We start from the raw sequence: 288,358 nt of genomic DNA on the forward strand, positions 1-288,358 counted from the left end.
CGTTTCAAACAATATAAGCAGCAAGTGATAGAGCTAAGCGATCCCACAACCAACGGATCAGATCTAAGTTCTGCAGTCCTGCCAGATCCAGTCGTGAATGGTGGTGGACAATTAAACAACTCACTGCAGGAGGAGGCTCCACAAATATCCCCATCCTCAATGACGGAGGAGCCCAGCACAGCAGTGCAAAAGATAAGGCTGAAACATTCGCAGCAATCTTCAGCCGGAAGCACCGAGTGGCTGATCCATCTCTGCCTCCTCTGGAGGTCCCCAGCAACACAGATGCCAGTCTTCAGCCAATTTGATTCACTCCACATGATATCAAGAAACGGCTGAAGACACTGGTTACTGCAAAGGCTATGGGCCCTGACAATATTCCGGCAATAGTACTGAAGACTTGTGCTCCAGAATTTGCTGCGCCCCCTGGTGGTTACCATTGACCAGAAACTGAACTGGACTAGCCATATAAATACTGTGGCTACAAGAGCAGGTCAGAGGCTAGGAATCATGTAACAAGTAACTCACCTCCCAACTCCCCAAAACCTGTCCACCATCTACAAGGCACAAGTCAGTAGTGTGATGGAATATTCTCCACTTGCCTGGCTGAATGCAGCTCCCATAACACTGAAGAAGCTGGACACCGTCCAGGACAAAGCACTCCGCTTGATTGGCACCACATCCACAAACATTCACTCCCTCCACCACCGATGCACAGTAGCAGCAGTGTGTACTATCTACAAGATGCATTGCAGAATTCACCAAGACTCCTTAGACAGCACCTTCCGAACCCACGACCACTACCACCTAGAAGGACAAGGGCAGCAGATATAGGGTAACACCACCACCTGGAGGTTCCCCTCCAAGTCACTCACCATCCTGACTTGGAAATATATCGCCGTTCCTTCACTGTCGCTGGGTCAAAATTCTGGAACTCCCAAACTGCTCTGTGGGTGTACCTACACATGGACTGCAGTGGTTCAAGAAGGCAGCTCACCACCACCTTCTCAAGGGCAACTAGGGATGGGCAATAAATCCTGGCCTAGCCAGCGAAGCCTGCATCCCGTGAATGAATTTAAAAAAGTCCTCTCCCAGACAGATGCGCGCACTTACACTAAGCAACAGCCCCATTAAGCCTCAGGTTTAAATTTTGTATTCATCATTGATGCATCATAATTGAATTATTGGCATCATGTGAACAGAACACTGGAAAACATTCAGGTAGCTAAGCTTCAAAAAGTAAAACGGCAAAGACTTATGAAAGCAACCAATGAGAATGAGAACACAAAAATAAATGAAGATGAATTCGGCAAAGCCACACCATCATGCAGTACAGGAAACCATCTGTTTCATTTTTGTTATAAAAGCCCAATACAATGAACTTTAGGACTTTTATTTAAAGAAGATTCTCCAATTGTTTAAGCAGCAAAACTGTTCTGAGCATGCTAGAATTGCAGCTTCTGCCTCTGTGCTCCCACCCCTCATTACAAGTTTAGTTTCTATCTTAGATGCTTTTTAAAGTAGAGCGATTCTGGCCATTCCCATTAAGTGGTCTGGCTGCGTCATGTTTTTTGTGCGATATAAATTGTGGTGTCACAGGAAGTATTTAGCATACTCAGGCTTGAAAGCATGTTTTCACACCAGAGTTTTACTGAAAAATAAAACGAAAAAAAAAAGAAAAAAGAAACTGCTTGGAAAACACTAGGGTCAGGATTTTATTTATGGCGAGCAGGCTCAGCTGGAATGGGTGTGGAGCCGATCGCCACCCGCGATTGGCTCCGCGCCACCATTTTACCCTGGCGGGCCAATTAAAGCCCATCCCGCATGAATCGCGGCTCCCGAGATCAGCTGGAAGGGGTGGGAGGCCAATTCATGGGATATGGGCTTCGCTGGGTGGGCCAGCATTTATTGCCCATCCCTAGTTGCTCCTGAGAGGGCAGTGCTGAGCTGCCTTCTGTATCTGCATGTGGCGCAGAAACACCCACAGTGCTTTTTGGGGGCAAGCTCCAGGATTTTGACCTAGTGACAGAGATGGAGCGCTGAAACATTTCAAAGTCAAGATGCTGAGTGAGTTAGAGGGGAACTTTCAGGTGGCGATGTACCCATCTATCTGCTGTCCTTGTCCTTCTAGGTGGTAGTGCTTGTGGGTTTGGAAGGTCTTAGAGTGTGAGTGGCAAATGTGATGGAAGCAGCATCTGGGCAAGGGGAATCAGCCCTGGCTGCTTGGAGTGAGTGTACTGCGGCTCCAGGGTCGCGAAACGGATGAGCCCTGCAATGTTTCCCTCAGGTGAGAATGGCTAGGCTGCATGGGCAATGCAGGTACAGGGTGAACTAATGAATGCTCCTCTCTCCTTTCAGGAGAAGACAGCACACAATAATGCGGGGTGGCTGCAGACTGGCGGAGGGGAGCCCCACCTTTTCATCATGACCGGATACGCGCAGGAGGCACTGGAGCTGGAGAGGTGAGGATGTTCTCGGACCTGCAAGCCCTCACAGCAGCATTGACCTCAGGTGGTCAGTGTCAGTGTGGGAGATGGATTAGGCACCCAGTATCCCAGCTAGGTGCCTGTCCATCAATGGTGAGCACGGAGGTCCAAAGCAACCTCGCATTGGTGCACGAACTGCCTGTTGTCTCTGTGGGCTCCTCTCAGGGCGCTCTCGATGATGACTGCAGCTCCTCCGCCCCTCTGCCAGTGACCATGGCATCTGATGAGATTGCGGCGACTGGGGAGATGCCAGCAGTGCCACTGGCCGCTACCTCCCAGGCGGGGCTAACACAGGCTCCACGGGCCAGAGGTCGCCCGCCAAGGTCATCAAGGCCAACAGGACAGCAGAGTGAGCAGGCTGTCTCCAAAGTCACTGCCAGCGAGCGGGGAACACCTAGACGTAGCACCTGTAAATGTAAACGTAAATCACCTTCGGCACGCCATGGGATTATAACTGGTGGTTTTCTTTTGCCCCCGTTTCAGATGCTTTTAGGTAGCTGTGCTGTTCAACACCTTTTAATGGACTTTGATTTCTGTATGCAAGTTGGCAATCATTAAACGTTTTGGTCCTCAACAAGACTCTGGATGCTACATTAGTTCTGCAGGTGTAGGGGAACCCATGATGTAATGAGTGACTTGTTTGTCATTGAGCTTTATTGACAAGGCACATAGTTAATGTTGCTGACCAGGCAAATATTGCTCTCAGGTATCGAGTATGGAGCCTGCAGCCCTGGCATGTGTTGGTGGTTCATCTTTGGTAGGCTAGCTGAAGGAGCGTTGGATCAAAGCCTCCCAGGTGTCCCTGCCTCCCTGGAGGTTGCCTGGGTTGGCGTCTACCCCCTCGGCGTTCTCCAGCGCATGCTCGTCCTCAAACTCACTACTGGACTCATCGTCTGCAGCCAGAGCATCTTCGTCTACATCTTCTTCCTCCACTGTGTCCCCCCTTTCCAGCGCCAGGTTGTGGAGAGTGCAGCATGCAACCACTATCAGTGATACACGATCTGGGGGGTATCGCAGTGCGCCCCCTGAATGGTCCAGGCATTGGAAGCGCACCTTGAGAAGACCAATGGTTCTCTCTACTAGAGCCCTTGTGGAAGCATGGCTCCTATTATACCGCTGTTCAGCTTCTGTTTTTGGATGGCGGAGAGGCGTCATGAGCCACCTTTTGAGGGGATAGCCCTTGTCAACCAGCAGCCATCCATCAAGCCGGGCTGGAGCACTGAAGATCCTCAGCACCTGGGAGTGCTTCAGGATGTAAGCGTTATGGGAGCTGCCTGGGTACCTTGCACAGACTTGCAGAATCTGCATCCTATGGTCACACACTATCTGCACGTTCATGGAGTGGAAGCCCTTCCTGTTGACGAAGGCACTGGGCTCACCCACTGGCGCCTTGATGACCACATGTGTGCAGCCTATTGTACCCTGGACGCGGGGGAAGCCAGCAATCGCTGCAAACCCTCTGGCTCACTCTGCCTGGCTGGCCTCGTCCGTGCGGTAGTAAATGAAAGTCAATGCACGCCTGAACAGAGGGTCTGTCACCAGCTTGACACAAGCGTGGACAGCTGATTGAGAGACTTCACAAAGATCACCCACTGAACCCTGGAAAGGGCCAGAGGCATAAAAGTTGAGGGCGACTGTGACCTTCAGCACCACTGGCTTGGGGTGTCCACCCACACAGTTGGAGCTGATCTCAGGGCCAATCATCTGACAGATGGAGGCTACTATCTCGCCTTAAGAGACGGAGTCTCCTACGGCACTGCACCTCAGATATATTGAGGTAGCTGCATTGCCGCCTTTAAACCCTGGCAGCAGGATGGTGGCGTCTTCTGTGGCCCCTTCCACCTTGCACTTCTGTTGGCTCTGCGCCCCTTCTGCCTGCGCCTCTCCTCCCAAAGGTGGCTCCTCTGGAAGCTGAATATGGACTCTTGGCTTCCTCCCCCTTCTGGCCCTCTCTTCCCCCTCAGAGAAGGTGCCTCCAACAGACAGCACAATCCCCATTCCCAGGGTAAGGGAAGGCTGTCTGATACCTGAAAGGCCCCAAGTGTTATGATTCCTCCAGAGTCCTCAACTGAAGCCTGTTCTTTCTGTCAAAGCAGCTCTGAAGAGAATTGAAGTTGTCCTGTTCATACAAGCAAGTAGCAGTAAGTTTAAAAACTGAAGTACTAACAACTCGCATTAGCGATCTCACTCACCCCTCTTATTCCGCCCGTGGATGAGGTTTTTAAAAATGTGGCCTACCCGCCTGCCCGTTGTGCCCATGCGACGCCCTGAAAATCACACGGATTGCGAAAAATCACTGTCAGTTACTGCCTCAAGGGCCTTCACTGGCCCATTAATGAATGGTGGGCATGCCTTGGAACTCAAAGTGCCCGCCTTCTGAAATATCGCGATGGCACGCGGTGACGTCAGGACGCATGCCCAATGTCATCACGCGTCGGCGTGTCGGGCCCTTCCCCGCATGCCAACCTGAAAATTCTGGCCTAGGTCTGTCAGCATCTGAAACCTCATCACCTCTCCCTTGCTCCTTACCGTAAGCTGGCAATATTTCTGGTAATATTTTAATATTTATAGCTTTTCTTTTGCCTTTCAATCCTCTCAAACACAATTCTTGCAATTTCAAGAAGTTATAATGATGCAAAAATCAACAACACAGAACATGAGTGAAAATAATGTCCGGGATTTTCCGTGCCTGCTGGCGTCGGGCATGTTCAGTGGCGTGAGCAGACAAGATGGCACGATAGGTTTCACGACAGCGTGAAACCAGTCTGCGATCGTACGCTCAGCCTGCTGATGGCGGGCCGCCTTTCTCACCATCGGATGTCAGGAACCTCATTGTAATACATTTGCATAACATTATTAGGCCAGCCCGCCAGAATCGTCCCTCCCCCGCTAAATTGTCTGCCTACATCGGCAGGAAAACACGCCGACATGTTTCACAGCAGCATATATAAGGTGTGCACTTCACTCGGGACTTCAAGGTTCGTTTGCCCACCTTACTTCAGTCAGCACTCACAACTGTGCCAGGCTTCACAGACAGCACCACATCACTTTTAGTGGGGCTAAGGGGCAGCTCTCTACCTACCAGATCAGCTATATGTGGGTAGCTTTTCAATGACTGCAGGGCTAGGGTTTGCTTGGGGTAGGGGTAGAAGTGGCCTCAGGCAAGGGAAGAGGCTGCTGGACCAGGGCTGTACTGGGGAAGGAGGGTATCCCAGAGTGTGTGTGGGGGGCCAACGTAAAAGTAACTTAAAAGTGGGGCAAAAGAAAACCACTAGTGATAAGCCCGTGTTGTGCCTAAGGTGCTTTACGTTTACTTTTGCAGGTGCTACTTCTAGGTGCTCCCACCTCATTGCATTGACGTTGGAGACAGCCTGCTCCCTCTGCTGTGCTGTTGGCATTGATGACCTTGGCGGGCGTCTTCTGGCCCGCGGACCCTGTGCTGGCCCCGCCTGGGAGGGAGCAGCCAGTGGAACGGCTGGCATCTCCCCAGTCGCCGCAGCCTCATGAGATGCCACAGTCACTGGCAGAGGAGCAGAGGAGCTGCTGCCATCATCCGGAGTGCCCTGTGAGGAGCCTGCAGAGACGAGAAGCAGCTCGTGCGCCAACGTGAGGTAGCTTTGGACCTCCCTGCTCACCATTGATGGTTGGGCACCTAGCTGGGATACTGGGTGCCTAATCCATCTCCCACACGGACACTGACCATCTGAGGTCATTGCCGCTATGAGGGCTTGCAGGTCTGAGCGCATCCTCAGGAAGCCCTGATTGTTCTCCTGGAGGAGCATCTCCAAGAGAGTCTCCACTCTCTCCATGGAGGAGGCAGTGCACTCGGCCATGAGGGTCATAGCATTGCACCACTGGCTGTTCCCTCCCAGGCGCATGGACTCCTCCATCAGGGAGACCATGGCACGCATTCCCTCATGTATCTCCGCCAGATCCTCCCACACACCCTGCTAGACGTCCAGCATCTGCTGCCGCAGGGGTGACTCCAGAGGCCCATCATCAGCCACTGACTGAGCATGTTCCTGGCCCCCAGTATTCCTCTGACTGCCAGTGCCCTGGGAACTCTCTGCCTCCACCTGCTTCTCAACCGAGTGTGAAGTGTCCTCACCACTGTGCACCGAGATACTAGCCGATGACTTTATTCCCACCGAGGTTCTGGTATCTGTGCTGGCGCCTGCCTGGCTGAGAGGGTGTGACGCTGGTGCGTTAATGTTTCTGTGCCCTCAGGGGTCAGCGGCGGTCCCTCAGCCTCCTGAGTCTGGGCATGCTCCAGTGAGGCTGAAATGAAGGACAAGGACATTTGATTAGTTGAAGTTGTTACACTGTTAATGTGCATGTCTGGCACCTGGATCAGGATGCGCTCCTCCTTCCATTATCAATGGGGATCCCATGTTGGAGGCTGAAATCAATATATAGTCAACAGTGGAATGTTTGCACTGACAGACATTGTGACCTCAGTGCACGGCACTCTTACCTCCCAGTGGCACCCCAACCTCACCACGGCCGGTTGACCTGGGCGCATGGCGCCTCTCCAGCTCCAGTGCCTCCTGCTCATATCCGGTCATTATGAGAAGGTGGGGTTGCCCTCCGCCAGTCCGCAGCCGCTCTGCATTATTGTGGGCTGTCTTCTCCTGAAAGGACAGAGGAGCATTGATTAGTCCACCCTGTACCTGAATTGCCATTATAACCTTGCCACCCCCACCTGAGGAAAACCTTGCAGGGCCCATCCAATTCATGACCCTGGAGCTGCAATACACTCACTCAAAGTAGCCAGGGCTGACCCCCTTGCCCAGATGTTGCCTCCACCACATTTGCCACTCAGACTCTAAGAACTTCCAAACCCACGAGCACTGCCACCTAGAAGGACAAGGGCAGCAGATAGATGGGTACACCGCCACCTGCAGGTTCCCCTCCAAGTCACTCAGCATCCTGACTTGGAAATGTTTCGCCGGTCCATCACTGGTCCAAATCCTGGAACTCGCCCCCTAACAGCACTGTGAGTGTACCTGCACCACATGCAGCAGATCCAGAAGGCAGCTCACCACCACCTTCTCACAGACAACTAGGGTTGGGCAATAAATGCTGGCCCAGCCAGCGAAGCCCACATCCCGTGAATGAATGAATAAAAACACAAAATTCTGAGGTGGGGGTGGGGATGGGGGTTTTGGAGGGGTGGGGGGGAGGGCAGGGGCCAACCTAACTGCTCTGCTGAGTGACCACGCCAACACAGTACTCACTCTCCCATCAAACTGCTTGCGGCACTGCACCCAGGCGTGCCTCACCACATCGTGGGAGCTGACCCAGGATGCCACCTCCTCCTAGGCACATTTTGTTGGGTGGGGGGGCCTCCTCCTCCCATCCCTTGGTACCAGGATCTTGCGGCGTGCTGCCACCTCCTTGAGGGGGGCAACGAGGCACTCATCGGAGAACCTCGGGGCCGACTAGCCTGTTGACCTGCCCTTCCTCCTGGCCTGCTCCCTAAGGGCATTCTCCATCATGCTCCTGACTGAACTCAGTGGCAGCCTTAGGGCAGCTGCCTGTGCTATTTTTGAATAGGCTGCCGGGTCGCCATTGGATCCGGCGGACATTGGCCTCTCGCCACCGCCCCCCTTCTCGCAGATCTCGGGAGCCGCGATTTATGCTGGGTGGGCCTTAATTGGCTCGGCCGTGTAAAATGACGGAGCGGAGCCAATCGCGGGCAGCGATCAGCTCCGCGCCCACTCCCGCTGAGCTCACTCACCATATGAAAAATCCTGCCCCATGTGATGTTTAGCAAACTCATGTTAGTCTCTCACCCCTTGTGTCATGTAAGGGAGATGTGTCAAGACGTACCCTGAAAGTGACTGCACATTGAGATTAGATCTTTTAAGCTTTGCAACACACCATAGAATTATGTATGCTCATGTGTCTTGGAGGGTTAAATGTAATGTTGTTTCATCAACATTGAGCTGTGTTCATTGTGAGTGTGAAAGCACATGACCTGGAGTCATTATGTTCTCTACAACCATGTGCAAATGTGTGGTCACTGTAAATGTCTCCTTCAGTTGGCAATGACTGCACAATGTGCAGTTGAAGCAGGGTGCACGCTGGTCTACTGCCTTTCACCTCGCACACCAGGAATATGCAGCTTTGGGTGCTGACCTTTCCAAGAATGAGGGCTTCGTGATCCTTGAGGTCCAAGGCCGAATGCTGACCTTGCTTGTGCTGTCACTGCTTGTAAAGGCCTATTCATTCACTAGCATGGCGCTAAGGGACAGGAGAAATGCGCTCAGGTCCCCTTGTCTGGATCTTAGTCTTGCTGGAACATTGTGGCTATTAGTGTGTCATGGGCATGTCTTCTGCATCATGTCACTTGCTGGCATCCTCACATGGAAGCTGACCATCATCGTCCTCCTCAGGTTCCTGCCCTTCCAAATTCTTCTTGTCCAAGGAAATCTCTGCCATCTCTCAGCTGATGGAGTGGAACCCTCTCCTGTTAACAAAGACCAGGGGTTGTTGCCAGGAAGCTCTAAAAGTGACATGTGTGCAATCAATCATTCCCTGCACTCTTGGGAAGCCAAAAGTCCCAGAAATCTAGCAGCCTGGCTAGCTTCATCCATAGTGAACTTTATAATGATGAACCTTACTGTAGAGGGCATCCATCACCTCCTTTATACATTTATGTGTTGAGGACTGAGAGATGCTGCATAGGTCCCTTGTGGATCCCTGGAATGAGCCAATAAAATTAAGTGCGGCGGTGACCTTCAGGTGCACTGGCAGAGGATGGTCTTCCAGTCCATGTGGTGTCAGATCCTCCTGCAGAATGTGACAGATATAAGCCACCACATCTCTTGACAAACATAGACACGTGTGGCACTGTCTCTCGCTCATCTCTGAATAGGAAATGTGTCTTCGGTAGACCCTTGGTTGCGCCAGTCACCTCCATGGGATGGGTCTGACCTCCTCAGCCTCTAGGTCTTCCTGGGGCAGCCCTGTCCCAGGCTAAGCTGTGCTCAATGGCGCCAGGCCCTTCTCCTCCTCCTCAATCTGAGCACTGCCATCATGAAGACAGCATTGGCTGCAGCCTTCATTCTGCAATCCCCCTTCTTCCTGTGGACAGATAGAACCAAGAGATGAATATATCTCACCCACCAATTACAGACTTCCCACTCCAAGGCAGAAAGACATTTGCATGCTCTTGGCTGTGCTTGTGCTACCTGCCTTTCCCCGTTCCACCCTTGTAGCTGAGGTGCTCCCTCACAGATCATAGGTGTCTAAGAGGCCACCCCAACACCTTGACATCTCAATCCCATATAAGATGTGAGAGGGTTGAGCACAGCCATGTCATTTTGAGGCACACTAAAGGCACTCATATGCTGCCTAATTTGGATTTGAGATTACTCCTGCCTTGCACTTTTGGAAAGATTGGATGTCTTGTGCCCTCTGACGCATATCAATTGGACAATGCGTTTGCAGGGTTTGTTAGAGCTTCTTGAATATATCCAGCAGCTGTGCTCCCTTAATGTCTGGCTGCCTCTTCCCTTCTCACATTCCTGATGGCTAAGTGCTCAATAAGACCACCTCTAATGTGGACACAATGCCTAGTGCAGTCTCATATAAAAGCTCTCGTGGGGAGGGGGCGCCTTTGTATGACATGAGTTACTGGTTCCAAATCTAACTTTTCAATAAGGTCTTCATAAGTTATTTCGGCTGAGCCTTCATCTCCATGTTGAAATTCTAATAAGTATGAAGCTGCCCCCTGAAAGGCCCCGGAATCCAGTTGTGGACACCTCCCACACTGCCTCAGAACCCCTCCTGTGGCGATTTTTTCCAGTTTCATTTTTAAACAGCGCCATTGATTCGGGGTTTCAACATGGTGGTGCTGCATTTCTACTTCCAGACCTCCCCCTGTCATGGTTCACATCCCTCCAATTGTCCTGAAATCCCACAATGGACAGGTAAACCTTCCTCCAGTCATCCTCCAGCCTCCCCTTGTAACCCTGGAGCCCATAGTGATTGTTATGGACATTTCTGCCCTCCCCCCTGAACTCTTCACTGTGGATGTCACCATGTGGACTTCACCCCTCCCGTTCTTGAGGATGTGCGCACAGTCACATACAAAGGCCACCCTCCCCATGAGAGCTTTGAGTACCCCCCAACACCCCCTACTTTTAGTACATTTTCCCTATTTACAGGCTGCAGGTGTCTCCCCTGACCATGACTATTCCATCTGCAGCCCAGTACTGAGCCAGCCACCCACAGGGTCACCGTGGTGCACATGACCCCCATTGAGCAGGCAGGTCTTCCCCTCCCTGGACTGTGACCACAATGTACACTCCAATGCATAGCCCTGTATTATGGCCTACAAAGCTCCAGGACTGCCTTTAATGTTTCACTCTGGCAACGTGGTCCAGAGCCGTCTTTAATCTCTCACCCTGACCATTTGGCCTTAGTCGCAGGACTATCGCCATCTGCCATTCATTTCCTCACTTCCTTCAGGACTCACACCACCCCTCTGCCCTTCTCAGTCATGAGTCTGTGTACCCCTTCCCTCTTGTGCAACCCTAACCACCCCACCCCAAGTCATGAATCTGCATGCACCCCCTCCCTCGTGCCATACTCAACCCACCCACTCCCCTCCTGAGTCTGTGTGCACCTCTTCAGTGTAAGGCTCCATCGCTCCCACCCCGTCATCCCTCTGCCTACCATTCCACCATCCCTCCCTTGTTCCTGTGGTGGAGTATTTGAAATAAACACTCGACACCAGGTCTTTGGTTCAACACTCAAGTAGTCTTTATTTGCACCGGTGGGGAGACAACCTTTTACTGGTCACGCCAGGAGGCTTCTCCAACGATAGAGTTTCAAGCAGTTTATATACTATTCTAATTGCATTACAATCACCGTGCTATTAAAAGGACTGGAATTTAGGACAATAGGATAACCACCATCATATAATTTAATTAAGAAATGGAGGCGGCTATTGTCACAACCAAATGGCTCCAGACATCAGCCATTCACCCCGGTCACGGAAGGAGAGAAATCATTACATAAAGATCAACTTGGTAGGATCCATTGTTTTCATTTGTGGAAATATTAGCACTCAGCAGGTCTGTCCAGAACAGACTTTCTGAATCAAAGTAGGTGCTAAGCACCAATCATCCTGCACGATGGCCTCAGGAGATGTGTTTGTGATATTCTATAAGCTTAGCATCTGGGAATCATTTTAACCCCATAATTGCTGTAGGGTTTGAAAGCCCCATTTCATTTCTAATATCCCAACCCACCCCTAGTCATCCCTCTGCCCGCCATCCCCCCTCCCCCTCCGTTCCCTTCATCCTCATGTCTCTGCCTATTCTGTGCCCCCAACACCTCCCCCCATCCCACCACCATGCTGGTCTCTACTGGTACAGTGCAGCCCTGCCTGTGCCCTGCAGCAACCTGTGAGCAGCCTTTCCTGTGCCTCACAGCACCCAGTGCAAGCAGCACCGCCTGTGCCCTGCAGCACCAAGTGCGAACAGTGCTAACTGTGCCCCGCAGCACTCACTGAACAGTCCTGCCTGTTAACCTCATGCCTCACCTGAGACAGCAGCTTTGGTAGTGATGATGAATCAGAGCAGCATTGTTGTGCATCTCGAAGTCATGAGTGAAGTGAAGATTGGCAGATGCACGCCATTTATATCTGGTTGTGAATCAGATTGATCTAATTTCCTGCTGGCATGGCAGGTAATTTGGAGGGAACACATGATTCTGGTGAGTTGTGTATTTAATGAGCACTCATGATCTGTTAATGCATGCAAATGTGGTTCCCGACGGATCAGTGGGAGTCAACCTGCCATTCGGCTGCCATGAAAGTGCTGACGGGAAAATTCTGAATTGCTTACCTGCTGGCAGAAATCAGACTTTTGGTCGCACTCTAAATTTTCTGCTCCCGCCTGTCATGACTCCTGCTGCTGGCGGGACCCAATAATTCCACCTTTTATAACTGCTGAAGTGATGCTGGTGACTGAAGGCATAAGGAACCTTGGTAGTAACAGGATTCGATGTACAGATTTGTTTCACTTGGACCAACTCAGTGGTTCCATCTGTGCGCCAAAATCAGACCATGTTTTCCAACACGAGGATGCTCAACCTTTGGCAGTTCAAGTGTTATTAATCCACAGATTGACAAAAAAAATCCCATCATCAAGCTGTGCTAAAGAAGTATATTTTCATAATTGCGAATCAACAACCTTTTAGTTTGAAATAATGACACAGGCTCTTGAAATTTATATCCCATTTATTCCCTTTAAAAAGCCATGAAATACAATCACCAAATACATATATAAGCAAGTAAAGAACAAATGTGTATCTTAAAAGATAAAATAGGGCAAAACACTCATTTCCCTTTTATCTTTATTTTAAACCTACAGGGACACAGACTAATTCTAAAAAAAATGCACAAATGTTTTCAAATTTCCTTTTATTAAATGTAGCATCATTAGTAATCAGCTGTATCTATGTTTCACATATGTAAACATTTTTTTTAGAACTGCAATATAATTTGGTTGCTGATTCCGAATAGGCCAGTTTGTACAAATAGGATATAAAAGAGGGTGCACTAAATATTGTGATGATCTGCGCTCTTATTTGGGGGATTACATTTGTTGGAATTACATTTAGGTTTTCAATGCAGTAACACCAAAGTCTGAAAGGCTATACAGTGCAACCAAGGGGAAAAAATGTGTCTCTGGCAAGGAGAGTCCACAGTAAGTAGCGTCAAAATAGTTCACTGTAGTGCATCATACACCCGCTTACTAATTTCAATGTTGACCAAAGTAAAATGCGAAAAACCTACAGAACACATTACCCCCTATTTGCCCAATATGGGCAATCAAATCACATTCTAAAACTTTTTAATATACATTCTCATTGTAAAACCATTTTGCTTTCATCCAAATATGTTGACAACAGTCATGTAATGCTACAAAAAGGTGTTAACTCAACAATTAATACATTTATGAGGACTTTTGTTCTTAAATGACTTTTAATGATTTGTTTTTCAGTGAGGATCTATTAACTTGTTTTAATATTGCACTTCAAAGTTAAAATTTAAAACACAAGTTGCTTTAACAGCAACAATGGCAATGAATTTCACCATTTTGAACCTGCAATATTATGCAGATTTTGAAGTGCTAATCAGTGCAATGAAATACATGAACCACATCAGTAGGAACCAGCAAAGCTAAATTTATATTGCCCTTGCTCAATACTTGTACCTACCACCACGTCAATACAAATAAAGATGCTAGTGCAGACTGCATTCTTGGTAGTTCATTTCACACCATGTTAGTAAGTTGTTCACTTCAAGTCCAGGGTTTAGAGTAATTGGAGTTCCAGGAAGTTTGTTTAAACCCAAGTGACATTTACGTTTCTGCAGCCCCATCTCCATTCATTTCCTGTGGCTGGAGTTGTTGCCGTTCAATGGAATCTTTGCGTGGTGGTCGGACACGTTTGAAAAAACCAATCTGTAAAATAAAAGTCAAATTGTAGTTCATCTGATGTAAACAATACACACCACTAGGTGTACATCTTGTGAATTCATCTTGTATGTAGAGCACATTCCCATTCCCATCTATCACCTTTGATTCTTTTGTCTAACAAGAATTTATCTACCTCCGCCTTAAAAATACTCAAGTGATCCCGCCTCCATCGCCTTCTAAGGCACAGAGTTCCAAAGTTGCACAACCCTCATCTCTGTGCTATAAGACCCTATTTTTAAAACAATCTCCCCTAGTTCTGGACTCACCCACAAGATGAAATATCCTTTCCACATCCACCTTGTCAAGATCATTCAGGATCTTGTATACTTCAATCAGGTCATACATCACTCTTCTAAACTCTAGTGGAAACAAGCCCAGCCTGTTCAACCTATCCTTATATCCTTATAAGACAACCCACTCATTCCAGGTATCAATCTAGTAAACCTCTTCTGAACTGCCTCCAATGCACTTACATCTTTCCTTAAATAAGGAGACCAAGACTGTTCACAGTTACGAGATGCGGTCTCACCAATGCCCTGTATAACTGAAGCATAACATCTTTACTTTTATACAAAAACAGAATTACCTGGAAAAACTCAGCAGGTCTGGCAGCATCGGCGGAGAAGAAAAGAGTTGACGTTTCGAGTCCTCATGACCCTTCAGCAGAACAGTTCTGTTGAAGGGTCATGAGGGCTCGAAACGTCAACTCTTTTCTTTGCCGATGCTGCCAGACCTGCTGAGTTTTTCCAGGTAATTCTGTTTTTATTTTGGATTTCTAGCATCCGCAGTAGTTTTTTGTTTTTATCTTTACTTTTATGTTCAATTCCTCTCATAACAAAGGATAGCATTCCATTAGACTTCTTGATTGCATGCTGTACCTGCATACTAACTTTTTGTGACTCATGCACAAGTACACCTAGATCCCTCAACACCTCTGCATTCTGCAGTCATTTTCCGTTTATGTAATACTCTGCTTCTTTATTCTTCCTGCCAAAGTGAACAACTTCATATTTTCCCATATTATACTCAATCTGCCAGATTTTCGCTCACTCAACCTATTTATGTCCATCTGCCAACTCCTTATGTCCTCTTCACAGCATACTTTTCTACCTATCTTTGTGTCGTCTGCAAATTTAGCTACCATTCCTTCGCTCCCCTCATCTAAGTCATTGCTGGGGCCTCAACTTTTTACAATTTACATCACAGACCCCTGCAGGACTCCACTCGTCACATCCTGCCAATCAGACAAAGACCTATTTATTCATACACAGATTTTTTTGCCAGTCAGCTAATCTTCTATCCAGGCTAATGTGTTATCCCTTACACTATGAGCTTTCATTTTCCGCAATAACCTTTGATGTGGCCCTTGTCCAATGCTTTCTGGAAATCCAAGTACAATACATCTACAGGCTCCCCTCCATCCACCGCACATGTTACTCCTTCAAAGAACTCTAATAAATTGGTTAAACATGATTTCCCTTTCATAAAACCACGCCGACTCTTCCCGATTACCTTGAGTTTTCTAAGTGCCCAGCTATAACCTCTTCAATGATCGACTCAAACACCTTCTCGACGACAGACATCAAGCTAACTGGCCTATAGTTTCCTGTTTTCCTGCCTCCCTCCTTGAATAGAGGGGTTATATTTGTTACTTTCCAGTCTGATGGAACCTTTCCAGAATCTAGGAAATTTTGGAAAATTAATACCAATGCATCTACTACCTCATTAGCCACCTCACTTAAGACTCTAGGATGAAGTCCATCTGGACACAGAGACTTGTCAGCCCGCAACTCCATCAGTTTACTCAGTATTGCTTCCCTAGTGATTGTAATTTTACCAAGTTCCTCTCTCCTCCCACCTCCTCATTTATAGCTATTACTGAAATTTTTTTTTGTATCCTATATAGTGAAGACAGAAGAAAAGTATTTGTTTATTTCATCCACCATTTCATTATTTTTTACCATTAATGCCCCATTCTCACTCTCTAGATGACCAACACTCACTTTACCTACTTTTTTCCTGTTTAAATACCTGTAGAAACCCTTGCTATCCATTTCTACATTACTTGCCAGCTTCCTCTCATACTCTAATTTCTTTCTCCTGATTAACCTTTTAGTCATTCTCTGCCATTCTTTATATTCTGACCAATCATCTGACCTGCCACTCATCTTTTCGCACTTATATGCTTTTTCTTTAAGTTTGAAGCTTTCCTTAACTTCTTTAGTTAACCATGGATGGTCAGTTCTCCCTCGATAATTTTTCTTTGTAGTAGGAATACTCTTATTCTGCATATTCTGAAATATCCCCTTAAATGCCTGCCACTGCTTCTCTATTGATCTATCCCTTAGCCTAGTAAACCAGTTCACTTCAGCTAGCTCAGCTTTTATGCCCACATAGTTGCCCTTATTTAAAGTTTAAAATACTACTCTTAGACCCACTCTTCTCCCTTTCAAACTGGATGTAATATGCAATCATATTCTGGTCACTGCTATGTAGGGATGCCTTTACTCTGAGATCATTAATTAATCCTGTCACATTACACAATACCAAATCTAATATAACCTGTTCTCTGGTTCCAGAACGTGATGCTCTAAGAAACTCTCTCAAAAGCGTTCTATGAACTCTTCATCCACACTACTACTGCCAATCTGATTTTTCCAGTTTAAATGTAGATTAAAGTCACACATGATTATTATCATCCCTTTATCACAAGTACCCAATATTTCTTCTTATATACTTTGTCCTACATTGTGGTTACTGTTGGGCGGTCTGTAGATCACTCCCACTAGTGACTTCTTTCCCCGACTATCCTTCATCTCCTTCCTGTAGTAATACACCTAACGCGGCATGGCACTATTGCTCCTGTCCAGTGCATCTGTGTGAGCAGTATAATCAGCTTGACCAGCATTGGGTCTGTATAAAATGGTCCTGCCACTAAAGCTCAATTCAAATGATTCCAGAACACCAATTCATGGGATGCCCTGTGGCAGCTGATTTAACCTACTCAGATTTATGCAGGGGAGCTCCTAGCCTATATTGGGCCTGACACAGGAAGGCGATTGGTGGGACGTGGGGAATTGAGCAAAAATTACATTGCGGGAAGACTAAAAAGTATGCAACAGGAGATGTCAGTTAATCTCAGCATTGTGTGTACAAACAGTAAGATCTAAAAACAGATGCAGAAGAAAATGGCACAACTTAACAAAGTTGTCACAGTAAATTTAGCCTATTATATAATTTACCAGATCCAAATATGAATGCTAGAAAGAGTCCTTAGCAACTAGTTTCTTAACTACTGGTAAGTGGGCAGAACACTAGCTGACAGCGCAGATGATCCTTGTACTAGACTGGATAGTGCCAGGGGCAAATAAATGCTGAATGCACTGATAGTCTTGCTTGCCAATGGCTTTGCTGCCCATATGGTTCACTGCAGGTGTCCTTGCAGATGGGAGCCAAGTTATCTATGACGCACAAGCCAATTTCACTTGTGGAAATTAGTCAGAATATATGAAGATCAAAATTCACTTCAATGCCGTTTTGGGCATGAAATAGGAGGCATGCTAGGACATAGCACCAGAAACTCAGTCAAAACACTAAAGGTGCTATTGTAAGCTTAAGTTATTATTGTTTTGTATCTGTTATATTAAATGACTGCTCCAACTAGTCATCCTTGAGCTAATTGAGTACTTAAGAATTCAGTTTTGGCAGGAGACATGAACTTTGCAGATGAACTGAAGTTTGTATAATCCACATACAACACTGATCTACAAGGTCTACCAAGAGACAAACCTGAACACAAATAATTTGGAAAAATACTAATTCACAACAATCGGCACCAAGAAAAAATACTAATACTTAAGCCCCAGCTTCCAAGAAGGAATACTATTCCAGAGATTACATGCATGTATTTATGTGAATATTGAATGTTTAATCTTTCAAATTTATACTTGATATTCTGGCCTGAATTTTCAGAGTCAGGAAAATTAACCAGACGTGGGAGAAAGTGCATCAGGCCCGCCATCTCGGAAGCAGTGCAGAGGCTGCCAACAGGGGCTGCCGGTTGTGGAGCCAGGCTGTCTGAAAGGCTAACCTTGGTGCTCCAGCACTTTGTCCCAGCTGTTAAAAAGAACACAAAAACACAGCTATTGCCCTCACGCCCCTCAGCCCCATAGACTCCCCTTGCACCTTCCATTGCAACTCATAGCACCTCATACCTCCCACCTATCCCCTATAGTCTCTCATACCCCCCATGCCACCTCATGCCCTCACCCACTTCTCCATGGTCCATCATATCCTCCTTGCCAAGCTCGGTCCCTCCACACATACCCCATGGCCCTGCATACCGTCCATGCCACATTATGCCCCTCTACCCACTACATAGCCTTCTATAGCCCCTATATCAACTTAGTGCCAACCCATGCCTCCCACCCACTACCAGAGTAACTGACAGCTAGTTCAGGAGTCAGCAGATGCGCAGAAGAATGCAGAAATCCTGAAGTTTCTGTCAGTAAATCTATACTCCTCCAGAGGATGCACTGTCGAGGTCACCCCAGACTGCAATCTCTAAGCAATCCCTAAACATGACTTCACCATTTGTGCCATGCTATGCTCCTCTACCAACTTTCTATGGCTCTCTATATCCCTATGCCAACCCATGCTTCCCACCTGCTATGTTTTGTCCTTACACCCTCCATGCCAACTCAGCCAGTATCCATTATAGCAGACCTCAAGACCCATGCTGAAATGAAATTAAGAAAGATAAAATAAAGATGACTTCATTAAGTTAATAAAACACCCTCACTGATTAAAAAAAATCCGATGATTACATTCAAATTCTTTGAAGAACTTAATCCTTATAAAAACAAGCAGTTGTATTCATAGCCCACGTTTAAAAACATTTGGAGCTGTCAATCAAACTGTGAACTTACAGGCACACAACTGTGATAATGAAAGTTTGTGAAATCAGTCATGCAGCATAAATCCTATTTCTATATATATAATCCTAACTCTCTGGATTATGTCAGCGTGAAATAACAAGCACTGATTTTATTTTTTGAAACTGCAGATTTCTTTTCAAAAATGTAAAGGCTAGGGACCCACTCGCCGACGCATAAAATGATACAGGATGACGTTGGGTGGAACCCCTGACGTCATCCTGCCCCATTTAAATTTTCAGGAAGGCGGGGGCACAGCAAAATCACCTGCGGGCCTGCCGACCTGTCAATGGCCAATTGAGGCCATTGACAGGATCATTTAAATAATTAAAGGACCTGCCCGTCCAACCTTAAGGTTGGACGGGCAGGCCAGGAGCCCCGGCAGCAAATAGAAAAAACATGAAACCTCATCCACTGGCAGGATGAGGTTTCATGCAGGGTTTTAAAAAGTTTAATAAAGTTATATTGTAAATTATGAACATGTCCCATCTCATGTGACATTGTCGCATGCGCGAAAGAGCGCACTCTCACTTTTGGGGAATCACCCCCCCACCCGCATAGGAAGCGCATAGCGCTTCCTGCTGGATGTCACGCTGGGCGGGCCTTAATTGTATTTCTAGACGCTGAATTAATGGGTGTAATTTTACGGTTCCGCCGAAGTCACTGAAGTTTAGAGTGACTCACTGCATTTTATGGCCCCGTCCCCGCTGCGATGGGGCCGTAAAATTCTGACCACGGATCCTTTAAGACCAGAGAAAACACAAATGAACTTTTGTATGGCATTTCCTCATTACATTATATCTCACATGACTGAAAGACAATATAATTGAGGATCTACTATCCAATCATATTTCTGCAATTTGTAACAGAGATTGATTAAAACTCTAAGATGCTTGACAAAGTGTGGTACTTACTTTATACATGATAAATACCAAAAGAGCTAGAAGCAGTAGACCAGCAAGGAGTGCCAATATAATAACCCAAACTGGCACCGGGTGAGGAGTTATCGCCTTGTCCCAAGTCACTAAGGTGGTAACCTATATATTTTAAAAAAATTGATGCTGGTTAAAAATTGATTTTGAAAATAAGTTTTATTTTTAGAAATATTAATGGATCTAAAATAGGTGCTTACCACAATGGATCCATTGGGAAGTTCAGCAGAGAAGTTTTTATATGGCATTTCTATGACACTGTATGATGCTGAAGCCATCAAGGAGTAGGATTGATTCTCTTTCTAGTTACATTGAAGAGAAATGAAAAGGACATATAAAGACATGAAAGAGATCATAAACTGTTTAAATGAAAGAAATCTAACTTTCTGCTTATTTAAAAATGGACTCTGCTAGACCAAAAAAACATGGCTGCTACAGGTCACATGATTTGCAAGTCGGCTACAGTTCTGGAAACTTCCAACAGGAATTACAGAGCAAAGCTTAACCTTCATCCTTGTGGAATCTCACACCTATCATTGTGTGCACCCATTACAATCGTTCAAATGAGGGTGCAACAGATGGTCTGTTGCCCCAGCCTGGACTTATAACAAAGAGAGAGCCATTGAAACTCGTTACACCTGCAGAAGCTCTAATAGCCACCATCTATCTTCTAAGGTGAACAATGGATTTGGACCAGAGACATAGGGCAGAATTTTGCCCTAGATGGGCGGGCAGGCCCCACCGGCTTGGGGCATGTGCGCGAAAGAGCACACATCTCTCTGAGGCAAAGCGCTGCCTCAGGGAGATCGCTGAAAGGCTGGCAAATATAAAAAATAGAACAATAAAAAATTCATTAACATGTCCCCCTCATGTGAAAATGTCACACGACATGGGACATGTTAATGAAATGTTTATCATGTTAATCAAACTTTTTTAAAACCACTATCAAGCCTCATCCCGCCACTGGATGAGGTTTGTAAAAAAATCAACTACCCACCTGACCGTTGGGCCTGTGTGCCGGGCCAAAGTTCGCACGGGCCCCTCAAAATCATCGACGATTGGCAAGTTAAGGGCCTTAACAAGGCCTTTAATTGATGGCGGGCGCACGTCCCACTGCATAGCGCACCCGCCGACTGAAATATCGCGATGCGGCGCGCTGACATTGGGACGCTCGCGTGACATTTTAAGCGCTGGCGTGCAGGCTCCGCCACCTGCACGCCAGCCAGAAGATTCTGCCCATAGAAATTGATTGTTAACCTGAAATTGACTCATCAATGGGCAACGACCACATGCCCTAAGCTGTTTTGAACTTTGGAAAGCTTTAGTGTTACATTCCTGGACTCCCAGGGCAGTCAGCTGTTAATTTCCAGCCTGTCAACACCAAAGCAGAACTCCAGGCTGACAACAAAGCCTGCCTCAAGTCTAAACCTCCTTGAAGTCTGGTTCTCTGGAAGATTCCTGCCATTGCCTATAGAGCAGACCAAATTTCTGCATATCAACGTTATCTTGCTGCATCATCACTAACTCTGAAGGAATTCAGCAATTCCTGCTTTCAGCTAGCTGAACCTGCCTGAACTGTAACTCCTGTGTAAAGGAATCCTCAGTGAGCTCTGACATTCTGGACTCTTAACATTCATGTGAATTAATATTCCTGTCTTTGTGTTTTTTTGTCCTAAGTTATTCCTAGTTGTAAAATTTTTTCTTTCCTATCTCCTCCTTGTGCGTGTGTGTCTGTAGTTGCGATGACCTAACCCCAGGTTTGAATGTATGAATAAACAATACTTCTAATTTAACCCTAGAGAGAGTTTGCTGTGTGTCACTTTAAAATTGACTTCACAAACTGAAGGTTTGGGGAAACACGCCACAGCCAATTAAAAAAATTAAAACACCTCTGCTTACAGACAGACGGCGGGAAAAATAAAGAGGTTCAGTTTGACCCTCTCCCCCATCTGTAACAATATACATATCCTGAAAGTTTCCATAAGATCCAATAACTGACATATCATCTTTTTTCAGTCACCAGTTATTTCATGACAAGAGAAATAAAAATGTACAAACCAATTATCGAAGAGATCAAATAGAATAAGATTGATGCAGACTATATGTAAAAGGTCTATTTGAAAAACTTTCTGCACTCACCTTCATGAATGTTTCACCCCACAGTCGTGATCTGATGTGCAGAACTACACTCTTGCCTCTTTCCAGCTTGCCAATCTGACAGTTTATTTTCAGACATTCTGCTTTGTCACATCCCTACAGAAATCCACAGGAGACATCATTAGATTTACATCACTGACTTTATGTTCCCTTAGATTTGTTCTACAAAATATAAACATTTGGGACACTCCAAATGTATTTATTTTCACAATTATATTGTTTAAATTTATGGAATTGATGACTAGTTTTAGCTTTATTCAATATATCTTTCATTAAAAGGGAAATACCACAATATAGTTCTAAAAAAATGCTAACTCAGTACAGATTTCACTTGCACACACACACGCGCAAGCACATGTGTGCACACACACACGCACCTAGTGCCTATCATCTCTTTATAGGATTAAAAAAATGAAACAAACTGATATTTAATGGAAAAATATAAGGATATTCAATGGTAGTTTTCGCTCGATTCTTTCTTGTATAAATACAAGTTGTTATAGAACCATATTTTGTATTGAAAATGACTTTACTTATTGAGTGGGCTGAAACCACCGGATAAATAAAGGACCAAGGCTGTCAAGAAGTAGCCCACCAGAGACAATCAACTTAGAGCAGTGTGAATGAATCATCTCCTAAACCATTCACAAAACATCCTGACATAACCTGTTTTATTAGCTGGGTGTGGACCAAGCCATTAGACTCAATCACTTTGGGCAATGGACCCCGGATGATAAGGGAACTCCAGTGGCCATAATTTTATCATTTTTTAAACAATGAACCTGGAAGCAGCTTGCTATGACCATATTGGGTAACTGGCCAGTTTGAGCGAGGTCATGTGATGAGCAAGCTAACTCTTTTTGTTTTGAGAAACTGTTTCTCTCTCCGTTTCTCCAGCCATCCTACAAGGTTATTCCCTGCCTGATTTTTGACCAGGCAGTGTCTGATATCAACCCAGAAGCCACTAACCCTAGAAGCACAAACAGAAAATGTCCGCCAACATCTTTAGATCGTTTTGATGCAGAATCCAGAAAGACCATCGAGCCCAGTCTGAAACCATCTAAGCTATCACTTATATGTGTGTGTGTGTGTGTGTGTGTGTACGTGCGTGCATGCTCTTGAATGTGCATGTGAACGAGAGTTGGAGCATTTTTATTATTTCATTTAGATTGGGTTAACCAAAAAGTGATGTCTTTCATGTCAGTTAGCAGTTCATTGATACTCAGAGATGTTCCTTAGAACAGCAGGAAACCTTGGAGTTTCACAAATAAACATTTCAACTGAAAGCTCCACATAGTATATACAGGAAACATGATGTGTACTAAACCTTGAAGGAAAGAAACCAACATTAAGTTCTGGAATTCAAGCAGCTGCTCAGATAGCTCAGTGACAAAATGTATCAGATAACATACAGTGCTAATTTCAACCAGTTAGTTGTGGGACACTATTCCCATAATAGGAGAGAAGAGAAAGAGTTGTCAGTTTCCATTTATGATCACTATTCCATGATACTTTATGAAAGCACGTGTGAAAATGTAATAAGGGCAGGCTTGGACTTTGATGTGATGTCTCCATGATAGCCTGTTGGTTCAATCATAAAGCATATTTTAGTTGCTAATATATGTGAAATCATGACCCAGCATAAATCAGTATCATTGGCAGAGAAAAATCTGGAAATTGAACAACTCATGTTCAATGTTTGATATTGCCTGAATTCCAAAGGGCTCAAAGATTAGGTTTTATTTAAAAAAATCCAGAATGTTTCTTCCAATGCCCTACTCACAAATCCACCGTATTCACTTTCACTACCTAGCATTTCCACTGAAAAGGTTTTGTGAAGGATGTTCTTAAACATAAGTAGCAACAAACATCAGGATAATTTAATTGCTACACTGGATACATACCAGCGCCTCAATTCCTTCTGACTCAGTTATCTCTCTGCGTTTTATGTGATGCAGATTTTTTGGACTTTTAGTTGAAGATGTCTGGTTTGCTGTTGAACCCGCAGTCTGCAGCAAGATAATAAAATTAGTAAAACATAGTCACTGGAACATTTCTTATGGTATCATCTATATAATAAATATCTTCTAAATATGCTCTAATGCAGTTACGACACAATATTCTATTCAGAAAAAAAGAGGTAAATTTAGTGCAGTCAATCACCATCCCATCAGCCTCCTCCCCATTATCAGTAAAATGATATATGGAGTCATCAATTGAGCCACCAAGTGACATCTAATCACCAAAATCTTGCTCACAAATGCTCAATTTGCCTTCAACCAGGATCACTCCGCTCCAGACCTGACCAAAGCCTTGATCCAATGGATGCAAGAGTTGAATGCAAGAGTAAAAGGAGTAGCTGCTCAAGATATCACGGCAGCATTTAACTAAGTATAGCATCAAGGAATACTCGCAAAATTTAAATCGATAAGGGTCAAAAGAAAGTCCCTCCAGTGTCTGGAGTCAAAGGCAACATGAAGGAAAATGGCTGTGATTATCAGAAGCCGCTGATGATAGCCACAGGACATCACCATGGGGGTTCCTCAGAGAAGTGTACTTAGCCTAAACATCTTCAGCAATTTCATGATTGACCTTGAGAGTAGGAGTGGGATATTTGCTGATGATGTTCCAGTATTCAATTCCATTTACAACTCTCCTATAATGAAGCAACTCATGTCAGCCTACAGGAGGAGCAAGATAACATTCAGGCTTGGATCAATAAGTAAGAGCCAACAATCATATTACCTAAGTGGAGGAAATGACCACATCAAACAAAATGAAGTTCCACCAACTTAATTTAGACTTCCATGAAACTACCATTGTTAAGTGCCCATTATCAACACCTTGAGGGTCACCATAAGTTTAACTGGACTAGCCATACCAACACTGGTGACTAGAATGGTAGAGCTCGACTGCTGTGTTGAACGTTTCACCCCCTAACCCCTTAAAGTCTCTCTACAAGGCTTGTGTAAACAATGCAATGGGACACTCATTACTCATGCAGATGGTTACATTTTCGAAATCACTTAAGTAGCTTGACATCATCCAGAGCCGAGCAGTTTGCTTAATCATTGCCTCTGCAGCTAGGTTTAATGTCAACCCCTTCCAACACTAGTATACCATGGTTGTTGCATGAAATGCAGCAACTCCCAACGTTACTTATGATGGAAACTTTCACCTCTACAACCTCTACCATCAAGAAGGCAAGAACTACAATGTTGTAGGAACACTAATCACCTCCAAAGAACATTACACTCTGGCTTGGATATATATCGTTGTTCTTCCATTGCACTGGATCAAAACACTGGAGCTTCCTGGCTAATACTATTAGTGTTTCATTATATTTAATGCAGGGCATTAGTTTGTCCTTGACAGATCCTGAGAACACATACATTAGGAATTTTAGCGCATGTAAGGAATTGATCATTTGAAGTGCAATATTCACCTTTAAGCTCAGTGGGTTGATAATTGTATCGGATGTGCAGTTCATAGGACCTTCAGGCGTGTATTCCATTATGTACAACAGATAAGCCTCCTTATACCTGTAGGGCCACTGTAGGTCTAATATGGCTTTACTAAATGCACTTGGTCCATTATTCCGTATCTTTAAAAGAGAAATTTTAAAGTAACATTTTAAATTCTCATATTAGCAAGTTAGAAACCACGCAACTAGAACTGTAAAACATAACCATTTATAACCAACTCTGTTGGTATTCCATTGTCAATATATCAAGTACTGTAATTAATTTTTTTCTCCTTCATTTCTCCATACTACATTCTATCCCCACTGACTAATTGATAATACTTGCATTTTTGCAGACAGGTTTGTGTAATGCTCTGGTTACATCAGTTTACAATGGCATCATATAGTGGGTGTAGTATTGCATATGATAAAATAAATGTAATATATCAGAAAAGACACCTCAATGCTAATGGTAGCATAACAGGATACAAAAGCAGCTGAATCTGTAAGTCAAAACAGGTTAAATAATTATTTCTTCTATGCAAGAAATGATATTATAAAGGATAATTGATCTACAGAGACCCTTATACTGTATGTAAGGTTTCATAATGTGCTTTTAGCATTTACTGTAGACTTACACACTGTTATAAAAGATTTAATTATAGCATGCACTTCCTGTGCTTACACGAAGGTCATGTCATGCTTGGGTGTTACACAATTTTTATTACGCCTGTAAGGAATGTAGCAGGCAGACATTCTTACCATTATCCTTTCCGTTCAGTCTTCCTAATGCTAGGTGGTGCTGCTATTCCTCCAAACTCAGACACCAGGTTTGCCTTTCAACTGGTGCTGCAGTTAATTTCATTTCAAATTTATTTTTATTTTTTCTTTCCATTGGCAGAATGGTTCCTGGGGGTAAGTTTTATTACTGCTCTGATGAAGGATCATCGACCTGAAATATTACCTTTGTTTCTCTCCACAGATGCTGCATGACCTGCTGAATATTTTCAGTATTTTCTGCATTTATTTCAGATTTCCAGCATCAACAATATTTGACTTTTGTATTAAGCTTTGAGATTCTCTGTTTCCTACAATCCTGGCCTGCTATCCGCCTTGAGACTCACTTATTCTGACAGTTTCCCACCTTTCCTAGGCCTTAGTACCGGTAAACCAGCTTTATGGTCAGACATGTGGGGGATAGCATCATAGAATTATATAGTAGATAAGTGGGGCTACTTGGTTCATCATACTTAACTGGATTTCTGATAGAGATATGTTCTTAGTCCCAATCTCTGCTCTTTTCCTAAATCCTTATAAATCTATATTTATATCTACCTATATCAGCTGGGCCATCCAGCTCCTAACAATTATTTGTTTAAATACATTTCTCCTAGCCTCTCCCATTAAGACAGCAACCCACAACCATCTTCTCAGGCCAATCAGAGGTGGGAAATGCTGAATTTGCCAGCGGCTCCCATCTCCCAAGAACTAATTAGAAAAACTGCACTTAAAGAATACCGATTAATCCTGTGGAATGTTATCCTGTGCACTGCATCCAAACGGTCACAGGTTTTAACTCATAGGAAACCTGTTCAGTTTACTGTCTTTTGTGCTGTGAAAGTTAAGTTGGAAGAGAGCCCAAACTGCATCACTAACATTTAACTCCAAGAACGAAGACTTTTCAAATTTCTATCCTATTCTATACAACATATTCTATGCTGTAATTCTGAATATGACAAATCATAATGATGAATACAATATTAAATACAGAAACATAAACATATTTTACTTGTTGTACTATGTTACAAATTCCAAGAATCACAAAGTTATGATTTCAGTTTTAGGAAGGACAAGGCAGTTCAGGTAACAATGCAATGCCCAAGAACAGACAGAAGACTAGTATTCAAAAAGGTCAATCAGTACAAACCTCATAGACATGTATGACCAGTGGACCCACTTCCTCTTCACTCTCAGGGTTTGCCTTCCAGTTTGCAATAGGTAAAAACAACTGATCAGGAGAAGAGACACTAGCAAAATAATTTTAAAAACAAAATCAGTCCAGGACCTGGCAACACAAAAAAAAACACACAAACTGGAAAAGAATATAGCACTGAGTGCCATGATCTGCAATCTTTGTGGGGGGAGAAATCCTTTTCCCCACTTCTGTGATACAGTATTATCAATACAACACTATCTTTGTTTGGAGCACCAGCGGCTAGATCTGAAAGGGAACTTTCATATTTTGCAACAAAATAACAAAATTGCAAATTAAAGAAGCGATTGTATTTAACTAGCTTTAGCTAGAGCCACATTTTGTATGCATACTTCGAAGAAATCCTTATGGTCAAACAAGAAAATAGGGACATTAGTTTTTAAATTCATGCAGATTTTTGTAAAAAAAATACTGGCGTTGAGATGGAATTGATTATTCATCAATTAGAAAACTGAAGAGTCAGTGAGGGGGAAAACAAAGCTCCTTTTGAAAGCTGGGGGACCAGTCAGCAAATTACAATATATACAGTTCCACAGAAATGACCATTCTTACTGAATACTGAGCCATTAGAGGTTTGGAGTGACCCTGTCCTGGGGAAATGTGTGAAGGAAATCACAATTTTCGGACATTTATTACTTGATATCACAAGATGCAATGTCTGTTAACTCCTCAGTTTAATTATTTCAAAGAAATGACTTTTACTTGGGAGAAGTCCGGTGACATAAATCACAGTTCTAGGTGCTAAGCTTTAGTTCTGGTGGTAGCACCCACAATTCATGGCCAAATTGGATTGTGCACCATCCATATCTGACATTTCATCTTAAATGTCCACTACAAAACAAATTTTGCTCTTTCATTTAAAGCCCTGTTGCTCATTAGGATCTAAACATCTATTCTAACAAGCATATCAGCCCTCTTATGAAATTATGTTTTTTTTCACTATACTGTTTCTAGTATTCTTGATATGTTGTTAGCATTTGTACATTAGTTTGTCTGCAAATAAATTTAATCATGTAACCGTGTACACACTGGGTCTCGCAACATTATTTTCTGTCTTTGGAAGTGACAGAAGATCATGATGGGCATCCAATGTATCTTCCAATGACAAAAACAAAAATAGCTGGAAAAACTCAGCAGGTCTGGCAACATCTGTGGAAAGGAAGACAGAGCTAACGTTTTGAGTCTGTATGACTCTTCATCGGAACTAAAGAAAAATAGAAATGAGGTGAAATATAAGCTATTAGAGGGGGGTGGGACAAATGGAGCTCGATAGAGGGCCAGTGATAGGTGGAGGCAAAGAAGAGATTGCCAAAGATGTCATAGACAAAAGGACAAAGGGGTGTTGACGGTGGTGATATTAGCTAAAGGATGTGCTAATGGTGACAAAGGGTGGAAAGCAGGACGAGCAAGTGACAGGTGGCCTTAGTGGGGTGGGGGAAGGGATCGAAATAGGCTAAAAGGTGGCGATAAAACAATGGATGGAAATAAATTTTAAAATTTATTAATTTTGCTTCCAATTTCCACCCCTCCATCATTTTCACATGGTCCATCTGACACTTCCCTTCCCTTCCTTGACCTCTCTGTCTCAATTTCTGGTGATAGACTGTCCACCAATATCCATTACAAGCCTACCGACTCCCACAGCTAACTCAACGACAGCTCCTCACACCCCGCTTCCTGTAAGGACTCCATCCCATTTCTCTCAGTTCCTTCGCCTCCGTCGCATCTGTTCTGATGATGCCACTTTCCAAAACAGTTCCTCTGACATGTCTTCCTTCTTCCTTAACCGAGGTTTTCCACCCACAGTGGTTGACAGGGTTCTCAACCATGTCCGGCCCATCTCCCGCGCATCCACCCTCACACTTTCCTCTCCCTCCCAGAACCATGATAGGGTCCCCCTTGTCCTCACTTATCACCCCACCAGCCTCCGCATTCAAAGAATCATCCTCCACCATTTCCGCCAACTCCAGCATGATGCCACCACCAAACGCATATTCCCTTCACCCCACATCGGCATTCTGTAGGGACCATTCCCTCCGGGACACCCTGGTCCACTCCTCCATCAGCTCCTACACCTCAACCCCCTCCCACAGCACCTTCCCATGTAACCGCAGAAGGTGCAACAACTGCCCCTTTACTTCCGCCCCCTCCTCACCGTCCAAGGGCCCAAACACTCCTTTCAATTGAAGCAGCACTTCACTTGCACTTCCCTCAATTTAGTCTGCTGCATTCGCTGCTCCCAATGCAGTCTCCTCTACATTGGGGAGACCAAACGCAGACTGGGTGACCACTTTGCAGAACACCTTCGGTCTGTCCGCAAGCATGACCCAGGCCTCCCTGGCGCTTGCCATTTCAACACACCACCTTGCTCTCATGCCCACGTCTGTCCTTGGCCTGCTGCAACATTCCAGTGAAGCTCAACACAAACTGGAGAAACAGCACCTCATCTTCCGATTAGGCACTTTACAGCCTTCCGGACTTAACATTGAGTTCAACAGCTTCAGATCATGAAATCTCTCCTCCATCCCCACCCCCTTTCCGATCCCCCTTTTTTCTAATAATTTATATATTTAAAAAAATATATTTTTCTTTTCCCACCTATTTCTATTATTATTTTAAAATTTATTTCCATCCATTGTTTTATCTCCACCTTTTAGCCTATTTCGATCCCTTCCCCCTACCCCATCCCCACTAGTGCCATCTGTCACTTGCTTGTCTTGCTTTCCACCCTTTATGTCACCATTAGCACATCCTTTAGCTAGTATCACCACCGTCAACACCCCTTTGTCCTTTTGTCTATAACATCTTTGGCAATCTCTTCTTTGCCTCCACCTATCACTGGCCCTCTATCGAGCTCCACCTGTCCCATCCCCCTCTAACAGCTTATATTTCACCTAATTTCTATTTTTCTTCAGTTCTGATGAAGAGTCTTGGACTCGAAATGTTAACTCTGTCTTCCTTTCCACAGATTTCCAGCATCCGCAGTATTTTGCTTGTATCTTCTAGTGAGTTGATACCATAATTGATTGTTAAATCTTAGCTTGTTAATCAATGGTATGTCTAAGGGCACAAGTTTGATTAATAATGAACTATGTGGGTAAAAGCAGAAGACACTCAGCCATTCATGATATACTCTCCATTCTTCCATGGATAGAAAAGAAAGGCAAAGAAAAATAGATTGAAGTGTATAACTGGCATCCATCTGTCTTAGGAGACGACGGACTGTACTCAGGATGTACATTACCTCTGTAATGAACTTAGTTTGTTGTGGCTGTAGAGATTGATTCATGAGTGGTAGTCCCTTCTGCAGCTGGTTCAGATGAGCTCCAAGCACCCTTTGGAGCAAGTAGGCTTTGGCAGGATAGCACCTAACTACGACTGTGGGCTGCCCAGCTTGAGGAGGCAGTAGCTATCCAATGAGACAATCTCTCTCACCATCGGAAGTAACCCCTAGCACTTGTGCTCTACACATCAACTGAGAGTTTATAACTAATAACTGTTTCTTCCTGTTTTGTGCCAATGTAAACCACAAAGCTGGAATGTCCCCTCCAGGGCACAAGCCTGGACAAATCGTATAGCATTGTCCAAAGAAAAGGATGAGATCAGTACTGTTTGGTACCAACTCTGCTGCAGGAATTGCCAGAAAGCTGCCTGATACCTATGGGATTCCACTCCAGATTTTCTGTCAGGGTTTACTCCCTTAGCCTCCTTCTCTCTAGATGCACCCACAAGGCAATGGGGCTATTTATCCATAGCTGGGGGTGTGGTCCATAGGCATCAGGATATAACCACAGATCAGTGAGTCTGTATGCACGCATCAGGGGGCCAGGCCTTCTCTGAGCCCCTTGTGGTTTATAGCTTGGGTACACAAAGTACCCAGTTTACACATGTTGTCACAGGGAGGCACTACATAGGGCTAATAAAGAGGCTACATGTTGGTGAGAGAGGTTTACTCGCTTGGCTCTCTTTTCACAATAGTTATACGGCTAGCCAGATGGTGAGAGCTGGAAGCAAGCGGGAAGCAAACAGACTAGCTACTACACATCACCCCCTACACTAACACTTGACGCATTGCATCAACCGGAGACACATGGGAGGCGGGTGTATATAACAGGCAGCTTATTCGCCATCATGTATTTTCGCATTCTTACTGCAGTTTAATTTTACGATCTCTGTTTAAGGAAGCTATTATCCAGCTTCTTCCAAGGTGGTTTCATTATTGCATAAACCTTTATTAATTCCCTATGAATTATTTCACTGATCATTTACTCCCAAACTTTGAGAATGACTTTGAATCGAACTTTACAGCATTCTAAATGCACTTTGTGTCAGTGTTTGAATTTTCAGTACTCACCCTCGGATATCCACTTGAGCTAGGACAGTAATGTCAACTGTGTAAGAAACCACTTCACTCGTTGCATTGTGTTTGTTGGAACTGGAAATTAAATGCACAAAAATAGTGATAAACTACAGGAAGCACTAAACAGTCCAAGTCATAGCATTTACCACCACTGTGAGATGTTTTTGAGACTTTTGTGGGAAGTTAGAAACAGGAGTAGGCCATTCAGCTCATCAAGCCTATTCTGTCATTTAATTATGCCCTTACCTATCAAAAATTTACATCAATTTTGAAAATATCAATTTACCCAGTTTTCATGGTCTTGTGGAGGAGCAAGTTCTAGATTTTCACTACCCTTTGTATGAAAAAGTGGATCCTGATTTCATTCCTTAACGGCCCAGCTCTAATTTTAAGGTTGTTCTGAATTTCCCCCATCAGGAGGAAATAGTTTCTCTGCATCTACCCAATCGAATCTCTTAATAAATTTTAAATACCCCAATTAACTGACCCGTCTACTTCCTAAACTTGAAGGAATTCAAGCCAAGTTTATGCAACTAGATGGCATAATTTAACCCTTTAGGCCCGGATACAATTTTGTGCCCCTTCCAAGTCAATATATTTTTCAAAGGTTCTATGTCCAAAACTGAATGCAGCATTCCAGATGAGGTCTGACCAAGACTCTCTATGACTGAAGCATCATTCTCTCCTCCATTTTAAAAATCCCTTCAGATAAAGGGCAACATTCCATCAGTCATTCTGATTAATATTTGGACTCCTGTATTAGCTTTTAATGATCTGTACATGTGGACAACTCTGATCTCTCACCATAATGAAAATATTCCAAATTCTCTTTTTCAGATCCAAAGTGATGACCTTACATTTCCCCACTTTGTACTCCAAATACTATAGTTCTGCCCACTCACTTAGTCTACATCCCTTTGTAACTTCCTTCACCCACCCCCACAACTTAGTGCATCTCCTAACTTAGTGTCATCTGCAAACTTGGATATACAACTGTTCCTTTATTCAGGTCAGCAATATAAAGCTGAAGCAGCAGTACAGCCCCCTGGAGAATACAACTCATCACATCATGCCAATCAGAGAATGAATCTTTCTATCTCCAAAACAATTCCATACATTCTCATTTTTGTCATAATCCTTTTTGCAAAATCTCATCAAATGCCTTCTAGGTTTATACAGACACCAACTAAAGACTCCCCCTCACCCCCATCCACCTTGCTGATGAGCTCTTCAAAAGTAAATCAGGTAAATTATTCAGACATAGTCTACCCTTCACAAGTCCATTATGACTAACTGCTCGCCTTACCCTCGCCCAAATACTGAGTCACTATCTCTTCTGCTAGATTACAGTAACTTGCCCAATTGATATAAAATTTACAGGTCTGTAGTTTTCGTTTGTCCATCTCTCCCTTCCCTCTTAAATAGTTTGCTATTTTCCACACCAGAAAACTTGTGACTGATATAGTTGCAATTTCCTCACTTTTTTCTTTTAATACCCTGAGAAACCATCTGGTTCTGGGAATTTATGTCTTAAACCCCTTTATTTTCAACATGACAATTTATTTTAAGAACTTATATTAAATCCACTAAGGTTCTCTCTTTTAAGTTCCCTTGTAACACTGGCATATTTGGTCCTCCACTGTAAAGATGGATACAAAGTATCCATTAGCAAGTTATAATTTTCTTATTGCCCATTATAGTTTCATTCACATTTGTTTTTAATGAATCCATATTCCCCATTATAACTCTTACCTTGAAAATGTTTATAAAAGTTTTACTATTAGCTTTGATATCAGTTCAAGTTTTTTTCATATTCTCTTGATACACCTCTTTTTGGTATCCCTTTGGTGATTCTCATAGCACTCCCAGTCTGCTTGATTTCCACTTTTTGCTGCATTTGTGAGAGCCTTTTCTCTTAGCTTGTCTCATACTTCATTTCTTGACTATGGCTGCTTAACTAGCCAAGGAAAGCCTTTGCTTTTACTGATATGTAAAGGCTGTGTGTGATAACAAATACTTCTTTGAATATTTTTCACTGTTGGTCTGTAGTTTTACCCATTAACAGTTCAGCTCAGTTTTATGTGATCCCTTTATTTCTTTTTAGTTCTGATGAAAGGTCATTGACTGAAATGTTAACTTGTGTTTCTCTCTCCACAGATGCTGCTAGGCCTGAGTATTTCCAGCATTTCTGTTTTGATTTCAGATTGTCAGCAACTGCAGTACTTTGATTTTGTTTTCAATTTATTTTTTTATCCTTTTGAAGATAACCTTAAATTTAAAACTCAATGTCAATTTCAAGCATACTACAGTTGTTATACCTAAGTGTTGGTGTTCTTCCTCTTTGATTTGAGACAATAACTCCCTTTTGTTCCTGTGAGAATCACTCATTAACTGCTCAGCCTACTTTTACTCTCAGGTCCACTAATTCAGAGTCAATGGTTCTGATATTCACTGAGGTGGGGTTTCAGAGCCAGGGGGAGGAGGAGATGAGTTATGGCCATGAAAGTTGGAAGTCTGCATTCTCCCCAAACACTGGAGTTTTCACTCCATGGCATACGTGTTTTCATGTAAAAAAAAACTGTTTTCCCCACCCAGAAGCCAGTCTGATTGACAGGCTTAGCTGCTTGTGAGATTTGATAGTAGTTGACTCAAAAAAAGGTCAATAAGGGGGAAGAAATTGCAGGGGAGATAAGGAGGTGAGTGATTGGAGGGGTTGGTGATCACGCAGGGTATGTGTTTCCAGGTAAGTTTGTTGGGCCTGGGAGAAATGCTCCAACTCCTTTTGGCCCACAAGCAGTTCTTTTATAGAGTTAGCTTGAGGATCCGGCCCTCTTCACCTCCTTGCTTCAAATTTCCAGAGGTCTGAGAAATACAGCCCGTGGTTAAAAATTAAAACATTCTTAGAATTGTTGCGTGGCCTCCTTAGATCGTTTCAATGATTGACCTGCTTCCTGAAAGCAGATTGGTTGCCCACCTCTTGTCTTATATCCATCAGAAACAGAACTGGGTGCGTTCAAGGAGACATGACTTTGTGTTTTAACACTTTAACCTCCTTCAGGAACCAAACCCCCATGCCTCTTCAGTTGAGACAATGGAATGTGGACTCTTCAAACTCAGGCAATAAAATCACTGCATTCCAAAAATTACTTTGCGTGACATTCATGAGGCAACAACATGATCAAGTATTCATTTATTTTTTCCTTTCAATAGGATGTATACCAGAAGTAAGATTTAACATGCAATTTCCATTCAGTCCAACCAGCCCATGTCCACACAACCAATAGCCCTAACCTTATGTGCTTGCCCCGTTTCCATATACATCCATTTTCATATCTTTCAACTATCTATCTAACCTATTCTTAAATGTTGACCAGTCTCTGCTTCAAAGACTAACTCTGCTAGTGCATTCCTCAGCCTCACCAACAACAAAAACTTGCATTTATGTAGCGCCATTAATGAAGTAAAAGACCCCTAGGGGATTGACAGGGGCTTCATTAAACAAAATTTGACACCTATACACCTAAGGACACATGACCAAAAGCTGAGTCAGAGAGGTAGGTTTTAAGGAGCATTTTAAAGGAGGCACAGAGATGGAAAGGTTTAAAGAGGCAATTCCAGAGCAGTGCCTCAGCAGCTGAAGGCCTGCCTGCCAGCGGTGGATCAATTAAAATTGCAAGTGTACAGGAAACCAGAATTGGAGGAGTGCAGATATCTCGGAATGTTGTAGGGTTGGGGGAGTTTACTGAAATAGAAAGGGACAATACTGGGGAGACATTTAAAAACAAGGATGGGAATTATAATATTAAGGCATTGTTCAACCAGGAGCCAACATGAGTCAGTGAGCACAGGGTTGATGGATGAGCAGGACTTGTTTCAAGTTAGGATACAGGCAGAGTTTTGGACCACCTTAGGTTTATGGAGGGTGGAAGATGGGAGGCTGGCCAGGAGAGCATTGGAATAGACAAGTCTAGGGGCTTGATTTCGATCCAGGGTTGGAAACCTGCACCCATCTCTGAATCATTTCTGGGTCCTGACCCCGTGCTGTGCCTGTGTCGCTGAAAGCCACTAACTGGGCAGGAAGGAAGCTCAGCACCCAATCAGTAATGCCGAGCAGTGCAAGAGGTGACAACAAGCTCTAGATTGCAATGCTCAAAGGCAGATGGCACCCATGACAGGGCTTGCCATTGCCTTGCAGAATGGAACAGGCAGGCAGATCAGAGGACCAGCAGCTTCATGTGCATGCAAGAGACTAGTTGGAAGGAACTTGACCTGCTTGAATCACCCTATCTTTCCATTACTTGTATTCATCAGTCACATCACCTAATGGTTCCCCGCATTGCTCCTCCCCTTCAGCCCCTCAAGCCTGCTCCGCCATTCAACTGAATCATGGCTGATTTTCTACTTCAACCCCATTTTCCTGCAGTATCCCCATATTCCTTGGTGTCTTTAATGTGTAGAAATCTATCAATCTCTGTCTTGAGCATACTCAATGACTGAGCATCCACAACTCTCTGGAGTAGAAAATTGCAAACATTCACTACCGTCTTGTGAAAAGAATTCCTCCTCATCTCATCAAATGTACCAGATTGTTCATTTTGAAAATCATCCTCTGGACCTCCCCAGCCCATTAACAGGCTCTTCAATGAGGTTAATGGGTCATTAATAGGAGGTGAGCGAGTTGTTGACCCCCGGTGACTTGTTTAGAGACATCAGAAGACTGACATGCCATCTAGGAGTGTCATTTTCAAAGCACACCTATACCGAGCCTCACCCCCAAGGGCATTTGAAAATTAAGCTGCAGGTGTGACAAAGGCATGGATGAGGGCTTCTGCTGCAGATAAGCTGAGGCATGGGCGGAGTTAGGTGATATTAGGGAGGTGGAAGCCGGCAGTTTCAGTGATGGTGGGGTTGAGATCAGAAGCTCATCTTGGGGCCAAACATGGCAATGAGCTTGCATACAGTCTGATTCAGCCTCAAACAGCCAGGAGAGGGATGGAATTGGTATGTAAAAACAACCCACTGTGTAAAATGGAAATTTAGTTTACTCCCAGCTTTAACTCCCTTTCTGCACTAGAAATCAGTTTAAGGGTTGTTGAGAAACATGCAAAGTAATTAAGACACCCATGGAACAATGTGGAGACAAAATACAGGTGCAATAGTTGCTTCACAGTGCACTCATCTTATCCTGAGTAACAGAAGGAAACAATTAAGGTGTGGACCTCATTAACCTGCTCATAACCTATAATGTTTAACAAATTCAGTATTAAACAAGGTCCATAATAGTTGGTAAAGACAGAAACCTACCTTCGAATTTGCAGGTCAAAGGTAACAGCTGCCTCAGCCTCTTGTAGCTCACGCACACTGAATCGGAGACCAGCCCAGAGCTAAGGAATAAAAAATAATTTCAAATCCTTCAACTCTGCAATAAAGCACATTGACCTCTGGACTCTCCTGCTAGTCCACCAATAAAGGGGCTGGGAAGTCATTCGAGGAAATGTTTTTCCATGTCCTTGCTTCTCCCCTCCTCCTGAGGGAAAGTAAGATAGCCTAAAATGCATTAGGCCATTGGCAAACAGGCACACAAAAAATAGTGAAACAAAGGAATTACTGCCTCTGCCAGAGTTCACTATCATTTTTTAGTTTAAGTCCTGAACTCAAATTAGATCTGGCATCCTTGTTCAAAGGCCGGCAGTGAGGGCCTCATTCTGCACAGAGTACTGCCACAGCCCGATTCTGATCGAAACTATTAAGCCATTTTATTCAACAACCACTTATATTTATATAACGCCTTTAACATAATAAAACATTGCAAGATGCTTCACAGGAGCATCATGAAACAAAATATGACACCAAGCCACGAAAAGAGATATTAGGTCAGGCGAGACAAAATATTGGTGCGGTAGTTGCTTCATGCTGCATCCAACTATCCTTATTGCCAGTGACTAAAGGAAACAATTAAGGTGTGGATCTCATTAGAATATCTTGGTCAAAGATGTAGGTTTTAAGAAATATCTTGAGGGAGGAAAGTGAGGTAGAGAAGCAGTGAGATGTAAGGAGGGTATTCTAGAGCTTGTGGCCTAAGCAACTGAATGCAAGGCCACCAATGGTGAAGCAATTAAAATTGGAAATGCATAAGAGACCAGGATTAGAGGAGCACTGATATCTTGAAGGGTTGTGGGGCTGGAGGAGATTACAGAGATAGGAAGAGGCAAAATCATGGAGGGAGTTGAAAATAAGGGTGAGAATGTCAAAATCAAGATGTTGTTTGATTGGGAGCCAATGTAGGTCTGCGAGCACAGGGGTGATGGGTGAACGGGACTTGGTTCAAGTTAAGACATGGGTGGCAGAGTTTTGGATGACCTCAAGTTCGCAGAGGATAAAATGTGGGAGACCTGCCAGAAGTGCAATAGTCAAGTAACAAGGTAACAAAGGTATGAATGAGGGTTTTAGCAGCAGGTGAGCTGAGACAGGGACGAAGTCAGGCGATATTGTGGAGGTGGAAATAGTGGTCTTACTGAAGGCATGAATAGGAGGTCAGAAGCTCATCCTGGGGTCAAATGTGACACCAACATTGCAAAAAGACAGTCATAATCTTAGACTGTTGTCGGGGTTAGGATGAAGTTGGTATTTAAGGAACAGAGTTTGGAGCTGGGACCGAAACCAATGGCTTCAATCTTCCAAATATTTAACCAGAGGAAATTTCTGTTCATTCAGTACTGTATTCCAGATAAACAGTTTGTTACATTGTTATATTATTCCAAAATTATTTAGGGACTATATGTTCATGTGTATGCATACAAAGTATCCAGAGTGGCACATCACCCACTACTGCACTAGTCTGTGTATCACATTGAGATCTGTGAAATACATTTGAAAAAAGCTTCAGCATTGTGTCTAAAAACATGATTATTTCAAAATCTGCAACATCAGGGCATAACATGACAGCAGCACAAACCATTTAAACAGATTTAATGTTGAATTAGATTGAGAAAAATCAAACTGAATTAGTGCCAGAGAGAGAGAGAGAAATTGAGCGAATCGTTCCAAAAATGAAATGTTGGTCGCCACAGAAATGAACACAGCACCAGCCCATTATGAATTGGGAGGCTGATGTTATCGTAGAGGCATTTGAGAAGTTAAAACAAAAGGGCAGATTGGCCTTCAGTATTTCCTAAAAGGCACTAGTGAAGACAAAAGGGTCAGAGAAAGGGTTAAACTTGTTTAATAGCTGGGAAGTGAGAACGACAGTAAACTCAGACAAAACTTATCAGAAATTCAGCACACATCTCCAGCTAAAGTCAAATTATCCACTAATATGAATTGCAAAGCCCAAGGCAAGAAGCAGGTGAACCTGTTGACAATTTCTTAACAAGATTGAGAAACAAAGCCAGCAAATGTAAATTCAAGGAAAAAGATGGAAGGCTGGTAGATCAGCTCATCTGGGGCTCTGCATTCTGAAGAACAAAAAGATCTGATTGGAAAGAACAAGCAACAAGCTTATAATATTGCAGGTTGTAAACACTGCCAGAGCACATGAAGTCACCAACAGACATTTGAAGATGCTGACTACCCAAGTGGCTAGCCTGTAGTTAAGTCAAGGGAAAGGCAGCATAGTTGATGCAGTGAAACAGCAACAAATGAATGCACGCCTGACAAAGAGAAAGATGTGCAAGAACGACCAGAGGAGTTTACAGACAGAATGAAATGCCCCACATAAGGATCAAAATGCAGAGCTTGTGGAAAATTGAATCACTGAGAAATAATGTGCAGCTTAAAGAAACAAAATGGTAATCTTTTTGGGAGCTATCAGAGGCAGGGCATCAGGGCAAATGAGAAGGAAAAGAAACCAAAAATGTCCATGTCTTGGAAGGTGACAATGAGTTTGAGGACACAATAGACATAGGAACTGCATGAAATGTCTGGATGCGACAGTTCCCAGAGGTAAGAAATCCACACCACCACTCAGGTCAGGAAGAGGGTTAAAAATAAGCCCTCAACCTAAATCTAAAGCTGAAGCTTAATATTGGAGCATAGGGTAACCTCATCCTGCTCAGACTATACCAGAGGATCTTTCCTGAACTTGGAAAGAAAATGGTTACCCAAAGAAAGATGCTCTGAAACTGAACAATGTCATGCTGATGGCATATGGTGGTGCTAACATTCGACAGCTTGGAGCAACCCAAATGAGTAGGACACACAAAGGAAAAGGCATTATCTGTATGTTCTACATCACTGAAACAGATGGTCCTGCTAACCTGGGGTTGCATAGTTGAAGAGACTTAGCTGCTCTCAGTAAAGCATTCAATGAAGGAGGCATCACTGAGGGTTAAAGGTAGTATACACATTGAAAAATGCTCTCCTATCAGAAGCAAGAAAGATTTGGTCCAAATGTATCCAGAGTGTTTTGATGAGACTGCTGGATCCTTTGGAAGTTATCACATCACTATTGATCCAGAGAAGAAACTAGCGAATCATCCCTTGCGTAAAGGAACAATAAAACCAAAAGGAAAGCTTGAAAGAGAGCTCTAATAGAAGGAAGAAAAGGTGATCGCGACAGTCACAGGGCCTACAGATTGGGTAAATTCCATTAGGGTGAGAAAGAGTAGACAAATGGATGGCTGTGAATTTGCCTGGATCCCAAAGACCTTAATCAAGCAATGAAGAGGAATCACTACACTATTCCAACATTGGAAGAGATCACACCAGCACTTGGATTAGCAAATGTTTTCGGCATGCCAGAGAAGATTACTGTAATGTGAAGCTTGACAAGGAATCTTCACTGTTGACAATATTCAACACACCCTTTGGATGATATAAATTCCTGCGTCTATCTTTTGGCCTTAAAAGTGAGCCAGGATGTGTTGCAGCAGAAAGTAGATGTGACAAACAGAGGATGTAAAGGAGCAGTCTGCACAGCTGGTGATATCCAGATTTTTGTATTGATGAAAATGGATCATGACTACCATCTACATGAAGCCATGGAAAGAACTAGGAAAGCTGGGATCAAGCTAATCACATTGTGAAGATGACAGAATGTCAGTTCTTTGGAATGGTGTATACACCTGATGTAGTCAAACCGAGTCCTGAAAGAGTCAGTTATCTGACATGGAAGCTCCAACAGATAAGGAAGAACTGAGAATTTTCCTTTGCTTGATAAAGTACATAAGTTCTTTCATACCTCACATGTCAGAACACACGAAAGGAGTTTCAATAAACTCAAGGAAGTAGTATGGAGATGACAAGCCTGTCCTTTTACAACAGAGAGAAACCTGTCATTCTGCAAATAAATGCTTCTACAAAAGGATGAAGAACAGTCATGGTACAAGATTGAAAACAGATGGTATTCACACCCAAAGCATTAATATCAGCTGAGACCAGGTATTCAACACAGAAAGAGAGCTTTGACAGTCATTGTGGATGTGAGAAATTCCATACACATCTTCATGGGAGAAAATTCATATTGAAGAGTAATTATTGTCCACTGGAGCAGATCTGCAAGACAAATCTGTGTAAATCACCAACAAGACTGCAGAGGTTATTTTTGACTCTTCAGAGTTACAATTTCACTTTGAAATACAAGCCAGGAAGAAAAATGGTGCTAGCTGATGCCTCATCTTGGTTGTCACCACTGGAGAATCACAAGATAAAAGACCTAGGTATAAAGATCCTTCACCTAGTCACCATAACATCACCAAAACTGAGTCAAATTAGAGATAAGACCAGAAAAGCCAGTTAATGATGCTCCTCAGCAAGTGGTCCATGGATAGCCTGATATTATGCAGCAAACACAGCTAGCAATATGACAGCATTGGATTCCTATCAAAGAAGACATCTCACTGGAAAATGGTGTTTTTTTGGCTGGATCCAGAATCATCCCACCCAATACGGTGCAGAGAGAACTTCTTCAGAAGATATATGAAGGCCTCAAGGGAGCAGAGCAGTGTAAGCTCAGAGCCAGATCAGTTGCAGAGTGGATAGACATTTATAAAGACATTGAAAGAATGCTATGTACATGCAGTGTAATCCAGAAGTATAGGAACACACAACAAAAAGAGATGATAACCATTGAAATGCCTCCCAGACCATTGGTATATGGTGGATGCTGATTTATTCAGACACAATCAAGAATGGCATCTCATAGTAGCATACTATTACTCAAAGTTCCCTTTTATTTGAAAGGTGAAAGATTTGAGAGTGTCAACAATCATTTGAGCAGTACGAGTTCTCTTTGCTGAGCAAAGGATTCCTGAAAGAGTTATATGTGACAACGGAACCTAATTCACCTCCAGAGAGTTAAAGGAATTGACTAAACAGTATATGTTCAACAGCACTTCATCACCACGTTACCCAAGGGGACACAGCTTTATAGAAAGACAAGCCCAAACAGTCAAGACCACCCTCATGAAGTGCCAAGGGACAAAGGAAGACCCAAAACTTGTCTTATTGTCACTCTGAGCTATGCCTCTTAAGGCTGACAAGAAATTATCTGCAGAGCTACTCAATGGCAGAAAATACAAAGACAACTTTGCCAAGCAAGATACCACCTCCAAATGTCCAGGAGGAAGTAAGACAACAATTCACTAATGCGCAGGTTGGAGGAAGTCAAAACTTCAACAAGCATGCCAAATTCCTGTCTGAATTACTGAGGAGACCAATCATGAAAACATGGAACCCAGCAAAAGCTGTTCACAAGGCGGGGGCTCCAACTTCATACACCAGAAAGTGAAACTGGTAAGCAAATGAGACAGAACAGAGTTCATATTTGACCTACACCTGAGCTGAAAAAGCAGAAAAAGTCATCAGCAACACCAGCAACATCACAAACAAGAGGGACAACATCAGCAGCATCACCAACATATGGAGCAACATCAAGAACAACTGACACATCATCAGCAGTAACACGCACAATCCTTACAACACCAGGCACATCACTTATGCAGTGTGCCAACTCATCACTTACAGCGAAGTATGCCGAATGCGCAAGGTAGAGGCACAACATCCCCCCGCCTAAGCAATACTATGAATAAGGTTTGAGAGAAAATAAAACAGCTATTTTTCAGTTTAATTATAAAAGTAGATCATTAATTTTCTTTAGTTTAAATATAATTTAAAAAGTTAAGATTGGAACTGTTATATTGATATATAGATGCTTGTTATATTATTCCAATATGATTTAGGAACTATATGTTCATGCATATTGTTAGAGGTGTGTAGATACCAAATATTAAATTTCAATTTCATTTACAGGACTCACATATAGAACTTTTTTAAAAAGGTAGTTTCAACTGTTAAAACAAGTACACTAACTTAATATGGCTGCCACAGGTCACTTGACCTGTTTGCAATTGCAAGTTGGTCAAGTTTCTGGAAGTTTCCAATGTAGATTAGAATTAGGGCATCCCAGGCAAACCTCCTGTGGAACTTCACACCTGCTGATGTCAAAGATTACTTCAAAGATGGACTGAAATTTAAAATGGCTGCCACTATTTGCATCACTATAAAAGCCACATTCCATTCCATCAGGTGGAGAAAGAAGTTCTACAGAGATGATGGCTATGTTGGAGGTGTTGATATGTTCTTTCTAGCTCATCACATGGAAGAATGGGCCATTCAGAAGCGATGGCTTGATTAAAAAATTAATCACCTAGGCCATAACTCAATAGCCAAGGTCTATTCAGACATGAGCTAATCAATTACCTTCTGTGGAATACTCAATCGTTATGGAGAGAGAGGTCTTGTGATCGAGATCACCATTTTGAAATGTATTTTATTGCTTGCTTTTGAGACAGTCTGAATAAGGAACATCTGAAAGCAGCACAAGGCTCCAAGCCCCTCTCTCTCTCTTCAACAAAAGCAAATTCTGTCTGCTTAATATCATACTGTGGACAACCGACAGAGGAATTCTAAAGAAGACTTCAAATTCCAAAGCAGTGTTTCCAGGAAAAGACCAAAGACTACCATTTAAAGAACTGCCTCAGCCATTAACACCCAAGGACTCATTTAGTGAACTATCTTTTTACTTGCTTTTTATCATTAAATCTTAATGTGGCCAAAAGTTAACCTCCTCTACTTTGTAACTTGTAATTTTGCGCGTGTGTGTGTGTGCGTGTGTGTTGTGATGGCCTGCATGCTTACCTTTTCAAATGTTTTGATATCTTTACCTGGATGAGTTTTTAGCACAATAAAAACTAATCCATTTCGTGTTTAACTCAAGAAAGCCTTGTAATCAGTAAAAGGTTAAGTATATACACTAAATTGACACATTCATTCTTATAAATTTCAAAAAAACCTTGTTACAACTTGTTATGAGGAGTGCGAAAAAATAAGGGAGTCCTTGCACCTGTCCTGACCTGGTCGTAACAGCATGTTTACACAAGTATCCAGAGTGCCACATCAATCACCACTGCACTACAGTGTATCAAATCAACAATGTTTCAGTCTACAGCACAGACTGAGATAATGTGAAATATATTTAAAGAAAGCTCTAGCATTTTGTGTCTAAAAGTATGATTATTTCAAACTTCTGGGAACTACAAGACATAACATAATTTAGCAACAGTGGGTAATTAGAGAGGTGGTGGTGAGATAGAGCCAGGTGTGCATGTGAATCCTAACATGTGTTTCGGATGATATCGCCTAGATGAAGATGAGAAGTAGGAAGAGGCTAACATTAGATCCTTGGGGGACATCAGAGGTAAAGGTGTAGGAGCAGGAAGAACAACCATTGCAAGTGATTCTCTGGCTACAATTAGATAGATAAGAATGGAGGTGAGACCAGTTCCATGCAGCTGGACAATAGTGGAAAGATGTTGGAGGAGGATGATGGTGTGGGCAACCTTGTCAAAATCAAGAAGGGACCTATCACAGTCACATAGGATATCACTTGTCACTTGGATAAGGGCTGTTTCGGTAGCGTGACAGGGCGGAAACCTGATTGATGGGATTCAAACACGGGAGTTCCGGCAAAGATAGGAATGGATTTGGGAAACATCAACACATTTGAGCACTTTGGAGAGAAAAGGGAAGTTGAAGATGGGATGGTAGTTTGCAAGGATGGTGGGATCAAGTGTAGGTATTTTGAGGAGGGGTGATGACAGCAGATCTCAAGGAGAGGAGGACAGCATGTAGAAAGAACCTTTTACAATCTTAGCCATCATGAAGGCTGAGAGGGACAGTTAGATGATCAGCATTTGATTGGGTATTGGGTTGAGGGAACAGGAGGTGGGTATGATGAACAAGATGAGCTCAGAGAGGGCATCAGATAGAAAAGAAACTAGAGGAAGGTGAGAGCTCAGGGTTAGGCTAGGGGGAGCATTAAAGGAACTTTGACCAGGAAGGTAAGAGGAAGGGAGAGACGAGGCAAAGGCAGCTGATTGGATGGTCTCGACCTTTGTGACAAGGAGTCCATGACTTCCTCGCACTTATTTTTGGACGTGTAGATCAAAGAGACAGGGGAGAGGAGTTTATGATGATGATCTGCAGTAGAAAAACAAAGTCAGGGGTTATTTTTGCATTCCAGAATGATCCTGGAAAAATGAGCAGTTTTTGCAGGTGAGAGCAGGGCCTGATAGTGTTTAAGCGGTCCATCCAGATCCGATGGTGCATAGCTAAATGAGTTGTCCACCATATCCTTTTAAGTTTGCATCCCTTGGACTTAAGGGAGTGGAAATGAAGGCTATACCGAGGGAAGGGCCAGGATAAGAGAGAGTAATAGTTTTATTGGGAGCATCAAAGATTGAGGTGAGGGTGAGGGTAAACAAATCAGCAGTTGCAAATACAAGTGGCGATTGGAGAGCCAAAAGTTGGATAGTTGGGATTTTGAAAGTGCAATTATGAGTGAATTGCAGGATAGATTTTTTCCGGAGACAAATACAGAAGGAGGTAGGGTTGGGGCATGGAGGGGGATGTGGGTGGTCAGTGATACAAGGAACCGTATCTGTAATTGATACGATGGGGCTAGCAAGACCACTGAGTAATAATTCCTCCAAATATCAAGATTCAATTTCTTACATTTGTTCCAGCTTTCATAGGGTTTCCAAGGTCACAAACTACAGTCCGGGTTTCATTTTCTGCCATGTAAGCACAGGACAATCTAGTGAGGCTCTGAAAAACAAAAAAGATGTATCCACTGCTTTTAGCACCAATCGTAAATAAAGAACTTACCCCCTAACATCTTTCTAAAATCTTAGTTCCTGCTGTCTTATACAGAACTAAATAATTGCTCAACAGGCTCAGCCAGTCAACCTGGTCCCACATCTCTACACACGTGCAGTCCAGGAGCTTGTTTTTATATAGAAGTAAATATACGTTCTAGAATTTCAATTGTGTTACTTTTAATTTTAATATTTTACAAGGTTAAACTAATTCTTCAGTTTACAAATACAATAGTATTCAAATGTTAAATAAGTAAATAATCAAAATTGATTGAACAGATGTATTATTACTTCTACATTTAGCCCAATGGAATATATACCATTCAGCTGCCTGTGATATTTCCATGTCTGACTTTTCTGGTTTTTCTTTTGTAGATCAATTCTCTCTTCGAATAACTTCTACATATCTATTAATATTTTTCACATGGAAATGTCTGCAAGGCACTTAACTTGTTCCAACTTAGCATCTGCTACCATTGTCAAATAACTAAATTTCGTAGTCATGCTTCCAATACTAACTTCAGTAAAGCCTCTATTTTTGTTATTAAATGCCATTGAAGCTGGAGTTGCACTTATTATACTTAGTTTTTAATTGCATATTTCAATTTGATGACTTTGATTATTGAAAAGGCTGTAAGTAATATCAAGTTTGTTTCTAGCACATTTTGAGCAGTCTATCATTTTCACAGTGCATTAGTAAAGTGGCAATTCAAAGAATATCTTGGTTTTATATTTCTTAATTGTCCCTTATAGGCCTTCAAACATAAATGGCCTAAGTGGTGACTTTCAGCTTAGGGTTATTAGTGAAAAAAAGAAAATCTCAATAGGAATCCCCCTGATTTCCAGGTTTTAAATAACGTCTATTTTTTTGTTGTGTTTGTTTTCATTCATTTATGGGATGTGGGCATCACATTTATTGCCCTGGAGAAGGTGGTGGTGAGCTGCTTTCTTGAACCACTGCAGTCCATGTGGTATAGGTACACCTACATTGCTGTTAGGGAGGCAGCTCCAGGGGTTTTTACCCAGCTCCAGTGAAGGAAGCACAATATAGTTCCGAGTCAGGATGGCATGTGACTTGGAGGAGAGCTTAAAGATTGTGGTGTTCCGATGTACCTGCTACCTTTTCCTTCTTGGTGATAGAGGTGTTATCGTAATAGATTAAGACCATAAGACATAGGAGCAGAAATTAGGCCATTCGGCCCATCGAGTCTGCTCCGCCATTCAATCATGGCTGATAAGTTTCTCAACCCCATTCTCCCGCCTTCTCCCCATAACCTTTGATCCCCTTACTAATCAAGAACCTATCTATCTCGGTCTTAAATACAATTAAAATTACTACAATTTAAAATAATACCAATAATACTACAACATCTGTGCTTTCCAAATCAATTGCCAATACTGCCTGTCTAACATTTTGGTTATCTGTGGAACTATTTCATTAACTATACATACGGGGTGGAATTCATTCCAGATGACAGGGTTCTCGCCCACCGGTTGGACAGCCACGAGAACCTCACATTTTCTCCACTAAGGAAGGCCTGCCATATTAAGTACCTAAAGTCGGGTTTGCTTTTCGGGCTTCCTGAGGTGACAACTCATCCACCAGTGCTGGTTAAATACGAGCAGCAGCAGGATGAGGCCCTTAAGTGAGCATCAGTTGCCCACTTAAGGACCTCATTTAGCATCTGGGCTGGAAGGCCTTCCTGCCCTGGACTTAAATCGGGCAGAGGGAAGGTGGCAGGGTCCCTGCCCTGCCCCTTCCCTCCCCCCACCTAACTTCAAATTTGCCGCTGGGGGAGGGAGGGGGCATTAAATACCACTCATAGTGACAAACACATTTCTGATGAGTTAATCAACAGTGCGGATTATTTTAAAACCCCATAGTATTCTCTAAGCATTCTAAAATTACTGTTTGAGTCATTTCTCTTTTTCATTTAGTCAAAATATGAGAAACTGTTCTGGAAGCTTATATTAATATTTATATAGGTGCGACAGTTTTGAATTTTGCTTTGACACAATTATAGTACTAGAATCCAGTGTTAATTCCACAAGGCACACAACTTTAATACACATAAAGTTCAAAATGCCTACTTTATTGTTGCGAACAACCCCAACATAATCTGCTTGTGGTGGTAACACAATGTAGAGTCCAGCTTCATAGGCTCCTTCACCATCATTCTGTGCATTTATATTCAGGGTTAAGGGATTCTCATCACCAATGTACAGCTGCTTTCGATCTCTGAAGAGGAAATGAGTCATAGATGAGCACCATTTTTGAATTGAAAGCCTCAAGTATTACACAGCAACTTAAAACAGTTAGAAGTGTTTAAAAAATCTAATTAAAAGAATATTGCAATAACAGGATTAAAGGAATGGCCTGTTGCAATCTATTTGAACACACCCTTGCACAGAGAGTTTGAGATCAGGTTTACAGATGTTGTCATCGCCACAATCCAATAAAATACGTACCTGAAAAAGGGAAAGAAAACACCAATTAAATAATCATCCACAGATGGAGCAGGTAGTTTGGTCAAATCATCCTTCAGCACCCAGGATACAACTTGACTTAGTTTGGAATAAATGGCATCATGAGAAAAATTTAATGTTATTTCCTGTGCTAAATAACACAGATGAGAAGAGTTTCGTGAGGAGCCGCATAGCAATCTTCCATAGTCAGTGGAGAGTGCAAACCTTTGCTTTGTAGCAATTACCGAGGCACACAAACAGCATTAAGGTGAACTGTCAGGAAAATGGTTTTATTTCAAGCTCCTGCACAGACTGTGTTTTGATTAAAACAAAGTCATGTATTGTAAGCAAGTGGTTTTGCTATAAGCAAAATGATTCTCAAGGATTGTTCAAAATATTGCATTTTGCATTAAAAAATTCTCAAAATGGGTCCAGATGTACTGATGTGAAAAGCAAATAAAAAAGCTCCCATTACGGATCACACAGAGTTCCTATCTCAGATACGTATCAGAGAGACAGGCGGATTGGGGAGGACATGGAGAAAGGAAAATGAAATAGCAATGAATTGAAACCTGGCACTTCCCTTCCAGGATAGGATTAGTTTAATTGCAGTCAACCAGGCTGCTCTCGCACACCTCCTAAAACCAAGTTGTTTACAATGATGCATGGGTCAATCAGGTTCCTTACCTGCTTTAATGGCCAGGGAATGGTCCATGGCCTGAGTATTTGGAGGGCTTTGGGGAAAAGGGACAGAGAGAAATAAATTGAAGAAAGGGTAAAGGTTAATTTTAGCAATATTTAGCACTTCAAAACTATTGGGTTAAAAAGCACATGCAAGAGATAAAAAACACCAAGCATGCAGATAACTAGGCAAATTCATGGAGAGAGAAACGTGTAGGTTACTGACCTTTTCGGTGATATTATTTGGAGTAAATTTGTTGAGGATTGGTTGCAGTCTAGTCCCCTCTGTTGCAGTTTTTAAATCTAGGCTGTACTCCATGTAGATATCAATGGGAGCCAATTTGTCTCTGAACTCGCTCTCATCCTATGAATTAATGGGTAAACATTTCACTTTGTAAGTGTTATGTCCTTCAAACACAAATAAATTCCTACCAGCTAATAAATGATCAAATGTATCATATTACATACTTCTTTGTACACTAAGCCATTTCAAATTTCAGAGGCTGAAGGTTTCAGTGTCTGAACATGACCATAAAAGGAGACAAGAGCTGTGATTCCATAAATGTATTAGGAGGCCCAGCATCACCAAGACATACAGCTGCACAATACCATGTTTTTAGAGATAGCATCAGTAATGATGTTAATGATGACATGCCAATATCCCTGGATCAGCTATTTCAATTAAAATCTTACATTCAAATAGAAATCAGGATCAAACGTAAAAACCACAATTTGCTGCAGCAAATTAAAGTAGCTGAAGGACAACATGACAGATCAAAGTACTTTCAGAACATGCTGTAGCAAGTATAGAACACTTCCCCTTTACAGTACAAAATGCCTTTCATTTTTTTAAAGAAAGTACATTGGTACTTGCAGCTGTTCATATTCAGTCAATCTTCAACAAAAACACCCATGCATAAAGGATAAAACAGGAGATGCATAGCAGATTAGTCAATATCCAAAAGAGAAAGATGAGCTTTGTTTTATTTTTATTGAAAAATTTACTTAAGTTTCCCTTCTAAGTACTGCCTGACCTATTGTGCATTTCCCACTGCACCTATATTTAATTTCAGATTTCCAGTGTTTGCCTCAAAAGGATGCACAACAGATTATATCTTGCAGCCCATTGCTTGTAGGTGCATTTGTATAAGCGAGTGAACGCTTCATAATCTCTGAGGCACAGAGCTGCCTCAGGGAGATGAAGCGTTGTTAAAAAAAGAAAATGAAGAAATTAAAAATTTAATAAAACACGTCCCCTCACGGGACTCTGTCACATGAGCAGAGGCATGTTATTAATTCAACTATCGCACAACTGCACGTTAACAGCAGCATGCTCGGCCACCAAGTGAAAATTTTTGCCCCCGATATCTTTGCTGACAAATTAAAGCCAATCTGGCACATCTACGAATGAATTAGTTAACAGACAGCCTGCCAACACCAGAAAATATTTGAAGTGTAACCCACTCCTACATTTTTCTCCCCCCCTATGGGAAGACATAGGCCAGGATTTTCTGCTCATGATCGTGGAGGGCGACATGGCGGGCAGGAGCAGAAAATATTGCGATAAGACCGAAGACTGGTTATACATGGTCACCAGGTCGCGATGTGTGCTCCAGCCGTCAATGGCGTGCCGCGTTTCCCACCGTGGTAAGTCAGGAACGTCATTTCAATATATTTGTATCTTATTATAAGGACTCCTTGCCGGAATCAACACCCCATGCTGGATCATCCAGGCACATCAGCTTGCAATTAGAACGATGTGTTTCACAATGGTACAGAAGTGACATGCACCCGGTGACCTGCACTTCACTCATCACTTCAAGGTTAATTCGCCTACCTTGCATTGCGCAGCGCTCGCCGTAATCAGCGCCAGACTTCGCAGGCAGCACCACATCACTTTCAGGGGGTTGTCACAGGCAAATCTCTACCTACCGGACCAGTGGCAAGACAGGGTGGTTTCTCATGGGCTGTAGGGCTAGGCCTGTAGTGGGGGTTGCAAGTGGGGAAGTTTGCACTCAGACATGACTGATGGGAGGGTGCAAGGGCAGGGTATATGTTGAGCAGCGTAAGTGGCCGCAAGATGGAGGTGGGTGAGGTGCACAGGGGCCATAAGCACATCCACTTCAAAATGTTCAGGGGCTAACAAATGGTGTTAGGAAATAGAGGTAGTTTAAGTGACTTATATTGATATTTGTAGGTGTTAGGAATGAGTTTTAGCTTTAAAGTTTAAGTTTGATTTGTACTTCTGTATGGGTGGTAAGAAAAGGTCAAATTGAGTTTTGGTTTCACTTTAAAAAGGGGCCTGATTTCTAATGAGATAAAAGCAAAAAACTGCGGATGCTGCAAATCCAAAACAAAAATAAAAATACCTGGAAAAGGTTTTTTATTAACAACTGTTGCAGCTAAGGTAAACAATCAAGAGAAGAAGAATTGGGCTGTTGCCTAGCAACAGGGGTCCAGGGCGGCAGGTCCATCCCACAGACACATACAGAAAGGCTAGAAACAGCAATTTGTTTTGTAAACTGTTGGAGTTCGGCTGGCTTTGAAGGTAGCTGCCAGAGCAGCAGCGTAGAAGGTGCAGATAGCCAGCTCCAAGCTAAAAGTTGGTTGAAAGTAGCAGCCAGAGAGAGAGTGGAGCAAGAGGGACAGATAGCCAGTCCCAAGCTAAAGTAAAACCCCAAAAATCCAGGGGAGTGGAACAGGGGAAAGTCCCAAGCAGACCTTCTAGTCAAAGGAAGGGCAGGAACATGGAAAAGGTCCTGTTAAGTGAAGTTAAGGGGGAAGGGCAATGAAAGGCTTCAAGTTTCAAATTTAAAGCTTCAAGCAGCAGAAAGCAGATTTAAATTGAGAACAGCTTGCAAGAGGCAAGAAGGTCCAAAGAGACAACTGAAGGTCTGCAACTATTTGATATGGGCATATGAAGTAGTAGTACTGTCAATGGCTGAGTCGGTGAGAGAGAATGCATGGAAAACAGCCTGAATGCATGTGGTGACTCAGGGAAGAGGAACATCAGAAAGAGAATTTAAAACTCTGGAGGTGAACCCTTGTGGAAGGCTTCTGAAAGAAAGCATCAGTTTGGGAGAACATTCCAAGGCGAGGTCTTGGAGAGTGGAGATTTGAAACCCTCGTGTGAACGACGGAGTTCAGTGAGACTGGTTGGTTCACGGTTTGACAAGCGTCTGGGGGGGGGATCCATAGCATCTGGTTGAGGTGGCATCTGTCATTTGGTTTCAGAGTACAGTGCATCTGACCACAGGGTGCAATTGGTTTACACGGACTTTGTACTTACTGTGAACACTAGAGTATAAGATAGCTTTTTGTAACTTGTGTTATCCTTAGAAAGTTGTATATATCTGTAAAGGTATAGTTGTGGGTGAAGGGGTATTGGAATATAGTTAATCTTTTCTTGTCAAATAAACGTTTTATTATTTTGTTAAAAGTTCATCAGTTGACTTTGGTGACTCTGTTCTGTTCAGTAGCCCTTCTCCATGTAGCTAAACAAACAAAATTAGGATCTATCAAGCTGCGTTCCATTCTGGGATCAGGCTTGTCCGGGGGTAACCTCAGCTGGGATCATAACAATGGATATGCACCAAATGCATGACGGGAATCAAGTAATACAGGAGGTACATTGAGAGAGGGAAGCCTGAACATTAACCTCCTCTGGGACAATTCGAGGAGTTTCCATACTCACACAGGGAGGGTCCAAGCTGGTCTGGCAGTGAGAATTCTGCACCACCATCTTCCAACCTGCAGCAATGGCACATTGCAAAATTAAAATGATGAGAAGCTCTGTTGGTGAGGGCGGATTAGAGGGCAGGTGCAAGCACTCGGTTGGTGGGGGTGGGGTCGATTAAAAGGGGCACCCAACTTAACTGTGCATTCCCAAATAAGGAGGGGCACAGCTGAGACATGTTAGGAGCCTTTCAATGACAGTGCAGGGAATCAGGAAAACGAAGCAATGATGCCCATTCATGCAAAACTAATCCCGCAGAGTGGCACTAATCAATCTCCTTGTTTTAACCCCTTGTTCGCAGCATGGAAATTCCCCAGAGTAATAACAAACTCCAGAGCAATTGGGCGAATGGACAACTCCAGAAGCCAGCTAGAAAGTTGGCACTGGATGTTTCACTGAAGAGAAGCCTCAGGCCCCCCTCAACTAATCTCACTTCCTGAATAAACATTTACCCTCATGCTTATTCCTAAGAGTGTAATATTAGAGCGCAGTGAATGAGGCTCCCAGCACCTGGGCTGAAAGCAGCACATCCAAGTGCCTGGGGTCAAAGCAATGTCATAGCTGTTGGTCATGCTGGGAGGGTGGGGTGGGACCTTGATATGCACCCTGCACTGGCTGTCATTTCAGAGGCGAGTACTCTTGTCACAGGAACAAAGCCTTTGAACCCACATTCACTGATGAGTCATTGACAGCATAGTATTAGAGTTCCCATGTGGCAGCCTCAGACTCCAGCAGAGAGAAGGTACAACGAGGCTCATGTCACTAGCCAATCACTGGAGGAGCACACCATAGGGATCCTAAAGATGTGATTCTGATGCTGGGCAGATCTCGCAGAGCACTCCAGTACTGTGCCCAGAGGGTCTCATGGATCGTCGTCACTTGCTGTGCGTTGCACGATCTGGTGCTCCGAAGTGGGGGGAAGACTTGCCACATGATGAGATGGAGGAGCTGCACATCTCCAATGAGGACCTTGAAGGAGATGAGGCTGATGAGTTCGAGGAAGCCGAGGCTGCAGGGGAAGAGGCCACAGCATGGGCCAAATGAGGCAGGCATATGCGTGAGACCCAGCATCAGACATAAGAAGGTGCTGCCTCTTCAAGCGTCTTTCCAGCGTCCCAGTCGTAATGGCACCCTACAGGAGGCAGGAGCTGCTGCACAATCCTCGGTGGTCTCGTAGTTGTATGCCTTCGATATGACAGGGCTCCTCGAGGAAATCCATCTTGAGCAATGGAACTACGCACTCTGTGTAACACTGATGGTGAATCAGATAAGTCACACTTGTGACAAGGCAACCGATGATGTTCCACTGCTATGAATCCACTTAAAGATGACTCAGTCATCTGTGGTGTATTCTTCCAAATCACACTGACTTCCCGCACTCAGTTAGGGATCCTGGGCTGCATTTATCCTTAGCTTAATATGGATATGGAGCACCTGGGCATGGCAACATCAAACACTTGCCTGCCAGACACTAAAATGCCTTCCCTTAAACACAGACATTGTGTCCTCATAGCCAGCCCTGGCCCTTGCCAAGTCCAAAATGCACACACACCATGAAGCCCTCAGGGCACACATCATTGCTAATAAAGAGCACACTTCAGCTTCAGTATATCCTCGCTCCTATACCATTGCTCCCTGCCACATAGTCTAAAGCAACCATGTAGCTTCCAGCGCCTGCTCAATGCCTCGATTTCCCATCAGAAATCACCATTTATAATCAGTATCAGTGGCCTTGGCAAGTGCTCAGGTGAGGGGACGCACAGCGCTGCATCCCTAGCTTGTGATGAGAGCCTTGTCCCCGCAAGACACACAACTGCAGGGTGAGAGAGGCTCAAGGTTGGACGTTCAAGCACCAGGACAATAATGTGGCTGAGAGGGGCTGAACTTTGTTACCTTGAGGTGGCAAGGTGCCCTCATTTAATGGTGAGCTTAGCAATGTACACTCAAAGTCGAAAACACAGGTGGCTGACAGCAGCACACACGGGCTCAGAATCTGGGCTCACAGCATGAAAACCCTGCCGAGACACAAAGAGCACATGGAGTTGCACGACATATGACCCTTTGTCATGTGTGAACATATCTTGTACACGGCGCCTTTACCTTTCAAGAATGCAGACAAGATCAGAGAGCGCCTCTGCCTTAATCTTACATAGCCAAGAATAAACATGACATGACCCTGCAAAGCAAGCGGACGAGGTTCATTCCACAAGCACACTTCACATTAATGTCAAGACATCACTACTGTCAAGAATGGTGTGCAAAAAGGGCACATGCTGTGGTGATATGGAAGCACACTACGTAGACAAGAGGCCCATGATAGCAACATGTGCGCGGTGGGGAGGAGGGACCAGGGTATTACACCTGATTGACAACACAGCTCATCATAAAGAGGCATATATAACAGGAGATGTGAAATGGGTGTGATTCTATTTACATTTGTGTACATTATATACATGTTGTGATCACCCGTGCCACCATTGTGCTCCTAACTCTTTTTAACTTTCCTAACCCTACCGCTATGTCTTGGTGCTTCCCCAACATCCAGCGGAGGTGCTGACTGCTATGCCCTGTCTGTGACGACATTGGAGGGCGTCCTCTGGAGGGCTGAGACCTGGAGGGCCCCAGCCTGCTTTGAGGCAGGTGTACCCTCCTAGGTCCATGGAGCTGGAGGCGATAGGGTCACAGAAAGGGGGGATTTGAATTGGCTGAAAAGTCTCGAAGTCACCTGGTTGGATGGCTCTGGAGTGTCCAGCTGCTGGTCCTCCTCCCTATGGATACCCAAGGGTCCCTGGCTGACTCCTCGAGGAGAAGGGGCAGCTGGAGTGAGATTCTAGGTGCCCCAGCCCCTTCCCGCGTAGTCACTAATGGTTGGCACTGAGGGATACAGTGGTGGAGTGCTGTTCCTGTAGCAGTACAGGACTGATGTCCTGGACCAAAGTTTCCACAACGGACACCATCCTGCCAGTGTTGACCTCAGTGCGTTGGCACACCAGCGCTAACACCTCAGACTGAACGCGGACAAAGTCCTCCATTGCACGTTGCAAGCTGAGGAATGCAGCTGACATCCCTTCCTAATATTCCCTTGACTATTGCTGTAGCTCCAGCTTCATTGATTTCGAACCGAGTCCAAGGGCTGGTCATCTGACTTGGACTCAGCAGAATTGTGGCCTCCAGCAGTCCTCTGAGTGCCTGCAACCTCAGATGTCTTTGCCTCCTCCTGCTGTGGATGCGATTGTGAGCTGTGCTCACCAGATTGTGGACGTGATTGTGAGCTGTGCTCACCAGATTGTGGCCCCAAGCCTGCTCTGGAGCTGTGTCCCACTGAGGCACGTGTCTCTGCACTGGTGGAGGGTGTGGGTGAGTGCTGTAATGGGTCTTCTATTGTGCTCTCCTCTGGTTCCTCATTCAAGGTGTCCTCAGGGCTGGAAATAAGGGCCTGGTTTGTGGGATGCCATCGGGCGTTTTCCAGAGGTATCTATGACAGAAAAGAGAGATAATTAGTGCATGGCAGGCGACTCTAAAGCAGAACAAAGCACTCACAGTATGGTTGTTTGAGGGATGAGCTGGTGCAGTGTCCTCACTTGGCTGTGCACCACCAACCTCACCATCGACATAGGCACGATCGATGTCTTCGCTGGCCAGCCCAGTGGCTTGATTCTCGAAATCTGTGAGGACCTTGATGTCAGGCACTCCACCCCCAGTCTGTGACCTCTCCCTTTTATTGTACGTGAGCTTGTCCTGCATAAATACAGACGGAGTGTGAGCAAGATGCTTGCCAGGGCAATTGACAAGAATGCCTGGCATGTGTGTGCTGAGTGGAGCCATAGATGGGCTGAGGAGGCAGTCTCCAGAGGAGATGAGGCCAGGTGGAGATGTGAGGGTATTATTGAGAGAGTAAGTGGTGACATCCCTTGAGCTGGCAGCGAGCGAGATGCCAGTGAAGGTGTGATGGGCTTGTGCGTGTGAGAGTTGAGAGTGATGAGATGGTTGATTTAGCCTGGCGGAACAGATGAGATCATTCATCCTCTTCCTGCACTGGGTGGCTGACCTCTTCTTTACTGCGTTGGCACTGACCACTGCTGCCACTGGCTCCCAAGCCGGATTAGTCACCTTGCTGGACCTCCTGAGGCCAAAGTGGGGGTAGAGGACATGGCAGAAGGCCTCGGCTGCTTCCATCAGGCGCTCCAGTGAGGTGTCACTGGATTTGGGGGCTGCCGTCTTCTTGGGTTTTTGGGCCATGTTTTCAGTGGAGCAGCCCTGTGCTGCCAACATTGAACAGGCTGCTGCAGCTGCACTTTAAATATGGCGCCCAAGGTGAGGAAGCGGTGAGCTGACAGCAGGTCGGGCGAATGCTGCAGCTGTATAGAACCTTGGTTAGGCCACACTTGGAATATTGCGTGCAAATCTGGTCGCCACATTACCAGAAGGATATGGAGGCGTTGGAGAGGGTGCAGAGGAGGTTTGCCAGGATGCTGCCTGGTCTGGAGGTTATTAGCTATGAGGAGAGGTTAGAGAAACTCGAATTGTTCTCACTAGAGCGACGGAGATTGAGAGACAACTTGATAGAAGTTTACAAAATTATGAGTGGCATGGACAGAGTAGATAGCCAGAAGTTTTTTCCCAGGGTGGAAGAGTCAATTACTAGGGGACATAGATTTAAGGTGAGAGGAGAAAACTATAGAGGAGATGTGCGGGGCAAGTTTTTTTACACAGAGGGTAGTGAGTATCTGGAATTCACTGCCAGAGGAGGTGGTGGAAGCAGGTACGATAGCGGTGTTTAAGAGGCAGCTTGACCAATACATGAATAGGATGGGAATAGAGGGATACGGACTCCGGAAGTGCAAAATGTTTTAGTTGACGGGCAATATGATCGGCGCAGGCTTGGAGGGCCGAAGGGCCTGTTCCTGTGCTGTACTTTTCTTTGTTCTTGTTCTTTGAATCTGAGGGTGCCCACCAGCAATCCAGTGAGTTTTCCGTGTATGCGTAGTTAATATGGCGGGGAGGGGACGATATGGTGCGAAAACCCATAATACCATTTTTCACATCTGTTCCCGCACTTAGTGCAAATGGGGTGGGGGGGGGACAGAGAATCCTGCCCATGGGCTCCACATAGTGCTTCCTTATGTGACATGGCTCAGATCACTAATTTAGCAGAAAAGATATCAGACTTGAATGTTACCCCAGTTCTAAAGCTATAAACATTAATAGGCTAACTCTTTTGGTACTTATTTTAACAACCCTCAAAACTGATATTTAAAATATTGGCACTACTCACAAGGTTTAAGTGTACAACTCTCACAGCCCTAAAATTGTGTGCCAAAAGGGCAGGTACAAGGTTATATCCATTATCCTCCACATTACAGAGGCACAGCCCAAATGCTATACCCATGGGGTAAATGGAAGGCTGCAACAATATATCCCTTAAACACTAATTCCAGGGCAGCATTGGAATAAATAAGAAATACAATTTTGCCAAAATAAGAAAAACAGTCAATATGGTAAAGACATACTCTCAGAAAGGCTTTCAATTCTTCACAAACTTTCCTTCGGCTATTTTCTACTTGCATTTTCTTCTCATAAGAGGAAAGAGAACTGTGAAGAAACATAGCTCTCTTGATAGCACCCTTCTGTTTTTGTCTATCCAGATGCAATTCCACATTAAAATCTGCAAACATACAAAACTCAACATTAGCTTTAAGTATACAGTACAAAACAAGAAAAATTAAGAATATTCAACAAATTAATGGATTGATCAGAGAGAATACTTTAAATGACTTAGACAAATCATGCCTTTGCAATGTCACCTAGGGATTCAGTATTCATTTTAAAAATTGGTGTTTAAGAATACAATTGCAGTTCCTCCAATGGCTTAGTGGATTAAGGCAGGCACTGCCAGATGTATGACCACTACATCTTCAATCTTTTCATCCTTTAAGACATTCCTTAAAACCTACCTCTTTGATCAAGCTTTGGTCATCTGACCTAATATCTCCTTACATTCTCGGTGTCATACTTTGTTTAATACTGCTATATCTTATATCATGCCTTTCACGTAAAGCTGTTCTATAATATTCTCCACAGCTAAGTAAACTGTCAACACTTGCTGTTTAGGCTCACAGCTGAAAAATTACCATTTGTTAAATTCCTGAAACACTAAAATTGCAGAATTTTGTGTGTACACGTGCTACAAAAGCACTATCAACCACTATTAAACTGACTCACTACAGCATAGCGTGGCAAGAGTATCAAACTGAGCCTGCGTATGCAACAGCTGCAGTGCTTTCTTACTAACACTAGATGTCACCATAATACATTCTTGCGCTAATAGAGAATGCAGGAGGCAATTCCTGTGTCAAGCAAAACTCCTCCAAGAGGACAATTGAACAGCCTGTAACTTCAATGGAGTGGCAATCAGAGTCAGATTACCATTTAGCTCCTAGTTACTTACCTGGAAGTGAAGCCACTCCTTTCTCATCCAAGCTTCTGACTCAGGCCCGGTGAGAACAGTGTTGTGCCTGAGGCCTTGTGTTGAGGGCATAAGAGTCGGAGGTAAGGAAGACACCCCCCTCTTTTACAGCACTAGCGGCCATTAAACTTACCTATTTTAAGGTCCAGCCACTTTGAGAAGCCAGGGAGACAGTGGTTAGGACTGGGGAGTGGGCTGATCGGGAGGTCAGGTGGTTGACGGCGGGCTGGTCAGTCAGGGACGGTCAGGCGGTTTGCGATTTATATCATACTTTCAGATGGTTCCCATTGCAGGGCAATTGTCCAACAGAAGTTTGAACTTCCTAGGCAATTGCCTTGCGATCCTTACCTGGGGACTTCTGGGGTGGGGGGGGGGGTGGTAGGGTGGTCTTTGGGATACCCTCCTGTGACCCCAGAGCTTGGAAGTTACAGGCCATTGTTTCAGAGGAGTACCAGGATATGTTAAAAATATCTCCTCCAACCACTCAAAGTAAAATTTACTTTGCACAAAAGCATTAAACGCTTGAGCACAGGATAAACAGGATCAATTAGAATTTCCTTGATCCAACTTATGTTTAAATGAATCTTGGTTTCCACACTGATTTCGCTGTTGGCAACCTATGCCGAAATTTCCTGAGAAACTCATTAGCGTATACCGGTATATGAAAATTGTGTCAAGCGTGCAGGTTATCAACATAAACAAACAAACAAAATAACCAGGACCTAACAAAAGCTCTAAACATGTATCATCTTCATCAAGATTCCACTTGAACTTACTGATGATACAAAAACTAATGTTTGAAGCCATCGAATCCTCATTGTAACAGCTCTAGGCTTGTTCCACCATTCAATTAGATCACTGTTGATCTGTACCTTAACTCCATTTATCCAGCTTAACTCTATATCCCTTAATACCATTACCTAACAAAAAGCTCTTAATGACATTAAGAAATTTTCAATTGACCTAGGCTCAGCATCTTTCTGGGGGAGAGAATTACAGATTTCCCCTAGCCTTTGGGTGACAAAGTGCTTCCTGATGTCACCTCTGAATGGCCTCACTCCAATTTTAAGGTTATGCCCTCTTTTTCTGGACCCCTTCACCAGAGGAAATAGATTATATACCCTACAAAATCCTTCAATTATCTAAAACACCTCAATTAGTTTTCCCCTTATTCTTATATACTCAAGGGAATAGAATCATTAAGCACAGCATGCTCAATGAAATACAATTGTGGAAGCTTTCTTCTTTTCAATGTAACCGATGCTGATGCTGTACAATTAAAGGCACAGAAAATGCAGTGCAGGCCTCAGTAAGGGAAAAACAGTAAAAGAAAAATCACTATAAAGATCAGAAATAGTGACTTTTGCACCTAAAATTTTGGGTATAATTTTACATCCATTCAAAATTGGCTAAACATAGGAAACACACCTTTTGTAACAGGTGTGTAGCTATGTTCAAGAGCTAAGTGAGGACTCAATGGCAAGAACTTGGGAGCAGTGCAAATGATTCATTAAAGCTGCATTTTGGCATAAAATTGTTCTGTGCAAATTTCCTGATACGCAAGTGCAAGTTCTTTCTTTCTCTTCCTTTCCTTACAGGGTAGGTAATCCCCTCAGTCCCTGATCACTGACAGCATTAAGTTTATTTTGGTGACACTGAGCCAGATTTGCATTCCACATTGATACAATACAAGCAAGGTGTAGGTTAAACAGAATCAAATTCTAATTTGTAAATAACATGAGATGCTCCACCAACATAGGGCAACAATTAAATGGCCATTAATTTACCTATCATTATGTGCTCCATTAAAGGACTTCAGGTCTTATGAGACAGCCATTGGCATATAGTATTGTTTTGCCAACCGAGTAAAGAGAGAGCTTGATTGATAGTTCCATCTTATTCTCATTGGATCAGGATGATTAGGTTTATTTGGCTCAGCTTGTGTTCTGGGACACCTAATTAGCTGTAGGCTTAGCTCAGCCCTGAATATAACTGGGTCACCCAGTTCTGAACGATGCCATCTCATGGCTTGGCTTCTCATTGCACTAGCTCCTAAAAGATTGTGCAACCATTACGTGTATTGTGGTCCAGAATATGTAGATAAACTATGGTTTTATTTAAATTGCATGAAACTGCAAAACGTGCATATTTGATAAGATCAAACTCACCCACGTAGTCTGTGACTTTTATTCCAAATGCACTTAAGCAATATGTAACTGTAAAACTGATGAAGGAAGAAGAGGTTATCAGCAACTGTGACAAGCCCATATTTTGAGACATTTTTAAAAAGTTAAAATGAAAGTCAAATACAAGAAAAACATGGACTAAGTGCAGCAGCAATGCTTAAGGTGAAATTCCATCACAGATCTGTAGCACTGTGGTCAAGTTAGCATCAAAAATATTGAGGATATAATTCCCTAATTGTGATGCAAAGCTGTTCAATTTTGAGTACTGGAACATTTACAACTTTACTGTTAAATAGTCTCATCTCCTGAGGGACTTTAATTATCTGCAAGCCGCACTAATACATTGGGAACTGCAAACAGGAAATTAATCTTCTGGTTACAACTAATTTTAACTTCTTTATCTATTGAGAATTTATTCCATTACATTTGATGGGACTTTCTCAAGATGGAGCCCGTGCATAAGGACTCATTTGAAATTCAGAATTGCTTTCATTAACAAAGCGTAGAAATGCAAGTGTTATTTTTATGTTGTCTCTTCATTAGCAGTTTAAACAGAATTCACATGGCAGGTTATTGTATCACTATTGTCCTCAATCTATAAATTGTTTATCAAAGATAGTGAAACTTTTTTCATTTTTTCTACACAATAACAATTTTTAACATTCTTGCATTCAAAGTGAAGGTGTTAGTGCTGAGGACTAGAACACTTTTTATTTAAAACACTCTGGGGCAAAATACAGCAGTGGAAGACCAATATGGGCATTAGCAGACTACCTGCCTGTTAAACGCTCCCAGATGTTCCTGTCCAATGAAGTCAATGGTAGGAAAATCAGGAGGGGTGTATAATGAACAAGACAAATGTGACAATGTTTCTAAGGAATCAGAGAAAGTTAATCAGCATGGTGAGCTGTGAATGGGGACAACTTGAGTGTTTTCTTATGCCACTTTTAGTATAAAACAGAAAAAAAGTCTGTATTCATTTGGCACCTTAACAGATAAAGACGTCCTAACGTGCTTCACAACAATGGATTATTTTTGAAGCACGGTAAGTTGGGTTATGTAAGCTAACATGACATCTGGTTTGTCCTCAGTAAAGTCCGCAAACAGCAAGTAAAATGAATGATGAGTTAATCTGATTTTGGTTGACGGAAAATTTTTTCTCAATTAAATAAAATTTCAACAATGTAATTCACATTAGTTTCCTTGAAAACCAGGTATGAATAAAGTTTCAAATGTGTCTGGAAGATTGTGGTGTATCATCAATAAACAGTTTAAATTATTGCACGGTCAAAATACCTAACAAGATGGTAAAACTAAACATCTTGAATTTCATCGATTCCACTTGCTCGACAAAGCACAAAGTACAATTCAAACTGGCCACTGCAAACAGCAAAATGAGAAACAGAAAGCAGTGACATGGGCTTCAGAATGGCCCTCCCATTACACAGGGCTGAACTTACCAGGATACCATGACATTTTCTTTTAGTGTACAGCTTTTGTTCTCTGCATTCAAGATTGATGGGTTGACTCGTAAAGAAGCATTGACATGAATTACTGGTCTGGCTCTGAAAGTTTGAAACATAAAAAAAAAAACCTCCATTAACAGCTCTGAAGAAGAGTCATACAGACTCGAAATGTTAACTCTGTTTCTCTCTCCACAGATGCTGCCAGACCTGCTGAATTTTTCCAGCATTTTCTGTTTTTATTCCTCCGTTAACAGTGTCCTGTTTAGAGGTTCTGAACTAAATTTATTTTCTGCAGATGTACAAACTTATTACTCGCATCACAACATGCCATTTTAGGGTTTTGTTCAGCTTGATACATTGTGCTGCTCAGCACCATGATTATTTGGCAACCTAGGGCAAAATTTTTCACTTGGCGTGCGGGCACGCGCCCGACATGCTCGAGCATGTGATAACGTCAAGCGAGTGTCCTGACGTCATTGCGCACTCACGTGATATTTCGGTCAGCGGGCACGAGAGTCAGCAGCGTGCCCGCTGACAATTAGGGGGCCTATTAAGGCCATTAATGTATTAATCAACCATGATTTTTCACTGCCTGTCCAATGTTATGGTTGGCAGGCAGGCGAATCAGCCAGGCGGCCTTTGCCTTTTTGAGGAAACCTCATCCAAGGGCAGGATGACGTTTCCGATATTAATTTAAAAAGATGATTGCACAGAATTTTCATCTGGTATGCGTTCTAGTGACTGATTCTGATGCACGGGCATTTTTTCCCGGTTTTTACAATCTTTGTTTTTGGCATTTAAATTCTTCAGCTCCCTGAAGCAGCTCTCGGCCTTCAGGGAGCTTCCCGTGAGTGCTCCCCCGCTGACTTTGGCGATCGCCCTTCTCCTGCCCCTGCCCCAGTGGCGCTGAGCCATTCAGCGTGTCTTTCACGCTGCCTGGCTGTTAATTGGCCAGCCAGCATGAAATCGGGGGCAGTTGGGGGTCCGTTCTCCAGCCAGTCACGGGCCCGCTGAACTAAAAATCCTGTTCCCTAGCTTCCACTCAACTTGATGACAAAATCCTCCCTTTGTTTACTACATTGAGGATGTGAAGGACAATGGAAAACTTTGAAGGCTGAGGGAACATGCTCCCCTTCTCGTTTACATTCATGGAGCTATCAAGGCTTTTTTGGTGCCTTCACAATTATTTTCAATTGCAAAAATTATATCTTATTTGCAGTAAAATTGTCACAAAGGCTATTTTAATGTGACTATATGATCAACTATTCTTTAATTAGGTATCAATGTCAATGTGCTGCCTTGTCATTTGCTCTAAAACTGCAAAAACCTCACTGATACAACCTTTCAAATGTACCAAAACACACAATGAGCTTGCTTTTACAGTAAAGCTTAAATATATGTTAGTTACACTATTCAATCAAAATGGCACTTGCCTTTCAACCACTTTAAATGTCTTAAAAATCAGGATAATCTGCAGAGTGGAATAACTTGCTAACCCCACACTAACAGCGAATCTATTTACTAAGTTTACATCGGGCAGAATTTTGCCCTTGGCTTTCTGGCTCGATGGGGGCGGTCTGGAAGCCGACCGCCACCCACGTTCGGCACCGCACCGCGATTTCATGCTGGTGGGCCAATTAAGGCCCGCCCAGCATGGAACGTGAGCGGCAGCGCTCAGGGCAAGCTTGGGGAGGAGGGCAAGCGGGCCAAGCGCAAACTTCGCACATGCGCACAAGTGAGCGCTTCATAATCTCCCTGAGGCACAAGAGCTGCCTCAGGAAGATGAGGCGCTGTTTAAAAAAAAAATAAAAAATGTCATAAAACATGTCCCATCATATGATTGTCAGGGACACGTTTGTAATTCAAGTCTAAAATTTTTTATTTGATTTTTATTTGCTTTGGGAAACCTCATCCCGCCCGCGGATGAGGTTTTTCTAAAAAGTGCAAAGGTCACTTGGCTTTTTCGCCTGCCTGCCAACCATTAGGTTGGATGGGCAGTGTAAATTTGAATTTAATTACCTCTTTAATGGTCTTAACAGGCCTTTTAATTGCCGGCAGGCACGCTACCGACTCCGGTGCGTGCCCGCTGAATGAAATATCGCGGGACTGCATGATGATGTCGGGACACGTCATTTTACGCTTGGCTGGGTCGGGCGCGCGGCCCCCTGACAAGTTTAATATTCTGCCTATAGGCTTATTATGCATTGGCTAACATCACATGCTGATCTCCCTCAGGAAATCTGCAATTTGGAGTAACACCACTAATAGAAATGTTAACTTAGTATTGGCAAAAGAATTCTGACACGCACTTTATTACAAACAAATCTAGTTAGCAAATCATAATCAATGTAACTTAATTTTAAGCAATTATGCATAAAAACTCTGCGGTGAATCTGGCCAGAAATCTAAATTTCCATTAGCTGTGCTCATCCAATGTTCCTAGTTATGAACTGTATCAGAGCAGAACTGCATTAAAGTAAACAAGATCCAACATATTATTTAGTGATAATAAATTTCTGCCCGCTGCCTTTAACCTGGTTTTCATCTTACTGTACTGCATTCATTACTGCAAGGCACGAGGACACCACGTGTGGTAAACACTGAATATGTCAGCTGAATCTAATTAATGCATTCCTAAAGTGCCATTTAGACCTTTGTAATGTTATTCATGAGCTGAGCAAATCATTTTAATCATGCAATGTAAGCTGCTTTACCTCGTGATTTCTGGGATCACCAGTAAATGTTTTATTTTAGAATTTCCCAGAGCATTCAAATGTTTCACTAATGTGTGTTATATAAAACACAGATCTCTCCTTTACAGAAACAGTTCCTTGAAAGCTTATTTTTATGGAAAATATTTGCAGAAAAATTACTTTAGGTTATGATTTGCATTGTTTCTTTCTTTCCCATGCTTTTGTGCATTTTTAGCAGCAAAGGTCTGTGATGTCTGCAATGGGGAGACTTCTTCCAAAATTATTTGTATCCAATGTCATTAATAAACATTCCCAAGTTGGTAATAAGTAACTGCAGAGTAAATCTCTCTCTATTCTATAACAGTAAAATGGTTCAATTCCAACCTCAAACCAGTGTGATATTTATATGTCCCACATGAGGCAACTATCCTGCCAATTTAATACAATTGGTCCAGAATTATGAGTTTTCATTCAGGAGCTAGGCTAAAACAACCCAAAATCATAATGGATAGATCATTGCTGCTATCTGACCGAGAAATGTATCTCATTTGAACCAGATTGAATGAACAAACAGATTGTTTAACTCACTTCCAATGTTTATGCTATTGTTTAAATATATCCTCAAAACTTACATTGTTAAATTCTTAAAGATCATCCTACTATTCATGAATACCTATAGGGGCTAGTTTTCCTCTGTTTTATGTCAGAGTAATGCTCATTACCTGGTGGCAAAGGGAAAAAGCAAGTAAAGCTCCATGATACTGGAGAATGAGATGAGAAACAGAGTAACTGTGCCTACACGTGCACAATTATAATAATCCCAATGTAATGAGGCAGGACTGATATCACTATAACTTCTGTCTCATTTTACTGAATTCCTGCACAGTGGTGACTCAAATGGAACCATGTCCTTGAATAGGGGGATTTATTACTTTTGCCAACATAATGCAGATATCTGAAAAGGCCCTGGATGCCAAGCAAAAGTGCTTTTCTTCCCTACAGGTGCAGCAAAAGGTTTCTTTTGAATGGAGGCCTTTTAGAAGCTATTTTTGGACACCAGTCACAGAGCCTTGAAGCCAATATTTATTTATGCTGATGTGGGCTTTAGACCTACAGCAGGAGTTTCCTTTCCTCCCCTCCTTCCAGTTGCAAAGCTCTGCCAAAGGGCAGACTGGAGCCGAGGGAATATTGGATATAGGATAATGACAAGCCCAGAAATCGAGGCAGGTGCAGGTTAGAAGGAATACACTTCGAGGTGCCCTTTGCCTGACATGCTGCCTAGAGAGGAAAATCAGGACATACTGTTTGGCATCAGTGAATAGAATGGCAACCACTGTCAATTAAGATGTTACCTATTTTACTCATTTACATGTATAGCATTTGCCAAAGATAACAATAGTACCAGTGGGGTGTGGAATGCACCTGACTTTCGATTTTGGTTCAATACAAACCATTCACAACACTATGGAGCAGATTTTATTTCTGATGTGCCATTGCAAAATTTTATATCTACAATCTGCAGCCCAATCTTATTTAATGACACAGAAGTCATGTTGTGCAATTCTGTAGTGGTGGCAGGGGGAGGAGGAGAGAGAAGTGGAGGATTGCCACTTTTACAGAGGGGGAATGCAAGGGAATATTTCCATTTTCGCACACTGGTTTTTATAATTACTTTAAGTGCATTTAACTCTACATTATATTTAGTCAGATTCTGCAGAAAATAACTTTGTTTTTTTGCTGAAGATTACAAGGAGGGAAGGAAGGGCTAGGCAATCCTGAATAACGTAGTGCTTTAAGGAACAGCAATCCAACCGTAAACTTTAAACTGCTATATAGGGCTCGTTCCAGAATCATTGCTATCACTTTTGAGCATTCCAGCTCCTTATTACATTGCCAGCCTCATGAAAAGTGCTAAGGGACTAAGGATCCTAATGATGGTCACTCCTGAGAATTGAAGAATTTTTTTTGGTTTTGAGAAACATTTTCTGTTGCAATTTCTATTTACTAAATTATATAATCCACAGAAGTGCATGACCCACTAAGTACTAAGCAGGGAGGCACGGACGATGTTTCTATTTGTGGCGTTGCACTTCCTGAGGAAAACTGCTTGTTCAGCTTTTGGATGCAAAAACTGGCTTCCTAGGCAAATGATGTAAGAGTGTATTTTTTTATAAAAAAGATAGCCATCTTTTGCCAATTTCTCCCCCTTCACGTAAAGGCACAGATTCTTGCTGATATACATTGCATGGGTATTAACATCATTCTATTTGGCCACTTTTTTTGTGCGGTAATAAAGAGCAGGAGGCTAATTAAACTTGAAGGGTGTCACAATTAAGCTACATGTTGTTGACTCATGCGTTCATCCCACAGAAGGAAATGAATAACAATTTGAAATGGAGACCCCCTGTAGCCAATTTTGTCAATGCCAAATCAGGGGCAGCATTTTCCGGTTGGCGAATGGGGGTGGGGCCTGCTCGCCGACGCGTTAAATGACGCAGGGTGACATCGTGCTTGCGTCCTGACGTCACCCCGCATCATTTAGATTTTCAGTTCGGTGGGCGTGCAGCTGAGTCGGCTGCGCAGCCGCCGAACTGTCAACGGCCTATTATGGCCATTAAAAATCTAATTAATGAACTTAAGGGGCCTGCCCGTCCAACCTTAAGGTTGGCGGGCAAGCGAGGAGGCCAGGCGGCCTTCGGATAACGCATGAAACCTCATCCACAGGCGGGATGAGGTTTCATGAAAGATTTAAAATTTCATAAAAATTTTTTAATAAAAGTAATGGACATGTCCCAACTAATGTGACAGTTTCACATGAGGGGACATGTCCTTAAATTTTTTTCCATCTTTAATTAGGTTTTTAAAAGTAACACTGATCTCCCTGAGGCAGCACTTTGCCTCAGGGAGATCTGTGCGCTCTTCCATGCGCTTCCGGGCGGACATCACGCTGGGTGGGCCTTAATTGGCCTGCCCATGCAAAATGGTGGCGTGCCCCCAACCGGGGGCGCCAATCGGGAACCCGCCCGTTCCCGCACATTCCCCCCGACGCAGGGAAAATGCTGCCCCGGGGAAACGGAGCCCAATTGTAACTGGCCCCACTGCTGCTGAAAAGCAGCAAACAGCACAAATCGAGATCTGAACCTGGGACCTTCCCATCTGCATGACTTGGTGGTACATCAGGCTTTGTCTTTGCCCACTAGGCTTATGGGGAAGCTTAATACATCTTTCTGACAGGATTTGTTTGATTGTGGTGAGGTAGAAATTCAGAGTCAAAAAGTATGGATTTGTCACATTTAAGGATTGGCTGGGGACTGCCCTGAATTGAACTTCAAAAACAGAAATCCCTGCACTGAGATTTGCAGATACAGAAGTTTGTCACCAGTTATGGTAATCAACTCATGAAGAAAAGTTTCAGGATAAAGCCTCTTCCCCTTACTGTAGATGGTTTGTGTGCGCACGTGCATGTGTGTCAATGCCAAAGCTAATAAAAAGTTAGATGCCTTTTAAACATTTATTAACCTAAAACGGAGCCAGATCACATACTTTAAACTATTTTTTAAAAAGATAACAATAGTTTTAAATCATTTAAAAGCTTTTATTAAACATGTCATAAAATTATACACCCAGTGGCCCAGCTAACAGCAAAAGAGAGGTGAAGAACAAATTTTACAATAAGTCCAACCTAAAGTAAAATTTAAAAAATACGCCAAACTAACCAGTCTGCATTTTAAAACATCATTTGGTACCAGCATTTGGAGTCTTGTCCATTTTGTCCATATTTGAGCTTAAAAGGAAGCAAACTCACAACTCCCTTGTTTTGCCTCTGTGAAGCTAGCCCATCAGCCATCACAACTCAGTTTTCACATGCCGGCTGCAGGACAACAGTTGTTGTGGTGGAGAAGGAGGAAAAGGACAGTTCACAGATAGTGGAAGCTCATCTGCAATTCAGCAGTGCAATTCAGGAAAACTTAGAAGTAGTCAGTTTTCCAGGTTGGCGTACATACAGTACTCTGGCAAACAAGAGAACTCAATACAGGATGTAAAAGAGGGGTGAGAAGTCTCTGACTAAAAAAGCTATTAAAATCAGGAATATTTCCTTTAAAATAAAATACTTAATTTCTAGTTCAGAAATGTACAAAATAAACCTTATTCTGCAGTAGAAAATGATATTACATACCTGTAAACAACTGCTTTGTCAACACCAAAAGCTCCCACAATTAAGTCTAGAAAAATAAAAGTTTTACAAAATGAGCTGCTCATGAAGAAAGATCAACTTCTTACAATAAAGTGTTTTTTTTTATTTTTCCTTCTTGTTGTTTCCATGCTAGCTTTTAAAATGATGTATTGGGCTGTCTTAGTTCATCATATTTTCAACCACAAAAATGCTGACTGGACTACAGCTGGGACAATTTCCTGTGTATCAATATGTGCCTTTTGGCCATTTGTACATCATCTGAGCACCATGGGAGGGAAATTTGCTTTGAATCAGTTGGGAAGATTGAGAAATCACCAACAATAGGAGGCGGCAAAGATTCCCTTCACATTCCCACATAGGGACATAGCAGTGTTCTCACTCCCACACGTATCATACTTCAACTCTGGCAATTAGACAAAGATTTGGTGTACTAGAGTTGCATTAAAATGCTGAATGGGTCTTTTTTGATGCCTTAGGGAATTTATCCAGTGAACATACAGTTCAAGGAGGTTCTCAGTTCAATCAACAGGCTAGACCAATCTCAACAAGCAGCATCAGTAGGGTATTAGCCTCATAGGCCCCAAAATTAGGAAAGGGGAAATTAACCCTCCTGAAACATCTGTATAACAATGGTGAGTCAGGCTCACTTGTAGCTCTCCCTTCCACTTTCTATGGTCAAATAACATCACCAACATTCACTATCAAGGCTTACATGTAAATACCAGCCATTTTTTTAAAGTATCAATATCTGGTAAAAAGCCAATGTTTCCAGACCCACCCACCACTGGGATTGTCCAGTCAGGCTGAAAGTCAATGAACTTTTGGCTGGGCCGCCACAACCCACGTGGTGGGTCCTGCCACAGTGGAGCTGGAAAATCCTACCAATGTCTTTAAGAGGAGCAGGAAAATTGGCAAGGAAAAATAATTGCTGTAGAGTAAATATTTTGGCTTTAAAAGTGCATGCTTTTACTTACAAGGCATTCCTTGAGAGAAAGAAAAGATACCATGACCTGAACACAACACCATGACACAAGGCATACTGGGGTCTTGACTAAGCATAAAATGCTACCTGTGCATCATGCATGACTCCAAGCACATCATACAAATATGCATAATTCAATCCAGATTCCAATGAAGTACTTATCACTATCCTTACAAATAAAAATATAGGAAACATTCTGGTAGAATAGGTTCCTGATCTACGTTCAGAAAGACCAACGCATATGTTCAATAAATAGAAGTAATAGTGTACAAGTCTCGGAATGTATCATGAGATTGAAGATAGGTTGCCTGATTTATGGAGGAGATTGCACAATGTAAAGTACAAACAAAAACATTATTAATAGTCATTTGGTGGTGCAGAACTTGAGTATTGCTGAAAACAGAGACATGTCAAAGCTTTTTGTTTTGCACTCATCAGGACACTTCACAAGAATACCAATATAAGGGGACAATATACCCTTACATTAACTGCCAGTTATTGTTTGAAATTTAAACCAGGCAGTTTGACTGATTGGGCAAGACAATGCCCTGATGAATGAACCAGCAAATAGCTGTCACTTATTTTGTTTAGCTGAAACAAGTAATATGTGTACATGCCCTTTGTCTGCAAAGAACAGGGCCCTGTGCATTAACATATGTAGCTTTCAGTACACACAATTGCATCACACTGCGAACCTGACTGACCATCTTAAATTAGTTGACAGCGTATTTCTTAGCACACTGAGGTTTACTTAGCAAATGTTGTCCAATCGCGGAATCACATCTAATGTTGGACACGGTGTTTCGAGTTTTGCAAGCATGGGCTGGTTGGATACAGTCTGTACTTTGCCTATTGCAACAGCGGAAGGGACATGCTGTTTGATACGGTCCACCAGTCTTTGGGACATTCAGCCTACTTACCTAGCATTACACTGGCACCGAAATTCATATACCAGATTACTCATTTGTGTGATAGGCAGAACATCTCTTCAGCCTGACAGTGGCATCATGTTAGTGGTGAATATCATTAATGTTGCTACTGCATAGTAGCAGCGTGAAACAGTTAACTTCATCTGCTGCTTACATTTTTGCGATACTTTGCCCTTCCAGGGAAATCTGAGGTAGACTGGGCACTTTTCAGGGCTGAAAGTGATAGCCTTGGGCCCGTTCATGAGTTTGCACGATATACAGTGTGAAATGATCTGATCAGGGTAGCCATTATCCCGCAGGATGACTTTGATGCGCCTATTTCTACATCAAACTTGCATGGTGAGCAAATGGCTCGGGCCCTTTTTACAAGGTTGCTGATAAGGCCGATCTTATTGGCCAATCTTTCAGTGCCAGTGTGATGCTAGGTATGCAGGCCTTACGTCCCAAAGACTGGCAGATTGTATCAAGCCATGTCCCCTCTGCTGTTCCCAATGGACAAGGTACAGACCATACCCAACTATCCCGTGCTTGCAAAATTCAAACAGTGTGCGACATCAGATGTGATTCCATGATTGAACATTTGCTGAATAATCCTCAGTGTGCTAAGAATTATGCTGACAACCAATTTAAGGTGGTCAGTTGGGCTCACAGCATGGCAGATGTGTGTGTACTGGAAGCTACAGGTATTAATGCACAGGGCCCTGTTTTTTGCAGACAGAAAGAACACATACACACATTGCACCTGTTTCAGCTAAACAAAATAAGTGGGCAGCCATTCGGTAGTTCATTCCCCAGGGCATTGTCTTGACCAGAGTCAAATTGCCTGGTTTAAATTTCAAACAATGCTTGGCAGTTAACTGTCAGTCACCATTAACTGGTGCATTTTCCATGGCAAAGCCTCTACCAATCAGAGTCCACTTGCCAACCAATCAGCCCTCTCCTCTCATGGTACAAATGTGTTTCCCCTGATATTGGCGTTTCTTGAAAATGGTCCTGATGTGCGCAAGATGAAAAACTTCAACAAAAAGGTCTCTTTTTTCTCAAGTTCTGTACTACCAAAGAACTATTTGTAAAATATTTGATGTATTGTACATTACTGAAATCCCAAGGATGATGTTATTCTCTAATCCCATTAGATTCACGTGTACAACTGATGTACACCTACTTCAGGTAGATAAGGCTGAATAAACAAATGCTGATTGCTTTCAAAGAAAAATTTTATTTAAGGATTTCTAGAATGACACTGAAGCATGCACTACCCAGACAAAACAACACACAAAAATCCAAATCTATTTGAATGGTTAACAATTTAGGATAATTTTAGATTGTCAAACATACCTGGGTATCCATTTGCATCAATATCAACACCACCTTGCATGGCATAACCAAAACTTGCAGGCATTTTGTCTGAGGCCCACTGTCCTTTCAAAGTCTGAGAAGGATGTGGATTTAGACCAGAGAAGTTTCCATTATAAATGTAAACAAGACCTTTATGGTCTTCTCCCGCATAAGGAACTCCTATTGCAATATCTATAAATTAAACATAGTTGAATTAATTTTTAGTTCCATATTTACAAGTTTGTTTCTCAATAATAGATATGTATAGTGTAATTTACTTTCAAATAAATCAGTTTGTAGACAATAAAAAATTCTCTTCTTGATGCTTCATTTCTGCTTAATGCACAGTCTTGTTGTGACTTTGGCACTTTGATTTGACAAGAAAATCTTAATTATATGACCATTTGCAATTTTGAGACAGAAGATGACTGGCTGATCTCAGCCAGAATGGCAGTTGTCATGGTACAAATGGTCTCAGGTTGCAGGACAAAATAAACAGACTACAGCCAGGATTCCCATTCCTGATATCTACCTTAAGACATCAGCTGGAATGTATTTGTGCATGACATCAGTTAAAGATAGATCCTAGGCTGTGAAGACCCCAACAGCTGAATATTCTGTTGGAATTCACACTCTCATCTCATGCATGTTGACTGCCCACTGAGGTGGGGTAGGGGTATTAAAGCATGCTGGCTCATGTGTAATCACATCCCTGCATTAATTATTGCCCTCGAGAGACAGGCAGGCAAAAAAATGTAAGTTTGAAAAAAGAGATTAAGTCATGAAATAGGTCTACAACATCAGTTTGAATTAATTTGAAAAGTATGATAGCATAAACCACTAGAAGATGGAAAAAAAATGACGCGCAAAGTAAAACTAAATATATTGTAAAAGAACACCCACAAACTGGCAAAAATGTCATAAGCAACATCTGTTGTGGGATACTTCAAGATACTAATCAGCTCAAGTATCTCTACTTTTATTGGAACGGAACCAAGCAAAACCAGTCAAGGCAATAAAATGGTGACTGATATGTGGAAACATCAGCATTACTCCAGATGCACTGCTCTGAGCAGTAAACAATTCAGCTGCATTTCATATTGTTCCTATTATGGCAGCAGAATTCCCACTTAGATAGAAAAGCAAAAATTAAAACATTTGACAGTTAAAGACTAACTTCAAAGCAACAGCGCTTCTTTGTTATTAGGCACTCTAGATAATAGTACATTTATTAATGCCGTCATTCTGAACCAAGAGGATAAAGGCCAAAAATTTTTTTTTAATTCCTGCAGGGCTCTGCCCTACCCACCCATGGCTGACTTATTTCACTTCATTCCTCTTCTCAAAGTGTTGACTGTTTGTTGAGGCATACTAAGAAGGTCCCACTTATCACTCTCAAATTGCTATTTAATCAAGACAATTCAATCGCACAGGACATCAGGTCCAACCGCAATCTGTCCTCACATGCACACTTAGCAACTCTCAATAACCAGTAAGATCGAGAGCGCTGGCTGCTTTTGTTTCCTTCTTGATCTATTGATGCTAAAGTAGATTTTAATATTATTCACCACACAATCAGAAATAACTGCGGACTCAAGACACAGTCTTTATTGGTGTTATAGTGATATCAGGTCACTTAGTCATAACCTCCAGGCAGTAGAGTTTGTTTTAGTGGTTAGTTTGTTCCAGGGGTTTTGTGAGTTTTAACCACCACACTGACCAAATGTCACCATTTTGGGACAATTCATGAATTTTCCTTGTTTTTAAAACATCCCTAACAGTCACTGTCAAACCTCAATACAAAGTAAACAAATTACCCTGTACCCATAGTCTGCCGCAATGCTGCCCATTACTCTGTTCTTGAAGTCCAGATTTTTGAGCTGCTATAGGGTGGCAAGTATGAATAGTATTGCATCATAACAATTAACTAGCAATACAAGCTGGGTTCATTCCACCAGCTTTTAAAATAAATAGAATACTGAAAAATGTGTTGCATGCTGCCACAAAATAGTCTATTACAGAATTAGAAATGACCAGAAGGAGAGTAAAATCCCAAAACTTTGCAAAGTTTGTATCTGGATTCAGTGAAGAGAACAGGGTGCACAGTCAGCAACTGAGAACTATATACGGGGCAACATATTCCCCCCTTCTGGTGGTGGTGGGGTTGGGTGGGGGGGGGGGGAGATGGGGGGAGGAGATGTGCGGGAGCGGGCGGGTTCCCAATTGGCAGCGTGCCGCCATTTTACATGGGCGGGCCAATTAAGGCCCGCCCAGCATGACGTCCACTCGGAAGCGCTGTGCACTCCCTGTGCAGGCGGGGATTCCCTGAGCCGGGTGTGTGCTCTTCCATGTATGCGTGTGAGAAAGCGCACAGATCTCCCTGAGGCAAAGTGCCGCCTCAGGGAGATCGCTGGAAGCTTTAAAATTTTTTGGAAGTGTGGGTAAAAAATTCCTGACATGTCCCCTCATGTGACACTGTCACATGAGCTGGGACATGTCAATTTCTTTTATTTCAACATTTTATAAACATTTTAAATCCCTCATGAAACCTCATCCTGCCCGTGGATGAGGTTTCATGTTTTTTTCTAACGGCTGCCTGGCTCCTCGCCTGCCCATCAACCTTAAGATTGGACGGGCAGGTCCATTAATTGGCGTAATTAGTCTTTTAGAGGCCTTAAGTGGCCATTGACAGTTCAGCAGGTGCACAATCAACTCAGCTGTACGCCCGCTGAACTGAAAATCTAAATGACGCGGGGTGAGGCCGGGACACACGCCCAATGTCATCACGTGTCATTTTACAGGTCAGCGAACAGGCCCTGCCCCCCGCTTGCCAACTGGAAGATGCAGCCCATGGACTCTGACACAAGCCAGTCACACTTGGGGACAGCCTTACAGGATGATTTATGTTAAAATTACAGGGAAGCTCTTTTCAAAGCTCTGACACAGAAACAATGGACGATTGGGCTCTTTACGTGCTGTATGATTCTATGCAAACTGATTCTATGCAGAAAACTGTTCTGAATGTCAGAATGTTTCAGAATTAAACTGAGAATCGGAATAGAAAGGGACAAAAGGGAATTAGGGAGGAGGAGGAGCAGAAAGAGAAGGAAACAAGAGGGGGGAGAAGAGAGGAATAAGGGAAAGCAAGTGAAGAGGGCACTCAGTGGAGCACATACCTCTACCATGCTGTGTTAACTCATGTTATTACAATTAAACAGCTCTTCTTTGATGCTTTTCCCTGCCTGGATGATGTGCTGTAACTACAAATATGAAAAAATAAATCTTTTTATTAAGAGCTTCCATATCACTGAGGAAGTTTCAGGCCAATCCCAATCCAACAACCTGCTCTGAAAACTCTGTTCACATTTTGACAGCCGTGACAAATTCCACCACAGCAGCTGAGACAAAATTTTAAAACAATCAGCAACATTCTAAATAAAACAACTCAAGATTCCAAAAAATTTTCCCTATCTCCCAATGTTAACAGATCCTCTTTAAAAAAAAAAAAATTCCAGGATCCAGATCTATACCTTCACCAAAAACTAATCAATTCTTCTTAGGACCATACCCTATCTGTATATCAAGTTTCATTGAAATCTGCAGGGGTAGAAGTTTTTAAAAATTCTCACAAATATACAAGCACTGCTAGGGTAAGAAAAATAATTTAATTTGTATTTTAACTTCGCACAGAGAGTATTTCTGTACTGAGGAACATTTCAGTACCATGAGGTGCAGGTACATGCATGTTTGGTGACAGAGGTTAAGGAGAAGATATGTATGGTCCACCAGTTCATTGGTAATTTGTAATTAACAATGCTTGTGCTTCAAATTTTAATTAACATCTCATTAAGTGATTCCACATTTACCTGCTTTTCTACAGCTGGCAAATCTGTAACTTAAGGCTCATTATCAGTGTTCGCTTCAAGGCCTTCCTGACTTGCCTCTCTTCAAAGACTATAACTCTGCAGTGTATGATTTTGAAATCTTTGAGGCTGTACATTACGACACAACCAGATCGGTCTGAACAGCAGAATCTTTGCTTCAGTACACCACTTCTATTTGTTTTGCTATGAAGCATGTGCGTCTTTTCCTATTTGACAATACTATGGCATTCATGAAAAGAGCCCAAATAGCCATGTGCTCCACAGATGCCAGCCATGCACCCTTAGGAACTTAACTACTCAGGAAATGTACAAGATCCTCTCCTGCTGATGGTTGTTTTCCTTTACAAAACTAATATAATCCTTCATTCCTTGCAAACAAAGCATCAGTAACCTGGAGCAGAGGAGATTGTAGGGGGACATGATTGAGGTGTATAAAATTATGAGGGGCATAGATAGGGTAGACAGGAAGGAATTTTGCCCCCTGGTGGAGGGATCAATAACCAGGGGGCATAGATTTGAGGTAAGGGTCAGGAGGTTTAGAGAGGATGTGAGGAAGAATTTTTTCACCCAGAGGGTGGTGGGAATCTGGAACTCACTGCCTGAAAGGGTGGGAGAGGCAGATACCCTCATAACATTTAAGAAGTATTTGGATGTGCACTTACGATGCCACGGCGTACAAGGTTGTGCCTAGTGCTGGAAAATGGGATTAGAATAGTTAGGTACTTGTTTGACCGGCGCAGACTTGATGGGCCGAAGGATCTTTTGCTGTGCTGTAGACCTCTATGACTCTATTGATAGTGCAGCACTGCTTTGTGAGATGACTGGTCAAGCATGACATGCAAAGTAATTTAAAAAGGAGTCAATTGCAAATAACGTTGTAGTAATTATAGTTTTGACAAACGTAGGACTGTAGCTTTAAGAATAATCCGGTGTTGTAAGATCACATGATCTGTGTAAACCAAGAGTTAGCAGCGTGGGGAACCTCTGGGGGAGTGTTCTTTTTTAGTCATAGAGTTAGATGCACACATGTAGTTGCTGCTGCTATCTTGTAAATAAAGTTCAATGTTTCCGCCAAGAAAAGTTGCCTGGAAAATTAACTCTATAACAAACTTCAATATGCCAAATTGAAGAAAAAAATACAGCAGGAGAGTCATCCTTGTTGTGAAGAAAGTTTGCAGGTTGGATTTTAACAGAAAGTAAAGTAATGGGACCACACACAAGGCCTGGCTTCAAACCTTGGACGAGCCCTTACTTACAGAAGGAAACCGGGGCCAATGAGGACAGAGTGTACAACCTTGTCTTGTACTGCCTTGAGGATAGGAGATAGGAGATTAAGGAGTGGTTTTTACACTGTTAAAGGGATTTGGTAGAGTAGTTACAGAAAATTATTTCCTCTGGTGGAGGCAATTGAGCACAAGAGGCCAGAATCTTAAAATTAGAACCATGCCATTTATTAGGAGGGAAAGCAGGAAGCACCTTTACACATAAAAGTTTGTAGAAATCTGGAAGTCTCTCCCCTGATAGTCTAAGGATGCTTGGACAAGTGGTGCTTTCAAGACCAAGGCTGATAAATGTTTGCTAGACAAAAAGCAGTGATGACAAAAAAAAAAACCGACACCAAAGTAAATGCAACAAAAGCAAACCAAAAGTCAAAAAATATACTGTTTCACATTTGCTATTAATTCAGCTGAGCATAGCTATAAGAAACTGCCAGTCAATGGCCAGGGAGTGAATTTGCACGTGCATCTATTTTAAATGGACTTTCAATAATGCTGCATTTCTGGAACAGAGAACACAGGAGGCAAAATTAGAAACTTCCCCTCCTCTTCTTCCAATGAACATTACTTTCACACCTTTAAAAGGAGGCAGTGCACGCCAGCAGCATGCGCAACAGTGAACCAAGCACAGCCTGGGCAACACAATCCTGCTGCGCAATAGGTTGACAGCCTCCGCCTTGGATTTTCCAATGTCCCAGGCCAGGTGCAAACCAATAGAATATATTCTTCTTCCAAACAGAAAGAGGGAAAGTTGTGATGTTACTTTTTTTTTGATTGGCTTGTTCCAAGAGGATTGTACAATACACAATATTCTCTTTAATATGTACATCTGAAATGGTGCACGTCGATGAGACATGGTCTATTCATACAATTCCTACCCCACCACCACCCCCAAGACCACAGGACATTATAGTTAAACAAGTAAATAAAAATTACGCACCATTATAACCATCTCGATCAAGGTCTCCAAGAGGCGCAATTGATGACCCAAACCTGGCATAGGTCTCCGTGCCAGTCAGCTTCAGGGGACTTGTAAAGCTAAATGAAGCATCTTGTAGATAAACATACACCTGTCCCACTTCTCTATACTTTCCATCAGAACCACGAACCATAAAAAGAGGTGCTCCAACCAAAAGGTCATCACGTCTAGAAGACAGAACATCAGCATTACAAATACTGAAGAATTAATTGCTTAAAGTATGACAATGTAGCTACAAATAAGCATTTGTCCCCAGTGCGCTTAAAAGAAACAGTAGTAATTTACAGTATATAGTCTACAGCACTCACAAACGTGTTTCAACATCAGTGAAAAATAATTTACTTCTAGCATTAGACTAAACAATGAGCTATAGGCCAGAATCTTCGGCTTGGCAAGCAGGGGCGGGGCCCACTTGCCAATGCGTAAAATGACGCATGGTGACATCGGGCTTGCGCCCCAACGTCACCGCGCGTCATTCTGATTTTCAGTTCGGTGGGCACGCACCGGAGTCGGCTGCGAGCCCACCGAACTGTCAAAGACCTATTAAGGCCATTTAAAAACTAATTAAACCATTTAACATAGCTGCCCGTCCAACCTAAAGGTTGATGGGCAGGCGAAGAGCCCAGACGACCTTCGCATTTTTCACGAAACCTCATCCACGGGAGGGATGAGATTTCATGAATGATTTATAAGTGAAATAAAGATTTTCATTAAAATTCATAGACATGTCCCAGCTCATGTGACAATTTCGCATGAGGGGACATGTCCTAAATTTTCTTCTTCTTTATTGAAATTTTTGAAACTCAAACCGATCTCCCTGAGGCAACTCTGTGCTTTCTGATTTCTGCGCTGCGCGAAAGAGCGCAGGCCCGGACTCAGCCTACTCCCCCGCCCGCACAAGGAGCGCTCAGCACTTCCAGGTGTGCGTCACGCTGGGTGGGCCTTAATTGGCCGATCAGCTGCGCTCCCACCCGCTCCCGCCCAACAGGGGGAAAATTCTCCCCATAAAGAATTCACATATTTCACATTGCAGAATAACAGTGCTATTTATTCGTAATTTCATCCTTAACTATGACTCCAAGAGTCCTTAGCAGTGGCCTTTCAGTACTTGAGCAAGTAAGCCTAGTTGGTGTCAGAAGGTTAGTAGATAATGGGAACTAACATTAATTTAATGTCAGCACACAAGTACTCTTCAACAGGATCACTGGTCAGGAGCAGAAATTCCAGCTGATATTTCTTGATCATAGGCCAGGTACATTGAGATCTCTACCACTACTCCAGCTGAGTTCAGCTAATAGCAGGGTTTTGTTTCAAATCTTTCAAAACATATCTACACTTAAGATATTAGTCAAGTTGTAAATGTGATTTTGAAATATCCTATTAAGAGATTATCACCGAATTAGAGTTTACACTGCTACAGATGCCATATCTGCAAAGATGCGAACCTTTTCCATCAATTTTCTCTCCTCTTCTGAAGGCACTACCTCCTAGTTGAGGTAGTCTGTGAGCCTTGACTTGGAGTGAAAAAAGGCCATTCCACAAGGGCACCACAACTGAGCTTAATCGTGCCCACACGTTGTCACTCAAAACAGGGGCCACGAGTTTGTGAACAATTTTCCGCTCCCAAATGGAGGGCTGTTGAAGACCATTGTACAATCAAGCAGCTGAGATCAGCTAATTAAGAACAGACTGCAGATTCAAGCTGGGAACTTCCAAGTATCACATTGAAATGATTAAATGAAGGCTGAACCCATCATATATACGTAGTGACAGAAAACAAGTTTGAAAGCTTGCCCATGGAATAGTTTGTCCTCGAGTATTTTTTGGTTATTTTTCTTCATGGCGTCCAAGGTTAAGATAGATTCTCCAAAAACAAAAATCACTAAATTTAGTAGTAAACTGCATATTCTTTAAACCAGTGGTATTTAGCTCTAAAGTTACAGCAATTGCAATCTGCTGTGAGGAGAGAAAAAGGAATGTTTTTCTTTTTTTGATGTACAGGATTGCTTGGGCACAATGCAAAGAAGAAAAGTAGATGGTGAGGATTGGACACCTGTAACAGGAACCTAACCAATTTCTCATTCATTTAAATGAATGCATGGTAAATCAATTAGGTTCAGTTGTGGGCACTTTAGTTCTCTGGCAAATTTCTTCTGTGCGCAGTGCCCTGGACCAGGAAAAACTGGCATGAACTGTCTTTATTTCATGAACATTTTAATTACAGAAGTGGTAGTGTTAATGCTTCACTAAAGCACTTTCTGATATTTGTGCACAATTATCTAGCCATGAAATCTGGCAAATTATTGGTATTCTTCTGCTTTGCAATATAGCATTTAACTTGCAGCCCTCCTCCAATTGTCTACAGAAAATTCCTCCAATTGTCTACAGAAAACTGTCTAAAATTATGACATCTTTTGCAATCTCTCCTTTGCCTCCACCAATCACTGACCTTCTATCCAGCTTCACCTGTTCCACCCCCCTCCCAAAACAGTATATATTTCACCACATTTTTACATCTCTTTAGTTCTATAGAAGAGCCAAACGGACTCGAAACGTTAACTCTGTCTTTCTCTCCACAGGTGCTGTCAGACCTACTGAGTTTTTCCAGCAATTTTTGTTTTTGTTTCAGATTTCCAGCATCCGCAGTATTTTGCTTTTATCTAAAATTAATATGAGATCAAAACTGCGGCAGGGTTAAAATCAGGCTCTATAAGACCTGACTGATGATTTTGCCCCTTACTATGATTAGCAGCTTAAATTAATTGTGAAATTAATTTTGGATGCCTTTTGACTCCAGGAGAAAGCACTGATTATATCTCTTAAAGTTTGAAGAGATATATCCAGTGGTTACTACCAATTCAGCAAGTCTTCCTGTTCTAATTTACTGTAATGACATTTTTGTTAATTTGTTTACTGATTTACAGATTATACTATAAACCACAGAATCTGGTAGTGATTGTTCTTTCTCTATCCAGAGCCCAGAAGGATACAAAAGGGCTTGTGACATTTCTAGTAAGCAAATCACAGCAACAAGGATGTTCTTTCTGCTCGACATAAGGCAATGCTACAAAACCAGATAGTGTAAAAGTTCACTTTTGGTGTAGTTCTTGACCCTGAATAGAAGTTTCATTCCTGGTACAGCCCAAATTTATAACATTCTTTCTATGTTGATGGCAGTGAAGATCTATGATGCAAACAACTAGATGAGGTTAGATAGATAATTGGCTCCTGATCAAATCTGGATAAACCTTGCATGAATAAAAGTGGTCACAAGATAAATACAGATAAGGAAAGCCATTTGTTTCACCTTAATTAATCCATCCAGCAGATATATCCTCCTAATGCAGAATCCAAGGGCAGAAATTTCCCCCCATTCGGGGGGGGGGGGTTTAATCCAGGGGCGGGCGTGAACCCGATTGGCACCGTGCCACCATTTTACGTGGGCAGGCCAATTAAGGCCCACCCATCATGACGCACGCCCAGGAGTGCTGAGCAAAATCAATTGCTCCTTCTAATTTGGTTTTACCTGTAAATTTCACCAATTTGCAATTGGTTTTTTGAATCCAAATTGACATGAATAAATTAGAAAGAGTAGTGGTTCCAAGTACTGATCTTTGCGGCACCCCATTTAGCACTGATCAATGCAATACATTTTCAATAAACAAACTACCTTTAAAAGTAAAAGAATCCAACACGGAATTAAAAAGTGGCAGTTGATGTAATTATCACAAGCATTTTTTTAAATAGAATTGACAATTTACCCAATAATTTTATCCTTCAAGTTCAATTAAACAATCAACAGACACACTCAAGTGGTTAGTCTGACCCTAGAAACACATTTAAACAACCAAAAAGGTTTTCAATATTTCTTGCCAAATTTGTCTGCTCCCAGCCCCCACTCACTTACCCATCATTGTTGAGGTCAGTAACAGCAACAGAGTAACCAAAGTAAGCAGCCATCTGTGAAAAGAACGGAATCACTCTTCTTTCACTATTGATAATTAAGTATGGTAAATCACACAAAATTATTCTTGAATATATTGCAGAAAAGTTTACCTGTTCCCCAGTAAAATTGTAGACAGATGCCATATTCACTCCATTTAAGATAGTCACCTGTCGATAATAAGTAAAATTAAAACATCAAAAGATACAGGAAAATCTCCAAATAAAGATGAATGATTCCTGTTACATATGTAACTTTAGATACACACACTCACGCATGCGCCTGAGTCACAAGGCCATTGGTGCATGCCATATTCCAAAACTTGAGCACATAATCTGACAAATCAACGTAGCACTAAATTGGTGTTACACTGTGAAGAGGTGCCATTTTTTCTGTATAAAATGCTTAACTAATGCCTTGTCAATGGGATAGAAAAGATCTCGCTCCAATCCTTGAGAAAGACCAGGTATCCTGACCAACATTACTTCCTTAATCAGCACCATCAAAATAGCCATTTATTTGGATTTGCTGTCAGATTTTACTGTGAGAAAAATAACTTATTTTCTTCCATGCTGCATGTGAAATAAAAATTGTGAAGTTCTTTGACGCGCTCAAGGCGTGATATCGTGATGTAGAAATAGTGTTAATTTTCTTATTGTCTTAATTATTGAAACCATTCCCATAATATAGGGATATAAAGTGAGCAGTTCTTACATAGCCTAAAGACTTTGCTCCTCTTGGGATACCAGTTACAAAATCTAAAAGAAAGAATTGAATATTTTTATTACACATTAAAATCAAAAAACTTATACACAAACAATGTTGCTGTAAAAAGCACATTTGCGTACACAGCACAGCATCTCAACATCCTATCCTATAGAGTGACAGGAGTTTAAAGACTTGGCCCACAATCTCTCATTTAATCTGCTGCTTCTCTCTGACAGTATTGACCCATATTCAGTTATAGTGTCATCAGCGCCAATTTTACTTTGGCACCTCAGCAAACAGTAAACATTGACAGTGTTTGAAGAAATGCGATCGTACTTTGCGAACCTCTTGCTATATAACTTAACAGGTGACTGGGTCTGAGATTGTTCTGGACTAGAATGAAGCCAAAGTGAGTCAATATTTAAAACGGCAATGACACAGAAGCCAATTACATAAAAGGAAGAGAGTAGCTAAAGTGAGTGTTTGTCCCTTAGGAGGGCAAGACTGGAGAATTAATAATGGAGAATAAGGAAACGGTGGAAGTGTTGAACAGGTATTTTGTATCAGCATCCTAAAAATAGTTGAAAATCAAGAGGGATAAGGAAGGGAGGAACTTGAAACTAGAATGATCACTGAGGAAAATCTACTGGGAAAACTACTGGGATGAAAGGCTAACAAATCTCCTGGACCTGATTGCCAGCATCCTAGGGTCTTAAAAGGAAGTGGCTGCAGAAATAGTGGATGCATTGGTTATAATCTTCTAAAATACCTAGATTCTGGAAAAGTCCCAGCAGACTGGAAAACCACTGTTATGACACAGCAGTTGGTAAAGGCTGAGTTGTTTAAATCCTAGAGGGAAACTTGAACTGCCATAACCTATATTTTCAATTGGTATGTTTGAGATGCAGTTCTGAATTCAGGGATAAGACCACCGAGCCTCAAGAGGTTTTTTTAATATAAAGCAAAATTAAACATTTATTAATTTAACAACAAATTGAATACACACACACAGATACTACCATAATAACTTTTAAACAAATCCCCAAATTAAATCACTCCCAGGTAACAATAACCCATAGACTTTAAACAGACACCAGGCAAAGCACATCTGACCGTACAAATTCAAAATGAGGTTCCTTGCAATTTGATTCCTTTGCAGACACAGTTGTAGGCTTACAGGCTGGTTAGATCTTAAATGCTTCTGACTTACAAACACACAAACTCCTTTCTGTTTACACCTAGCTTTTTCTTTGAATGTAAATTTTCCATTGTATTACTAGTTTGTTTAATTTTACCTCTCCGAACAATAATATCCTTTCATTCCACCAATTGAAAAAATAAACAAATTGCTTGGCGTCTTCTAGCTTGGTGTAAGATTTCACCCATTCTTTTGGATGGTTTGTTCAAAAATGCAAACTGCCCCTATTTAGAAAGCTATGGGCAGAATTTTACGGCCCCATTTCGGTGGGGACGGGGCCGTAAAATGCAGCGGGCCATTATAAATCCCATTGACTTCAGCAGGAACATAAAATCCCGTTGCCGTAAAATTCTGCCCTATGTTTCTAAACTTCCCCATGTTTATCTAATTACCATTTCAAACCTACTTAAGCACCCAGATTAGCTGTCTTTAATCCAATTAAGACACACACAGACATATACACATGGACAGATCCCATTACAATACTATTTAAAAAATAATTTCCAGTAACATTATAGACATTAATATCTCTTCATGACAACCACAAATGTAATGCCTCTATTCAAGAGAGAAGGGAGACAGAAATCAGAAAACTCTACACCATCTAGCCTAACATCTGTCATAGGGAAAATGTTTTAATCAATTATTAAGGAGGTAATAGCAGGGCATGTAGAAAATCATAACATAATCTGGCAGAGTCAACATGGTTTTGTGAAAGGGAAGTTGTGTTTGATTAATTTATTAGAGCTCCTTAAGGAAGTAACAAGCAGGGTGGATAATAGGAAGCCAGTACTTGTGGTGTACTTGAATTTCCAAAAGGCATTCAATAAGGTGCCACCTAAAAAGTCACTGAAGAAAATAAGAGCTCATGGTATTGGGTCTAACATTTTAGCATGGATAGAGGATTGGTTAGCTAACAGGTAGCAGAGAGTCTGGATAAATGGGTCATTTTTGAGTTGGCAAGATATACCGTGTAGAGTGCTACAGGTATCAGTACTGGGACCTCAACTGTTTATAATCTATATTAATGGCTTGGATGAAGAGACTGAGGGCAGAATATTACAAGGGGCAGATGTCTGCCCCCACCCCCCCCCTCCCCACCTTCCCCAAAGCAAAGTCAACATGGAGATAGCTCGCTCCATGGCAGCCTACCCCGCAGCCATAATGCACTGCAGGGCTAAATAGGTGCAATGTGGGACTTCTGCTCCTCATTGGAGAGGAAGTCCAGCCCTCAGGAACTGCCAGCAGTTCCATCAGGGCCAAGAGCACATCAGTGGGCACTGCTGGGACTGCAACGAAGGAGGAGGAGGCAGTCCAATTGATCTGGAGTCAGGTAAGTCTGGGGTTTTGGGCAGGGAGGGTTTGTGCAAGTTAGGAAGGGGAGGGTGGGGGCTGGAGGTGGTGTGCTTAATGCTGCAGGTGGGTAGGAAGTAGGGTTTGTTCTATCTTAGGGGGATCGCCACCCACCCCCCCACCCCTCCAATCCACAAAGGCAGCCCCTGAAAAGGTAGAACCCCCCACCCTTCCTTCCCGCCCTTTGACAATTATTTTTTAAAGCAGGCTTCCCACTACCTCCTGATTGCCCATGCCAAACATTCTATGGTATGGGCAGGGCATTATCGGGGGTATATAGCAGGCAGGCTGGAAGGTGGTGTGGTTGGCACCCACCTATTTTACGTGCCCTCCAATCGAAAATATGCCTGATGGTGGAATGTAACATGCAGCCCCGAATGTACAGTAGCTAAATTTGCTGATGACACAAAGATAGGAAAGCAAGTTGTAAAGAGGACACAAAAAGTCTGCTGAGTGATCTAGTTTGGCTAAATTCGTGGGCAAAAATTTGGCAAATAAAGTATAATGTGGGATAATGTGAGCTTGTCCACTTTGGCAGGAAGAATAGAAAACAAAAATATTATTAAATGGGGAGGGATTGCAGATATCTGTGGTACAGAGAGATCTGGGTATCCAGGCACATGATACTTGCATGCAGGTACAGCAAGTGATTGGGAAGTCCAATAGAATGTTGGCCTTTATTACAAGCGGAAAGGATCATAAAAGTAGGGAAGTGTTGCTACAACTGAGGGCTTTAGTGAGGCTGCATCTGTGTGTACTGTGTACAGTTTTGGTCTCCTTACTTAAGCAATATAATTGCACTGGAAGCAGTTCAGAGAAGGTTCATTTAGTGGATTCCTGGGATGAAGGAGTTGTCTTATGAGGAAATGTTGAGTAGTTTAGGCCTATACTCATTGGAATTTAGAAAAATGAGAAGTGTTCTGATTTAGATATATATTATTCTGAGGGGGCTTGACAGGTTAGACGCTGAGAGGATGTTTCCTCTCGTGGGAGAATCTAGAACTAGGGAGCACAGTTTAAAAATGAGGGCTCTCCCACTTAAGATGAAGATGAGGAGGATTCTTTTTCTCTCTGAAGGTCATTTGACTTTGGAATTCTCTTCCACAGGGAGCAGTGGAGGCTGTGTCATTGAATATAGTCAAGGCTAAGTTCAATAGATTTTTGATCGTCAAGGGATTCAAGGGTTATGAGGGCAAGCAGGAAAGTGGAGTTAGGGCCATAATGAAATCAGTCATGATCTTATTGAATGGTGGTGCAGGCTCAAGGGTCCAAATGGATTACTCCTGCTCCTATTTCTTAACATCTTAATTGCAACACATTAACTTTCATTCTGATAAATAGAGATGTGAGCCCAATTTTGTTGTCATCTTTCAGCCTCTATCAAGAGAAGGGGGGGCAACAATCAGGGGAAAAAAAAACTTGCATCAATTTTCTCCATCTGGTAGAGGGATATGGGGATCAGTTACACCTGCCTTACTGCCACTTAGACAATTCAGTGCCATTGGATCAATTCTTGGATCTTCCTGATTTTAAGGTCAGGGCAATTACACAGAGTATTATGACCCATTAAGTGAAAGGTTGTCACTTCCCCGCTGTCTTTAAATATCCACAGAGAATCCTTGCTTACCTTCTACTGAATCTTCGGTAAAATTTCCAACAGCTACTGAATAGCCTAATAGAAGAAATGTCAATGTTTTTAAAAATTGGTCAAAATTGGTGTTTGAACAGTCATAGATATACAGGGCATGATTTCCCAGCCCCAACACTGGCAGACATCATCGCGGGCAGGATGGGAAAATTTGGAGAGCCATTGCAGCTTTCCAAATTTACCTGTCCTGCCCGCAACGAAGCCCACCAGTGTCAGTGCCGGAAAATCCCACCCACAGCCTTTGATACAGAAACATCTCTCAGTTGACAAAATTAATGCCTGCACAATCAGTATCTCGCCTTAACCTATTTCGGAGTCCTCTGAACAACTAGACTCCAAATATGACAAACATTTACTGCAGAAACATGCCAAGTCCGTCAACTGTTTGTTTAATGAGATCAAACATTTAAAACCACAGTTTCAAATAACTGTTACAAATTGTAAATGCCAAAATACAGAAGAAAAAACCATTGTTTCAAACAAAGATGATAATCTTTGAGTATCTTTTCTGAAATTATCACTTTACAACTCTGCATCATCAGAATTTGAGCAAAAAGTTGACTTACTTAAAAACATGAATATTATTTCCATTGTTCAGTACAAAATCAAAATGGGTACTCTTAAGAAAAAAGAGGCTTCTTCAAATAAACATATCCTTAAACGTGCCCCTGGAATTCAACAGTTTTATAATGGGCTGTAACTTCTGAGCTCTAAGGCATCGGATTGGGGCGGTAAAAACAAAAAACTGCGGATGCTGGAAATCCAAAACAAAAACAGAAATACCTGGAAAAACTCAGGTCTGGCAGCATCGGCGGAGAAGACCAAAGTTGACGTTTCGAGTCCTCATGACCCTTCAACAGAACTAAGTAGAAATAGGAAAGGGGTGAAATATAAGCTGGTTTAAGTGGGGGGGGGGGGATGGTTGTTGGGACAAGCAAGCAGTGATAGGAGGAGATAACCAAAAGATGTCACAGACAAAAGGACAAAGAGGTGTTGAAGGTAGTGATATTATCTAAAAGAATGTGCTAATTAAGAATGGAGAGCAGGACAAGCAAGGCAGCTCTAGTGGGGGTGGGGTGAAATAAACGATGGGTGGAATACATTTAAAAATAATGGAAATAGGTGGGAAAAGAAAAATCTATATAAATTATTGGAAAAAACAAAAAAGAGGGAGAAGAAACGGAAAGTGGGTGGCGATGGAGGAGGGAGTTCAAGATCTAAAGTTGTTGAACTCAATATTCAGTCCGGAAGGCTGTAAAGTGCCTAGTCGGAAGATGAGGTGCTATTCCTCCAGTTTGCGTTGAGCTTCACTGGAACAATGCAGCAAGCCAAGGACAGACATGTGGGCAAGAGAGCAGGGTGGAGTGTTAAAACGGCAAGCGACAGGGAGGTCTGGGTAATGCTTGCGGACAGACTGAAGGTGTTCTACAAAGCGGTCACCCAGTCTGCGTTTGGTCTCTCCAATATAGAGGAAACCGCATTGGGAGCAATGAATGTAAGTTGGGGGAAATGCAAGTGAAATGCTGCTTCACTTGAAAGGAGTGTTTGGGCCCTTGGACGGTGAGGAGAGAGGAAGTGAAGGGGCAGGTGTTGCATATTCTGCGTTTGCATAGGAAGCTGGCCGTAGGAGGGGGTTGAGGAGAAGGGGGTGATGGAGGAGTGGACCAGGGTGTCCCGGAGGGAACGATCCCTACGGAATGCCGCCGGGGGGGGTGAAGGGAAGATGTGTTTGGTGGTGGCATCATGCTAGAGTAGGCGGGAATGGCGGAGGATGATCCTTTGAATGCGGAGGCTGGTGGGGTGATAAGTGAGGACAAGGGGGACCCTATCATGGTTCTGGGAGGGAGGAGAAGGCGTGAGGGTGGATGCGCGGGAGATGGGCCGGACACGGTTGAGGGCCCTGTCAACTACCGTGGGTGGAAAACCTCAGTTAAGGAAGAAGGAGGACATGTCAGAGGAACTGTTTTTGAAGGTAGCATCATCAGAAAAGATGCGACGGAGGCGAAGGAACTGAGAGAATGGGATGGAGTCCTTACAGGAAGTGGGGTGTGAGGAGCTGTAGTCGAGGTAGCTGTGGGAGTCGGTAGGCTTGTAATGGATATTGGTGGACAGTCTATCACCAGAAATTGAGACACAGAGGTCAAGGAAGGGAAGGGATGTGTCAGAGATGGACCATGTGAAAATGATGGAGGGGTGGAGATTGGAAGCAAAATTAATAAATTTTTCCAGGTCCCGACGAGAGCATGAAGCAGCACCTAAGTAATCATCGATGTACCGGAGAAAGAGTTGTGGGAGGGGGCCGGAGTAGGACTGGAACAAGGAATGTTCCACATACCCCATAAAGAGACAGGCATAGCTGGGGCCCATGCGGGTACCCATAGCCACACCTTTTATTTGGAGGAAGTGAGAGGAGTTAAAGGAGAAATTGTTCAGTGTGAGAACAAGTTCAGGCAGACGGAGGAGAGTAGTGGTGGATGGGGATTGTTCGGGTCTCTGTTCGAGGAAGAAGCTGAGAGCCCTCAGACCATCCTGGTGGGGGATGGAGGTGTAGAGGGATTGGACGTCCATGGTGAAGAGGAGGCAGTTGGGGCCAGGGAACTGGAAATTGTTGATGTGACGTAAGGTGTCAGAGGAATCACGGATGTAGGTGGGAAGGGACTGGACAAGGGGAGAGAGAAGGGAATCAAGATAGCGAGAAATGAGTTCCTTGGGCCAGGAACAGGCTGACACGATCGGTCTGCCGGGACAGTCCTGTTTGTGGATTTTGGGTAGGAGGTAGAAGCGGGCCGTCCGAGGTTGGGAGACTATCAGGTTGGAAGCTGTGGAAGGAAGATCTCCAAAGGAGATGAGGTCAGTGACAGTCCTGGAAACAATGGCTTGATGTTCAGTGGTGGGGTCATGGTCCAGGGAGAGGTAGGAGGAAGTGTCTGCAAGTTGACGCTCAGCCTCCGCGAGGCAGAGGTCAGTGCGCCAGACAACAACAGCACCACCCTTGTCAGCGGGTTTGATGACAATGTTAGGGTTGGACCTGAGAGAACAGAGTGCAGTAAGTTCAGAGAGAGACAAGTTAGAATAGGTGGGAGGAGCAGAGAAATTGAGATTGGGGCGGTATCCCAAAGTAATGCTGGGGAACCCTCCCCGCCACCGAAAATTCACAGGGAAGATATTCACGGCAATTGCCCAGAAGTGCAAACCTTCTCCGGATAATTGCCCTGTACTGGGAACCATCTGAAAATGTGATTTAAGTCACAAACTTCAGATGTTTCCGACTGTGTTACATCAATAGTTACCCAGCAAAAGTTAGAAGAAATAAAATCTCTACTAACTTCTAATTATTGCACAACCCTACACCAACCACCCTCCCCACCCCCGACCCCCACACACACACAATCCCTGAGGGGACTCCTCCCACTCCCCAACTACATCCCCCCATATCGCCCCACAGGACTTTTCCCAACCCCAAGGGACGACAACCCGTGACAGGAAGTCCCCAACCCATGGGATTCCCCCCTTCACAAAAGGGATTCTTCCCTCCCTCCCCCCACCCCCAGGCTGGACTCTCACCTCCTCCCCTCCCTCTCAGCCCCCCTGCCAGGCCCAACTCTCACTCCACCCTCCACCAACTCTCACGCACCTTCCAACAACCCCCGGCCCAACTCTCACCCCCTCCCACCATCCCCCCCACCCCAGGCCCAACTCTCGCCCACCTTCCACACCCCTCCAGCCCAGGCCCAATTCTCATCGCCCCACCCACCCAAGTCCTGACCCGATCCCCCCCCCCCACCCACCACAGAGGCCTTACCTGACATCCCCCCGCCGACAACCCACAATCGAACCCACTTACCTTGTCAAAGACTTTTAAGCCTGGCTGGCCCTTTAAACTTACCCGGTTTATGGCTGCTAGTGCTGTGTGAGAGAGAGAGAGAGAGAGAGAGAGAGAGAGAGAGAGAGAGAGAGAGAGAGAGAGAGAGAGAGAGAGAGAGAGAGAGAGAGGGGTGGGGTTTCCTTCCCTTGAACGATAGGACCTGGGGACATGCTGCACCGCCCAGATCTTGCCCAGCCTGATTCCGAAGGTTGGGTGAGATAGGATTGCCTGGATTTTAAAGTTAAAAACTTGCAACTGAAGTGGCAATTTGACCCAATTGCCACTCCATTGGACGTTACAGCCCATTATAATTTGACCCAATGCAATCTCATTTTGACGTCCAACTAACTTCAATACTATTCCTGGAGGAGATGTGATAATGGATTTTCCTGCCTGCCCTTGTAAAATGTTCTCAACAGCCACCAATTCCAACAAACCGTCAAATAGAGATGTTTTTGTTCAGTATTCATATTAAAATTATTTTATAATGTACAGAAAGTTTAATAAACTCATGTGCTAAATTCAGTTATGTTTGTTCCAGTAGTGCTATTTGAAAGGTAAAGCCCTACTCACCAAGGTAGCTGTCATCATACACAGCTTCTGCATTACGAGTTGCAACTTGATGTGGAAACTTTGTGACCAGCTCTGAACTATTGTACATTGTCACAATTTCTTGTACTTCATCAGAGATTAACTGACCTGTAGAATTACACAGTAGATTTTACTAGTGAAAAAATATATTTAACGTATAAATGTTTCAACACACCACATCACAAGGGCTACAAAATCTAGTTTAATACCTATTATAATAAAGATACATTAATATTTACAATAATACTTCAGGAAAAAATACTTTCCTCCTGATATTTGAAAGTCAGGTTAATATTTTGAAGTCATGCCTTTTTAAGTATCAAAAAGCTGATGTGACCAATATAAAGTGGTCAAGACAGGAATACTTTTAGGTCTACAACTAGCAAATGCAAAATGTTTTCTTGTAACAGAGCAGTATTGTATTTTTACCTTGCCAGTAAAAACTGCCAGGTCCCCCAAGAACCACTCTGCCAGCCTGCAATTCATGAAGGGATAAATACACAGTGAGAGCTGTTTTCCTAAACAATTATATCATGTGGTGTTTTACAATATTATCAAACAGTCCTAGCAGGGTACATGCAAAACTGTCCGAGGCAGAAGGCATTTTTTATCTTATAAATGGGGTTTATAAGCTTACAGAAGGAGGATAACAGTGTGATGAATATTCTTACTTGATCTGCAATCAGAATTTAACTTAACTGGATTCTCAAATGGCTGAGTGAATAAATATACTACAAGGCATCATGAACAGGTATGCCCCAAGTGCAATTCTTGGAATGTATAGGCCTGAGTTTTCGCTTCTGTTTCCGAAGCGCAGAGTCCGGACAATTCCCAGCTCTGTGAACCTGACCTGGGTAAATGTGTTCCGGAAATTTGGATTTCCGTTCTTTGGGAAGAGGTGTGAAAATGGGAGTCATGGTGAATGACCTAGAAAGAGTTCACAGGCTGCCAGGTGCACAGGCATACTGGATGCAAGGACGGCCTGGGTGCACCCACATTTTGTTGAAGTTACAAAAAAAAACAATAAAACAAAAAGCAGCCCTTCCAGTCCTCACCCCCTCCTACACACTCCGCATGCCCCACCCATGCCATCTCATGCCCTCCACCGAACCCCAAGCCCCTCAATACTCCCAATGCCAATTATGACCCCCACCCATCCCCCATGGCCCCTCATACCATCCATGCCAACCAATGCCCTTCTACCGATCCCATGGCCCTTACATCCCCAATGCCAACTTAGTGCCAACCCATGCCCCCATCCACCACCCTTTGCCCTTACACTTCCAATGTTAATTCACCCAGTATCTACTGTGGGCAGGCCTCAGGATCCATGCTGAGATTAAATAAAATTCTTAAGTGGCTATTGATGAATTCACCATTATAAAAACACTCATTGATATAATCCCATTCACTACATTTAACTTCCTTTAATCTAGATGTATTCATAGTCCCACTTCAAAGAGTTTATAACCACTGGAGCTGTTAAACTGCAAACTGACAGGCATCCCACTATGATAATGAAAGGTTGTGAAATCAGCACTAATCCTGTAATTATAACCCTCAGGTTTATGTCAACAGATGGAGTGAAATAGCAAGCAGTTTTTTAAAAACACCATGGCCAGGAAATTTAAATGTTTTGACGGCTCCAATTAGTTTAAGCACTTTATATGCACATGAATGTCTAATTTTTGATCCCAAAGGACACTTGAACTCTCCAAAAGGGCACCTTACCTCTCCCAAACAGCACTTTACTTCCTCCAAAGAGCACCTGACCTCTCCCAAAGTTATCTTGGGACCATATCCAAAAGGGTACCTTACCTCCCAAAAAGGGTAACCTATATCTCCAAAGAACTCTGGTAAGTTGAGACCTTCTCCTACCAGGTCTAAAGTGATTTGGACATCCCACTAGCAAAAATCAGAACTGACTTGAGGCAGCTACACTTTTACATGTTCAATTGTCTGTGAGCCATGGACGTGCAAATTAAAGCCACCTTCATTCCACCCACAAAAACGACGGAAGCCAGAATGGGAGTGGGACTTACGGATTCGTGCCTCCAACACAATTTTCATTAAGATGGAGGGCTTCTCTGTCAGCATGAAAATTCAGGCCATAGTGTTAGCTGACATGAAAAATGGACTTAAACTTGTGTGGAGATAAAACTAGATAGCAAACAACACAATGAAATCATTGACAGGCTCTGTGATGTCTGCCCAAACCCACCTTTGGTTACTATAGCTTGAAAGGTTTACACAATCAAAGCAGTAAGTCAAATGATTCAGTGTCACGTGGATATGCCTTTTGAAGATATGGGCCAGGATATTCTGGCCCCACCGCGGCGGATTCCCCCATGGCAGATGTGGCAAGCCATTCAAATGTCCATTGACTTCGTGGGACCGAAGATCCGGCCCATGGGAGGGGCCCGAAAATTCCAGCCATAGTTTCTGATTTTTTTTCAACTGGCTGAATTTTAAATTGGAACCCTATACAGACAATTGTGTTTTTTTCAGAAAACAGCCCAGACAGGCCAAGCTGCTACAAAACACAATTTCTCATTCCACAAAATCAACTCCCTGGGGGAGTGTGAAAGACCCCATTCTCTCTTTCTCTCCCTCTTAACTGCACCCAGTATGTAAAGTGACCACCCTGAGAAGAAAACAACTGTGGACTAAGATCTTTTAAAACATGGAAATCTGCTCTGTACAACTGGAACGAAGATAAGAGCGAGGCTAAACGGCTGCAACATTGAATCACCGGATTGAGACCAATCAAGGAACAGCTAATTTACTCCATTTTTTCCTTTCATGGACTGTAAAATCTTTACAAGCCTATCCTCTTACTCTGCCATCTGTACTTGCGTGTACGTGGGCCCAGACGATTGTGTGTGACCATACGAATGGTGTTGCGTTTTTCTTACTTTTTTAGCTCAAGAATAATTTCAATAAACTTGCTTCATTCTGTACTTAACCCATTAAAACCTGTCCGAGTAATTCTCTATAACCTTGACAGATAAATAGTGGGACACTTGAAGAATTGATAAAACACATCCTCAGTCAAACAAGGAGTGGGAGGACAGTGGAGTCTTTTCATCTCTCCTCACCTGGTTATAACAGAAACTTGGGAGCTTGTTTTTCCAGGGCTGACCCCACAAACTTACGAGAGTATTGGAGTGGGAAAAGCAAATTGTTCCCAGGGAGCAATTTAAAAACTGCAATACAGGTTTTCTTGAGTTAACAATATTCAAATGCTAAAATGTCCACATTCAAAGGCAGTACCTTCCTAGACCTAAGTGAGATAACTTGGGATAGTTTAAGGGCTCTATATCCCTTGAAGAGTTAAAGAGTGTAGCTAGGCAGTTATAGTTAGTGTTCTGCCCAAAAGCCAGGAAAACTGAAATTCCAAAACTTGTGGCCAGGCATTTGGATTTCGAACCTGAAGAAACTGAAACAAGAAACTAACATTAGCGAAGATACAGCTGGAGCAGCAAAGACTAGAATTTAAACTCAAAGAAAGAATTCCAGGATAGCGAGCAAGAAATAGCATTCCAGAGAGAGACACAGGAGTTGAGGCTACACCAACTGCGTAGAGAAAGGCCCACTGCTCTTGCTGAAGGCACCATTGGTGAGGGAACCACCTCTAGCTCAGGACTAAGTGTCGAGTTGTTCAAGTTTGCCCATTTAGTCCCCAAGTTTGATGAGGAAGAGATAGAAGCCTTCTTCATTTCCTTTGAAAGATTGGCATGGCAATTAAAGTGGCCAACAGAGGGTTGGGCTCTGCTCTTGCAGAGTAAACTGACAGGCAAAGCTCACAAAGTTTACCCCGTTGCCTGATGGGGGTTCAGCAAATTTTGAGGCGGCAAAAAATGTTATTTTAAGCGTGTACGAACTGGTGCTAGAGGCGTACCATCAGAAATTCCATACCCTTAGAAAACAGCCTGACCAGATGTCCATTGAATTTGAATGGCTTAAGCAGCTTGCTTTTGACCATTGGATGTGGATGCTTAAAATCGAGACCATATACAAACACTTTAGAGATATGCTTCTTGAAGAGTTCAAAAGTTCACTCCTGCCCTCCATTAACTCTCACGTAGGGGGACAGGATGTGGCAAGGACCAGACAGGCAGCAAACCTAGGTGATGAGTATGAGCTTGTCCACAAGCCCTCATCCCAAAGGCCCTTCCCTAGTTATCCCCAATAACCTGAGGATGGGAGGTGGGAGATTGATAGAAAACTGAGCACCCATGGGAGAGAAGGGAAAGCTGCAAACACAGGAGGTCCTCCTCAGGCCAGAAAGGATGATGCTGAGGAGAGAAGTGATACCCAGAAGCCCGTGTATTTCTGTTGCGTATAAGGCAGAATCACCTTTGTGCTGATTTCCAGAGACTATGAGAAAAGCCCATAGGATTTATTGGGGCACATAAGCCCTGTGCAGAAAAAGGGTGTCAGGCAGACTGCATAACAGACCAGGCTATGGCTCTGAGTGCAGCAGCAAGTCACTGTAAACTCACCACTGTGAGTATGGGTGAGTTTAGCAAAATCCCTGAGAATTACAAGGATTTTGTATCAGAAGGAAAAGTGGCTCCATTTCCCCAGAGCAGGACAATTAAGCGGATAGTCGTACTGAGGGATACCAGGGCCAGCCAATCGCTATTGCCAGACAAAGGCATGACATTTCCACCAGAGAGTGCATTCAGTGCCAAAATGCTGGTGAAGGTTATTGAGGGAGGGTGCATGCCCATACCTTAATACCAGGTGCACCTGGAGTGCGTCCGTACTTCAGGACTGGTGACCGCAGCAGCCATCCCCAGTTTACCTGTGGATAGGGTTGACCTGCACCTCAGCAATGACCTGGCTGGATCATAGGTGGTAGCATCCCCAGTGGTTTAAGAGGAGCTGAGAATCATCAGGGAGATAGAGCAGCTGCAGGAGTAAGTCCCTGGCATTCTCCCTGTGTGAAGTGACCCAGTCTATGGCCAAAGAAGCTCCATCAGAGGAAGCTGAATTGACACTGCAGAAGGATGATCCTGCCACCTGGTTACCAAAACAATTTTCAGAAGTCTAGACAACCCTAAAGGAGTAACGAGGAGGACTTCCTTGGTTGCAGCTCAGCAAGCCAACCCAGTGTTAAAAAAGTTAGCACAGACTGCCCAAACTCAAGCTGAAGCAGAGGGAGTCCTGGAGTGCTGCTATTTTAAAAATGAGGTGCCTATGAAGAAGTGGAGACCTCCTTAGACCTGCAGATGAAGAGTGGACAGTGATCCACCAGATGGTGCCACCCAGGTGCTGCAGGGAGATATTAAGGATAGCCCACAAAATCCCCATAGCTGGACATATTGGTATACAAAAAACCCAAGCCTGCTTGAGCCAGCACTTTTAATGGTTACATCTCCATAAAGATATGGTTTGGTTAGCAAAACCTGCCACACCTGATAGGGAGTGGGGAAGCCTCAAACTGCAATTAAACTTGCATCTATGATTCCCATACTAGCTTTTATGGAACCATTCAGCAAGATGCTAGTGGATTGTGTGGGACCCTTGCCGTAAACAAAAGGGGGCTCTCAATATATTCCTACTATTATAGATATAGCTACCTGATTCCCAGAGGGCTTCCCCTGAGAACTGTCAAAGTAATAGTGGAGGGATTAACACAATTCTTCACCCAATGTGGGTTGTCCGCCGAGATCCAGTCAGATCAGGGCTCAAATTTTATGTCCAGAATATTCTAGGAAGTCATGGGTAACCTGGGCATAACCCAGCTAAAGTCCTCAGCATATCACCCACAGTGACAAAAGGCTTTAGAACAGTGCCACCAGACAGTAAAAACAACAATCAGGGCATAACGGCATGAGTACCCCATGACTGGGATAAAGGACTGGGTTTTCTTCTGTTCACTACCCAATGAAGTCGCCGGTTTTACTCCTTTTGAATTAATTTACAGACACCAAATGAGAGGTCCCCTGAAACTAATCAAGGAGGAATTTTTAGAACAGAAGAAATAGGTCTCCATGTTAGACTATATATCAGCATTCTATGAGCAGCTCGTGAAGGCCTATGGCTCAGGAGCACCTAAATAACTCCCAAACAACTTTATTAAAAAAGCAGGCGGACAGATATGCCAAGGCCAGAACCTTTCAGTCAGGAGACTATGTGCTAGTGAATGTACCCACACAGGGTGAACCCTTGCAAGCTCAGTTCAGCAGCCCATAGGGTAGTGTCAGGAAGATATAGTAATTCTCTATGTTATTGGAATTTATTGTAAAATAGAGTAATATTGTGTGTGTGTGTGTCCTAATTGGATTAATGGCAGTTGGTCTGAAGGCTTTGATGTAAAGATGGGGAAGTTTAGAATGTAAGGTAAAAGGACATTTGGATTTTTAAATAAATTAGACTAGATTGTTTTCAAAGGAGGGGTGTAATGTGTCACCTAGCCAGGTGAAGTTTAGAAACAGTGTTTTACTTTTCACAAAGATTACTGGTAAAACTTAGTGCTATGAGCAGTTTTTATTACCATGAAGATAAAGTGGCAAAGGCATAGTGAAACAATGGAATTTGCATTCAAAAGGGGAAAATATGTATAAAGGAGTGAAGGCTGTGTGTAAGGGTAGGCATTTTAAGATTTTACAAGTGTGAAAAGCCTTCAACATCTATGCCTCAAGCTGCTGTTTTCAAAGGACTGAAGTTAAGAAAGCTCACTTTGAATTCGACTTCAAGGAATCATGTTTATTTGCCTGGGTCTTTTAAAATCTGTGTGTCTTAAAATCTGTGTGCCTTAACAAAAGTGTAACTGGGAGTTAGGTTGATATGGGGATTTAGAAGTTGTCACAGTAGTAATTTGTAGATCTATGTATGCATTTAAAATCATTTCTCTTGTTAATAAATGTTTAGTCTAGTTTTGTAAAAACCTCTTAAGACTTGGTCTTATTACTACTGAATTCAAGGCACTCATCTTAAAATTTATACAAACTGCAAAACAAGTTGTGGCAGTTGTTTCAAGTTTCCCTTTGGATTTGAACAACTCAGCATTTACCATCGGCTGTGGCATAACAGGTAGCAAAGAGGATTGGGGAAGTAAACTATTTAATGGACATCCCAGACCATAGGAAAAAGCAAAGCGTGTGTCATGTCAACATGTTAAAACAATATCACAGCCAGGAAGGGGACAAGCAGGTAACAGTCTGTCATACAGCAAAAGAATTGGAGAATGAAAGGGACAGTGAGGATGAATGAGATGCCTGGGCGAGACCCAAATTGAACCCTCTCATCCAGTCAGCAAACATGGAAGTCTTAGACAAATTAAATACCCTATTAACCCATTTAAACACAAACAAAGGAACCTGGGCAAGGCTGCTCACCACGTTTTAACAAAATCTGTAGAGGCAAGCCAGACTGCACCACTTTAGCTCTACATAATGTAGATGTGGGAGAGACCCCTCCTATTAAGGAGAATCCCTACCGTCTAGCTCCAGAAAAATTGACCCGGGTGCGGAAGGAAATTAAATATATATTGGAGTACAAACTAATCGAGCCCAGGAACAGCAGCTGGAGTTCCCCAGTTGAGCTCGTGCTAAGCCAGATGGCTCCACAAGGCTCGGCATTGACTACCGATATATAAATATAAAAGTCGACTCCTACCCAATTCCCTGCCTGGAAGGCTGCATAGGTAGAGTAGATAACACAGCCAGCATCAGTAAGATAGATTTATTAAAGGGATACTGGCAGGTTCCTTTGACCACCTGACACTAGAAGAACCTATCTGGAGTCGAGCCATGCCATTCGGACTCAGAAATGTCCCACCCGCCTTCCAAAGGCTGATGAACTTGGTAGCGGTGGGCCTACCCAACTGTGTCATGTACTTGCACAACCTTCAAGTGCACAGCAACACCTGACAAAAACACCTGGAACAGCTGGAAGTCCTCTTCCAAAGGTTACATCTGGTTGACCTAGTGGTCAATCACGCAAAGAGTTCATTCGCTAAGACTCAGGACATGTAATAGGTCAAGGACAAGTACTGCCCAGAGCTGAGAAGATGCAGGCAGTAGTGAATTTTCCCATCCCCAAGACAAAATGGGCAATAATGAGATTTTTGGAAATGTGCAGTTATTACCACAAGTTAGCCCCAAACTTCAGCACTATAACTGCCCCATTAACAGACCTATTACAGAAAAAGCAAAGGTAGTGTGGAGAGAGGAATGCCAACTGGCTTTCAAGAAACTGAAAGCCATTTTAGTAAACAAACCAGTGTTAGCAGCTCCAAACTTCAGCAAAGCATTTAAAGTAGCTATTGATGCTAGTGACCTCTGGGTAGGGGTTGTCCTACTCCAAGAGGACAAATCAGGCAGAGAGAGACTGATCGAGTATTTCTCCAAGAAATTGGATACACACCAGAAACAATATTCCACTGTGGAGAAAGGAACCTTAGGATCATTACTGGCTTTCAAACACTTGGAGATATATATCCGAAATGAATACAGACAGACCACAGTCTATATGGATCACAATGCCTTTACCTTGGTGGAGAAATTCGAAACCAAAAATGCGGGACTTTCGTTGGCCTTTGTTCCTCTTAAGGGCTGTTTCCAGCCCAGCCTCAATTTTTAGGGTGGATTAAAGTCGAATGGGGGATGCCCAAAAATCAACTGAATTAGATTCCAGGCGGGAATGGGGGCGACGCCTCCATCAGAAGCCCCCACTCCTTCTGGTCCAGTAGCCTCCGGACCCCCCTCCCCCACCAGTCCTCTCCGAGACCCCTCCAGGCCTTCCATACCCTCCCCGCCCTGTGACCCTTTAAACTTACTTGGGCCTCCGGTGCCCGGACTTAATCTCAGGCATCTGCCTGCATTTCCTCACCAGTCCGCTGCAGCTCATTGCTGCAGGGGCTGGAAAGCTGCTGGCCAATCTGATTGGCCAGCAGCTCTCTAAGGCAGGACTTCCTCCCGAGTGAAGGGGCGAAAATCCTGCCTGCAGCCCAATGCTCTTTCGGGCGTGAAATGGCTGCAGGCACTCAGTCGGCAGGGATGAGGTGAAGGATCCGTGTGCGTGGGAGAGTGCTTGCACGAGGCTCCGAAAGGACCTGCCACAGACACACTTCTCCCTTCAGAATCGCTCGTTGACCAGCTGCTCCCTCTGTGGTGACAAAGGATGAGGTTGAGGGGCTCTCAAGCAAATGGGACTCGGAGGAGGACCACCTCCGAGACTCCTGAGTGGATGACCCAGGGGTGTCCAGCTGTCGCTCCTCCTCTCTTCAGGTGCCCGGGGGTGCCCCTGCCCAACTCCTTGAGGGGAAGGAGCACTTGGAGGGATGTCGAGGTGCCCTGTTTCCCTCTTGCGTTACCACTGCAGGAACTCACCCACGGCTTCTGCAATGGAGTGCAGGTCTGCACACATCTCCATGTTCTGTTGGACCAGGGTCTCCATGGCATCTGCCATCCTCCCAAGAAGACCTCCATACACATGTGGGCACCACTTCGTCAGACAGCTGGCAGACGCACTCCTCCAACTCTCGTGTCGCTCTGCTGAGGGCTTCCAACAGTCCTACATGATATTCCCACGCCTTCTGCTGACCCTCCAGGCTGAGTTGGAAGGCCAAATCCAGTATTTCGCCATCTGACTCTGACCTTTCAGATGCCTGATCCCCAGCAGTCCTCCGAGTGCCGGGCAGCTTGGCCGAACCCGCCTCCGCCTCCTCCTGCTGCAATCACATGTCCGTGCGGTGACCACCAGGTTGTGAACTAGAGCCTGCTTGACATCTAGGTCCCACCGAGTTGTGTGTGTCTCTGGCGCAGGGTGTGGGGAAGCGCTGTCCGGGTCTTCCAAGCTGCTTATTTCCAGCTCTTCGGTGAAGGAATTGTCCTTTTGGCTGGAGGTGAGGACCTGGATGGAGCTGAGGGACTGGCTGGCTGAGGGTGTCAGTTGCTTGGCAGAGCTCCCTGTGAACCAAAGTCGAGGTAATTAGTGCATGGCAGCAGAGTCAAAAGCAGGAAAGAGAGCACTCACGTTTATGTTGAGAGAGGGATGATGTGGTGCAGGATCCTCAGGAGGGTGTTTGCTGTCGGCCTCAGCATCACCACAGGCACAGTCCACGTCCTCAAGTCGCGATGGCATGGTCCTCAAAGTGAGTGAGGGGCATTATGAGGGCCACTCCGTCCCCCAGTCTGGGACCTCTCCCTGCTGATGTGAGCAGGTTTCTCCTGCATGAAAACAGATGGAGTGTGTGTGAGCAGGACACTTGGCACTGCGTGGAATATTTGTGTGGTGAGTGGAGCCATGGACAAGATGAGAATGTGAGTTCAAAAGCCTGATGGATATGTGAGGGTGTGTGAGAGTTAATGATGTTGTCCCTTGATGTCCAAGATCCCTGAGGATGTGTGATAGATTTGAGAGTGAGAGAGTTGAGAGAGTGATGAGAAGAGTGGGTTACCTTGGATGGGACCATTCATTCTGTAATGGCACTGGATGGCTGTCCTCTTTTGCAGGGCATTGGCGCTGACCACCGCTGCTACTGCCTCCCATGCTGGATTGGTGATGCAGCTGCCCATCCTGCAGCCAGAGTGAAGGTAGGGGGCATCACAGTGGGCCTCCACGACATCCAAAAGGCATGCGTCATTGAAGGGGGGTGAGGAGCTGCAGTCTTTTTGCCTTTCGGGGTCATCCTGTCTTCCGTGTGGCAGTCCTGGGCTGGAAGCACTGAGAGGTGTACACCCGGCTGCACTTTAAATATGGCGCCCAGCGTGACAAAGTGGCGAGGTAATGGCGTGGTGGGCAAATAAGAGCCTGTCTGCCATGGAAACTGTGTGTTTCCTGGAATGCATAATTAATGTGGTGGGTCTGGGACAATATGGCGTGAAAAGCTGCCATTGCGGCCAGCGGGTAAAACGTCATTTTACCCGCCCGCTACCGCACTTAGTGCAAATCTGGGCCGATTCTGCCCTGTGACTTTGCAAATGTTACTGAGATGAGACAATCAAAGTTCAAGTACCTGTCCTGAACCAATAACGGCAGCAGATATGAACTAATCAAGCCTCCTGGAACACACAACCAGTAAGGTATTTAAAGAGAGCCCTCACCAAGCAGGAGAGAGGAAGAAGTGAAAAGAACAATGCTGTACTGAAACAGGTTTTTGGAGCCATGCGCCTTCTCTCTCTCTCGCTGGAAGCATTGCATGTCCAATATGTCAAGTGACCACCCTGAAAAGAAAAGTACTGTAACCGAGATCTATTAACATGTGGAAATCTGCTCCGTATGACTGCACCCAGGACGACAGTTAAGCTAAACGGCCACAATGTTGAATCACCGTGTTGAGACCAATCAAGGAAGAGATACTTATTTATTCCATTTTTTTCTTTCATGGACTTTATAAGTCTATCCTCTTACTCTGTCATCTATACTTGTGTGTTCGTGGGCCCAGATCAATTTGCGTGACTATGGTGTCGCTTTTTTTTATTTTTATAGCTCGGTAATCGTTTCAATAAACTTATTTTGTTCTTTACTTAACCTAAGGAAACCTGAGTAATTCTCTACAACTTTGACACATAAATAGTGGGGCACTTACAGAATTGGCAAAATATATCCTCTCTAAATTCTTTTTAAAAACGTTGTTGCTATCAAACGAAGAGTGGGAGAATAGTGGAGTCATTTCACCCTTCCTCACCTGGTTGCAACACCAGAAAGGAAGTCTATTCAGTCTATGCTTTTACACACAGGCAACCCATTTATAAAATAAAACACCATCAGAAAGTCAACCTCAGTTATACGCAAGTGGCGAAGATCGCTCATATTTGTATGCAAGGGTCATCCATGCAGATAGGTCAGAAATGTCTAAATAAGAAGGTACAAAGCATTTAATGGAATAAATCAGATTTAGCCAAAATGCCTTGAAAATAAAAAGCACATTCTGTTCTTACCGTTGTAAAGTCAATGCTGAAACCTCCCTGACAAAATCCTTGACCATCAGCCCTAGTTCTGCCTTAAAAAAGGAAAGAAAACTGTTGAGATAATGTTTTTCCATAGCACTTACATTAGTTTCTCTTCGAGAATGCAGAGTAACATGGGTAAGTTTGGGCCAGGTAAGAATTTAAAATGTTGAAAATTTCAAAACCGACCCCAAGCCACCTTGAACCTTCCCACTTCCAGTCTGAACCGAAGCAGGATGAGGTTGACCATCCCGCTGACCAATCAACTTTCGGGAGGTGGGTCAGTCAATATAAAAAAAAAACTTTTAAAGCCGTGTGCCTGCTTCCTTTTTAAACAAGGTTTCTATTTTTAGCACCCCGGCCAGGTTTCCCAGATAAAAGGAAATGGAAAGGGCTAGTTTCTTAGGGAAGTGCCTTTACAGCGTTGCTTGTGTGCCATGAAGAGCAGGAGTGTTTCCTCCAGGCTAACCATTTAAACTGCACCCAACCTAACCTCCTCCAATGCCTTCCACAACTCTTGTGATGTCTTGATTTCCCACCCTTGGCACAACTAAACTTTGTATGTCCAACCAGACAGACAAGATAGCCAATGTCAATCCCTCACCCATCCTGCCACATCCAAGAGCATGCCAAGAGTGGAAGTTTCAGAGACCTGAGCACAAACAAATCTAGACTGACACTCCAGAGGGAGTGCTGCACTGTCAGGAGTGCCATCTTTCAGATGAGACATTAAACAAAGATCCCATTTGCTTTAATACCAGATTTTTTAACTGAACTCAAACTCCACCAGCTGCAGCAAAAGGTCCCATGGCACTACTTAAAAACAGCTGGGCAGTTATCCTCATTGCCTGGCCAACATTCCTCAATCAACAACATTAAAACCTATTATCTGGTCATTACCTCACTGCTGTGAGAGATAATTGCTGTGTTTCCTATGTTAAAACAGTGGCTGCACTTCAAAAGAACTGCATTTTCTGTAAAGTGCTTTGGGACATAATGAGTTCGAAAGCTTGTATATAAATTGCAGTCTTTTTTGAATATCAGTGCAAAGTTCCAGATCTCAACCATAGTTTGACAAATCAGAACGGAGGCTCAGTTGTTCGCCAACCAGAAAGAAATGGCATTACCTTGGGCTGCATTCATGCCTCCCTCTGCAGTCAGCTCAGAAAAAGAACTGGGAAATGCAATTTTTCTGAAAAATAGGGAAATCTGGTGCTGCACAACCTCCATGAGTGGATGCTGATGCTGCACTCAAAAAAAAGTACAATGTGAAACACTTCCAATTGGCCCCAATGACATCTGTTAGTGCTTAAAAGAAACTGCACCATGTATTCTATCAAATCATTTATTAAAGACTCAACTTTCACTTGTGAAGACCCTATTCACATGGGGATCAGATGAGATAACTACTCTTACATGGGAATGAAAGCAGGGAATTTGACCCTTAATGGCCACAGATTGCAACTATAGCTGAACATTTTATCTTATAACCATCACAACTCTATGGAATACTAGTTGCAAATAATCCTTAGTAATTTTGGCAGCGTACTTGTTTTTCCGTGGAATTTGATGGGGATATTTTTAAAGCAAATTTTGACATCATTATCAGGAATGATCTAGCTTTAATTAACTATTAAGCTCCAAAGTAAAAGCAAGCAGAATGCAAACAGTTATCAATCTAAGTTAATGATTAATTCTCTACTGGTATTAATTTAACTGTCTTGCACAGTAATTTCAATAACTACTCCAAACCAATTCCCTCAACAAAGTCATCATAAGATAAATAAGGATGAAGTCTACCATTTGGCCCATCCTATCTCATTCATCCAACAAAAAAGTTTCACCCCCTCCATCACTGCATCCAACTGTTTTATAAAGGATTTCAAGGCTATTGCTTTCACTGATTAATTCAGGAGTCCCATCTATGTGTTAATCATTATTTCTGTGAAGAACTTCTATTATTCCTAAATGTACTTTTCACCAGTACATCTGTGGGCCCTTAACAGGTACTCTTCTTTTTCTCTTCCCACTTCTAATGGCAAATGAGGCAGACAAAGCACATCTGTTTCCATAGCTAGTTTTTCCTGGAAAATGTCACAAGGTTGTCGCCAGGGGCATCACTGCACATCAAGCATGGCTGACCAGGAGACTCTCCTGCTTTTACCGCCTCCCATAGGCCTATTGGAAGGATTTACGGATTGATAAACGACCTGTTTGGCCATGTTATGAATGCACCTTCCGTAGCCATCAAGTCCTAGAATGGGACTCGAAACTGGAGCTTCTAGCTCAGAGGCAGGAATGCTACCCACTGTGCCACAAGACCTTCCTACAGATACAAAAGATAGTAAATTATGTAGGAAAGACAAACAAGACAACAATAAACAGCATTTGTGGAGTTGAGGCTACAATCAGATCAGCCATGATCTTATTGAATGGTGGAGCAGGCTTGAAGGGCTGAATGGCCTATATCTGCTCCTAAGTCATATGTTCCCAAGACAGTAGGTTAAGGGAATATAAATTTAAATTTGAGGCCCCATCGGGTGACCTGTCAGAAAACAGTATTTGCTTTGCTTGCCATTTTCTATCTACTGACATTGATGGAAAATCACAGGCACTCAGTTTTCTTATAAACTGCTGGCTGAATGCAAGGCCCCAACAGTACAGTGAACCTCAGAAAGCTTTACCCATCCGATTAAACAAGAAAGAAAACGTTGCTCATTATTTGAAAATATAATTCACAAACAACAGAAATAAAGCAATAAAAAAAACTTTTCGGACCATTCTTTGTAATTGGTTTGATAGAGGATCCTTTTGGTAACATCAACTTTTCAAGCATGTTTGATGTTCATGCAACACTAGAGATCAGCCATTTAAAAGCGGTTTCCATAAAGCTCCAGTGAAAAGTCACCCTCTCAAACTAACCTGATCGACACGGTGCATACTCCACTATCTTTTCCCCATCTGCAAGGAAACAGGTACCCACTGGTTCGCGTTCTTGAGTTCCTAATGTTCTCCAGTGATAACGGGGAGCACAAGCCTGGATACATACAAATAAAAAAGTGAAAGCTAGGACACCTTAGTTCAAATTATCAGCAAATTTTTAGCAACATCTGATTTTAGAACCTTGCCTTGAATAACACAACAGTAATTCTATAAAGGGAAACTCTAGACAGTATAATATTTAAAATACTTTTACATGTATGCGGAACCATATATAGGAGATTTCCTCAAGGGAAAAGATGGACACTATTTTCTTTCATTTCTCTTCTACCTAAAGGCACTGTAATGGACAGGGTGAGAGAGATCTACTGAAACCCCTGTTCCCATCCCTGCTGTGGGTAATCAGTATGCTTTGGAAAAATATGACATAAGTGTCTCTTCACCCAAGTGCGGAAAATTTGAACAACTAGCAGCAAGCTTTTGAGAGTTCAAATAAAAATTGTTTATTCACACGTTCACCCCGAAAATTTAACGTTACATCACTCGTGCCCCAGTCAAAGAGAATAGTTATTGACAAAAGGAATGGTTCATAATTCATGTGACTGGGTTGTCTTGAAAAACACACATTACAGACCAGACATAAAAGGCATTTTCACTCCTGAAGTGTAGTTTATGAGGGATTCAATAGCCAATGCCATGCTGCAGGATTCTCTTGAACAGATGGGCTCACTGCAGATCACAGCTGCTTACAGTCTCATTACTAGGATGTTGGTTTGCTGTATTGGTTAACTCAAAAAGTAACAGGCTTGGAGACCTTAAAATTTTACAGTCTTCTGTTCTTAAGACATAGATATTGTGGCCCTTTCTGCTGCTGTGGCTCTCTGCTGAGTACACTTAAAGATTAAATAGGAAAGCCATGCCTTACCATGTGGCTTCTCACAGTTCCATTTTCCAAATATGGTGTTGGGCTTAAGTTGAATTAGCCACAACCTGGGTTATTGTTTGAAGACATTCACCTTGGGGCAGGTAGGGGCAGCGGCAGGGGTGGTGGTGGTGGTACATGGTTGAGACAATTGCTGTCTGATTCAGAATGACCCATTCATGTCAGGAAATGTCTTCTGGATGGTCTCAGGAGATGGAATCTCCTTTTGTCCTTTTCAGACAGTGGGGCAGTTTTGAATCAACAGACTAAGTCAGATGATTTTTGATGGCCATCTTTTGCAGCACATTATCATCCATCTTTAAAAGAAAAGTCAGTTCCAGAAGATTCCACATGGAATACAGGTCATCTTTTGAATGTTATATGACATGCCTTTACTGGGAGTGACACACCTCCACTGCACGAGAAGAAAAAATGGAATTTTGATCACAGTTTTTTTTTAAACATTGTTTTCATGGTAAAGCAAAGAGAAGTATGAATATACATTCAGCATTCATTCTGACATCCACACATTAATCTTATATTTGCTACAGCTGCAACTGCCTGCAATCGCCATTTTCTGTTTCAAGTTTAATGTTCTTATCACCCTTTTTGGATGAGGCATAATTATAATTGAATCTCTTTTCGGCATTGGGGTCTGGCCCTAGACAGGCTTTTGTTTCCAAAACCTGGTGCCTTCTGTCCCATATTTCCTTCCAAATTGTGGTTATGTGTTGTCTAGGGGGTTTGGATTTTCACTAGCACCTGGTCATGCTGCTTTGGATGCTTTAATACCAGCAGTCAGGTGGTCTTTAATGGGGATTGGCTGAGTTTTTGAAGAGGTTGAATTTCAAAGACTGCTGTGGAGTTATATTTTCTGTCCCCTAGCTTGTACTATGCAAATTTCTGTTTCTGTTACTGTTTTGTTGCACTGCTTGTAAAGTCTTTAACCCCTTAATTGCTATTTCCACAACCAATTAATTGAATAGTTCAGGTTTCGGCACAGAGATAAATCTTATCGTTAGGGTGACAAACTGATTTTAAGCCCCTGTGAGGTATCTGGTTTCTCTTCTTGCCCCTGGTTTGTAATGGGTTCTGAGGCTATGTTTCTGGGTTCAGCTAGCTTTGAACACAAGAACTCTTCAGTTGGCAGTCCCACATTGACTTTACTTTTATTTTCCTTGTGGTTTTCACAAGTGTTGTTCATCTTAGGGTGTATTCCCTTTTCCTTTACCTTGGGGCAATCTGTCTAATATTCTCTGGGACACTACTGCTCAAAAGTGGTTGTCCTGCTTCCACTGCACACCCGTGTCACTTCAACTAGGTGAGGCATGTCCTCGCTTTCTGATTGCTTGTTTGGGACCTTCTCTCGCCCCTATTTAAATGCTTGATGATTTCTTCCAACCCTACCTCCAGTGCATTCCCTTCAATCTTTGATGCTTTCATCTGAGCTCCGTTACTTTCCTTTGGCCTTGTTAAATTCCATCTGTTTCTATCTTGGCCTCTTTAATCCTAATGGGAACTATTGCACCACATGGTTACAGATACTGTCTTGAGTTCCTTTCTCTTTCTTGTTCCTGGAACTCCATTTCTAGTCTCCACTCTTCCAGGCAACATTTTGTCAAGGTAACCTGGTCTGCTTCAGGCTCCATATGCTCTGCCTGTTCCAGCTTTGGGGGTGAGGAAAAATTGCTCATACAGCATTTTTAGCACCTCAGGCTTTTTCACCCTTTTTCCTCACACTAAGGTCCACCTGGTTAGCTACTGCTCTTAGCTGTTCAATCGTTTGGGTTGTTAATTCATACAAGTCAATTCCTCCTTCCCTATGTCTTAATTTAACGTGAAATCATTCATTCTACTTTCTACTGTAAATATACATGAAGCCTGCTGCTCTAGTCCTTTTTATTTTTAAGAAAACTTATGAACTTCTCTTTTGCTTCCAATTTATCCTTTTAATGTCAGATTCAGCTTGCTTACTCCAATTGGTCCTGATCCCGGACAAGGCCCCAATTCTGTTTGGACAGGGTGAGGGGGAAAATACTGAAACCCCCATTTACTTCCCTACTGTCAGTAATCAGTATGCTTTTGAAAAGGAAACTATTGTGTTTCTTCACCCGAGTGTGTGAGCAATTTGAAACCCAAGCTTTCATGGGTTTAAATAAAGAGTGTTGTTTATTCACATGCTCGCCCCAAAAATCTAATGCTACATCACTCACTCACCCAGTCACACACTCAAACACACTCCAGGGAAGTACAGTTGAAGAGAATAGTGCACTGTTACACGTTATAGACAAAAGGAATAGCTCATAATTCTTGTGATTAGCTCATCTGGGAAAACACTCATTGCCTGCCTGATGAAGAAGGTGTTTTCACTATTAAAGTGTAGTTTAGAAAGGATTCAATACCAAAGTCATTGCAGGACTCTCTTGAACAGATGGACTTTTTGCAGGTCACAAAGTTAGTTGTTTGTAGTCTCATTACCAGGTGGTCAGTTTGCTGTATTTGTGGACTCAAAAAGGCTTAGAGACCACAATGTTACAGTCTCCAGTTCTTAAGGCATTGATGTTTCTGCCCCTTCTGCTGTTGCCGTGTTTCTCTGCAGACGGCACAAGGAAAAGGTGCTGAATTGAATCTTAACTTCCTCTTTAGAGGTTTGGCAGGCCACACTGCTATAGAAAAAGTCCAGTAATCAAGAAAAAAAAGATTGGACCAATCTACAATGACTGTTGTAAATCTTGGCCTATTCAAACCTGCAAAGCTTTCCTCATCAAAATCTGAGGACCGGTACCCCAGTTGGGAGAGCTTATCACAGGATCATATCTATCAGCCAATATCATCAAACTCCTCCATCACCATCCAGGGTCATGGAATAGTCTAGCTCCAAGTTAATAGAGGGCAAAGAGAGCTTGCCCTCTCCACAGCTTCTGCTCCAATTTGTTGTCTGCAGACCCAGAAGCACTCTCACTGCCACCCCCATACCTGCTATGGCCTTTATGTGGATGGGTTATTTACTCCATCGGCCCCCATATGGCAACACTCTGGCAAATTCAGGAGCTCACCAAAACACCTCTGTGCACACTCCAAAGCATTTCAACAAAACTTTGCAATAGAAAATCTTACCTGCAAATTGGGTGTATCGCCCTTTAAATAATGCTACTGCAGGGCACATCTTCATGCTTGTTGTTTTCAGATTGAACCACAAAGAAGCTGCCTGCACATTCATTGACCAAGTTTGATATCCTGGCATCACATCAGCCAATTGGGCTGTGTGGCATCAGGATAGTGTCTATTCAAGGTTTCTCATCCCATGCAATGGACAGACTTGCATCCTTATCACAGCAATGTGGAGCAGGCCACACAGGAAGCAGCCAGTGGCACAGGGCTGACAGCTAGAGTGTCACCTGACCTCCATAGCATTGCTATGTGAGGTATGTTTGTGCCCTTTGTCTTCACAAGGACTGTGCAATTGTCTCTCTAATGTTATTGCTGGGAAATATATCTGCGGCAGGTGGATTTTTAAGGGTAAAGTCAATTAGGTTAATTCCCTGTGGAGGTTGCATTCTATCGACAGCATGTCCTGTCATTAATCCAATAATGGACAGACTGCTCTGACATGTCCTAATAAGAAAAACACCAGGATTAGTCACCCCATTAGTCTCCTCCCAAGCATTTACGAAGTAAACGAGTCAACAATAATTCCATCAAGTGACACCCACTCACTGCTGTTCAGTTTCAGTTCCGTCAGATCCACTTTGACTCCAGTCTCGATCCAGAAACGGAAGCAAGAGCTGAATGCTGGTGAAGTTAGGGTAGCTGCCTACAACTTCCTGGCATCATTCGACCAAATATCACATTCAGGCAGATGTAGATCAATGGGAAAAGCCTTCAGTGACTAAAATCTTGCCTGAGGCAAAGAAAACCAGTTGTGACTGTCAGAAGTCAATTATTACAGCCCCTGGGCATTGCTTTAGGAGCAGCTCAGAGAAGCATCCTCAACCTAGGTTCTTGACATGTTTCATTATGATCTTTGCTCCATCATAAGATCAGGAATGGAGCTGTTAACTGATGATACTGTAGATTCCACTCTATTCACAACTTCTTCGATAATGAAACTGCCCAAGCCAGCTTACAGCAGGAACTGGACAAAATCCAAGCTTGCTCTAACAAGTGACAAGTAATATTCACATCACTTAAGAACCGCCTCCATCAAGAAAGAACCCAACAACCGCCTGATAAATTTTAGTGGCATAACTGATGCTCGAGTCCCACCCCCACCCTAACCCCAACCCCAACCCCAAATCAACATCTTGGGGCTTACCAACAGCCAGAAACTTAACAAGGAACAGACATATCTACAGCATTGTTAAAAAAGGCAGAAGTCATATGTTCTACAATGAATGCTTCACCTACTGAACCAACCATTATCTTCCCTCCAAAGTCTCTTCACCTTTTTCCAAGATTCAAATAAACACTAGGATGGAATATTCAACAGCTACCAACAAAGGTGGAATTTCTTTAGACAAAGTGCGGAAAATGTGGTACTCTCTGTCACATGCAGTGGTTGAATGAGAAAGGGTAGGCTTGACTTATATGAGGGAGAAAAGAAAAGGGGAAATAGGAGTGAAGTACAGGAGGAAGTAATTAGAATGGCAAGTGGATTGTGTGGAATATAAACACTGGCATAAAACAGAACCATCTGATTTTCTGTAATTCTGGGTAGATGCAGCCACAATAACATTCAAGGGGCTCAACACCGTTTAAGGCAGGGCAAGATGATCAATCAGCACCATTACCACTGGACTGAACATCTATTCCCCTCTATTACCCGTGCACTGTGATTGCAGAATACACTCCGCTATTTCATCAAGCTTACTCTGATAGCATCTCCTTTCCTTATGATCTTTACCACTACGGGGACACCATCACTTCCAAGTCATAAACCATTCTGACATGCACATATATTATCATTCCTTCATAGTCATTGGATCAATATCCTCACATTCCTTCCATCATATCATTATAGGTGCACCATTACAGCGAAGGTTGCAGCACGTCAAGGTAACAGCTCATTATCACCTTCCCAGGGCAACTAGAGTTGGTGTGTAAATGTTGCCTTGCCAGAATCACCCATTTCCTACAAAAAGCATGCATACATACATCGCTTTTCTGGCTAAGGAAGTGGACAGTTGAGTAACGCAGACCAGGATGACCTGAAGATCAACCCTTGGGTCTCTGCCAACTAAATTATCTCAGTAATAACAACAATAGATGAGCGGAATATTGACCAGGATTTCTACTGATGATTGCTATCAAGCGGCACATGTTGGCAGAGCATATGTGAACAGTATGAAAGAATGACGACGCGCATCTATGCATGGTTGCAAACCCCACTTCCTTCCCTGCCTATATGGTTAAGTACTCTACTATTGCTCATTTAAGTTCACCTAAACAGCACCATATAGATGTCAGAGGGTGCCTGGCATCCTCAGAACTGTATCCCAGCAGCAAGGCAGGATAAGTGAGAGAAAAGAAAGTGGAAAAAGGAGGGAAGTTTTTCCTTCAAAAATCACTCTTTAGAATAATTCTTAATTTCTAATAATCTTTAAATAAATTAAAATATAGAAGCCAATGCGATTCATAATTTATCAGATGCCACAGCATCACTTGCTACAAATATTGTTTGATTAAAATCTAACAAAGAACAGGAGTTAAGCAAGTGTTAAATAGTGCTCATTGTTTACATGCATCAGAAATTATCAAACAAATGCCTCACTCACCAGAATCTTGTCGCCATGAGTTCTCACAGATGCACCAAACCACTGGTAGGACTTGAATTCCAATAGGTCATCCTGGCTTTTAACTCTGTTACCTGAGGGAACATTTTTAAAAGTCATTGAAGTACTTTTACATGATACGACAATGAAACTCAAAAGTTCTTCAACGGTTATGAACTTTACAGATACCCAAGAAGGGTAACTTTATATCCAAGTATGCACGGTGTTTAATTCTTCCACTGCAGGAGATCTGCATTACACACCTTTGCACCCAACTAGCAACGGTCTTGTAAAACAAAATATGACACCAAGTCACATAGGAGATATTAGGGCAGGCGAGCAAAAAGTTTGGCCAAAGATCTCGCTTTTAAGAAGTAAGGAATAAAGCAAGGTAGAGAGAGAGAGAGATGGAGAAGTAAAGGGAGGGAATTCCAGAGCTTGGGCCGAGATAAGTGAAGGCACAGACACCAATGGTAGAACAATTAAAACTGGAGACGCTCAAAAAGCTGGAACTAGAGGAGTGCAGATACCTAGGAGGGCTGGAGTAGATTAGAGATAGGGACGGGCCACTCCCTGGAAGGATTTGATAATAAAAATTAGTATTTTAAAATCAAGGTGCTGTTTAACTGAGAACCAGTTTAGGTCAGCAAGTACAGGGTGATGAGTAAACAGCATTTGGTGCACGTTAGGACACAAGCAGCAGAGTTTTGGATGATGTCAAGTTTATGAGGTAGAATATGGAAGACTGACCAGAGGTGCCTGAAAGTAGTCAAGTCTGGAGGTAACAGGCATAGGTTAAGGTTTCAGCAGAAGAGCTGAGGTTGAGGCAGAGACGGATGAAGTTACAGATTTCAAAATAGGCATTCTTAGCAACTGCACGGAGATGTGGTTGAAAGCGCATCTCGAGATCAAATATGACAAGGCTGTGAACAGTCTGGTTCAGCCTCAGACAGTTGCCAGGGAAAAGGATGAAATTGGTAGCAAGAGAGCAGAGGTTGCATCTTTCCAATACTTAATTGAATGTAATTTCTGATCATCAAGTACTAGATGCCAGATATGCAGTCTGACAATTCAGAGACATTAAAGAAGTCAAGAGAGGTGGTGCATGAGTTGGAGCTGGTGCCTTCGATGTACATGTGGAAACTGACATTGCGTTTTCAGACGATGTTGCTGAGGATGATCCTTGGGGGAGGGGGGGGTGCAGTCAACAGAGGTAACGATGCAGGAGTGGGAACAGAGGGAATTGCACCTGATTCTCTATGACTGGATTGTTAAGAATGGAACCAGGCCAATGCAGTCACATCCAGCTGGACTAGGGAGAGGTGTTGAAAGAGGATGGTATTATCAATTGTATCAAAGGTTGCAGACAGGCCAAGATGGATCAGCAGGGGTAGTTTGGCTTTGCCCTTCCCCCCTCCCCTGGAAACAAAGTCAGCGTGGAGCCGACATGCTCCATGCTGACCTGGCCAGCAGCCATAAAGCGCCGCAGGGATGACTAATGAGGGCCGATGGGACTTCCGGCCTTCACTGGAGAGGAAGTCCTGCCCTCTGGAGTTACCAGCCAATCCGATTGGCCAGCAGCTCCATCAGTCCCAGCAATACCAGGAGGGCATCAGTGGCCACTGCTGGGACTGCGGAAAAGGATGACGACCAAGGCCATGGATCCTCAGAGCGAGTAGGTCAGGGGTCTTGGGCCTGGAGGGTTTGGGTAGATTAGGGAGAGGGGTTTGGAGGGTGGGGGGTGGAGGGGTTGGATTTAAAAAGGAGGGAGTGAGTAGGAAAGAGGGGGTGGGGTTCAACCTTAGGGAGGCCACCCTGCGATTGGCAAAGGGCAGCCCCTGAAGAGCGACCACCCCCTTCCTTCCCACCCTTTAAACATATAGGTCGAAAAAAAAAATTGGGTTGCCTTCTCCTGCCCAGCTGCCCAAGCCAAACGTTTTATGGCGTGGGTGGCATATTATCAGGGTCAATTGGCTTGATAACAAGCCCACTTGACCTTTGATTATTTTTTAAATATGCAGTTGAGCTTGGGGTGGCAGCAAGGTGGTGAGGTGGGTGGCAGCAAGGTGGTGAGGTGGGCGGCATCCCCCCCCCCCCCCCCCCACCCCCACCACCTCACAGGAAACACGCCTGCTGGGGAAATGTAAATTTCAGCCCTCGGAGTCTGGATAAATGCAGCCGCAAAACATTCAAGTGGCTGATTGAAACAGCAGATATACAAAGCCAAATATACATTAACGACACAGGTCATATTAGATGACTTGAAAAGTTTGTTTAGAGAATTAAGTACAATTCCAATGTTCAGTAAACATTTTAAAATCAGTTATTTGGATGCTATCTTCAATAGGGAGCTACACATTAATCAATTCTACCGCTGAACAGCATTGAGCAACTGTATTACATCATTAGGCAATCAAACCTCAATTCACAACTTTCAAATGGCCCCTTCAGAACACTTTTTAGTTTAACTTTGGCTGCTAGAAATTAACATTGCTTGGCATGAACTGAAGCTGCCTAAATCATAACACTGTGATGCCTCCTGCTTTACTAAACTACCTGATTTACATGACTATTTTAATCTGCTCCATACACATTGGTATTCTTGTATAAGCCTGGTCTCTAATGTTTACTGTAATTATATTGTAGGTCACTGTGGATTGATAGTGCCAGGCCATCAAAAACCTAGAGTTTTGAGGATATTCTAAATTTGGGCAGCTGCTCATCTTACCACTTTTTTTTCCTTTTTCCCCCTTTGGTTACCATTTTTTTTTACACTCTTTTCTGAAAAAGTGTTAACTTGTTACTTTAATATAGTTCCAGAGCTGCCTATTGTGATCCACTACCTCACGAGCTGTGACAGTGAATGTTGGAAGCCTATTTAATCTGGCTTCCCCACATGCCCACTTCCCACAAGGATTGCTGTAAAGCAGTGCAGAGTAGGAATCCAGGCCAACTGTGTATTTGGGTGAGGAAGAAGACAGAGCATTTGTAGCACTATAATCAATCACCAGCTAAGAATTGTTTTTAACAGACTAGGGATTAAATGGAAGATGTTCCTGGCGTCTATGGTTCTCCTCTGCACTGGAAAAACTCACTGAGCCTATTATTAAGTAAAGATTTTGTTTTGGAGAGTTGGGGCAAAGGAGCTGGAGCATCTTTCAATGTGTTTTTATTCTTGTTGAGGGTTCCCATCTTTCTTTGTTGCATCTATGCTGAGTTACTTACGGTGTCCTTACTTCATGTGAAATATTTTAAATCCTCTTTGGACAAACAACAATAATTACGCTTGTGTAGTATTGCTTAGAGTTATTAAGGGGATCTTTGGTCGTGCATTGATAAAATGTGGTACTTTTCATCTCTGATACATAGCTCAGGCATGACCAGGGAATTACAGCTTTTTTTTTAACCAGTTGGTGGCTTTAAAGCATGCATCTTTGAGATTGCTTGATCAGTACCATCTCTGAAACATTTTTCCTGGCTCTTATGAATTTTGGAGAGTTCCTTTAATCAGCACTAAATTTAAGGTCCAGTTTTATATTACAGAACAAAAGGTACTACGTTTCTGATGTGGCAAAGAAAATAAAAGGGCTTTTATTTGTGGCCTCCAGAATCATGGGCACGATAAACTATGAGTTGTACAGACTATTTCTTGCTGCAGACTTGAGTCTCTTAATCTGGAGCTAATAATAAAAGCTTCCATTTCTTCCACAGACAGACACTGTGCAAGCACTAACATTCTCTGGATTACAAATAATATCAGGAATCTTTAATAATTATCTCAGGATCATGCAAAAAGAAATCCAGCACACAAGTAATCTTTCAAGTCGATGACCTTTCAACAATTCTGATATAAGCTCATTGACCTGAAATGTTAACTGTTTCTCTCTTCACAGATGCAGCCTGAATTGCTGAGAATTTCGAACATTTTCGGTTTCTGTTTCAGATTTCCAGCATCCGTCGTATTTTGGTTTTATAAATCTATCACAGTTTAGGGTAGTGCTTGTCTGTAATTTTTGAGAGTTGAACGATCCATACAAGTCATAATTTTTTTCAAGCTTTAAAAGCAAGCTCATCATGAAGCATCAGCTGAAAGGGATATGCCCAAAGAATCAAACTCAAATATTGAATGACCGACGTATATGCTCAGTGAGAATGTTAGTACCTGTCCTTTACTGTCAAGGCTTTTCAGTTTTTCTAAAAAAAAAGGACTTTGTTTTGTGCACTTTCAGCATTGCCTCCTGAGAGACTTAAATTCAGGATCTGAAGCATGTGGTTCCAGCATAGTTTATGAGAAGTTTTCTGCCCAAGTGAGAATCCTCAGCAATAATTAAACCACTTCTCTTGCCCTTTTCCACCTCCAGAAGAGATTTATAATTACATTCAAACAGAAAACAAGACACAACAGGCAGTGAAAGAAAATATTCAAACCATTCTTCTCTACCTTGCATGGGCTTGTTAGAATCTGCTCTCGTACTGAAAACCACAGCCAATATAAGGGCATGGGTTTGTTAGAATATTTACAATTATCTGCTTCTAAACACGAATTGCGTCTTTTGTATTCTAACGTTATTGTTCTCTGTTGTGATCCCCATGGGGGAAACCATAATCCAAAATAACCAAATTTACCAAACAACCCCAAATGAAGAAATTACCAAAATTTCACGTAAATTAACAGGTAAATGATACTTTAAATAAAAAGATAAATTTCACCTTAAATAGTCAATAGAACAAATATGTCTTATGCAATCATAAGCACCCGCATCACCCCTCACACAAACATGGCATCAGATGCAATCTGAGTTTTTCCAACTCGGCCTCTGGTACATAAGATTTCTCACTTTCCCACTCAATCAATTCGGCCATTGAGTCACGTTCAGTGGCAGCTGCATTCCATCTGGGGTCTCCAGATAGCGTAACACTGGCAAAACACACACCTACAGATCCTCTAACCCAGGTCACGTCAGTCCTGATGGTGTAGCTATCCAGAGTTCCTTTTCAACCACCCAAACATCAATATCCCATTCACCATCTGGTTCTCTGATACAAAGGCCCCAATCTTCCAGTCTCCGGATCACACGACTAAGGATGTTCATCACAACCCTGCAAAAGTCCTGATGTGAGGACCCATGTGGGAATTGCTCAGGAAGTTTAAGTTTCTGAAGGGCAATCCCCCTGCTCCCTAGGACCCTATACAAATGTCTCCAACTCTCTGAGTTAGAGTCGGAAACTTGGGACATATCCACAGTACTTACCTGGATAGTTACACAGAAAATTTTAGATAGATTAAAACCTGGTCGAACACCTCCATAACTCCACAACTGACCCCTGCCCCAATCACCCACCCCTGACCACCCCCCTTCACCCTACCCAACTATCCCCCCAATCTGACCTGACTAGTTCCCGACTAACTCCCCCAACCCAACTGGCCCTCCCTCGACCATCTCCCCTAACCAGATCCAACTACCACCACACCCAACTATCTCCCCTGACCAGACCTGACTATCCCACCCCGAACCCACTACCCACTCACCCACCTACCCATTCATTCATCCACTTGCCCACACTCAAAGATTGGACCCTTTAAATTTACCAGACAGAATACAGAAGCTGGTGCTGTAAAAAGGAGGCATGTCCTGTCCTTCCCTAACACTACTCTACTCCAATAGAGTTTCTCAGGGTAGGCTGTGCTGTACATTTCTGTGATAGCTGGGATCGAAAGATCTCAGAAAAAAAATGTGTGGTAGTGTCGGGTCAGGAGAACTTTTGCGTGAGTGGGAATGCACTCAGCATTGCTACTGCTCAGAAGATTCGGGCCAGTCTCTTAGCTGTCTCACATTCCTGAGCTATTCAACTGCTTTTAGGGTTCAAGCCCCTTTAGCTCAGTCATATATCACTTCCCCAAGAGCTTCTGGGATTCTATTTTTCTTCTTGCTGCCAAATAGAAAACTGACATTTTTGTAGAGAGTTCAGCTTGTTCCTAAAGACACCAGGAGTTTTATAAATGCTGCAGCGCTTCTTTGCATATGCATCTGTGTGCTGATCTCTTTCTGTCTCCAACTCTCCTTTGTGTCTGCCAGCCACATGGCTTTCATATGTTAACTTCCTTCGTGTTGGTACTGCTTCCAGGTCAGGTGTTGCCTGGTCACATGGATCAGTATTTATTATTCAAGAAAATTACAACTGATCCCTTCACAATTGATGCAAACTCTTAAAAAGTCCTTTTCAACATTTTAAAAAACAATTACAGATCGCACACTGATTTTAAATACATTACAAATTTTCCTTGCTGGACTACTTCTGGGACAAAGGTCATGGCACTCACTCAATAAGATTACTCATCCATCAGGGAATGTTAGCTGTTTCATGAAAATCACCAAGATAATGCCAGGAGGAGGTAGGAGGAGAGGACAAACTGTTTGACCCGTGTTAATTAACTCCATCCTGAAACCAGCTACACTCAAAAAACTGAGGAATTCTGTTTTATTAAAACCACTCAAACAAAAAGGATCCTTATGTCTATTCCAACAAGGTATAGCAATAGCCGCTTACTTGCTACTTAGATTCCTTTATTTTCAAAGCTTCCATAGACCCGCAAATTTTTCCTTTTCAAGTATATATCCAATTTCCCTTTGGAAGCTACTACTGAATTTGTTTCCACCACCCTTCCATGCAGCGTATTCCAAATATAACAATGACCTTTCATCAGAATTTTCACAAAAAGGTCAACAACACAAAAAGTCGGGCGGTGACTCATGGACTTAGGGTTTTTCTCCGATAGAGCATCAGGAACATACCCTGGTTAGTAAACCAACACTCTTGAGCAGCAGGCCTTCTGGTGAATTTTGCAGGGGCAGCGATTAAGAGAGTGCCTCCAAGATTGGCATCCAATTAGGTGCACTGGATGGGAAGAAGAGTCAGAAACCCAATTGAGGGTGCAGTATTTAAAGAAGCACTGGCAGTATACATAGTGCTAGACCTGAGCATAATAGATAGGAAATCTACAGATGCAAAAGGACAAGGAAGTTAGATGCCAGAAAGGAAAGGCAGGCCCCCTGGTTCACAGACGTGGCACTTGAGGTCATTGCGGAAGTTTTGGAGGAACCCTTGAGCTCCACAACCCGAAAGATGTCCACCACGGGCATCTGATTTGTCAGAGCTTGGAAAGAAACTGGCTGCCTCCAGCTCTGCTGCAACCACAGGCTAGTGCCACATAGAATAGAGAGAAAGAAGATGCTGATACAGTCAGAGTGACGCAAAGAGATTCACTTGGATGCAACTTCTAAAGTCACTGAGGGATGATAAACTTTAATTTCAAAGACCAATGTCTTGTTCTTCCATGGGTATTGTCATTTTGCACTTTATTTCCATTCTCACATTGATGGTTTGTAAATTAAATTATGGAGTGAAATGAGACTCTACGTTCTTAATGCAGGGCGGAGGATGTAATGTGATGACGAGTTTTGACTGTGGAGACCTTTGTGTGCGGAAAGGGGATGGTCGATGTGTCTATAACACGAAAGGCATGGCAACAGATTGCACGAGAACAATGATGGGTTCAATATCCTCAGTTGCCCTCAGCCGGATGAGGGTGTTGCAGGTTTCTCTAGCAGATAGGTCTATGTAAGGATGCATCATAGGCACCTCTGAATACTCATTGCTGTCAGCATATCCTCCTCATTATCCTCCTCCAAGGAAGAGTTGCCAGGATGTGCAGGGCTCAGCACAACACTATTATGGATTATATCCTTGTCAGCCCATATTGCAGAGTTCCCCTTAGAAAAGTCCAGGCACCTGAACTGCATTTTGAACAAGTTGAGCTCTATTGAGACCCTGGCAGTTAGAAGGCACTGACTGAACCTCTCATGTGCTGGGTTACCTACTGGTGTCAGCAACAGGTCTTCAGCAGATACCACTGGTCACTGAGGCAGTTTGGAGATATGCCGAGCTGAGGCACCTGGAGGATCAAGGCATCATGGCAGCTCCCTGGAAACTTTGCACACACCTGCAGGGTACTCGTGTGGTGGTCTCATATTAGCTGCACATTGAATGAGGAATGGGGAAGCCCTTACTATTAAAAAATTCACCTTGCTGGTCTAATGGACCCTTGATTAGCACATGGGTGCACTTAATTTTGCCCTGGAACTGAAGAAGTCTGGCCATCAATGAAGCCTACAGCTCTTTGGTTTGACTGGTTGCATCCGTGTCAAACTTGGTGTATTGGGATTCTCTCTGGTACAGGGCAATAATCATTTGGTTGATAGATTTGTGGGCCGCAGATTGTGAATCCTGCGGATGTCTGTAGTTGAACCCTGAAATGAGACAGAAGCATAAAGGTTCAAGGCAATCATCACCTTCACTGCCACAGGAAAGTAGGTAATTTAGGTAGCTCCTAACGGCATTAGATCTCCCTCCAGAAGGACACATAGGTCAGTGACCACCTAAAGTGACAGCCTGAGCCTTTGGAGGCACTTTTGCTCAGGTCCAGTAAGCTGACCATTGGCCTTTAGATCATGTGCAACACGGTAGCACCTTCTTCTGGGTGCAGCTCTTTGGCCATTCTCTCATATTGCACCCAGATGCCATTCCCTGTGCTGGATGCTGCAGTTGCTGGCTCTGTAGCACTTGCAGCCCCTTCCATAATGGATGCTGAGCTGCAGAGCACTGCAGTTCCTCCTCAGTCTGAAGTCGGAGGATACACCATGTGGAACCCATGTAAAGACATGACCTTAAAGGTCAGTACAGCCCTTTTTCTCTGCAACTGGCCTCTATGGAATGATATCAAGTTTCTCTTTACTGTAAGCTATCTAAAGTACTTGCTTTATGGAGTTCTCCTGTCAGCACTGGCCTAATACTATGGCTTGCCCATTCACAACAGTTTCCCCTTTATGGTGCTGCAATGATGATGGTTTGATGTGTCAATGCTTTTTCTCTGTGGGCTCCCTTTCTTTATCATGCAGCAAGCCACAGACTGTTGGGAAAGAGCTATTGCATGCGCAAAATTACCCTTTATTGGCTCCATCATTGTCTTAATTAGCTGCAGATTGCACCCAGCAGGTTCCTGATCTCACTGGTAACCTATCCTTGGGAAATCTGGAGGGAGGCAGAAGGGCTTTGGATTACGACCCCAACATTATTTGTCCCACAATTTTTTCAGCTCTCCCGCCACTGATCCTGCCTCCAGCTACCTAGCAAAATTCTACCCATTAACTCTATTTCACTCTCCAGACCTGCTGAGTAACTCTAGATAAGAAGTGCAAAAATGAAAATTCTCATCTCCCCCAGTTCTTACGAATATTCTGTTCAGACAATCAGGAGAAACTGATGTTTTCTACTCCATAGTTCGAAATCCAAGTGGCTATGGTTGTTTTTAAACAAAAAATGAAATAAATGCTGTTTATATGATTTAACTGCCTACTCTATATATCTAGACAAGGAATTAGGAAATTAAATAATGTTTAATGAAAAGTCCACAAACTTAAATCAAGGGTCATCAAACTTTTTTGGTTGAAGGATGCTTTTTCAATGAATTAGTATTCATGGGCCCCCATCTAAATTACAATACTATAGAATATTCATAACATGAAAGTGTTGCATATAAAGAGTCTTTTTAATAATGCTTTTAAGGAAACAGCTATTTATTTACAGATCAATAAGATGGGTGTGCCTGTTTCTCACTGCAGACTGTGTGTATCATTGCCAGGAACATGGAAAGAGCACAACCTGAAGACAGCACTTGGGAAGCAGCAGGAGAGTAGGAGCAGAACACGGCTTGGGAAGCAGAGCATGGAAAGAGAGGAGCCTGGAGGGAGTGCTAGAGGAGCAGGGGGAAAGTAGGAGTAGAGCACCAACCTAGCCATGACTCATTCATCAATTACAGAATAGGGGCCACCTATGCTCCCCACCCAGGTAGCCAGCCTCAACGACCCCTGGAAGGTCTCTGCAGACACCAGCTTCCAAAGCATGCTACCTGTGATGGATGGAGGCTAGAAATATGCAAAATTGCTTCTGTGTGGAGCATGAACAGGTGAGCTGCCTGGATAGAACCAGAATGCCCTGTTTATCTGGCCAAAGGGATTACTTGAACTAAAGGAAACCTGTTGGATCTTGCTTACTTTCACTAACGTGGAGCAGCAAAAAGCATCCCGCAGTCCAGAGTCCAGAGCATATAATTGTTCAAATGAAGGATGGCCTTCACCAGCAAAAGATAACAGTGGAAAAGGGGCTCAAGATGGGGAAAATAAATAGGCTATAATTGAAGTTGTTAGTTTAACAATAGATCTATTGACGTGGAAAAGGCAAAACATTTTTTTTAACATTCGGAGTCTAGGTGAGAATTAAAATAGAATATTTTCTTATTAGTAAGAAACTAGAAACTGTGGAGGATCAAAGGGATGTAGGTGTTCATGCATACAAATCAGTAAAAGCTAGTGCACAAGTATAAAAGCAAATCAAAAATACTAATGGAACGTTGGTCTGTATCTTAAGGGAGCTGGAATACAAAGGGGAGGAAGCTATGCTTCAGTTGCACAGAATCTAGCTCTGCATTCAGTTCTGGCCATCAAACATCAGGAAACATGTATTGACTTTGGAAGTCCTATAGCACAGATTCACCAGAATGGTATGAGGACTTAATTAAGAGGACAGGTTGCATAAACTTTGGTTGTATTCCCTTCATAGAGAAACAAATTCCTCCGATAGGAGAATCCAGAACAAAAGGACATAATCTTAAAATTAGAGCTAGGTCATTTAGCAGTGAAACAAGGAAGCATTTGGTCTCATGAAGCGTAATGGAAATCTGGAGCCCTCTTCCCCCAAAAGATTGTACATGCTGGGTCAACTACAATTTTCAGGGCTCAGAATGTTAAGATTTTTATTGGGTAAAAAGTATCAAAAGAAAAGACAGACAAATGAAGTAAATGAAGTTGAGGTGCAGTTTATTCATCATCTAACTGATGACTGAACAAGCTCGAGGGGCTGAATGGCCAACTCCTGTTCCTATATTTACTTAAAATATATCCACAACTGAGGTTGAAATAATTTTACTGATAATGAGCTTTACAAAGACGGTAAAAATAACTCACTTTGAGAAAACAAAATGTTTTGATCCGTTACACTGCTCCTACTATTTCATTTTAGTTAACCATGCCCACATACACAAAATCAGTCCAGTATTAAAACAGAAAGCCAGCAAAATGTAATTGTAATGTTTGCTAAACAGATCATTGTGTTTTGTGCCAGGTTTATTGAAAGTTAATGCACTGAATTTATTTTTAAGTTGCCTTCAAGTAAACTACATACTATGCAGTTATTGGAGTGTTCAAATTTCACAGATGTTTTCTACAACATAACAGGGGTTGGCAGTCGAGGATGGGGTTGGGGGAAGGCAGGAGGAGGGGGGGTGGGGAAGTGGAAGAGACACCATATTTAGGCACAATTTGGATCCAATACTAGATAGAGAACAGATGTCCAAGATCAAGCTGCTAAGCTATGACACAATGGAGAGGCCCCATCAGCTCAGTCATACAGTCGTAAATGTCTTGTAATAATTTTTGTTCCTTCCCTTTTCCAAAGTCTCCTTGACCTGTACAGTTTCCACAACTGATAATATGGTCTGAAAATCTGCTCTCATACTTCAGGCATTTTACCTAGGTACACAACTTTGATCTAGATAACTGGCCTTTCAATTTCCCTCTGTCCCAAGGCTAAAACTTGTTGCCACAGAGCTCTGATCCACCGCAGCACTGATGATATCAGGAACTTGGCAAGTGTTACAATCCCAGCTGAGATTACCCCTGGACAAGCCTGATCCCAGAATGGAACCCAGCTTGGTAGATACTAACTTTTGATTTTTTTTTTTAGATACGTGGAGAGTGGCTACTGAACAGTTACAGGAGTCAGCTAATGAACTTTTAACAAAAGAATAAAACATTTATCAAACAAGAAAAGATTAACTATATTACAATACGCCTTCACCCACAACTATACCTTTACAGATATATACAGATCTGTAAGAATAACACAAGTTACAAAAGCTATCTCATAGTCTAGTGTTCACAGTAAGTACAAAGTCTATGTAAACCTATGGCGACCTGTGGCCAGGTAAACCGTATTCTGAAACCAAGCGACAGATGCCACCTCAACCAAATGCTATGGATCTCTCCTCAACTCTCCCAGATGCTTGTCACACCATGAGCCAACCAGTCTCACTGCACTCCATCTTTCACACGAGGTTTTCCAATCTCCACTCTCCAAGACTTCACCTTGGAATCTTCTCCCAAGCTGACACTTTCTCTCAGACACCTTCCACAAGGATTCATCTCCAGGGTTTTGAACTCTCTTTCCGATGTGTTCCTGGGTCACCACACGCGTTCAAGCTGTCTTCCATGCATTCTCTCTCTCCGACTCAGCGGTAACAATACACCAATGCTTCACATGCCCATAGCAAAGAGTTATAGACCTTCAGCCATCTCTTTGGACCTTCTTGCATCTTGCAAACTGTTCTCGCTTTAAATCTTTCTGCAGCTTTTGTCTCTTTAAATCTGAAGCTTGGTGCCTCTCTCCCCCTCATTCCTGACTTCATTTAACAGGACGTTTTCCAGATTCCTGTCCTTCCTTTGACTAGAAGGCGGCCTGCTTGGGACTTTTCCCCCGTTTCTGTCTCAGTCCTTTGGCCTTCGGACCTTTTGGTTCTTTTGGGAAATCTGCAGCTCCCTCTCCCAGTGTGCAGTCTCTCTAGATTCTTGATTTCAAACTGAACTTAAAACCGCTGTTTCTTTAGTTTTTGTATGTGTGTCTGTGGAAGGGACCTGCCTCTCTGGACATCTGTTGCTAGGCAACAGCCCAATTCTTCTACTCTTTTTTTTTTTAACCTGGCTGCAACAGTTGTAAAAAAACTCATTAGAAATGCAGGTACCTTTTTAAAGTGATACTACAACTCAATTTGACATTTCTTAACACACAGATACAGAAATACAAATCAAACTTAAACTTTAAAGCTAAAACTCATTCCTAACACCTACAAATACCAATATAACTTACTTAAACTATTTCCTAGGACAAGATGGTGGTAATTGAGCAACTTTCCAATATTCAATATGAATGCTGAGCACAGAAGTCATTTTCCCGTGAGCCTGCACTTCCTATGACTCACTGGTATCTACCCAGCAATGTGTTTTTAGTTTTTTTTTGTCCTGCACACAAAAAGCAGGACAAATCCAACCAGGGCAATTACCGCCCCATTAATCTACTCTCTATCATCAATAAAGTCATGGAAAGTCATCAACAGTGCTATCAAGTGGCACTTGCTAATGACTAACCTGCTCACTAACACTCAATTTGGGTTCTGCCAGGGCCACTCAGCTCCTGACCTCATTACAGCCTTGGTTCAAACATGGACAAAGGAACTGAACTCCGGAGATGAGGTGAGAGTGAATGCCCTTGACATCAAGGCATAATTTGACCGAGTGCAGCATCAAGGAACCCTAGCAAGATTGGAGTCAATGGGAATCAGGGGGAAAACTCTCCACTGGTTGGAGTCTTATCTAGCACAAAGACAGTTGTGGTTATTAGAGGTCAATCACATCAGTTCCAGGATATCACTGCAGGAGTTCCTCAGGGTAGTGTCCTAGGCCCAACCATCTTCAGCTACTTCATCAATGACCTTCCTTCAATCATAAGGTCAGAAGTGGGGATGTTTGCTGATGATTGCACAATGTTCAGCACCATTCGCAACTCCTCAGATACTGAAGTAGTCCATATCCAAATGCAGCATGACCTGGACAATATCCAGGCATGGGCTGACAAGTAGCAAGTAAAATTTGTGCCACACAAGTGCCAGGCAATGACCATCTCCAACAAGGGGAGAATCTAACCATCACCCTGTGACATTCAATGGCATTACCATCACTGAATACCCCACTATAAACATCCTGGGAGTTACCATTAACCAGAAACTGAACTGGACTAGCCATATAAATACTATGGCTACAAGAGCAGGTCAGAGGCTAAGAATCCTGCGGCAAGTAACTCACCTCCTAACTCCCCAAAGCCTGTCCACAATCTGCAAGACACAAGTCAGGAGTGTGATGGAATACACTCCACTTGCCTGGATGAGTGCAGCTCCAACAATACTCAAGAAGCTTGACATCATCCAGGACAAAGCAGCCTGCTTGATTGGCACCACGTTCTTCTTCTTATCGTATCCACGGACAGTCTATACATGGCCCAGCCAGAACTGGACACATTTTTGCTCCTTACTGTTGAATTCGGCAAGATCTGCAACAGTGCAGGGTTCCTCTAGCGATAGGCATTGCAGGAGATGTTGCATAGTCTGCGGCTTAGTTCCACATTCACAAGTTATCGGGCTGGTTGTATATCCCCATTTGCTTAGTGACACCTTTGAACGACCTACACCAGTCCTGTCTGTTAAGGCACTTCCAGGTTGCCCAGTTGCAATTAGCTCCTGGGGGAAGGCTTTCATTCGGTAGAATTTCCATTGCTGGGGGTTGTTCGAGACTGGCGGGCCGGTCTTTCCACAAAGCAATGCGGGCTTCAGATGGGGTTGATTATAATGGAACAACACTGTTCACAAACATTCACTCCCTCTAGACCCGATGCACAGTGGACCATCTACAAGATGCACTGCAGCAACTTACTGCTTAGAAAGCACCTTCCAAGCTCATGACCGCCACCATCAAGAAGGACAAGGGCAGCAGACACATGGGAACACCGCCACATGGAAGTTCCCCTCCACACCACTCATCATTCTGACTTGGAAATATATCGCCATTCCTTCACTGTCGCTGGGTCAAAATCCTGGAACTCCCTCCCTAACAGCACTGTGGGTGTACCCACACCACATGGACTGCAGTGGTTCAAGAAGGCAGCTCACCACCACCTTCTCAAGGGCAACTAGGGATGGGCAATAAATGCTGGCCTAGCCAGTGACACCCACATCCCATGAATGAATTTTAAATAATGACATGTATGCAAAATATCTGAAAAGGCAGGCTGCAAGCTGTTCACTGAACCCTTCCACCCTTGGCATATGCAATGGGAACAGTACAGCCTACTGATCATAATCTCCAGATCTCTCCACATTGGCAGAAAACATTGAAGACAGGTCATAGAGTTCAGGCTGACAAAATGCAAGTTATTAAGTTTTATTTTAAGTAAAATAAAACAGAACAATGAAAAACAACTTGCATTTAAACAGATCCAAAGAAGAGTCATACAGACTCAAAACGTTTTCTCTATGCTGCCGTGTTGGAGAACTGATACAGGCCTTCTAACCAGCCCTTCTCCACACTACTCTCGCACTTCATCGCAAAATCCAACGTGAACCTGACCCATGTGAAATGATGATGAAAAGCCCTCACAAAGTCACACATGGGCTGGGTGTGCTTTTTGAGAACTGCGAAAGTGCGCAGGTTAGGTTTTCCAGTGCCCAGACAAAAATTCAACCCTAAATGCAAGTTTTACATTTGCAGTTGGTAGAAAACATGAAGCGTCTTCTATTGTGTGTTAATATTGTGCCACAGTGCAATTGGTGCTCATTTGAAAATTATTAACTTTAGACCTACAGTTTCACCAAAGCGCACTGCATCACCCATCACTGTATTGAACTCGGTCGGTTCCAAAATTCTGGATGTGCAGATTGGGGAAAAAGATGGGTTTAAATTTGTTGTGAAAAAAATGATTGGCAATTTACTTCAGCTTTAAATTTTTCTGACAACTTTGAAATGTCAGTGTTCACCCCCCACAGACCAATTCCCTTTATACAATAGGATAAAAGCAAAATGCTGCGGATGCTGGAAATCTGAAATGAAAACAGAAAATGCTAGAAAAACTCAGCAGGTCTGGCAGCATCTGTGGAGAGAGAAACAGAGTCACACGGACTCAAAACATTAATTGTTTCTCTCTCCACAGATGCTGCCAGACCTGCTGAGTTTTTCTAGCATTTTCTGTTTTTAATTCCCTTTATACTGTAGTCCTTAGTGAATTTGGAAGAGAAGCTCTAACTGGCTCAACAAAGCAGTTCAGAGTGAAACAATTATCTATATTTTGCATACCAAGGCGAAGATAAATATTGCATTGCAATATAACATTCTTAACCAAGATCCGATAAATATCACTGTTAATCATGGCTAACCAGAGGGACAAAATTACCAGAATACAGAAAATATGACAGATACTGAAAACCTGATGTATTGAAAAATGCTGGGAACATTCACCAACTGAGGCAGCCTCTGTAAAGAAAGGGAAATGTGAACATTTTAGGTATAGAATTTCATCAGGAGATATTACAGATGGACAGTGTGAGGAACAAATCTATGGAAAGGCTGGGAGGGGAAAATACATGTGCAAGAAAAGAGAAAGAATGAACTGTAGTGATTAGGTGGAGGACAGCAGATAAGGGATGAGAGAGGGGATAATACTGCAAGATGAAAGAAATCATGAGAGAAACAAAAGACACATATGAGACCCAGAGAATGTGAGAAAAGTTAAAGCAAGTCAGTTATGTTGGACAGGGGTACATTGGACAGGGGTACATGAAAACTTGGCAAAGCGCAGCAGGCTCCAGGAATAAATAAAACCATTCAAACCATCCTAATTCTCCATCCAGATCAAGCCAAAATCCTAACACCATATCCATTTGTTTCTTAAATGATTCCAGTGATTTTTTTCTCCAAAACCCTAGCTAGAGATCTATTCCATAACTGACCACTCTGGGGAATATCTCTTCATGAGTCCCAAATGTGTCTTTTGGTCATTTGAATTGTTACTCCTAATTGTACCATAACGGTTTAAATTACAGTGCTCTGGATGTATTATTTTATTTAAAAATCAGTTCTTTTTTTATTTATTGTAATGGGATTGTTTTTAAAAGCAGAAAATGTTAACATCATCATCATCAAGAGAAGGATTTAACAAGATGCTAACCCCAAAGTGTGCACAAGGTGAATACAGACAGTTAACCATAAAGCATTGAGTTAATGACCTTTCCTCTGCTGTTGTTAATTTAGTTGTTTCACATGGCTGCTTTCAAAACCTACTCCAAGCCAGCTCTTCAAACAAAGTAATCATAAAGTACATCAATTCAAGTGCTGTTGGTATGGGTAATGAAGCCAAGTGGCCCATCCATCTAGAAATAGCTACAATCAGTGCCAAAACTCCCAAGAGTTTTTGCTTTCGCTGCACTATCCTGAAGTTAGAGAGTTCAAGGAAAGCCAATCTTCCCCTATTATTTTGTGCCATTTCTTTCAATGGTGTGAACTTTAGCTGATTTTTATAAAATTGGCCACAAGCATGAGATAAGACTGTAGAAGTCTAAAGATTGAATAATTCAAGATTATTCAAACAAACACAGCATTACGATTTACAAACTCCCTTTAATAAATACTCATCTTTGGACACTGGATAATTCACAATGCATTTTGCATGAAGTAAATAATTGTAGCCTTCTGCTTGCCAGTTTGACTCAGTTCTCCAAGAGTTAAATTTCCAGAGTGTTGCTGAAGACACAGAGCTTTATGGCTGGTACTATCTGCTCAGCAATTACATTGCAAGCTTGGCAGCAACCCTAGATTTCTGGTCAGACATATTTAAAATCTGGAGAAGAATATTTCAGATAGAAGACATTTTACAGGCATTTGAACAGGTTATGCTGACTGTTCCAAATTCTCTTATTTAAAACTAAGTAAGTAAATAAGGAAGAAACAGGAAAAGGGAGGAGCACTGATGAAATCTGTTTAAAAAGTGGCATTGAACCACAGGTTCAGCACAATGCACAATGAACTTCCAATTCAAGTCACTTGTGTATCTCTTAGAAACCACTCCCCCCCCCGCCACCCCCCTAAAATACAAGCCTGAAACAGTGACACCTTCTTAACCAGTAAAGAGGGAGCAGCTGGTAGGAAATTCTTTTAAAACTGAGAGAATATGCCGAATTTTATTTTAAACTATTGAAGTGACAAATAATTGTTTAGAAAGCTTTGTGTATGTTTACTGGAGGGAAGGAAAGATTAAAAATAGAACTGCACGCCTGAAAATATAGTTTCTGGACAAAATAATTATCATCAAATAGCCCAGGGCTATTTTCTGCAACTAATGACAGTAATTGCTGCACTAACAATTATTACTATACTGGACAGTCTCAATTATAGTCCAAGTTTGCCAGTGAAACACATGCATCATTCAGAGGAAGTGTTCGCTATAAAGAAAATCTTTCAGTAGTTAAGTCACAAGGCTATCCACAATTCTACAGATTGGTTCCACAATTTAACTGGAATACATGTATATCCTTAAACAAAGTTCAACTTGATTAAGCATTTTTCTTTTCTGTAAAAGTATGTGTCACTTGCAGCCTTGGTGCATTACATAAAGCGGCTGTCTAACTAAATAAATGCAGTACAGGCAGTGTGGTGCATCAAGACACAGGTCATTGAAGTGGTAGAATGTGTTAGCCCCGACATGTTCCCAGACATATTGTTCCAAGCTCCCAGTCTCAGGTCACTTGAGGAAAAGCAATGAATAGTAGTAGTTTAATAAAAAATAAATGAAACTGGAGCAAAACAAGCAGCATGGACCCCTCTTGTGCATCTTAGATAGTGACATTGGCAGAAGTCTGCCTGCTCTCTTTCCTGGGAAGCTATTTACAGTGCAAGATAATGGCAAATTGGGGCAAGAACGTTGTATGAAAGGCCAGGAAGAAAATAACACAAAACAATATTTTTTTTAAATCATGGCAGCTGACTTATGGTATTGGAACTGTAGCCTTTTACAGTAGAGTAAATCCTTGTCAGACTGTAATTTCAATGTATTAGTTTTACTAAACTGTAATTTTCTTAGTAAAAATAACAAGCAGTAACTTACATATTTAGTCTATGGCTGCCAGAAAAATGTTTACAGAAACAGTACTTCCTTTGTTAATATTGGTTGGCAGTAATTCAAAAAATACTAATATAAACTTTCTAACGTTTCTGTTTTAAATTGTAACTGTCCAGACTTTCTGGAAAATAAGCCTGCAGTTACATTATTTGTTGACACCTTATCATGAAACTTTGTTTCTAACTGGCAGCAGATTTGACGGAAGTTTCCAGCACTGGTCCAATGGCTTTCTCAGAGTTTCAGATTACCTTTATCAGAGAAACCTTGCCCCAACCAATAAGCTTCATTACAGGCTGTGTGTTAGCTAGGGCATGATTCAGACTTTAAGTTGTAAAGTGTAAAATGGGTGGGGGAAAGAGTTCAGAAAAGAGGACAATGCCAAACTGATTTTAAAAATTGGCTAAAACAGCAGGATGGTGAGTGTAGTGCTGTGTATTTTGTTACACCGTGGCAAATTCCCAACTGTGTAGATAATTAAGCATTTCCACCCTGACCTATTTTCAGAGGTTAAAGCTCATCAGAAATGCACAATGGGATTTTCTGCTACCAAGAGGGAACCTGCCAGTGCACAGAGCATAGTATCAACTGCCCTGCAGGAGTGATGCTGCATTACCAGAAGAGCCAACAAGGAAAAGGGCCAGAAACACACAAGGCCTCGCGAGGTTTTCAAAAGGTGGCACTGGGAGCTTGACTGAAGGAAAAGACACTGCTACCAGATTCTCTTCCTCCACAAGGGTACCAAAGGCTGCCTTTCCTCAATATACAAACATGAGGAAAATCCTTCAGGAACTGAGCATCTCCCTTTCCTTGGTTAACTCACAGAATGGGCAGGGAAAGAAAAATTAGTGGCAGTCAAGACAGGAAAGAGTTATTATAGGTTAGGTGTTGAGGTGGTGGTAAGCCCAACTGCCTCCATTTTCCTTCATTATCCATAGTGATCCTTCACAATTCAGTCAGGTTAATGGAGGAGAATTGGGGCCCAACATTAAAAATTGCCTGGTCAAATATATTACACTCCAATACAGAGTAAAAGTCCACCTACTCAAGTGTCCCTCAGCTTCATACTCAGAAAAGAGCTCTCAACTGCACAAGCATTTTCTTTTCCTCAACCAGCTGCCCTGCATGCACAACATTAATAACTGATCAATGAGTGACATTTTTAATAAAATTCATGGATTGGCATAAAATTAAGCAAAATCAGAGACTAGCTGCATTCAGAAATGTAAAACCAATAAAGGCATTTGAGATATGAACACTTTTCCTGAGATATGCATTGCACCTGTGACATTAAAGGTGTTCAGTGACAATTCTAATGACTAGGGTAGGAAGCTGGAGCTGAATCCAAGAAAATACTGGGGGTGATATTAGTGTTGGGCAGCATTACAAGATGGGCAACAGCAAATTCGCAATCCATTTTATATTGAAGTCAATGGAAAAGAAAATTGGGTGGGAGTAAAATGCCGATTTGCTTTGGCCCATTTTGTGGTACCACCCAAGACCAATTTCATACCCGATGTCTTCACAAAGTAGGGCAGGTCATTCAAGGGTGGGCAATGAAAAGGTTCATTCTTGGTAAAAAGTTCTACTCTCTTCCCCTTAATGTAACCGAAGAAGAATTGTATCAATCTGCAACTGTCACATCATTGAAGCAATTTTTACAGGAACAAAATAGCAACTAATATTAGAGATTGAAATTGTAGCCCTTGGGCATCACTTCAAAGCTCACAAGGCAAAAAAGGAGCAAGGCTGGAAAAGAGATTTGAATAACCAAGAGGAGACAAAGAACTTTCAGCATCAATGCAAAAAGAGATCATTTGGTTATAAGTAAGGAAGTTTCAGTTCCTGCTGTGGAAAAACTTGAAATGTTGTCCATGAATTACTTGTATTCAGTGGTAGAAATATAATGGCGCTGTCTTCAGCATCAATTCAGCTATAACAAAATATTCTGTGCAAGTCTGAAAGAATCCATAATAGGAAAGTGAGCCAATCTGGCAGTTATCTATACAAGTTAGGTTGGTTAGTTTTATTTAAGGTTATGGCTATATGGGAGAACTGCACTGAAACTTTAGGCTGGAATTTTCTGGTCCCTGCCACGGATGGGATCTTCCAGTCCCGCCAAAGTAAACGGACATTTGAATGGCTCGCTGCATTTTCAGGCCCCACCATGGCGTGTCAGAGGTTGGCATGTTTGGATATTTAAAATCCTTTGGACACAAAAATGTAACAGGACTCAAAGGCTCCAGCTGGCTCACTCGTACCAAGCAACAACTTTGATGGAAAAATACTCTCTCAATTATCATGTCACAAACATAAATAAGGTGATTCCTATGAACTTATCAGAAAATATTTTTCAGCTGCTTATACATCATTATTATACTCAAGCTGACAAATATGAATCCTTATTATGAAGTTACCCAAATAGCATTAAGATCAACAGCAAAGCGGCGCTTGGGGGGGGGCGAGGAGGGGGCAGAATGGGGATGGTGTGTGGGGTGGCAGGTTTAACTACCTGTACTAAACACCAATATAAACACAACACATTTTTGTACTAGCTGTCTGTTAGCTGCCTGCCATAATCTGTGGCCGTATTTTTGGGTTTCTACGCTAGATATTTCAGCGACTTGCATTTATACTGCATTTTAATACACAAAAACATCACAGCAACAATATCAAACAAAATATGACAACTAGCCACCTAAGGAAATATCAGGAAACATGAGCAAAAGCTGGATCAAAGAGATTGGTTTCAAGGAGTGCCTTAAAAAGGAGTGAGAGGTCAAGAAAGAGTTCAAGAGCTAAGGGCCTGTGAAGCTAAAGACGTAGTGAGTAGTGGTGGAGGATTTTTTTTAAAAATCAGGGCTGTGAAGTGAGGCCAGAAATGGAAGATTGCAGAGATTGGACAAGCAACGCCAGCCACAAACCATTGGTAGTACAATTATTGATGTCCGTAAACAGACCTCACATTCCCTACAATATTAAGTGTGGATTACCTGCTGCCTAATATTGAAGCAAACAATAGTGAAAATCCTTACTCAGTACACTAATTTCTGGAAAATAGCATCCATTGCCATGTCGCCTTTGCTCGAGAGGTGGACTGCTTATCACCAAATGAAGCTAGAGACTTTGGGGGCAACAAGTAGGTTTACTTACACAAGATAGATAAATGAACAGTAAAATAGGATAAATACTGTGAAGTCTCTATCTCCCTTGATATATATAAGATGTCATTTGCTTTAGCTCAAAGCACAGACTTTATACAGAAATATACTTACTGTAAACTGAATCTAGTCTTAACTTGCTGCCTAATATAGCATTGACCTTAAAAACAGTGCTGGTAGCAAGAATGAAATTGATTGCAAACCAATCCTCAGGTAAACTACACTAACACAAAATACTATCCTCCTTAGAAGTGTACTGACACAAAAACACATGTCTAAATTCCTTCAGTTGCTTAAAATATGCAGGTGCAGGGTGAATTGAACAAAATGAAACTTCATGCAGCAAGGTATCTCAAGTGCTTAAGAACAATGTGAACAAGTTTCAGCAATGGCAGGGTCTATCATCCCATCTGATCACTGAATTTGAATGTTGCACATCCAGCCCACATTACATCTGAAAACACTAAGATAAAAGCAAAGCTGTCTACATCTGAAAACACCTTTGCTTCAGGGACCATTGCCTTAATGCTTATTAAGTGACCATCACCTGCCATAATGTAATGTGCATTTTAAATGGAATGCAGAATCTAGTTTACAGAAAACCACAATTACCTCCATGAGTAATGTTTCTTGCAATAAGACTAGTAATTAAAGATCCATCAACAGCAAGAATTTGTTTTGTCACATCTACCTTGTAATTTCACTTTACCTGTCTCTGACAATCTGGATCCAGATTGAGTAAACACAACAGCCTGGATTTTGCAGTAGCAATGATGGCTAACTTGTCAACATGCACCTCCATTACTCCTCTGCAACTGACAGTAACTTCAGGAGGCCGCACATCGCTCAACAATTACAAAATCCGGGCCAACATGACCCCATGGAACTTAACACAAGATAAGCAGTCAGTATAGTATAAATAGGGCAAAACTAAATAAGCCAATTTGAACACTGAGTATTAATGTCACATTTCTGGCTGCCTGGTAGATACAAAACAATGAGTAGCAGCTCCTGATATATCTTCATTCTTTTCTCCCCGTAGAAAAAAAGTCTTGCAGATAACATTGCTCTTCACCACACTAATACTGTCAGCATCTAAAGGGAGCATTCTCAATAGCATAGGTTTGGATGAGTTCATGCAAGGATGGTGTATAGGTAGTAGTTTAGAATTAGGGACTGCCCTGCCCTCTACACTCATTAGATGGGCCCCTGTTGCAAAGGTAATACAGCATTTCTTTTCCAAACTTTCATTTTTAAAGTTTTGCGCAGCCTAATGAAAAATTGATTTATGGTCCTTTTAGTAACAGACATGGCAGCACGTGTTACGTTCCATGCTTTCTAGAGCTAATATATATTGCAAATCAAGCAGGCAGTTTGCTCAGAGGCCTTGAACAGTGCCATTTAGTGGGGGTGGTGCAGTTCAAATCATAATCTTCCATTCTAAACCTTTACCAATAGCATAAGGAAATTGAAAATTCATCATGTAGGATACCATGGGTTCAGGCTTACGGCCCACCACTCCAATGAGCCACTGGCAATATTTTACAGATAACCTTTTGAAATGCAACCCAATATAAGCACCATAAAGACTGGCTTTGAATGCAAAATCATAAATACAGTAGGTTTATAAGACCATAAAGACATAGGAGTAGAAGTAGTCCATTCGGACCATCGAGTCTGCTCTGCCATTCAATGAGATCATGGCTGCTCTGATAATCTTCAATCCCACTTTCCTGCCTTTTCCCCATAACCCTTGATTCCCTTACTGATTAAAAATCTGTCTATCTCAGCCTTAAATATACTTAATGAACCAGCCTCTACAGCCCTCTGCGGTAAAGAATTCCACAGATTAACAACCCTCAGAGAAGAAATTCCTCCTCATCTCTGTTTTAAGTGGGCAACCCCTTACTCAGATTATGCCCTCTGGTCCTAGACTTACCCAGAAGGGGAAACAACCTCTCAGCATCTACCCTGTCAAGCCTCCTAAGAATGTGTGTTTCAATAAGATCGCCTCTCATTCTTCTAAACTCCAATGAATACAGGCCCAATCTACTCAACCTCTCATAAGAAAGTCCTTCCATACCCGGGATCAACCCAGTGAACCTTCTCTGGACTGCCTCCAATGCCAGTATATCTTTCTTTAGATAAGGGGACTAAAACTATTCACGGTATTCTAGGTATGGTCTAACTAGTGCCTTGTATAGTTTTAGCAAGACTTCCCTATTTTTGTACTCCATTCCCTTCAAAATAAAGGCCAACATTCCATTTGTCTTCCCTATTACCTGCTGAACTTGTATGCTAGCTTTTTGGGATTCATGCACAAAGACCCCCAAATCCCTCTGTGCTGGAGCTTTCTTCAGTCTTTCTCCATTTAAGTGATATTCAGTTCCTTTATTCTTCTTGCCAAAGTGCATAACCTCACATTTTCTCCACATTATATTCCATCTGCCACGTTTAGCCCACACACTTAACGTGTCTATATTAACCTGTTTATATCCCTCTGTAGGCTCTTTGTGTCATCCTCACCTCTTGCCTTCCCATCTATTCTTGTGTCATCTGCAAACTTGCTAATAGTACATTAATTTCCCTCATCCAAGTCACTAATATATATTGTAAATAATTGTGGCCCCAGCACTGATCCCTGTGGCACTCCACTAGTTACAGGTTGCCATCCTGAAAAGGCACCCCCCACCCCCCTCCTCCATATCCCAACTCTCTTTATTCTATTAATTAGCCAGTCCTCTATCCATGCTAATATGCTACCCCCAACATCATGATCTCTTATTAAATAGCCTTGTGTGGTACCTTATCGAACGCCTTTTGGAAATCCAAATATATTACACTTACTGGTTCCCCTTTATCTATCCTGCTTGTTACCTCCTCAAAGAATTCTAGTAAATTTTGTCAGATATGATTTCCCGTTCATGAAGCCATGCCGACTCTGCTTGATTAGATTATGTAATTCTAAATGCTCTGTTATTACATTCTTTATAATAGACTCTAACATTTTCCCAATGACAGATGTTATGCTAACTGGCCTAAAGTTATCTGTTTGTTTTCTCCCCCACTTTTTGAATAAGGGTGTTAAATTGGCAGTTTCCCAATCCTCTGGGACTTTTCCAGAATCTAAGGATTCTTGGAAGATTACTACTAGTGCATCCACTACCTCTGCAGCTATTTCCTTTAATATCCTAGGATGCAATCTATCAGGTCCAGGGGACTTATCGGCCTTTAGCCCCATTAGTTTCCCTAGTACTTTTTCTCTAGTGATAGTTATTGTATTTATTTCCTCCCCCACTTTTGTCCCATGATTATTTAGTATTTTTGTTATGCTATTAGTGTCTACTACCGTGAAGACTGATGCAAAGCATTTATTCAACTCCTCTGTCATTTCCTGGTTCCCCATTATTATTTCCCCAGCCTCATTCTCTAAGGTTTGAAAAGAATGCTATTTGCTCAACTCCACTTTTCCAGATGGATCAAAAATATAGAGGTTGTCTACTATAAGACATGTAGTCAGAACCTTGTCAGCAACAAATAAAAAATGTCATGAATTAATGTAAGCAATTGAAAGATGTATTCCAAAAAGACAGGGCTGAGACCATTGTAGTACAGGGAACTGAAATGTTTGCTTTGACCGAAGTTCTGTTCCACAGAATTAAATATTTCATAGTTAAGGTATAAAGAAAATAAGTTGAATCAGTTAGAAATAGAAGCAAAGGAGAAGAAAATTCAACAACTTAAAGATACGATTGTTGACCAACAAGCAGCAGTGGCTTGTTCAGAACTATTTAAAGCTTCTGTAAAAGGGACCATCTTGAAACAGTGCAAAAAAGAACAATGCAAGAAGTGTAATGTAGCAGGAGAGAGGAGAAAGGCAGTTGTAATGATTCAATGTTTACCAGAACTTGGTTATGTGTTGCTCAGAATAGCCTTCTTTATATGCTTTCTGCCATTCCATTCCTTCCTTTGTTCAACAAGGAAGGAGTCCAGAAACTGCAGAAGGTTGAGGAGCTGCCATTAGCTCTTACATTGCACAATTATTTAATTGCAAAGTATATTTTAATGAAAGGGTAAAGTAGCTTTGGAAAATTGCAATGTTACAGATTGAACATTTTCAAGGCAGGTTTCATTGACTTAACACCACATCTGAAATTGCTGTTGTACGGTCTGATTCTTCTCCCAATTCCAATGTTCTCTTTCCAATAAGTAATTAACCCTTACTTCTATTGGAACACTGCATTGCTGCGTGTAAAGACCTACTGCATTAGGTTTTTAAATATCAGCTCATCTATAAGAAGTGATCCCAGTATACTCACTACTAAGAAAGATCTTGAGAAGCCATGACAGATCATGAAAGCGCAGCTCCTAAACACTTCTATGCTGCCACAGTGTTGCATATGTTAAAACAAACTATCGGGGAGAATTTTCTCCCCATTGGGCGGGCCGGTCGGAAGCAGGCATGGAGCCGATCGACGCCCACAATTGGCTGCGCTCCGCCATTTTACATGGACGGGCCAATTAAGGGCCACCCAGCGTGACATGCACCCGGAAGCACTCAGCATGCGCGCAAAAGAGCATAGAAACCTCCCTGAGGCATGGAGCTGCCTCAGGGAGATTAATTTCATTATGAAACATTGAAAAGAAAGAAAAAAAAATATTCAGACATGTCCTCTCATGTGATAGTGTCACATGAGCTGGGACATGTTTATGAATTTTGATAAAAATATTTATTTCATTAATAAATTCTTCATGAAACCTCATCCCACCTGTGCATAAGGTTTCATGAAAAATGTGAAGGCCACCTGGGCTCTTCGCCTGCCTGCCAACCTTAAGGTTGGCTTAATTAGTTAATTAATTGAAATCTAATTCTCTGCTGCTTTAAAAATGAAGTTTCTCTCTAGAGCCATTAATAATGCTGAAAAGCTGGCTAGCACATTACAATGCATTCTTTATACAAGTATCCACAAAAAGCTGCTGAGGCACTCTACATTATTCTGGTATGCAACAAGGGATGATAGGGCCCAAGGCTAGATTCATAACTGGGTCGTTTCAGAAATGGTCACTCCATTCAAGGTACCAGCCCAAATACACTACATACAACCTTGTATTTGAAAATTCCTTAGGGTCTTGTTTATACATATAAATTTCCCAACATAAATTCAACAGAAAAGATTCACTTCCTAAAGATTTTTCACATTAATAGATGAAGAATGCAAATTTGAAATCTGACACCATATGGACATCACAATATCTAAAATGCCAATTGCTGATGTTGACTCCTTAATTCTCAGTATCACATTGATATATGATACAGAATGGTTCCAACAATTTTGAAACTAGCTCCAAACAGTATTTGTTGGGAGAAGTTGCTGCTCGACAAGTTATGGTTCTGGACTTTGTTATCTATGTCTTCATTTTAGAATGAATACCAATTTTCTTAAAGCTATCCTATGTTGCTGCATAAGTTTCACTTCGAGGATTTAGTTCAATGCACAAATACAACAGCTGATAGGATCTCACTCTAATCACTCCCGCCATATCTAAGGAATCACTGGGGGAAAAAATGCTTTAGAGATTTTGCACGCAATCTATTTTTATTCATATACAGTTGTCTTGGTTAACTCTTGTGGTACAAATTCATAAGTCTGTGTGTAAACAAAAATACATAAATTTCTCAAGAAGTTTCTTGTAACTTACAGGACAACGCATTATTTTATAAAGACATAAGTCGTAACACAATGTGTTATTTGCTGATTAAGATGAAACTATATCCACTCAAGATGATATTAGTTTATTGTAAAATAAACAAACATTGCTTCAAATAAATCTTTGGTTAGTGACTAGTTTAAAAAATGCTGCATTTAATGACTGCCTTCCTTTTCCTTGTTTGTTTTAAACTAATTTGCATTCATAAAACTAACCAATGTTTGGAGTCTTGCAGGGAAGACATGCATTTGTGATGCTTAGCTGCTGAAACAGTTGAGATTAACTTCACTTGTACCTTTGATGATGAGTTACATTTGGGAAAATAGTCTAAATGGGTCTCTTGTGGGGTCAACTGAAGGGGAAATTGTGACTGCTTATTCTTTCCTACTTTGTTTTAGGCAAAGTCAGATTTCCAAAGTTAAAAACAGCGTCAGGAAATAACTTTTTTTTGAAGTGCAACATTGATACACTAAAAGTAGGTCTTTCCTACAGATAAATAGTTTCAGTTACACAACTTGTTATATTATATCCACTATAGCTTAAGGAGAACATTTATTATGACAAGTGGGGTTAAAAAATTAAACATTTTTCCATGTTTTTGAGACTTCCAATTGCAGGAAAGGATTTTCCTCCCCCTCCCAACGACACACACTCACTTCTAATGGTGATTTGGTAGCATACTTTCATATGTAGAGACTTGATTACTTCATAGGAGCACCAGATCTTGTCAGCTTTCTTATTTACTCGTCAAATTTTCCCATGGGTGTAATCACAGTCAGTCATTCTGCTATTTGTAATTTCTCATTTACTATGACACTAGTTTATTTTCTGCAGTGATTCGAGCTTGTTCCTCAAATTTACATAAACATCACTTTCTAAGGATCCATGACATTCTTAAATGATCCACAGATCAAATAGAAACAATACTCTTTGCAATTAACAAAACAAAAACCCACAGAAGATCAATCAACATCCGTAAGAGGAAAGATAGGTTATGATGTTTCAGGTGCGTACCTCCATAGCCTGCCTTTCCTCTTTACAGATGTTGATTGACTTGGCATATACTAAGTGTATTCTGTTTTTAATTCAGATTTCCAGAATTGACCGATTTTCCTGTTCATTTTACAATGTTTTCTGTATCTGGTGACATTTATTCACAAACATTTGTTACCTTAGATTAAAATGAACAATGTTCCACTGTCCTTATTTCTCAGTGGCTCACTTTACTGCATAACTTCACTCAGTAACTTGGCAATTGATGCACAACATTCTAATTTTTCACATTTCTTTTTCATGATTCTTCCAAATATTTGATTCTTGCAATGATCCAGTTGCAAAGCTGTCATTGAATGAAAGGATTTACTATGTGGCTTTGAAATCACAAGGAAATGTTAGACATTCACCATACACTGATTTTGTGAAGAAATCTGCCACGATACACTTGATTTATAGCAAGGATTTCCATGATAACCTCTTTTTGTGGCACTTATCTCTACCATATAGTCAGTTCCAGTGGTGAGACGGCAGAGAGCTCTGTATCCTTTAAGGCTATGCAACAGCGGCTTTCTAATAGAATATCTCCCCTTGCTCAAATTCACTTTTGAGATGGAGCAGTCTAATACTCTCCCTTTCCTCATCATACTAGTTGAAAAATCTGCTAATGGGTTTTCCACTACTGTCCACTGCAAGCCCACCTTCACCAGTCAATATATATGTTGGATTCATATAGCTCCGTGCACTATAAAATTGGCCTTATCAGCAATCTTATAAATAGGGCCCTAGCCATTTGCTCACCTTGCAAGCTTGACACAGGAATAGAGCACATCAAAGCTATCCTAAGGGACAACGGTTATTCTGATCATATCATTGTCCACTGTGCAACTCACAAATTCACAAATGGGCCAAAGGGCACCATTTTCAGACCCAAAAAACAGTCTACCTCAAATTACCCTAAAAAGGCAAAGTAAATTTAAAAATTGAACAAAAGGGTTAAGCAAGCCATTTCACATGGCTACCATGCAGTGGCTACACAAATGGTATTTTTCACTAACAAGGTTCTTCCAAAAAGATGGACAATTCAGCAACCTCAAATATGAATTTCAGTGTCTGTGTGATGCCAGGTATACAGGCTGTATGCCCCAATGATTGTCTGATCAAATCAAACAGCATGTTCCTTTGGTAGTTTGTAATAGGCAGAGTATAGACCGTCCCTCCAGCCCATGCTTGCAAAACCCAAAACAAAATATCTACTGTTAGATGTGATTCCACAATCGAGCAGTGCACTAATAGCTTCACTAAAACCAATTTAAGATAATCAGTCACACTCGTAACGTGGCTCATTTACACTTGCTAGAAGCAAGAGACATTCACAGGCCGGGTTCCATTCTCTGCAAACTACGTTCAAGCCTTGTGCCTTTTTTGAATTACCCGAGAGCCTGGGGAACCTATAGTTCCCCGTCGCTTTCTCCATGGCAATGCCTCAAGCAGAGCCAACTTGCCAACCAATTCTCCCTATTCTCCTGTAGTATAAATTGTGGTGATGATTTGAAATTTGGCATTCTTGCATTTGTCCTGATGAATGCAAGACAAAAAGCTTCGGCAACATATCTCTCTTTGCGGCAATATCAAAATGTTTTTGACAATTTCTTGCAGTACTTCATTATATAAATGTGCCCAATTTGTATCAGGATTGATTTAATTGGCATTTGTTCAACTTGGGAGATAACGGACTATGCCCAGGGTGTGTGTCACTTCTGTATTGAACATTATCTGTACTAGCTCTACAGTCACAACAGGCAAATAGCATCCGCTTGATGTTGACTGATGTTTTTCCTTCCAGCAGGCACTCTCTTTTCCACCATCCGGTCATTTTCTTTTGTCTTCTGCTTTTTCCACTCTTCCTGACTGTTTCATTCTAGGTACACTAGTCAGCGGCAAGGACTTTCCATGCATTGACTCTGATTCCAGTCAACTTGGAAGTCTCACTAACAGATGTCCTTGCATCGCAGATGTGGGAAAACTGTTGGTCTTGTGTCAATAGCAAGCTCGCCGGAGAGCAGGTCTTTGGGTATGCAGCCAACATCCATTCAATTCATATGACTCGGCCAATGGAGACACCATGGACTCAAAAGGGGAAACATGCTGGGGATCCCTGCATACTGGTGTATTTCCATATTAGGCACGCTGTCTTGCCAGGACATACCCAATATCCATCGGAGGCAGTGGAGTGGAAGCTGTTCAGCCACTTTTCTTGGCTTGTATAAGTTGTCCATGCCTCACTGCTGCAAAGCAGGGTGTTAAGAACACAAGCTTGGTACACATAGAGCTTTGTAGTTTCCAGTTAATTTACTGTTAGTCCCCACTTGACTTAATCTTGACTCAGTTGCGGCCTTGGCAATCCTGGTGCTGATTTCGGTATCAAAAGACAGGTTGCTAGTAATTGTTGATCCAAGTTATGTGACGCTCCAGAGAGAGGTTGTCAATGTTGGGGAAAGTGGAGTCTCTACATGCTGGCCCATAACTTTGGTCTTCCTGATGCTCACCGCCTGTCCAAGCTCCTTGCAGGCCTGGGAGAACCGATCTACAAGGTGTTGCAAATGAACTTCAGTAAGGGATACCTGCACAGCGTAATCAGCAAACAGCAACTCTCAAACTAGGGCATTATGCACTTTGGTCTTCACATGCAGGTAGACAACCTCATTTGAGTTGCCAAAAACACACAATAGCAGCATGGAGATAAATATGCCAAAGAAAGTTGGTGCCAGGACACAATCCTGCTTTTCCCCGCTGCTGATCTTGAAAGCCTCCAATAGTGATCCATTATAACAGACAAAACTGTGCTGGTTCTCAATGAAAAAAGAAAAGAAATGACACCCAGCAATCCAGGTGGGCAGCCTGTTTTCTGCAGCAATTTAAAGAGTCCATCTTTGCTGACAAGGTTGAAGGCCTTGCTGAGGTCTATGAAGGTAATGTAGAGTGGGCTGCACAGTTCGCAGTACTTCTCCTGCAACTACCGAAGCAAGAAAATCATGTCAAATGTTGACCTGCCAGCTCTGAAGCCTACTGAGACTCAGGGCAAATATGTGATGCCAGGGCCTGCAATCTGGTCATAACAGCGCGAGCAAAGACCTTCTCCACAATATTTAACAAGGAAATACCTTGGTAATTGTTGCAGTCACTGTGATCCCCTTTGTTTTTGTACAAGGTAACTATTTTTACATCACGCATGTATTGAGGCACAAATCGTTCCTTCCAGTAGAGACAAACATTCATGGGGGATGCTGCAGCAGTGCTGGTTTTCCACTTTTGATGATTTCCGGTGGAATGCCATTGTTTCTTGGGCCTTTACAAATGGCAAGACATCAATGGGCTTGTAGAACTCTATGATGGTGGGCTCACCATCCAGCCCTTGTGACAGGAAAGTCCAGAATGGCACCGAGCGCTTCTTCAGCAACAACATTCTCCATTACATAGAGTCCAAGACAATGCTCCACTCACCTTTCCATCTGCTTGCTCATTTCAGTGATCATCGCGGTCTTTGACTTCAAGGGGGCCAATTCGGTTGCTGCTGGGCCAGTGCTTTCTCGATTCCTTCATACATCCCTCTAGAATCCCCAGGTTCAGCAGCAGATTGTATGGGTTGATTGGACCCATCATTGATTGGTGCAGTGCCATGGAGTCTGCTGGACTTGATTCTGGCAGCTCAGAGCATTTAGATTTTGTTTGCTGGGATCTTGTTTGTAGTTCATGAAGGCTTTCATCTTGGTTGCAGTAACTGGCTCCATTTCAGTCGAGTAAGACTCAAACCAGTCAGCATCCCTCTGATCTCTTTTTTCCCATACGCAGAGTGCACAGAGTAATAGATGGTCTTGTGCAGAGGATCCCACTTTGACACCTGGCCTTGGGTGTTGTTGTCCGAAAGAGTGATCGAGGACGTTGAGGAACGCCTGAGTCCTTTCCAAGTCAGTGGTATGGAAATGTTGATCCGAAGATGACATTTCTTCTTGGATTCATATAGTTTCCTTGGCTGAAGTCTGACCTTGCTAAACACCAGGGAGTGCCTGATTCATATAGGGATTTCACATTTCATTTATCGATATAATCATTGAATGATACAGCATAGAAAAAGGCCATCCAGTCTATTGTGCCTGTACCAGCTCTTTGAATGAGCATTTCAATTAGTCCTCTTACCCTGCTCTTTCCCATAGCCCTATAAGTATTCCCACTTCAAGTATTTATCCAATTTGCTTTTGAAATTCATGATCCAAGCATTCTAATGTGTAAATAAAAAAAATCTTTATGCTGCCTCTGGTTCTTTGGCCATCACTTTAAATCTTTATCCTCTGGTTAACTTACCCTTCTGCCACTGGAAACACTTTTTCCTTATTTATCATGTAGCACTCAAACATGAGCCTAGTTCATTTACAAAATCAAATACCTTTTTTAGGATACAGCACAGCTGGGAGGGAAGGAAGAGATTTACTATCTCTTGTACTTAGCATATGGTCTTTATAGATTGACAATGGATTAATTCTAAAATGTTAAATACCAGCGAGTTACATTTAATTTGCAAATATTAATGTAACTTGCAAAGTACAAAATATATTTAATATTATTTGCTATTGTTTTTCCCCAAACTGCTGAAAACCAGAGAGTCCTGCATTTATATAGGACCTTATGTCCCAAAACATTTTACATACAGTTGTATTTTTGTGTAATGCAGAATTATAAAAGGTAAACATAGCAGCAATTGCATACAGCATGTTCTAATAAGCAGCAAGATTAATCTGTTTCTTTTTTGTGATATTAATTGAGGACAGAATGTTCACCAGGAGAACTCAAGGCTCTGCTTCAAAATGTGCCGAGAGGCCTTTCATGTCCACCTGACTTAATAGATGGAACCTTAAATTAACGTTTACTCTAAAAAGACAAAACCCACTTTTGGTGTTGTTCTGCAATAGCAGTTTAGGTAATAAGTTAAATACCCTGCCACAAGATTCAAATCTACAGCTTCTTAAGCAAAAGGCAAGAATGCCACAAACTGAGCCAAGCTGACATCTTTGTTGCTGAAGAGCTGAACATTGTTAAATATTCAATGCAAAATAAGAAGCACCACCATTAAAGACATTTGCACTCAGATTCCAAAATGTCTGTAGTCATCACATAATCAGAGCTCCCTGAAGTCAAACTTTGAGCATTTGCTACTTCATTTTGCCAAGTACGATGGTCCATTACAGAATATGGAGGTCCCACTGAGTCACATGGCTAATTTCCAGACTGAGAAGCCTTCCATTGAAAGGAGTTACATGTTGAGTTCTCAGAAATGTGTCAAAAGTTCAGTCAGCATAGATTCCTTGGGCCCCTCCTGACTTTAAAGGACTGACATAAGAGACCACATTAATAAAGTGGTTTCACAGGAGTTTTAAATTATGCTGTTTGAAGTGCAATTGCTCATCTGAATTAGTAAAAACATCTGTTCCCAAAAATAATTCCTGTTATTAAAATCCCAATAACACCATAAAATAACAAAATATGCAAGTGTGCAGGAGAGTAACTGCACATCTCCAAATTTCCATAACCATTCTTCTCCCAGTACTATTATAGTCAACCAACTGGTCGAAACTAAAATTACCCTGTCACACAGAACCCAAGCTCAGGATTACTTTAAAGCCACAATGATAAAAAAGAGCAGTTCTAGTCTTTGAGATTTAGGGCAAAAATTCAACCCCATATGGCGGTGAGAACAGAGGTGGGCAGGCGTGAAAATTTGTGCTACCAGCCAGCGTGTTGGTTTGCCGGCAGCGTCCCACCCCTGGGCCATTTCCCAGTCGACAATGGTGGCCTGGCAGCAGTGGCCATTTTTTTTTAAGTTTAAAGGTTTTAAAGTTCAGAGTTGCCAGGCGCCCCACCTCTCTCAATTGAAACAGTAGGTTGTTGCTCCTTCCAAGTTGGAGGTCCACAGGGGCCTCTTATTGGCAGTCTAGCTTCAAGAGCTCACTCACCATCCTTAATTGGATGGGGTGTCCACCCTCTAGCCATTAATTGAACAGTTCAGAAAAAGTCACTGTCAAGTAATTGTTTCCCCACACATTGTGGGGTTGGGACCCCTAGAAGACCCTGATGTTGGGAGTCCCAGCCCAATTGGTGTTGCAATTGGAAAAAAAAATCAGGATTGTGCTTCAAGTTAAAGATAAACTACAAAGAGTATTAATAATTAAAACAATATTTATTATTCTTTTTATTCCTCCAGCCACCTTTTTTCAATTAAATCTCATTATGCTATATACTACTGCCTGGTTTAGAAGTGTGCAAGTGACCATATCTTGTACCTCTCTTGATCTAAATGTTAAGAGATGCATGAGGACAACCCTGATGATATGCAGTTTTGATTTTCAATCTCCCATCTAACCTCTCAGCTAGAAAAAAGTGTGGTTGAAACTAACTAATGTTGAGCTTGGGTGGAGGTGGGTGGGGGGGAGGAAGGGGGAGGGGAAAGTACTCAGTGCACAAAAAACTTTAACTGTTCAAAAATAAAATAAAACTTGCATTTATACTGCGTACATCCCAAAGACCTCGCTACCAATTAATTTTTTTATTGGAAAGTTGTCACTGTTGTAATGTTGGAAATGTAGCAGCCAATTTGTACACAACAAAGTCCCACAAACAGCAATGAAATAAATGACCAAGTTGTTTTAGTGATGTTGGTTAAGAGATAAATATTTGCCAGGACATCAGTAGAACTCCCTGCTCTTCTTCAATAGCGTCATGGAATCATATACATCTACCTGAGAGGGCAGACAGAGTCTCGGTTTAATACAAAAACAAAAATACCTGGAAAAATTCAGCAGATCCGGCAGCATCTGCGGAGAGGAGCACAGTTAACGTTTCGAGTCCGAATGACCCTTCAACAGAACTAAGTAAAAATAGAAGAGAGGTGAAATATAAACTGGTTTAAGGGGGAGTGGGACAAGTAGAGCTGGATAGAGGGCCAGTGATAGGTGGAGATAACCAAAAGATGTCACAGACAAAAGGACAAAGAGGTGTTGAAGGTGGTGATATTATCTAAGGAATGTGCTAATTAAGGGTAGAAAGCAGGATGGGCAAGGTACAGATAGCCCTAGTGGGGGTGGGGTGGGGTGAAGGAATCAAAAAAGGCTAAAAGGTAGAGATAAAACAATGGATGGAAATACATTTAAAAATAATGGAAGTAGGTTGGGAAAAGAAAAATCTATATAAATTATTGGGAAAAAAAAAGGGGGGGGGGGGAATCAGAAAGGGGGTGGGGATGGAGGAGAGAGTTCATGATCTAAAATTGTTGAACTCAATATTCAGTCCGGAAGTGCCTAGTCGGAAGATGAGGTGCTGTTCCTCCAGTTTGCGTTGAGCTTCACTGGAACAATGCAGCAAGCCAAGGACGGACATATGGGCCTGAGAGCAGGGTGGAGTGTTGAAATGGCAAGTGACAGGGAGGTCTGGGTAATGCTTGTGGCCTGTTTTTGCTTTTATCTCGGTTTAATATCTCACCTGGAAGATGGCACTTCCAACAGTGCAGCACTCCCTCATTACATCACTGAAGTGTTAGTCTGGATTATGTACTCAGGTTTCTGGACCTCACCTCAAACTCACAATCTTATGATTCAGAGGTAATATTGCTAATGCTGAGCCATATGGGCTGAATGTTCAAGTAATGAACATCCCATCAGACTGGTGACTGCATTCTCATCCCCTATTGATGTAGTCATTTTCAAATATTCTAGGGCACTTTAGCAGCTAAATTTTAGAACATGCCCTATTAGACAGATTGTTTTATATTGAACTCTTAAAATAGGGTGGTTGCGTTAACTATGGTGTAGTATAGAATTAAATTTGGCTTTAACTTTAAGTACTAAGGCAATTTAAGCAACTGCAAAAGCAGATACTGAAAAGTGATCATCTGATTAAACGTCTCATGGACACAAATGTCAATCAAACAACTGACTAATAATTCAAGAAACAATTCCGAATGTAAAATAAAAACAGAAAATGCTGGTAAAACTCAGCAGGTCTTGCAGTATCTGTGGAGAGCTCTAAAGAGTCAGACGGACCTGAAATGTGTAATTCTGTTTCTCTCTCCACAGATGATGCCAGACCTGCTGAGTTTTACCGGCATTTTCTATCTTTATTTCAGATTGCCAGCATGTACAGTATTTTGCTTTTATGCTTTCAGCCCAAATGTAAATTTGGTAAAATATTTGTTCGAGATGCCCTCCATAATTAAGCATAATACACAATAACTTGCATCAGATTTGCCATCCACTCTACTGTCAGGATTACATAATTACTTAAAAGGTTAAATCAAACATGAATTCACATACCTGTCGTGTCAAATTGGAATTGCTCGCAGCTGCTGAGCCCGTTGATCCAGGGGCATTTGTATACTGCCCCACCTTCGACAATGTCTGGCTGAGAAGTGTTTGCCTTTGGGGCTCCAATTAGAATATTCATCCTAGTAAGAATATGAGAAAATGCAGAGGCAAAAGCCTTTGTTCACTTTATTGTATTCTCACCTTGCCGCAAGTACATGTTAATCTCGTGCAATGTAACTGATTGGTCCAATATATTTTGTAAGAAGCTTTGTCCAGATACCATTATTGTTAAGGTTTGATTGAAAACAAAGGGTATTTTAACGATCACAGTAGGGATGCTTTCTTTTATTAACGTGTTGAGCAGTCAGCAGTTACAGTCGAAGCAGTTCACTAAACCGGCATTCGTTGTACTTAAGCATTTATACGTTTAACTTTTATGGGTTTTTTTGTTGCAAACAAACGTGGTTCACAGTTGATATAAAAGTTCCCCCCTCCCCTCCCCTCCCCTCCCTCAAGCCACAATACTTTTAATGTCTCACTTACTTTGTCGGGAGAGGTGTGAAAAAATCCACAGCAAATCCGAAGTAACTACCCTGAGGTCCGGAATAAACGGACGGCTTGGCAGTGTCCAAATTAAACCCGTAACAACAGGAGAGGGTGAAGAGGATCACTGCCAGCGCCCGGCGCCCTGTGCCTGAACCCGCCGGTGCCATTCTTAATCGGCTCTCTGTCTCTCCGCTTCCCAGTCTGAGAGCCCGGGGAGTGTGAGCGAGTTTGCTGAGGGCTCGCTGTATTGTTAGCGGGCTGGATGATGACTCTTGCCGAGGCGCTGCAGCGGGCCGGGCCCGGCCAACCTTCCTCTCTCGTTTGCTGTCGCTGCAAAAGCAGCTGGCCGCCCTCCCCTCTCGCCTCTCGCGGGCTCCGGCTCAAAATTCGGATTTCAGACCCCGGCCTGGCGCTGCCAATGGCAACAGAAGGGCCGCTCGTGTCAGGAAGTGAAGTGAGAGAGGTATCCGACGTGAATGAGGCGGTGTTTCCCCCGACTCGGGTATAAAGGCAGCTTTCCACCGACGTCTTTCTGGAAGGGGAGCTCCACCCAACTAGACTTGCCGCAACTTAATGCCTGTCATACTTCCCCCCGCCCGCCAGCCAGCCAGCCACCCCGCGTCTCCTCCATTGTACATTCCAGCAGGCAACTGGCACGGAACAGCCAACTGGTCTGCGCGAGACACCATTCTTACTCAGACTAGGCTTGAACCTTGAGGGCAAACCTGGTGGGGTGGGTGAGGGGGGATAGAGGCTTGTATGGTTCTGTGAAAACGTTTGACTCAATTACCCAGCCTTTTTCCAGGGTATAAATAAAACAACTAAGGCAACGGACTTGTAGAATGTGACCTGTTTAAATGGCTTCTGGGGACACAGCTGGTAAAACTGTTTAGAACAGGACACAACTAATTTGCACTTCATCTAGATTAGCTACATCTTGCATGCATAAAGCATCATCTGTGACATTTTTACAGTCTGAAGTCCATGATATGTACCTCTATGGAGTGACTTTCCATCTTTCAAAATTTATCAAAGTCTCACAATGCCTCGTAGGCATCGATAAGATCATCTTTCTTGTAAATGTCATCATTGAAGTTTCATAGAAGATCCAAACCTTCATCGGTATCTGGCTCACAAAATACCTACGATTTTACTCTTGTTCGGAAGTGACAATGCCAAGGCCATACCTAATTGTTTTCTCTTTGGAAAGGGTGTCCACGTATCCACTTAATTTTTCCACTGGTCATAAGGTTTGGATTCAAAGAACATTGGTGGGTGACAGTATTAATACATAACCTAGCCTGTTATAGCCAAAGGTCCTGTGGACAATCTACCAAACATGTTAAATATGAAATCATAAAAGACTTTTGTGGTTGAGAACTTGCTCCTTCAGTGTCTAAATAAAAGTTAAGTATGTCTAAGGATTGTTTACTAATATGGGCCTATGTCATTGCAGTTCACCACATTACAGGGAATTTTTCCAAAATACCTCAGTTGCTAAAATAAATGTATTCTTTATTCATTCAATAAATACTTTTCCCTGTGGCGCAATGTCCATCCATTTACCAGTCACCTCCCCAAACACTCCCTTCAGTTCACTGACAATTAGTTCATTCTTGATGTATACATAGACACTTAATGAAATTTAAAAATATCATCTAATTTACCCACTGACATATATAATCTTAATAAACCTAAGAAGACAATAAAAGAAAAACTCTAAAACTAATAAAGGATCCTGATTGTAAGATTCTTTCTGTTGAATACCTATAACTTTCATTACAAGCATGTATTCTATCATATTACAGTGCAAACATCTTTTCTTTAAATACCGAATATTATAGAGAATAAAGTCATATGAAACTGAAGATGTTCCTCAATTCACAGAACTAAGAATACAGGATATGTTTTTACTTTGATGAGGAGGCCACTCAGACTGGAGATAAGTACTTCCCACTGTTGTAACTAAATTGTTGTGTTGGTTTCTAAAGAAATAGGGTAAGGTTCCTAACATGTTCCCTGCATTGAGTATTTTGGGATACAAAGATGTGTTTTGATAATATATTAAATTATCGTGTCACAATTCTTTACAAACACCAAGAAAAATATTTACTAATCACTCCTCAACGAAGACAGTGGCACTTTGATAATTGGCTGCTAATCAACATTTTAGATTTACCTCAACAGTGTGATATTCACAGAGTGGGAGTATATATTGTCCTATTATATATATTGTATTAGTTATATATTGTATTAGTTTTCACTGTTTCAATCCTTTGTACATTTATCTTGTAACCACAGATAGTAAGGGACCTGCTTAAGGAATTAATAGATCGTGTAATCTGATCAGCTCACAGGAAGTGGGCATTTTCACTGTCTGATGTTAGAATAGCCTTAGAAGTTAGTTACAGTTGAACAGATGACTCATTCTTTTCCATTCTTAATTTGTGGCCCACCAAACATAGGCTGTGACTCAAGTATTTAGGAGTGGGAAGGGTAGGAGGTGGGGGCGCACAGGAGTACTGACTTCAGCTCTTCTTGCATTACTAATTAACAACAAGCAATTTGTTTCAAGCAACTGTCTGCACGTTTGGACATCTACAACTAATAATAAAAGTCCAAATGCTCTCTTACATAACATACTGGCAGAATTTGTTTCCTGAAGTCATTACTAAAGTGATTTCTAGTGTTTCAGGCAAAGCCATGGTAAATGTTTGGCAGTGACACTATACAGTATCTCTTTTTCTTCAAGCTTCACTTCCCTTTGGTGGATGTTGCAGCTGCTCTTATGCACTGACAGAGAAATTGCCTGTGATTTTTTGACCCAATGAAATTTCTACATGATTTCCTGCTTTTATGGGGGAGGGGGGGGAGGGGGAAAGCATTACTATAGGAACATGAAGGAAAATAAATCTGCTAATCTAGTTGGAAATAAGAATATCTTGATATCCTATTAATAATGGATAAATATTTTATAGCAATTTGAATAATGAGACATTACAGGATTTGTAAAAGTACAGACACGGTGTCTTCTCAGTCGGAATATAGAACAAACACCAAAGTAATGGTTAAGAATCAAAATGAAAAGTTTGAAATGTTGAAATAAAAATAAAAATGCTGGAAATATACAGTGGGTACATCGGTGTCTGAAAAGAGATAGATACATAACAAAAACCAAAAATTCTGGCAACACAAAGCAGGTCAGACAGCAATGTGCAGAGAGAAGTAACAAGTTAGGCATGTATGTAATGCATCATTAGAATTGAAAGTAGGAAAAATGAACAGGTTTTAATTTTTTAAATTTTAAAAGAATCAGGGTAAAGGGAATGAGGAGGCAATGCAGAAGTGTCAGTAGAATGATCTCTAAAAGATCTATAAAAGAAAAAACAGTTTGACCCCAAACTCACTTGCCACTTTAATTCCCCATCCCATTCTCACGCTAGCCTCTCTGTCATCGGCCTTCTACTCTGTTCCACTAAAATCTAATGCAAGCTCAAAGAACAGCACCTCATCATTCACTTGGCACTGCCTAAGGCTTTAACATTGACTTTAAATAACTGCAGACCCTAACTATATCCATAATTTTCTCAACAACAGGGGTTGCTGGCAAGGTGGCTGTTTGTGCTGGCATCATAGTGGGGAGGCGGTTTGATGCTTGGTCTGGGGAAGCTTCGTCACAACACAGTATTGGCAGAGGAACCTGTGCCATCCTAAACAAAAACAGAATTACCTGGAAAAACTCAGCAGGTCTGGCAGCATCGGCGGAGAAGAAATCAGTTAACGTTTCGAGCCTTCATGGCCCTTCGGCAGAACTGAAGCATAGTTAGAAGAAGCTTCAGTTCTGCCGAAGGGCCATGAAGGCTCGAAACGTTAACTGATTTCTTCTCCGCCGATGCTGCCAGACCTGCTGAGTTTTTCCAGGTAATTCTGTTTTTGTTTTGGATTTCCAGCATCCGCAGTAGCTTTTAGCTTTTTGTTTTTATCCCTGTGCCATCCTACTTTACTTTACTTCTCTTTGGGATATTCTGTTTCAATTTCAAATCTAACTTATGTAATTTAAGACACCCAGATTTCTTTCAACTTCTTTCTCAGCTGTTTCACCACCAATCATGGAGTACATGTCATCCACTTCTTGACCATAAAATTGGGCACCAAGCCAGCAATGATCTTCCCAGGACCTAACCATCACACCTACAATTTTACCAGTGGCGGGGGAAGCATCGGGAAGCCCATTCACCTGTGGGTCAATTGAGGCTGGTAAGTGGTCAGTAATGGCCACTTGAGGGTCTAATCCCACTGCCACACACCTGGTCACCAGGCCAGCAGGTGTAAAACCTGGCAAGCCTTGGTGCCAGGCTAAGGGAGTGCCCCCTTGATAGGCACCCACTGCCCATCGGCGGTTTTACCAAGGTGTGAAACACCGGGCGTTCCCCTCCCCACATTGTCTTCTCCAATCCTGCCTCACTGGACCCTGCCAACTTGGCCCCGGTGAGACCCCAGACTCGGCTTACATCCCAGCTCCAATGCTGAATGCCTTCCCCTTGCCCTCACTGCTGTCCTAGCAGTGGCCACTGCTCTCATTGGCACTTCTGGGACATGAAAGCTTCCAGCCCACCAATTGGCCAGCAGCACTCTGAGGCAGGACATCCTGTTTCAAACCAATTAAAGGGCCGTCAGCTGTTTAATGGCTGCTAGACGAGCCAGCCAAATGGAGACAGGCTTGTCCCTGACTTTTACGTGGGGGGTCGTAGCCACTTCTCCGAGGGTAAAATTCAGCCCTTTCTTTCATCGTGCAGTATTTCCCAACCATTGATTAAATTTCACCTGCCATGATTCTGCACGCTTCCATGTTTTCTCCAACTCATTTTGTAGTTTTTGTGTCTTCTGTTGTTTGCTTTATCATCTGCTGATTTAACTATTGGCAATGAGTTTCTGAATCCAGGTCACTGGTGCAAAATAGGAACAGTAGTGGTCTGGACATCAATCCTTAAGGCACCCCAACATTATGTATCTGACAAATATTTATTGTTTGCTACCCTCAGGCTGTTATTTATCTACTTTCAAGATTTACTCAGGATCACCCCAGGTTTGAGCTTAACTAACAGTCTTTCATGTGGAGCTTTGGCAAATATTTTTTGGAAGTACACCACATTATTTCCCACAGTCCATTGTGTTATCACTTCCTATAAAAAAGTCAAATTATTTAGTTAGCATCTTTCCCACTGAAGCAATTTTGACTGCTGCTTTATGTTCGCATAAACCTCAAGTTTACTCCAGATAATTGATTTCATTGTTTTACATGGAATTGAATTGCAACTAATGGGCCTATGGTTAGTTGTGTCTTGTTTTTAAATCCTTCTGAATATGGGCAGCACATTGGTCTGTTTTCAATCTAATGATAGCTTCTCAATGACCAGTGATTGCCTCAAGTTAATAGTTAATGATGAGGAATGAATGAAATACTCTTCCTGAGATATGCACTGAGTTTTGTGAGAATAGTATAGGAAACCAAAGACAGGTTATCGTGAACATGATATGGGTTTATGAGATACATCAGTTTCAACAAAGTAAAACTTTTGGATTTGTTTCACTATTTCACAAAGTATCTTGAACTTTTCATCATTTATATTCGTACTTTACCTGCATTTTTGTTTCGGAGACATGAATGGAAATACAGAAAAAAAATCCCAAGTAAATGCAAGGAAATGTCTGTGTCTGAGGTCAACATCATAGGAAGTATTACTTCAGATTACAACAACAATGGAATAATCTACTGTTTTTGTCAACACAAGAACTATGAATGATGTATGTTCCTATAGCAGATTCATCAAACTCATTTGGGATTCAGCAAAAGGACTAATAGTTTACTTGATAATGAAAGTGTTACCACATGAAGGAAAAGATTAGTTATCCCTTGTTCAACCTCTGGATAACAATGCCTTTAGACCTTATCCATTCTGCAGTAATATATTCTGCAGTGACTTCAAGACACCATTAAACAACAAACGGTATAGTAGCATGGTGGTTATGTTACTAGTAATTCAGAGACCTACATTTGGAAATATAAATTCAAATCCCTCCAGAGTAGCTGCAGAATTTAAATTCAATTAAATAAATCAAAATCTTTTTTAAGGTAACTAGTATAAGTAAAAGTGAACATGAAACTACCAGATTGCCATAAGAAGTAAGAGCAGAAGACCATAGAACCCATCAAGTCTGCTCTGCCATTCAGTGCGATTATGGATGATCTTCAACCTTGACTCCACTTTTCCACACTCCCGATATCTCTTGATTCCCTCAGAGACCAAAAATCTGCCTATTTCAGCCTTAAATATATTCAGCAAAGGAGCATTCACAACCCACAGGGGTAGAGAATTCCAAAGATTCCCAACCCTTCGAGTGAATTTTTTTCCCCTCATGTCAGTCCTAAATGATTGGGCCTTTACCCTGAGGCTGTGGCCCTGTGTCCTAGGTTCCTCTGCCAGTGGAAACAACTTCACAGTGTAAACCCTGTCAAGCCCCTTCACAATCTTGTTTGTTTCAATGGGATCATCTCTTATCCTTCCAGCCTCTCATCGTAGGACAACTCTAGTGAGTCTTTGCTGAATTATCTCCAAACAAGTATATCATTCCTTAAACACAGAGACCAAAACTACACACACTACTCCAGGTACTCACTCACCAAAGCCCCGTATGAGACTTTCTTATTCTTGTACTCCAATCCCCTTGTAATAAAGGCTCACATGCCACTTGCCTTCCTAATGGATTGCTGAATCTGCATACTAACTTTCTGCCCTCCTTGTACGAGTACACCCAAGTCCCTCTGAACATTAACACTTATAAGTTTCACACCTTTTTAAAAAAAACTCAGCTTTTCTATTCTTACAACCAAAATGAATATACTCACAGTTCCCCACATTATATTCCATCTGCCAGCTTGTTACCTACTCACATAACCTGTCTATGGACTGCTTTTCATGTCGGGGAAAGACTGCGTGTATCCCCACCCCTCCAGAAGGAAAGTCGACTTGCTCCATACCAGCTTGCCCCACAGCTATGACATGCTGCAGGTGGGCTAAATTGGTGGAGAGAGGGACTTCCACCCCTCACTAGGGAGGAAATCCTGCCCTCAGAAGCTGCCATCGAATCCAATTGGCCGGCAGCTCCAGCAGTCCCAGCAGTCCCAAGACATCATTAGTGGGTTGTGTAATATACCTTTAAGGAATAGCAGCATGCTTTCACTGTAAGGGAAGTGTGTCATGTGATCTAGCCTCAGCTTCATTTCGGCCAGGAGCAGATCACAGCACACACAGCTCGGATGTCCTCAAGTTTTCTGTCCATGTATATCTGTTCACATGCACTTAGAGTTAATAAATGAAGCCACAATGTGTTTGCACAATCCCTCTTGAGTGATTAGTGACTTTTATATCATTATCAACACACATGACATATTGTGCAGCAGTGCTCGCTTCGAAATGACATTGTTCTCAGCCTGGCAGCAAGATTTAGTACAGGTATTACATGGTGAACAGTCTTAGATCATGCTACATGGTATAAGATGACCCTTGATATTCTGGTCAGATCGCAGTGGAGTGGCACTATTGGAGAGCTTTGAAATCACATTGTGGTGAGTGCACAGAAAAGCTTTGAAGACACAGTGCCAGCCGGCGCTCAACTAAAGAGCTGGGAAGCAGACAGCTCCTCGTGGTGAGTAGGGCAACACATCGAGGACCAAGCACTGGGTTAGCTCAGTCAGTAAAAGTGAATGACCAGGCATGGGCTGGATCGATAGTGAGTGAGGGAGATTCAGACGAAAAAAATTTAATAACACCATCATAAATATTGGGCCAGAGAAGGTTATGATTATAATGGGTGGCTTTGGGAATTACTGAACAATAAATTGAAAATAAAAAAGAAGGTCAAAGGGATATTGTCAAAATGTCCACATATTTCCCCAGTTTGAATGGAGATGCAGCTGACCTATCAGAATTCAGAATGTTTAAACAGTGTACAGAGTTATAGTGTCTTGATTCATGTGTATCTGAACCAGAAAAGCAAGCCATAAAAATTCACCTAGCAATTGGGAATGAAGGTCTACACAGGCTGAACCCACCAGGGTTAACATAAGAAGAGCTAAATGATCCCCAGAAGATTTTTTTTAAAAATTCATTGATGTGTTGGATTTTTAATTTTATTGCCCATCCCTGATTGCCCTTGTTCAGAGGGCATTTTTAAGAGTCAACCACATTGCTGTGGGTCTGGAGTCACATGTAGGCCAGACCAGGTAAGGACAGCAGATTTCCTTCCGTAAAGGACATTAGTGAGCCAGATGGCCTAAGAAAGTTGGTAACTATTTGTTATTGGCCAAGATTGACACCGGGGCAAGTGCCAACATACTACCACTGTAAATTCTCAAAGACATGTATCCACAGACATGGAAGACTTGGCAAAACCTATTACTGTGCACATTCAGCGTACAACAGTTCACTACTTCCATGTGCAGGATCTATAGCCCTGGAGTGCAAGTGCAATCAATCCTCCTGGGTGCCAAAGATGTTCTACATCATGGAGACCAAGGGCCTGGCAATCACAGTTCGACTAACATGCCGTGACCTCACACTACTGACTATCCATGGAATTAGTCAGACCTCATACAGCAAATAAACCTCAGGAACTACTCCTATCACTTCAGTTCATGATCTAACATTGAAATATCCAGAACGTTTCGACAAAATTGGCAATTTCGAGGGAGCTGCAACACTATGTTTGTAGGGGAAATAAAGTCCGTCAACTGATCTGGTACATTTTGTGCCATGCAAATATTAGCAGCTACAAGAACAAACAGTGAAAGATTCCACACTACAGAAATTGGTGGGAAACCATTATTGAAGGATGGCCTGATTTAATTCAGCATGTCCATAAACATGTAAAGCCATTTTTGGCCTTACCAGGACGAGCTCGGCATCTCTCAGGGAGTCATTTTTAAAGGCAGGCAGGTCATCATACCGGAATCTTTGCATCCTGATATTCTTCAATAACTTCATTCACACATGGGCATGGACGAGAAGACTCGCAAGTCAGACGGTCTATTGGCAGGGTATGAACAATGACATTGAAGTTATCGTCAAGAAGTATGAGGCATATAAGACCTTATGCCAAGTCAGTACACAGAACCACTCATTCCGCATGAAGTTCCTACCCATCCATGGTCCAAAATTGCATCCAACCCCTTTCATGACCATGGCAGTGACTTCATCATCTTCATCCACTACTATACCAAGTACCTCATTATTTGACCTCAACCATCGTGCAGTCCTATTGCATCTAAGACAAGATCCAAAATGCAACTGGGAACAACTTCCTAGAATGACAATCCCACAGATCACTGTGAGCAATTGAAGACATCTCTGAATGAGGTTACCATTGCAAGATTTGGGCATATCAGTAATATAGCTTTATGCTTTAGAGATTCATAGATTTATCTGTTCTATACACTCACATAATGGTAATAAACATGAACATGTATTGCAAATAATTATACTTCTTTGGAATAGGGAAAATATCTTTAAAAAGAAAGGCGGTTATTGTGATTTGCCAATCCAGGTATTAGTTTAGTAGACCTTCTCTGAACTGCTTTAAATACATTTACATTCTTCCTTAAATAAAGAGACCCATACTGTACACAGTACTCCAGATGTGGCCTCACCAATGCCCTGTATAACTGAAGCATAACCTGAAGCATAAACAACTTTTGTATTCAATTCCCTCACAATAAATGATAACAATCTGTAAGCTTTTCTAATTACTTGCTGTACCTGCATACTAGCCTTTTGCGAGTCATGCACTTGGACCTCTAGATCCCGCTGTATCTCAGAGCTCTGCAATCCCTCACCATTTAAATAATATGCTGCTTTTTTATTTTGTCCTGCCAAAATGGACAATTTCCCACTTTCCCACATTATATTCCATTTACCAGGTCCTTGCCCACTCATGTAACCTATCTATATCCTTTTGGAGCCTCCTTGAGTCCTCTTCACAGCTTACTATCCTTCCTATCATCAGCAAATTTAGCAATCATACCTTCATTCCCTTCATCCAAGTCATTTGTATAGATTGTAAATAGTTGAACTCCATCACTGATCCCTGTAGCACATCACTCATTACATCTTGCCAACCAGAAAATTACCCATTTATGCCTACTCTCTGTTTCCTGTTAGCTAGCCAATCTTCTATCCATGCCAACATATTACCCCTTTCCGTTAGCTTTTATTTCTGGAATAAGCTTTGATGTAACACCTTATCAAATGCCTTCTGGAAATCTAAATACATTACATCCACTGGTTTCCTTCTATCCACGGTATATGTTACTTCTTCAAAGAGCTCCAATAAATTGTTTAAACACGATTTCCCTTCCACAAAACCATATTGACTCTGCCTGATTACCCTGAATTTTTCCAAGTGCCCTGCTATAACATCTTTAATAATAGCCTCTAATATTTTCCCTATGACAGATGTTAAGCAAACTGGCCAGTAGTTCCCTGCTTTCTGTCTCTCTCCCTTTTTAAATAAAGGAGTTACATTTGCTATTTTCCAATCTAATGGAAACTTCCCTGAATTTAGGGAATTATGAAAAATTAAAACCAACGCATCAACTATCTCACTAGCCACTTCTTTTAAGACCTTTGGGTGAAGTCCATCAGGACCTGGGGACATGTTAGCCCGCAGCTCCAACAATTTTCTCAGAACGACTTCCCTGGCAATTGTAATTTTCCCAAGTTCCTCTCTCCCTTCCATTTCCTGAATTACAGCAAATTCTGGAATGTTACTTATATCCTCTATAGTGAAGACCATTGCAAAATACCTGTTCATTTCATCTGCCATCTCCTTATTTTCAATTATTAATTCCCCAGACTCACTTTCTATAGGACCAATGCTCACTTTGTTAACTGTTCTTTTATAATTGTCCTTGAAGGAAGAAAATCTGATATTCTTAATGAGCCTGGCCTATGATGTGGGGCTGGAGTCACATAATGTGGCTGACTCTAAAGTGCCCTCTGAAATGGCCTAGCAAACATTCAGTTGTATTTCAGTTAGGGATGGACCTTGTCAGTGATGTCCATGTCCTGAAAATGAATAATAAAATAAAAACATGTTTTTTTCACAACCTCAGGACAAAGCAAATGGGCCACATTGAACTGTAAGCACCATTGTTTTTCAGGCAAACATTGCAATGAATTAATATACAATAAATGAAATAAATGTTTAGATGTGTTTTGGTTTTCTTGGTTGAGGGATAAATGTCAGCCAGAGCACTTTAAGTATTTCTTGCTTTTCTTCAAGGTTGTAGGATCTTTTACTTTCACCCCAAAAAGCAGACAGGGCCTCATCCAAAATTTCAAAAATACCACATTTATTATAAATGTGTGTATTATAAATTGAAAATGGTGTTTTATTAATCATTATTCTCCCTATGTATATTGTGAACTTGCCAACCGATTTAAAGTGGAACCACAATTATAATTGATCTGCACATTACAAACTTGGGTTATTTTTAGCCTTGCCTCCAGTCAAGGTGAGCCAACATATTTTATGAAAAGTCTCCTCTCCAATGCCACACCCAGTGGTCTGCAAATTATAATCTCAGTACCTCTCCAGATAAGACTTTTTTTTTTTCTTTTGACGAAGTTAGCAAAAAGATGTGAGTAAAATGTTATGTAATTCCATCTAGAAAGTATTATTTATACTTAGCTCCTCGCTTGGGATTCCTCTTACTCCAGAATAACTTCATAAACATTGGTGAAGATTTAAGTTAAATTTCTATAGTCTTATTAAACTCATGCAGAATTACCAAGGAGTGGAAAGTACTTTGCGCCAAGTCAGACTTGCCATCTGATCCAAGAAAACTTGCAGGGCCAATTTACCATCTGTGCTGCATTACAACTAGCAATGGCCATCGCCACTGTTCTCAACCTTTCACAGAATTATTTTGAGCACATGCAGGATACATTTAAGAAATTGGCTGCTTTGTTTTGCACTGCTCCATGCAGGAAGAAAATAAATCTTCCAAGGATCCCAAAAAAATGTTTGCACGTTTTATTAATGGACAGCATTAAATATTTATTATAAAAATGAGACCAGAGATCCGGGGCTATATTTTCAGCTCAGGCTGGCGAAATGCAAGTTCGGCCTTTTTTGCAGCTTCCAAAATGCACACACGGCTCATGACTGAGTTGTGGGATTTTCTTATTTTCAAGCAAGGGGTGGGTTCCAGGTACAGTTTGCGAGTTGCAATTTGAGGCCTCAAGAATGGGAGAAGATGAGGTTGGAGGCTGGTGCTTCCCATCCTCTGCCCAATAAAAGGATAGTAAACAACACCAAAGTCAAATATCTGCCTGAAGACAGCTCTGCCATACCAATGGAGGTGACCTGTGATCCTTGCACTCTAAGTACTGTGTCGTTTGATGTTGGCAGAAACATTGTTTCCCTCTGTGAGCTGGCCCATTGGCTGCATCCCCTTAGTTATAAACTAATATGTATTCATGTGTTCACTGTCTAAGCCAATGTTGCTTTATCCTTTGAGAACCCTGCACCTGGAGGTTGCTAAGACTTTTTTACAACTGGAATGTGTAACCCTGACTGGTTTACAGAAATTAACCAAGGTTAAGCAAATGGAATTGGCCGATAAACTGGAGTTAGAATTACCAGTAGAAGTGAGGAAAGTGAGATAATGGAGATAATAGTGTAGCATTTAAATATGGAAGTGAAAGAACCAGAGGAAGCTGTAGAATCAGAAGGAGGCAAGTTTATATGGGCACAGTTTCAGCTAGAACAGAAGAAGTCAGAACTAGAGTTAGGGGCAAAGGAAAAGGCAAGGGAATGAGAGGAAAAAGAAAGAGCATTTCAAAGGGAGCAAGCAGAAAAGGCAGGGCAGAGAAAGGGAATGCCAGCTTAGACTGCTGGAACTAAAACAAAAGGCTGGCCTTGACTCTAGGGAAAATATTAACGAAGAAGAAATTACCTCCAAACCAGAGCCTTGTGGTGGGGGTGGGGATGTTTAAATTTGTGCGAGCCCTTCCAAAGTTTGAGGAAAGGGATATAAAGGCATTCTTTAACTTGTTTGAAAAGGTGGGCAAGCAAATGAAGTGGCCAAAAGAAATCTGGACATTGCTCTTAAAGAGTAGGTTGGTGGGTAGAGCTCCTAAGGTATATGCATCACTGCCAGAAGAGGAGGAGAATGCCTGCGCCTGAGCTGAGAGCACAGCATGCAGTCCAGTGGGTGAAGCTGCCACCAATTGGTCATATGGAATGGGGAGGAGGTGGGTGGGGTGGGGTTTTGGGCAGCCATGCAGCTCACTAAACTCTGGCCATCCAAGTGGTGGCCAGCACACTCCAGGATGCATTAAGGGGCCTTCAGACTTATCAAGAGAGGTTCTTAATATACCCATGCCAACCTACGCGTCTCTCTCTCTTTCATCCTGCAGGAGGGGTACATCAGCAGCATGGAGCCTGGTGACCTGTCTGTATACCTCATGGCTCACAGAGAGCAGAGATGAAGGAGAGGAGAGTGACGGATGTGCCTGGCTGGGCAGAGGGAGGAGTAGCACTCTCAAGAAGAAGGGGCGGTTGGGGCTCCTGCGCACGCCACTGAAAAGCCACAATGAGCTGTCGCTGGTCAGTGCCTAGCTAGACCCAGAGTCTATAGACAACACTTGTCATTCCTACAGATGACCAAGAACCAGTGTCGCCAAAGACTGTGCATGTCCAAGGAACTGGTTGGTCACATCTCCCACTTGCTGCAGGATTTAGCCCCATGGGACATGGAGGGCATCCACCACTAGTGTCCGTGAAAGTGACCACGGCACTCAATTTTTGTGCCACCTGCTCCTTTCAGGGCTCCACAGGTGACCACTGTGGGATATCACAAGCCTCCACACACAAATGCATCCATAAGGTCATGGGTGTCATCTTTGCGAGGGCACACAACTTTGTGCACTTTGCCAGGGATCAGGAAAGCCAGGAAGCAAGAGCTCTGGGGTTTGCCCAGAGCTTAGGTTTCCCACAGGTGTAGGGTGCCATCAATTGCACTCACGTGGCGATCAGATCTCCATGGCAACAAGCGGACAACTATGTCAACCTCAAGGGCTTCCACACGCTGAATTTTCAACTGGTGTGCGACCACCACAAACGCATCCTATAGGTCTGCACACGGTTCTCAGGAAGTGTCCACAACTACATTCTCATTCGGTCTCAGGTCCCTGACATCTTCTAGGGTCCAGGGAGGCTGCAGAGTTGGCTCCTTGGGTGCAAGGGCTACCCGCAGATGATGTGGCTGATGATGCCCATGTGGTGGCCTCAGATTGCAGCAGGGCGAAGGTACAATGAGGCTCATGCTGCAACTCGCACTTTGGTGGAGCAAACCACCAGAATGTTGACAATGAGATTTCAGTGCCTGGACCGGTCTGGTGGAGCCCTGCAATACAGTCCACAGAGGGCGTCATGCATCATTGCCGCCTGCTGCGCCCTTTGCAACCTAGCTCTGCAATGGGGAGAGGAGCTGGCTGAGGAGGAGATGGAGAAGCTGCACGTCTCCTCCAATGAGGAGGATGTGGATGGGGATGACAGTGAGGATATCCTTGCAGGCGAGGATGACATCAATGAGGTCCTCACACTGGCTAGGTGAGGCAAGCGCACTTGGGAAGCCCTCAGAGCTGCTAGGTTTGTGGAGGATGATGACAACATGCAGTGAGGAGACACCACAGATCCTCACATTGCATCTGTGAACATTTAACTCCTGTCTGGCTGATGGCAGTACACATACGCACTGTGATAAGGCTCCTGTCAGAGATGCAGTGGAGGCCCATAATTCCTACATTCCAGGAGGATGACGATGACATGTAGTGGGGACACTCCATAGATCCTATTATAGCTTATGTGAATGTCAGACTCCTGCCTGGCTGATGGCAGATTGTGTGTGCTCTGTGAACAGGGTCATATCATGGAGATGCAGTGTGGAAACTTTAACTTCTCCTGATCCTGTGACATCCTTTGTGAGCTGAACACCAGGATCCCACTGTCACTGACACAGAACCTGATGAGATGGGGGTCAGCCGCACCTCAAAGATGCTGGGATCACACAGAGAGAATGAGGGAACTCTGTGCCGCTGGCCCAGGACATTCTGGCAGCAATGATAAGCCCCATTGAGGTGCAGGAATGACTGATGTGACCAGTGACTGAGAAGACACACCATCAGTGTGCTCGGAAAGTTGCACAAAGTACAGGGAAGAGGCCCTGGACTGAGACACCTGCCTTTATCTTGTGCAGGGACCAAGGTTTCACATCTGAGTGACATGAACACTGCTCATCAAAACAAGGAACCATGGGCAGGGAGACATTCTTGGGAGTTTATTTACAATAGTGAACATTATGTACAAGTGATTAACAACTGTGCCCAGGCTGTGCAACTACATCTTCTTAACAGAGGTGTCAGCTGTGGCTCAGTTCATAGCATCCTCGCCTTTGAATCAGAAGGTTGTGGGTTCATGTCCCACTCCTGGAAACCAAGAACTGTGAATGTACTCGAAAGAGTTACAACCTGTGACTGTTGATAACTCAAAAGAGTTACATCTTCTTAACGAGGTGTCAGCTGTGGCTCAGTTCATAGCACCCTCGCCTTTGAACCAGAAGGTTGTGGGTTCATGTCCCACTCCCGGAAACCAAGAACTGTGATTGTACTCGAAAGAGTTACAATCTGTGACTGTTGATAACTCGAAAGAGTTACATCTTCTTAACCTTCCTAACACTGCCACTACATCTTGGTGCTCCCCTGACACCCACAGCGGATGTGGAGGCAGCCTTCTGACTGCTATGCCTTGTCTGCGATGATCTTGGCAGGTGTCCTCTGGAGGGCCGAGACCTGTAGGACCCCGGCCCGCTTTTGGGGTCCTGCTGTGTGGCAGTGGCGCCCTCCTTGGCCTGTGGAGCTGGAGCTACTGGGGTCACAGAAAGAGAGAATTCAGATGGGCTGGGCACTCCCAGAGTCACCTGGGTGGATGGCCCCTGAGTGTGATCCTCCACCCTATGGGTGCCCAAGGGCCCCTGGCTGATTATTTGAGGAGAAGGGGCAGCTGGAGTGAGATCGATCTGCCCCGCATCCCTGTCGTGTTGACACTGTTGGAGGCCAACTATGGCATCAGTGATGGAGTTCAGTCCATGCAGCAGTGCAGGACTGATGTCCTGAACCAAGGTCACAATGGCAGCCACCATCCTGCCAGTGTCGACCTCATTGCATTGGCATGCCGGCACAATCACCTCAAACTGAAGACGGACGGACTCCTCCATCATGCCTTCCAATCTGAGGAGTGCAGTGGACATCCCTTTCTGCTGTTTCCATGATTGTTGCTGCAGCTCCAACAACTGATTGAGGACTGAGCCCACAGGCTCAAAATCTGAGTCGGACTCAGCAGATACATTGCCTCCAGCAGTCTTCCGAGTGCCGGCCACCTCAGGTGTCCCCCGCTGTGGAACAGATTGTGTGCTGTGCTCACAAGATAGCGAACCCGAGGCTGCTGTACATTAGTGCACGGCTGCTGTGGTACACAGAACAGTAGACTTATAGTTGAATTGCCAGAGGGATGAACTAGTGCATGATCCTCACTTGGATGCTTGGTGCTGACCTCGCCGTCGCTGCAGGAACAATCCACGTCCTCTCCAGCCAGTTGTAATGCGTGGACTTGGAAGGAAGTGAGGACCTTGATGCCTGGCACTCTGCCCACGGTCTGGGACCTCTCTTTTATTGAGTGTGATCTTGTCCTGCATAAAGACAGATGGAAAGACTGTGAGCAAGGTGTGTGTGTGTGTGTGTGTGTGAGATGAGGAGGCAGTCCCCAGAGGAGATGAGGCCAGATGGAGATGTGAGGGAGTGAGAGAGTGAATAGTGATGTCCCTTGAGCTGGCAGTGAGTGAGATGCCAATGAATGTGTGATGGGTTTGATACTGTGTGAGTTTAGAGTGATGAGATGGTTGACTTACCCTGGTGGCATGGATGAGATTGTTCATCTTCTTTCTGCATTGAATGGCCGACCTCTTGCTGCCCCTCCTATGGCCAGAGCTGGGGTAGAGGACATCATGGCGGACCTCCACGGCATCCAAATGATGTTCCAGGGATACATTACTGAATCGGGGGCTGCAGTCTTCATGCCTTTCGGGGCCATGTTTTCTGTGCTGCGGTCCTAGGCTGGAAGCACTGAGACTGCACTTTAAATATGGCACCCGGCGAGGAAGTGGCAAGGTTACGGTATGACGGGCAGATCGGAGGCTGCCCACCAGTGAAATGGAGTGTTTCTCGGGAATGCATTATTAATGAGGTGTGAATGGGACAAAACAGCGTGAAAAGCCACCATTGCAGCCAGTGGTTAAAACGTTCTTTTTCCTGCACACTACTGTACTTAGTGCAAATCTGGGACAATTCCACCCGAGGTCTCACCAATGCCCTGTATAGCTAAAGCACAACTTCCTCACTTTTATGTTCATTTTCTCTTGTACTAAAGGATAACATTCCATTAGCCTTCTTAATTACTTGTTGTACCTGCATACTAACTTTTTGTGGCTCATGCACTAGAGTACATTGCTCCCTCTGCTCCTCGGAATTCTGCAGTTTTTCTCCATTTAAGTAATACTCTGCTTTTTAATTCTTCCTGCCAAAGTGAACAACTTCACCTTTTCCCAGATTATTATCCATCTGCCAGATTTTTGCCTAAAAATTCAACCGATCTTTATCCGTCTGCAACCTCCTGATATCCTCTTCGCAACATACTTTCATACCTTTCTTTGTGTCATCTGCAAATTTAGCTAATATGTCTTTGATCCCCTCATCTAAGTCATTGACGTAAATTGTAAAAAGTTGGGGATGCAGTACAGACCCATGCAGGACTCCACTCATTACATCCTACCAATCGGAAAAAGACATTTATGTATACTCTCTGCCAGCCAGCCAATCTTCCATCCATGCTAATATATTACCTCCTACACTGTGAGCTTTTATTTTCTGCAATAACATTTGTTGTGGCATCTTATCAAATGCCTTCTGGAAATCCAAGTACAGTATGTCTACATGCTCCCCCTTATCCATTGTGCATGTTACTTCTTGAAATAACTCCAATGAATTGGTTAAACATGATTTCCCTTTCACAAAACCATGTTGACTCTTCCTGATTACCTCAAGTTTTTCCTAAGTGCCCAATTATAACCTCCTTAATGATTAATTCTAATGCCTTCCCCCCAACAGACATCAAGCTAACTGGCCTATAGTTTCTTGTTTTCTGCCTCCCTCCCTTCTTGAATAGAGGGGTTATATCTGTTACTTTCTAGCCTGATGGAACCTTTCCAGAATGTAGTGAACTTTGGAAAATTAATGCCAACGCATCTACTATCTCATCAGCCACCTCTTTTAAGGCCCTAGATTGAAATGCATCAGGACCTGGAGACTTGTCAGCCTGCAGCTTCATCAATTTGCTCAGTACTACTTCTCGAGTGATTGTAATTTCACCAAGTTCCCTCTCCCTTCCACCTCCTGAGTTACAGCTATGGAATGTTTTTTGTATCCTCTATAGTGAAGACAGAAGCAAAATATTTGTTAATTTCATCTACCAAGTCCTTATTATCTACTATTAACTCCAAATTCTCATTTTCTAGAGGACCAGCACTCACTTTACTTACTATTTTCTTTTTTAAATACTTGTAGAAACTCTTGCTATTTGTTTTTACATTTGTAGATAGCTTCCTCTCATACTCTACTTTCTTTCTCTTGATTAACCTTTTAGTCATTCTCTGCCATCCTTTATATTCTGACCAATCATCTAACCTGCCACTCATCTTTACACATCTTTTGTATGTTTTTCCTTAATTTTGATGCTTTCCTTAACTTTTTCAGTTAACCAGAGATGGTGGGTCCTCCCTTAGAATTTTTCTTGATAGTGGGAACTGAACTGTATCATCAGTACAATGTTTACAGAGACTCTGCCTGGCCTGTGAGCTGAGACACGGCTAGAACAGCGTCTGCCATGGCACGATCAGATTCTGCAATAATCTCTGTGCTCTGGTACTTCCTGCTTATGAGTGTTACAGTCCGGGTGATTCTGACACTCAAACATTTGTTCGTCAGTTTTTCTGAGTATTATAAAGTATCCCCTTAAATATCTGCCACTGCTTCTCTATTGATCTATCCTCTAGCCTAGTATTCCAGTTCATTTAAACTAGCTAGCTCAGCTTTCATGCCCACATAGTTGCCTTTATTTAAATTCAAAACACTAGTCTTAGACCCACTCTTCTCTTTTTCAAACTGGATGTAAAATCAAATCATATAAGGTCATTGCTACCTAGGGGTGCATTTACTGAGGTTATTCATTAATCCTGTCACATTACACAATACCAAGTCTAAAATAACCTGCTCTTTGCTTGGTTCCAGAACTTGCTGCTCTAAAAAAAAACTATTTCAAAGCATTCTACGAACTCCTCATCTAAGCTACTACTGCCAATCTGATTTTTACAGTTTATAAGTAGATTAAAATCACCCATGATTATTATGTCTCTTCATCACAAGCACCCAATATTTCTTCTTGTATATTTTGCCCTACATTGTGGTTACTGTAAGGGGGCTTGCAGACCACTCCCACTATTGACTTCTTTCCCCTACTATTCCTCATCTCCACCCAAACTGATTCCACACCCTGATTTCCTGAACCAAGGTCATCTCTAACTATTGCACCAATGCCATCCTTGATTAACATTGCTATCCCTCTACTTTACCTAGCTTTCTATTCTTCTTGAATGCCATATACTCCTCAATATTTAGGACCCAATCCTTGTCATCCTGAAGCCATGTCTCTGTAATGGCTATCAGACCATATTTATTTACTTCACTGTGCGCTATCAATTCATTTACTTTGTTATGAATGCTACGTGCATTCAGATGCAGAGCCTTTAGTTTTGTCTTTTTGTTATAATTGTAACATCTAGTCTTGACTGTTGGTGTATTCTTAGGTTATTTTCTCCCTTTCCCTTCCTGCCATTCTCCGACCCTCATTTCCCATATTACTATTTTGATCTCCTACCTTGAATTGCTACAACTACCCACCATAGATCCCTCACACCCACCCCCCCCCGCTTTATTTAGTTTTAAGGCCCTCTCTACTTCCCTAGTTGTGCGGCTCACTAGAACACTGGTCCCAGCATGTTTTAGGTGTAGACCATTCCAATAGTACAGCCCCCACTTTCCCCAGTACTGATGTCAGTACCCCACAAACCAGGGCCCACTTCTCCCAGGCCAGTCTTTGAGCCACGCATTCATCTCTCTAACCTTTTTTGCCCTATGCCAATTTGCATGTGTCTCGGGTAATAATCCAGAGGTTATTACCTTTGAGGTTCTGCTTCTTAATTTGGTACCTAGCTCCTCGTACTGACTATATTTCCTTGTCCTGTCAATGTTGTTGGTACCTACATGGACCATGACAACTGGATCCACCGCCTCCCGCTACAACTTCCTCTCCAGCCCTGAACAGATGTCCTGACCCCAGCACTGGGCAGGCAACACAGCCTTCTAGACTCTTGCGCTTTGCTGCAGAGAATAGTGTCAATCACCCTTGTTATACTGTCCCCTACTACCACTACATTCCTGTTTGCTCCCCCTGCTTGAATGGCTTCCTGTACCATGGTGTTATGGCCAATCTGTTCATCCACCTTGCAGACCTCACTTTCGTCCACACAGGTTGTGAGCACTTCAAACCGATTTGACAATTGCAAAGTCTGAGGCTCCTCCACTACTGTCTGCTCAGTCCCTTTACCTACTTTGCTCATGGTCACATCATCCTGTCCCCCACTGCTGACCAAAACAGACGACCTTATTCTAAGGGGTGTGACCATCTTCTGAAACAAATTGTCCAGGTATTTCTCCCCCTCTCTTATATTGCGCAGTGTCTGTAGTTCAGTTTCCAGATCAGTAATCCTGATCCTGGATTCCTCCAGCTGCTCACACTTTCTGCAGGCGTGTTTGGCCTGGATCACCTTGGCGTCCAAAAGCTCCCACATTCCACAGCTGCAGCAGGTCACCTGTCCTGCCATTGTTACTAATGTTATTTAGTTAACTTATTTTAATTACCTTCTTAATTAATTTAGAATAATTCCTATGTATACTACACCTCTTCCCCATGCAATGAATTCCCATGCTGCTCACTCAGTCTCCGTCTTACTCACGCATAGCCCATTGCCTCCTGCCCCTTTCTGATCAGGCAGTTTGAAAAGCTTGGCTCTTATATAGACCCTCTGATGATTCCTGCCACAGTAATTAACACCAATTGAACTGCTTTCAGCTGATTGAGAGATAATTGCCATTACAAAGCAGTTCCTGTTTAACAAGCTAGTCTAACTTACTTAAAGGTTGCTAATTCCATTTCAGAGCTTGATTCTTAATCTATATTTAAACCTGTGAAAGACTTACCAGAACTTACCACGTGAACCCAATTCGCTACTCACTCGGTCTCCATTTCACTCAGGCATGGTGTCTCCCCATGCGCCCCTTACACCATCCTGACTTGGAAATATATTACCGAACCTTCACTTTCGCTGGGTCAAAATCCTGGAACTCCCTCCCTAACAGCTGTGGGTGTACTTACACCACATCAACTGAAGCGGTTCAACAAGGCAGCTCACCACCACCTTCTCAAGGACAATTAAGAATGGGCAATAAATGCTGGCCTAGCCAGCAATGCCCGCATCCTATGAATGAATTTGAAAAAAATTACTATTGATGAATCCCACATCATCATTGACCAGAAACTTAACAGACTAGTTACATAAATGCTTTGGCTACAAGAGCAGTTCAGAGGCTGGGAATTCTGTGGCGAGTAATTCACCTCCTGACTCCCCAAAGCCTGTTCACTATCTAGAAGGCACAAGTCAGGAATATGATGGAATACTCTCAATCTTGCCTGGATGAGTGCAGCTCCAATAACATTCAAGAAGCTCAACACCATTCTGAATACAACCCATTTGATGGACACCTCATCCACAACATTGAAAATCCACTCAATTCACCACGAGCACACCATTGCTGCAATGCGTACTACTTGCAAGATGCAAGTAGTAGAAACTTGTCAAGGTTCCTTTGACAGCACCTTCTGATCTCTACCAACTCGAAGGACAAGGGCAGCAGACACTTGGGAGCACCACCACCTGCATCCCCTTCAAGTCAAGCACCATCCTGACTTGGAACTATATTACTATTCCTTTACTGTGGCTGGGTCAAAAATGTGGAACTCCCTTCCCAACCTACCCCACATGGACTGCAGTAGTTTGAGAAAGCAGCTCCCCTCGACATTCTGAAGGGCAAACAGGGATGGGCAATAAATGCTGACCTAGCCAGCAAAAGCCACATTCCATGAAGGAATAAAAACAAATTAACTCATTTAAATTTTCAATTTGGCAACTGCTGTGGGTAATTCTTTGTAAAATTAAATTCACAGGCACTGTAGAGGTTGTTTGAGTCTTTCCAAAGTTACACAGCAAATTGTGGGTAATGATGTGCTATGTTGTATAAGATCAATAAATGTTCCTGGTGGGGCTTAATGTCCCGCCTCTGACAGGAAACCATCTAGTCATTTGTGTGAAAGGTTTACTGCATTACTCAGTAGTATTATGCAGTCATAGTCTATGCGAGTTTGAATCTCCTTATATGGCTGCATTTTCACAAGAGCCAAAACCTTTTTGTTTATGTTTCAAATGACTATTATCCAACAGTTGCAGTGTAATTATCACTACTTATCTGATAATATCATTACTATTTAAACATTGTTCTGACCTGTCTGCTTCTACTAATGATTTGCATAATTTGGTGTGTAAGATTAAAGTGGAACTGCAGTTGTTATTGATCCCAACACAGTACAGGAGCTGCATTACCATATTCTGTTCAAATTAAACAATTGCTGGAGCATCCTTTTGCTGGATAAGGGGATGGGTGAGGGGGACTGTTTTTCGAATAATAAATTTACACTAGACGATTCCTCCCACCACCCAGCAAAGGCAATGATTCATTCCTTGTGTCTATTTCCACATACATTGGCAATCCTCCAGTTCCTCAATTAAGTGTTTATTTATGATAGATCCTAGACAATGTATGTTAACAAACTATTTGAAAGTGGGGTCATCACATTTAACTGAAGCCTGCTTCCACATATCCATTCACATATACCTACATGAACAACAAGAACAACAAGAATATGCCTACATATGGTGCCCTTAATACAGAAAACACACCAAGGAGCTTCACAAAGGGGTTATCAAACCAAAACAGATGCTGAGACAAATGAGGTCATATTAAGAGTTATGACCCTAAACCTTGGTCAAAAGAGGTAAGATTTATGGAGAATCTTAGAGGAAGAGAGGAAGGTGGTGAACTGGAAGGATTTAATCCTAGAATGATATGGCTCAGAAGGAGGCCATCATATCTGTGCTGGCTCATTAAAAGAGCTATTCAATTAGTTCCACTCTACTGCCATTTGCCCATAGCCCTACAAACTTCCCCCTACAAGTATTTATCCAATTCCCTTTTGAATGTTATCATTGTATCTGGTTCCACCACCCTTTCAAGGACTGCACTGCAGATCATAATAGCTTGCTATGTAAAAGAAAAGTTTCCCCATGTTGGTTCTGGTTCTTTCATCAATTACCTTGAACCTGTGTCCTCTGGTCACTGACCCTTCTGAACTAGAAACAAATTTCCCTTATTAAGACCCTTCATGATTTTGAACACTACCATCAAAGTACGAAACTATGAACATACAAAAACGATAGAAAAGTAAAGCCCCTCTGGCCCACCCAGTCTGTACCCCAATGCATACACTCTTCATCTCACCCTGAGCCACGTGATCTCCTGGGAGAGATGAAAAGACATAAAAACCCAGGCCAATTTGAGGGTAAAAGCAATCTGGGAAATTCCTCTCTGACCCATCCAGCCAATCAGAACTAGTCCAGGGGATCACACTGACCCTAAGTTCCCTGAAGTATTTACCTCTTATAAATAGTGATAACATTCGCAACCAGAAACAGGTCCAGCGCATACTTGAAGAAAAGCAGCAAATGAGTGTTCATTGCATGGATCTTGTCTATTGGTTCACTATTCACTGGGAAATTGATTACCTCCTGATGTTTCACTAGATCTGGCCTTGTCAACTTAAAATTATGACCCCTGGTCATCTCTAACGTACTTAATTGGAACAAACAGTCAACTGGAACTTAATCTAGTCCTTTCATTCTCTTATAAACCTTAATCAGATAACCCCTAAGTCTATGCTTCTCTTGGATGTAGAGTCCAACTCTTTTAACCTAGCTTGATAACTAAGATGCTTTATACTGGAAATTATTCTAGTTGCTCTCCTCTGCACCCTTTACAAAGCTTCAATATCTCCCATCATATTAGCAGACCAAAACTGGACACAGTATTTTAAGGGAGGCCCAACCAAGGTCTTGTACAGGACAAAATATATGTCTCATCTTGTAATCAATTGTCCTATAAATGCACTCCAACATCCTATTATTTCTAGCTTTGCTTCTTGGCATTGCTCGTGGATCTTAAGTGGAAAAGCAGAGTTAAGGAGCAAGATCAGCCATGAATTGAAATGAATGATGGAGCAGGCTAGAGAGGCAGAATGGTTTACTCCTGCTTCTATTTCTTATTTTCATATATTCTTTACAGATCAATGTACTAGAACACCCAGATCTCTTTATTTCACCACCTTCTTTAATGTTTTCCCTGACGGGTGTATGAATGTTAAGCATGTGCCCTACCCGCAGCATAATACAGCACTTATTCAAATTAAATATCATTTGCCAATCATGAATCCAGTCTCCCACACTGAGATCATCTGAAGTAGTCGAACATCAGCCACAGTCCTAACACTCACACAGGCCTTAATGTCATCTGCAAGTCTGGAAATTGTGCCCCCAACACTTACATCCAGATCATTAATAAATTAGTAAAGAGCAACAGACTCAAAGCATTGCCTGTGGGACACCAATGGTGACTGGTCAGTAAAAAGATCCAAATCCATCTATTACTACTTTTTGCTTAAATCCTGCCAGCTGGTTTTCAATCCAGTTCAATCTATTACCACAAATGCTGGAGGCTTCAATCTTGTAGAGAAGCATTCTATGCAGTACCTTATCAAAAGCCTTTTGAAAGTTTAAGTAGACAGGATTTGCCTCATCCTCCATCTTGTAATTTCTCTAAAAGAAAGATTAGGTTTGTAAGACATGATCTTTTTATGAAGCCCTGTTGGTTGTCCCTAACATATCCCTTCCTTTCCAAGCAATCATATATTGCATCCCTATTAATTCCCTCAAGCATCTTTTCTATTACTGATGTCAAACTATTTTGTCACTTTTTTTAAAGATGGGAACTACATTAGTCTTCTTCCAGTCTATGGAAACCACCCCAGAGTGCAGTACACTATTAAATATACAGGCTAGGGCCTCGCACAATACATATCCTATCTCTGAGAACCCTTTGGTGCATATCATCTGATCTGGCTTCTCCATTTTCAAGTTCTTAATTCTATCTAAAGCAATACGTTCATGTATTTTCATATTACTGGTTTTGTTATTAAAATCATTCAATTCTAATAGTCAAGCATCATCTTCAAGTGTGAAGACCAATGCAAAGTACTCATCTCATATTTCTGCTGTACTCAGTGAGACCTTTTTAACCTGTCCTTGAGCAACCTTCGATGGCCCAGTACAGTCTTTGACAGCTCTTTGACTCTTCACATCACTGAGAAAGATTTCCATTACTTCCACAATTGCCTATGATCCTTTTTTTCCCATTAGCCTTTTAGCTGATCTAATTCACTTTTTTTCCTTCAACTGGTCCTTTAAAACCTGTTAATTCTTATTATTGATGACAATTGCCATACAAGTTGGTAATTAATATTAAAGAGATAGCAGTTTGTTTCCATAGTAACTCTGCATCAGGACCGTCCTTATGGGTGAGTGACCAGCTATGGTGCAGTAGTTAAGGGGTCTGGCATTGTCCTCTGCAAGGAATTTGGCTTTCCAAGTTTGTTTCCAATGAACTGCACTGATTCTAAAGAAGAGCAAACTTCAAGTACCTACTAAGGCAAAATCTAGTCTCCCTATAATGTCATAGTTTCCCCCTGCTAAAAATAGTAACCCCCTCTTTGACCTAGTTTATGCTTTCTAAACTCTTGTAGCCTTTTAGGTGAATTTCTGTTCCATCATTTTCAACAGAATAGCACAATATGTCTAATTTGCCAATACAGCATATGATTGCAGTTCTAACAATTTATTTCTAACACTTCCTGCAGTTACATAACATTAACTCATCCACCTTAGTGTTATTTGCTCTCGAAATCTTCTTACCTGGTTTAACGACATGTTTAGAAACTATATTATAACCAAGGTCGGTAAAACTATCTTTAAACATACCTGCACTGTCCTATGCTGAAATCTTTTAAATGTTATTTAAAAGTAAGTTTGACAACCTCTACCAGCCTTTGTGCTCACAGGAAGCTTAGATGTAGACTATCCCTTCTAAACAATTTACCTTGTCCATTGAACATGTCCCACTTGTTAATGAAGTGGAACTCCCTCTTTTTTGCAAAGATTTCATAGCTAAATGTTGAATCCTATGATTTGGTTGTTCCTCGCCAGTGATTTGGACCTGACTAATAACAACCAGAGACTACTGCCCTGGCACCTATTTTTGGGAGGTCAGCATTGTGGTCTTTGGAAGAAACCTGTGGTTTCTATCCATGATATAATTAATATCCATATGTAAACCCTACTATGGTACCTTGGCAGTCACCTTCCATCCAATCATCCAAACGATACAAGAGGTCTTGGCCCCTGGAAGACAGACTGCTCTCGGCAGAGCATTACTTCTGTGTAGGGCTCCAGGTACTTTTCAGTTACCTTAGTGAGGTATGGAGACTAGGCAGCTAAAGACTCAGCTGGCATCCAGTCAACATGCTCTTCTGGAACTTGTTTGATTGCCTTTGGAGATCAGAGAGTAATTTCCCAGAGTTTTATTCGAAATGGGCCTAAAGTTATTTTTGTTCTTTTTATGCCTTTCCCAGGAGATTGTGTGGTCAATAGAAAGCACAGAGGGTGGAGGATCACAGTGTGCAATGGTTGCACCATTATATTATAGGATAGTCTTGATGGACCATCTGATCTCTTTGCCTGTTCTTTATTTTCATGATTTGTAGGTTTGGAGTCAGAATGAATAATGGAAGGATCCAACATTAACTAATACTTACACTTCCAGTAAATGTCTTGGTCAGAATTACCTAGGGTCTTTAGATTGATTCTAGAGTCTGCATCAATACTCCTACTGAAGTTCGTTAACTTAGTACAGAACATTGATCAAACCTAAAAGCTCCTGGAACTGTATAACATTTGTCAACAGAGGGAATTGAGATTCTTTTTTTAAAGAAAGAAATTACTTGCATTTATAGAGCTTTTTGAGGACATCTTAAAGAGCGACACATACAACGTTCAAATAATCCACTGGAAACTTTACAATAGGCTGACTTTTTACATTTTTTAATTAAAAAAAAAATTTTTTTTGTATTTTAATTTTAATTTTTTAATAATTGATTTAAAGCTTCATGCAAGAGCTAGCACCTCCAACAATGACAACTCCCTTAGTATGAAAGTTTCTGCTTATGGGCTTATGTCATTGTTTGGAGTTTGAATGTACAGTCTTCTGACTCAGTGATAAGAAGTGTTTCTTTATATCCTCTCAAGTCACTAACAGGGAAGTGAAGCAGCTGACACAGGAGTTCTGTGATTATCTGTTAGCTGCAGCCGCAGACATGCACAAAGCCTTTTCATGTTGTGTGTGAGGAGTCCAGCTGCAGAGTTATGTGAGAGCCGGCCAACAAGTTTATTTTCATTTGACAGAAATCAATGGAAGTATACAGGCATAGAGAAAAAAGCAGACAGAAAGAGAGGAAACCTCTCACACATGTGCATGCACAGAAAGAAATATACAGATAGAAAGCTGAAAAGGCAGAAAGTAAAAAGAAGAGATCACTGGCAGTAAAGAGAAGGAGACAGAGTGGGAGAGACTCATAATCAGGAACCAATAGCATTACTGAACCCTGCAGGTAACCATGGTAATAACTACTGTTCAGCATGCGACTTGCCTTGTGCCAAAACAATTATTATTGTGGTAAAACTCCGGAATGTACACACTTCCAGTTCATATTGTTTGCCGTAGACTTTACCACAAGGCAGTGTTAGTGTATTTGTCAGTACATCAAATTTCCTTTATTTTGAAATACAAATATTTCTTAACTATTTGTTGATAGGTTGTTAAACTAAAAAGTGTCTACTCAGTATGGAAGCACTCCATTCGTGGCACTGATAAAACATCCTAATTCTTTTCTGCTATGTATACACAATGAAGGCAAAACTAGGAATGCCGGGAGTTGTGCTGCAGCAACAAAACAAACCTAGTAACAGGCATGAAATAAAAGCATCTACAGTGAGAAATAATGCACATTAATTTTTAGACATAGATATTATATAGACACACAAACAGTGAGGAGAAAACATAATAAGTAACATGGGGAAACTACAGGCACGAAGGGAGCCTTTACATTTCAAAATGCCTAATTATGAATTTTATCTTTGGTTGCTATCTGTAACAGAATTTGTATAGAGCAACATAAATTACAGAATCTCAGATGTTTGTCCACGTTATCATTTAAGATTGTTAACAAGCTGCACTGGTTAGTCTTCTCCATACCTTAACCAATCACATGATAGTATATGGGAAGAGTATATTAATTACTTCAAGTATGTTGGAATCTAAGCACTGCTTTAACCAATAGGTCTGTGTGGATACAAACCAGCCTCTCATCATCAAAATGGAATTTCTTCACTGGTGTTGACTGTGTCTGGCATGAATTGAGAAAGACCATGGTTAAGATTTCCTAACAATCATTTCCTTGTTTGATATTTGTACATAGGTATTTTAAGTCAGGTGTTGACCTTAGAGTGCGCAGCTTCCTTTACATTGTTTATCGGAATGCGCTGGTTATGCTGTACAAAGTTGATCAGATTGAAAATGATGGCTGCTTTGTCTCTAGAGCCTGGAGGAGAGTCATCTGGTTGTGCATTCTTTGTGTATAAAATAATCTAGGAAAGTACTACAAAAATCAGGGCCCTATGACAAGTCTGCCGATGGAGACATTAAAAACAATTCTAAAACTTGTCAAAGTGCAATGAATGGGATATAGAGACACATTTGTCTACAGTGCAAAATATTCCAACAGCTTTTGTTGTGCGGTGTTAGAAAATATTTTGTTTATCATATGCCTGCGGGAAAAATAAGAAAACTGAGAGAAAGGAATCAAGTGAGTCTAAAGAAATCCCCCAAAACAAGACACACTGTAGGTTCATGCAGTGCCTTCTTTAGGGAGTTTGGACATTCAACTGAGCTATACATGCCTGCAGGTCTCAAGCTTGATTTCTGATCTGCATTGAGTAAATTGATCAAAGCTGTGGCATTACAAATCAACTTTGTTGTCCTGAAGCTTGATAGAGAGAGACACAAAAGTGCCTGAATTTCCACTCCTGATCAATATCTAATGACCCATGTTGAAAGTAGTCTGTCTGTATTGTCAATGTCTAGTGAAGACAGTGTCAGCCTCAGCTCTGATATCTCACCATGATCAATGAGGCTGCTGGCAATCATATGGAGTGTGGCTAGTTGAACAAATTACTGGAGGACATCCAATGCCTGTGAAAAAATACTCTCGCTCATAGGAGTGGAGAAGTGTGAACTGGAAAAAAAGGATCATTATTTTCATTCGTTGTAGTTATTGGAAGTGATGCTTGGAATGACTATTATAATGTCTAGTGCCTAGAAAGGCTGACTTGAAACTCGCAGATTTGTTTTCACTTGGATGGTACTAGACATGAATCATTAGTCAAGTTCAACTCACTAGCCCCTTTCTGACTCTCAAATCCCCTGCTGGTTCCATCCATCTTTGCATTTTCGTGTGCAGAGCCTTTTCAAAAAGGCTGAACAGTTTCCACCTTCGCTGTCTCAGATGTACCTTCTGCACCTCTTGACGGGGCAAGGTCACTGGCTCAAAGGTCCTGAAGCATGCTAATTCCATTGGTATACACTCATTGTTAAGCCAGTGGCGTCTGTGCTGGCTTGGCCATGTTCATCAGATGCATGATGGCTGTATACCCAAAGGCCTTCTGCATGATGGTGGGCCTTGATCGCAACCTGTTTTCACTGCCGACGCAAAACTGACTTGTTGGCTCCCACGATACTTTCCCCTCCCACCGGCCATTATGCATATCATCCGCTCCAGCCTTCAATGGCGGTTCCCGTTTCCCGCCGAGCTATGTCGGGAAGGCTATTTGAATAAATTAGAATATCATGAATGCTCATGATCAAGACAGCTCGCCGGAATCACGCCCCGACACTGGGTCAAAAGGCCGTGTCAGCATCTAATTAGACCGATGGGCATCACGACCAGATATAAGTGACGTGCATCTGGCGAACTGCACTTCGCTCGTGATGTCGAGGCAAGTTCACCTACCCTGCATTGCACTGCGTTCACACCTCCGCGGACTCTGTGCCAGACTTCAGCACATCACCTTCAGGGGGCTATCTCCATATACCAGAATAGCAGGAAGGCGGGGGTGGGTTCTGATGTGCTATGGGTTAAAGGTTTGACTAGGTGGGGGGAGACAAAACAGAGGCAAGGGAAGGGGCTGGAGGGCAAAGGCTTGACTTGGGGGGGGAGGGGGGGGTGGGAGCACAGGGAAGACTGGGGAATGTTGAATGCAGCCACATGACTGGTGGAGGGGAAGGGTGGGGGGGCAAAGAAATCTTGTGGCTAGATAGTCAAGGGAGTCAAGCGTAGCAGTCCCAAGGGAGTCTCGGGTAGAATGGCAAGATAGCCAATTAAAGAAGCACTGAAGTAGTGATTTGAGCTTGAAAAGACTGTCCTTGTCCCAGTCCAGGGAGGGGGAGGGCATGTCAGTCCACTGTCAGTTGCGTCCAGTGTTGTTTGGAGGGTGTGGTCAGCACCTCACACATGGCAGTCCGAGGGGGTTTCTGGCAAAGTACTCAGCTGCAGATGGCACAATCACAGTCGGGGGAGGCATCTGCAGCTGCGGATTGGGATCAGGTGGTGTAGGGGCGGGCACTTGAAGGTCTCATGGGGGGTCTCCCTATTTGTCACGGTACAGTGGGCCTCAAGATGGGGAGGGGTAAGATTTACATGTGGCATAGGAACATGCACCTCAAAGGACTCAGTGGGTAACAAAGGGATATCAACCACTATAACAATGGGATCCAGGATTACAGGGGGAGGACTGAGAATAATAGGAGGGCGGGGGGAAACCTGAATGTTATGCTCCTCTAGGATGATGGGAGGGATTTCCATGGTCGAAGCTGGTCTGGTAATTAAACCTGAAGACGACCATCTTGGAATCTGGAGCACTGGAAAATGAAACTAAAAACAACGCTGCTTGGGAGGGCTGTTAGGGCTTCTGGAAGGAGTGTCTCACAGCAATGGGGGGCTGATTCAAGGGGTACCCATCTGAAATCTGTATTCGCAAATGAGGAGGAATGCACAGCTGAGACATGCTAGGGGCAGCACTGTTACAACAGAGGCGATAATGAGCTGTCAATGTAAAAGCACATTCATGTGAGATTAATTCTGATTAGTTCCAATTATCGATTTCTGTGCAGTAACCCTTAACAACAACTGTGGTTCTTCCCCTCTGTGATAGTGACTCCAAAAACAAGTGGGCACCTGGACAAGCAGGAGAAGCTTTTTGGGAACACCACCTCAAAGCCGCAAAGCTTCCAGGCTCAGAGATGGGAATCCCAGGCCTCCCAAAAAGAATCTCATGCCCTCATAGAACATCTGCCCTCATGTGTGTTGTAAAGGATGTAGTCATTCAGTCCATTGAATGAGTAATGCGTAAACTGGAATAAATGCAGGCCATCCAACCGCCCAGTCAAGTCCATCTCATAGCAACCGGTCTACTGAGATGGGGCAAAGGAGGGGTGGCTGTGGGTGGGGAGGGAATGATACTGTGACACTGAGAGCGTTCATAGCCATGGCCATGATTGCATTGGCTAATAGGTGCCCATAATGTCAGCAAGCCCTTAAAGCCACAGTCACTCACTAGTCAGCGACAGAAGAACAATTTTTGGAGACTGCTGCTAACTCATGTTTTTATTTCAATGATCCAACAGAGAGGAGAATGTGAAGAAAATGGAGGCAGCACTTAATGTAGCCTGAATCATTGCAAAGCAGACAGGAGCGTGCACGACCTCCAAGTATGGCCTTTTAGATTGCAGACCCTCAGGGATGACAGGGAGTACATGGAGATAAAGAAGAGGTTACCCTTTTCATCTCTGCTTGTACACTACATCTTCACCTTTCCACAATACAGACGAGTTGGGGGACTACATGAGCCTCCATCTTACATAACCAAGAATGAACACTATTTGTAACCGGAACGCTTCTCAGCAAGATGTCTCGCACAAGCACTGAGATTGATAAATATTTTTGTTAACTAAATTTATTAAGGGATATGTGGCAAAGACAGACATATAGGGCTGAATTTTTCTGTTGGTGATTTGGGGGCGGGGCCTGCTTGCCGACGCGAAAATGACGTGGGATGATATCAGGAGGAACCCCCGACGTCATCCCACCCCATTTAAATATTCAGGAAGGCGGATAGACAGCGCGATCAGCTGTCCGCCTGCCGACCTGTCAGTGGCCAATTGAGGCCATTGACAGGATAATTAAAACAATTAAAGGCCCTGCCTGTCCAATCTTAAGGCTGGCGGGCAGGCCAGGAGCCCAGGCGGGCTTCTGAAAAAACATGAAACCTCATCCACCGGCAGGATGAGGTTTCATGTCGGTTTTTAAAAAGTTTATTAAAGTTTTTGTGCACTCTATTAACATGTCCCATCTCGTGTGACATTGTCACATGAGGGGGACATGTTAATGATTTTTTTATTTTTCTATTTTTAAACTTTGAAAACCTTTCAGCGTGTTCCCTGAGATGCCTCAGGAAGATGTGCGCTCTTTCGTGCGCATTTGAGGAATCCCCCTCCCAGCCCACACAGGGACCGCATAGCACTTCCAGGCGGATGTCACGCTGGGCGGGCCTTATTTGGCTCGCCTGCACAAAATGGCGGTGCGGCCTGTTTCGGCGGCGGCGATCGGCTGCCTGCCCACTGCCGAGTCGGTTGGGCCCGCCCGCCCATCAAGGGCAAAATTCAGCCCGGGGACGACGCATCACTAATGTCGGAGAAGAACTCAGAAGGGACACACACTGTTATGAAATGGCTTCACACAACATGGACCAGAGGCACATGATGTGGGATCAGTGATAGTGTGGCGGGGATGGTGGGGAACATGGTGTGATCCCTGATAGATCACAATACAACTCAGCATAGAGGAGACATACACAAAAGGAGAAGTCGAATGGGTACAAATGTATTTACATAGGTGGAAAGTAATACATGTGGTAAATACCTGTGTCACCGTTATGCTCTTCCTATTTCTTGGGCCTGAGTTTTTCACTCGTCGGGCGTGCGCGATTGGCAGGCCTGGGAGCGGACAGGAAACAGGCTCCTGACCGCAATCGGCCCCCGACTGCAGTTACACACAGTCTGGCCAATTATCCGCCAGCCAGCGCACTAAGAAAGGCTCAGCGCTGCCGGTGGGGGCGCGAAGAGAGTGGGCGCTGATGTCACTGCGGGTGCTGGTGAGACAGCTGCCTCAGGGAGCTGCAGACCTCCACAGAATAAATAAAACAACAAAAAAGCTGCAAATTATGTCCATGCAGCACAGTCAAGCACCTGAAAGCAGACCTCATAAAAATCCAATCCCCAGGTGTCTCTTATTATTTTATTTTCCCACAGAGATTTTGTCCTGCCCTGGCTCGAAGTTTGAGCAAAAATGTAAAGGCCGCCTGGCCGATTGGCCCGACCGCCAACTGTAAAAGTGGACAGGCCAAAAAAAAATTGCTTTTAATTGCCTCCTTAATGTGCTTAATTGCCCACTTAATTGTCAGTGGGCGCACTTCCGACTGCTGTGCACACCCGCCGAGCGAGATATCGCATAAGTGCGCAATGATGTCGGGACGCTTGCCCAGTGTTATCTCGTGCTATTTCGTGGCTGGATGAGTCAGGCGCATGGTCGCCCATGGGACATAAAACTCAGGTCTCGATCTTCCTAATCCTGCTGCTGCGTCTTGGTGGTACCCCGGCATCCACAGCGGAGGTGGAGGCAGCCTGCTGACTGCTACACCCTGTTGCCCGTGGTGACTTTGGCGGGTGTCCTCTGGAGGGTCGAGGCTTGGAAGGCCCCGGACTGCTTTGGGCCTCCTGCTGTGGGGCAGGTGTACCCTTCTCAGTCTGTGGGTTGGAAGTGATGGGGTCGCAGGCAGGGATGAGTGGGATTGACTGGACGCTCCTAGAGTCACCTGGGGTGTTGAGCTGCTGTCCCTCGTCCCTATGGGTGCCCGAGGTCCCCTGGCTGACTCCTTGAGGAGAAGGGACAGCTGGAGTGAGATTGAGGTGCCCTGAACCCCTCTCACATAGCCACTGATAGATTCCACCAATGTCTACAGCGGTGGAGTGCAGCTCCTGCCGCAGTTTAGGATCTAAGTCCTGAAGCAAGGTCTCTATGGCAGCCATCATCCCACCAGTGTTGACCTTGGTGCGCTGGCATGCCTGCGCTATCACCTCAGATTGAATATGAGGGGACTTCTCCATCGCATGTTGTAATCTGTGGAAAGCAGCTGACAATGCTGCCTGACATTCCAATGACTGTCGCTGCATCTCCGACATCAGTGTTCAACATCTGCTTGTCTGAGTCCACAGGTTCATCATCTGACTTGGACTCAGCAGAATCCTGGCCTCCAGCAGTTCCCTGAATGCCAGTGACCTTGGGTATCCTTGTCTCCGTCTGTTGTGGACCAGAATCTGTGCTGTGCTCACCAGGTTGTGACCCCAAGCCTGCTCTAGCTCTAGGTCCCACCGAAGTGAGTGTCTCTGCGTTGGTAGAGGATGTGGGTTAGCACTGTGATTGATCTTCATTTGTTGCGTCCTCAGGATCCTCAACCAAGGTGTCCAGGAGGCTGGAGTTGAGAACCTGGCTCTCGGTATCCCTAGGGTGCTTGGCGGAAGTGCCCATGAAAGAGAGTAGAGGTAATTAGTGCATAATAGCAACTTACAAAGCATCACATTGCACTCACAATCCCATTGCCTGAAGGATCTACTGGTGCAGGGTCCTCACTTGGGTGTGTGCCGCCAATCTCACCGTTGCCACAGGAACGGTCCCAGTCCTCTCTGGTCAGGAGTACTGCTCGCCCTTCATACTGGGTGAGGGCCCTGATCTCTGGCATGCCACCACTGGTCCAGGGCTGCTCCCTTTTACTATGGGTGAGCTTGGGCTGCACAAGACAGATGGAGAGAGAGAGTGTGAGCAGGAAGCAGGCCAAGGCAGATGATAAGGATGCCTGCCTTGTGTGTTTGCTGAGAGGAGCCATGCACGGTATGAGGAGCTGCACAGGATGTGAGCCGAGATGCAGATGTCAAGGTGTGTGAATGGTAATGTCCTTGTGCTGGTAGTGTGTGAGTTCCCTGTGGAGTGTCTTCGTGCAAATGTCTGAGGGGCTTGAGAGAATGTGAGGTGAGAATGATGAGAATGTTGACTTACCCTGGCTCATTCATTTGTAGCACTGTGTCCCTGTTCTCCTCCGGGCGGAGTTGGCACTCACTGCCACATACACCTCCGTCCAGGCCGGGTTGGTGACCTTGTTGGGCCTCCTCCGACCATCACGAAAGTAGAGCAGGTTAAGGCAGTCCTCGACGGCATCCAGAAGGTTACCCAGCAAGGTATTACTAAACTTGGGGGCTGCAAGCTTCTTTGGTTGGGGGTGCCATCTCTTGCTTGGAGCAGTCCTGGGCTGCAGACATGAGAAAGCTGTGCACCGGTGCCATTTAAATATGGCACCTGAAGCGAGGTTCTGCTGATGTCACAGCGGCGTGGGTGAATCAGAGTCTGCCCACCGGCGATGTGCCATGTTTCCTGCTGATGCATATTTAATGAAGTGAGGTGCGGACAATCGGGCGCGAAAACATATCATTGTGGCCGGTGGGGAGAACGCCCCTTTTCCTGGCCGCCACCGCACTTAGTCCACGGAGGGGAAAATCCCACCCAGTATTTCATAATCATCAGGCTTTTCTCCACCTTGGCTTTCACACCTCTGAAATGACTGTGTGGCCAGATTTCAGTTCTTGGGTACCTGAAAAGAGAAAGGCACAGGAGTAGGTTTACAATGAGGAGAACAGCCTAAAGGGGGTGTAAGAAGATTGAGTAGGAACATAGGGTCATCTGCAATGTTTTCAGCCCCAGTGCTAGTGATGGCATCAGCCATGCCTGCTCCAATGATGACAGGAACAGTGTTCTCCATTGGGCTGAGGATGTGCACCCATGCCTGTCCTGGTCAGTTGTGGTGTTGTTTATTCATTCACTGTTGCCTCTGGTTGTACTCTTTTCCTTTGTTCATGGGATATGGGTGTCGCTGGCTAGGCCAACATTTGTTGCCCAGCCCTAATTTCCTTGAGAAGGGGCTGGTGGGACACCTTCTTGAACTGCTGCAGATTATGTGTTGTAGGTACACCCAGAGTGTTGATTGGAAGGGAGTTTCAAGATTTTGGCCCAGTGACAGTGAAGGAATGGCAACATAGTTCCAAGTCAGCATTGCATTTGGCTTGGTGGGGAACTTGTACTGGGTGGTGTCCCCATGTGTCTGCTGCGTGTGTCTTTCTAGGTGGTAGAGGTCGCAAGTTTGGAAGGTACTATAGCTGGTAGATACCGCTGCCACTGTGCGTCGCTGGTGGAGGGAGTGAATGTTTAAGGTAGCGAATGGTGTGCCGATCAAGTGGGTGGCTTTGTCCTGGATGGTGTTGAGTTTCTTGAATGTTGTTGAAGCTGCTCTCAACCAGGCAAGTGGGCAGTATTTCATCACACTCTTGATTTGTGCATTGTGGACTTTGGGCAGATTGTGGGGAATCAGGAGATGAGGTACTTGCCACAAAATTCCCAGCCTCTGACCTGCTCTTGTAGTCACACTATTAATATGGTTGTTCCAATGAGGTTTCTGGTCAATGATAACCTCTAGATTATAGATGGTGGGGAATTGAGTGATGGTAATGCTGTTGAATGTCAATGGGAGATGGTTAGATTCTCTCGTTCAAAATGGTCATTTCTTGGTATTTGTATGGTGTGAATGTTTCTTGCCATTTATTAGCCCAAGCCTGAATGATGTCCTGGTCTTGTTGCATATGAACATGGATTTCTTCAGTATCTGAGATACTGAACACTTTCAGGGAATATTCCCACTCCTGATCTTATGATGGAAGGCAAGTCATTGACGAAGCAGCTGAAGATGGTTGGGCCTAGGATGTTGGGGAAGGAAACAGTTAACTCACAAGGAGTTCAATTGCTAATTATCAGTTAACAACCTAAGTACCCATTTGGATCGGTGGGCACCGTGGGGACTGAGGTGTTTTCTTGACCTGCTGATCACATTTTGATTTGCTGTTATAGAGTTATAGAGTCATAGAGGTCTACAGCACAGAAAAAGGCCCTTCGGCCCATCGAGTCTGAGCCTGTCAAACAATTACCTAACTATTCTAATCCCATTTTCCAGCACCAGGCCCATAGCCTCGTATGCCATGGCATCACAAGTGTACATCCAAACACTTCTTAAATGTTATGAGGGTATCTGCCTCTACCACCCTTCCAGGCAGTGAGTTCCAGATTCCCATCACCCTCTGGGTGAAAAAATTCTTCCTCACATTCCCTCTAAACCTCCTGCCCCTTACCTTAAATCTATGTCCCCTCGTTATTGATCCCTCCACCAAGGGATAATTTACCAATCCACTGCAAGGCAAGGAATCACACTCCTTAAGTCTGGCACCTTAGATCGCTCAGCCATCCTGACAACCAGTGTGTATGTTTCCTTTAAGATTGGTTTCTCTTTATGCAGTATCCCTTTAAGGGATTGCCTCTTACTTTGTCGCTCGTTTTCCTTAGTTTAGTTTAATTGGTTCTAATCAAAAGAGTAAAAGGGGAAACAGGTGAGACAAGTTCTCTCTGTAGAGGGTTTTATGCACCAGAAATAAAACTCTACCTGAAGAAGTCAGCCTTGGTCTTGGTCTTTATTGCCAAATAGCTATTAGAACTTAGCACTGGTAGCAGAGGATGGCTACTGCTTGTAAGTAAAATGATTGGAAATTAAGTTTTCTTTGAACAAAAGACTGTATTTGGAGTTAACTTTAAGAGCAGAGTGGTTTGGAGTTACTCAAAAATGGCTAAATCAAAATGTAGAGTGTCGGTGTATGATTACCCACCAATGTTTTCTGAGCATCAACTATATGACCAATGAAAAAATGAAGTAACCATATGGATACGAGTTACGTCGTTGCCAAAGAAAAAACAGGGAATGGCCTTGGCACTTTTGCTACCGTATGAAAGCAAAATATGATGCAAAGTATTTTTGAAGTTGGAGCCTGAGCGTTTGGACACAGATGAAAGTTTGGAAATGTTGTTATTAGATTTTATGGATAAGGTCTATCAGAAGGTTGACTTATTAAATGCTTACAAAGTGTGGTCAGATTTTGACAAATTTAGAAAGTTGGAGGATAGAAGAATACATAATGGAATTCAATAGACTGTGCAAGATTGGGGAATTTCCAGATGGAATTTTTGCAATCAGTGCTGGCATTTAAGTTACTAGATTGTGCCAGAGTGTCGAATATGGTTGGACTTCTAGTTTTGATGGGAGTTAAATTTGCAGAAAAACACACTGCTGGAACAGATGTCAGAAGCTCTTTTTTAAAAAAAAATTTGACGGAAAACATTGCTTTCTGGCAGCATTCATGGTGCAAGTGGGTCATTCGGCGGTAAGACAGAAAATGGAGGATACAATGTTAACGGGATAGCGAGATCATTTAGAAACAGGACACAGACATCAGTACAAAAGGAGATTTTTTAACTAGAAACAATGAGGACAGAAACGCCTTCTGACAGTTATGGCAGGAGAAAAGAATTGTGGAGTTACAACAAAAGAATGAACCCCAGAAATGCCCAGGATGTGGTCAACTGGTGTTTTAGATGTGATTCAACATACCATCATGCAATGAACTGTCCTAAACGATATGATAAGATGTTCGAAATTAAACATGAGACTGAAGACTTGGAAGAAGAAGATGGAGATATTGACCAAAGAAAGGGCATTGTATTAGTTACAAGAAGTTTCAGCCTGGTGATGAACGACTCTGCAACCAAGACATTCAACTGTGTGGCGCTATATAGGTGGTTTGTTGAAATGGCCCCTATACTCCTTAAATGACAAGGACTGGAATAAGGTTAAGGAATTTAAGAGTTTCACCAGCTTTAGGCTTGGAGATGATAATACCCTAAAATCTTTAAAAAGGATAGTGATTCCCTGGAAGATAACTGGAGTCAATCATTTCATCAGCACGGATGTAGTGTCTAGCAAAATACCATTACTATTGAGCAGGCCATCGATGAAAGGGCAAATGAAGCCGAACATGGAAAATATCAAGGCCATTGTATTTGGAAAACCTGTGGATTTACAATTTATGCAACCTGGACTCTACTGTATTCCCTAAATGATACCTAACTTTTCTACTAAGGAGATTAAAGAAGTGTTATTAGCGTCCGAGGATAGGAATTTAGAAGACGAGAAGCAAATTGTGTTAAAATTGCTTTGGCAGTTTGCCTGCCCTTCTTTGCAAAGATTAAAAATTTTGTTAAGGGATGGAGAGTACACTAAACTTATAGAGGATATAAGCGATAGATGTGATACGTGTAAGAAATACAGAAGGACACCATCGCGGCCGATAGTGAGTCGACCCTTTGAGGGATTTCAATGAAGTTGTGGCAATGGATTTAAAGGTGTGGGAGAAAGAAAAGAACATTTTTATTTTCAATTTCGTAGATTTGGCCACAACCGGTCGACAATCATTCACAGTAAAGAAAAGAAAATAATTGTGGATCAGATAATGGAAAAGTGGATAGAGACCGGATTGAGACCACCAACAATATTCCTCACTGATAATGAGGGGTGATTTGCTAACGGTGAGTTTCGGGGTATTTGTGAAAACATGAATATAATAGTTATGAATACAGCAGCAGAAAGCCCTTTTAGTAACGGAGTGTGTGAAAGGAATCATGCGGTGATAGATGAGATACTTCGTAAAATATTGGTGGATAGACCAAGCTGTAAATTAACATCAGCTTTAGAATGGGCTGTCCATGCCAAGAATTCACTGCAGATGGTTGAAAGCTATAGCCCATATCAGTTGGTTTTTGGTAGAAACCCAAAAATTCCTTCAGTCCTGAAGGAACTTCCTGTCAAGGAGGTTAGGCCTATGGATTGGGAACATGAAGTACAAAAATGGAAACCACGGAAATGTAGTGTCAGACAGTGGGTGTGGGAGTGAAACTATCTCTAGGAAGAGATCACGAACTGTTGAAAGAACATCTATAAATGGGAGAGGGAGATCTAACAGTAACAGTCCAGAGCATGATAGGCAGGGTAGAGGGCGTAGCTTAACAAGGTCAAGAAATATGGTACAGACTGATGATGCAACAAGGAGCTGAAGCCAATGTGATTGAGAAGTCTTAGTAGCTTCAAACAAATTGGACGATAAATTTAATAAAGGATGTCAAACAGCAAGAACTACGTAGCTGGAAAGAATTTGGGGTATGCACAGAGGTGCCAGATAGGAGACCACCAGTTCTGTCTCATAGACGAGTATGCACAGAAAAGTTGCATCCCAGTGGGACTTATAAAGCTAAAGCCAGGCTAGTGGCATGAAGGTTTGAAGAAAAATTGGGTGACCAGGATATAAGAGTAGATTCACCTATGACAGGAAAAGTTATTTTAGAGATATTTTTGGCTCTGTTAGCTACAAATGCTTGGAACTGTTACTTCACCTGATATTAAAGCTGCGTTTTTGCAGGGACACCAACTTCAAAGGGAAGTTTTTCTCCGTCCACTGAAAGAGGTGCCAAACGCAGAAGGGACACCCTGGAAGCTAAATAAATGCATATACGGTTTAAATGATGTCTCCGGAGTTTGGTATTTCTCAGTGAGGTCAGTTTTGTTAAAGTTGGGCTGCCTTCACTTGGAAGCAGACCTGGCAATGTTTTATTGGCACCATAGAGGGAAACTTGCAGGTATCTTTAAGATGCATGTAGATGATTTTTTTTTGTGGGGAGGTAGTAGTGAATTTGAAACGGTTGTTATGAATGGCCTCAGAATGGAGTTCCAAATTGGAAGTCATACTTTTGGTCCATTTAAATACATTGGATTGGAAATTGGACAGAACGGATCACACATCATTTTACATCTGCAATCCTACTTGGAGAATGCCAATCCTGTTGTAATTAGTCGTGGTAGGGCCTCCCAGAAAGATACTCTTCTGTCTCAGAAGCCGCTGTAACTCGGAGTCTAATTGGGCAACTCAATTGCCTAGGCAAACAAACCAGGCCGGACATAGTTTTGACGTTTTGGAACGGAGCACTAAAATGGATGATCCCAAGGTTAAAGAAATGATTCGAGCAAACAAAACATTGGCAAAATTAAAAATAGAGCAGTATGTTTTGAAATTCTCAACTTTGGGTGATCTTAGAAAAATGAAACTGTTTAGTGACGCATCTTATGCAAACTTATATGATGGATTTTTGAGTGTGGGACGATTTATAATATTTCCCATGCCAAAGGGTGACATTTACCACCCCCCCCCCCCCCCACCCATCCCATGAGAATCTAAAAAGATATGAGGAGTTGAAGAAAGTACATTGGCAGCAGAGACTCTCACCCTTGTTCAGGCAGTAGGTATGGCATTCAAAGATACTGGCAAAAATTTTAAATGGAAAAGGGCATTCAGGAACGGTACCGATCAAATGTCTTATAGACAATAAGTCACTTTGGGAAAATGTTCACTCTACGGAGAGAGATTGTGAATTGATGTTGCAATCTTAAAACAGATGCTGGAGAATAAAGAGATTGCCAAGATCAAATGGATTGATAGCAGCTACCAATTGTCCGACTGCTTCACGAAAAGAGGAGCAAGCGCCAAAAAGTTATTGGAGATCCTGAAAGAGGGACATCTTTTCTGTTAAGAAGACAAAAGGAACATTCTTTTGTGTGGACATTTCTATACGTGTTTCTTTTTTAAGAATGGGGATAAGGGGGATTTATTGAATGGAAAAATATAAATTATATTTGTATTATGGAAAAAAAGATTTATTATTTATTATTATAATTATATATGCTTAAAGGCTAGTTTCTTAAGAGGGGAAGGAAACAATTAACTCAAGGAGTTCAATTACTAATTATCAGTTAACCCAAGTACCCACTTGGATGTATAAAAGGGAAAACTCCCCTCTTCTGCGGCTACCTGCGCAGCCGGGTGTCCCTGGAGAGGGAGCATGCGGTGTCCACCGCACCATCAAGGCTTTCTGTGCCTGGTGGTCACCATGGGGGCTGGGATACTTTATTGGCCCCTCGAATCACATTTTAATCTGAAATTGTAAGTTTCCTTTTAAGATTCTTTTTTTTTTCTTTTTGCAGTATCCCTTTTAAGGGGTTGCTTCTTACTTTGCCCTCATTTTCTCTAGTTTAATTGGTTGCTCAAAAGAGTAAAAGGGACAGCAGGTGAGGCAAGTTCTCTCTGTAGCGTTTTATGTACCAGAAATAAAACTCTCTGAAGGAGTCAGTCTTGGTCGCGGTCTCTATTGCCAAACAGCTATTGGTGCTTAACATAAGTCACTACCCTGAGGAACTCCTGCAGTGATGTTCTGGAACTGAGATGATTAACCTCAAACAACCACAATATCCTTCTTTTCTACTAGGTACAACTCCAACCAATAGAGAGCTTTCTGCCTGATTTCCATTGTTCAGTTTTGCTTGAGGCTCTTTGATGCCACAATTGGCCAAATGTTGCCTTGGTGTTAAGGGCAGTCACTCATCTCATCTCTCGCATTCTTTTTTTTGTCCACTTTTTTTCGACCAAGGCTGTAATGAGGTCTGGAGCTGAGTGCCCTAGTGGAATTGCTTTTTGTGCCATCTTGTCCTGCATGGGAGAGGGAAGTATGTCAGTGAGAGGTCTGGGTGATGTGGCTGTTACGGTTGAATAGCTGGCAGTGTGTGCAAGGTGAGAGAGGTGGTTGTGAGCCTTATAGCAATGCTAAGTGTGTGAAGATGAAGTGAAGCTATGAATGTCCATGCATCTGTCGTGATTGATTGATTGTTGGTAGGTCAGTGATGGGGGTACGGTGCATTTGAGCAGTATGAGGCTAATGGTGCAGTTGGTGGGATTTGGTATTTGAAGATGGATTCATTGACCTTGACCGCTCACTTGGAGTCACTGAACTTCTCCTGGCACTGCATCTAGGTCCTCTGGGCTCTTGCATTGGCCGTGATGATTATCTGCTTCCACTACCTTCTGATTTTTGTCTGGAGGACCTCTGGCCCGTTGTGGATGGAAGACCTCTTTCATCCTGTCTGTCCCATGCACCAAGGCTTTCAGTCAGTACTGAGTTGAAGAGCCTTCGGTCTGTCATATTATGCCAATCTTGTGTCTTTCCCAGGTCAAGGTCATTTGTGCAATGAATTACAGCATGAGGTTCAGCCAAATTGCACCCCCAACCTCCAAGAGGTCCAGGCTGGCTTTAAGTAACATAGTTTAGCTTGAATCTGTGCTAGTCTCTCCTAATTCTGCTCAGGCATGCAGCAGCTTATGCCATGCTCAATCATTGAGATAAAACTGGCTGGATTAATTTGCCCGGGGGAGCATGGGTTGGGAGGGTGGGGGAGTGGGGATAAGAAAGCTCAACTGAAGATGTTATTCAGGTATCATCAATCAACATGAAGCATGCACACATTCAGCTGGGATACAGTGGAAAAAATTTGCCCAGTGGATATGGTGTGGCAGAGAGCTGAATGACTGACTGTTGGTAAAGGCCATAACATGGTGACATTCTACAAACAATTATGTAATTTCACGGTTATTATAAATATAGATGTTGCCAAATACTGGATGATTACACAAATTACAGGATATGTTTCTGCAGCTATTATATACAACATACACTCATCAACTGATAATGGTCAGGCCATTGTTCGGAAGATCTAATGATTCATTGGAACAACATCAATATCTTTGTACAGAAGAATTACAGGATTTCCTATTATTTATTATAGAAATTATTAGGTCTGAATTGTTCTGTACAAACAAAATGATTTCAGAACACTTACTTGAAATAACTATGTTTCCAATAATCATTTAAGATCGCCACTACGCATATTTGAAATTGACTCTTGTAAGCAAAGTGGCTTTCTGCCTTAATTTATTCAGTGGTTTTGCAGATTTTTTTTCCCTCATGCTTCCTTGAAGTGTCATTGTATATGTTCTTCTAACAGAATTGCTCTACCTTCGTGCTCAGAACTGGTCATAAGGAATTGGTAGGATTCATTTTCCATTCTGGCACACCAATAGCTGAAAACGTGCACACTACCCGAAATGCTCTTTTTAGCCTGCACTTTGCAGGGCGTATAATCGACTTTTGTTTTCGTACTTGACCAGTATGCTGGCTGAGACTCAGCACCATGTGACTGAGGCAGCTGGTCTGCTTTACTCTTACAATGGTGCTAGTAATTCCCCTGTGCCTCAGGGCACAAAGAATCAACAGCATTCAGGCATACGTTTAAGTTTATCTCTAGGCTGTCCAAAGTGCAAGATTTGATGGGATTTTGATGGAATTACCCTTCAAATCAGCACTGTCAGTAACTATTGCTTTCCTTTTTGACCTGATACTTTGATGAAGGTCTCTTTTTGTATATATTGGACAATATGCCTTCTCACGTGCGTGAAATATTTAGTCTGATTTTTAATGTTACCATTTTCTAGCTTGCATGTAACATTCTTTCACAAGACTTTCACATTAGTCATCCCAATTTGTGGATAATCCTCAGGTCATTTAATTTGCAACTTTCAAAATGACCTATAATGCAACATTCTGATATGGGATTTTATGCAAGTGCGTTGTTATTTTAATTGAACTAGCATCTCTCATGGGGTTTTCTAGAGCAGGGTTGTGATCTGTTTTACCTGCCTTGTCCTCTTGAGGCCATTGCACAGGTACTCCTTATGGAGACGACTAATCCTCGGTTTGTGTTTTCTGATCTCAAACAGGACAGCAGCTGGGGGAAGTATATTTCACCTCAATGATCCTAGGCTAGGGAGAAGAAAAATCAGCAAGGGTTCCTGTTCCTGGTCATTCTGTGGTGACCTTTGTTGAAAAAGGCATGTATGTTTGGATGTTGGTCACAGGCAAGATCAGGCTCAAATGTAATGTTACAACAGTCACTGCCCAGGCTCACAGAAGAAGAATGGCCATTTCAGCAAGGTGCTGGAAGACCGTCAACAACATTTAAATAAAAAGATAAGAAATGCTGCATCCTGCACAAACAGCCAGGGGAGACTGGCCTGAGTGAGACAGTGAGTATATTTTGGAATTTGTTTCAAAGTGGGAATTGGATGCATAGGGGGAAAGAGATGCTTTAGGTGAGGTTACTGCAAGAAATGCAACTTAGAATAGAGTGCTGGGAGTTGGGGTAACTAAGAGAGTTAGGGATGGAAGGGAAAGAGGTGCTCTTTTGCTTTCTACTTTCTAACTTTCTCGGCTTTCAGAAAGTGTTCATAATCTGCTACAGGAGAAGAAGCTAGTTATTTGGTGAGTACCTGATAAGTGACTAAGGTTTATTATATTCCTAAGGTTCAAAATAGTTTAGCAACTAATGGTAAGGATAATAAAATATATAAAAACTAAAGTAAAATATATAATTGAATAAAATAATTAAATAGTTAATTAGAACATTAAGGATGTCAAGACAGGTGATGTGTCACAGCTGCAGCATGTGGGAGCTCCTGGATGCCAGTTTGATCCAGGGCAAACACATCTGTAATATGTGTTTGAAGTTTGAGCAGCTTCAGCTCAGAGTTTGAGCTGGAGGCTGAACTACAGACACTGTGACGCATCAGGGAGGGGAAAAGTTACCTGGATTCTTTGTACCAGAAGGCAGTCACACCTCTGAGGACAGAGTCTTCTGATTTGGTCAGTGGTCAGGGACAGGAGAGTGTGACTGTGAGTGAGGCAGGTAAGGGGACTCAGAGGGCAGGAGCCTCAGCCTTTACAATTGTCCAACAGGCTTGAGGTTTTTTCAGCTTGTTTGGATGACAGTGGGGGCTGCAGGGTGGAAGAGCTAACTGGCCATGGCACCGTGGTACGGGAAGTCATTCAAGTGGGGGGAGCAAAAAGGAAAGTAGTGGTAGTAAGGGATAGTATAGTCAGAGGGATTGACACTGTTCTCTACAGCAGCATGTGAGTCCAGACAGCTGTGTTGCCTGCCCAGTGCCAGGGTGCGGGATATCTGCTCGAGCAGAACTTGCAGTGAAAGGGGGACGGCCCAGTCAGTGTGGTCCATGTAAGTACCAACGACATGGCAGGACTAAGAAGGAGGTTCTGCATAGCCAGTATGAAGACCTAGGCACCAAATTAAGAAGCAGAATCTCAAAGGTAATAATCTTTGGATTATTACCTGAGCCACGTGCAAGTTGACATAGGACAAATCAGATTAGGGAGATGAATGTGTAGCTCAAATACAGGTGTGGGAGAAGTAGGTTCCAGTCCATGGGGCACTGGCACCAGTACTGGGGCAAATGGGATCTGTACCATTGGGACAGTCTACACCTGAACCGTGCTGGGACTGGTGGTGTTGTGAGCTGCATAACTAGGGAAGTAGAGAGGGTTTTAAACTAAATTGTGGGAGCAAGGGACCAAATTTGGGAAAATGTGGTAAATCAAAGAGTAGAGACAAGAAAAAAGAAAAAGGTATTATTAAGCGGAAAATGAAAAACAGACTGTGACAGGAAGGAATAGAGAGTACAAATCTAACAGTAAATCAACAGATGAAACTAGAAGTTATAAAAAGGATAAAACTAAAAGCTCTGTATCTGAATGCACGTAGCATTTGAAACAAAACAGATGAACTGTGAGCGCACATAGGAATAAATAATTACAATTTGATAGCCAGGGCTGCAGGAGGACATGGATTGGGACCTGAACATTGAAGGGTAATAGGATACTTAGGAAGGACAGGAAGAGAGGAAAAGGTGGAGAGGTGGCTCTGTTAGTTAATGATGGTATTAGGAGAATAGAGAGATGTGATCTAAGTTCAGGAAACCAGGATGTGAAAGTGGTTTGGGTAGAGATGAGAAATGGGAAAGGCAAAAAGTCACTTGTGGGAGTTGTGTACAGGCCCCCTAACGGTAACCACATGGTAGGGTTGAGCATAAAGGAAGAAATAATTGGACCTTGTCAGAAAGGCACGGTGATAATCATGGGAGATTTTAATTTACATGTAGACTGGAAAAGTCAGATGGGCAAAGATAGCCTAGGTAAGGAGTACATTAAATGTTTTCAGGATAGTTTCATAGAACAGCATGCTCTGGAGCCAACCAGAGAGCAGGATATACTAGACCTGGTATTGTGCAATGAGATGGGAGTAATTAATGATCTCAGTGAAGGTGACCATAATATGATTGAATTTTACATTCAGTTTGAGGGAGAGACGAGTGGGTTTGGGACTAAGTTTTTAAACTTAAATAAGTGCAATTATGAGGGCATGAAAGCTGAGCTGGTTAAATTGAATTGGCAAATTAGGTTAAGGGATAGGTCAACAGAGATGCAGTGTCACATAATTAAGGGGATATTTCAGAATGCACAGAATAGATACGTTCCAACAAGTAAGAAAAGGCCCAAGGGATGGACACACCATCAAACTTAAAGATAAAGCATATAATTGTGCAAAGACAGGTGGCATGTCAGAAGAATAGAAAGAATATAAGGAACAGCAAAGAATGACTAAAAGGCTAATAAGATTCAGGAAAGGTCCCATTAGATTGGAAGATAGCAAATGTAACTCCATTATTCAAAAAGGGACGGGGACAGAAAGCAGGGAACTACGGGCCAGTTAGCTTAACATCTGTCGTAGGGAAAATGTTATAAGTAATTCTTGAATAATTTATAGCAGGGCACTTGGATAAGCTCAAGGTCATCAGGCAGAGTCAACATAGTTTTGTGAAAGGGAAATCATGTTTAACCAACTTATTGGAGTTCTTTGAGGAAGTAACATGAGCTGTGAATAAAGGGGAACTGGTGGGTGTACTATACTTAGGTTTCCAGAAGGCATTTGATAAAGTGCCACATCAAAGGTTATTGCGGAAAATAAAAGCTCATGGTATAGGGGGTAACATATTGGCATGGATAGAAGATTGACTGGCTAACAGGAAGCAGAGTAGGCATAAATGGGTCTTTATCATGTTGGCAGGATGTAATGAGTGGTGTGGCACACGGATTGCTGGGACCTCAACAGTTTACATTTATATAAATGGCTTGGATGAAGGAATTGAAGGGAAAGTTGCCAAATTTGCTGATCAGACAAAGATGGGTAGGAAAGTAAATTGTGAAGAGGACATAAGGAGGCTACAAAAATATATAGGTAGGTTAAGTGAGTGGGCAAAGATCTGGAAAATGGAGTATAATGTGGGAAAATGTGAAATTCTTCCATTTTGGCAGGAAGAATAAATAGAAGCATATTATCTAAATGGTGAGAGGGTGCAGAGGGATCCTGGGATCCTGGTGTCCTAGTGCATGAATCACAAAAGGCTAGTATGCAAGTACAGCAAGTAATTAGGAAAGCTAATTGAATGTTATAATTTATTGCAAGAGGAAATGAATACAAAATTAGGGAGGTTATGCTTCAGTTGTACAGGGCACTATTGAGACCACATTTGGAGTACTGTGTACAATATTGGTCACCTTATCTAAGAAAGGATGTAAATGCATTGGAAACAGTTCAGATAAGGTTTACCGGACTAATACCTGGATTGGGCAGGTTCTGTTAAGAGGAAAGGTTGGACAGACTAGGTTTGTATCCACTGGAGTTTAGAAGAGTAAGAGGTGACTTGATTGAAACATAAGATCCTTAGAGATCTTGACAGGGTGGATGTGGAAAGGATGTTTCCCCTTGTGGGAGAACATAGAACTAGGGGCCACTGTTTAAAAATAAGGGGTCGCCCATTTAAAACAGAGATTATGCAAAATGTTTTCACTGAGTCGTGAGTCTTTGAAACTCTCTTCCTGAAAAGGTGGTGGAAGCAGAGCCTTTGAATATTTTTAAGGTAGAGGTGGATAGATCCTTGATAAGCAAGAGGGCGATAGGTTAAGTTGGATGCAAATTTGAGATTACTATCAGATCAGCAATGATCTTATTAAATGGTGGAGCAGGCTTGAGGGGCTGAATAAACCACCACCTCCTTGTTTGCTCAGTTCTACAAAGGAAATTGAGCAGCTGATGCAATGAGCAAATTCTCGGTGCCACCTGTTTCTGGTATTTCATAATGTTGACTAATGATAGTCTGGTAACAAAACAAGGTGGAATTTTAAGGTCCTGTCACAACAGGGGCGGGGCCGTAAAATGAGGCAAGCTGTTCAAAAGTCCATTGACTTTGTCAGGACCGGAAGATCCCGCCAGCAGGAGGCGCTGTAAAGTTCCGCCCAGAGTGGTCCAGTCTGGTCTAGATCACATTTCTTTTCAGTGTCTACTGATCAGGTGCCAATACAGTAAAAATGTATTAGAATGTTTAATTGAGCTAAAAAATTAGCCTTTTCCTCAGTCTTAATAAAATGGCAATTCTAGTTTGTCAATTCTGTGTTAAAAGTGTATAATCCCTCAAATTCAAGCACCAGTTTCCTTTTACTGTAAGTAAACACAGATGCACTATGGGAACTTTCACTGATAAAAGCATTTATACCATAAGATAATTGTTAACATCTAAAATAATACTACACTTTTTAGCAGAATAACTCAAAGAGTTTCCTTGTGTCACTGCAAAACTCCCATTAAAACCTCATGTCCCTAATCACTTCCCACACAGTGAGCTCTGTTCTTGAGAGAGGATATGAGAGCACATGGAAATTACCTCATAACAGTTCCCATGTATTAACTGGAATGTTAACAAAACTAATAAATTCCCCTCATAAATCAGGGCGGTTACATGAGAACATTAGTTTCCCTACAAAGATCAAACATTTTCAGGAACATTAGAATTCATGGCTTCTTTACTTTCTATCTGTTCCTTATTTGGTATTATTGATATATTTCCTCACTTTATTTTGATAAAAGAACATGAAGAAACACTATTCAATTATGAATAACCAAAGCACTGATTTACAGTTTTCAAAGAAAAATGACCAGTTGCAGAATTCACTCCTTCACACCCCTAAAAATTCTAGATTAACAATTAATTGTTGACATCCTTCCAGCTATGTAAGATGACGGACATGCAGCATACATATCAAACCCCATTGATGGGGTAGCTTTATATGGTGACTGAAGGGACCAATCTGAGAAACAGGTTCTGCCACAAGTGCCACATATAAAGTGGTTATCAGGTGCTGTTGTTTTCATTGTTAGTGCCTGTAGCCAAGATACTGTTGCTGCAGATTGCCATGGTGGTGCATGCTGACCCACAGGTGATATCACTATTTTCCTCTCGTCTTTTAGCATCTCTCGGGTTTGAATAGCGATGTTCAGGGCTTTCATGTCACGTTTGCAAACATCCTTGAAGCAGAGCTTTGGATGTCCTGCATGTCTTTTGGCTCCAGCAACCTTACCATACAGAAAATCCTTGTGCATGTGACTGACTGCCTTCCATCCTGTGAACGTGCCCGAGCCACCAAAGTTGCCTCTGCTTGCTAAGTGCCAATATACTTGGGAGATTTGCCTTTGAGAGGACAGCCACATTCATGATTTTGGCCATGAGTCCAGATCAACATTTCACAAAAGCAGAATTTGGCTGCAGTCACTGTAAATCAGTGGCTCTAATAGCATATTGTGATAATATATTGTCACTATTCTAAAACAGTACATCTTGTGAATTACCATTGGAGATTTATTAAAGCTATTTCTCAAAAATTGAATTAATTTGTAATAACAAGGCTTAACAATGTGCAACCTTTTACTCGTTATTTTTGCATAAAATCGGAGTGTAAATGGTTTACTGCGTACCTTCAGGAAGAACTGAGAAAAACTGCAAAGCATAGAACTGTCATTCTTTTTTTAGTATTACCATTTTGTTATGTAAATAACAACTTGTAATTGTATAGCATATTTAACATAATAAAATGTCCCATGGTGTTTCACAGGAGCATTATAAAGCAGAATGGCATGGACTAGACAAGGAGATATTAGCGTAGATGATCATAAGCTTGGTCAAAGAGGTAGATTTTAAGGATTATTTTTAAGAAGGAACATGAGATAGAAAGGTTTAGGGAGGCACTTCCAGAGCCTAGGCTCCTGGCAGCTGAAGGCACAACCATCAATGTTAGAGCAATTAAAAAGATGATGCTCAAGAGGCCAGAATTAGAGGAGTGCAGATATCTCAGAGGGTTGGAGGTGGAGGAAGTTACAGATTTAGAGAGGGGTAAGGCCATGGGAGGGATTTAAAACAAGGGTGTGAATTTTAAAACCCAGGCATTGCTTAACCAGGAGCCAACGTAGGTCAATGAGTCCAGGGGTGATGGGTGAATAGGTCTTGGTGAGAGTTAGGACACGTAGCAGAGATTTGAATGATGACAAGTTTACAAGAGGGTAGAATATGGGAGGTTGACCAGGAGTGTGTTGGAATAGCCAAATATAGTGGTAACAAAGGCACGCAAAAAAAAAATGCAGAATATCAAAGTATTCAACAACTAATAATAGCTTAAAGCACAAAATATAGTTTTGTCAAGAACTACAATATATAACTAAATTTTGATATTAAGTAATTTTGAAAAGTTGGTATTGTGAACTATTTTGTAAAATAACTGAACAAAAAAAGAAAGACTTTATTATTGTGCTTTTTACAACTACTGGATGTCTCAAAGTGCTTTACAGCCAATTTGTACACAGCAAACTGCCACAAACAGCAACGTGATAATGACCAGATAATCTGTTTTCTTTGGTGATTGAGTGATAAATATTGGCCAGGACACAGGGGATAACAACCCTACCTTTCTTCGAAGGAGAGTAATGGGATCTTTTATATCTACCCGAGCAGGAAGATGGGATTCAGTTTAACATCTCATCCGAAAGACGGTACCTTCGACAAAACAGTATTCCCTCCGTACTACACTGGAGTGTCAGCTTTGATTTTTGAGTCAAGCCCTGGAGTGGGATAAAAATATGAAATGGAACAAATAAATTATAGATTTTTAATTCAATTAACTCTGCATTAGACTAAATGATGCTCCTTATGTGCAAAATCTTAAATGTGGTTAACTATCATGTGCAGGACTTGTACTGTTATGTTCCCAAAAATCTTTTTTTGAATCTAGGGGAATGTCTGTTTAACATCAAAAAGGACATTCACATGACAGTCAAAAATGCAAAAAGAGACCACGAGAGGATGATTTGAATGTGCTGGTATGCAGAGTTGGAGAGCCATGCAATTAGTTTAAAGGGACTTATGGGCACATAAGAATGTTTTCAGACCCAGGCTGAGTTGATATAGATGTACCTTTAAGAAAACTGAACTAGTGCACACCAGGTCCTGGAAAAACCGACAAGCATTTTAAAGGCTTAAAACCACACCATGAATTTATAAGCCTTTTAATAAATACAAGACATTGACTACTCTGTGACGCACTAAGGTCTTTTACATATTCTGGTGATCCACTGTGAATTTTCATATCTCAATGTCCACAGAAACTACTAATTCAAATGCCAATGCAATAATAGAGAAATTAACTCAAGCAGCAAAGCGAAGACTATACGTGTTATAAATTGAAAATACCGGATTCCTGGGATTAATAAAGGAAGAATTCGAATAGAGAAGGGAATAATAAGCTCCAAAAAGTAACGGTTGAGTGAGTTATAACCATCATTTGAATCCTTCAAATAAACCACAGCTCTTAGATCATTCTCCATCACCATATTAATTATAATATATATCCATCAAATTTTATGCCTGCAGCCTATCCTGTTAATGGAAATGCTAGTCATAGGAAAAGATAATGACATCATTGCAACTGAGCAGGAAATTTAATACCAGTAACAATCTAGTTAATGTAGCGTGACAAGTGGTTGTTATTTTAGGGTATTTGCTTTCAGGTGTCACTGAACCCCTCAACTCTATTACAGTCTTATATCATTTCAACTAGTTGTTTTATTAGCAGCATAAATGTTTTGTTTTGATCTGAAGATTTTCATCAGCCAAGGCAAAATTACCCAAAGCCTAGAATGAATATAATTTTTTTACATAATGACCATGCAGCTCTTCAGGTATCATATGTATAGATATGGAATATTTGGAGAGCACAATGGTCTCTTTGTCAAGGCTGAATATTAACTCTAGGAATATACTTTCATTTCCAAACACGTTCAAGCAAATCACTCTTTTAAAGCAGTATCCATTTTCCCAAAGTCACTTGGGTATTCTGCATATAAATGAGAAAGTAAACATTCCATTCAAAATACACAGATCTGCCTTTTTTGTTAGAGGGCATTTTGGGTCAAAGAAAGTGAAATAATTTTGTGTTATCTGTGTTCATGTTTTGTACATGTCTAACTGGGCTAACCTCTCAGAACACTGACTAACAAACCTCTTATGATGTTATTAATCAATGAAAGGAAACTACACCCTTTCTGCTGTACTGTGGATACCTCTTAAAATCCGGTTCAATGTGAACTTTTCCATTCTGTCAGGATGTTGCCATGAATGAGCTCCAGAACCACAAAGCATTGGTTGGTGTAGGTCAGGTCATATGACCTGTTGACCTGGAAGAGAAGATCTGCACATGAGGAAAGGAACTGTCAGGAGTTGATTGAATTGTAAAAAATTACAATAACTAGCTGTTTCAAAACAATGAGACTCTTTACAAAATTGTGAGTTAACATTTTGATTTTTTAAATTCAAATGACAACTGGAGCCTAAAAGTATGTCTATGTGAAACTACAGAACGTGTAGTACATAAATGCAGTACTGTTGATTAAACAAAGCCAATAAAAGAGCAAGCAACTAACAGAAATGCTGTCGTACTGTCTGAACTTTAACTCCAATCCAGGATTTCATACCAAACTCAATGATGTGTCATGTGGTTGATTCTTAACTGCCCTCTGAAATGGCTTAGCAAGCTACTCAGTTGTATCAAAGCTCTGCAGAAAAGTGTAATAAGAACAAAATTGGACAGATCACCTGGCATTAACCTAGTAACCAGACATGAAAAAAGGCAATCATCCTCGCTAACATCAGGAGGCTTGCATCAAAATTGGGAGAGCCATCCTGTAGAACTAATCAAGCAACAGCCTGTCCTGGTCACACTATGACTATAGCCTACAGCCAATGTCTCAGACACTTCCATCACCATTCCTGCTTATGATATGGCCCACAATGGGAGAGGTGATGGCGTAGTGGTATTGTCGCTGGACTAGTAATCCTCTGGTGACTGTGGTTCGAATCCTGCCATGGCAAATGGTGGAATTTGAATTCAATAAAAATCTGGAATTAAAAGTCTAATGATGGCCACATTGGTTGGTTCACCCCCTTTAGGGAGGGAAGCCTGTTGTCCTTACCTGGTCTGGCCTACATGTGACCCACAGTAATGTGGTTGACACTTAAATGCCACTCAGTTGTATAAAACCGCTATAAAGTCACAAACCAGGAATGAAATTGGCATCGACCTAGGCACTGGAAACAATAAAGGCAATCTCAGCCCTGTTTACCCTCCAAAGCCCTCCTTGGCTGTCTCACAGACTAGTCAAGCGGACATAATCATCTTCACGGAATGTCCCTTCTGTTGTTTCTCTCAGCTGGCCTCTATGTTCTTTAGGGGCTCAGCCAGTAGTGATGCTATGAAGCCATACTTGGTGATGGGTTTTAATGTCCCCCACAAAGAGTGCCTTTACTACCCCCACTGTACAAGTAATACTCAATGTGGAAGGATATTGATCCATCAGTTGAGGAAGGATGGTTGGTGGCAATCAGCATGATCTTTTCTTGTCCATGTTGACCTGATGCCATGAAATATCATGGGGTCTGAAATGAATGTTGAGAAGTCCCAGGGCCATTCTCTTCTGACTTTATACCACTGTGTTGCCACCTCTGGTGGGTCAGTCCTACTGTTTTTTTTTGTTCATTCACGGGATGTGGGCTTCGCTGGCTGGCCATTTATTGCCCATCCCTAGTTGCCCTTGAGAAGGTGGTGGTGAGCTGCCTTCTTGAACCACTGCAGTCCATGTGGTGTAGATACACCCACAGTGCTGTTAGGAAGGGAGTTCCAGGATTTTGACCCAGCGACAGTGAAGGAATGGCAATATATTTCCAAGTCAGGATGGTGAGTGACTTGAAGGTAGACAGCCAATAAACCTGGAGCAGACAACCGCTAAATTAAAGACATATGATGGAGAATCTAGTCAGGTAAAGGGCATTGCCATAATACCAATGTCTTATAGGCGACAGACAGCCTGTTATAATAGTGGAAGGAGAAGGACCCAGTCTTTTAGGCTGACAGTGGTTACAGAAGATCAAGCTTGACTGGTCTGAGATATTTCATCTGAAAACAGGAAGCATTTCTGAACTGCTAAGGAAACATGGCATGGTATTTCGGGATGAATTAGGGAAGTTAAAAGATATTTGTGGATCCTCAGGCGACACCACTTTTTTTTAAGGCCAGATCTGTGTCTCATGCGTTGAAGGAGAAGGTGGATGCAGAACTGTGCTGGTTAGAAAAGCTGGGCATCATCCCAGAATCTCAACTTTCCCGCTTTCTTCCCAATTATCGTACAATGCCACATTCAACTATAGGTTCAACACCATCTGAATTATCAATGAAACGCTGCCTACGTACAAGATTAAGCCTGGTGTTTCCAAATTTAGAGGAGAAGGTAGAGCAGAATCAGAGTAATCAAAAATTGAACCACGATAAACACAGCAAAGCTTGCACATTCATTATAGGTGACACAGTATTTGTGCGAAATTTCAGAAGTTCCTGGAACCATTGTCTCAAGAGACTGGTCCATTATCTTTCCAAGTACAAGTGGAAGATAGAATCATTTATAAGCATGTAGATCATATTCATGCTACAGAGACATTCCAACAACCAACTCTTCCGTCTGTGATTGAAGTTGAACTGTCAATTCCTGAGGTGACTGATCGACCTAGAATAGACATGCCCGATGTCTCTGTAGAGTTGCCAAACCCGGAACCGCCACTTTCTAATGATGTGTCTCATGCTGCAATTCCAGATCCTGTTGAGGAACATAAAGTGGTGGAGCATGTAGCACCTGAAAACCCCTGTGTAATAAAGTTTATCTGTTTCTTGTTGCAACCTGTCCACTCCATTGAGTCATTACAAGTGTTTTTGGGATATTTTCTTAGATCAGCATGTGTGGAGTCAACCAGGGAGCAGGCTATACTAGACCTGGTAACGTGCAATAATATAGGATTAATTAATGACCTCATAGTAAAGGTGCCCCTAGGTAGCAGTGATCATAATATGATTGAATTTTACATTCAGTTTGAGTGAGAAAAGAATAGGTCTAAGACTAGTATTTCAAACTTGAATAAGGGCAATTATAAGAGCATGAAAGCAGAGCTAGCTAAAGTGAACTGGTAATTTAGGTTAAGGGATAGGCAAATAGAGATGCAGTTGCAGGCATTCAAGGGGATATTTCAGAATATACAGAATTTATATATTTCAATGAGAAAGAAAAATCCCAAGGGGAGGACCCACCATCTGTGGTAAACTAAAAAAGTTAACGATAGTGTCAAACTTAAAAAAAGGCATATAATTGTGCAAAGTTGGGTGGCAGGGCAGAAGATAGGGCAGAATATAAAAAATAGCAAAGAATGATTAAAAGATTAATAAGGAGGGAAAAATTAGAGTACGAGAGAAAGCTAACTGGAGATATAAAGACAGATAGTAAGAGTTTCTATAAATACTTAAAGAAAAGAGTTAACAAAGTGAGTGTTGGTCCTATAGAGAGTGAGTCTGGGGAATTATTAATGAAAAATAAGGAGATGGCAGATGAATTGAACCAGTATTTTGCATCAGTCTTCACTATAGAGGATACAAGTAACATCCCAGAAATAGCTGTAAATCAGAAAATGGAAGGGAGGGAGGAACGCAAGAAAATTACAATCACCAGGGAAGTGTTACTTAGCAATTTGTTAGAACTGCGGGTTGACAAGTCCCTGGGTTCTGATGGTTTTCATCTTAAGGTCTTAAAAGAAGTGGCTAGTGAGATAGTTGATGCGTTGTGATGAGTGGTGTGCTACTGGGATCAGTGCTGGGGCCTCAACTCTTTACAATTTATATAAATGATTTGAATGAAGGGACCAAAGATTGGTTCCTAAATTTGCTGATGACATAAAGATAGGTAGGAAAGTAAATTGTGAAGAGGACATAAGGAGGCTACAAAAAGATTTAGATGGGATAGGTGAATTGGCAAAGATCTGGCTAATGGAGTATAATGTGGGAAAATTATACAGGGCATTAGTGAGACCAGATCTGGAGTACTGTGCACGGTATTGGTCTCCTTCAAGTGCATTAAGGAAATATGTAAATTCATTGGAAGCAGTTCAGAGAAGGCTTACTAAGTTAATACCTGGGATGGGAGGGTTATCTTTTGAGGGAAGGCTGGACAGGCTTGGCTTGTATCCACTGGAGTTTAGAAGACTAAGAGGCAACATTATTGAAACATATAAGATCTTGAGGGGACTTGACAGGGTGGATGTGGAAAGGATGTTTCCCCTTGTGGAAGAATCTAGAACTCGGGGTCATTGTTTCAAAATAAGGCGTTGCCCATTTAGGACAGAGATGAGGAATTTTTTTTTCTCTCAGAGGGTTGTGAGACTATGGAATTCTCTTCCTCAAAAGGTGGTTGAGGCAGAGTCCTTGAATGTCTTTAAGACAGAGGTAGATAAATTCTTGATAAGCAAGGGGGTGAAAGGTTATCAGGGATAGGTGGGAATGTGAAGTTGAGGTTAAAATCAGATCAGCCATGACATTATTGAATGGCAAAGCAGGGTCAAGGGGCTGAGTGGCCTACTCCTGCTCCTCATTCATATGTTGTTATGTTCCCTTAGCAAAGTGTTAGATTACCTGTGGAGAATTTCTTTCACTAGAGGGTGGTGAGGGTCTGGAACTCGCTGCCTGAAAGGGTGGTAGAGGCAGAAATATTCACCACATTTAAAAAACACACTTGCATATGCACTTGAAGTACCACAACCTTCAAGACTACAAATGAGAGCTGCAAAGTAGGATCAAGCTGGATAGCTCTTTTTTGGGCAACAAAGACATGATGGGCCATTTGGCTTCCTTGTGTGTTGTAAACATTGATTCTAAACTGGTGATCAACACTAGTTCACTGGGAAGTGCAAAACAGCATGCAGGGGCAGCATCAAGCACACCTATAAATGAGGTGCCAATCCATTCTGGTCTCCTCCCGAGGCCTCCACCACATCAGATATTCCAGTCTTCAGCCAATTCAATTGACTCCACATGATAGCCAGAAGCAACTGAACACACTGGACACAACAAATGCTATGGGCCTCAACAATATCTTGGCTGTGGTGTTGAAGACTTGTGCTCCAGAACTAGCTGCACCTCTAGCCAAGTGGTTCTATTACTGCTACGGTGCTGGCATTTACCTGGAAAATTGCTCAGGTTTGTCCTGTCCGCAAAAAGCAGACCAATCTGGCAAATTACCATCCTATCTGTTTGCCCTCAATCTTCAACCAAGTGATGGAAAGTGTCATCGACAGTGCTATCAAGTGGGCTTATTCACCAATATCTTGCTCACTATTGCTGAGGTTATGTCCTACCAGGACCACGCAGCTCCAGACTTCATTACAGCCTTGGTGTACTTTGGCCTAAACATGGATAAAATAGCTGCGTTCCACAGGTGAGGTGAGAGTGACTGCCATCAAGACAGCATTTGATGAAATGTGGCATCATGGAGCCCTAGCAAAAACTGAAGTCAACGGGAATCAGGGCAGAAACTCTCCACTGGCTGGAGCTGTGTCTAGCACAAAGAAAGATGGTTGTGGTTGTTAGAGGCCAATCATCTCAGCACCGGGACATCAATGCAGGAGTTCCTCAGGGCAGTGCCCTTGGGCCATCCATCTTCACCTGCTTCGTCAATTACCTTCCCTTCAACATAAGATCAAAAGTGAGGATGTTCGCTGATGATTGCATAATGTTCAGCTCAATTTGCAGCTCTTCAGGTAATGAGGCAGTCTGTGCCAGGATGTGGTATGACAAGGTCAACATTTAGGCTTGGGCTGATAAGTAGCAAGTAACATTCGTGCCACACAAGTGCCAGGCAATGACCATCTCCAACAAGGGGAGAATCCAATCACCTTCCCTTGCAATTCAATGGCATTAGCATTGCTGAATCCATCAACATTGATATAATTGATCAGAAACTTAACTGAACTAGCCACTTAAATACCATGGCTATCGGAGCAGGTCAGGGGCTGTGTATTCTATGGTGAATAACTCACCTTCTCATTTTCCAAAGCCTCTCCAACATCTACAAGGCTCAAGATTGTGATGGAATACTCTCCACTTGCCTCGATGGGTTCAGCTCAATCAGCACTAAAGACACTTGACACCATCCAGGCCAAAGCAGCCCACTTGATTGGTGCTCCTTCCTCTAGCTTGAACATCCATTCCCTCCAGCAATGATGCTGAGTGGCAACAGTTTGCATCATCTACTAGATGCACTGCCAGAACTCTCTGAGACCCCTTCCAAACTTGTGACACACTACTGCCTGTAAGAACAAAGGAAGCAGGTGCACAGGAATACCACAAACTGCAAGTTTGTACCCTGCAAGACACACATCATTCTGACTTGAAAATACATTACCATTCTTTCATCATCACTGAGTCACAATTCTGGCACTCCTTACCTAGGAGCACTGTTGGTGTACCTAGACCACACTGACTGCAATGGCTCAAGGAGGCAGCTCTCTACCACATTCCGAAGGGCAATTACAGTTAGGTAATAAGTGCTGGCCTTGCCAATAATGCCCACATCCTGTGGATTAATTAAAAAAAACAAAATCAAAAACAAAAAAGCTAACAATTTTCCAGCTAATTTTCTCACTCTCCCCTCAAGGCATAGGCCTTACTGAAAACTATCCTATTTATGTTGAGTTCCAACGTCCACCCAAGTGCCTGATCTTCACATCTTGACAATGAGCATCAGTGTCTATTCAGTAGAGCAGTGCATTGAGCCAAATCTCAATTCTCTTATTCTAAGCTGTTAAATTTTGGTTATTTCATGGTAGATTTTTGGTCACTTTCTTAAAAAGGGATTACATTGTATTGTGGCTTTGATCCAAGTTCTGCCCCATCCATAAAATTTATTTCTTGTCTAGAGTACTTATTCAGGGCTTAAGAAATAAAATTTGTGACTTATGCCCCAAAAAATGCAATTAAATTATAAAATGAAAAATGATTCAATGAAGGTTTACATTTTATGAGAATGCCCTGCTAGCAGTACAGACACATTCAAACACTTAAATAATAAAGGTCAATATCTACAGAAGTCACAGAGACAGGATTGTGCCTCGTTTCTATAACACTAGAGGCAGATATTTAGATGAAATGTACGGGTATGGTTCTAGTTCTGGAAGTCAATATAGAGGAATGTTGCCTGAGGTCAGACTTAGGAGTTCCTACTTGTAACATCCAGATAAAACAACTGGTTTCAACCAGGTTTGTTTTACTTTATGCGTATTGTTTTTTAACCCAATGAATGCATCTGGTGCTTCTGGAAGTTTTTGTCTCAGAACAGTTCTCAGAAAAAAAACACAAACCTGTTAGCTTTTTCCAACGCCTATTTCTTATATCTTAGAAAATTATGCTTCTTCCCAATTGTGAAAATGTATTTCAGTTCCAGAAGACAAGTTATTGCAAATAGCTTTCTTCCTCAATAATAAGTATTTAAACTGGAAATCAAACCTCTAGGTTCAGGCTGCCATAAAAGTTAGTATATCCCAAAAAGGAAATGCTTTGGAATTCATTAAGTTGTTTGTAGATGGCCTCTAGAGGTACCCAAATGCACACGTCTTAGCAAACGGAATTCAGGTCCATTTACAGACACACAAACAGGAAATTGTGCAATCCTCCCTGTAATTGGGCACTTAATTATACGTAGATTCATTGTTCAGTAAATCTCAGTAGGAGCCACGCAGATATCCTTGTGTCATCACAACAGTTACAAAAATAGATCATAATGACTCAAATTATCATTTTAAGAATGCATTTCATCTGATGCTATATGGTTATTACCTCGTAACTAATGGTCAATTACCTTTTAGATATTAAACAAAGACCCTGTGGATGTAATGTGTTACTTTAAACAATTTCAAGATTGCTTAGTATATTATAATTTCATGCAAAATGACATGTGAAACAAGATTAAGTACACCAGCCTTCAACAGTCCCCTCAATCCAGTTGCTAATGAGAAGACCATTAATGTCCAAAACTACCCCCTAATTGACGATCTTATTCAGAGTACAGGATGGTGAGTATAGCAGAATGTATGTAACTTTTAAGATTAAGACTCATCTGCCTTTAATGGCCACTCTCAATCAGGCTGCTGAGGAGACATAGAAACATAGAAAATAGGAACAGGAGTAGGCCATTTGGCCCTTCAAGCCTGCTCCACCATTCAACATGATCATGACTGATCATCCAACTCAATAGCCTGCTCCTGCTTTCTTCCCATATCCTTTGATCCTTTTTGCCCCAAGAGCTATATCTAACTCCTTCTTGAAAACATACAATGTTTTGGCTTCAACTACCTTCTGTGGTAGCGAATTCTGTGGTAGCGACCTGTCCAAGTCTCCTGGTATGGTGGTGGTGGGACAATGTAGGAGGTGATTTAATTTGCATCTAATGCTAGTTCCAATTTTGTATCACTTTCAGTCAATCAACAATTTATGACAGCAAAGTATGACAGCTGTAGGAAGTATTATACCACAGGTTGCATCTGCAGACAAGATAGATTCTCATTAGTGCTCCACAATTTTAAATAGAGTAACTTCCTGTCACTGTGTGATCATGCTATACTTGATCTGAAAATGTTGATGTAGGGTGCCTGAAGTTATGTTCATTAAACAATAACACCTAGCCCCTTTATAGTCACATAAATTAAAATTCGCCTGTTCGCATAGCAAAATTTCTTAAATGGACAGTACCCTCAGGTATAATAACTTGCCAAAAGATGGGAGAAGGCTGAGACATCTAAAGGTTGAATTTATTGTTGGCAAGTGCTATCTAGACATGATGAGCGGGAATTAAACTAATTTACCCCCCTTATGCTGCAAATAATACACCTTCAACATGACTTCTAGCTCTTTGTAACACTAACTTTGTAATCAAACTTCAGTATCCTGTTTATTGGTGTCAAGTACTATTCAAACATGATGAGTGGGGATTCAACTAATTTACCATGTCTGAATAGTACTTGACACCACTTGAGCATCCCTAAGTCATCGCGCACCCGCACGATATTTCAGTTGGCACTCAGACTCTTGCACCCGAGCTCCACGGGTGGACAGGCACACTGTAACACTTCTGCACACTGATGCACACCAACACGGTGCTCACCCTTCCTGAGCGCAGCAGGTCATTGAACTGCTTCTGGCAATGCACCCATGTGCGCCACACCATATCATGGCTGCTCACCATTGCTGCCACATCCTCCCATGCCTTCTCTATGAGATGCGCTGGCCTCCTCCTCCCATCTCTGGGGACAAGGATGTCTCTCCTAGTAGCCACCTCCTCCAGCAGGACCACGAGGCACTCATCCGAAAAGTGGGGGGGCCAAGTTCCACCTGACCTGCCCTCCCACCTGGCGTCTCCAACCGCACTCAACTCCATCAAGACAATGCAGAATAGACATCCTTCTGTGGCAGCCTTTCTGGGGCTGCCTGGGCCATTTTTAAACCAGCTGCAGTGTCGCCATTGGACCCAGTGGCCGACAGGCCCCCTCCTCCGCTAGGCCCTTCCTGACCAGTGAAGAGCTGCGATTAACGCTGGGTAGGCCTTAATTGGCCTGCCAGCATTAAATCATGTTCAGGGGCCAATTATGGGCAGCGGGCTTTCCCAGCTTCTCCCAGTCCCGCCGACCGCACCCTCGTTCCGACCTCAAAATTCTGCCCATAGATTTAAACAGATCCAGGCAAAGCACACACCCTGGACAGTTGAATTCAAAGTGAGTTTTTCCTCAGCTTTGGTTCCTTGTAGACAGCAACTTGAGGCTTTTCACACTTGTGTTCAATCTTACAAAATGCCTTCCCTTGCACAGGGCCTTCTGTCCTTTATATATATTTTCCCATTTGAATGTAAATTCCCATTGTTTCACTGTGTCTTTGGACTTTACCTCTCTAATAATAAAAATCTATCATAGTACCAATTTTACCAGTAATCTTTGGGAAAAATAAACACACTGTTTCTTAAATTCTCCTGGCTAGGTGAAACATTTCACCCCCTCTTTTGAATTCAAGCTATTCTGGTTTATTTAAAAATGCAAATGTTTCCTTTACACCTCACATTCTGAAACTTCACCCATGTTTACCTGTTTAGCATTTCAAACCTAGCTTCTCTTATTACATCGAAGCCTTCAGACCAGCTATCTCTATTCAATTCAATTCAATTAAGTCCCACACACACAGACACACGCACCCCACTATTACTCTACAATAAATTCCAAACAACATTATGAAAATTGTTATATTTTCCTGAAAAAATAGATTAAAAGATAAGATGGTAGATAATCAGTGGCAGACATTTAAGGAGATATTTTGTAACTCTCAACAAAGGTCTATTCCATTTCCATGTGCAACAAGATGGGATTAATTAATGATCTCACAATGAAAGTGCCCCTAGGTAGCAGTGACCATAATATGATTGAATTTTACATTCAGTTTGAGGAAGAGGGGAGTGGGTCCAAACTATGCTTTAAAAATTAAATAAGGGCAATTATGAGGACATGAAAGTGGAGCTGCCTAAAGTGAATTGGCAAATTAGGTTAAGGGATAGGTCAATAGAGATGAAATGGCAAACATTTGAGGGGATATTTCAGGATACACAAAGATACCTTCCAATGAGTAAGAAAAATTTTAACGGATGGACACACCATCTGTGGTTAACTAGAAAGGCGAAAGATATGTCAAACTTAAGGAAAAAACATATAATTATGCAAAGATAGGTGGAAGATCAGAAGATTGGACAGAATATATGGAACAGCAAAGGATGGCTAAAAGGTTAATAAGGAGGGAAAAATTAGAGCATAAGACAAAGCTAGCCAGAAATATAAAAACAGATAGTAAAGTTTGTATAAATATTTAAAAAAGAAACAAAAGAAAATATTTTAAAAAGTTAACCAAGTGAGCGTTGGTCCTATAGAAAGTGAGTCTGGAGAATTAATAATGGAAAACAAGGAAATGGCAGATGAATTGAATAGGTATTTTGCATCAGTCTTCACTATAGAGGATGCAAATGACATTCCAGATGCAGCTATAAATCAGGAAATGGAAGGTCGGGAGGAACTCAGTACAATTACAATCACCAGTGAAGTGGTACTGAGTAAATTGTTGGAGCTGCAGGCTGATAAGTGCTTGGGTCTTGATGGACTTCATCCTAGGGTCTTAAAATAAATGGCTAGTGAAATAGTTGATGCATTGGTTTTACTTTTCCAAAACTCCCTAGATTTGGGGAAGGCCCTGTTAGATTGGAAGATAGCAAATGTAACTCCATTATTCAAAAAGGGAGGGAGACAGAAAGCAGGAAACTACAGGCTATTTAGCTTAACATCTGTCATAGGGAAAATGTTGGAAGCTATCATTAAAGAAACTATAGCAGGGCACTTAGAAAAACTTATGGTAATCAGGCAGAGTCAACATGGTTTTGTGAAAGGGAAATCATGTTTAACCAGCTTATTGGAGTTCTTCGAGGAAGTGTCATGTGCTGTGGATAAAGGGGACCGGTGGATATACCTACTGTACTTCGATTTCCAAAAGGCATTTGATAAAGTGCCACATCAAAGGTTATTGTGGAAAATTAGGGTATGCGGGTATCATATTGGCATGGATAGAAGATTAGCTGGCTAACAGGAAGCAGAGAGTAGGCATAAGTGGGTATTTTTCAGGTTGTCAAGATGTGCCACAGGGATCAGTGCTGGGACCTCGACTGTTTACAATTTATATAAATGACTTGGATGAAGGGATGGATAGGATGGTTGCCAAATTTGCTGATGACACAAAGATAGGTGGGAAAGTAAGCTGTGAAGAGGGCAAAACAATGCCACAAAAAGATATAGATAGGTTAAGTGAATGGGCAAAGATCTGTCAAATGGGCTGTAATGTGGGAAAATGTGAAATGTGTTTTAGTGCATGAATCATAAAAGGCTAGTATGCAAGTACAGCAAGTAATTAGGAAAGAATAATAGAAAGTAATGCAATGTTATCATTTATTGTGAGGGGAACTGAATACAAAAGTAGGGAGGTTATGCTTCAGTTGTACAGGGCACTAGTGAGACCACATCTAGAATACTATGTACAATATTGGTCACCTTATTTAAGGAAGGATGTAAATGCATTGGAAGCAGTTCAGATAAGGTTTACCAGACAAATACCTTGAATGGGCGAGTTGTCTTATGAGGAAAGGTTGGAGAGGTTAGGTTTGTATCCGCTGGAGTTTAGAAGGGTAAGAGGCGACTTGATTGAAACATATAAGATCCTGAGGGGCCTTGACAGGGTGGATGTAGAGAGGATGTTTCCTTTTGTGGGAGAATCTAGAACTAGGAGTCACTGTTTAAAAATAAGGGGTCACCCAACTAAAATGGAGATGAGGTGAATTTTTTTCTCTCAGAGGGTAGTGAGTCTTTGTAACTCTCTTCCTATAAAGGTGGTGGAAGCAGAGCCTTTGAATATTTTTAGGGCGGAGGTGGATAGATTCTTGGTAATCGGGGGGGGGGTGATAGGTTATCGGAGGTAGGCCGGATGCAGATTTGAGGTTACTATCAGATCAGCTGTGATCTTATTAAATGACGGAACAGGCTTGAGAGGCCGAATGGCCTACTCCTGCTCCTCGTTCACATGTCTGTATTTTTGAAAATGAGCCTCTATGAGAAGGAGGCACCATCTGTGGCAAACTAGGAAGTTAAAGGCATACAATGCTGCAAAGATTAATGATAGTCAAGAAGTTTGCTGATTTCTAAAATATTCCCAAAGGGCAATTAAAAAGAGGGAGAAATTAGAATATGAGACTAAATTAGCAAAGAATGTAAAAACAGATGGCAAGAGCTTCTACAAGTATATAAAAAATTAGTAAATATAGCAAACATTGGTCCATTAGAGACAAGACTGGGATTTAATGGGAAACCAGACTTTGAATAAACATGTTGTATCTGTCTTCACAGTAGGAGACACAAAAAAAAATCCCAAGTAGAAAAATCAAGGGAAAAAGGGAGGGCAGAGCTTAAAACAATCTCTAGCATTAGAGAAAAAGCACTAGAAAAACTAACCGGTGTAAATGGGGTTCATGAAGTAGTTTAAGAATGTACGAAATAGAAGCAGGAGCAGACCAATCAGCCCCTCTAACATGCTTCACCATTCAATAAGATCATGACTGATCTGATCGTGGCCTTAGCTCCACTTTCCTGCTTGCCCTCCCCTCCCCATAACCTAGATCTAAAATCTGTCCAACTCAGACTTGAATATATTCAATGATCAATTTGCCACTGCTTTCTGGGGTAGACAATTCAAAAGACTGAGACCCTCTGTGGGAGGAATTTCCTCCTTCTCTCCATCTTATATTGGAGACCCCTTATTCTGTGCTCCTTAGTTCTAGATTCTCTCATGAGGGGAAACGTCCTCTCAGCTCCTGTTAATCCCCCCCTCGGAACCTTACATGTTTCAATAAGATCACCTCTCGTTCTTCTAAACCCCAGAGCAAAGGCCCAACCTGCTCAACCTTTCCTCATAAGCCAAACTCTTAATCCCAGGAATCAACCTAGTTGGTTCTCTGGACTGCCATTAATGCAAGTATATCCTCCTTAAATAAGGAGACCGAAGTTGTATGTAGAACTCCATGTGCAGTCTCACCAATACCCTATACTGTTGTAGCAAGACTTCCATAAGACCATAAGACATAGGAGCAGAAATTAGGCCATTCGGCCCATCGATTCTGCTCCGCCATTCAATCATGGCTGATAAGTTTCTCAACCCCATTCTCCCGCCTTCTCCCCGTAACCTTTGATCCCCTTACCAATCAAGAACATATCTATCTCGGTCTTAAATACACTCAATGACCTGGCCTCCACAGCCTTCTGTGGCAATGAATTCCAAAGATTCACCACTCTCTGGCTAAAGAAGTTTCTCCTCATCTCTGTTCTAAAAGGTCTTCCCTTTACTCTGAGGCTGTGCCCTCGGGTCCTAGTCTCTCCTACTAATGGAAACATCTTCCCCACGTCCACTCTATCCAGGCCTTTCAGTATTCTGTAAGTTTCAATCAGATCCCCCCTCATCCTTCTAAACTCCATCGAGTATAGACCCAGAGTCCTCAAACGTTCCTCATATATTAAGCCTTTCATTCCTGTGCTAGGGTCCTCCTCTCACTCACTCCTTTTAATCACTTCCCTACTTTTAGACAACATTCCCCTTGCAATAAAGGCAATTTTACAGAGCTTGGGTTCCTGGAATGAGCTGCAAGGAATAATGACTGAATCCAACAAACAAAATGCTGCACAGATTTTAAAAATTGAAAATGCTGGAAATACAGACTGAGTCTGTCACCTGGGAAAAAAACAAGTTAATATTTTAGGTTTGCTCCAGAAAAGATACTACAACAGAAATGGCAGGGTTGGTACTCTGCAGGAATGAAATCCAATTGGGCTTGAAAACCTTCATCATCCTCATTTATTGCTTCCATGAAAGAATATCAATATCTATGATAAATAAAATATCATGTAGATCTAAAGTTAAAATATTGCTTTGCAGAATATATTTTTTTGAATAAAGAAAAATGCTAGATATCATTTCAAGTAGAAATAAGAAAAGTTGAAGGAAACGGGTGAGAGGAGGACCCTGAGACCAGCAGTCAGCAGCACCTATAAGAGCGGGTGAGTGAATGACAATGAAACAGGCAGTCAACAGCTCCTAGAGGAGTGGGCAAGAGGTTATTACCTGTCTCTGTTCAGTACAAGACTCCCCGCTAGATTTGTGTCATGTGTTCCTTTACATCCCAGTGTGGGTGCTACTGTATCCATTGTGGGCAGTACTGTACTATGCCAGACCCTTATACTATAGAGGAGGCCCCTGCGACAGGCATGTGCAGCACCTAGAGGAGCAGGTGAGAGGAGGACCCCAGCACAGGCAATTAGTCTTGTCCAGTCTGTGGCTCCAAAGCGGACCGACCGTATTCTGAGAAAAATCAAATGTGATGTCACAGGAAAACAAGTAGTTTATTGGTTGATGAATATGTTTCTCATTTACCTTTCAAAACGTGGGTAATTTTAGTAATTGGAAGGTTTTAGCAGTGGAAGGTTTACTAATAGTTGTGAAACTTATTAGATTGGCTGATGAGTATTTCCTATTTATCTTAACTGGGGAATTTCAATTGGGGTAAGAAGAACATTTATTGAAATAATAAGAATTAAAGCATAGGCAGGAGTGGAGACATTAATTTAATCAGTGAAATAATTAATTAATTAAACATTACAAAGATGGCAGGGCCGGTGATGTCTGGCAGCTGCAGAATGTGGGAGCCAGTGTGATCCAAGGCAAATATGTCTGCAGTAAGTATCTGCGGCTTGAGGAACTTTGGCTCAGAGTCATTGAGCTGGAGGCCAAGCAGCCTCACGGACAGGAAAATTACCTGGATCTCTGTTGTAGGAGGTGATCACACCCTTTAGGATAGCGTCGCCAGATTTGGTCCATAGTCAGAGGCAGAAGATTGTGACTGCAAGTGAGGCAGGTAAGGGGGTCGAGAAGGTAGAAGTGGAGGAGATTAAGCCGTTGCAATTGTCTAATGGTTGAGGTTCTTGCAGTCTGTACAGATGAAAGCAGGGGCTGCAGGGTGGATGAGCAAATTGACCATGGCACCACAGTTCAGGAAGCTATTCAAGTGGGGGGAATTCATAGGAACGCAATGGTATTCAGGGACAATATATTCAGGGGGATATACACGAACATAGGAAATAGAAGGAATAGGCCACTCGGCCCCTCGAGCCTTCTCCGCCATTCAATAAGGTCATACCTGATCTGATTGTAACCTCAGCCCACCTACCCCAATAACCTTTCACCCACTTACTTATCAAGAATCTATCTACCTCTGCTTTAAAAAATATTAGAAGACTCTGCTTCCACCACCTTTTGAGGAAGAGTGTTCCAAAGACTCATGACTCTGAGAGAAAAAAATTCTCACATCTTAACAGTGACCGTTAGTTCTTGATTCTCCCACCGAGGAAATATCCTTTCCACTCCTCAGGATCTTATATTTTCAATCAAGTCCCCTCTTGCTCTTCTAAACTTCAACGGATACAAGTCTAGCCTGTACAACCTTTCTTCCTAAGACAAGCCTCCCACTCTAAGTGTTAATCTCATAAACCTTCTCTGAACTGTTTCCAATGTATTTACATCCTTCCTTAAATAAGGAGACCAATATAGGTACACAGTACTCCAGGTGTGGTCTTGCCAATTCCCTGTATGACTGAAGCATAACCTCCCTACTTATGTATTCAATTCTCCTCGCAATAATTGATAACATTTTATTAGCTTTGCTAATTAATTGCTATGCCTGCATACTAACCTTTTGCGATTTATGCACTAGAACACCCAGATCCCTCTGCATCTCAGAGCTTTGCAATGTTTCACTATTTAGATAATATGCTTCTTTTTCATTTTTCCTTCCAAAATGGACAATTTCACATTTTCCCACATTCTCCGGGTTTGACCAACCTTTTCGCTGTTGGGGATCACATTTCCATTTTTTCTTTGCAGTCAACAGCAAGAGTCCAGAAGGCTGTGTTGACGGCCAAATGCCAGGGTTTGGGGCAGGGTTCTGGGCTGGAGAGGAGCTTGCAGTGAAAGGGGGATAATCCAGTTGTCATGATCCACATAAGTACCAATGATATAGGTATGACTAGGAGAGAGGTTCTGGTTAGAGTATGAGCAACTAGCAGCTAAATCAAAAGCAGAACCTCAAAGGTAATAATCTGAGCCACAAGCAAACTGGCATAGGATAAATAAGATTTGAGAGTTAAATGCATGGCTCAAAGATTGGTGTGGGAGAAATGGGTTTCAATTTATGGAGCACTGGCACCAGTACAGGGGAAAGTGGGAACTGTACTGTTGGGACAGTCTTCACCTGAAGAGGCTTTCAATAGTGGGGGCATAGATCATGTGAGGTAAGATGAGATAAATTAGAGCGAAGGCAATAGAGCAAAGTAGCGTTAAGGGAAATGATAGAAGGCAGAGGGCATACAAACTTAATAGCGTGCCAGCAAATAAGGCTAGAGGTTATGAAAATGAGAGAGAATATTAAAGGCACACTCTCTGAATGCACTCAGCATTCTGTTGAAGGGTCATGTGGACTCGAAACGTCGACTCTTCTCCACCGATGCTGCCAGACCTGCTGAGTTTTTCCAGGTAATTCTGTTTTTGTTTCGCAACAAGGTAGGTGAATTGACAGCACAAATTGAAGTAAACACATATGAGGTAATTGTTATTACGGGGACATGGCATCAGGTGACCAAGGCTGGAAATTGAATATTCAAGGATATTCAACATTTAGGAAGGATAGGCAAAGTGATAAAGAATGTGAGGTAGCACTGTTAATAAAGCATGAGATCAGTACATTAGTGAGAGAGGATCTTAGATTGAAAGATCAAGATGTAAAATCAGTTTGGGTGGGGCAAACAGCAAACACTGGCAGGTAGCTTGTAGGTCACCTATAAACAGTAGTGGTAGAGCACAGCATAAACCAGGAAATTAGAGGCGCATGTAACAAGGGTAGTACAGTAATCATGGGGGATTTGAATCTACATATAGACTGGGTAAACTTAATTGGCAATAATGCTGTGGCGGAAGAATTCCTGGAACGTATACAAGACCGTTTTCTAGAACAATATGCTGAAGAATCAATTAGGAGAACACTATTTTGGATCTAGTATTGTACAATGAGAAAGGGAAAATTAATCTCACTGTAAAGGAGCCTCTAGGGAATAGTGACATGTGATAGAATTTTACACTAAGTTTGAAAGTGATGTAGTTCAATCCAAAACTAGGGTCTTTAATCTAAACAAAGGTAAGAGGGGCAACTTGGCTGTGGCACATTGGGAAATTGGTAGACAGGCAATGGCTGGTATTTAAAGAATTACATGGTTTACAACAAATTTACATTCCTTTGAGGCACAAAACCCCAGCAGGAAAAGTGATTCAACCATGGTTAACAAGAGGAGTTAAGGATTTCATTAGATCAAAGTTGCCAAAGCATAGTAAGCCTGAGGATTGGAGCATTTTAGAATTCAGCAAAGAAGAACCAAGAAACTGATAAAGAGAGAGAAAATAGAATACGAAAGTAAACTAGCAAGAAACATAAAAATGATCTGTAAAAGCTCTGTTGATATGTAAAAAGGAAAAAAATGAGCAAAGACAAATGTGGGCCCATAACAGGCAGAGACGAGAGAATTTATAATGGGGAATAAGGAAATGGCAGAAATACTAAACAAGTACTTTCATCTGTCTTAACAGAGCAGGACACAAAAACCTCCCTGAAATACTAGAAAATCAAGGGACTAGTGAAATTGAGGTCCTGAAAGAAATTAGTATTGGTTAAAAAGTGATTGAGAAATTAATGGCACTGAAAGTTGATAAATCCCCTGGACCTGAGTGTTGAAAGAGGTGGCTGTAGAGATAGTGGAATGCTTTGGTGGCCATCTTCCAAAATTCTAGATTCTGGAATAGTTCCAGCATATTGGAAGGTAGCAAATATAATTCCACTGCTTGAGGAGGGAGAGAAAACGGGAAACTACAGACCTGTTAGCCTGACATCAGTAGTAGGGAAAATGCTGGTTTATTATAAACCATGTGATAACTGAACACTTGGAAAGTATTGGTAGGATTGGGCACAGTCAACATGGATTTATGAAAGAAAATAATGTTTGGCAAACCTAGAGCTTTTGAGGATGTAACTAACAGAATAAGGGAGAACCAGTGGATGTGGTGTATTTAGATTTTCAGAAGGCTGTTGATAAGTGGTTAGCAAGCAAAATTAAAGCACATGGGGGTAATATACTGATAAGAATTGAGGACTGGTTAATGGGCAGAAAACAGTAGGAGTAAATGGATCGGTCTCAGTTTGGCAGGCTGGGACTAGAATGGTGCTGCAAGGATCAGTGCTTGGCTCCAGCTATTCACAATTTATATCAATGATTTAGATGTGGAGACAAAATGTAATATTCCCAAATTTGCTGATGACACAAAACTTAGTGCGAGTGAGAGCTGTGAGGAGGATGCAAAGAGTCTTCAAGGGGACTTAGGCAGGGTGAGTGAGTGGGCAAGAACATGGCATATGGAATATATTGTGGAAAATTTGAAGTTAGCCATTTTGGATGGAAAAACAAATGCAGAGTGTTTCTTAAATGGTGAGCGATTGGGATGTGTCCAAAGGACCTGGGTGTCCTTGTTCCAAGTCACTGAAAACTAACATGCAGGTCCAACAAGCAATTGGGAAGGCAAATGGCATGTTGGCCTTTATTGTAAGAGGATTTGAGTTCAGGAGTAAAGACTTGTTGCTGCAGTTGTATAGAGTCTGGCCGAGACAGCACCTGGAATAGTGTGCGCAGTTTTGGTCTCATTACCCAAGGAAGGATATACTTTCCATAGAGGGAGTGCAATAAAGGTTCATCAGACTGCTTCCTCGGGTGGTGGGATTGTCCTATAAGGAGAGATTGGGCCTGCATTTTCTAGAGTTAAGAAGAATGAGAGGTGATCTCATTAAGACATACAAAACTCTTACAGGGGTCGATGCAGGGAGGATGTTTTGCCTGGCTGGTGGGTCTAGAACCAGGGGACAGTCTCAGAATAAGGGGTAGGCCATTTAGGACCGAGATGAGGAGGAATTTCTTCACTCAGAGGGTGGTAAATATTTGAAATTCTCCACCCCAGAGGGCTTTGAAGGTTCAGTCATTGAGTATGTTCAACAAAGAGATGGATAGATTTCTAGTCATTAAAGATATCAAGGGATCTAGTTGAATGACTCAGAATGGTCTACTCCTGCTCCTATTTCCTACGTTCCTAAGCAATGAACTACATTTTGTTGCTGAGTTTGACAAAAAGATACATTATGTTGATAAGTGCCAGAAACCCCATATTTATTGCTAATTATATTTAAACCATGATCATGCATTCGATATATTGTGGAACACAAACAATTTTCAAGAGTTAAATATTAGTACTTCTAAGCTTTTCTACTTTTTGTAAAAGAAAATGCATTATAAAGCAAAGCTAATGATTTATACAAAACAAGCTACTAGTTTTTTTTTCCAATACACTTTATTTACAACCTGCACAGACATAAATGGTAATGAAAATTTCAAATATTGAATAATTGCATCATTCATTTAGAGAAGTTCAATATGTAACACTGCCAATTCGTACTCTTCATCTTGATGAACTCAAACTAGGGGTTCAGCAGTGATGCTGGATGCACTGCTTAATGTGGCATTAGGCATTACAATACCTAGATCAACACTGTAGAAATGTTCTATATAGAAATGATCTTCAGGTAAGAGTTAAAATGGTTAACAACGTTTCTCTCTCCTTTAAGTATGCAATTTCATATCCTATGTTCCAATGGCTCTATATTTTCTTGTCCAAAATAGAGTTTAAGCATTTCTTAAAACGAACATTGTTATCGTTCTTCAAAATAAAAATTTACATTTGAGCCTTTTAAAATATTTGCAGCCCAACAGAATAAATAAGTGTTTTAATATTGGATTTCACTGTTAGAGTTGGCAATGCTCGTGAATACTTGCTTACTCACATTTTGGACTATTTTGAAAGGTGGGTCTCAACTATTGGTGTTTTACAAGGCAACAAGTGACCATGGCAAGGGTCGATGTATACCATATTTCTGCATATTTTAAAAACAGCACAGGAAAAGTTTATGGGGTCAAACATTAAAGAAATCAGTCAGATGTTTATTTAATATGAAGTCCTTTGAATTTGAGTCTCCAAGTTTGTATTAAACATGCTTTGCTTTCCAGGTCCCTTAATCCTCCAGATCCAAGTCATCTAACTCGTCATCTAGCTCATCCAGATCTTCTCCAGTGAAGAGATTTTCATCTACAGGGACACCATCGATCTGACCATCTTCTAATTCTCCATCCACTTTACCATCTTCACTATCGTTAGCAACTCCTCCTGAGGCTTCATCTAATTTATCTTCTGTAACAAAAGAAATAACTTATCACACAATCTACAAGTGGATGTCTGGTGAAAAGAAGCTTATTGAATATTTGGATACGTGACAAAAGCAAGAAATCTGAACTAAAGGGTCAAAGCTAACAGGCAATTTTCTAGTCATCTCCACGTAGACAGGCAATTTAATAATGATTAAAATGTTTAGAAAATTAAGACTTAAACTGACCAAAATGTCTTTTTGGGGGGAGGGGGCGAGGGGTGGCAGCGGAATAACTAAGTATGTGCACTGGTATGGTACTGTGATGTAGCTAGGTAACTGGATGTGTTTTTAAATTCTATTTGTATATTCTCTATTAGTACTAATTAAATTTAATAACCCTTTGCAATTTGCAGAAATGCACCATATCTAATATGATTTCAGGCATTTCCAATTTCGCGGTTTGCTTCCCAATAGAACAAAATTGGTTGACTGTTAGACTTGCTTCCAAAACAGAAAAATAAATCTGTTAAAATATATCAAGGAAAAATTAAGTTAATTCAATTCAATCCATTAGCCCACTGTTTTTTAAACAGCAAAAATAGGGAACAAATATTCGCCATTCATTATCTTCCTCCTTCTCTGTTTAAAACTGACCATTGCTGCAATTATGTAACAAGGTAGTAACTGTTTCAGGTGACAAACTGCGATGGGGAAAGGTGGTTTGTGTAGCAGTGGGTCAAACTACTGTCCCCTCCCATTTGGGACCCAGCTACGTCCCCAATACAAAGAGATTCCAGTACTCCTTAAAGTTGACTCAAAGACCAAAATAAGTTTCGACAGACACCCCAAGTTGGTACAGCATCAAAATGCCCACAAGTCAGCTAATAATTTGGGAGTCTTTTTTCAAATAGCAGACTACGTAATTTATTTAGTTTATGTCACCAGTCTTTTAAATGGAGACACAACCATTAAACTGTAAAACCACAAAACTTTATTAGCTGAGTTTACAAAATATCAGAGGTGCTGATGTGGCAAGAGGAAATTCAGCCCAGATGAATTTGAGATCAGCCAGCAAAGACAACATTAAGTTAGCTTCCAGCCATTTTCATAATGTTGCTATTTCAGCACAATTCTATTAGACTTGCAATGGTGATCAAGACCAAAATAAATAGCTGACTATACTGCTGAACTAAGTGCAATGCTTGGTACAACTGACCATGGCAGCTCCTCTCCTCTCCATTTACTTCATATCACATTCCATCGTGTCTAAATGCAGTTCACACATTACAGCAATGGCTTATCTTGCTGCAGCGGCATCATCACCAAAGAAGTACAAGGATTAATCTTAGGCTCTACCCTCCCTCATCGACAAACTGCTCCTTTGTGAATCTTACCCACTTGCAAAGGACCAGTTTATTTATGTACGCTAATGACAGTTAAGTTCCACCCCTCCATTTCTTTCTTCGCTATGACAACCTCTGTGCTGTCAGATTGTATGACTGACATCAATGCATGAAGTTAACATTTACTTCAACTTAACATTTGAAAGACTGACAGCTGAATTTCAAGCCTACATTCTATTCATTACCAAGATGGTTACGTTCACTTGAACATTGCCCACTACTGCTTCTACCTCAGCCTACAGCTGCTGAAATTCTTACTTTTTTCACCTCTAGACTCGTTTCTCAATTCTCCCCTGGCTGGAATCCTACCATGCACTTTTCATAAATCCCAACCAAATCCAAAACTCTGGTGCCTTGTTCTGCTCCACTCACCTATTGCTTCCATCCTTGCTAACTACATTGAATATCCAGTTCCATCACACAAATTTAAAATACGGGCCCTCCCCCACCCCCTTAAACGATCTTGCCTTATTCTATTATTGAAAACTCCTACAGCTGCATTTCCCTTCCTGCACCCTTCACTCCTGTGAGTCTATCATGTTATTGCAATGTATTTTCCCTTCCACACCAGTAGTGGCATTAGCTTTAGCCTTTTTGGCCATACACTCAAACTCTGTTCAATGTTCTCCCTACTTATATAAACCTCTAAACTTATTTTTCAATTAACGCTTCTAACTCGATGACTCGTAGCCATTCTTTTTCTTTTCTCTTTCTGCCCCACCCGACCAACACCTGAAAGCAACTTTGCATGCTCTCTACGCCAAATGTAGTACAAGCAAATTGCTTATTGTGGACTTGTTTGCGTGAATGCAATTTGCTTGTTGTATGTGATGGCTGAGATCCTGGAGGTGATGGGCAGCACAGCACAGGCCTGTGCTATTGTCATATTCTTCACCAGCTTTTCCAATTCAAATTTGCTTGAAATAATCCACGAAGCACATTTGGTAATGCAGATCTGCCTGATTTCATGCATCATTTAATCTAAAAATCAATTATAGAGAGGGCATCCTGGCTAATGCTTGGGTACTTTCCATTGGTTTACACTTATCTGTATAATTTGCATGTCATTTGAAAACCAAATTCAGACAAATGCTGTTACTTTCAAGTACGCTTTATCACAATTTTTTTTGAGGCACAAACTTTAAAATTCTGTTTTACAGGGCTATGGGAACAAGGTGGAAGAGTGGGACAGGGTGACTTGCTGTTCCAGAGAGCTGGCATTTAGCTGGGCTAAATGGCCTCTTTCTGTGCCGCACCATTCTAGGATTCTAACTTTATCTATGCATGCTTGTTTATAATCTAAGCATCGCAAATCCAGCCATAAGCAAGAAAATACATTAATTATCAGTGTACTATGCAACGCCAAAGAGAGGATTAACATATATGGCAAAAATTAATCATTGGAATGCAGGCAAATGACAAAACCACTATGCCTTGAAGAAAACACGAAGTAATTCCAATTATGTTTAGTATTTGAATTTCAGAAACACCAACTAAAATGTAATTAGGGAATAAATACAACTGTTTCTCCACAAACTAAATGGAACACTTAAGACAACTGGCAACACCGAAATTGACAGATGAGAAATGGTTCTCTTTTTGGCTGATATAAGAGTCTGTCCATTTCAAATGTCGACATTTTAAGTCTGGATCTAAATACTAGTTCTTGTAAACTGACTTGAGTGTACACTACAGAATCCAGCTCGAAAATTTTAAACCCAGTTTTTTCATGGGTCTAGGATTCTGCCACTGAACTACAGGAGATTTAACAGTATTCTCAGTCAAATCATGAATGCTAGTCTTCCAGAATCCAAAGCAAACAGAAGTATAAAAATGGCATCACGCTGAATCTAACCACACTATAACAATCTATTGCCTGGCATCAATATACCTCAGAAATGTTTGATAATAGTATAGTGTCAGCCCTGGCTCAGGTGGTAGCACTCTCGCTTGAGTCACAAGGTTCCAGGTGCAAGTCCCACTCCAGGGCTTCATCACAAAATTCAAGGCTGACACTCCAGTGGAGCACTGCACAGCCAGAAGTGCCATCTTTCGGATGAGATGTTAAACCAAGGCTCCATCTGCCTGCCCGGGTGATGTAATAGATCCCATGGCACTATTTCAAAGAAGAGCAGGGGAGTTATACCTGGTGTCCTGGCCAATATTTATCCCTCAATCAACATCACCAAACAAAAACAGATTAACTGGTCATTATCACATTGCTGTTTGTGGTAGTTTGCTGTGCACATATTGGCTGTCGCATTTCCTAAATTACAAGTGACCACACATCATAAAGTACTGCATTGGTTGTAAAGCACTTTGAGACTTCAGGTGGTTGTGAAACGTGCTGTATAAAAGCAAGTCTTATTAATTATGGACTATGCAATTTGTGGACCAAGATGAAATACTCAACCTAACATTCAATCATCAGCATGAGGAAACAGAAGTTTAAACCTCTTGCATACCAACGATCATGCCATTCGATTCAAATTCATGCCTCATTCCAAAACTTGGGCGAGTGAACCTTATGACTAGATATTCTCCCCATTTTGGCTTTTGTTGCATGTGCTTCTAAATAAGCCACTTAGTATGCTAACAAAAGTACTATTGGGCTCCACTCACCATCTGCATCACTGGACATTTCTTTGGGTAAACTTGCAGAATGTGTTGCTCCCAGCCGCTCAATTCCAGTAGACACTGTAATGCCAGTATTATGTATCTCTATTGGCACAAACCGGGAAATGTCAATGTCATTGATCTGTGCTGCTTCTTCAACCTAGAACAAAGAGAGTCAGTCAAAAACTTATAATGACAGCAAAGCAGCAGCAGTTATTCTGTGCAGTTGGAGTTACCTCTTCATCTTGTTCTTCAAGATACTGTGTTTCATCTGCTTCTTCATCATCAGCGTTAATCAATTCAGGCCTAAATTCAAAGACTTCACGACCACTCACCTAGATATGAAAAAGTTCCATAATCAAACACTTGGGAACCAAGTATAAAAAAGGACTATTTCAGTAAATGGTAGGAAGAACAAATCTACATACACCAAAAGCTTTTCCAGCATTGAAATCTGCTTTCCTCTTTTCTAGTTCTTGCAGGGCTTTTTCAGTTTTCTCATGTCTCTTCCTTTTCTTCCATTCTAAGAAAGTTTCTAGGGTGATTCTGGTTACGTCTGGTCCCAGGGCTGCTCTCTTAGAAGTTAAAGACAACATTATAATAATTTATCCTTTTTGAATAACAAATATAGTCTGTCCTCATTATATAGCTAAGAATTCAAGGTAACTCAAGCCACTTAACTGTATAAGACTTTATATGACTGATGAAACTGCAATTCAGTACACCCAGTAGATTTTTTAATATCTAGTGTCACCATGTGGTCAGAATGTGCATAGCAATATAGATTTGAACCAAAATTAATTCAAAGGTCAAACTATACATAAATCACAGGATTTGTATTTTGTCTTAATATTTTACAATACAAGTGGTATTGAGTTTAAACCAAGAGCAACCTAGTCAGTTTGATTCAATAAATCTTCCACCATATTAAATACATGCCCTATCATAAATTGAAATCTTAAAGGTCAAAGGTGTTTTTTTTTGTTCATGGGATACTGGCATTACTGGCAAGAACATATTTATTGCCCATCCTACCTGCTTTGAGAGTGCGATGTTGGGCTGTAGTCTTTGCACTGATGATATGATGGTCTCTAACTGAAAATTTCACATTTAATCTGGTGACAATGTACGAATGGTAATATATGTTCAAGTCAGAATGCTTTGTGACTGGAGGAGTTCTTGGAGACAGGGAGGCAGTGGCATTGTCAATGGACTAGTAATTCAGAGACCCAGAGCCTCAGCCAGCCACATGGTGCCAATTCCACCATGGAAGATGATGGAATTTGAATTCAATAAAAATCTGGAATTAAAAGTCAAATGGTGACCTTGAAATCATTGCTGATGTTGCAAAAACCCACCTGGTTCACTAATGTCCTTTAGGGAAGGAAATCTGTCGTCCTTACCTGGTCTGACCTACATGTGACTCCAGGTTCTCAGCAATGTGGTTAACTCTTAAATGTCCTCTGAAATGGCCTAGCAAGCCACTCAGTTGTACAAACCGCTACAAGTCTATAAGGAGTGGAACTAGACAGAACACTCAACATTGACGTAGGCACTGGGAAACAACAATGGCAAACTCAGCCCTGTTGACCCTGCAAAGTCCGCCTTACTAACATCTGGCAGCTTGTGCCAAAGTTGGGAGAGCTGTCTCACAGACTAGTCAAGTGACAGCCTGACATAGTCACACGCACGGAAACATACCTTACAGATAATTTCCAATACACCATCACCATCCCTGGGTATGTCCTGCCCCACTGGCAGGGCAGGCCCGACAGAGGTGTCGGCACAGTGGTATACAGTTGGAAGAGAGTTGCCGTGGGAGTCCTCAACATCAACTCTGAAGTTTCATGGTATATGGTCAAACATGGGCATGAAAGCCTCCTGCTGTTTACCAAGTACTGTCTCCCCACTGCAACAACATCTCCCCCCCTCCTGCCAACTGTCCAGCTTTGCAGGTACAAATGCAGACTGGTTACACTTAGACGAAGGTTCTCTGGCGACAGGTTGATAGCCACACACAATTTTAGGTAAGGTAGTGAGAGGGAGCCTTCCTTTCTCAGCTTGTTCTCCAACAAGACTGCCTCCAAAACAAGGAGGTGCACAACTTAAGTTTTTTACCCCCTGCCTCTCCCTCATGTGATTTCCAGCAAGTTATCAACCTTTGTTTTCATTTTTTTGTCCATCAATTAAAACGATTGCAGTTTAAAACAAACAACCAGATCTTCAAGTATCATACAGGTCAGGTGATTTCTTGGAAGCGGTTTGCTTGCTGACAGTTCCAAGGTGAACTTATGAACTTTAAAAAAAAATCCAATGTTAATGTCCAAATGTCCAGATCATGCCATGTCCTAGTATTTTGTAAAAGAAAAATTCAGCCTTGAGAGACATGATTTTAACAGTTACCTTCATACAGTCCTCATGGAGGTGAAGTCCCGTCTTCATATTAAGGATACCCTCCATTGTGCTGTGTGGCACTATCACCATGCTGAATGGGATAGATTTCGAACAGATCTAGCAACTCAAGATTGGTCATCTATGAGGCACTGAGGGTGAAGAGCAGCAGCAGAATTGTATTCGATCACAATCTGTAACCTCATGGCCCGGCATATCCCCCACTCTACCATTACCACCAAGCTGGGGGTCAATTCTGGTTCAATGAAGAGTACAGGAGGGCATGCCAGGAGCAGCACTGGGCACACCTAAAAAGGTGTGAACCTGGTAGAACTACAACTTAGGTAGGACTACTTGTGTGCCAAGCAGCGTAAGCAGTGTACTAAGTGGTCTCACAACCAATGGATCAGATCTAAGCTCTGCAGTCCTGCCACATCCTGTTGTGAATAGTAGTGGACAGTCAAACAGTTCACTAGAGGAGGCAGCTCCACAAATATCCCCATCCTTAATGATGGGGGAGCCCAGCACAGCAGTGCAAAAGGTGAGGCTGAAGCATTTGCAACAATCTTAGCTAGAAGTGCCGAATGGATGATTAATCTCTGCCTCCTCCGGAAGTCCCCAATATCACAGATGCCAGGCTTTGGTTAATTCGATTCACTCCATTTGATATAAAGAAATATTCCGGCAACAGTACCGAAGATGTGCTCCAGAACTTGCTGCACCCCTGGCCTAGATCCTCCAGTACAGCTACAACACTGGCATCTACCCGGCAATGTGGAAAATTGCCCATCTATGTCCTGTACGCATAAAGGACAAATCCAACCAGGCCAATTACCGCCCCATCAGTCTACTCTCAATCATCAGTAAAGTGATGGAAGGGGTCATCAACCAGCGCTATCAAGCAGCACTAGCTTAGCAATAACCTGCTCACTGACTCTCAGTTTGGATTCCGCCAGGATCACTCAGCTCCTGACCTCATTGCAGCCTTGGTTCAAACATGGACAGAAGAGTTGAACTCCAGTGGTGAGGTGAAATTGACTGCCCTTGAGATCAAGGAGCCCTGGTAAAACTAGAGTCAATGGGAATCAGGAGGAAATCTCATCTCTCCACTGGTTGGAGTTATATCTAGCACAAAGGAAGGTGGTTGTGGTTGTTGGAGGTCAATCATCTCAGTTCCAGGACATCATTGCAGGAGCTCCTCAGGGTAGTGTCCTCGGCCCAACCACCTCCAGCTGCTTCAGCACTGACTTTCCTTCCATCATAATGTCAGAAGTAGTGATGTTTGCTGACGATTGCACAATGTTCAGCACGTTTCATGACTCCTCAGACACAAAATCATTCCTTGGCCAAATGCAGCAAGACCTGGACAATATCCAGGTTTGAGCTTCCATGTGGCAAGTAACATTCACGCCACACAAGTGCCAGGCAAAGACCATCTCCAACAGGAGAGAATCTAAACATCGCCCCATGACATTCAATGGCATTACCATCACTGAATCCCCTACTAACATCCTTGGGGTTACCACTGACCAGAAACTGAACTGACTAGCCATACAAGTGCTCCAGCTTCTAGAGGTCAGAGGCTAGGAATGAGTGAGTAACTTACCTCCTGACTCCCCAAAGCCTGTCCATCATCTACAAGGCACAAGTCAGGAGTGTGATGGAATACTCCCCGCTTACCTGGATGAATGCAGCTCCGAAAACATGTAAGCTTGACACCATCCAGGACAAAGCAACCCGTTTGATTGGCACCCCATCCACAAACACCCACTCCCTCTACCACTGATGCACAGTGGCAGCAGTGTGCCCCATTTACAAGATGCGCTGCAGGAACTCACCAAGTCTCCTTAGACAGCACCTTCCAAACCCACGACCGCTACCATCTAGAAGACCAAGAGCAGCACACCCATGGGAACACCATGACCGGCAAGTTCCCCTCTAAGCTACACACCATCCTTACTTGCAAATATATCACAGTTCCTTCACTGTCGCTGGGGCAAAATCCTGGAACTCACTCCCTAGCAGCACTATGGGTGTACCTCCACCACATGGGCTGCTGCGTTTCAAGAAGGCAGCTCACCACTATATTCTCAAGGGCAATTAGGGATGGGCAATAAAAGCTGGCCTTGCCAGCTTTGCCTACATCCCATGAACAAATCAAAAAGCCAACTCTGTCCCATGATATGCTGTTCCTGTTCCCAGTACATCAGTGAAGGTTGAGGGAAATGTTGTCAAAGTAACCCTGGAGAGTTGCTGCAGCGCATTTTGCAGGTAGAACATATGCAGCTATAGATATCCATCAGGAGTGCATCAAGTCTTCTTGCAGTGGTGTCAGACAATCATCCTGGATGCATCAGGCTTGTTGAGTGTTGTTCTGGCTGCACCAATGCATGCTAGTGCCATCACACTCCTAACTTAAGCTTTGTAGATGGTGGGAGGCTCTGAGGGGCCAGGTGAGCCAGTCACTCGTATCTCAGTAGGCTGCCTCTGTTCTATTTATGCAGGCTAATGATATGGCTGGTTAATGGAGACCTCCAAGAAGTTGGTGTGGAACACTCAACAATGGCATCACTGATAGTTCAGGAGAATCTGGACTTTTTAAATTATGAGATAGCTAATGCCTACCATTTGCCAGCCTTTTGCTGTCGACCAGTATGGCCGCTGCATATCTGAGAGCTTAGAGAAACCGGATGCTGGAATCATTAGCAAACAGCTCACTGCTAACCTTATGACAGAATGAAGATTACTGACGAAGTAGATGAAGCTGGTTGGACCAAGAGCACGAGCCTGGCAAGCTAATGTACTGTGGGGAGCAACAATGGGTCTGATAGCTCTCAGCCAATTACTTTGTGTATGCTATTGAAATTTGAAACAAACTAGGAGGAAGTTGAATTAAAATTGTTACAATCCCTGCAGATATTTGAATTCCAGTGAATGGCTAAAAGGATCACACAAGGCTTCAAAGTTTAACAAACTAAAAGCAACTTTCAGTAGGCAACTTATACTCTAAACTACATAAAAGCTTCCCCATTTAATACGACTGAAAATCCCCCTCCATGATTATACTTTACCCTGTCCCTTAAGTGGACACTTCACTCTCCAGGAACCAGTCCAAAGCTATTCTTGGCTCCCCATGGCTTTCTTCCTTTATCTTTTTGAAGCCGGATATCTTCTGTTTCCCGAACTGACTTTCACGGTGAGGGCTACTCTGGAGATTCCTCTGTCTAGCCAAAGCTAGGTGAATTTTCCAGCCCTGTTTAAATCCTGATGAACTTGGTCTCTTCAATATGAGCACGAGCTCCCACCCACACTCTGCATGGTGAACAACAGACACTGGCTGCCTCCATCTCTCTACTCTCTCTCAGATTCTTGTAGACTGCCCTGATTGAGAGGGTCAGAGATTTAAGAAAACCCTGTAAGCCGATATTATAATGCCTTTCTAGGGCGTGTTCCCCTTTCAAAGCTCATCTCCATTGTAACATGAATCACGTAGGCATTGTATCCAAATAAAATTACCGAATAACTTTCTTCTAAACTCCAACTCCATTGTGTCTTGGAATTAAATAGGGAGTTTAAAGTATAAACATTAATGAAACCTGACATTCCTAACACTTCCCTTGAGACTTGAAGACTAACAGTCTCCCACAGTCATCCCAGATGCCCTTGTTATTGTCCACGGGTGTGAACGTCTTGCACCTTCTTCCCAGTAAAACGACCTTGGCCCCTCTTTAACAACCAAGCAATCAAGCTTGTTGTCGGGCAAAATTCAGAACAGTTCACATGAACCCCTTCATCCTAAATTAATGATACAGTACCAAAACAATCTTATAGATGTTATATTTGTAACACGATCCCCAATTCTAGTTAGACTAACACAATGTCAATGGAGAAGAGTGTAAAAAGCCCTATTTTCTGTGAAAATATGCCAATATAGGATATTGGGTCTTGGCTCAAAAATTACATTGCTTTTAACACAATATTAGCACTTAAAAGGGCCTCCATAAGTACAGAAGGAAAAGCACCAACATTTTGATCGAAGTCACTCCACAGGTAAATAAACATCCAAAAAGTTAAAAGCATTTCTTAGACATCATCCTGCGCACAAATAAGTGAAGTTCTCACAGTCTGAGTTTTGGCATTTAGCCTAAAAAAAATAATGGTGAGGTTAAGTAACAAAAAATGTTTTTCTTTACCTCCTTTTCTATTAAATCTTCTAATGAAATTTCTTCCTTTATTTCTTTCTTCTGGTTTTTCTTCAATACAAAGCCTGGTGGCAAGGCATGACGGTACATACAACTGTCTCCTCCTCCAGGACAGACCCAGAACCAGCCATATTTGTTATTCTCTATGGCTTCAAGGAAATGTTTGCATACCTAACAAGGGAATAAAGCAAAGATGATTCAATCATACCTCTCCATACAATTTAACTAATTAGACAACATACTTTAAAAAACTAATGCATAACAAAGTAGATAATCTTTTTCAATTAAATTTGAGTTGCATATCAAAACCTGTAAACATTTAAAATGTGTTTTAAAATGTGCGTTGCTCTCAAGTACAGATAAACTCTACCGTTGTAATGGAACTAACTCAATTGGTAGAGGTACTGGAAACGAGACAGCTGAGAAATAAAAAAGCAAATTATTCATGTTTAGTGGCAACACTCAAAGGATATCAGTTTTCCAACTCTCTTCCCCAAGGGACTAATTCCTTATTGGAGTTGGATTGCCACTGATCATCACTGAATATCATGCAAAGTACTAATTAGTGCCTAGAGCCTACAGAAGCTTTGAGTGTCACAACTAAAATTTTACCTGAAACTGTCCAGATAAACCAGATGAGTACATATACCCATTTCCAGAAGGACGGCTACTGTTCCTCTCCCTAAGCAGGAATGAGAGGCCGAATGTAACACACGTACTATTGTCTGACAGGTCAGCTAATATCAACCAGAGTGAGCACTTGTGACAGTTCTACACTGTAAGACCCTACTATGCATTGAACAATTATGAAAACTTCAATCCAGATTTTAATAAACATTTACTAAATAGCTTGTTTTCTGCAGGGAGTTTCTGGCCTCTGGCATGATAGAGCAGAGTCTCTCTGTCATGGCATGGCATGTGTGCTCTGCCCCAAGGTAGATCCTTGGCTCAATGTCTGTTGATACTTCATCCTGAGCCATTTTCTTGGCAGCTTTTGTCAGTGATGGTTTGTCATTGCCTTCCACTCTCAGGGGCAGGGCAAGGAGGCAGATCCCAAGTCTACCTCAGCCAGGATGGGAATCAAACCTGTGCTGTTTGTGTTATTCTGAACCATATGCTAACCATCCACGCAACTGAGCTAACCAGCCCCAAAAGTGTCCCTAGAGAGGGCAAAAGAACTGTGGGGATAATGGGTGGTAGCCTAGAAGCAAAACAATTAGCCGCCCTCGGAGTCAGGGGAGATCTGCTGGTCATTGAAGCCCAAACGGAACAAGGTAGCTAACATCGAAATTTGATGCATCCACCTCATCTGCATGATTAAGTGTTTGGCTGAGTTGGTCCCTCGCAGCTGACCACTCCTCCTGCTGCTGCTGTACTCAGCTGGGAGGACTGGCAGCATTGTTTGCAGGCTAAGCTAATGCATCCAACCTGTCCTTCTTCAAGCTGCAATGGACAATATTTTTACAATTTAAATGATGATAAATTAAACACTGGGGCACAGAAGGTATTCCAGACAGAATGTGTGTGTTTTCTTTCTACCCATGATCAGAATGTTTTGTAAGGAAAGAGGTGTGCGTTTCTTACCCCTTTAAGTGTGTTCCAGTTAAATATATTCAGCAGCAAGCTTTTGAGTGCTAAAAAAAGTTATTTATTCTCTCACACTTAGCCAGAATTAATGCACTGTTACCCACTTGATCTCTTTCTCAAAAAAATTGGATACAAGTGAAGGTAATGTATTTATACAGATTACAGGCATCTCAGTTTACTATCTCCAGTCTCCCGCATGGCAGGCCTGGACTGCTTTGGATAGTTTTGATACTTTAAAGTTGAAGAGAGGATCTTGTAATGTGAAGGTTCATACAGGCTGTAATGTTTATTGTAGTTGAATAGCTAGGAGCTCATTCTCAAGCAAACTTTAAACTAGAATACGTGGGTGGGGAGGACAAGATTCTTCTCTCTGTTGGGACCTCCCACTTTCAAGGTATTGCTGTCAATTACCTTGGCTGCTCGATGACTCGCAGCTAGTTCGTGGTCTGGCTTTCGGATCAACTGATGACTGATAACTAACTGCAAACAGCTCTCAGCTAACTTTTCGAAGCAGAAAAACCATGGCTTTTTACCCAAAAGACATGTCTCTACCCAATGGCTTTTCACAAGTTTGTGCCCTTTTCTAAATAAGAGATGGTGTTTATGCTGATTTCACATCCTGTGTTGTGGGTTTTGATCTTCCCTTTTGTTTAATATGAGACATGTAGGCAGGCAATCTGGTAACTCCATAGTCTTTTGTGTTGGCCCATCCTTAAAGATGTGTGAATTCCCCAGATGACTGTGGATGTCCAAATTTAATTAGGTATTTGACTGTGACTTGCTAATGTCTGTTGCTCAAATGCCAAAGGCCACATGATTGGCAGGAAAAAAAATTGAATTTTGATTACTTTTTTTCAGCTTTCCTGGGAAGAGAAAACGTACACATACATTCTCCACACATCCTATCATTCACACTATATTTCAGTTATGCTACAGTTCTTCCATGTCTGTTGCATTCCCTTGTGACTTATGCACTGGATTACGTGTCAGCGATGACATTATTCTTTCCAGCAATGCGTGTAACCTTTAGGTTAAAAGGCTATAAGAGTAAACTCCAGTGGAAAAACCTGGCATTGGTTACTAACTTTTACCAGGATCTTTAAAGGGAAATGATCCATATATATTAGAGCCTCTCGATGCCCTTCGCTAACGTAGACCTTGAAACGCTGCAGAGATAACAAAATGCCTAACATCTCTTTATCGTTTAGCCTTTTGGAAAAGTAGCGAATCGGGTCTTCAATTCTGGAGTCATCTTCCCGGAGTAGGGCTGTTCCTACTCCTATGTCACTTGCATCGACAGTTATTCTGAAAGATTTATTGAAGTCTGGGGCAGCTTGCATGGGTTCGTTTGTCAGGGTGGCTTTTAATTTCTCAAAAGCCTTTTGGCATGCCTCATAGAAACATAGAGAAATTGAAACAGGAATAGGTCATTCGGCCCTTCGAGCCTTCTCCGCCATTCAATATGATCATGGCTGATCCTCTATCTCAATGCCATACTCCTGCTCTCTCCCTATATCCCTTGATGCCTTTAGAGTCTAGAAATCTATTTCCTTCTTAAATATATTCAGTGACTTGGCCTTCACAGCCCTCTGTGGTAGAGAATTCCACAGGTTCACCACCCTCTGAGCGAAGAAGTTTCTCCTCATCGCAGTCCTAAATGGCCACCCTATATCTTGAGATTGTGACCCATTGTTCTAGACCCCCACCAGCCAGAGGAACTATCTTCCCTGCATTCAGTCTGTCCAGCCCTGTCAGAATTTTATATGTTTTAATGAGATCCCCTTTCATTCTTCTAAACTCCAGTGAATACAGGGCTAGTCAGACCAATCTTGATGGGGCAGCATACGAGAGAGGACTAATGTACATGCAGATCGAGATGATGCAGCATTGGCTGGCATGCCACAAAGTCTCCTGTCAATAAACCTGGAGAACTCTGGTTCTGGATAAGGGTATGATGCACAGCTTGATCTCTCCGCAACCTCTACTCCTTTTCCATACATCCTGCAGACCCAGGGGCACTGCCACTAATATCGCAAACCTGTTGCAGCCTTTGTATGGACTGGTCATCTACACCTCCAGTCCCCCTGTGAGAATGCAGCAACACACTCTGGCAAATCCAGGAACTCATCACACCTCCAAAACAGCTCAAAGTACCTCAGTATTGCAATACAAAAAGTTCCAAAATCTTATCAGCAGTTTGGATGCATTGCCCTTTAAATAACACGAGTACAGTGCCCATCTTGCAGCTTCACAGTTTTTTGCACAGTGAACTATGAACAAGCAGCCTGCACATGCATCGCCCAAATTTGGATCTTGCATCACAACAACCAGTTGGGCTGTGAGATGTTAGGATTGGAGTGATTCAAGGTCATCCAGCATACACAGGGGTCACAAAGCTGAGCAGATTTTGGAAACAATGGTAGGTCTCTGCACTGCCCTTTGAGTGATGCAATGCGAAGGTCTTTTTGGCTCTTAGTGTGTACTTACTATTACGGTTTTCTTCTGTTCTGCATCACCATGTTTTTTTTGCACTACTTCTTCCAGTTTTCTCACATCCCAATTTTCCATTGTGTCTAAAATAAGAAAGTAAATTTATCTAATCGAGATCAAATATTAACACAAAAAGGTTAAAAGAGTCAACCCAACACTTAAATGCACTAATAGGCATTAGAAATATTGAGAACTATAAATATTTAATTGTATATTCTAACTTCTGTTTAAATTTGGAGATTAAGAAAAATAGAAATGGCCTCAGAGGTCTTAGTCAAAATGTTAACACCGAAATTGAAGCAACTCACATTAAGTACACATTGCACTTCGAATGGTGACGGAGCACTGTACAAAACTTGATTTCAACAAGATCTCTTCTGTCATCCAAGGAGCTCTGGATCACTTTGCCCTATCTTTCTCTTTTCAAGGAATATACCTTGTTTGTGCACCAAAGAACAGATAGCTCAGGCATAGTCAAGGTATATTCCTTTGAAAGGGAACGGTAGGGCAAACAGATCCAGAGATCCCTGGATGACAAAAGAGATGAAATTAAGATAAGGAAGACAAAGTATGCTTATGACAGATGTCAAGTAGAAAATATAATTGAGAACCAGCTGAATATAGAAAGTTCAGAGGGGAGGTAAAAAAGCAAATGAGGTAAGAAAAGGTAAGGTAAGAATAAAAAGAGACAGAGCTAAGATAAAAGTGAATCCCAAAGTCTTCTATAAGCATATAAATAGTAAAATGGTAGTTTGAGGAGGGGTAGGGCCAATTAGGAACCAAAAAGGACACTTATGCATAGAGGCACAGTGCATAGCTGAGGTATTAAATGAATACTTTTGCATCTGTCTTTCCTAAGGAAGATGATGCTACCCAGGCCATGGTGAGTAAAATTGAGATTTGGAGAAAATGCAGAAATGGAAATCCAAGTACCTTCTCAGCAATTGAAGGGGGAGGTGATGGCGTAGTGGTATTGTCGCAGGACTAGTGATCCAGAGACCCAGGGTAATACTCTGGGGTAAAAGCAAAAATCTGCGGATGCTGGAAATCCAAAACAAAAATAAAAATACCTGGAAAAACTCAGCAGGTCTGACAGCATCTTGACAGCAACGTTAACTGTGTTCCTCTCTGCAGATGCTGTCAGACCTGCTGAGTTTTTCCAGGTATTTTTATTTTTGTAATACTCTGGGGGCCTGGGTTCGAAATGACATGAAAATTGGTGGGGTGGTAAATAGTGAGGAGGATAGCCTTAGATTAGCGGAGGATATAGACGGGCTGGTTAGATGGGCTGATCAGTGGCAAATGGAATTTAATCTGGATAAGTGTGAGATGATGCACTTGGGCAGGACAAACAAGGCATGGGAATACACGATGAATGGTAGGACCCTGGGAAGTACCGAGGATCAGAGGGACCTTGATGCACACGTCCACTGGTCCCTTAAGGTAGCGGGACAGGTAGATAAGGTGGTTAAGAAGGCATATGGGATACTTGCCTTTATTAGCCAATGTAGAATATAAGAGCAGGGAGGTTATGCTGGAACTGCATAAAATGCTGGTTAGGCCACAGCTAGTGTATTGCGTGCAGTTGTATCTTAAACAGTCTATTTAATTCCAAGATAGAATGGAGTTGGGCATTTAGATGACAGTTAATCAGCATTTCTGCTGGAGAGAAGGTCCATGTGATTCACACTGCCAAGAAGATGGGCTTTGATGGGGGGTGGGGGGAGAGAACAGGCCATAGAAAGACTGTGTGTGCAGGAGAGCGAGTGCGCAAGTGGGAGAGTGAGTGCAAGTGCCAGTTTCTATGGTTCACCGTGCAGAATGGGGAAAGTGCATGTGCTCAGATAGAAGGAAACAAGTTCCTGAGGACTTAAATGAGGCCTGAAGACTCGCCTAGCTTTGGCTAGAGGGTGGAATCTCCAGGGTAACCCTCAGCATAAAAGTGTCAGTTCACAGATTATAAGTTACCTGGCTGAAAAGAGAAAAGGAAGCAAACCATTGGGAGTTGAGAATAGCTTTGAACTGGTTCCTGGGGAATGAAGCGTCCACTTAAGGGGCAGAGTAAAGTATAACTAAAGTCACATTCACATTATGCCGTAACTGACGTGGGAAGGCATTAATTCTGCATAAAAAAATCTTCCTCACTTGGTTTCAACATCTGTTACATATTCTGCTGAAATGTTTCACAACAAGAATGGTATTTAATGAATGATGTGTGAAGTATATATGGGGAGTGTTGCAATGGGAAAAAGGCAAGAAACAGGGAACTTATTCCAAAAAGTGAATAGAACAAAAAATACCAAATTGATGTAGTACTTAAGTATGAGAGCTATATGAAATTAAAGATGGAGAGCATAAGCAAAGGATCTCTGGGAATGTCCAAAACAATCCCTCATCTCCATTGTTGAGGTATGTGGTCAAATTCGTAAAAATTGTTAGGTGTCAACTTATATTGCAGAACAGTTATGCTCTTCTGTCAAGTCAAAACCAAGGTGGTAAAGACATTACTTTATACAACTACAACCACAATAATATCACATATGAGTATTAACCTCAACAATTCTTGATGTTATTCTGTCAATGGGCACAGATGGTATAGTGTACATGGCCAGCTGCAGGACTGTAGCGATATAAGAGTTACCTAATGAATCCAATTTCCGTACTTAAAAAGTTTTCTTTCACCATTATTTGATACATTCGGAAATGGAGATTAGTCTGTTTGTTGAGCTGAAAACCTATATAAAAACTGTATATATATTTATAAGACTTGAATACATTTACAGTATGGCAGATATAAACTGGAGCAGTAAACATGTTTAGAAGGTAGATGGGAACTTTTCATAAAGGCCTAAAAAGTAGGTACAAATTACTCAGCATAATGCTTGCCCATAAAAGCATTCCTGAGTTATGTTTAACTAACTATTTATAACATAGTTATAAAATGCATACAAATGTCTCACTAGCTTTTTTTTTAATAAAAGGGAACCAAATGAGAAGTTTAAATGAAAGTTACTGTAATAAACTTAAATTAACATCTCTGCTTTGTCAACATACCCTTTTCAAGCTCTTCATCCCTGGCATCTACATACATGCTGCGCTTTTCACTCTTCCTTTCCAGGGTCAGGTCATGAGAAAACTTGCATTTGTCACCCTTGGTACATTGACCTTGCTTGAAAAAAGCACAGACCACAGATTTGGGATCTGCTCCTAGAAGGAAAAGCAAACAGAAGTCACAATTTGCAGTAATAACTTCTACCCTTACTTGGCCTTTTATTTCTAAAAATATTTTTTCCTTAAGGTAGAGTAATTTAAGATACAATCAAGTATATCTACTTAAAACTTACAGAAACATCTAAGACAATACTTTTTGACAGAAGTCAGTGCTACCTTGGAATGTATATGGATCCTCCATAACCACTGAAACATTAAAGTACCTGGTCTAGATTAGCAAAAGTTAATTTCAGACAGGCAAAAATAAAACTCTATTGTCCTCCTCTGATCTAATTTATGATTTTCTTTGTAACGCATTCCTTTTTGAATTTTTCCCTTAGCTTAATTATTGTATAAATGTTGGGATGGCATCATCAGTAACCTCACTGGGGATTTGAGACCAAGCACAAAGCAACCATTGAAAATTCAACAAGTTCAATTACAACTAAAACTTTAATGCACTTTACATCAGTAAATATACTAGGAAGTTAAAAGCTGTAAATTATGCAATAAGCCTGATCTTTGCTTTGGCTGGGAGTAGGTTACAACTTAAAAGGGGAATAAACTCAGGATTTGGGGGGGCGGGTGTATGGAAGAAAAGGGTGTGTGTGGAGGTTGCAGAGAGTACCCTTTGTTCAAAGTACTCCTCTCCATTGTTCAATCAAAAATACTGTACAGCAGAAATTTCTGACATGGGGGATGAGGACCTCAATTAGGGACACCCTCCCTCCTATGCTGTTCTAATAGAAAGCCAGAATACTCCACGCAAACAAGAGGTGCCATTGTAAACCAACCTAAGAGCTGCTCCATTGCTGCCAATCCCAGAAAAGATTCCATAAAAAGGTCTCCACGGCTGTGATAAAACTGACCCATTATTATTTTAATATAGAAGCAAAATACTGTAGATGCTGGAAATCTGAAACAAGAACAGAAAATGCTGGAAAAACTCAGATCTAGCAGCATCTGTGGGGAGAGAAACAGAGTTAACATTTTGAGTCCTGCTCTGAAGAAGGGTCATACAGGCTCAAAATGTTAACTCTGCTGAGTTTTTCCAGCATTTTGTTTTTGTTTCCATTATTATTTTACATGGATTTATTCTAACCAAATTATCCCTTTAAGGATAGGAACAATTTCTACTCCTATAAAGCAAATATACTTTATTCAACTAAAAAGTACACTAAATACAAAAGGTTAACTTAAAATAGCATCAAGAGCATGTAAGTTTTAAGTACAGCAACATCTAAGACAATACTACATGGCAAAGGTCAGTGTTATTTTGAAATGTATACTGAATGCATACTGAAACCTTAAAGTACCTGGCCTACATTAACAAAAGTTAATTTTAGACAGTCAGAAGTAAAATTCTGTCGTACTGTCTGATTTCATTTTTGATTCTCTTTGTAATACATTCTTTTTCGAATCTTTCCCTTTTTCTAATTATTTTCACCAAAAAGGTTCATGTCTGGCGATGACTGCTGTGGTTCCTGATTCAGGTCACTGTATAACAGGGCAATTCCTACACTGCAATATTATCTGTCCAGAAACATTAGTGAACTCTAGATTTGCACAGGTAATAATAGAATCATGCTTCAGATGACATAGACCAGCGTAAAATACACATTAATGAATAAATGGGTTACAATGTGGCTAGTGGCAAGAATCCAGTATTATAACAGCTGCTTACCAAGAAACTTAATAGAATGTTTCTGTTACAGTTAAAATTATAGGCCTTTATTTTGTTATTATGTGATGGAATTGTCCAGAATTCTCAGCATTATCACAAACATACAGGATGTGTTTTTCTTTAGGAGTAGGGCTAGAGTTTGGGGCAGCAGGGGATATTGGATGTTAGTACATCCTTGGTATTAATGTAGTTAATGTCATCAGCTGATTTCTGAAACACATCTCTCTCCCTACCAAGTCTGTGCAGGTCTATGAAGAACTGAAGATTCAGAAACACTGATATGGTGCACTATTCCTGCTGGCCCAATGTCCTGCGATGCTGCACCGTAGTTGCTGCTGAAATAGGAGAAAAAAAAAACAATGTGGGAAACAGACAGTGAAAGATAGTGTAATAATTGGGAATGATATAGGGTGAGTCAGAGAGTGTGGGCCTGAGGGAAAACAGTGCCAAAGCCCAACTGATAAAAGTGGTGTCTGGGCGTCAGCAGAGGACAGAGTGAGCATTGCAAGAACAAAATCAATGAAGAAATCAAGGAGTAACATCACAGGACAGCAGGAGATGGTTAGTTGTTTGGAGAGTCCAGAGGGAAGGAGTGTGTACCTGAAGGAGATCAGAGGTGGAGCAGCAGAGTGGAGTGAGTGTAAGTGTCAGGGAGTAAGGCAACAAAAACTAAAAGCGACTAAACATACAAGGAAAGGTGCTGATTGGCAAGTAGCCAGTGAGATTTTAAAAAATATAAATCTTTAATATTTCTAAGTTTTAATTAGTCTAAAAAGTAGAGGCATCACAGGGCATCTCAGACCATGGAATACACATCCTGTTCTTTGTGAGAACTCAAGGGTGCTTCTTGTGTCCTGGAGAACCATATACGCAGAAATTGTCATCAGCTGAAATGACTCTAACTCTGGGTTTCAGAGCATGAGCAGCAGCTGGACCCACTGTGGTGCATCCGCAAAACAGAGTTTTGTGGATAGCATGTTTTTGGATGTGGTTACCCTGCAGCTTAAGAATGTGCAGGCAGAGAGTGGAGGGGTGACTGCCAGGCAGTCAGGGAAGACCTGGCAAATGGTAAGTCTCCTCAGCGCATCTCCCTCTGCAGCCAGTATTCAGTTCTGAATAATTGTGGTAGAGATGGTACAACGAGAGAGTTCAGCCAGAGTCAAGTACACAGCACCACAGGGCTCTAAAAGGCATTTGATAAAGTGCCATAAAATAGACTTGCCAGCAAAGTTGAAGCTTATGGAATAAAATGGAAAATGGCAGCATGGATCTGAAGTTGGCTGAATAACAGAAAAGAGAGAGGAGCAGAGGTGTCTTTCAGACTGCAGGAAGGTGTAAAATGAGGTTCCCCAGGAGTTGGTAATAGGACTGCCTTTCTTGATATGTATTGATGACCTAGACTTAGCTGTGCAGGGACCAATTTCAAAGTTTGCAGATGACAAAGCCTGGAAGTATTGTAAACCATTGAGCAGGATAATATTAGACTTCAAGAGGGTATAGATAGGCTGGACAGAGGGGCAGATAAAATTTAATGTACAGAAGTGCGATGTGGTACGTTTTGGTAGGAAAGAATTAAGAATGCAGAGGGGCAATATAAAATAAAGGGTACAATTCTAAAGAGGGTGTAGAACAGAGAGACCTGGGGGTATATGTGCACGAATCGATGAAGGTTAAAGGACCGGTTGAGAAAGTGGTTAGAAAGACATATGGGATCCTGAGCTTTATAAATAGAGGGATCGAGTACAAAATCAAGGAAGTTATGATGAATCTTTAAAACTGTGGGTTTGGGCTTAACTGGAATAGTGTGTCCAATTTGCTGCACTGCATTTTAGGAAGGATATGAAGACATTAGAGAGGGTGCAGAAAAGATTTACGAGATACGTTCCAGGGATGACGAACTACAGTTATGTGGATAGATAGGAGAAGTTGGGGCAATTCTCCTTAAGAGAATGTTGAGAGCAGACTTGATAGAATTGGACAGAATAGACAGGGAGAAACTGCTCCCATTTGCAGAAGGGGCAATATGAGGATAAAGTGTTTTTATGTAGCAAGCGGTTAGTGTCTGGAATACACTACCCTGAGTGTATGGTGGAGGCAGATACAGTCAAGGCTTTTAAAAGGAAATTGGATAAGTACCCAAAGTGAAAGAATTTGCAGGGCTCTGGGGAAAGTGAGGGAGAAGGGAAGGAGTGGAATTAGCTGAGTTTCTCTCACAGACATAGTGGCCTGAGTGGTCTCCTGTGTTATTATCATACCATGTCTCTGTGATTCTAAGCTAAAGGCCAGACCAAAGACAAAGGGAGTAGACAGGCAGAAGCTGATGAGTAGACAATGAAGACATGACGCAACTTGTTCAAAAATGGGAACAGGCAACGTCACGTAAGGGGAGAAAGAAAAATCTGAGTATTACCTTGGTATTGTACTTTTGCACATGGTATGTTACAAAAGGAAAGAAGCAAAAACTGTAGTCTGTATGTTTTGAGATAATGTTGATACTTGCAGATTAGGACATCACTGATCTCGTGTGGTTGTAACAATGTAATTATACAATAATTGTGCTGAGGCTGCTGAATCAATGAGTCATATCTGACAGGTAAATGATTTTGCTCAGACAAAATGTCAAGCTGTACAGTTTTGACCACTGGCAAAATCGATGGTTAGCCATGACCATTTTGAGTCTAAAGTAATTGGCACTAATATTATTACCACTTGTGGCAAAATGAAGAACATCGAACCGTTTTAGGGCAATTATAGTATTTTAATTATCTGCCAGTATTTATTATTATTATGACTGCTGGACATTATAAGATGGTTATGATTAAAACTATCTCCTTTAATTCAAGGTAAAATGTAGTAGAGAGCAGCACATGACATCATACAAGTTTGCCCAGAGACAAACCCATGCGACCTGGTTGCCATGGGGACAGAGGCCTAGGTCGAAACTTATTGAAAGTAAGGTGCACATTTAACACTTGGACACAAAAAGAGAAGACAGCTATCCTTGCTGCTTGCAGACTCTCAGGGGGAATCAGACTAAAGGTTTTGGGGAAGACGGCCCGTAACGGATGTTGCTATGCCAGGCAGGGGAGGACTGCTTTTGGGTTAACCACCAAGAAGAAGGCTGGTGAGGACAGAACCTGTGTTTAAGGAAACAAGGACTGTGAAGAGTTATTAAAGACCACAGAATCACCAGAGGGACTTGCATGGAAAAGTCCATTCAACTAAGCTCAAATTGTTGAGTAAAGGGGAATTTGTTTAAAAGGACACTGAAAGATTCACCCTGAAGCAGGGAGAAAAGATCCTGTTAGAGCAGGGAGGAATTTTGGACTTTAACAGCAATATTACAATTCTTTGGAGAGTGCAGTACAATGTATAAGCGTGGCTTGGGTTTTTCAGTTGTGTTAAGTAGTTACTAGGGAATGCCTTTTCTGTAGTTTAATGTATTAGCTGCCTACTAAAATCAACAGACTAAACATTACTCAGTGTGTTATAGTAAAAATCTTAAATTGCCGAGTGATCCTTTGAATCAGTCCCTGGGAAATTCATAGCTCTTTTTAAAAGTTATCAGTCTCAATGGAGATTGAAACATCAAATATTAAATCTAAATGATGGAATGAGTAGAGTCAGAATTGACAAACAGGAAAAATACCTTTGCTGATCTTCTGAGCGACTACTACAGGTTTAAAAAGTTCATTCAGCTCTTGGAGTTCTTTCTTTTTATCATCTTTCTTAGACTTCTTTTCTTCACCATAAGGTATCTAAAGAAGAAAATAAACAATCTCTTAACAAGCAAAAGAAGTGCATAATAACTTTGATTGGAAGCACTATAGTTTTTTCCTGCTCCAGCTTTTTGACAAAGGAGTTTCAGTACCCCAATGATTCGTTAACAATCCGAAATAGAATTCACTTGTCTAACTCACAGCTCCAGTTTAATAAAATACTGCCACCCAGGTACAAGTCTCTCCTTAACTGACATACATATGGAGTTTTTGCAACCATCTGATCATTTCAAATCATTTGTTATTGACATTCAGGTTTTCAAGCATTGCAACAGAGCTGAAAGCATTCCCCAGCACAACCTTTGAAACAAACTTGGAAGATTTTGTCCAATTTGTCTGAGATTACATTGTATGAAAGGCAACCACATGTTGCACAAGTTACAGGCCTTCAACATTTAATTTACTGTACCTGCTTTCCACCTGTCTGTCCATGCTTGACTTGATTTGTGACAGTTTTGATAAATTTCTGCTGTTTTGCTCCTTTCTTGTTCTTCAGACCAAAGGTCTTATCCTAGAACGGCAAGACAACAACATCTAAAGTTTAAGAAGGTGAATGGTATTCAGAATACAACCTGCCTCACCTTCACCTATGGTGGATGCTATACTATGTTCGGGCCTTTCCTCTCATAGTCAGCTACGAAATAGTGACCAAGTTAGATCCAGTGCTGTTTTCCCCTTAGCTTTATTTGCTACAAAGAGAGTCAGGGCAGCGCAGCTTCCTTCTAGAAGGTGAAGAGATCCACTGAAATATAGCTCCAAATTCTATGATTTAAAAAAAACTCATCTTGTACAAAAATGTCTCCGCTGGTTCACTAGATTGGATAAGTTTAACTTGTGAGGAACTACATGCAGAGACACCTGTGCCCCATCACTTCATAGTGCAGTATCCCTCCTGTTAATGGGCCCACAAGCAAGAGACTGGTAGAGACTGACACTTAAAAAATGTTTAAACAATCCTTTTTCCCTTCAATAACTAAAAAGGTCAACTCAATTTTATTTTGACATGGTAGAAACAAAAATGCAATGTACATTACATAATTGGATATTTTTCTATCCTAGCACTTCAAGAGCATTAAATTTACAGCCCATTACCACTGGCATATCAAACCTTGAAGCCCAGTAATATCTCCAGTTTACACTCATCTGATTTGCAGCTTTGTTACTGTTTGAATTTTGAGAGTGTTAAGGTATTGTTGGTGCTTCACTGGTGGATAAATCTTAGACCATATCAAAATATGTTTGTAACAGAAGCTTGAGGTATACAGACGCAAATTAACGAGAACATAGATTAAAACTTTATGTGCGGCTTCAAGGCTCCATGGAATACATTTATGTAACCAATGAACAAATGCTTGGGCATCCATTCAGTATGCGAACGCTTAGCAACAGGTCAAGCAGTCAATAGACACATCGGTGAAAGCAAAAGTTGCAAATAACTCTATGAAATTGTCACCTAGTGCTCATCTATACCCAGGGAAAAATAAGCTAGTGGGTTTCATGAGAAGAGATGTAAAGCACAAATCAAGGGATTTAAATTTGTTGGTGTACTGTGCACAATTTTGGTAACCAGATCATGGAAAGGACATTATATTCCAGAGAAGCTAAAGGGGCAAGCAGCCAAAACATTTGACTCGATAGTTCACTTCCAAAGTGCTGCTCACCCTCCAATAACAAATATTTGCACATAGGCAGCTCAGGGCATGGGGCCATTCCTCTCAGAATTAAGTAGCAGCATGGGTTGGTTGGCAGCTCCATATCATAGTGCTGCTCACTTCTATGGCATGGGGCTTGTCAGAAAGATACAGGGATAATCATGGTGGATTTTAATCTACATACCCACTGGAAAAATCAGGTGGGCAAAGGTAGCCTAGATGATGAGTTCATAGAATGTTTTTGGGATACTTTCTTAGAACAGCACTTTTCTTAGTTCTGGACCCAATCAGAACAGGTATCGGGCATTGAGATTGGATTAATTAATAACATCAGAGTGAAGGCGTCATTTGATTGCAGTGATTATAATATGATTGAATTTTACATTCAGTTTTGAGGGAGACACGAGTGGGCCTAAGGCTAGTATTTTAAACTTGAATAAGGGCAATTATGAGGGCATGAAAGCAGAGCTAGCTAAACTAACTTTTTTTTATTCATTCACGGGATGTGGGCTTTGCTGGCTGGGCCAACATTTATTGCTTATCCCTAGTTGCCCTTCAGAAGGTGGTGGTGAGCTGCCTTCTTGAACCGCAGCAGTCCATGTGGTGTACACTCACAGTGCTGTTAGGAAGGGAATTCCAGGATTTTGACCCAGCAACAGTGAAGGAACGGCGATATATTTCCAAGCCAGGATGGTGAGTCACATGGAGGGGAGCTTCCAGGTGATGGTGTTCTGCTGCCCTTTTCCTTCTAGATGGTAGTGGTCGTGGGTTTGGAAGGTGCTGTTTAAGGAGCCTTGGTGGGTTCCTGCAGTGTATCTTGTAGATGGTACACATTGCTGCCACTGTATGTCAGTGGTGGAGGGAGTGAATGTTTGTCAAAGTGGTGCCAATCAAGTGGGCTGCTTTGTCCTGGATAGTGTCAAGCCTCGAGAGCTGTGGGAGCTGCACCCATCCAGGCAAGTGGGAAGTATTCCATCACACTCCTGACCTGTGCCTTGTAGATGCTGGACAGGCTTTGAGGAGTCAGGAGGTGAGTTACTCAGCGCAGGATTCCCAGCCTCTGACCTGCTCTAGTAGCCACAGTATTCATATGGCTAGTCCAGTTCAGTTTCTGGTCTATGGTAACCCCCCAGGATTTTGATAGTGGGGGATTCAGTGATGGTAATGCCATTGAATGTCAAGAAGTGATGGTTAGATTTTCTCTTGTTGGAGATGGTAATTGCCTGACACTCGAGTGGGCGAATGTTACTTGTAGCTTGTCAACCCCAGCCTGAATATTGTCCAGATCTTGCTGCACCTGGACATGGACTGTTTCAGTACCTGAGGAGTCGCGCATGGTGCTGAACATTGTGCAATCATCAGCGAACATCCCCACTTCTGACCTTATGATGGAAAGAGGGTCATTGATGAAGCAGCTGAAGTTGGTTGGGCCAAGGACACTACCCTGAGGAACTCCAGCGGTAATGCCCTGGAGCTGAGATAACTGACCTCCAACAACCACAACCATCTTCCTTTTTGCTTGGTATGACTCCAACCAGTGGAGAGTTTTCCCCGATTCCCATTGACTCCAGTTTTGCTAGGGCTCCTTGATGTCACAGTTGGTCAAATGCTGCCTTGATGTCAAGGACAGTCACTTTCACCTCGGAAGTTCAGCTCTTTTGTCCATGTTTGAACCAAGGCAGTAATGAGATCAGGAGCTGAGTGGCCCTGGCGGAACCCAAACTGGGCGTTAGTGAGCAGGTTATTGCTAAGCAAGTGCCTCTTTATAGCACTGTTGATGACTTCTTCCATCACTTTACTGATGATCGAGAGTAAACTGATGGGGCTGTAATTGGCCGGGTTGGATTTGTCCTTTTTGTGTACAGCACATATCTGGGCAATTTTCCACATAGCTTGGTAGATGCCAGTGTTGTAGTTGTACTGGAGCAACTTGTCTAGGGGCGCGGCAAGTTCTGGAGCAGAAGTCTTCAGTGCTATTGCCGGAATTTTGTCAGGGATACTGCACTATCCAGTGCTTTCAGTCATTTCTTGATATCACATGGGGTGGATCGAAGACTGGTATCTGTGATGTTGGGGGCCTCTGGAGGAGGAAGAGGTGGGTCATCCACTCAGCACTTCTGGCTGAAGATTGTAGCAAATGCTTCAGCTTTATTTTTGCACTGATGTGCTGGCTCACCCATCATTGAGGACGGGAATATTTGAGGAGCCTCCTCCTCCAGTGAGTTGTTTAATTGTCCACCACCATTCATGACTGGGTGTGGCAGGGCTGCAGAGCTTAGATCTGATCCATTGGTTGTGGGATCGCTTAGCTCTGTCTATGACTTGCTGCTTATGCTGTTTGGCACGCAAGTAGTCCTGTGTTATAGCTTCACCAGTTTGACTTCTCATTTTCAGGTATGCCTGGTGCTGCCCCTGGCATGCCCTCTTCATTGTACTAGGGTTGATTCCCTGGCTTGATGGTAATGGTAGAGTGGGGGATATGCAAGGCTGAGATTACAGATTGTGTTCGAGGACAATTCTGCTGCTGATGGCCCACAATGCCTCATGGATTCCCAGTCTCGAGTTGCTAGATCTGCTCAAAATCTATCCCATTTCGCATGGTGGCAGTGCCACACAACACGATGGAGGGTATTATCAATGTGAAGGCGGGACTTTGTTTCCATAATGACTGTGAGGTGGTCACACTTACTGATACTGTCATGGACAGATGCATTTAGGGCAGGCAAATTGGTGAGGATGAGGTCATTTATGTTTTTCCCTCTTGTTGGTACCCTCACCACCTGCTTCAGACCCAGTCTAGCCAGCTCGGACATTAGTGGTGCTACCGAGCCTCTCTTGGTGATGAACATTGAGGTCCCCCACCCAGGGTACACTCTGCACCCTTACCACCCTCAGTGTTTCCTCCAAGTGGTGCTCAATATGGAGGAGCACTGATTCATCAGCTGGGGGAGGGCAGTATGTGGTAATTAGCAGGAGGTTTCTTTGCCCATGTTTGACCTGATGCCATGAGACTTCATGGGGTCCGGAGTCAATGCTGAGGACTCCCAGGGCAACTCCCTTCCAACTGTATATCATTGTGCTGCCACCTCTGCTGGGTCTGTCCTGTCGGTGCGACACGACATAACCAGGGATGGTAAAGGTGGTGTCCGGGACACTATCCGTAAGATATGATTCAGTGAGGATGACCATGTCAGGCTGCTGCTCGACTAGCCTGTGAGACAGCTCTCCCAATTTTGGCACTAGCCCCCAGGTGCTAGTAAGGAGGTCTTTGCTGGGTCGACAGGGCTGAGTCTGCAGTTGTCATTTCCGGTGCCTAGGTCGATGCTGGTGGTCCATCTGGTTTAATTCCTTTTTTGAGACTTTGTAGTGGTTTGATACAACTGAGTGGCTTGCTAGGCCATTTCAGAGTCAACCACATTGCTGTGGGTCTGGAGTCACATGTAGGCCAGACTACATGAGGATGGCAGATTTCCTTCCCTGAAGGACATTACTGAACCAGATGGGTTTGTACAACAATCGGCAATAGGTTCATGGTCATCATTAGACTTTTAATTCCAGACTTTCATCAAATTCAAATTCCTCCATCTCCGCGGTGCGATTCAAACCCGGGCTCCCAGAGAATTACCGTGTCGCCGGATTACGAGTCCAGCGACAGTACAATACAACTAGCAATTTAGATTAAGGGAAAGGTCAATAGAGATGAGATCAAACTTAAAGAAAAAGAACTTAAAGAATTGTGCAAAGATGGGTGGCAGGTGAGAAGATTGGGCAGAATATGAAAACAGCAAAGAATTACTAAAAGGTTGATAAGGAGGGAAAAACTGGAGTATGAAAGAAAGCTAGCTAGTAATATAAAGGCAGACAATAAGAGTTTCTATAGATATTCAAAAGAGTTAACAAGTGAGTGTTGGTCCTATCGAAAGTGAGCCTGGGAAATTAATGGAAAATAAGGAGATGTAGATGAATTGAATGTGTATTTTGCATCGGTCTTCACAATAGAGGATACATGTAAAATCCCAGAAGCAGCTATAAATCAGGAAATGGAAGGAAGGGAGGAACTCAGGGAAATTACAATAACCAAGGAAGTGGCACTGAGAAAATTGTTGGAATTGCAGGTTGACAAGTCCCTGGGTCCTGATGGACCTCACCCTAGACATTGCAGAGCACTGAGATGCAGAGGGATTTGGGTGTCCTAGTGCATGAATCGCAGGTACAGCAAGTAATTAGGGAAGCTAATACAACATTATCGTTTGTTGTGAGAGTAATTGAATACAAAAGTAGAGAGGTTATGCTTCAGTTATACAGGGCACTGGTGAAACCACATCTGGAATATCGTGTATAGTATTGGTCTTCTTATTTAAGGGAGGATGTAAATGCGGAAGGTTTACTAGACTACTACCTGGAATGGGCAGGTTGTCTCATGAGGAAAAGCTGAGCTAGGCTTGTATCCACTGACGTTTAGAAGACGTTAAGAGGTGACTTGATTGAAACATTTAAGATCCTGAGGGGTCTTGACAGGGTGGATGTGGAGAGGATGTTTCCTCTTGTGGAAGAATCTAGAATTAGGGGTCACTGCCCATTTAGGACAAATGAGATATTTTCTCTCTGAGGGTTGAGTGTCTTTGGGACTCTCTTCCTCAAAAGACGGTGGAAGCAGACCCTTTGAATATTTTTATGGCAGACGGATAGATTCTTGATAAGCAATGGGGTGAAAGGTTATCAGGGGTAGGTGGGAATGTGGAGTTAAGGTTGCAGTCAGATCAACCATGGTGTTATTGAATGGTGGAGCAGGCTTGAGGGGCCAAGTGGCCTACTCCCGCTCCTAATTCGTATCCTCGTATGAAGGTGGCACTAGAAAGGCCCTCAAAATTAGCCCCCTATGCTCCCCGGTTAACAGGCTTCAACTCATGGGCAAACCTCTTTAATGGTTTAAAAATCCAAAATCAAGAACCAAATTTCTTTCTTTCAACATTGCTGTCCGGAAAGTTTGAACACAGACAGTGATTTCACCGTAGTATGAATGTGGAACAGCACCCACTGCCAGGGAATTAAATTGATACAAAATAGATATTGCAGTGCTAAGTGAAACTCATCAAGCTGAAATTGACTAAGTAATGGAAACTAGAACTGGCTTTACCGTCTTCTAAAGTGGCTGGTCCAAAGAAGAACATTGCGAGACTGATATTGGCCTTGTTATTGTCCAGTATTGCATTCAAACTTGAGAAATTTCCCAAAGGTATCATTGACTAGGTGTTGATGCTCAGATTGCCTCAATCATCAGCAACTATGCAGTAACCATGATCATCAATCCACAAAAGATCAAAAACAAAGTTCCATGAAGAGCTAGACCATGGGGTACTTGAGAGACAGCAAGAATGAAAAAAAAAACCCTGGGCAATTGCAAGGCTCATGTCAAATCAGACCATAAAACTTAATGGGCCATTACTGGCAAATGTGGCATTGGAAATGACAACAGTGACCACCTTCTCCGGGCCAAATATGCTGAACAGAGTCTTATCATACCCAATACCATCTCTTGGTCATTTGGTTGCTCTCAAAATAGGAAAGCATTTGGTTCTGACTGTATTCCAGCTGAGATACATAAAGCCAGTAGTAACTACTTAGTTAAAAGCTTCAACAAATTATTTCAACATATGTGACACTCAGGAAAGATGCCCCAGGAATTCAAAAATGCTTCATCTGCTCATTCTACAAATGGAAAGGGAAATTATTTTATCACTGAAGAATATCTAGATGTCAACCTTTCAAGAGTAATGCTTAATAGCTTTATGCAACATTTTAAATGCTTAGTGGAATTTTTTCAGCAAAATGGGTAGTGAGAGACAACTGACCATGACGTTTGTAGCCAGACTGCTCCTAAAAAAGTGTGCAAAATGGATACCTTTACTGTGTCCTTGTTGACATGGGAAAGGCATTCAAAGTTGTTGGGAAGGATTTTCTGGACAGCATCTTTACTAAGTTTGGGTATCTAGATAAAATCATTGAAATCGTCAAACAATTCCATGAGGGCAAGATGGCTGGGCTATTGGAAGGTTGGGACAAAGCCTAAGTTACAAATGGTGCTACACAAGAATGTGTCCTTGCAACATTATTCCAGTGTTTTGTTTTCTGCTATGCTTTGAATCATCTCAAAATCAGAATCAAGATTTGATTCAGGAAAAACGGCAAGCTCTTCGGCCTTAGAAGGCTACATGCTAAGTTAAAGGTGCTGAAAGAACTTGTTTGTGAACTTGCATTTTTTCTCGACGTGTGCTACCCTGGCTTACTCGTAGGATGATCTGCAAACAATCATGAACCACTTTGCAACAGCTTGCCTGCAATTTGGCAAACTATCAGCCTTAAGAAGACAGTGATATTCTTTCAATCAGCCCCAGGTAAGGATTAAACACACTTATCACAATCGATAATCACAGTTCAGACTACTGACAGATTCACCTACCTAGATAGCACCCTGTATAGAGATGTTTGTATCAATACTGAAATATCCTGAAGAACCAGCAAAGCCATCTTAGGTTTTGTGAAAATTTGTGCCTCTGGGATAAGAGAGACATCAGCTGGCAGAGCAAGCTCAAAGTATACAGGCCCCCTTCCTTCCAAACCTTCTTTAAACCCGTGAAGTTTAGAAAACATTTGCATGCCATGTAAAAAAAAACGATTCACTTTCACATAAACTGCCTGATGACTAAAGATGTGTATAGCTGAGTGTAAGTATAGGTGCTTAGATCATGAAAGAAAGGCTACACTGGTCAGGCCATGTGGTGCAAATGAATGACAAACAAATCCTGAAGGTCTTTTACAATGCAGCTACAACTGGGATGTAGTCTCATGGTGCATAGCAAGAGACAGGAGGATTGCTTAGAGTCAATTCTGCAACAGTGTGAAACAAATATTGATAATTGAGAACAACTTGTTTAAGATAAAGCATGGCAAGGAACCGCCCACAAAGAGGCCCCTGCTACTAGGCCTATTATATTGCTGATTCTCAACATGAATGCCAGCTGAGGAAGTCTCACCTGAAATATCAAAAATCACATGGGAATGTTTGTCTACAGGTAATTCAAAGAAGAATGAATTAGGATCTACCAGATTCAATAAATAAATAAATGCTAGTGCCCTAGTCAGTTAAGCTTCATCTAGGATACAGCGTCCATTCCTGGTCCTCTCACAAGGTGGGAAAGGTTTGGAGCTGGAACACTAAATTAATATCCAGGTTAAAACCCTTAGTTATCACAATTGGCAAAAGGAGTTTGCATCTTTTTAACTCTAGTGAAGCGCAGTCATTGGAAGACTTGACTCAAGTGTTTAAAACAAAGATGCACTAGACTGTGTGCATATGAACAGATTATTTGCCAGAATGAGGGGTTATGCATACGAGTTATGTAAGCACAGACCTGAGTTATGATCAGGTTTCTCTTCTTAGTCGTTGATCTCTGGAACAAACTGCCATCTTGTACAACAGGTGCAGAGTCCCTGCAAACACTGAAAAAGGAGCTGGATGGGGTTCCTCTCATTGTGTACAAGATTATAGGTGGGGGTATTGGGTAATGTAGTTCATGGTCAATTTTCTCCTGGAACTTGTTTTTTTAATCACCTTCCGAAGTGAAAAGGAATGTCCCAGATTTCTTTAATCCACATCCTTCAGCAGATATCTGGAACTGCAAGAATATCCATTGCCCCACAGTTCACAATCCTCACCTAACCAGCTGAGTTTCAAAGTCCTCATGCTATAATCTCACTGTATACAAAATTCACATACTTAGGAGTCCATCCTTGCTGTTAACAGACATAATGAGAGAGGGAAAGGGAAAGACTTGCAAACCTGGTTCATTGAGAAAAAGAAAATAATCTGTTGTGCAAGAGAACAGTGTGAATCATTTCGGATGGGGTCATCCTTAGCTGTAATGGAAGGAAAAGGAATATCAATGTCGGACTTTAATGGAGCGCTCTGCTAGGCTCCTCTGATAGATGGTGTACAATGACACATGAGTAGCACTGGTCAAACAAAAAGCCAGTTTTCTCAGAAAACGGTGCAAGGCATCTGATAGCGTCAATTATTCAAGCTCCCTTCCTCATCAGTAATGTCACTGTCAAAGGTGACCTGAAGTTGACGTCTACAGTTGAAAAATTCCTTACCCTAGAATGTATTCTTATCTCTGGTCTGTAGCTTGGCAAAGTCTTATCCCAAAGACCTTGATTGTATATCAATGTAGTCAAGACACTGTATACTATTTAATATCATCTCCCTGTGCTTGGTTTATGACTACATCATGCCTAATTTCTGTCATATCCATGTAACCCAAATTCTCTGCCCATTTACATTCATATATTGCTGCTGCCACTAACTTCCCCTCATTTTTCAGCCCCTACTGAGACCTTTTCTCCTCACCCATTCCTTTCTGGTCACACAATTGTGCAACCCGCCCCACCCCAAACCATTACTTATTCAGTTTGAATCCTCCACTGAATAAACCTCTAGTTAGAATACTTCTCTAGTCAGCTGTGGCCCAGTGGGTAGCACTCTCACCTCAAAGTCAGATTATGGGTTTGTCCCATTCCAGATACTTAAGCACAAAAATCTAGACAGTGCTGCAGGGGTGCTGACTGTCAGAAGTGTCATCTTTCAAATGGGAAGTTAAACTAGGCCCCATCTGCCTTCTAAGCTAGATGTAAGAGAGTCAATGGAACTATTGCCAAGAGCATGGGAGTTACTCCAGTGCTCTGGCCAATATTTAACCTTAAATCAACATCACCATAAAAATAGATTATCTGGTTATCATATTGCATTTGTGGAGCTTGTTTGGTGTAAACTGGCTGACACGTTTCCTATATTACAACAGTGACCAGGCTGCAACAGTATTATTGACAGTAAAGCACTTTGGAATGTGCTGAGGTTGTAATAAATGCAAGTCTTTCCTTCGATCTCAAATAGTTCTCTCTAGAGCACCCATCACTGCTGCAACAGCGCCATCCTCCTCTCACCAACTCTCCTACCCAGCACACTTGATGGGGACTAACTGAACCACCCAGCTTGCTGTTAAGCACAACCTAAACACATTGTCGAATCAACAATTCCTACCCCTGTCCATAATTCCCTCCAGAGTAGTTGCTCACTCTCAAACATTCATGACTTTACACTGGATGATTGTGTAGATATTTTAGCTTTGACTGATGCTTGGCTAAATGGGTGGCAACACCTAGTCTCTGAGCAACGTCTCCCCACCTGGCTAAACCTCCCAGCATCCACTCAGATCAAATTACCACTGCAGCAACTTGCCCAAAATCAAACTATCTTTCTTCCTACTCTTCCGGCACATACTAATTCTTCAAGAGCCTAATTTCTTCAAAACCTTTGTTGCCTACTGTCAGATCCCACCCTGAAATTCCTAACAGCCTTTGCAATGAGTGACTTACCCTCAGGTAATTTCATCTCTTTCTAAGCTCTCCTTGCCCTCTCTTCCTTTGAAATCACTGCCTTCCCTAAAAACTCCGACCATACCATCATCCACAATTTCTCTACTCTTATGATCTCAATCACTGATGAGGCAATCTTTGACTACTTCCTTGTATATCTCCCTGTCTGCAACTGCTATCCCTTCTTCCAACCAATCCATGTTCACCACATAAAACACTCTTCCCGCATCACTTACAACCACAATTGAAAGCTCCTAAATTTTGGGCGCTCATTCACTGTAACTCAACCTTACCACCAGTGATGCCTTTGTCCCAGCAAAACTATTCCAACTGTTTGTGTTACGGCTCCGATTTTTCTCCCTGAAATCCAAGGAGACTTAAATCAGCCCCAAAACTGCCCATACCAACTGTTCCTGCTTGTCTGACACCCTGTCTCAGATCAGCTACAATTTTCTCCAGCTAAACTTGGGAAGATCAAAGCCATTATCTTTTGCCATATCAAAAATTGATTCCCTTGCCACCAACTACACCTGCGTTGCAATCAGCCAATTCAGGCTTAGCCAAACTATTTGCAAACTCAACATCCTACTCGAAGCCTTGCTGAGTATTAAAACCTCATAATCCCTTCATCACAAAAACACTGACTCCCACCTGCCCTATAATTTCACCATCATCTGCCCTCATCCATACCTTTGTCACTTCCAGACTCAGTTATTCCAACGCTGCTTGAACCAGAAGCCATCTTTCCTAAACGTCAGCTCCACTGAAACTCTGCTCTCTGCTTCCCATTCTGAACCAAGTCCCCACTCATGCATCACTCAGCTCTCACTAATCTATATCTCCCCCCAGTTCACTATAAAATCAAAAATTTTCATCCTTTAATTAACCCTCCCTTGCTTTTATACTCCCTGTCTCTAAACTCCTTCAGCACTACAGCACTCTCAACTCTCACGTTGGTCTGCTGGGTTCCCCCTCCTTTAAATACACTATTAGAAGCCAGGCAGGTTTTCATCCACCTTGGCCACATGCTCTAGAATTCCCTCCCTTGACTTTTATATCTCTCTGCCTCCCTCTCCAAAATCTACCACTCTGGCCAAGCTTTTAGCCACTTCTAATATCTCCATTCTTGACTTGCATCCACATTTCTTAAAAATGAATTTTCTTCTATGTTTAAAGAACATAAGAAAAAGAGTAGGCCAGGCGACCCTTTGAACCTGCTCCACTATTCAGTAAGATCAGGTCTTATCTTCTACCTTAACTCCACATTTCCACACTAATTGCATTATCCCTCGATTCTCTTACTATTCAAAAATCTATCGACCTCTGCCTTGAATATACTCAACAACTGATCATTGACAGCTCTCTGGGGTAGAGAATTCCAAAGAATCACAACCTTCAGTGAAGAAATTTCTCATCACAGTTCTAAATGGCTGACCCCTTATCCTCAGACTGAGATTGTTGGTTTTTGTCTACCCAGCCAGGAAAAACACTCTGCTAGTACCTCAAACTCCTTAAGAATTTTACATGTTTCAATGAGATTATCTAATTCTTATAAATTCTAAGGAATTATAGGCCTAGATTGTTCAATCTCTATCCAGAGTCAATCATACCAGCATATAGAAGCTTTTACAATCATGTTTTTAGGTCTCTAGTTAGTTTATAGTCATATTCACTTTATCAATTTCTTTTCACCCTTCACTGAATTCTAAAATCTACCAAATCCTCAGACATACTATTATTTCTGGCAATATTATACATCTCTTCCTTTAACTAATGCTATCTTTAACTGCTCTTGTTAATCGTGACTGGAGTACTTTTTCCCATGGGCTTTTTCTTCCTCAAAAGGAACGTATATTTGTTGCAAATTATGATTTAAAAAACTGTTTGCCACTGTTTATCTAGAATATCTTTTAATGCAGTTTCTTAATCTACCTGAGCAAATTCACAGCTAGATTTGTTGAGATTTAAGACTCAAATTTAGGACCGAACTAAATCATTCCTAAACACAATATGAAATCAAATTATGATCACTCTTCCACAGAGGCTCCTTTACTACAAGGTTAATTCATCCTGTCTCATCACACAATACTAGATCTAAAATAACCTGTCCCCTCATTAGTTCCTTGACATAGTGATGCAGAAACTTTTGAATCCATTTCATGTACTTGCTTTCCAAACTACGACTGAAAATTTGATTTTCCCAATTCAAACGAGGATTAAGATCCCCCCCACAATTACTTTATTAGCCTGTAACATGCACCTCCAATTTCCTGATTTGTGCTCCACCCAACACTACAATTAGTTAGGGACCTATAAACTACTCTCCTCAGTGTTTTCTGCCACTTGCAATTTCCTAGTTCCACTCAAACCGATTCAAAATTTTGATTTTCTAAGCTTTCCTTTCTACTGTTGTTATCTCATCATTTAGAGTTACCACTCTGCCTCCACTTTTCCATTGTGCCTGCCTCTCGCAAAAGCCAAATATGCTGGAATATACCTTGGTCACTCTGCAAATACATCTCTGTAATGGCTACGGGATCAAACCCATTAATTTCTATCTCTGCATACTCAGTTATAGTGCCATTTGCTTTAACCTTTTTCTATTTCTCCTCAATGCCACCTCAGTCTCTAATGTTTTTACCACTTTTGTTAAGCTCCCTGTTCCTTCCTGATGCACTGAGCTTAGATTTATCCAAATAGTTACTGTGCTCTACAGGTTTTGCATTTTTCTTACTACTTTTTCTTACTGCTTACCCTTTCCCGAATCCTCTGAACCCATCTTCAATAAATAAAATTGCTATATAAATACAAGTTGATAGGGAGACTATCTTGCCAACCATTGTTGATGGCAACTGCACCAGAATACAACATTCTTACAGGGAGCCAAAAACACATTTTAGTTGACAGCTGTTAGAATCTCTTACATGTCTGCCATGGCTCAATTGGTAGTACTCTCACTCAAGTTAATAGGAGAGCTCAAGTCCCATCCCAGAGGTTTGAGATCAGAAATCTGGGCTCACACTCCAGTGCAGTACTAAGGGAGTGCTGCACTCTTGGAAGTGCCACCTTTCAGATGAGATGTTAAACCAAGGTTCTGCCTGCTCTCTCGGATGTATGCATGCAAAAAATCCCATGGCACCATTTTGAAGAACAGCAGGGGAGTTATCCCCAGTGACCAGTCCAATACTTATCTCTCAAGCAACATCACTAGAGATACCTGGTCATTTTCACATTGCTGCTTGTGGGAGTTTGCTGTACACAAATTGGCTGTAATGTTTTCTACATTACAACAGTGACTTCAATTAAAATTACTTAATTGGCTGTAAGACATTTGGATGTCTTGAGGTTGTGAAAGTCACGGCATAAATACAGGTCTTTCTTTATCCCCTGAGATATGTTGCTTCTTTAAGCATGGATTTACATAGGCCTGCTTCTGTACCAGTCCAACTGGTCCATCCTGGTGTTAATGCTCCATTGAGCCTCCTGCCATCTTTTCTCATCTAAATCTACCATCGCAACCACCCCTTCTCCCTTATGCTTGTCGAGCTTCCCCTTAAATGTATTTACGCTATTCACTTCAACCGTTCCCTGTGGTAGCGAGTTCAACATTCTTACCACTCATTGGGTAAAGAAGTTTCTTCCGAATTCCCTACTAGATTTCTTGGTGACTATCTTACACTGATGGCCTGGAGTTATGCTCTTCCCCACAAGAGGAAACATTCTCTCTGTAGCCACTCTTATCAAAAAATCATATCTTAAAAGACCCCTAGTGGTCATCCATCAACTTTTGTTCAAGAAAGCCTGTCTATAAAATAAGGAACTTACACTAACATGTGGCATTTAAGTAGCTACATTTTTTGATGCAGAAATGTTAAATGCTGCACTGATTTTACAGTAAGCCCGCCAAATAGAGAAATAGGAATAGCACTTCAGGTTGATGACTTTTCATTACAGTTCTGAGGGGTCAGCAACCTGAAACATTCGCCGTTTCCTTCTCCATAGCAGCTGCTAAATCTACTGAGAATTTCCAGCATTTTCTATTACTTCCCCAGCATCTCCAGTGTTTTGCTTTTGAAATAAAATTAGACAGGAGCTGTCATTTTGCAAGGAACCAGGCTGAGCGTTTTGATTTATTACAGACTTAAAGTCACAAGTTGTGTGTTTAAGATAACCCCGGCGAAAAAAGTTTTTTTATTCTAACAACGGGCACTACAAACTTGCACAAAAGCAAAGTGCTGCAGATGCTGGGAATCTGAAATGGAAACAAAGTGCTGGAAAATCTCAGCAGGTTTGGTAGCTTCTGTGGAGAGAGAGAGAGAGAGAGAGGGGGGAAGAAGAGTTAACGTTCCAGGTCTGTGACCTTTCTTCAGAGCTGGAAGTTGAGTTATTCTGCTGCTCACAGAGTCGCCGGGCTTCCAGCCTGTGCTGTGAGGATCAGCGCTTCCACCTCACTCACATCCCCCAGGAGCCACACACAGGTTAATCAGGTGATTAAACTCAGCGGAGGACATTTGGGCCGGGCTGGGGATTGAAACAGAATCCTCCCTCTCCCCACCCCGCCCACCACCATCCCCCACGGGGGCCTGGACCGGGGCCACCCCCTTACTCGTGCGGTCAGCACAGGGCACCGCTCGCCGGGCGGCGTGGGCCTGTCGGCACTGCCGGAGAGGAGTGCAGGTGGCCGGACCTCTCTCCCCAGCCTCTCCCCCGCTCACCTCGATAACCTTTTCCTTTTTCTTCTGCTCAGCCTTTTTGCTGGGCTGGCCCGTCGCTTTCTTGGGGGGCATCTCAGAGTAACTGAGTGAGTGAGTGAAGTCTCTGTTTCTCCGGCCGCCCTCCCGCCGGGACTCGAGGATCCGCTCGCGGAGGAAGTGGCCGCGGCGGAGGATTGTGGGTAATCCCGGCTCGCTCAGCGCACGCGCCGAAACCCCGGCAACCACAATGGGAGGAGGGGGGGCGGGGCCTCAGGAGACGCGGCGCGAACGCCGTCCGGTGGGAAGCCCAACTCGGCGGAAACGCCGCCCGGCGTGAGCACTTCCCAGCGGAAACCCTACCGACTGAAACGCCGCCCAGTGGAAATCCTATCTGGTGGAAACCCTACCCAGCGAAAAGCCGCCTGGTGCGAACAGCGCCTGACGCAAACATCACCCTGTGGAAAAACCACCCAGCAGAAACACCACGGTCACAATTTCTGCTTGGTGCGAACACCACCAGGTGAAAACACCCTACCTGGCACAAATACCACCCGCCGTAAACCTTACTTGGTGCAAATACTGCCCAGGGCAAACCCCACCCAGCGGAAACAACCTGGCGCAAATACCACCCGATGCAAACCTTACGCGGTACAAATACCAACCGGCGCAAACACTGCCCGGCACAATTACTGCCCGGCATGAACATCACCCGGTATAAACACCACCCAGAGCAAATACCACCCGATGCAAACCCTAACCGGCTATAACGTCACCTGGCATAAATATCACCACACACAAATCCTACCCAGCACATTAAACCTTTGTCTCAAATTTCACCCAGCACAAACCCTACCTGCCGCAAATACCACACGCCACCAATCCTACCTGCACAGATGCCTTCTGGTGCAAACCCAACCTGGCACAAATTTGGCACAGCACACACAACGCCTGGCGCAAAGCCTACTTGGAGCAAATACGACATGGTGCAAATCCTACCTGGCACAAACATTGCCTGGAGCAAACCATACTCAGCGCAAATATAGCCCTGCGCAAAGCTTAGACTGTGTAACCATTGCTCGGCACAAATACGAACTGGTGCAAATACCACCTAAAGCACACCCTACCTGCCAAACATACCATGCACAGTGCAAGCCCTACCTGATACAAACAACTAACCAACGGCTGAAGGCACTGGATACTGCAAAGGCTTTTGGCCCTGACAATATTCAGGCAATAGTACTGAAGGCTTTTGCTCCAGAACTTGCTGCACCCCTAGCCAAGCTGATCCAGTACAGCTACAACATTGGCAGCTACCTGGCAATGTGGAAAATTGCCCAGGTATGTCCTGTACACAAAAAGCAGGACAAATCTAATCCGGCCAATTAACGCCCCATCAGTCTACTCTCGATGATCAGTAAAGTGATGGAAGGGGTTATTAACAATGCTATCAAGTGACATTTGCTTAGCAATAACCTGCTCACTGATGCCCAGTTTGGGTTCCGCCAGGGCCACTCAGCTTCTGGCCTCACTACAGCCTTGGTTCAAACATGGACAAAAGAGCTGAATTCCACAGGTGAGGTGAGAGTGACTGCCCTTGACATCAAGGCAGCATTTGACCGAGTGTGGCATTAAGGAGCCCTAGCGAAACTGAGTCAATGGGAATCAGGGGGAAATCTCTCCGCTGGTTGGAGTCATACCCAGCACAAAGAAAGATAGTTGTGGTTGTTGGAGGTCAATCATCTCCATTCCAGTACATCAGTGTAGGTGTTCCTCAGACTAGTGTTCTAAGCCTAACCACCTTCAGCTGCTTCATCAATGATGTTCCTTCCATCATAAGGTCAGAAGTGTGGATATTCACTGATGATTGCACAATGTTCTTCATCATTCATGACTCTTCAGATACTGAAGCAGCAAGACCAGGACAATATCCAGGCTTGGGCTGACAAGTGGCAAGTAACATTTGCGCCACACAAATGCTGGGCAATGACCATCTCTAACAAGAGAAAATCTAACCTTCACCCCTTGACATTTTTTTTAAACTACTAATCACTGAATCCCCCACTGTCAACATGCTGGAGGTTATCATTGACCAGAAACTGAACTGGCTGTGAATCCTGCAGCATGTAACTCATCTGACTCCTCAAAGACTGTCCACCATCTACAAGGCCCAAGTCAGCAGTGTGATGGAATACTCCCCACTTGCCTGGATGAGTGCAGCTCCAACAACACTCAAGAAGCTTGACACCATCCAGGACAAAGCAGCCCACTTGATTGGCACCCCTTCTACAAACATTCACTCCCTCCACCACAGACGCACAGAGGCAGCAGTGCATACCATCTACAAGATGCGCTGCTGAAACTCACCAATGCTTCTTAGACAGCACCTTCCAAACCCACAACTGCTGCTATCTGGAAGCACAAGGGCAGGAGGTAGATGGGAACACCATCAACTGGAAGTTCCATTCCAAGCCACTCACCATGCTGACTTGGAAATATATTGCTGTTCTTTCACTGCCGCTGGGGCAAAATCCTTGACCCCCTCCCCAACAGCACTGTGGGTGTACCTACAATACATGGACTGCAGAGGTTCAAGAAGGCTGCTCACCACCACCTTCTCAAGGGCAATTAGGGATGAGCAATAAATAGTGGCCTAGTTGGTGATGCCCACGTCTCGTAAAATGAATGAAAAGAAAACCTGGTTCAAACCCGATCAAGTGCAATTTTCCACCTGGTGCACACTCTGCCTGACACATACTCCACCCAGCTCGCACTCTGCCTGGTGAACTCTCAACCTGCCGTACACCCGTTTGGCGCTCAATCCATGGGTAGAATTTTACAGTACCCCACTGGCAGGTTTGCAGGGAAGGGTGGGGGCTGTAAAAATCCCATCATCCTACTACCCACCTCAACCACAATTTTACAGGGTCAGCAAGGCCTAGGCCTTACCCCAATTGAGTACCTTAAGTGGGCAATCAATGACCATTGAGGACTGTTTCCTGCCTGGCCTCAATTTTGAGGCTGGTGGGAGGTATTAAGGGGCAGGGGGAATGTGCTAATTAAGGGTAGAAAGCAGGACAAGCAAGGTACAGGTAGCCCTAGTGGGGGTGGGGGTGGGAGTGGGGTGAAGGAATCAAAAAAGTCTAAAAGGTAGAGATAAAACAATGGATGGAAATACATTTAAAAATAATGGAAATAGGTGGGAAAAGAAAAATCTATATAAATTATTGGAAAAAACAAAAAGGAGGGGGAAAATCGGAAAGGGGGATGGAGGAGAGAGTTCATGATCTAAAATTGTTGAACTCAATATTCAGTCCGGAAGGCTGTAAAGTGCCTAGTCAGAAGATGAGGTGCTGTTCCTCCAGTTTGCGTTGAGCTTCACTGGAACAATGCAGCAAGCCAAGGATGGACATGTGGGCATGAGAGCAGGGTGGAGTGTTGAAATGGCAAGTGACAGGGAGGTCTGGGTAATGCTTGCGGACTGAACGAAGGTGTTCTGCAAAGCGGTCACCCAGACTGTGTTTGGTCTCTCCAATGTAGAGGAAACCGCATTGGGAGCAACGAATGCAGTAGACTAAGTTGAGGTAAGTGCAAGTGAAATGCTGCTTCACTTGAAATGAGTGTTTGGGCCCTTGGATGGTGAGGAGAGGGGAAGTACAGGGGCAGATGTTGCATCTTCTGCGGTTGCATGGGAAGGTGCCGTGGGAGAGGGTTGTGGTATAGGGGGTGATGGAGGAGTGGACCAGGGTGTCACGGAGGGAACGATCCCTACGGAATGCCACCAGGGGGGGTGAAGGGAAGATGTGTTTGGTGGTGGCATCATGCTGGAGTTGGCGGAAATGGCGGAGGATGATCTTTTGAATGCGGAGGCTGGTGGGGTGATAAGTGAGGACAAGGGGGACCCTATCATGTTTCTGGGAGGGAGAAGAAGGTGTGAGGGCGGATGCGTGGGAGATGGGCCGGACACGGTCGAGGGCCCTGTCAACCACCGTGGGTGGAAAACTTCGGTTAAGGAAGAAGGAGGACATGTCAGAGGAACTGTTTTTGAAAGTGGCATCATCAAACAGATGCGACGGAGGCGAAGGAACTGAGAGAATGGGATGGAGTCCTTACAGGAAGCGGGGTGTGAGGAGCTGTAGTCAAGGTAGCTTTGGGAGTTGGTAGGCTTGTAATGGATATTGGTGGACAGTCTATCATCAGAAATTGAGACAGAGAGGTCAAGGAAGGGAAGGGAAGTGTCAGTGATGGACCATGTGAAAATGATGGAGGGGTGGAAATTGGAAGCAAAATGAATAAATTTTTCCAGGTCCAAACGAGAACATGAAGCAGCACCGAAGTAATCATCGATGTACTGGAGAAAGAGTTGTGGGAGGGGGCCGGAGTAGGACTGGAACAAGGAATGTTCCACATACCCCATAAAGAGACAGGCATAGCTGGGGCCCATGCAGGTACCCATAGCCACACCTTTTATTTGGAGGAAGTGAGAGGAGTTTAAGGAGAAATTGTTCAGTGTGAGAACAAGTTCAGGCAGACGGAGGAGAGTAGTGGTGGATGGGGATTGTTCGGGCCTCTGTTCGAGGAAGAAGCGGAGAGCCATCAGACCATCCTGGTGGGGGATGGAGGTGTAGAGGGATTGGACGTCCATGGTGAAGAGAAGGCGGTTGGGGCCAGGGAACTGGAAATTGTTGATATGATGTAGGGTGTCAGAGGAATCACGGATGTAGGTGGGAAGGGACTGGACAAGGGGAGAGAGAATGGAGTCAAGGTAGCAAGAAATGAATTCCGTGGGGCAGGAACAGGCTGACATGATCGGTCTGCCGGAAGAGTCCTGTTTGTGGATTTTGGGTAGGAGGTAGAAGCGGGCTGTCCGAGGTTGGGAGACTATCAGGTTGGAAGATGTGGAAGGAAGATCACCATAGGAGATGAGGTCAGTAACAGTCCTGGAAACAATGGCTTGATGTTCAGTGGTGGGGTCATGGTCCAGGGAGAGGTAGGAGGAAGTGTCTGCGAGTTGACGCTCAGCCTCTGCGAGGTAGAGGTCAGTGCGCTAGACAACAACAGCACCACCCTTGTCAGTGGGTTTGATGACAATGTCAGGGTTGGACCTGAGAGAACGGAGTGCAGCAAGTTCAAAGAGAGATAGGTTAGAATGGGTGAGAGGAGCAGAGAAATTGAGATGACTAATGTCACGCCGACAGTTCTCAATGAAAAGATCAAGAGAAGGTAAGAATCCAGAGGGAGGGGCCCAGGTGGAGGGAGAATATTGGAGGTGAACAGGGAGAGGACTCCTGCCCAAAGAAGTGAGCACGGAGACGAAGGCGGCGGAAGAAGAGTTCAGCATCGTGCCAAGCCCGAAATTCATTGAGATGAGGGCGTAAGGGTATGAAACTAAGTCCTTTGCTGAGCACTGAACGTTCAGTGTCAGAGAGGGGAAGGTCAGGGGGTATGGTGAATACATGGCCGGGGCTGGGATTGGAAGACGGCATGGGGACAGAGGGACAGGCAGGGGTGGAAGGTCCTGGATGGGTGTTGGTGTCGATGAGTTGTTGGAGCTTGCGTTCCTTTGCACCTGAAAGAAAGAAACAAAGTTTCTTGTTGAGGCGTCGGATGAGACGAAGAATAAAATGAAACTGGGGGCACGCACAGCTTTGACAAAGGGTGCGGAGGTGCTACTGGAGGGAGAGGTTGAGTGTGTTCATATGGCAGCGCATGGCACTGAGTGTGGATCTCAGGATGCGACGAGAACAGCAGTCCGAGGAGCGTTGAATGTCCCGGAGATACCTGTAATCCTGGGTGGGTTTGAAATATGAGGAATGGACCTTCAGTTGAAATCCATGTGGGGTGAGTCGGAGACGGAGACAGTCATTGAGGAAGGAAATATGGCTGTGAAAGCGGGTTTTAGTAAACACCTTGTCAAACACCAGGAGAGAAACGGAAAGCAATGAAGGAGAACAAGGCAAAAGAGAGATACGAAAATCCTGACGGAGAGAAGAGCAAAACTTCTTCAAGGTAGGCGTTCCTTGAAGAGAAGTGGCAGGCAATTAAACACGGAGATAAAAGCAAAAAACTGCGGATGCTGGAAATCGAAAACAAAAACAAAAATACCTGGAAAAACTCAGCAGGTCTGGCAGCATCTGTGGAGAGGAGCACAGTTAACGTTTTGAGTCCGCATGACTCTTCAACAGAACTAAGGAAAAATAGAAAAGGGGTGAAATATAAGCTGGTTTAAGATCGGGGGATGGGGTTGGGACAAGAAGAGCTGGAGAGAGGGCCAGTGATAGGTGGAGATAACCTAAAGATGTCACAGACAAAAGGACAAAGAGGTGTTGAAGGTGGTGATATTATCTAAAGGAATGTGCTAATTAAGGGTAGAAAGCAGGACGAGCAAGGTACAGATAGCCCTGGTGGGGGTGGGGTGGGGTGAAGGAATCACCCCCTTGTCCTCACTTATCACCCCACCAGCCTCCACATTCAAAGGATCATCCTCCGCCATTTCCGCCAACTCCAGCATGATGCCACCACCAAACACATCTTCCCTTCACCCCCCCGGCAGCATTCCGTAGGGATCGTTCCCTCCGTGACACCCTGATCCACTCCTCCATCACCCCCTACACCTCAACCCCCTCCCACGGCACCTTCCCATGCAACCGCAGAAGATGCAACACCTGCCCTTTTACTTCCCTTCTCCTCACCGTCCAAGTGCCCTAACACTCATTTCAAGTGAAGCAGCATTTCACTTGCACTTACCTCAACTTAGTCTACTGCATTCGTTGCTCCTAATGCGGTTTCCTCTACACTGGAGAGACCAAACGCAGACTGGGTGACCGCTTTGCAGAACATCTTCGTTCTGTCCGCAAACATTACCCAGACCTCCCTGTCACTTGCCATTTCAACACTCCACCCTGCTCTCATGCCCACATGTCCATCCTTGGCTTGCTGCATTGTTCCAGTGAAGCTCAACGCAAACTGGAGGAACAGCACCTCATCTTCTGACTAGGCACTTTACAGCCTTCCGGACTGAATATTGAGTTCAACAATTTTAGATCATGAACTCTCTCCTCCATCCCCCTTTCCGATTTTCCCCCTCCTTTTTGTTTTTTCCAATAATTTATATAGATTTTTCTTTTCCCACCTATTTCCATTATTTTTAAATGTATTTCCATCCATTGTTTTATCTCTACCTTTTAGACTTTTTCAATTCCTTCACCCCACCCCCACTAGGGCTATCTGTACCTTGCTCGTCCTGCTTTCTACCCTTAATTAGCACATTCCTTTAGATAATATCACCACCTTCAACAACTCTTTGACCTTTTGTCTGTGACATCTTTTGGTTATCTCCACCTATCAGTGGCCCTCTATCCAGCTCTTCTTGTCCCAAAACCTGCCTTAAACCAGCTTATATTTCACCCCTTTTCTATTTTTCCTTAGTTCTGTTGAAGAATCATGCGGACTCAAAACGTTAACTGTGCTCCTCTCCACAGATGCTGCCAGACCTGCTGAGTTTTTCCAGGTATTTTTGTTTTTGTTTTCAATTTCCAGCATCCGCAGTTTTTTGCTTTTTTCCCTTTCCTGATGGCTGTTTGAATCTGGTGCCAAGTCAAGGGATTGTCTTGGCGTGCAGCAGCAGCGTTATTAGCAAGCGGGTACTCAGCCAATCGCTTGAAGTATATGCATACAGCAATCCAGGAAGTTAAAAACACTGAAGATAACTAAATTTTAATTTAATTTAAATTTTCATCTAATGAAATAAATGTATGACTGTGTTTAAGATGGAAACTGAAATAAGGACAAACAGGCTTTTTCAAAAAATTGTTTTCGGCCAAATCTTATGTGGATTAGTCGGAGGGTGTGGTGTGGTTGGCGGCGAGGGGTGTTGTCAGAGGTCGGGGATGGCCGGATGCTCGAAAGGGGTTGGGGTTAGGGGTTAGTTGCGGGGTTGGGGGAGAGATTGTACTTGACGTGGCTAGTGGGGGTTGGGGTGGGGGTCAGTAGTACAGTTACCCAGGTGTTAGAACCGGTTTTAATGCTTCTAAATTTTCCTGGGTAACTATTTTGCTAATTAAGTCAGAACCATCTGATGTCTCCAAGTTTAAATTGGAGTTTCAGAGTGTTCCAGACACAGGGTAATTGCCCAACAGAAGTTCAAACTTTCCAGGCAATTCCCATGCAATCCCTATGTGGGGGACTGCCGAGGGATCCCCTAGTGCATTTTCCGGGTAGCTCTGGGGTACGACTAACCAGAGACCAGAGGATCTGGGCCTTTATATTTTTTTAAAGTACGTGGATATTTTTCATCATGATGGTGGAATTAGACATTCCGTAAATGTAAAATTATCTTTTCGGGGCCAGTGAAGGTGTTTAGTAGTAATTATGAAGATAAGAACAAATTAATTAATTTACTCATCATGGTGTGACACTTTCAAAATTTTTTTACAGTGAGAATAACAGTGCAGAATGGAAGTTCTGGGCCAGGATTTTCCGGCGGTCATGCGGGCTTGGCTGGTGGGCCCAGGAGTGGTTGGGAAGCCCACAATCGCCGGCCATCGGGCCCCAACATGGGAGGAGGCGGTAGCTGAGGTCAGCGGCCACAACGTTGGATGGCGCACATGGGTGCAGTGCTGCAAAAGGTTCAACAATCACTGCGCTCAGCAAGGGTGAGTACTGAGTTGGCATGGATCAGTGTGAAGAAGTGTTAAGGGCTGGTCATCCCCCAATGGAGCTCAGGGGTGTTAAAGTCTGAGTGCCAACATTCACTGACACTGGAGCCGGCCAAGGAGGTGAGCCCTGGCTGCTTGGCCTGAGTGCCTTGCGGATCGAGAGCCATGACTTAGGTGTGCCCTGCAAGGTGTTCCTCAGGTGGGGTTGGCCAGGCTGCAATGGGATTGCAGGTAGAGAATGGACTAATCCATGCTCCTCTGTCCTTTCAGGAGAAGAGAAGCCATAACAACATCGAGAGGTCAAAGACAGGGGGTGGCCCACCAAACCTGATGATTCTGACAAGGCATGAGATGGATGCCTTGGAGTTGGAGTGCTACCACCCCACCACGGTCAGCTGGCCGTGGAGAGGCAGGGGTCTCTGATGAAGGTAAGAATGCAGTGCACAGAGGTGAGAGTTTCGGATTGTCCAAACATTCTTGTGTAGACTCATCATTAATGGGAGCCTCAAACCTGGAGTCTCCATTGATCATTGAAAGACGATGGCATCATGATGCAGATCTCCATTGTCTCACCAGGGCATCTGGCACGCACAGTGGCAGTGTGATCACTTTAACTATTGTCATGTTGTTGTTCTCCCCTAGAACTGACAGCTCGCCCATGAAGGCAGGACCCCGAAGAGCCACCTTTGATGCCAAAGGACCACTAGGCTTTAGATGCACCTGTGCCACACCCGCTCTCTGAACCAAGTACCAGCGCAGATACCAGCACCTTGGTGGGCATCAGATCATTGGCTAGAATGTCGGTGCGCAGTGGTGAGGGCACTTCACACTCGCTTGAGGAGCAGGCAGAGGCAAAGAGTGCCCAGGGCACCGGGAGACAGAGGACTGCTGGAGACCAGGACATTGCTGAACCAAAGGCAGATGATGAGCCACTGGCATCACCCATTAGGCGGCAGGTGTAGGATGTCCAGCAGGATGTGCGGGGGGATTTGGCAGAGATTCATGAGGGTATGTGTGCCATGGTCTCTGTTGTGGAGGAGTCCATGCAGACCATGAACACTGCGTTGACCGTCATGGCCAAGTGCACTGCCTCCTCCATTGAGAGAGTGGTGACTCTCATGGAGAGTCAGCTCCAGGGACAGAATCAGGGGTTCCTGGGGTTCCGCTTGGACCTGCAAGCCCTCACACAGGCACTGACCTCAGGTGGTCAGTGCCAGTGTAGAAGATGGGTGAGGCACCCAGTATCCCAGCTAGGCTCCCATCCATCAATGGCGTGCAGGGAGGTCCACAATGACCTCATGTTGGCACATGAGCTGCCTGTCATCTCTGTGGGCTCCTCTCAGGGCACTCTGGATGATGGCAGCAGCTCCTCTGCCCCTCTGCCAGTGACCGTGGCATCTGATGATGCAGTGATGATTGGGAAGAGGGCAGCCGTGGCACTGGCCACTCCCTCGCTGGTGGGGCCAGCACAGGCTCCACTGGCCAGAGGATGACTGCCGAGGTCATCAAGGCCAACAGGGCAGCAGAGTCAGCAGGCTGCCTCCAATGCCAGTGCCAGTGAGGGGAGGGCAACAAGATGCAGTACTCGCAAATGTAAGTTTAAGGCACCATGAGCACCAGAGGGACTGCTCACGGGTGATCTTCTGTTCTGCCATGATTTGTTAATATGTTTACTGGTGTGACCAGTAACACAACACACAATTACGTTCATTTGATGTGAGTGTCAACATGATATAAATTTTTCTTTTGTCTTAATGGTGTGACTATGCTTCATTTGTCTTGTAGGAGCTGGGCACGCCAGTATCTCATGCTGGATGTGAGTGGCTCTAAACTTCATTGCACAGGCACTAAGTGGTTCAAAGAAAAGGGTCATTTCAAACACCCGGGATGGAGGTGGCACCCCTGGCATGAGGTGGAAGCAGATCTATGGCAGCCTAGCTGAAGGAGCGTTGGATCAAGGTGTCCCTGGTGTCCCTGCCTCCCTGAAGGATCCAGAGGTCTGCCTCCATGTCTTTGCCATGCTCCTCACCGTGCTCTTCTTCTGAATCACTACTGGATTCATCATCCGTGGCCTGTGGAGTTGCCTCAAGATCCTCTTCCTCCAGTGGGCCCTCCCTTGCCAGTGCCAGATTGTGGAGAGTGCAGCATGCAACCACTATCAGTGACACCCACCCTGGGGGGCATTGTAGTGCTCCACCCTGAATGGCCCAGGTATCGGAAGTTCATTTGCAGAAGACCTATGGTCCTCTTTATCACCACCCTTGTGGAGACATGCCTCCTATTATAACATTGCTCTGCCTCTGTTCTTGGGTAGTGGAGAGGTGTCAGAAGCCACCTTTTCAAGGGATAGCCCCTGTCACCCTCCAGCCATCCATCCAGTCGAGCTGGAGCAGTTAACAGCCTTGGCACCTGGGAGTATCTGAGGCTGTAAACATCATGGAAGCTGCCAAAGTACCTTGCACAGTCTTGCAGAATCTACGACTTGTAATCAAAATCTATCTGCATGTTCATGGAGTGGAAGCCCTTCCTGTTGACGAAGGCACTCGGCTGACCCGCTGGCGCCTTGAAGGCCACATGTGTGTAGTTTATTGCACCCTAGATTTGGGGGAATCCAGCAACCACTGCAAAGCCTCTGGTTTGCTCAGCCTGGCTGGCCTTGTTTGTATGGAAATGAATAAATGTCATTACCTACCTGAACAGAGCGTCTGTCACCAGCCTAATGCAACTGGGGACAGCTGATTGGGACACTCCATAATGATCCCCCACTGACCCCTGGAAAGAGCCAGAGGCATAGAAGTTGAGGACCACTGTGACCTTCAGAGCCACTGGCATGGGGTATCCACCCACACAGTTGGCGGTGATCTCAGGCCCAATCACCTGACAAATGGAGGCCACAGTCTCCCTGGAGAGGCGGAGCCTCCTTCGGCATTGCACCTCAGACATGTTGAAATAGCTGCATCGCTGCCTGTAAACCCTGGATATTGGTATCTTCTGCGGCCCCTTCCGCCTTGGACTTCCTGCTGGCCCTGTGCCCCTTGTGCCTGCGCCTCTCCTCCCATAGGTCACTCTCCTGGAAGCTGCATTGGGACACCTGGCCTCCTCTTCCTTCTGTCCCTCTCTTCCTCCTCACCGGAGGTGCCACTAGCAGAGAGCACAATCCCCATTACCAATGTAACAGAAGGCTGTCTGGTGCCTGGAAGGGTCCACACTGTCAAAACCCTCTGGGGGTCTTGAAGACACCAATGAATCCTGAAATGAAACCTAGAAAGGCTAAGACTGAAGCTCAGATCAGAGATGAAGCTGTCAAGTTCAAATAAACAACCAGCAGTAAACTATCTCCTAAACTCCTCACTGCTCAAAATGGCAATGCTACAGACCCGTTCTATCCCGCCCTTGGATGGTGTATTGTTAAAAGTGGGTTGCCGCCTGTCCGTTTTGGCCAAGCGATGAGTGCAAAATCGCGCAGGCAACGTATAATCGAGTACAATTGGCTTTTTAATTACCTTAAGTGGCACTTTAATTGTTGGCGGGCATAGCTCCAACACCCGTGTGCGCCCACCAACCTGAAGATTGCTTGCGTGCGGGATGACATTAGGACGCTCGCCCGATGCCATCTCGTGCTATTTCATGTCCGTTCAGGTTGGGCGCGTGCCCGTCATGAGACGTAAAATTCTGGCCCAGGTGTCATGAAGAGAAGTTTTACATAGGACTGAATCCTCATGAAACTTTTTAAATCATATAGTGATGCAGCAAGAAGGAAATTGTTGAACTATCAAGACTGTCTCATACCTGTACCTAATTTCACATAGGCCTGAATTTTTCACTCGTTGGGCATGCTTGATCGGTGGGCCCGGCAGCAGATGGGAAACAGACCCTCGACTGCGATCAGCCCCCGACTGCGAATTCACGCTGGCTGGCCAATTAACTGCCAGCCAGTGTGAAACGCGTGCTGAGAAAGGCTCAGCACTATGGTGAGGACCGGAAGAGGGCGGGTGCCGATGTCACCGCGGGTGCTAGTGAACGCTTCCAGTGAGCTCCCTGAAGGCAGGCAGCTCAGGCAGCTGCAGACCTCCACAGAATAAAAACAACAAAAATGCTGCAAAATGTGTCCATGCAGCACAATCAAGCACCAAAAGCAGACCTCTTAAAAACCTAGTCCCCAGATATCTCTTTTTATTTTATTTCCCCTCGGAGATTTCGTCCCGCCCTCGATCGAGGTTTGAGCGATAAAGTAAAGGCCGCCTGGCCGATTGGCTCGTCTGCCAAATGTAAAAGTGGACAGGCAACGAAAAATCGCTTTCAATTGCCTCCCTAATGGGCTTGATTGCCCACTTAATTGTCAGCGGGCGCGCTTCTGACTGCTGCGCATATCTGCCAAGTGAGATATCGCGTGAGTGCATGATGATCTCGGGACACTCGCTCGGCGTCATCTCGTGCTATTTCATAGCCAGAAGGGTTGGGAATGTGCCCACCTGTGGGATGTAAAATTCTGGCTATAGCTTTTGGCTGCTGAATCGTCAATCAGAGCAGACGTCAAAGGGCAGTGTCCTCAGAAAGCTCACTCAAGCCACTCTACCACCTTTAAGTCACTTGTAAGGTTCGTAAACAGGAATCACTGTTCACTAGAAGAAATAGACCATGAATATGAAAAAAAATCTTAAATTGATAATTGTAATTATTTCTATTACTTGAGTGGAACACACTTCTCTCACTTTTTGCATTTTAGAATAAAATATTGCTGATCCTAGTTTTACAAGATTTCTCCATATATAAATAAAGACATAGAGCAGAGGACCAATCTGTTATTCCCACAAAGTTCATTTATATTTCACATACTACAGCACCAATAAGATTTTGCATTCCATTGAATATTGACAAGTATTTTAGAATTACATAATGACCTTCTAGTTATATAAAATGAGGATTCTTATAAAATATTTTTGTTCAATCCCTGGACTTTCTTCAAATTAACTAAATATTGGGCACGTGAAAGGGAGATCACTTAACATTGACAAGTTTTTTTTGAGTTTTATTGAGAATGAATTGGTAGTTGTCAAACCCCCAGGATCTCTGAAGCTGAAAGTTTAACAGGCCAAATCAAGGAATGTTCCCTACTGAGCCGATTTCCTACCCTTCAAAAATATTCCCCTCATCCAAAATACCAGGTTTAAATTTTACAACTACTCCTCAAAATTGTAAGCCATAGGGCAGAAATTTTCAGTAATTATGCGATATTGTAAAGGCAGATTAAGACAAGACTTTAAGCAGAAAGGTAGAAATTGTGAAAACCGCAGAAGAAGAACCAGAAGAAACAGAGTCGGATATTTACTCACTGCACAATTTAAAAATGGGTAAAAGAGAGCCAATCTACATGGCAGTAGAAGTCAATGGGTAACCCATCCAAATGGAGGTGGATACAGGGGCATCCATGACAGTTATAGGGGAGACCACTCATTAAATCTGGAAAATTCAGATGCCAAATTAAAGACATATACTGATGAAGACATACGGTTAAGAGGTACATGCAAGGTTCCAGTACAGTAAGTAAATCAGTGGTAGCAGGGGAAAGTCCAAGTCTACTTGGTCGGAACTGGCTTAAGGAAATAAAGTTGGAGTGGACCGAGATTTTTCAACTCAGAATGAAAGATTTGCAAGAATTATTACAGAAATATGCATCCATTTTCAGGGAAGAGTTTGGGAAGATTCAGGGGCTGCAAGCTAAAATCCATATGGCTCCTGGGCAACCCCCAGATTCTTGAAGGCGAGGCCAGTCCCTTATGTATTACGAGAGAAAGTTGATGTTGAATTAGACAGGCTGGAAAGGTTGGGAGTCTTACAACCTGTACAATTTTCTGAATGGGCAACACCCATATTTCCAGTACTAAAGCCTGAGCAGAGTGTGTGAATATGCAGGGATTATAAGTTGACCGTTAACAAAGTGGCCAGACTTGACAGCACCCTATACCAAAAACTGATGAATTATACTCCAAGCTGGCAGGGGGAACCTCATATACAAAACTTGGCATGAGCCATGCGTACCAGTAAGTCGAACTAGAAAAGGCCTCTTGGGATTTTGTGACTACCAACATACGTAGGGGGTTATACCAATATACCAGGTTACCCTTCGGAGTCTCATCGGCTTGTGCCATTTTCCAATGGACTATGGAAAATTTAGTTCAACGTCTACCCCATGTGGTGGTTTATCTCAAAGATGTCCTAGTAACAGGACTAACTGATGAAGAACACCTGGCTACCTGGTAGAGGTATTGAAGCATTTCTCACATGCTGGAATACATTCGAAAAGAGAAAAGTATATCTTCCAAGCAAAAGAAGTGTTTTACCTGGGTCATAGGGTTGACCTGCAGTGCCTTCACCATGTAGAAGACATGATAAGAGCTATTCGTAAGGAGCCAGCCTCGAAAAACATCATAGAACTTAAGTACATGGCTCATTACATTACATTACAAGTACATTACATGGCTCTGCTGAAGGGTCATGAGGACTCGAAACGTCAACTCTTTTCTTCTCCGCCGATGTTGCCAGACCTGCTGAGTTTTTCCAGGTAATTCTGTTTTTGTTATAGAACTCAAGTCCTTCTTGGGAATGATTAACTATTATGGCCATTTTCTCCCAAATTTGTAAACGGCTCCATTCTACGGTTTACACAAGAAAAGCCACAGGTGGACTTGGCAAGCTCCACAACAATAGGTTTTTATGACAGTGAAACAGTTGCTACATTCATCAGCCCAATTGGTACATTTCGACCCAAAGAAAGAATTAATTTTGACCTGCGCTGCATTCCCTTATGGGGTAGAGGCAGTACTCTCCCACTGGATGGCGGATGGCTCCAAACAGCCCATTAGTTACATCTCAAGAACACTCAGTGTTGTAGAACGACGATACTCACAAATAGAGAAAGAAGGCTTATCCATTATATTAGACGTTAAGAATTTCCACCAATGCATCCATGGTCGCCACTTCACCACTGTATCTGATCACAAGCCACTACTAGGCTTGTTTGGGGAAGATAAGGCAATGCCCCCACTTGCCTCTGAACATATCCAAAGGTGGGCACCGATTCTAGCTGCTGACGAATATATTTTTATCCACCGGCCAGGAAGCCAGATTGCAAATGCTGATGCACTGAGCCAATTACTTCTAAAAGACAGTGAACGTCCCAATTCCTCAAGAACTTCTCTTGTTATCAAACTTTCTGGATTCGGCACCAGTAAATGTCAAACAGATTGGAGAATGGACAGACTGCGATCCAGTTTTGTCTCACATAAGGGAATAAGTCTTGCAAGAATGTTCTAACGAGCCAAGGTCTGACGTAATGAAGCCCTATTTTAATAGGAGATATGAGCTCACCTGCCAGGTTGGCATCTTGCTGTGGAGAGAATCATTGTGCCTCCGAGAGGAAGAAAGCCATTATTGACCGAATTGCATAGTGCTCACCCCGGCATCTCTAGAATGAAAATGTTGGCGCGCAGCTACCTATGGTGGCCAGGGATGGATGCAAAAATCGAAAACTTAGTCAAGAGCTGCATACTGTGCCAACAGGTACAGAAATTGCCCCCTTCTGCTTCATTGCATCTTTGAGAATGGCCAGGAAGGCCATGGGTCCACCTCCGCGTTGACTACGTGGGGCCTTTTGGGCACAACGTTCCTCTTGATTATGGACGCTCACTTTCACCAGCGGGCAATTCCAAAGATTTCCAAGTCTCAATGGCATAACACATGTTAAGACCTCGCTGTACCACCCTGTATCCAATAGTTTGGCAGAGAGGGCAGTCCAGACCTTCAAGCCCGGAATGAAAAAACTGAATGGAGACTCAGTTGCAACTAGATTATCACATTTCCTACTCAGCTATAGGACTATGCCACACATGACCACCGGTATTGCCCCTGCAAAGTTATTGATGAAGAGATGTCTCAGGACACGTTTCAGTCTCATAAGGTCGAATTTAGGGGGGAGAGTAGCGAGAAGTCAAGAAGCCCAGAGAAATGGACACAATTACCACAGTCGTGAAAGAAACTTCACTGTTGGAGACACAGTTTTTGTGAAGAACTATGGAGTTGGGCCCAAATGGCTATCAGGTGAAGTTAGTGCTGTGACAGGACCTCTGTCCTATCTCACATCAGTTGAAGGTCAGATAATTAGGAGACATGTAGATCACCTCAGGAAAAAGGAAACAGATCTACAAGAAAGGATGCACCAAACATTCCCATTGGAGTCTATACCACATCTGGAAGGAATTCCACTTGGTTTGGAAGTGCCTGTAGGATCCGTTGAGCCTGAGAAAGTTGAAGAAACCAACTTACAGGTTCCTACTGGAGAGCCTAGTGGACAGATGACTCCTGAGAGGGAGGACTCCGATAAACCATAGTCATGGAGTCATTGAGTCATAGAGGTCTACAGCACAGAAAAAGGCCCTTCAGCCCGGTCAAACAAGTACCTAACTATTCTAATCCCATTTTCCAGCACTAGGCCCATAGCCTTGAATGCCATGGCATCGCAAGTGCACATCCAAATGCTTCTTAAATGATATGAGGGTTTCTGCCTCTACCACCATTTCAGGCAGTGAGTTCCAGATTCCCACCACCCTCTTCCTCACATTTCCTTGTAACCTCCTGACCCTTACCTTAAATCTATGCCCCCTGGTTATTGATCCCTCCACCAAGGGGAAAAGTTCCTCCCCGTCTACCCTATTTATGCCCCTCATAATTTTATACACCTCAATCCTGTCTCCCCTCAATCTCCTCTGCTCTAGGGAAAATAACTCCAGTCTATCCAATCTCTCCTCATAACTAAAACTCTCCAGCCCAGGCAACATCCTGGTAAATCTCATCTGCACTCTCTGTTTACCATCCCACCAATTTTGGTGTCATCCTCGAACTTACTGATCAACCCTCCTACATTCAAGTCAAAATCGTTTATATATACCACAAACAGCAAGGGACCCAACACCAACCCCAGTGGAATCCCACTGGATACCAGGCATCCAGTCACAAAAACACTCCTTGACCATCACCCTCTGCTTCCTGCCACTCAGCCAATTCTGGATCCAATTTGCCAAATTGCCTTGGATCCCATGGGTTCTTACCTTCGTTATCAGTCTCCCATGTGGGACCTTATCAAAAGCCTTGCTGAAGTCCAAGTAGACTACATCAAATGCATTGCCCTCATCTACACACCTGGTCACCTCTTTGAAAAATTCAATCAAATTGGTCAGACATGACCTCCCCTGAACAAAACCATGCTGACTGTCCTTGATTAATCCCTTCCCCTCCAAGAGTAGATTAATTCTGACCCTCAGAATTGCTTCTAATAGTTCCCCCACCACTGAGGTTAGACTTACTGGCTTGTAGTTCCCTGGTTTATCCCTTCCCCCCTTCTTGAATAACAAAGTCGTAGAACTACGACGTTCGACACGTTTGAAGAAGCCTGCAGAGAGACTGAATTTGTAAATAGTTTATTTATGTAAACAGCTGATAGATTGTAATGATTGTAAATGGTACTTTTGAGTAAATGGGGAGGGATGTGGTAACCTGAGGTGAAATACACCTTTAAGAGAATGTAAGCAGATTGATCATGTGACTGTATTACCCAATTGCTGCGTAGTGCGGGCTACAATGTTAATTGGTAGTTTAGAATAGGGTCTGGTTTGAGAAGCACAAATGTGTTAGTGCTCAGAACAGAGACAAAGTTGTCCTGCCCTTGGATGAGGTTTTGCAAAAGGTAGGCTGCCCGCCTGCTCGTTTTGCCCGTGTGACAAGTGCAAAATTGCACGGGCAATGTAAAATCGCAAACAATTGCCTTTTTAATAACCTTAAGAGGCCTTTTAATTAATGGTGGGTGCAGCTCCGACACCTGTGCATGCCCACCAACCTGAAGATTGCTCGCGGATTGACATCGGGACACTCACCCGATGTCATCTCATGCGATTTCACGCCTGATTGGGTCAGGTGCATGCCTGCCTGCCCACAAGGCGTAAAATGCTGCCTTGTGTTACTAGTGTTAATAAACAGCATGTGCTTCATATCACAATGGTCTCTGCGTTGCAGAATCTTGTTTACCGACTCATTCACCAGTAGATAAGCGTGCAACTGTGTTTGCTCAGCAAAGCGACCTGACAGAAGGAACATAACAATAATGGAAATTGATAACCTGTTTTTTAACATTGAAATCTACTTTAATTTTAAGGCCAGTCATGATCCATTCCATCCGTAGCAAAATTTGTCTGCCTCATACTGTGGATAGTTTTCTGTTCTTGTTCAGACTGTTCACAAAGCTTAAGAGGGAGGAAATTCAGGCTACTCACCTCAGCTTTTCTCAAAGCAATAGTGGTCTCTTTGGCAAGCAACCATCGCCTCACTGAGGGTGAGTAGCTAATAACATGTTAGGATGTCTATAGGCTCATGTGCCATGACAAAGCTGTGCAGTATTTTGCAGCAAAGACTTGGAGCTGTGGGTGAAGCTGTTCTTGGACCAAGTGAACTGGCCACTCCAATAAGCCACGTCTCAATCTTTAAGTGCCTTTACTTGACCAATATTTAGGTAATTTGTAGCAAGATTATTGACCGAATTTTATGCCTCGCGGGTAGGCACACGCCCGACCCAATTGGGCATGAAATCGCATGAGATGATGTCGGGTGAGCGTCCCGACGTCATCCTGCATGCGAGCAATCTTCAGGTTGGCAGGCGCGCACGGGTGGCGGAGCTGCACCCACCATCAATTCAAAGGTAAAATTAAGGTCATTAAAAAGGCAATTGTTCACAATTTTACATTGCCCGTGCAATTTCGTGCTCGTCGCATGGGCAAAACGGGCAGGCGGGCAGCCTATTTTTTGCAAAACCTCATCCAAGGATGGGATAAAAGGGGTCAGCAGCATTGCCATTGTGAGTAGTGAGGGGTTTAGGAGATAGTTTGCTGCTATAGTTGATAGTTACTTGAACTTCACAGCTTCATCTCTGTTCTGAGCTTCGATCTTAGCATTTCTAGTCTTCATTTCAGGACTCATTGGTGTCTCCAAGACCCCTGGAGAACTTTGACTGTGTGGACTCTTCCAGGTATCAGTCGGCCTTCTGTTACCCTGGTAATGGGGATTGTGGTCTCCACTGGAGGCACCTCCTCTGAGGAGGAAGCGAGAGGCAGAGGGGAGAGGAGGCCAGGTGTCCCAATGCAGCTTCCAGCGGAACGATCAGTGGGAGGAGAGGCACAAGGGGCATAGGGTCAGCAGGTAGTCCAAGGTGTAATGAGCCACAGAATGTGCTACTATCCTGCTGCCAGGGTTTACAGGCAGCGATGCAGTTACCTCAACATGTCTGAGTTGCAATGCCAAAGGGGGCGCTGCCTCACCAGGGAGACTGTGGCCTTCATTTGTCAGATGATTGGGCCTGAGATCACCAGGAGTGGGCCCGTAAAATGCAGTGAGCCAGTCAAATATACATTGGACAGAATTTTCCGGCTGATGTCCGGGTGGCGGAGCCCGCACATCAGCGCTTAAAATGTCGCGTGAGCGTGCCGACGTCAGTGCACAGCATCACGAAATTTCGGTGGGCGGGCGTGCTCAGTTTGCCCGCCATTATTTGAAGGGCTCATTAAGGCCCTTAACTTGCCAATTGTCCTGGATTTTGAGGGGCCCGTGCGAACTTCGGGTCGGCGCACGGGCCCCACGGGCAGGCGGGTCGGAGATTTTTTAAGAAAACTCATGCAATGTCAGGATATGTGGACTCAGAGGGGTTGTTCGTGTTTTCAACAAAGTTTTAATTGCTGAAAGTATTTAAAAGTTGTCTGTGTGATTGTTAGCAGTTCACATCGATTTCCAAGAGCTTTTTGTGTACTTTGAAACCAGTCTGCAGACAGTAATCTTTCTCGGGCCTGCAGCGTTCCGGAGGCCTCCATTTAGCCTGGGGGTATGGGTTCTGACCTCCCCACTGGAGGCAGCTCCCCTGAGGAGGAAGGGAGGGATAGAATAAGGAGGAGACCAGGACAGGACAATCAGCCTCCAGGGGAGCCACCTTTGGGAGGCCAGGCGCAGGCACAAGGGGCGCAGGGCCAAGAGGTTGCCCAAGGTGCAAGATGCAAGGGGTCGCAGAAGACGCCACTATCCTGCTGCAGGGTATACAGGCGGTGAAGCAGCCAACTGAGGCGCAGTGCCGAAGGAGGCTCCGACTCTCAAGGGAGACAGTCAACTATACCTGTCAGATGATTGGCCCTGAGATCTCCCCTAACTGTGTGGGTGGACACCCCATGCCAGCGACACTGATGCTCACAGTTGCCCTCCACTTCTATGCCTCTGGATCATTCCAGGTCTTGGTGGGTGATCTTTGCGGTGTCTTCCAATCAGCTTTCCACACTGTGTCAAGCAGGTTACAGATGCTCTGTTCAGATGGGTATCCACCTTCATCCACTTCTGCTGTGACCAGGTAAGTCAGGCACAGCGAGCCAGAGGCTTGGCAACCATTGCTGGCTTCCCCCACGTCCAGGGTGCAATGGACTGCACACATGTGGCCATCAAGGCACCAGCAGGTGATCCCGGTGCCTTTGTCAACAGGAAGGGCTTCCACTCCATGAACGTGCAGATAGTGTGTGATCACAGGATGCAGATTCTACAATTCTGTGCAAGGTACCCAGGCAGCTCCCACGACGCCTACATCCTCAGACAATCCCAGGTGCCGGCACTCTTCAGTGCTCCAGCCCGGCTGGATGGATGGCTGCTGGGTGACAAGGTCTATCCCCTGCGAAGGTGGTTCATGACGCCTCTCCGCCATCCACGAACAGAAGCTGAGAAACGCTACAATAGGAGCCAGAGCACCACAAGGGCTGTGGTGGAGAGAGCCATTGGTCTTCTCAAGATGGGCTTCTGTTGCCTGGACCGCTCAGGGGGCGCACTCCAGTACACCCCAGATCGTGTCTCTCTGAGAGTGGTAGTCTGCTGCGCTCTGCACAATCTTGTGCTGGAAAGGGGGATGCAATTGATGATGAAGACCTTGACGCCCTGGATGAGGCTGCACATGTTGAATCCAGCAGTGGCTCAGAGGATGAGGAAGCAATGGGCGATGATGAGGGGCAGAACGATGACCCGCATTTACACAAAGGAGGCAGGGACACCTGGGACAATTTAATCCAAAGAACCTTCAGCTAGCTCCACACACATGGATCAGCAGGACCAGCATTGCATGGCGCTTCAACACGTGGCACTTAGGTGCCACATCTTCCACCTGTTCAGCTGCAAATAAGGACTTAGTACAGAAACATCAATGTCCACTCAAACACTCATGATAAATATGTGAAAAAGAAAAATGCACCACAAACAAAAGACCCTCAGCCATGGTAACAAAGGTGGACTTTATTTTGTCCAAAAGAAAAGCACACAGCACTTTTTTGCAATCACAGAAATATGGGTCCTATCCTAAGGCCAACACAAAATCACCAGTGATATACCCGTGGAGTGCCTAAGGTGCCTTATGCTTACGTTTTTGGGTGCTACGTCTGGGTGCCGCCCCATCGCTCAGAGTGGCTTGAAAGACAGCCTGCTGACTCTGGTGTCCTATTGGCCTCGATGGCCTTGGCGGGCATCCTCTGGCCCGTGGAGCCTGTGATGGCTCCGCCTGAGAGGGAGTGGCCAGTTCCAGAACTGGCACCTCCCCAGTTGTCACAGCCTCAACGGAAGAAACGTTGACTGGCAGAGGGGCGGAGGAGCTGCTGCCTCATCTGGAGCCCTGAGAGGAGTTCGCAGCGACAACAGGCAGCTGCTGCGCTAACGTGAGGTCCCTTTCGACCTCCCTGCTCACCGCAGATGCATGGGCACTGAGTGCCGAAGTTTGGTGTCCACAACATCTCCCACATTGGGAATGACCACCCGTGGCCAGTACTGCTGTGAGGGCTTGCAGGTCAGAGCGTATCCCAATCATGAAATATTCAATTCGATTGAAGCCCCTCTCTATGAGAGTCACCAATCCCTCATTGGAGGAAGCCTGAAGTTCTGCCCTGAGGTTCATGCCTTCATGTGCTCTCTGCCTGGACTCCTCCATCGCAGAAAGCAACTGAAGCATTCCCTCATGCAACCCTGCCAGATGCAAACGCACTTCCTGCCGCCTGTCCTGCAGCCGCTG

At 42.8% G+C, this 288,358-nt stretch overlaps 2 protein-coding genes across 2 annotated transcripts; both read right to left on the bottom strand.

Annotated features, from left to right (window-relative positions):
- Nucleotides 1–12,720: 12,720 nt before the first annotated feature.
- On the bottom strand, nt 12,721–153,155 carry itgav (integrin, alpha V). The gene is made up of 30 exons (XM_078551907.1): nt 151,739–153,155; nt 151,205–151,335; nt 114,100–114,191; nt 107,386–107,500; nt 104,455–104,516; nt 92,987–93,032; nt 92,540–92,665; nt 88,081–88,125; nt 83,909–83,952; nt 83,308–83,364; nt 83,159–83,211; nt 79,213–79,418; nt 73,112–73,303; nt 69,845–69,890; nt 62,969–63,073; nt 61,491–61,546; nt 58,367–58,521; nt 49,347–49,484; nt 48,375–48,442; nt 48,065–48,212; nt 45,831–45,923; nt 37,125–37,204; nt 31,815–31,895; nt 27,395–27,494; nt 25,450–25,608; nt 23,909–24,013; nt 21,987–22,100; nt 20,048–20,149; nt 19,830–19,952; nt 12,721–13,966 (listed from the first exon to the last, which is right to left on the bottom strand). Exons 1-30 carry the CDS (start codon nt 151,906–151,908, stop codon nt 13,865–13,867), a joined length of 3,114 nt encoding a protein of 1,037 aa, XP_078408033.1. The 5' UTR covers nt 151,909–153,155; the 3' UTR covers nt 12,721–13,864.
- A 72,421-nt stretch (nt 153,156–225,576) lies between these two features.
- zc3h15 (zinc finger CCCH-type containing 15) lies at nt 225,577–265,790 on the bottom strand. The gene is made up of 10 exons (XM_078551908.1): nt 265,607–265,790; nt 250,217–250,318; nt 249,678–249,786; nt 244,189–244,341; nt 241,132–241,217; nt 237,049–237,228; nt 230,893–231,039; nt 230,701–230,799; nt 230,471–230,624; nt 225,577–226,489 (listed from the first exon to the last, which is right to left on the bottom strand). Exons 1-10 carry the CDS (start codon nt 265,676–265,678, stop codon nt 226,314–226,316), a joined length of 1,278 nt encoding a protein of 425 aa, XP_078408034.1. The 5' UTR covers nt 265,679–265,790; the 3' UTR covers nt 225,577–226,313.
- Nucleotides 265,791–288,358: the final 22,568 nt, after the last annotated feature.

Source organism: Cetorhinus maximus, chromosome 11 (assembly GCF_964194155.1).
Source record: "Cetorhinus maximus chromosome 11, sCetMax3.hap1.1, whole genome shotgun sequence".
Lineage (NCBI taxonomy): Eukaryota > Metazoa > Chordata > Chondrichthyes > Lamniformes > Cetorhinidae > Cetorhinus > Cetorhinus maximus.

Bases quoted from the DNA above. Each gene is read 5' to 3' on its own strand.
- zc3h15 (XM_078551908.1), bottom strand. From the start codon at position 265,678: ATGCCCCCCAAGAAAGCGACGGGCCAGCCCAGCAAAAAGGCTGAGCAG. The intron at 244,342-249,677 runs GTATTTTTCCTG...TTTTCCTTCTAG, and splicing joins CGCTCAGAAGATCAGCAAAG to GAGCAGATCCCAAATCTGTG. The intron at 230,800-230,892 runs GTATGTAGATTT...TTTCATATCTAG, and splicing joins ATGCTGGAAAAGCTTTTGGT to GTGAGTGGTCGTGAAGTCTT.
- itgav (XM_078551907.1), bottom strand. From the start codon at position 151,908: ATGGCACCGGCGGGTTCAGGCACAGGGCGCCGGGCGCTGGCAGTGATC. The intron at 79,419-83,158 runs GTAAGTGAGTGG...TCTGTCTTCTAG, and splicing joins ACTGACCTCAACAATGATGG to ACGTGATGACCTTTTGGTTG. The intron at 61,547-62,968 runs GTAAGTTCAGCC...TTCCTTCATCAG, and splicing joins GAAAATGTCATGGTATCCTG to TTTTACAGTTACATATTGCT.